The 260078-nt window shown below is 36.5% G+C and overlaps 8 protein-coding genes and 2 long non-coding RNA genes across 11 annotated transcripts; 4 read left to right on the top strand and 6 right to left on the bottom strand.

The window, feature by feature from the left end:
- Positions 1–659: 659 nt before the first annotated feature.
- LOC140154924 (neutral cholesterol ester hydrolase 1-like) lies at positions 660–9292 on the bottom strand. The gene is made up of 4 exons (XM_072177586.1): positions 9044–9292; positions 7171–7372; positions 6468–6534; positions 660–6280 (listed from the first exon to the last, which is right to left on the bottom strand). The coding sequence occupies exons 1-4, from the start codon at positions 9182–9184 to the stop codon at positions 5476–5478; spliced, it is 1215 nt and encodes a 404-aa protein (XP_072033687.1). The 5' UTR covers positions 9185–9292; the 3' UTR covers positions 660–5475.
- Positions 9293–12386: 3094 nt separating this feature from the next.
- LOC140154197 (neutral cholesterol ester hydrolase 1-like) lies at positions 12387–16732 on the bottom strand. Its single transcript, XM_072176802.1, has 4 exons — positions 16571–16732; positions 14467–14667; positions 13895–13961; positions 12387–13334 (listed from the first exon to the last, which is right to left on the bottom strand). The coding sequence occupies exons 1-4, from the start codon at positions 16605–16607 to the stop codon at positions 12530–12532; spliced, it is 1110 nt and encodes a 369-aa protein (XP_072032903.1). The 5' UTR covers positions 16608–16732; the 3' UTR covers positions 12387–12529.
- An 8895-nt stretch (positions 16733–25627) lies between these two features.
- Positions 25628–30230, bottom strand: LOC140154923 (neutral cholesterol ester hydrolase 1-like). Its single transcript, XM_072177585.1, is given in 5 exon segments — positions 25628–26897; positions 26899–27187; positions 27724–27790; positions 27950–28151; positions 29923–30230. Coding segments are annotated over 5 exon segments (1209 nt in total). The 5' UTR covers positions 30055–30230; the 3' UTR covers positions 25628–26378.
- Positions 30231–32512: 2282 nt separating this feature from the next.
- Positions 32513–34262, bottom strand: LOC140154155 (neutral cholesterol ester hydrolase 1-like). Its single transcript, XM_072176763.1, has 3 exons — positions 34066–34262; positions 33839–33905; positions 32513–33320 (listed from the first exon to the last, which is right to left on the bottom strand). Exons 1-3 carry the CDS (start codon positions 34229–34231, stop codon positions 32513–32515), a joined length of 1041 nt encoding a protein of 346 aa, XP_072032864.1. The 5' UTR covers positions 34232–34262.
- A 13016-nt stretch (positions 34263–47278) lies between these two features.
- On the top strand, positions 47279–54418 carry LOC140154922 (neutral cholesterol ester hydrolase 1-like). Of its 2 annotated transcripts, none has more exons than XM_072177583.1 (4): positions 47279–47436; positions 50810–51011; positions 52329–52395; positions 53242–54418. In XM_072177583.1, exons 1-4 carry the CDS (start codon positions 47305–47307, stop codon positions 54047–54049), a joined length of 1209 nt encoding a protein of 402 aa, XP_072033684.1. In that variant the 5' UTR covers positions 47279–47304; the 3' UTR covers positions 54050–54418. The 2 variants fall into 2 exon arrangements, with proteins under 2 accessions (XP_072033684.1, XP_072033685.1); XM_072177584.1 differs by lacking the exon at positions 47279–47436 and adding an exon at positions 50375–50491.
- A 3910-nt stretch (positions 54419–58328) lies between these two features.
- LOC140154921 (peroxisomal ATPase PEX1-like) lies at positions 58329–102409 on the bottom strand. The gene is given in 24 exon segments (XM_072177582.1): positions 58329–60324; positions 66088–66218; positions 67310–67357; positions 67959–68080; positions 68477–68870; positions 69302–69483; positions 69486–69585; positions 70644–70830; positions 71415–71539; positions 77983–78117; positions 78250–78437; positions 78949–79165; positions 80701–80855; positions 81240–81410; positions 82268–82500; positions 83762–83981; positions 85062–85194; positions 85536–85906; positions 85909–86778; positions 87547–87661; positions 89400–89483; positions 93578–93739; positions 94456–94615; positions 102311–102409. Coding segments are annotated over 23 exon segments (4524 nt in total). The 5' UTR covers positions 94555–94615; positions 102311–102409; the 3' UTR covers positions 58329–60242.
- Positions 102410–106669: 4260 nt separating this feature from the next.
- Positions 106670–113015, top strand: LOC140154920 (uncharacterized). The gene is made up of 3 exons (XR_011859324.1): positions 106670–107196; positions 110323–110407; positions 111266–113015. It is a non-coding gene; the product is annotated as an uncharacterized lncRNA (long non-coding RNA).
- Positions 113016–117013: 3998 nt separating this feature from the next.
- On the bottom strand, positions 117014–125138 carry LOC140154919 (uncharacterized). Its single transcript, XR_011859323.1, has 3 exons — positions 124945–125138; positions 118924–119102; positions 117014–117790 (listed from the first exon to the last, which is right to left on the bottom strand). It is a non-coding gene; the product is annotated as an uncharacterized lncRNA (long non-coding RNA).
- A 992-nt stretch (positions 125139–126130) lies between these two features.
- On the top strand, positions 126131–180884 carry LOC140154918 (von Willebrand factor A domain-containing protein 8-like). Its single transcript, XM_072177581.1, is given in 47 exon segments — positions 126131–126335; positions 132308–132385; positions 133702–133757; positions 134792–134866; positions 135486–135596; positions 136680–136704; positions 136707–136748; positions 136751–136845; positions 137961–138051; positions 138054–138124; positions 141572–141621; positions 141943–142051; positions 142843–142947; positions 144027–144161; positions 144772–144906; positions 145381–145458; positions 146047–146207; positions 146650–146763; positions 147687–147855; positions 148498–148575; positions 149268–149383; positions 149690–149802; positions 150465–150571; positions 150982–151130; positions 152373–152448; positions 153178–153313; positions 154198–154317; positions 155094–155299; positions 155956–156107; positions 160459–160564; positions 161257–161395; positions 162298–162488; positions 162930–163111; positions 163791–163916; positions 164810–164886; positions 165132–165298; positions 166310–166517; positions 167762–167843; positions 168612–168816; positions 169450–169561; positions 173525–173634; positions 174804–174959; positions 175520–175645; positions 175786–175944; positions 176588–176686; positions 178676–178914; positions 179978–180884. Coding segments are annotated over 47 exon segments (5733 nt in total). The 5' UTR covers positions 126131–126145; the 3' UTR covers positions 180084–180884.
- A 22808-nt stretch (positions 180885–203692) lies between these two features.
- LOC140154917 (extracellular matrix protein 3-like) lies at positions 203693–255231 on the top strand. The gene is made up of 11 exons (XM_072177580.1): positions 203693–204084; positions 215469–215582; positions 221120–221401; positions 241393–241536; positions 246026–246280; positions 246954–247061; positions 247867–248106; positions 249832–249936; positions 250771–251100; positions 251568–251913; positions 254024–255231. Exons 1-10 carry the CDS (start codon positions 204015–204017, stop codon positions 251888–251890), a joined length of 1971 nt encoding a protein of 656 aa, XP_072033681.1. The 5' UTR covers positions 203693–204014; the 3' UTR covers positions 251891–251913; positions 254024–255231.
- Positions 255232–260078: the final 4847 nt, after the last annotated feature.

Raw genomic sequence — 260078 nt, 5'->3', positions numbered from 1 at the left:
CACAGAATGCAGCACACTTGCAACAAATTAACTTAGCTTGGAGTAAAACTGGTCACATTTCAAACTAGACATAAATACCAAAACAATGGTACATAATCCATCTCAATACCTTGCTGGGGTATGAAGTTACAATAAAAAATATATTTGTGAGGCGCTAAAAATCGTTTGAATTGCAATATCTCAAGAAGTAAATTAAGTGTGAAGTTCTTTCTTTCCACAATTTGAGCTGGATAAATAAACAACGAAATGAGACCAAAACTAGTTCAGTACCCCACTCCATTCTTGAGATCTGGGACAAAACGTCCTGAATAAAATGAAAAAATTTAACGCCTCCACCTTTTCCAATACCCCAATTCATGACGCACGGCCTTATGCAATAATTATATCAACATTAACAGAAAAATATTACAAGTACCGAGCATCATCTTACATGCAAGCTTTCATTTTCAATATCGTCCAGTTTTTCATATTTGAACAAAACCTAATTAAATGTTTTGCAAGAAACGGAATGTTTAAAAAGAACGAAAAGAATTCACTGAACAAAATATAAAGCCCATTGCAGACAGTTAACCAGCAGTGTGCATTGTGTTCAAGTTCAAGTGCATTGTGTTGTACTTGAATGATCTTTCTTTCAAACTTGGAATGAAGTGAATTGACGGATTTGGATTCTGGTACCTATTTCTCAACTTATGTCCAAATTTATTCTCCCGGTAATTTTTTCTGGGACACTTTCCGAGCCAATCGGTTTCAGGGAAGCCTGCTTTATATAAATTATAGGTATTAGGTAACAATGGTAAGTCAGTTATTAAGATTGCAAAGAACCAGTGATTAGCAGTACATGGATAGCCCCAAAAGCCTCCTAAATAGTGTCCTGGTAAAACACACAATAAAGAAACAAGGCATGAAGGTGGCATTACAGAACAATGAATATATCATTTTTTAATGAATTCCATGGGTTCGTTATCTTGCTTTGTAATTGGAAGAATTGCAAGTAAAACAAACTTATCAAATCAAGCAATTGAGTTTTTAATACACATCAATCTTTATTGCACTTCATTCGTTCAATTTTTAATTTCACTCACTCTGGTTGTAGTACTGTAGAACTTGATGGTGACTATAAATTGGTTATGACTATCATATTTTATGTTGATATCTTGAGGTGTAGGCCTATAGAATAAAAACGGGTGCCCATTTGGGCACCCTTGAGCATTCTAAGATGCCCAGGGCCAAAGTTTACACTGGTCAAAATCCAAAATTGTTCCGATTTGGGCAAAACCCATTCTGGTCTTAAGGCACAAGTCATAAAGATTCCGAAAATATATACAGGGTTCAAAAGAAATAACTCCCCCCCCCCCCCCCTAAAATTACAAAACATTTCTTACCATAACTTGACATACATTTGGTTGATTTGAAAATTTAAAAACCTGTGAATAGAATAATCTTTTTGCTGCCCTCCCAATTTTCTTCTTTTTGAAAATCATTTTTTGTTGGTCAAAATTTATCACATTTTACAAAAATGATGCTTTCAGAAAAAGTTGCACTTTTCAAAATCCTATACATGTAATGTACAAAAACGTTCTCGATATCAACGGGATTAATGTAAATTGTTAGTTAATTTGTTTTACAATTTATGTAACCGATTACTCAGTCACCCATGCAATCATCTTTCAGTATAAGACAATGATTCATTGACATGAATTTTGACATAAATGGGGTTTTCAGTTGGTGTTTCAAATATGGTAAAATCACTATAGGAGTAGAAATAAGGTTTGCAGTGTGATGCTTATTTCTTTCTTTGGCTAGAAGAGATGAAAAATTTACTTGCAAATTGTAAACGGAAACAGATTTATAGCAACGGCTCTCTTGAATAAAGGCGTACATGACAAAGAAAAAATGCCAACAAAGATTAGAGGTTGGAAGTCAGCATTCAGCCAATTAACTGCATGCAGCCAATCTCCTGCCGCCACATCATGAGTGTTACACATTTATCCAAGAATGCCATCATTTTAAATCAAAATGCAAGATGCTTCAACTGACCCAAAACAGCTAAATGTTGACAATTTTGGTCAAATGTATGCGTGGAGAACTCATTTCTCCTTCATAGTGATTTTATCATTTTGAACAACGGCTGATTAAAAACTTCAAAGAAAATCTCATTTTACCGAAATTAAGTTCAGCAAATCTTTGTTTTGCATTGAATGATGGTTGCATGGGAGCATGAAGGATCGGCGACAAAAATGTGAAGGACGAAACCAAGAATTAAATCAATCTTAACATTAATATCGAGAATGTTTTGTACATAATGTGGTAAAGTGCAACTTTTTCTGAAAGCATCATTTTTGGAAAATGTGTTTATTTTTGACCAAAAGTATTGTTTTTGCAAATGAAACAACATTGGCAGGGTTGACAAACGATTCCTCTATTCACAGCTTTTTGAATTTTCCAATTCAACAAAATAAATGTCAAGTTATGCAAAGAAATGTTTTGTAATTTTAAGGGGGGAGTTATTTCTTTTGAACCCTGTAGTTTGACTAGCTAACTACGACTTATCAATCTGGAGTTATTAGCGAAAATGTTGAAGGTCAACATTTGTCATCTGGGTAAGTCGTATATAGGTCAAACTTTATAGGCTATTTTCTAAATCCTTATGATCAGAGGAATACTTTTTTGGTTTCAACCAAATTTGAGCAATTTGGAATTTTGACCTTTCAGTATATTCACTTATTGCAATCTTCAGTATATAGCATGATGTCAGTATTGCTATCTTATAGCATGATGTCAATATCCACTTATTTCTATCTTAAGTAGGTAGCATGTCAGTATCAAGTTATTGCTATCTTCAGTAGACAGCGTGATGCCAGTATTCCACTTATTGCTATCTTCAGTAGATAGCATGATGCCAGTATTCACTTTTTGCTATCTTCAGTAGATAGCATGACACCAGTATCCACTTATTGCTATCTTCAGGAGATAACATGATGCCAGTTTCCACTTATTGCTATCTTCAGTAGATAGCATAATGCCAGTATCCACTTATTGCTATCTTCAGTAGATAGCATGTCAGTAGCCACTTATTGCTATCTTCAGTAGACAGCATGGTGCCAGTATCCACTTATTGCTATCTTCAGGAGATAACATGACACCAGTATCCACTTATTGCTATCTTCAGGAGATAACATGATGCCAGTTTCCACTTACTGCTATCTTCAGTAGATAGCATAATGCCAGTATCCACTTATTGCTATCTTCAGTAGATAGCATGTCAGTAGCCACTTATTGCTATCTTCAGTAGACAGCATGGTGCCAGTATCCACTTATTGCTATCTTCAGGAGATAACATGACACCAGTATCCACTTATTGCTATCTTCAGGAGATAACATGATGCCAGTTTCCACTTATTGCTATCTTCAGTAGATAGCATAATGCCAGTATCCACTTATTGCTATCTTCAGTAGATAGCATAATGCCAGTATCCACTTATTGCTATCTTCAGTAGATAGCATGTCAGTAGCCACTTATTGCTATCTTCAGTAGACAGCATGGTGCCAGTATCCACTTATTGCTATCTTCAGGAGATAACATGACACCAGTATCCACTTATTGCTATCTTCAGGAGATAACATGATGCCAGTTTCCACTTATTGCTATCATCAGTAGATAGCATAATGCCAGTATCCACTTATTGCTATCTTCAGTAGATAGCATAATGCCAGTATCCACTTATTGCTATCTTCAGTAGATAGCATGTCAGTAGCCAGTTATTGCTATCTTCAGTAGACAGCATGGTGCCAGTATCCACTTATTGCTATCTTCAGGAGATAACATGATGCCAGTTTCCACTTATTGCTATCTTCAGTAGACAGCATGGTGCCAGTATCCACTTATTGCTATCTTCAGGAGATAACATGATGCCAGTTTCCACTTATTGCTATCTTCAGAAGATAGCATGTCAGTATCAACTTATTGCTATCTTCAGTAGATAGCATAATGCCAGTATCCACTTATTAACGTTATTGTTATCTTCAGTAGATAGCATGTCAGTATCAACTTATTGCTATCTTCAGGAGATAACATGATGCCAGTTTCCACTTATTGCTATCTTCAGAAGATAGCATGTCAGTATCAACTTATTGCTATCTTCAGTAGATAGCATAATGCCAGTATCCACTTATTAACGTTATTGTTATCTTCAGTAGATAGCATGTCAGTATCAACTTATTGCTATCTTCAGGAGATAACATGATGCCAGTTTCCACTTATTGCTATCTTCAGTAGATAGCATGTCAGTACCCACTTCCCAGCAAAGACAAAACGTTTTCAACATCATTCGCAAAAGGTTATAAAAGGTGGTCAGAAAACGTTTAAATGTCGGGTTATATAAAGGGTACACTAATGGTATAAAACGTTTTCATAACATTAAATAACATTTGTTGGTAATTTACTGCACAGCAAACACAAATGTTTTACAGAAAACATTTAAATGTCTGGTTATATAAAGGGTATAAAAACGTTTTAATAACATTCCAAAAACATTTTTGAAAACTTGGTACAAATCATTCTAAACAGAATGTTATTTTGGGGTTGTAAAAATATTTTGCAAAAAATGTTTGCCCAAAATATTTACAATAACGTTTTTAAAATGTTTTCACGACCTTTATATAACCCGACATTTAAATGTTATTAAAACGTTTTGTGAAAAAACATTTTAAGAACATTTAGAATTTGCTGGGTGCAAATATTTTAACAAAATGTTATTTAAGTGTTGACAAAATATTTGGCCAAAAATGTTTGCAAAAATAGTTTACAATGACATTTTAAAAATATTGTTGTAGTGTTTTCATACAAAACGTTTTAAAACGATTTCATGACCTTTATATAACCCGACATTTTAATGTTATTAAAACGTTTTTACCTAAACCAAAACCCAAAATATAACTTATTTAAAACGTTTTTTTTGTTTGCTGGGTTATTGCTATCTTCAGTAGATAGCATAATGCCAGTATCCACTTATTGCTCAGTAGATAGCATCATGTCAGCTTCCACTAATTAATATCTTCAGTAGGTAGCATCATGTTAGTATCCACTTATTGTTATCTTCAGTATTGCCGTTATAGTATTTTGTCAATGAATATTTTGAGATAGTTGGGAGTGCCTTAGGGGCGACACATGTGTATAAACAACTATGACGATGGATATTTTTATTATAGGAAATAATGCGGATGTTATGCCAGTGGAAGACTTTTTCAGGGGCAACTTTTGAGGTCAAAATCGTCAAAAATGGGCTAAAACGTACCAAAAAGATATAAAAAAATCTTCAATATAATAGTGGTCAGCATTAAACAGTTGCCGGAAAAACAGGTAGATGAGAAATTTGTTAACTATTTCGCTGCTCGCGATGGATAATTTGAATTGGAGAAAAAATTATATGGTAATGCAAAGATTAACAAAATTACAAAAGCTATTGATTTAATCCTTCATAGGTGCGTTTGAACGAAATTCACCAGATCATTTGTAGCCTTAACCGCAACTTGCATTTGATACAAGTTAAAAGTACCGTAGTCCGCATTGTCAGACATCATCCCGTGAGTCCCAACATAGAACTCTTTGGTGACTTTAACCCCAGCTTCTTCCAACCTGTGGCCATACAAGATGCCATCATCCCTTAATACATCAAATTCACTGATCAGAATGTACGCTTCTGGTAAGCCACGTAAGTCTTTTCTCATAAGTGGTGCAAAGTCTGGATTTAACAACGTTTTCTTGATGGATTCATATACACCTTCTTCACCAAAGTCGTCAGATTCCGGAGGTACGTATTCACCATTTTTAAATTTGTTTGGAATGTGATCATGAGATACAAACTCGGCAATAGAAGACTTCTTAGCTGTTGACGAAGTGTGATTATTTGTAGCGAAATATTTCACCAGCTCGTCATTTCCTTGGAGGTAAAGAGACCAATACCATATCATTCGACTTTTCATAAGAGGAACCGCTACATGATGCCCATGCTGCTGATATGATGGCAAATTGAGGTCAAAAGCTTGTAAACAAGGGTAGATCAAACCTTGTAGTTTCAATTTAGGCACGTCTTTATATTTTGAATCAAATGTTAGTCTTTGCGACACAGCGGCAGCTAGATTACCTCCTGCACTGTCGCCCATTACAGCGACACGATTTGCGTCAACCTGGTATTCTTTGGCATGACGAATCAAGTATAAAGTGGCGTCAGTACAGTCGTCTATAGCAGCTGGAAATATGTGTTCTGGCGCTCTACGATATCTGAAATACAATTGATACAAAACAAAAGTAATTTTGAAATTATACCAATACATAATGAGCTCTCTTTCCCTTTCTTTGGCTCCTTAACACGCTCCCCCTCTCTCTATCTTTCCTTGCTCGCTCGTTATCACGCCCTTCACGTCTCACTTCAAAAATTCAAAAGTAGAAGTGGAAATAGATTACTTACTCGACAGATACAAGAACAACCTGATCTATCTGTGTGGAAAAACTGGTAAGTGGCCCGTGAAAGAAATCTGGAAAGTATAATTAATTGTAAAATGAACTTATGATAATTATATTGTTACTAGTATATCATGTTGAGCTATTATTTCATGTTTTATAATTGCCGCTTAATCGCACCCACATACATTGTCCTGTATGCCGTTGCTCATAACAACTTGTATTTCCAATATTAATATTATTAATTGATTAGAAAATAACCATATTGAATAATACCATTACCCCTAACACCAGTAAAAACCACAAAATACCACGATGAAAAATTCATAACATGCATGCATCCCAGGGTCCGCGATGACGCAATCACCCGAAGTGTGATATGCTCACGGAATTGCTGGCCGGGCAGCAATAACTCGAGCAGCTACCGGTCCGCGGTCGTTCGCTTGGCATGCGAGGGGTCAAAGGTTCGAATCCCGGGGGGTGCCAAGTCAAAAATTCTTCTTCTTCTTGAAAAAATCGGATCTTCTCTGACTTCCGATACCAAAAAGCATGGGTCAGTGTTAGGGTTAAATAACCATATTGAATAATACTGATTTTGGTGGTAACAGATGCTTCAAGCTATTAATTTAAATCATTTTTTTGTTCAATTCCCATCAATATGCCAGAGCCCCCTTTATTCTAGTGTCAAACAAGCCTATACCTGTACTTACCTACATCCCATCTCACCCAACCTCCCCCGTGGAAATACACTATGGCTGGTAAGGAGCTTTGAGGTTTGTCTAATGGCTGGTAGATTCGCACAGGAACCCCGTCAAAGTGCGTGTCGGTGATGTTACGTGTGACGCCTTGAAAATAATCCCCACGAATTGTTTTCAATATGAAACATTTCCATGATATTGGTATCTGTGATGTCTGAAACAAAAGATTATTGAGCCTGATCAATTTTGCGAGACAATTTCAATACCGTTTTTCTATATGTTGTAGGATGCCCGGGGGGGCACTCCAACTTTGGAGGTGACGCGTATGTAGGGCTGTTAAGACCCCCTTTTCAGCATCGCTGTCACCCAAAGACCCCATATTTTTTTACGAACACATGCTCTGTCACCCGAAGACCCCTATCTTTCCATTTGATCTGTCACCCAAAGACCTTAAAAGTTCAATTTGAACAGCAACTTTCATTTATCACTGACTTTTGTTACTTATTTTGAAAAAACAATGTGGTGCTGTTTCGGCTCTCACCCAAAGATTCAATTTTAAAAAAGGTCATGTTCTTACCAATGACCCCATATTTTTTACATTTTGCTCTCACCGAATGGCAAAAATCATGCTCTCACCCAATGACCCCATATTTTTTACATTTTGCTCTCAACGAATGCCCCTTAGTGCGAAAGTGCCAGCCCTACACCTATATCCGTTTCATATTGAAGTGCCCCCCCCCCCGGGGTAGGATGAAGTTCAGTGCATCGGAAATGGAGAAAATTGTGTCTCAAAAGAAAGATATTGTATTTTAAGGTAGACCAAATTAAAGCAAAAATGGTTCAAGCATATTAACGAAAAACATGCAAGCACTTCCTTCACTCCAACAAAACGGAATTGAAGGACTGTAATTGAAGGGCAGTTAACGGCCGGGCTGTAATCAATTTCTAAATTAATTTTTAAAAAAAACCCAAAAGACTTTTATCCAGAAATTGTCAGTATTAGATGAAATGACAAAATGGACGCATTCTAAACCAATTATGGCAAAATAAAAGGCATATGACATATCTTGTTAAGATAATGGACAAAACTGTCAATTTCTCCTAGTCCTCAGAGATCCCGATCCTTTAAACTCGTACACGTATCAATTTCAACAGGGTTACACTTTTGGTTTGGGGATTCAAATTGGGATATTTTAGAAATAAGAATCATCCAATGAGAAACCTATAATAATTATACTATTTTTAATATCAATATCCATGCTTAATAACATTTAGTGGCGGCAACAAAAAAATTTTCGGAGGGGCAAATTGAATTTCATGGTGGGGGGACCTAATAAAAATAGGTGTGACACTCATCATCATAATTATGACCATGACCGGGTCTATAGTATTCATATTTTGGGTTCTTTTTCATATCTCCAAATGCCAAGAAGGTGTGACCCCCTCCGGAGTGGTTTCAAATAAAAGAGAATAAAAGTAAAGAATATAATAAAAATATTTCCCCACCTGGGGGTGACACTCATCATGAGGCCTGGGTCAATATTCATATTTGGGGTTCTTTTCGTATCTCAACATGCTCAATATGCCAACCCCCAAGTGGTGTCAAATGAAAGAGAAAAAAGTAAAGAATACAGTAAAATTATTTTCGCAGGTCAATGTTCCTTTAAAAGATGCGTCTCGTAGTTTGTGTCTTTTCTGCATTTAATAAATATATCGAAAACAATACAAAAGTGTGACCCCCGATGGTATGAAAAAGAAAAAGTCCGAAACTATGACAGTCCGGGGTGACAGTGGTATACTGCCGAAGCCCCATGGTTCAGCTATGGTGCGGTAACCGCTCTAGTTTTATTGGGCATGGCGGGCACTACCATTTTACTACACTTACCAAAAAGTTGACAGCCGCCATACCACGTAGTGTCCATGGATTCTGGAGCTTCTCTGGCACTGGTAGAGTTGCGAAGTAAAGACCCACACCAATAAATGCCAAAATAATGGCTATGGTTAGCCCGCTAGGCATAGTGGCCATGTACTGTAGGTTGACTTTGGAAATGATAATGGCAGTACGTACCGTCTCTTACCCAGCTGTGATTTAACTGGTCTAGTTCAATGATACAGAATTGATCATCACCAGCTTTAATATCAGAATAGACAACCTTTGAACTTCAGCTTGTGTCAATCACGGGGGAGCCACTTGTATATTGAGGTGGATATCATCGTACGTCGCCAGGAACTGAGCAAGTATTTTTTAAGAATACGTGTTTTAGGATTAAATTCGTACAGAGAATAAAAAAAAAATGTATTACAAGAAAAGGTTATAGGCATAATTAGCCCCCCTATAGCATTGTTTTATTTTAGACTATAAGCCGGTGTATGGAAAATTAAAATTCTACTACTGGACAAATCAAGCGTTAAAAACATAATCTGAAGATCATAATTAATCACCAAAATATTTGGACACATACAAATTGTGTCAAACAGGCGGCTAGTGACATGATCGAGCATGCAACTTGTGAAACCGCCCGGCCGTATGGCATTTTCCATATACTCGGTTAGTTTTGTGGGGTTCATTATCGAACCCCAACGGTTTTAGCTTTTATTTATATTATTTATTAACATAGGCCTATTTGTTTGTGATATTTCAAGCGTTTTAAAATTTCAAAATAATCCCATTCAATTACACGGTTGACGATGAAAATTTACTGAATTTAGAGAATGCAATGCGGCCACCACCTGGTGTCAAAATTATAGATATTACGATAATATTTCACCGTGATTTAAAGCTATTTATTTCTACTGAATAGTCTTTTCTTGTTAATTCATAATTCCAGAACTATTTTCTAATTTCCTTTCCAGAGATTAAAGAAAACATGCACCTATCTCTAATTCCTATGCAAAATTTATATTTAAGGAAAATCACAAGAAAAATCATGCACTCAGGATGATGTCCAAATGTTGCGTTTAGTACTTCGTTGCAGATGAGTCAATTTCAGTCTTTGAAAACTTGTTTCTGGTGAAATTAAATGGTTTTAGAGGGAACACAAAAACATCAACACGTTTGAGAGCCAGAATCAGTGTACAGTTCTTTTTGGGCGAGCAATAATTGCTCTATTACTTGAAATACGTATCAACTTATGTTATAAAAGTATACATTATTGTAAAGGATATGAGCAAAGTATTCGATATGGGTCAAAGATCCATGGTATCAAATTTTGCAAACAAATGGTTAATTTTCAATTGATCACCAACAGCATATATTATAAGTCATATTTGTTTAAAAGATGCTGAAATTCATCTAAGACAATTGTATAATTTTGAAGTGATCAAACGAAACGCGACACATTTTTGATTTGTATTTTTATTGGTTAAGCAATCAAAGAGCCTCTGCTGAAAGCCCATCAAAATCATACTTATGGTTCCAAAGATATGTACATTTTTGTCCAGATGAAAACAATTAGATAACAAAAGGAATTGCATACAATAATTGGAACTCAATACTCCCGACATACGATTCATTCCACTTAATCACCTCACAATTGTCTAGGAAGTTTTTTCTTTTTTTTTTTTCAAAATAACTTTCCTTTTTGGGCCGAAATTTGTAAAGATAAATTTTTTAAAGAAAAAAGAGAGAAAAAAATCTTGCCTAGACAATTGTCTTTCAGAAGATGATTTTAGTTATGATGATAATCACAAAAGTAGTAACACAGAGTAAGTATGTATTCGGAGACCATTTCAGGGTCACACGACCTCATGAATATTAATGAGGGGGAGTGACTAATTAGCATAAATGAATATGAATGAGAGGTGTGGCTAATTAGCATATATGAATATTAATGAAGTGGGCGTGGCTTCTCGTTCAAAAAAAAATTCAAAAAAAAATCATGAGGACGCAGCTAATTGGCACAGATGAATATGATTTGAATGAGCGAATGTAAATAAAATACCGCCATTTTGAATCGAGAAGTTGATTTTTTTTACCTTCGTTAATATTTAGGGACGTTAATACATGTATTTAGGGACGGTGATATGAGTCAGTGAGCATTGAAATGAGCAAATAAGCAGGGAAATGAGCATATGAGCATGGAAATGAGTCATTCAGCATGAAAAATGAAATAAACAAACGTAAGATTCTATCTTCTTTTTAAACTTTTATTAGCAACTTCCAGAAAAGTGCGGTCGATTAACGCGCTTTAGTCATCGCTTTCCATCTCGTCATCCTCTTCGTCCTGTTGAAAAAGCCCGGCGAATTGAGATCGATGTTTAGCCAACGTTATTTTCACTGCTTGGCCTACGTCCATGCCTTTATCCGTCTTCTCTTCGAGGTCGATCACGATATCCTGATGAGTTTCGTCATATTTCAAATGGACGTTATGTGCCAAAAATGTCCCGTATTCAAAAAAAAGTTGCGTTTAACAGCCCATGCGGTCTTCATATTGGCCTTTTCGTCTTCAGCCATACCTTCGTTGACGTACTTTTTCGTATTTTGGGGCCCTCATCTCACGAGTAGCTACTCTGGCCCGTTTAAGCCATTCTCGATACGTGACATTATCCTCCAACTCCACATCGCTATCTTCTCCGGATGCCGCGCTTCTCGGACCGGCCCCGAATTTTCGGGTTCGGAATCGTCCGTCTCGGAGCGTTCCTCAACTTCCTCCTCTTCGCCGTGCATCGTTTTCACGTGTCTCCTCAAGTTGAATGATCGATCGATACGATTGTCGCACCCGTGACAAGGGTGGGTTTTGAACGCTGAAATAGAAGCCATGCGTCGACTCCTCGAGAGTTGATCTCCAAATGACAAGAACGGGGGTGAAACCGACCTTTTTATAACCTGCTCATTGACTCACTTCGCTGCTCATTTGCTCATTTCACTGCTCATTTCACTGCTCATTTACTTATTTTACGTGCTCATTGACTCATTTTACATGCTCATTGACTCATTTCCCTGCTCATTGACTAATGATATTAAATAATATTTAGGCCAACTTGCCTTGAATCTCTTAAAACTCTGACAATGAATTACCTAATAACATGAATAAACTATGTACTCATATCACCTATCAATTTATAATATACACCACATTTACTACTCCTGTTCCACATTAACAAAAATGTAATAAAATATAATAATTTTAATGTAATGTATGGGTTTCCTTTCTCCTTCAATTTCCATATCTATATATTTCCTTCATCATCACCCCCGGCATCACCCCACATTCCCCAGTCCCCATCCTGATTGCGACCATACCATGCATACATGATTCTGAAAATAAACTCACATATAAACACGACGCGAGGTTTTCACCCACTACCATACCATCACCCAACAGCCTTACACACCAATGCCGAAAACTTCGCAACCCGAGAACCGCTCTAGTTATAGATGTTTTCGAACAAAATTTACCAGATCATTTCTAGCCTCAATTGCAACTTCCATTTTAAGAAAGTTAAAACTAGAGTGCCCAGAGTGAATCAGCATGCCGGTAACCCCGGTATCGTAGTGCTTTTGGGTGACTTTAACCCCAGCTTCTTCCAACCTATGGACATACAAGATTCCATCGTCTCTTAACACGTCAAATTCACTGGTAAGAATGTATGCTTCTGGTAAGCCACGTAAGTCTGTTCTCATAAGTGGTGCAAAGTCGGGATTTAACAACGTTTTCTTGATGGATTCAAATACATCTTCTTCACCAAAGTCGTTAGATTCCGGAGGTACGTATTCGCCATATTTAAATTTGTTTGGAATGTGATCATGAGATACAAAATCAGCAATAGAAGACTTCTTAGCTTTTGATGAAGTGTGATTATTTGTAGCGAAATATTTCACCAGTTCGTCATTTCCTTGGAGGTAAAGAGACCAATACCATATCATTCGACCTTTCATAAGAGGAACCGCTACATGATGTCCATGCTGCTGGTATGATGGCAAATTGAAATCAAAAGCTTGTAAACAAGGGTTGATCAAACCTTGTAGTTTCAATTTCGGCACGTCTTTATATTTTACATCAAATGTTAGTCTTTGCGACACAGCGGCAGCTAGGTTACCTCCTGCACTATCGCCCATTGCAGCGACACGATTTGCGTCAACGCGGTATTCTTTGGCATGACGAATCAAGTATAAAGTGGCTTTGGTGCAGTCGTCTACAGCACCTGGAAAGATGTGTTCTGGTGCCTTGCGATATCTGAAATACAAAAGCAACAGAATTTTGAAATATGCATGCCTACTGTGTCTAAGCGTCATAAAGTATGATATGGACAATTAGAACCATAAAAGCACGATCACGCAATGTCATTTCGCTTTATACCCGCGATTTTGAGAAAAAACAAATGGTCGCGGACTAGAACACATCTACAAATGTTACCACATGACTATTATTTATAACTCATTGAAATATTCTAAACCTTTTTAAGGTTTACGAAATGTTCTAGACAAACAATGCGAGTGGTGCGAGCATGACATTTAACATAGACTTATATTTGAACGTTTTCTATACTGTTTTCACAAGCCTTTTAGACCCTAGAGCGTTGTATTATTGATGGTGTCCCATAAATGCACGCTCCCTGCCCCTTTCAACCTCCGAAAAATTGTTTCACCCTCTTTTTTTTCGCTTGCCAAAATTTCTTGCCTTCTCCTTATTGAATAGCCCTAACAATATTTGGGTGCTCATTATTATCGCATCAGTAGCACATCACATTGTAAAAAAACAACTTGAAAAAGGGAAAGTGAAAATAAATAACTTACTCGACAGACACAAGAACAACCTGATCTATTTTTGTGGAGAAACTGTTCAGTTGCCCGTGTACGGAATCTGAAATGAAGTGGTAATTCTGCTTTTTAGTGATACACGTTAATTCAAACTCACAAATTTATCTACATCATTATGTAGAAAAAAATCATTATCTATCAACATCTTTAAGGGGATAGCTTCTAGATGGCAGGTGGGTAGCGGTAAAAAAAAAAAAAAAAGATCACCAAAACACATGTGTATTTATGATGTGCCATACAGTAACTATAAACAATAAATAAACATAGGTATGAATGGTTGTACCGTAATTCTTTCTTTGGAGTTTGCAACATACCGAGGCAAAAGTATAGGAAAATCAGCCAACGGGAAATTTATGAAATCGCGGCAGAATAAAGGTGCGTGGAATGAAATGCAACTCGGGAATGCAACATCAAATATACAAGCCTATTTGAAGAATTTGCTATGAGCTTACAAACGTGACCGTGCTCAAATATTAATATATAGACTTTCCTCTATCGTACCTGTAGTCTAACCTCAAACTAGGCATTAAATAGCCTATTTTACTTACCTATATCCCATTTCACCCAGCCCCCTGCGTGGAAATACATTATGGCTGGCAAGGAGCTTTGAGGTTTATCAAATGGCTGGTAGATTCGCACAGGAACCCCGTCAAAGTGCGTGTCGGTGATGTTACGTGTGACGGCTTGAAAAAATCCCCACGAATTGTTTTCAATATGAAACATCCCCATGATGCTGGTAAATTTGAAGTCTGGTAAAAGTAAAATATCACGAGGGAGTTATTCAAAAGGTCTGCCTCGATCATCTTAGTAACGGTTATAATTATGATACCTACACGTTATTTTCCACCATTGGGTCTTGTCAAGTTTGTAAGACAATTTGGTGTAGTGTTCTCTTACATTTGCAATTTTGTTGTCGGTGCATGAAATGAAGATTCAGTGGACGTGTTAAACATAGAAAATATATTAAAGTAGACCTATCTGAACAAAAAAGACACAGCGACCAACAGTATTAGCCGGTGTTATCCACTTATGTCCACGGCAAATTCACCGTGACCTTTCCAGCCATAAACCCGCTTAGTTAAGATTAAACCAAGATATGCAGTACTAAACCATTATAGTAATCGATTGTCCAACGCACATTTATTACCACGTGATAATATTAATCCAATGACCGATCGAATTGTCCGCTACGGTCGCCTGATCCAATTGATAATGACGCTATTGACATGTACGGTCGGAGCTTCACTGACTGAGTTTTGGGGTATTTTTCACTGGTTTGCTGTCATTTACTCATCAAGGCGCTCCACCGTTATTATAAGGACTATGCTAATGATTTAAAGATTGACATGTAGAGAATAAACCATACTTGATTGAGAGAAAGTACTAAATTTGTACCTATTACGGTTTCGTGACACGCCTCTTGCAAATGTGACCAAGCCAGGGCGACCCGGTGAAGCAAAATGTGCATTGGAATAACACGGGAGTTTGGATATAGTTGGTATATTTCTTTCTCATAAAAATGTATGCTCCCCCGTGATTAAAGCTTGTATCGGGTTGAAAATTCAGATATTTTGAAACAAATAAGTAATTGAAACATAGAGAAAGTACTAAAATCATAGCTTTTATACTTTTTCATATATGACGCTAACTAGTTCATCTCGTATAGCTACAACACAGCGCTACCAGTAGGTTTCAACTGCCTATTGTGAGTGCCCCTGTGTTGTGTGCATACATGTAGTTAACAATAACTGCATGATTAGTAGCTAGGCTTAGTCCTGTTGTACCCCGTGGTGAAATCTCAAAATGGTTTGCCAAAAAATTGCACCCCCCCCCCCCTTCCTTTGTCTTTGACGTGCCAAGATAATCTTTGCCCCTCCCCCACCCTCTTTACTCATGCCAGATATTGCGGAACCCATATTTCACCGGATTTATAGTGCAATATAGACATAATAATACATTTTGGTCATTTTAAATGTGAAAAAAGGCGTAGGCCTATGTACCACATACAACTTAGGCTAGTATTAGAACTACGTGCTTGGGCAAGAAGTCATATACACACTAGAAAATGGTTATAACCACCTTATGGGTAAAAACTAGACACTATAAACATGATAAAGGGATGAAAAATATCAAACTTATAAACTGTACCCTATTCCAAAACAAAATGTCATATATGTACAAGCCGATTCGCCAATCTTCCAGTTTATGATGGTATTGCTGAAAGGCTTTTAATACACAAATTCATGCTTCGGGTTTTTCTTAGTTTCCTGTTTCATGGTTGAAAACAAGAGATGAGGTGACTTTTAATTATTAATTATCTATTATTTTCTTTATTTTTAAACAAGCGGTCGCAACCTACATCAACCCGTTTTGACAAGGAATATGCATTTAATTATTTTACATATATGTTTGATTTTATACATAAGTAATGGTACAGTTATGTTCTTTGTTTATCCATCATTATAGTTGATATGATCAAAGTCAGAAAGTAGCAAATGGAAGTCATTAAAAGTTATTTTAAAAGAGAAAATCCAAAATATTATAAATGAAATAATTAAATATTTTGCCATTCTCTACTTTGGACGCGGGCAGGAAACAAGAAAATAAGAATCAATTAATTGTAAAGGGCCTTAATGCACATTATGCACTTACCAAATAATGGACAGCGGCCCTCCCACGTAGTGTCCATGGATTCTGAAGCTTTTCCGGCACTGGTAGGGTTGCGAAGTAAAGACTCACACCAATAAATGCCAAAATAATGGCTATGGTTATTCGGCTAGGCATTCTCCTTTGACTGTGCTAGGTAATGTTAATACTACTAGTTCACCGGTAGCTGTGAGAGCAACTGATAGAGCACCGTACCGGCAGCATGATAGCTATGCTAGCTTATGCTGTTTGACCCCCGATGACCTATATATGACCTTTGACCCTAGATGACCTCTGTTTGATGACCTTTGACCTTGGAAGACCTCAGTTTTATTTTCAGCTTTGAATGCTGAGAAGACATTGCGGTGTTCACAGTTGTAAAATTATTATGTAACAGATGTGTGGCAGGTGGCCAAATATTTGTACTTTACTGATTTCGCTGGGTTTTTTTTAGTAATAGCAGTTCGTACGCATCTCAGCTTGTATGCACGCTGTAATTTATAGCTATTAAAATTCAGTGATGCAGTATTGGCGAGCATAGCGATCGACTGCGCGTGCCGCACTGATGCTGCAACACTCGGTCGTTTCAAGTTACGAGTTTTAGGATTGGTTTTGGTTTTGGTCACGTGTTTCATATTATCCTGCCTATGCTCTTGACAGACGTCATTAACGAGTAAAACGAAGAAAATTGATATTTCATTCCATATCAATTTGTAAGCGCTCTTTTAGCAAAGTCATAGTTTATTGAATTTACAACTGTATGACAAAACAGGCAAAAATAGTAACTTTTTGCACAAGATTTTCAATTTAAAGAGAATTGGCCATTGCTCATTCTAGTGACTCTAGTGTATGGACAATATAAGTGTGCTTTTTCATTTAATGACATAAAATTTGACAAATATTGTAAGGAATTAACACTTGAGGGTTTGACTTTTAAAACCTACATTTTGGCACATAAAAAATGTGCTTGGATAGGTAGTTTTCAACAGATTTACCACATTCGTCTTGCTGTAACATTGAATTGCGTTATCTGTTGACCTAGTGACTAAAAGTGTTTTAAGGGGGAAGTGTTAGCTTTCGTTTGATATAAAAAAAATTCTCAATGGATGAAGGGAACACTTGAGGTTTCTACAAAAAACAATCAAAGAGGCCCATTTTTCAGCTAGAAGCTCCACAGCTCTCACATTCATATGCACTCAACCGTGTAATGTAATCAAAGACTGTGGTGGAGACATTCGCTGCTTGTTGTTCTCTGCTTGGAAGCTCTTGGAGGAAAATGTGTGCTTAGGTTTATCGAGGTGCGCATGATGGTTTATAAGAGAATCGTTTTTGTATAGAAACCTTTCCATATGCATCGCCTTAGCTCGCCGATCGTATTGTTATTATGATTATTGGCGGAGCTTCACGCAGCTGGGATGTACAAACAAGACGTTATTATGAATAGCGATATACACACACTTTATACGTCAAGACGTAAGACGAATCCCGAAATGCATACAGTTTATACGTCACTGATTCAATGATACACACGCACACGATGTGTTTAGCCATCACTCGATCGGTGAACTCGTAATATAAAAGCCGCATAACTCCGGATTTAATATAAACACATACATTTTACTGTAATTAAAGCACTTAGGACCCATTCCATGTCAACTCCAGGGATGTGCACCGCAGCACCTCTTCAATTTTTTTTCTTTTTCTGTGTGGTGGTAGATATTGATGAGAAAGTAAAATTCCGAAAATTTGAGCTTCATACTCCATTTCGTTTTCCCGTGGCATCAATTTGAAATTTAGGGGGTCAGCGTAAAAATGTGTCGCAACGCGAAAGACGACGTTTGGAGGTCCATAAATGTATAAAGGGAACCATTTACAACTTTGAAAAGTATGTATTCTGGGGTACTTATTTGTGTAGAATTCAAATCTGGCATCAGAAAACTTGTAACTCCTTTACTTTAAAAGATATAGGGCCCTCAAAATGCAACTTCGTCCATCCAGGACCAACTTTGGGGGTCAAAACTCCAAAAGTAAAAATAATTTTTTGTCCATTTTTTGCCAGTCAGAGCCCTTTGGTAGGACATTACTCTTATCCAATATTGACCCTATTAGAATACTTTTAACTGAGATATTACCCATGCAAAACCCCAATTGTACATTTTTTGTACATTTTGACCCCCTAAAACCAATGTCAGACATTTTGCCCCACCATCAACTTCAGGTATGTTGAAGATATGTCCTTGGACAACATTTCTGAGAGATATTGGCTTTGGGACTCGATGGCTTCAACACATCGGTAAGGTTTGCATTCTCCATAGACCCAGTAAACACAAAAACGTTTTAAAAACGTTTTAAATAAGTTATATTTTGGCTTTTGGTTTAGGTAAAAAAGTTTTAATAACATTAAAATGTCGGGTTATATAAAGGTCATGATAACGTTTTAAAACGTTTTGTATGAAAACGCACTACAACAATATTTTTAAATGGTTTCAAAAAATGTTATTGTAAACTATTTTTGCAAACATTTTGCCAAATACGTTTAAATGTCGGGTTATATAAAGGTCATGAAAACGTTTTTTCTAAAACGTTATTGAAAATATTTTGGGCAAAAATTTTTCGCAAAATATTTTTTCAACCCCAAAATAACATTCTGTTTAGAATATTGTGTATTAAGTTTTCAAGAATGTTTTTGGAATGTTAATAAAACGTTTTTACACCCTTTATATAACCCGACATTTAAACGTTTTCTGTAAAACATTTTTGTTTGCTGAGCAGTAGATTATCAAAAAATGTTTTTAAGGTTAAGAAAACGTTTTATACTCTTAATATACCCTTTATATAACCCGACATTTAAACGTTTTCTGACAACCTTTTATAACCTTTTTGCGAATGATGTCGAAAACGTTTTGTGTTTGCTGGGGAGTTGTACACATTTTTGATTTCGCATGTATAATGACTTATATACAACTCTATGGAGAATGCAAACCTTACTGATGTGTTGAAGCCATCGAGTCCCAAAGCCAATATCTCTCAGAAATGTTGTCCAAGGACATATTTTCAACATACCTGATGGTGGATCAAAATGCCTGACATTGGTTTTCAGGGGGGTCAAAATGTACAAAAAATGTACAATTGGGGTTTTGCATGAGTAATATCTCAACTAAAAATATTCTAATAGGCTCAATATTGGTTAAGAGTAATGTCCTACCAAAGGGCTCTGACTAGCAAAAAAATGGACAATAAAATTATTTTTACTTTTGGAGTTTTGACCCCCAAAGTTGGTCCCGGATGGACGAAGTTGCATTTTGAGGGCCCTATATCTTTTAAAGTAAAGGAGTTACAAGTTTTCTGATGCCAGATTTGAATTCTACACAAATAAGTACCCCAGGATACATACTTTTCAAAGTTGTAAATGGTTCCCTTTATACATTCATGGACCTCCAAACATCGTCTTTCGCGTTGCGACACATTTTTTACGCTGACCCCTCTAAATTTTAAATTGATGTCACGGGAAAACGAAATGGAGTATGAAGCTCAAATTTTCGGATTTTACTTTCTCATCAATATCTACCACCACACAGAAAAAGAAAAAATTGAAGAGGTGCTGCGGTGCACATCCCTGGAGTTGACATGGAATGGGCCTTAGTTAAATCACATAGTTTTGATTTTGGTCAGAGATGTCAGAAATAATGAATACATCCGTGCAATAACTTGGTTTGAAAGCACTATATTCTATGATGTCATGAACTAAGGACAATATAGGCCTATAGACATTAGGCCTGTAAGAGTGACATTGATAGGCTAAATGATAAGTGTATTGCAGATCTGTTTTTTTTTAAATTTGTAACAAGGTTGAAACTGCATTTGTATTAGTTTAATCCACTGGTAAAATAGAGCATTACCGGAAACAAGAGCAGAGTATTGTGAGTATACCTTCGTTAACATGCAGACAGAGGGGGGGGGTCAAAAAGTTTTGACATACCGAAATCAAATCCCCCCCACCAAAGTATTTTATGAACGTTTTCCAGAATGTTCACTTTTTTCGTGCATTCGTGTGAGAATTGGAAAAAGGTTTATTTGGCCTTGAGTAGTTTACGACTCGTAACATGACATGAGGAATGCATTGAAATCTGTGAGGTTAAATTGTGAGGCCACAAAATGCTCATTATGGCCCAAAATAATAATAAAACAGGTTTTTTGGCCCACTTCTTTTTCGTTTAACGTAACATGAATATTACTGGGCCAAAAAAAAATTTTTTTTAAAAACTAGATAAAATATCTAGAAATTTGCACCAAAAATTGTCAAAAAAATGCTCAATTTTCAAAAAAATCATAAAAAGCCTGATTTTCGCCCAAATTTCAAATATTTTTGGTGTAGTTCCTCTCTCTGATCTTCTGTGAGAGTTTCGGTAGCTCACCGTACAGCTCTTTGTTTGTGATGTGCTGTTTCAATATTTATGTTGTACATTGCTCTAAGTATTCTTGTGTAGCAACCATCAAGTTATTTACAGTCTGGTAGACATGGTCCATGCTTCGCATCCATATGTTAGTACTGATTCAACGGTAGCAGCAAATATACGAATTTTAAATTTCCTTGGGAGAGTTGACCTCCAGATTTTGTTGAGGCTGTTACATGTCCTCCATGCAGCTGCTTTGCGTACGTCCTTTTCTGTGCTAGCCTCTTCTAGTTTAGTGACATAGTTTGTTTGGATAGATATATTTGACCATGGTTGAAAGACATGAACTTTGTTTTCGAAGCATTCATTTTGACGCCAACCTTTCCAATAGATGATTCAACCCTTTGCAGTAGCTCTTGTGCTTGCTGGATTTCCTATGACAGTAGGGATATGTCGTCTGCAAAATCCAGATCTGTTAGTACTTCAGGTCCAATTCGCCTGCATCTTCTCTTCACCAGCTGGAACCCAAGCTGTTCTTCTCCCCGGCGGGATGGGGGCATTCACTAAAAAAATTTCAACTCGCTCTCACGCAATGACCCCCTTTTTTGTTTTACAGAACTCCCTCTCACCCAATGACCCCTTGTTTGTTTTCCTGTCACCAAAAGACGACCCCTTTTTTCCAAAGATTTTTGGGGAAAATTCTGATAATCTCAAATTTCAAATTTTTTATTAGCTTTTATTTCTTTACCCAGTCTCACTGAATGACCCCCTTTATTGGTCAGATTTTCCCCAGTCTCACTGAAAGATCCCCCTTTTTCGGTTTCAAGGCTTTCACCGAAAGATCCCTAGTTTCGAAATGCTGTCCGCACATCCTCGTCACTTCCAAAGTCGAGTGCCCCCCCACTCGGGTTCTTCTCTGCCTTCGATTGCCTCCCTCAAAGCATAATCCAATACCACCACAAAGATGTATGGGGCAAGAGTGTTTCCTTGCAGTACACCAGCAAGTACTAGTATATCAAACGGCTCTCCATCCGGTGAAACTCCTTTTGCCTTGGTATCTTCATACATTATTGCTATATCTTCCACAAGTTGATTGGGGAATCCATGGGCTTTGAGAATTCCTCTATGAATGGTATCAAAGGCTTTCCTGAATTCTATGAAAGTTATTATTCCAGACAGATTTTTAGCCTACACCCCTTCAATAATCCTCCTTAGGGCCAGCATGTAACTTACTGTTGTTCGGCCAACCCTGAAACCATTCTGGTTGATCCTAAAACCTTTGTCTACTTCAGGCCTGATCCTGTTGAGAATCATTTTGTTGAATATCTTGGCTACAACTGAGCTTAAGCTTATCCCTCGATAGTGCCCTGCTTGACTTAAATATCTCCTGCCTTAGGAATTGGTACTTTGTTGAGAATAGACCACTGGCTAGGCTTGCTTCCTTTAATCAATGCATTGTTGCAAAACTCCATCACTATGCCATCCAGATCACAATCTTTAAAGTATCTCTGGTGGAATACAATTCTCTCCACAACTCTTCTCCTCTACCAGTGCAATCTTTGCCTTTGCATATTCCTCTTGATTAAATGGTGCCACTTTGATGTTTAGATCCTTTGCCACCAGTACAATATCTTCATCTTCTCCATCTATTTCTGGAGGGCTACCTAGAAGATCTTTAAAGTGGGTGAACCAGTTGTTAATCCTTTCATTCTGTGTGTCTCCCTTCAGCTGTCCTTTCGTTGATGCTTTGACAATGTTTGCAATTGCATGCGCTTCCTCAACCGCTCTTTACTCAGATCTTCTTCCGTAGCAGCATTGCATGCTTTCTCCAGGTTTGCCTTGGCTTCCTTATATCTGATTTCGTTTTTCTCAGTTGAATCCAACTGGTACGCATCATAGGTTTCTCTGATGTTATCTCTTGCTCTCACCACTCTGATATCACTTGAAAGCCGCACCTTCCTACTTCTTTTTAACTGGTATAACCTTTTCTGCTGCTTCCCTGTTGGCTTTTATCAATCTTTCATACCTCTCAATAGCTGTTTCCTCCACTTCTTCCCAGGGTTCAAATCTCTTGTGTACTTCAACAGTATAGATACAAAAATTGTAATTCAATTCAATTCAATTAAAATCTAGCTTTCTAAATAAACCCAAACATTTTCTTTTCTGATTAATATTTTACATAGATTGTAATTTGATGAAATTGTAGGCACTCTGTGCATTTCATGCAACTTTGCAGAGTGTTTATTCGTTTTTTCATTCTGATTAACATTTTTTAAACAAACAACCGCTAACCTGACATTAGTGAACCAGGTGTGTACTTTCATCAAACTGTATAGCTAAGTAAATATAATGACAAGTCAATTAAAAGGATTTACATTTTAAAAGTACACTTCTAAATTATTCTAAAAATAATTTTAATTTCTAATTAACATCTTATAGAGATTGTATTTTATGAAATTGTAGGCACCTGCATTAATATGCGACTTTGCAGAGTTTTTACCAGGTGTGTACTTTCATCGAGTTGTAGCTAGGTTCAAAAAACGAATCAAGTAAAAACAAGAATCGAGTCATAAGTATGCACTTTCAAAGTCTATACATTTTATGTAGCTATTTAGTTATAGTAGAAAAAAATCACATCACAAAATAGTGAGAATGTGGGTCTAACGAGCCGTTTGATTAACATATTTATTATTTGAAATAATCTTAAGGGGCTGTGCAATAATTATGAGCCCGGGGGTAAAATTTCCAAACGGCTCGCCAAAAATCGCTTCCCCCCTCGGCCCGCCAAAAAATCCTTGCACCCCCCCCCCCTCCTTGCACATGTCAAATATTTGGGATCCCAGTTTACAAACCTTAAATGGTCTATATATGTGTTGCGAGCGTAGCGAGCAGGAAAATTTGCATATTTAAGCGTTTCCGTGCGGTTTTCCTAAGCCTTTTTAGACCGTTTAATTTAAAAGGCGCCCAAGAATGTGTGCCAAAATTGCTTGCCCCCCCCCCCTCTCGGCTTGCCAAAAATTGCTTTCACCCCTCCCAATTTTACCCTCCCCCAGGGCTCATAATTATTGCACTGCCCCTAATCGTGTGACCAATAGTGGAAAATATTTTTAGAAACAACAACAAGTTGTCATTACGATGATATTACGGGAACATTGGTAAAACTGTATAAATGATGATAATTATGTTCATTTTAAAGCTTAAGTTTTAGAATATAAGTTGGTGTACCCCAAGGGTAAATTCTTGGACCCCTATTATTTATATTGTATAAATAAACGATAATAAATACATGAGGGATATTTCATTCTCTCTGGTGATTACAAATCAGAATATCATTATTCTTATATCAAGTATTTTTAAAGTAAGAAAGAGAATTATACAGTGAAACGGAATATAAACGCAACAAGAGAAACGGACAGTTTGACAGGGAAGGGTTTAGAAACGTTGATAATAAAAGAAATCTATACGCTACTGGTTGAAATCAAAACTGTACCACCAAATTGAGTGGTTTCTAGCATGCCTAGTGTATAGTGCCCACGCACAGCCTGCTTGGTCAATATCGCTCTTAGGTCCCACAATCCCAGCCCTTAAGGGATCTAAAATGAGCGTTTATTGCGTTTCGACAGTATTTTTGTGGGACATGAGAGCACCTCGGACCTATCGAATTGCATTCTGAATACGAAGCATGTCTTTCTGATATCAAATAATTTTCATTTTTGAAAATCACAATATAATACAAATTTTATGACAAATTATAAAAATTTAATAGTTTTCAAATTTTTGATATATAACAGTCCTCGAAGTAAATTATATAAATCTAATGATATATTCTTAAAGTGTATGTAGTAGGGAGGAAAAGCCGACGGTCAATTGAAAATTTGGACCTTTCATATTGAAGATATGGATTTTTTCCCAAAAGACCTAATTTTTTTTGGTGTTTTGGGAAAAAAATCCATATCTTCAATACGAAAGGTCAAAATTTTCAATTGATCGTCGGCTTTTTAACTTTAAGTATAAATCATCAGATTTATAAAGTTTACTTCAAGTACTGTTAAATATCAAAAATATCAATTTTTAATGATTTGCCATAAAATGTGTATTAAATTGCGAATTTCAAAAATCAAAATTATTTGATATCAGAATGACATTCTTCGTATTCAGAATGCAATTCGATATGTCTGATGTGCTCTGATGTCCCAAAATAAATACTGTCCAAACGTTCATACCCCAGCCCTTAAGTAATTATCATTTCCATTTCACTAAAATTGAAACTTTTCTTCATGTTGTATTCTTTAGTTAATTTGCAAAGTGAAGATTTTCGATCGCAATTTTCTCGAAAAGCGTATATTGTCAGATAGATCAATCTGTGACATACCCGGACGAATTTATTGTGCTCACTATACTACTTAATTCTCAGGACCATGGAGACACATTTATGGCTATTGCATCAAAGAAGTAAACTGCGCACAAGAGGTATCTTTTAGCCCATAATTTGACAACTTAACAATAATTGGGTACTGTATGTATTCAATAGATGCAATGATGCACATTTTGATACCTCTTTGGACCTGCGACCGCCACAAGCAAACTTACTAGCATTTGAATAAGCAAAGGTTATACATATAATATATATATGGCCTATAAAAGGAGAAAAGATATCAACAAGCGGAACGTAAAGACATAACACATTTTCTTCCGTCATTCTTTATTGAAGCAGTATGTTTTTGTTTAAATTTTTCTTCTTTTTACTTTTCACAACTTTTTTTCAGTTCTTCTTCCAGTTTTCTTTAGTTTTTTCGTTTTAGTTATTTTCTTTCCTTCATCTTTTGTGCGGCCACCATTATGAGTATTGTTCACGCTCCTCACTGAGCGTCTGATCTGTTTTTGTTCAATCTACAATCATGGAAAAAAAGTACTTGGAACACTTGCCACACTCTGTCAAAATCATTTGTAATTGAATGGATGCAACCAAACTGAAACTGATGTGGTATCGGGTTATATTCTCTTGACCTTCCTCTTTTTGCCCATAGATTCTCCAAAGGGTTGTGATCTGGACTCCTTTAAGGGAAATCTAGTCTCTCTATGCCCCTTGATCCAGGGTAATTTATCGGTGATGGCTGCTTTGTGGTGTGGCGGTGTCGTCCATTTACCACCATATCCGATGGCAGCAGCATCACAACGGGAAATGAACTTCGTTGATGTAAACCTAAACAGTATTATCGCCTCTTAAAACAATCGAATCGGTTTTACGCTCTTCCTAAGTATGAAATTCTTTTTCAACTTTCAAAAAATTCATTTTTTTAAAGAATGATAACATGACGAATCCAGGATGGTCAGCGGAATTTTACAATCATTCATGTTGTTTGGTGAGAAATTATATTATAAAGATACCAGTTTTGATTTAATCAAGCTATTACCCTTCATTATAGATGTTTTTGAACGAAATTCACCAGATCATTTCTGGCCTCAACGGCAACTTCCATTTGAAACAAGTTAAAAGTACTAGAGTACCCAGAGTGAGCCATCATGCCATGAACCCCGGTATCGTAGTGCTTTTGGGTGACTTTAACCCCAGCTGCTTCCAGTCTATGGCCATACAAGATGCCATCATCTCGTAACACGTCAAATTCACTGATCAGAATGTACGCTTCTGGTAAGCCACGTAAGTCTTTTCTCATAAGTGGTGCAAAGTCTGGATTTAACAACGTTTTTTTGATGGCTTGATATACACCTTCTTCACCAAAGTCATCAGATTCCGGAGGTACGTATTCGCCATATTTAAATTTGTTTGAAATGTGATCATGTGATACAAAGTCAGCAATAGAAGATTTCTTAGCTGTTGATGAAGTGTGATTATTTGTGGCGAAATATTTTACCAGCTCGTCATTTCCTTGGAGGTAAAGAGACCAAAACCATATCATAAGATTTTTCGAAAGAGGGAGCGCTTAGATGGTGCCCATGCTGCTGGTATGATGGCAAATTGAAATCAAAAGCTTGTAAACAAGGGTAAATCAAACCTTGTAGTTTCAATTTAGGTACGTCTTTATATTTTGAATCAAATGTTAGTCTCTGCGACACAGCGGCAGCTAGATTACCTCCTGCACTGTCGCCCATTACAGCGACACGATTTACGTCAACCTGGTATTCTTTGGCATGACGAATCAAGTATAAAGTGGCTTTGGTGCAGTCGTCTACAGCTCCTGGAAAGATGTGTTCTGGTGCCTTGCGATATCTGAAATACAAAAGCAATAGAAGTTTGCATTATGCATGTCTAGCTGCATCATTTGTACAATAGCCATAAAGCACGATCACGTATAAATGTCATTTCGCTTTATACCCACAATTTTGTGAAAAAACAAATGGTCGCGGATGACTAGAACACGCCCCACAACATATTACCATAGTCATAATACTATTAGTTTTAACTCAATTAAATATTTCATACCTTAAATGTTCTAGACATACAATGCGAGAGTGGCGAGCATGAAAATTAGCACAGGCTTGTATTTGAACGTTTCCTTACTGTTTTCATATTAGTCTTTTAGAGCAATTTATTAATTGATGGTGTAAATGTGTGCCAAAAATCGCTTGCTCCGAGTCCTTACCCTTTTCAACCTACCAAAATTACCCTTTTTCTAACTTGCCAAAAATTCTTGCCCTAATATTGAATACCCCTAACATATTTGTGTACTCGTTATTATCGCATCAGTAGCACATCACATTGTAAAAAACAACTTGAAAAGTGGAGAGTGAAAGTAAGTAACTTACTCGACAGACACAAGAACAACCTGATCTATCTTTGTGGAGAAACTGTTCAGTGGCCCATGAAAGAAATCTGAAATGAAGCGGTAATTCTGCTTTTAAATGATAAACGAAATACTTCAAACTATATATGACAAGTTTATCGACATCATTATGTAGTAATAAACAGCATTATCTATCAACATCTTGAATACCATAGCCCCTTTCATACCTAGTATAGTAGTCTACTTACCTACGTCCCATATCACCCAGCCCCCTCCGTGGAAATACACTATGGCTGGCAAAGAACTCGGAGGTTTATCAAATGGCTGGTAGATTCGCACAGGAACTCCGTCAAAGTGCGAGTCGGTGATGTTACGTGTGACGGCTTGAAAATAATCCCCACGAATTGTTTTCAATATCAAACATTTCCATGATACTGGTATCTGTGAAGTCTGGTAAAAAGGTAAATATTTACGAGGGGGTTATTCAATACTCTCTAAATTCCAAAGAGTGAAAAAGTCAATCCTCCTCGGAGTGACTCTTCGGGTCAATCGAAAAGATTGACATTTCAATCTACCAAGAGTGAAAATCACATATTTTCCTCCATACGAGTAAAATTATCACTCTGCAAAGAGTGAAATTTCACAGAGTGTTCCCTCAGCACAATCTCTCTCGATCGAAGTGTGTTTAAATTTAATAAACATATTAAATAAACTTCAATCGAGAGAGATTGTGCTGATGGAACTATGGTCACCTCCATACACTGCTACTGCCATAACTACACGTTCTTCTCGTTAGAACTTTAGTAATTATCATAATTACAACATGGACCCTGTAGAGCAATGATTATTAACACAGCTACCCAAGCTGGCTGGAGTCATAACTTGAAAGTGGTACACGTTTGAAGAAGTCTTTAGGTGTATAATTTAGATGTAGAATTTTGATTTAGGATTACAAAATAGGGTACACGTTTCTAGGTCTATATGGTTAGGATTGTAGATTAGTGCTAGAAATATACTTTGGGGTTAGGATTTGAATTTAGGGTAACGATTCCAGAAGAGGAATAATGTTAAGAAGGAAGGAGGAAAATGACGACCTGAGCGCAAGAAGACCGTAAGTCCACTTGGCCCCTCAACATGTATACACTAAAGTTGCGTAGAGTTTCGTATAGTTTGGTAATGTAAATATATGTTCAGGGGCCAAAACAAATCTTTCACAACCTTTCATGATGTTTTCACCCTGGAACATGTATTAAACATTACTAAACCCTAAGAAACTATACGTAACTTTAGTGTAAACATGTTGAGGGGCCAAGTGGACTTACGGTCTTCTTGCGCTCAGGTCTTCAAATGTCTTTCCATGTCAAACTATTCCTTCAATAGTAGCCTATAATTTTCTCTCTGGAAACCATTTTCACAGTTTAAAAACTCAAAATATAACATCATGAACATCTTGAGCTCCAATAATCCCGACTCCACTGCTCAAATGACTTTTAATACACAAATTGTATTAACGCGCTCGGGTTTTTTACAATGCACAATAGAGGGTATCCACTTTACTCATGCGTGACTTCTAACAAAGGGCGCTGATTCCCGTAGTATTCCTCATTCAAACCAATTCAATGCACGACTTCTGAGTTACCTGTATGACTTTCAGACTTTTGCGGGCTATTTTGAAGCAGTCATGGTTGCACATGCAGGTACTTCTTTTGAAAGTCCTAAGCAAGGTATAACAGTCGCTGATAGGATATGCAACTTATAGAACACGGATAACCTCTATATCATGTTATAATATCCTGGGCACTCCCACTTTGGAGGTGACGCGTTTGTAGGGCTGTTAAGACCCCCTTTTTCAGCGTCGCTGTCACCCAAAGACCCCATATTTTTTTACGATTTTCCATTTGATCTGTCACCCAAATACCCTTATTTTTCAATTTGAACAGCAACTTTCATTAAATCACTAATTTTGTTAGGCCTACTTATTTTGAAAAAACAAAGATTCCATTTAAAAAAAAAGGTCATGTTCTCACCCAATGACCCCATATTTTTTACATTTTGCTCTCACCGAATGCCGAAAATCATGCTCTCACCCAATGACCCCATATTTTGTACATTTGCTCTCACCGAATGCCCCTTACTGCGACGTGCCAGCCGGCCAGCCCTACACCTATATCCATTTCATATTGAAGTGTCCCCCCCCCCGGGATTAATATGATGCACTTACCAAATAATTGGCAGCTGCCCTCCCACGTAGTGTCCATGGATTCTGAAGCTTTTCTGGCACTGGTAGGGTTGCGAAGTACAGACCCACACCAATAAATGCCAAAATAATGGCTATGGTTATTCGGCTAGGCATTCTCCTTAACTGTTCGATGGGGTTCGTAGGTAATAATAAATTATAGGCTTAATGTTAATGCTTACTATGGCAGTACGCACGCATCTCAGCTTGCATGCACGCAGTGATTCATAGAAAGTTCGATGATTCAGTATTTGGCGAGCCTAGCGAATGCACCATGATGTGTAACATGTGCAGTAATAATATGATAATAGGCTAGCTACAGCCTTTGAATTTCAACTTGTGTCAACCCCGGGGGAACCACTTGTATATCGAGGTGGATATCATCATCGTGCTCGTTTAAATACGGGTAGCTTTAATTCAGCAGGAATATGTGTTTGTGGTGAAACATGAAGAGGAGGGAAATTAAAAAAAAAATGAAGAAGAACGGTGTACAATAGTACTATTACTAGGCACAGGATAGGAATATAGCAACACACACGGAGTTTTTTTTTCAAATATGGTAGGCTTTTAGCTGTTTTTAATTATGGCGAAAATGTTTAGGTTGCATTTTGTGAGTCCATACCCGAAGGGAACGGTAAGACTTATCTTTTGAAGTTAATATAGGTATGTGCATGCCAATCGCCCATTTTTCACTTTTTCCGGCCGAGTGACCATACTTGTAAAATTCATACCCGATGACACCCCTACCCTCCCAACTTTTTGTGTTTGGCTGCCCAATGACCCCATTTGTTCTAGAATTATATAATTAAAATGCCATAAAATAATGCTGAAACTGTCAAATTCTTTTATTTCAGCAAATTTGTATTGTAGGCCTAAATTTTATAAATTTTGAACAAAATATAGAATTTTGCTCCATTTTCGAAACTTTCCCCAACCGCTGACCAGTTAAAACTAGCTGTAGGCCTATAGGCCTACCAGTTGATCCCTCTTTTTTGAAATTTTAAACCCAATTTTAAAATCTTTATTTGAACTGTTATGTTGGTAGGTATTGCAATTTGAGACCATTTTGTTAAAAAGCGGAGCAATTTTTTGCTTATAGGCTAACTCGAAGACGGTTCATCATATCACAGAAGTTCAAACTATATCTTTCCTGAATCCTTATTGTCATTTTTAATTAATCATTTAACTTTGTTATACAGTTTAAGCTATTTCATGAGAGATGGGAACCCCCTTTCAAATAATCCATTTTCAAGGAAATCCACATGTTTATCAAGATTGAATGTGACAGAATGAACTTTTAACAGAATGTGGGTTTTTTTTTTTTTTTTATCTTTGACAATAAATTATCTAGCTTAATACGCCTTTATTCTTATATTTTATATATTATTTCTTTCTTTTTCTGTTTCGTACCGTTTAAATATATTTTATCATCACTTAATATTCCAATATATTTTACAGTAATTTCATACTATTTTTAGTATTATTCTCAAAAATAATAACACACTGGTAACAAAAGTTATGCATATTATAGGGGCAAGGAATACAGTTACTACATTGGAATTTCAGTGACTCAAGACAAGCGGTACATTATTTATGATAAGAAAAGAGGTACTTCTAGAATGTACCTCATTTCTTAACATATATAATGAACCACTTGTCTTGAATCACTGAAATTTCAGTGAAGTAATTGGATTCCATGCCCCTATAATATACATAATTTTGTTACCAGTGTGTAGTTAAAAAAAAAAAAAAAATGCAAAATTAGTCACAAAATTGATCAGGGGGTGTAGTACCAACTTAAGTACGCAAGAAATTAACTTTTGTATATACGAGTATAAACCCGCCGTAATTGCTATCTTCAGTAGATAGTCAAAATAATAATCATTAAAAAAAATCATTAAACATATTAAAAAAACAGAGGTATAAATTATTTTCTTTGTAGGGCCGAAATGCTATCTTCAGAAGATATCAAGTAAAGCAAAAAACATGTCAAAAATAACAATGATAAAAAAAAAACATTGCCTAACACGCATTCTAGTTGATGATTCAGTACGCAAAATCACGGGGCAAAACAGATATAATTGACCGTGCGCATAGAAAAATAATAGCCAATAGGCCGAATGCAAAGCTATAAAGAAATGTTAAAATGACGAAGCTGACCAATATTTGAAACGACACTTATATAGCAGAGATTATCAGGAACACGAAGGAAAACATAAGAAACAAAAATGCAAAACATGGCTGGTTAAAAAAAAAGGAAAATAAAACAATGATGATTCAGTACACAAGAAATTACCTTTTGTCTGATAGTTCACTAACATTTGTGTTTTGAATTATGTCCGCTTGAAACAAAAGTGATTGCTTGCTGCATCGAATTCTCATTGACTGATATTTAATCCGTGTAATGGATTGAAAATGAGGTATTTTCATAAAATTATTTTCTGAAGAACGAAAAAGGGAACGGTTAATTTTCAGAATTAAACAAGTGTATCGAAGTTGTATTATTGTGCCAAAGCTTAAAATATCCTTTATATATTAGAATAATAACAGCTCAGATTTAATCTATTGCCATTTATTATAGATGATTTTGAACAAACTTCACCAGATCATTTCTAGCCTCAACTGCAACTTCCATTTTAAACAAGTTAAAAGTACTAGAATACCCAGACTGAGCCATCATGCCATGAACCCCGGTATCGTAGTGCTTTTGGGTGACTTTAACCCCAGCTTCTTCCAGTCTGTGGCCATACAAGATGCCATCGTCTCTTAACACGTCAAATTCACTGATCAAAATGTACGCTTCTGGTAAGCCACGTAAGTCTTTTCTCATAAGTGGTGCAAAGTCTGGATTTAACAACGTTTTCTTGATAGATTGATATACACCTTCTTCACCAAAGTCGTCAGATTTCGGAGGTACGTATTCACCATATTTAAATTTGTTTGGAATGTGATCATGAGATACAAAATCGGCAAAAGAAGACTTCTTAGCTTTTGATGAAGTGTGATTATTTGTGGCGAAATATTTCACCAGTTCGTCATTTCCTTGGAGGTAAAGAGACCAAAACCATATCATAAGATTTTTCGTAAGAGGAACCGCTACATGATGTCCATGCTGCTGGTACGATGGCAAATTGAAATCAAAAGCTTGCAAGCAAGGGTAGATCAAACCTTGTAGTTTCAATTTAGGCACGTCTTTATATTTTGTATCAAGTGTTAGTCTTTGCGACACAGCGGCAGCTAGGTTACCTCCTGCACTGTCGCCCATTACAGCGACACGATTTGTGTCAACCTGGTATTCTTTGGCATGACGAATCAAGTATAAAGTGGCTTTGGTGCAGTCGTCTACAGCTGATGGAAAGATGTGTTCTGGTGCCTTGCGATATCTGAAATACAAAAGCAATAGAAGTTTGCATTATGCATGTCCAGCATCATCAAAAATGTAGTCTTATGTATACAATAGCCGTAAAGCACGATCACGTCATTTCTCTTTATATCCTCATTTTGTGCGTTTTTCTGCTGACTGTCAGCAGAAAAACATAAGTTTTGCCTTTAGTCTTGCCAAAGAAATTTTATTAGCTGTTCAATCAACAGACCTGATGAACCTCATCAGTCATATGATATGAACAATTAGCATGATTAGAACCGACCAAAAGCACAATCACGCAATGTCATTTCGCTTTTATACCCGCATATTCAATCAATTTTGAATAGGAAAAAGGAAAAAAATTGTCGTAGTCTAGAACACACCATGCACCAGGCCACATTACTACATACATATTAATATTATAACTCATTTAAATAGCCTCTAACAATATTATATATTCATTATTCTGAGTAGCACATCACATTTATTTGTAAAAAAAGCAACTCGAAAAGTAGAAACTGAAAATAGATAACTTACTCGACATACACAAGAACAACCTGATCTATCTTTGTGGAGAAACTGTTCAGTGGCCCGTGAAAGAAATCTGAAATGAAACGGTAATTCTGCCTTTTAGTGATAACGTTACTTCAAACTATCACAAATTTATCTTCATCATTATGTAGAAAAAAAATCATTATCAACATCTTTAATACCATAACCCCTTTCATACCTACAGTATCTGGCCTCAGCCTATATTTACTTACCTATATCCCATATCACCCAACCCCCTCCGTGGAAATACGCTATGGCTGGCAAGGAGCTCTGAGGTTTATCATATGGCTGGTAGATTCGCACAGGAACCCCGTCAAAGTGCGTGTCGGTGATGTTACGTGTGACGGCTTGAAAATAATCCCCACGAATTGTTTTCATTATGAAACATTTCCATGATTCTGGTATCTGTGAAGTCTGGTAAAAAGAAAAGGGGCTATTCAAAAGGTCTGTCTTGATCAGCCCTGTAACGATTGGTACATGGTACTTTCACCTTAATATCTAAAGGTCCATTCAGTGATTTGCTTATCCGGACAATCGTAAAATAAATAGTCAGATTATGGTACATTTATCATTGTCATAGATGTGCTATCATTGCCTGCTAGTGGTTCAACCGAAAGCCGTGTATTTAAGACAAAATATGGTATTTACATGAAATCTGTAATTTATTATACTGACAGTATAAAAATTAGCTACCTGTATTTGAATTGGGCCTTACTACTGTTTTCCTCATTATTTACCAAATCTTTTCATTTCAAAAATACCTAATGACAATTTTAATAACTAGGACTATAAATCCTTCACTTTTAGGCTTTTGCTGGGATCAATGAAAGGGCCTTTAAGTTTGTAATAGTTTTTCCCGGGAGTTTTTCTATACATTTGTTCAATAGGGGCTATTTTAACATAGCCGTGCCGTGCAATGATAATTAAAAATCCGTGCTTAAAATATTTTTATACTATTCAAGTTTCAATCACACTGAATGACCAGGAAATTAAGTCAATTAATCATTTTGCGAAAAAATCAAAACCCTTTCTCTCCCATTTTTCGATCACTCATGGCGGAATTATTAAAGCCTTGGGAAAAGCGGGTTCGAACAGCCGTGGGGCCAGTGTGTGTATTTCATGCAACATTGCAGGGTTTCTATGCGTTTTTGCATTCTTATTAACATTTGTACGACATATTTAACGACCTTAACTTGATATCAGATATAAAACGAGTTGGGTACTTTCATCGAAATGAAGCTGGGTACAATTAATGGATTGAAATTTTAAATGACAATCTAGCTGTCTAAATAAACCATTTTTTTCTGATTAATATTTTACAGAGATTGTAATTGTATGAAACTGTAGGCACTCTGTGCATTTTATACAACTTTGCATTACTTAGTATTTTTATTCGTTTTGGCATTCTGATTAACATTTTAAACAAAAAACCGCTAACCTTACATTAGTGTGCCAGGTGTGACCTTTCATCAAACTGTAGCTAAGTAAAATTCATTTACATTTTAAATGAAAACCACCCTTCTAAATAATTCTAAAATTATTTTCTTTTTTAATTTATATTTTATAGAGATTGTAATTTTATGAAATTGTAGGCACCTGTGTACATTTCAAGCAACTTTACAGAGTATTTATCTGTTTTTACATTCTGATTAACATTTTATAAACATAATACCGTTTACTTGAACTATATGCTTGAACCGGGTGGCGGATTATTTTACCGTAGTTCACATTTGAATAGGGAGCCTGTTTAGGCAATTATATACCTATTAATATTGATCGGAGATTATACCGTATTCACCATGGAGCTATTAAGAATGGAGAGGCAATAGATTATGTAACGCATTGAAAACTTGTGCCGATTTGAAATCTGACAAGCTATTCATCGAAAGGTACCTTTTGTTTGGGACAAAGGGCTTCCACCATTAAATCGGTAAGCTGACCCGACAGTGTATTAACGCTTTACCTAGCAGACTACTGTCAATAAGTGATCAAACGAAAGTCGCGTGTAAGCGCTTACTATAACGAAAAGTACCTTTTGTTGTCATACCACTCAAGGGTGTAATTGAGTAGTCGTAAGCTCAAAAGGCACACATTAGCCGCTGATGCAGTTCGTTGTGACCCCACTGACTGTAGGTGCTTCATTTAAATAAATTGAATGCGCTTGCTGAATGATTCAGATCAAGGCTGCCATGTCTATTACTGTATGTATAATGGTAATAGCTATACGTATACATGTAACATATAATAAGTATACCGGTATAGGCCTATATAAAAGTTGTTTCACAAATTGACATTTTATTTTATTTTAAGAAGGAGAATGTCATAAACAGTGGCGTACTGAAGGGGGGGGCAGCTCTTTTGTGAGAGGTCTTGGGAGGGGATGAGGGAGGAAGAGATGAGAGGGGGCGGGAGGAAGAGAGAAAGAGGGACAAAAAGTATGAGGGGATGGAGAAGGAAGGGAGATAAGAAGAGGGAGTGATACTTTAGCAAGGAAAGAATAAGTACAGAGAAAGGAAAAGAAAGGAATAACAAATAAATGTAGGCCTTATAATAATTATTATAGCAACTAAACACAGCCCCCCACACACATAGGCCTAACACTAACAGCACTATAGGCAGCCATTCGATGATGTCAATGCCTTTATGCGTTACGTATTTAAAACGCCCATTCAGATGTATTTTACACCTGCCAAGCACAAGTCACCCAATTTCGAAAATTGGACGTTGAATGTACACTCTCATGAATATTGATTGGCAACATTTTCCAATATGTCAGCGCTCAAATCGGACACAATAGAACAATAGACCATTCAGTGCGCTGGTATTCACCAGTAATAGTATATCGTGTGTTTGCGCTTTATTCCGTAATCAATAAGTATGTTAAACAGACGCATTTCTTGCAGAGCTACTCGTAGCACAGTGGTAACGTGTCTGACTATGCATACGTAGGTTGTTGGTTCGAACCCCGATCAATCCTTTGGTAGAATTTTAAATCTAATGTATTTAATTTCTTTTTGTTAAGTAAGAAGAAATTAATCGCAATGTGGTGGAACCTAACCTATAATACATGCAACACTATACATGTACATTATGCATTATAAGTTTCTCCTATTCAAATGTTAACTACGGAAAAAAATATTGCAACCGGGTGTGTTCTTTCATCGAGCTGTAGCTAGTGAAAAATGACAATAAGAATCGAGCCATGTTTAAAATATGCACCGTGACTTTAAGGGATCTAGAATGAGCGTTTATTGCGTTTCGACAGTATTTTTTGCGGGACATGAGAGCACCTCAGACCTATCGAATTGCATTCTGAATACGAAGCATGTCTTTCTGATATCAAATAATTTTCATTTTTTTAAATCACAATATAATACAAATTTTATGACAAATTATAAAAATTTGATATTTTTCAAATTTTTGATATATAACAGTCCTCGAAGTAAATTATATAGATCTAATGATATATTCTTAAAGTGTATGTAGCTGGGAGGAAAAGCCGACGGTCAATTGAAAATTTTGACCTTTCATATTGAAGATATGGATTTTTTCCCAAAAGACCTATTTTTTTGGGTGTTTTTGGAAAAAAAATCCATATATTCAATACGAAAGGTCAAAATAGTCGATTGATCGTCGGCTTTTTATCCCACCTACATACACTTTAAGTATAAATCATCAGATTTAAAAAGTTTACTTCGAGTACTGTTAAATATCAAAAATATCAATTTTAATGATTTGCCATAAAATGTGTATTAAATTGCGAATTTCAAAAATCAAAATTATTTGATATCAGAAGGACATTCTTCGTATTCAGAATGCAATTCGATATGTCTGATGTGCTCTAATGTCCCAAAATAAATACTCTCCAAACGTTCATACCCCAGCCCTTAAAGTCTATACATTTTATGTAGCTATTAATAGTACGGTAGAAAAAAAGACACATCACAAAATAGTGAGAATGCGGGTACGAGTAAGTAAGTAAGCAAACAAGTACCATACACTTTAATTATATAAGCTGATACATTGCATGGTTCAGCAACAACTAGACACTACATTATTTTGAGATGAAAATATTAATGGGAATAAAATATAAATATCTTAATTTAATTATGTCAAATGTACAAGCTGATTTGCCTGGTGCAAGTGCATAGGATCTTTTGTGACTTACCGGTAAAATCGGACTTCACATACGACATTATATTTATTTGACACTAATTAATTAATTTCTTTATAAACTAATCCATCAAAATCTCAATTTCCAAAATTGCGCGTACACCCAATTTTTACATTTTCGCTTATAACTCAAGAACGGTGTGTCGCTAATAGGTATACTTTTTCTGAATCGTTATGACCATAATTATGAATACTTTGGTGTGCTTTGAAAATTTGAACCCTATAGTATGAAAATTGACCCCTTTTGACCCCTTGGGACATTTATTGAATTTTTAAACATAGCTTATCGTTTTCTATTCATTGTTTCTGATCTAGAGACGTCGCTTAAAAGTTGATTTCCGAGGATGCACGATAGCCATGCATTCTTCCAACGCAACTAAAAGTATTTCTTAGTGTTTTAGCATTCCATATGTTTGACTATTTATGGGTACGCTGTTGGCACTGGCCCTAAACCTTCAATAGCCTATTTCTCTCTGGAAGCATGGCCATCTTTACAGCTTCAACACTAATGATGGTGTAACATCTTGAACTCCAATATTGCTCAAAAGGCTTGGTTAAAATACACAACTTGAAATGCCTCGGGGTTAATATGCACATTATGCACTTACCAAATAATAGGCAGCGGCCTTCCCACGTAGTGTCCATGGATTCTGAATCTTTTCTGGCACTGGTAGGGTTGCGAAGTAAAGACCCACACCAATAAATGCCAAAATAATGGTTATGGTTATTCGGCTAGGCATTCTTCTTGACTGTGCGCTTTAGTAATGTTAATACTATGGCATCACGTACGCATCAGCTAAGCTCTTATATGCTACAATAGCTATTAATCACTAACCTATCGTTGGCTAAATCATACCTAAGCGATCGTTAGCGTGTTGTCATCGGCAATTCTATGTCGGAGCCATGCACACTTGAATTCGGCTTACCGCAGGGATCGGTGTTGAGGCCGCAGTGGTTTACAATTTACACTCATCCAATTGGTGACATATTCAGAAGGCATAATCTGCAATTCCATCTTTACGCAGATGACACCCAGATTTATTTTGCTTTTAAACCATCTGAATCTTCTCAAAGTATTGCTCGCATTGAAGTTTGCATCGAGGAAATAAGAATGTGGATGCGTGTAAACTTTCTTAAACTCAATGATACCAAAACCGAATTTCTCATCATCGGCTCAAAACATCAGAAATCTAAATACATCATTAGTAACATTGTCATCGGAGAACCGCAAATTACACCTTCTTGTGATGCACGAAATCTGGGTGTCATCTTTGACTCTGACATGTCTCATAAACTGCAAGTTGCGTCCACTCTCAAAGCCGCCTATCATCAAATTCGTAACATCGGCAAGATACGCAAATATCTCACAACAGAAGCAACTCATTGTTCATTCTCTTGTAATATCTCGCTTGGACACATGTAATTCTCTTTTGTACGGTCTTCCACAATCACAACTTCGTCGTCTGCAATTGGTTCAAAATAGTGCCGCTCGCCTCATCACTCTCACAAAGAAACGTTCGCACATCACTCCAATTCTAATTGACTTGCACTGGCTGCCTGATGAACAACGCATTGAATTTAAGATCCTCACTTTTGTTTTCAAATCACAAAACGGACTTGCACCATCATATATCGCCGATCTTCTGCATATTTACATACCTGGGCGCACTGGACTTCGTTCAGCCAATCTTCATCTTCTTCAGGAACCACGATCTAGCAACTCTTTTGGCGACCGTTCTTTTGTCATTTGTGCTCCTAAACTTTAGAACAATCTACCAACTCACATTAAAAACTGTACTACTTTGGACTCTTTTAAATCTTTGTTAAAAACACATCTGTTTAATATCGCTTTTGCTGATGACTTGTAGTGTAGAATGTTTTTCTTATTATGGTTTGTTGTATATTATCTGTATTTGCTCTGTTCATCATGTTCCCGTTTGTGGTCTTTTTCCTGTTGTTGCGCAGTGAGCGGCTCTGACGGATACTTGCGCATTATAAATTTCCATATTATTAGTAACCTAATCTCTAACTTAAAGGCCCATTCAGTGTGGGAAGGACTGGACAAGGGCATTCTGGAGGGCATTCGATAAGAATGATAACATTTGGAACAGATGACACATCTGTTTGAAAACACTAGGTCTATTCATATAATTACATCGATTTGTGTATCAATTGGTTCATCGATTCGTTTCCATCATGATCGGAATTGGAAAACAATTTCTCACTTACAGCCGAAACATTCTGCTTAGAATCAATAAGGGTGTAATAAACAACCCAGGACTTTCACGTCTAGACAGTAGCACTTGGAATAAACTGAAAGATCTTGATATAAATAAGAAATTTCGTGGTTGTCGAGCTGGAAAAAATCATTTGCGCCCTATCGACAAAATTGCAACAAGAATTTGTCCTACTTCAAGTGTCGGAACACAGCGTTTTCGAGGTATAAACAGAGACAATCTTATTCCTGTGAAGTTTTTCTCATCTTACAATCAACGTGTGACCCGTGCCCGCTTTTCCCACTGGAATGCACGTTCTATGGTGAAGAAAACGGTCTCCATATGCGATTTTGTGATTTCTGAAAAACTTGATGTTTTAGCGATTACGGAAAGCTGGACGAATGGCGACGCACGAGACGATCACGCGTTCGCCGATCTTACCAACACTCTGCCAGACTTTTCGTACTACAGTATACCACGGGTCGGTCGCACTGGTGGAGGAGTTTTCCTCCTTCTTCGCAAGGGGTTTAAAGTCACCCAAAACCCTTCCCCTGATTTCAAATCTTTTGAAGTTGGAGATTTCACAGTTTCATCAAGTTCGGCGGCACTTAGACTCATTGTTATGTACAGAATCCGCCCGACCAAGAGAAATGGTCTTTCTGAATGAATTCTCAACATTTCTTGAATCAGTCTCCATCATTCAAGGAGATTTTCTCCTTGCTGGTGATCTCAATTTTCATGTTGATGTCCCGCCAGACCGTGAAGCAACTAGGTTCATGGACCTATTGAACTCCGCAAATCTCCAGCAGCACGTCACGGAACCAACTCACATTTCGGGTCATACATTGGACTTATCATTACACACAATGATTCGGCTCTTGTCGGTGATATATCCATCAATCATGACCTTCCTTCAGATCACTTTGCCACTACTTGCTTGATCGATATTGCTCGTCCGGTAGCTACAAAGGAGAAAGTCAAAGTCCGTCGTTTTCGCGATGTCAATATTTCCCAGCTGAAGCGAGATATTGTAGCGTCACCTTTGCTCATTAATCCTGAAGATGATGTTGCTTCGCTGGTTACTCAAGGGTGCACTACACTAAATCCTTCCGCATTTGGTGTAACCTTTCATAGTTCCGGTAAAAAATAGCGCCTATGCGAAATATATCGGCGTCCCGAGGGAACCAAATTTGAGAGACTCTTGGTTGTTTTGATAAAACGATAGAATAGGAGCTCAACATTACAAATCTGTTCAGAAAATGTTCCGAATCGAATGTACATGGGAAATAGGCCCTCGGAACAATATCATGGCCGGAACTGGTAAGGAGGCGAGCGTGTCGGCTGAAATTCGGGATGGCGCTGTTCAGGAGTTCGTATCTCTCAAGTTTGTCTTAACTTGTGCCAAAAAATTCAATTTAAATAAAAGTTTAATCTTTATTTAAGACATTGGTTTGATCAAAATATTAAAAATGTTGTTACATGGGGTAGAAAAACAAACTTACTTTCTTGTATTTTCCCGTGTATTTCAATGGGACGATTATTTAGTGGTGTGTGCCCTTCGAAGACTCATTTTTAAATGCTATGGACATGATTAATACCTGATTTTAAGTGCCAAAAAGTTGAGATTTTTGACTGAAACTGATGTCTTTGCAAAGAAAACAAGTCCGTTTTTCTATTTCCGTCTACAAATACGCGATTTCATTCTTAAACGCACGAGAAATTTGCTTCAAAACGCAAGTTCCGTCGAATTGACAATTTAAGACCGTGCTTGAAATTGAGCTATTTTGGCCCCAATATCATAGAAGTGGTCACTTTTGGTTATCTCTGTGCTGAAAAAATGAAACATCTTTGGAATTATTTTGATGCAAAATGTAATTATAAGATCAAAACTCAATTATAACAGTTTTGTAAATAATCACTGAACCTTTAATTGGGTCTCAATAGACATTTAAAGTCAAAGCATACTATATTATGGCCTAAAGATGACAAAATAACGGCATTTTTATCTCATGACCAAATGTTCAATTCCCAAGAGAGAAATTTATCAATTAATTCTAATGATGGGATTTCTTAATTTTAGATCTTGCAAAAATAATACACGCAACTTGGAAATTTAACATTTTAGAGTGTCAAATTGACGTTCTATCTACCCATAACACCCCCCCCCCAACTTAAGGCATATGCCTATTGACACGTCCTTATATTATGCATGATCTAAGAGTGGGGGGGGGGGGTGAAATGATCACATGTCGCTTTTCGGTCATGTTAAATTTGTGATTGTACATATATTTTGGTAAACAAAGTCACTTTCCTAATGTTAATGGGATTATAAATACAGTTTAACATGGTCAAAATGTTGCCCTGGCCCTCTGAATGCTGAAAATTGCGAAAAGTATCATATTTTCACTCAGTCCGAGCTTGTTTGGAGCCCTGTTTTATAACTTTGGAGTGACTAGAGATAAAAAGCAATTACACTTTTTTAGGATGTTGACCACTGATGCCAAAAATAAAGAATATCAAAAATATTTTTTCTTATAAGGGTGCACTACACTAAATCCTTCCGCATTTGGTGTAACCTTTCATAGTTCCGGTAAAAAATAGCGCCTATGCGAAATATATCGGCGTCCCGAGGGAACCAAATTTGAGAGACTCTTGGTTGTTTTGATAAAAACGATAGAATAGGAGCTCAACATTACAAATCTGTTCAGAAAATGTTCCGAATCGAATGTACATGGGAAATAGGCCCTCGGAACAATATCATGGCCGGAACTGGTAAGGAGGCGAGCGTGTCGGCTGAAATTCGGGATGGCGCTGTTCAGGAGTTCGTATCTCTCAAGTTTGTCTTAACTTGTGCCAAAAAATTCAATTTAAATAAAAGTTTAATCTTTATTTAAGACATTGGTTTGATCAAAATATTAAAAATGTTGTTACATGGGGTAGAAAAACAAACTTACTTTCTTGTATTTTCCCGTGTATTTCAATGGGACGATTATTTAGTGGTGTGTGCCCTCAATATGACGACGTGTTACGCGGTCTTATGGACAAGCATGCTCCCGAAAAATCTCGTACACGTGTTCTGCGTCCTCACTGCCCGTGGTATACCGATGAACTTCGTGCTGAAAAGCAGGAATTACGGCGTTGCGAGAGGAGGTGGAAAACCTCTAAGCTGGAGGTTCACAAGCAGATATTTAACGACAAGGCTAAAGACTACAGAGTGATGCTTGATCGTTCCAAGACTACCTTTCACAAGACTCAGATCTCAGAATCTGATCAAAGAGATCTCTTTAAGGTGGTTAACACTATGTGCGTCGCTAAGACATCTAGAGTATTACCTACGCATACTTCTCCACAGGTTTTGGCGAATGAGTTTGCTGAGTTTTTCAGTAACAAAGTCCAGAAGCTTCGCCAGAATCTTGATGATTGTACACCCTGTGATCCAGAATGCTTTGACAAATCGGAGTCATCTGCTTGTACTTTCAACACTTTTCGTCCTCTGACCGACGAAGCCCTTTGCAAAGTGATCATGAGCATGTCTACAAAGTCATGCCCCCTTGACCCTCTACCCACGTGGATGCTAAAACTCTGTCTTGATGAACTGCTGCCTGTTATCAAGCGGATCGTCAATTCTTCGTTGTGCCGTGGGTATTATCCTGACAGGTTCAAGATTGCTCAGGTTATACCGCTCATCAAAAAGCCAAATCTTGATGCGGACAGTTTTCAGAGCTATCGTAGTGTCTCCAATCTCAGTTTTATTTCAAAAATTGTTGAGAAATCGGCTTCTGAGCAAATTCAGCACCATCTGCAGGACAACGGTTTGTTTTCAAATCTTCAAAGTGCCTACAGGAAGCACCATAGCACAGAGTCCGCCCTCGTCAAGGTTGTGAATGATCTTCTGCTCGCTACGGACAGGAAGGAGGACGCGGTACTGGTTTTACTAGACCTCAGTGCCGCGTTCGATACTATCGACCACAAGATTCTCGTCGATCGCCTTCAGACCTTGTATGGTATCACCTGTACGGCACTCAAGTGGTTTGACTCATACATCAGTGGACGCTATCAATCTGTGAAAATCGGTGATTCTGAGTCTGCGTTGAAAGAGCTTACGTGTGTAGTACCACAGGGCTCGGTTTTCGGCCCCCAGATCTTTACCATGTACACAGCTCCAGTCGAGGGAATTCTGCGTGCGCATCAAACTGACGGTATGTTTTACGCTGACGATAATCAAGTTTATGTGACTTTCAAGGCTGACAGTAAACGCGACAGTATTAGGAGACTTGAGGAATGTGTTCGCGATATAAAGAACTGGACACTCGCAAATAAGCTGTCCTTGAATGACTCAAAAACCGAAGTCATCCAGATTTCCTCTCGGTACTCTATTTCTGACCAGATACAATCTATCACAATTGGTGATACCTGTGTGCAAGTGGTTCCGGAAGCCAAGAACCTTGGTGTCATTGTCGATAAAACGCTCTCAATGACTTCGCAAGTGAATAAGGTTTGCAAACAAGCGTGTCTTGCCATCAAAAACATTGGCCGTATCAGAAAGTATTTGGACAGAGAAAGTGCTGAAAAGTTGGTACACGCCTTTGTGTCATCGCAACTGGATTCCGCGAACAGTCTGTTGTTTGGACTCCCAGATTATCAATTGGCTAAGATACAACGTATCCAAAACACCGCTGCCCGCTTGGTGACGCTGACAAAAAGGCACGAACATATCTCTCATGTCTTAAACGACCTCCATTGGTTGCCAGTTAAACAAAGGATAGTGTACAAGTTGTTGCTGATCACCTACAAAGCCGTTATTGGACTCGCACCAACTTACATCCAAGATCTTATCACTATCAAGAACCCTGCACGCACTCTGAGATCTAGCTCTGCCACTCAACTTTGCCACTACTCCGTGAATACTGTTACATACGGCCAACGTTCTTTTACTTACGCTGCGCCTATGCTGTGGAACGATCTCCCACCTCACATCAGGAATGCTTATGCTTCATCACTGGACCGATTTAAGAAACATCTCAAGACTCATTTATTTCTCAAGTCGTTTATTTATATAATTATTATGCAGATTAAATAAATTTCGTTTGCACAAAACCAGAAATTTACTCACGATTGACGGTTTCGTCTATCATGGGCGATAGACATCTTCAGAATGATGATGGTAGATCCTCACCACTTCCGGTTTGCCGGATCCCGACCGTAGATGGTGTACCAGCCAGGAGAGGATCATCGGCCATAACAGATCATGCCGTGCAACAAAACCACATCATTAATTGGGACAATGCGAAAATCCTTTGCAAAGAGTGTGATCCCAATTCAAGATACATAAAGGAATCCATCTGGATCAGGAAAAGGGGAGCCAGCGTCATGAATAGAGACGAGGGCGCCCACTTCTTAAGTCACGTATATGATCCTCTCCTGGCTGGTACACCATCTACGGTCGGGATCCGGCAAACCGGAAGTGGTGAGGATCTACCATCATCATTCTGAAGATGTCTATCGCCCATGATAGACGAAACCGTCAATCGTGAGTAAATTTCTGGTTTTGTGCAAACGAAATTTATTTAATCTGTATATCTACAAACCTGATGAATCTATTCAGTGAATTATTATGCATATTTTGTAGGGCGCCTGTGATGAGGAACCGGTGATTAGTCTGTGTTTCTCTGCATTTTTGGCTTTTTTCATCACGCCATGCCGGTTCTGATTATCACGGGCGTCCTGAACCATTGTCTTTTTGCCATGTGTAATTTAAGTATGTTGTAGTGTAAGACCTTTATATCTTTTTAAACATGAATTCATTTTGTATATATTTGTTGTAGTGTACTTAAGATATTTTACTGTTCAGCGCATTGGGATATGTTCTTGTATGTAATGCGCTTTATAAAAGTGTTTTTTATTATTATTATTATAAAACCTTCGACCTCTGTGACCAAGGCTTGGACGTACACACTACGGTGCGTGTATAGTAGTCCACGTGTAAATACCTTCACTTGAAAAATGTTATTAGCTAAGAAAAACATAGGAGAGTGACGGTATGTTCACCCATGAATTGTGTTGACCCAATATATACGTGGTATTTTTATTTGGTGTCAAACGTCGTTAAGAGATCACTTCCGGTATAAAACGAGTTGCCTTAAAATTGGTACTTCAAGTCCCAGAAATTACGCAGGACGGTGACGCACCCAGTGTCTATGAATCATACACAGATTTGAGGTCAAAGGTCATTAAGGGGCAACTTCCGGTATGAAACCAAATACCTTTTAAATTTTTACCAACCAAGAAAAACAGCACAGTGAAGGTATTCACACATTAATTGATGTTACTCAGTGTACTTGTGGTATTGTTTTATTTGGGGTCAAAGGTCATTAAGGGAACACTTCCGGTCCAAGACAAAAAACCTTCAAAATGCCCCTTCTGCCACAAATAACATGACCGTGTGCCACATGCACACATGCATTGACACTAGCCAATGGCATTAGGGTTTCACTCCACTTCAAAGATTTTCACCAGAGTCGGCAATGTCAAAATTAAAAAGAAATCTATGCCACATGATGATGGGAGCCATGTGGGGATGGATCTGGGTATGTTTTTTGGTGAGATATCCTCACATTTTAACATATTAGAATAATGTTTTTCGTGCTACGCGAAATTTAGGTGCTACAAAAGGTAAAGATATGGACAAAATTCAGAACTTAGTGGTTAAAAAAATGAATTGTCTCACCATGCTAATTCAACCGAGGTGCTAAAAAATTGCTTCAACAAGGTGCCAAAATATTGTCACGAGTCGACCCAACCCCAACTACAACTATCCAGTACAGTGCCCCCCCCCCCTTGATATCAAATGGTGCGTCGCTAGACCTGTTTCTGCTAGGCTGTAAAAGCTTGCAAATACGCCTCTTGTTGAATATAACATCACTTAAGGGCGCAGACCACCAAATAACTCGGAACTCATGCTCACACCTTTCGCGTAGTGATTTGGTGTACTGCGCCCTTAATCCCGTTCATTGGACATGACCTTCACCGCAACACAGTCCGGGAAAACAACACAAGATCAAGATGGCTGCTCGTAGTACTGTAGCCATTATTTTGGTATTTGCAGGAATTGGTATTTACTTTGCTACTCTCCCCGTGCCGGAAAAGCTTCCACAACCATGGATACTGCGCGGTATGGCCGCTGTCAACTTTTTGGTGAGTGACAACAATTGCCCTTTCCATCCCGCAACTGCCATAGCATCTAGCCTAGATAGTCTACTATACTATAGCCTAGCTAATACCATGATCCCAGCAAACACAAAACGTTTTCGTCATCATTCGCAAAAGGTTATAAAAGGTTGTTATGTCAAAAAACGTTTAAATGTCGAGTTATATAAAGGGTATATTAAGAGTATAAAACGTTTTCATAACCTTAAAAAACATTTTTTGATAATCTACTGCTCAGCAAACGAAAATGTTTTACAGAAAACGTTTAAATGTCGGGCTATATAAAGGGTGTAAAAAACGTTTTAATAACATTCCAAAAACATTCTTGAAAACTTGATACAAAACATTCTAAACAGAATGTTATTTTGTGGTTGAAAAAATATTTTGCGAAAAATGTTTGCCCAAAATATTTTCAATAACGTTTTAAAAACGTTTTCATGACCTTTATATAACCCGACATTTAAATGTTATTAGGCCCTAAAAGGTTTTGAAAAAAACATTTTAAGAACATTTCTGTGTTTCCTGGGTTCAAATATTTTAACATAATGTTTTTTAAGTATTGACACAATATTTTGCAAAAATGTTTGCAAAAATAGTTTACAATAACATTTTTTGAAAACATTTAAAAATATTGTTGTAGTGTGTTTTCATACAAAACGTAAAACGTTATCATAACCTTTATATAACCCGACATTTTAATGTTATTAAAACGTTTTTACCTAAACCAAAAGCCAAAATATAACTTATTTAAAACGTTTTTAAAACGTTTTTGTGTTTGCTGGGATGATAGCTTTAATACTATTAATATAGGCCATTATACTTAAAAAACGCTGTGCAATATTAATGTGTGATCATTCTCAAAATGGCCCCCCTCCCCCTGGCTGTGCCAACAAAAAATTTCGGGCGCATCGCCTGATTTAGAGGCGGGGGGGGGCAGTTCAGTGGCGTAGCCAGGGTTTTGATATTGGGGGGGGGGGGCAAGTTTGGTCCCCGAACCGACAAGATATATTTAAAAGATGAGTGTAGCGAGCGGAGCGATAAATGGGTGGGGTCCAGGGGCCCGCCTTAGGGCCCCTGGTGGGGCCCCGGAAGCTCCGAGGTTTTAGCGTTGTGGAGGGCCAATTTTCATGCATGTTTTTACTTTTAGGTAGGCCTATATATTTTTGTTTCTTTGAAACTAAAGAATAGGCAAGGAAATAATGTTTGAACATGTTTATATAGTCTTTGAAAGTTTGAAATAATTCAATTACACAGTGTGCCGGTGTGTCTAAATGCCAATACAAATACATAATGTTGAACTCCAATTATTAACATAGTCAAAATGTGAATCTTTATTGTATCAAGCAAGAAATATTAGTACGTAGGGGAGAGCGGGGAGTGTTCGCCCTATTTTTTTCTGACCAGCCTAGCGATGTCAATTTTAAGGTTAGGGATGACCTGATTAGCCCATGTGAAAGCCCTATGTCTTAGCTATATACGGCCACAATCCCAGACCTATAGGTCTACTTACAATAGCAACAGGATAGCGCAAACAAAAAAGTTTTGCAAAGTGGCGAACTTGCCCCATATTGGGGCAGGTTCGCCCATATGGTGGGGTAAGTTCACCCTAATCACAAAAAAGGTTTAAACATTGCATAACAATAACATTTTCAATGCAAACATGTAGCAAGAGTATACAGGGCATTCATTCTCTTCTGGGGAGTCACTAAATTTGTTGCAGGGGTCGGGTCAGGGTAAAATGTAGGGGTCCAAAGTGAGCTTAAACGTATCATGTTTACAACTTCGGGGAGAAATGGATTAGGACATAAACTGTGGTATGAGTAATACCGATATCACATAACTTTAAAAAACATGTTTTTCAGTAGTTTTACCTTGTTTAATGGTTTAATTATCAATATTTTGCATAATACGCTGATGGGGCATGGTTCGCCCTCCAGTTTGGGGTAAGTCCGCCCGGGGAAGATATAGGGCGAACATGCCCCATCCTCAAAAGGGCGAACGAGCCCCTTGTGCACATTTTTGTATTTTCTTCAGGGTATGCAAAACACAAATCGAATATGGAGATTATAACTGCATTAAATCTTTGACAAATCCCATATGTGACTCCTCGCCACAACTGAGCCCAGATGTCGCCAATCATCATTTTTGAGATATTCAACCAAAATATTCTGCTTGAAATTAGCTTTAAAATGATGTATATCATGTCTATAGTACTTGACATTTAAGTAGTGAAAAATCAATAAAACAGTCAATAAATCCTTTCTTTCCTATTGTTTATTGTTAAGTTCGATGGAGCATATCTCAATAGTGGCACTGGCGACATCCGGGCTCAGTTGTGGCGAGGAGTCACATATGTTCCCAATACAGATTTCTATTAAAACCAACTGTATTTATGTATCAATGATAATACCACATTATGAATGCAAGAAAAAATTACGTTTTGGTGTAATTTTTTTGTTTTGGCTGCAGCTCGATGAACATGTCCCTATATGTCGCGTAGCTAATATGAGAAGTTTATAATGACCTATGTCACCTAATTTTGCCATCACCAAATTCCCTGATAGCCGTAGTGCTGAGAAACAAGGGGTGGGCGAACCTGCCCCTAGGGCGAACACTCCCCGCTCTCCCCTACATTTTGGCATCAGTATACATAGGCCTACTATTATTATTATGCTTACATGCACATAGGCCTAGTCAAGTTCACATGACCGACGATGCCGCGTTAGTACATCGCATGCAGATGCATGATTTGTTGACCGGCGCTCCGCGCCGGCACTTTAGTAGACCACTCAAAATGAACCGACGGTCCTGTCTGAACCGACGGAATGGAATATTGGGGGGGGGGGCAGTTGCCCCCCTTGCCCCCCTCTAGCTACGCCACTGGGGCAGTTCCAGAAATTGTAATAATTTTATCATTTAAATATTATTAGTTTCAGATTTGGAGTATTCCTAGAGCTAAATGCTACGATCCTGGTTGACTTTGCAAAATGTTAATCCTCCTCCTCCTCCTCCTCCTCCTCCTGGATGAACCTAGAGCTAAATGGTACGATCATGGTTTGAAATTATTAGTAGACTATGTAGTTGTACTGAGTAACTATAAATTTCGAACGTATTGGAACTAGTAGGCCTAGACTATGACATAAATACAAAATTATTATAACTTAACATATTGAAGATACAAAATTTTATTTTCTATTGTTTATAGTCAACCATGAATGATCCTGGAATTTATCTGTAGGTTTTTGGTTAAAAAAATCGAGACCGTGCCGAGATCGGTCGAACGAGGACAAGCAAACAACTTTTTTTTGCTTAAAATGTCGATTTTGATGATGATGTCGTCATTGCATGTGCATTAATTCAGGTTTCACCAATTCCAACTTCGTGGAAATGTTTCATACTGAAGACATTGCGAGGAGATCCTTTTCAACCTGTGACTCGAAATTGCACCGATACGTACTTTGATGGGGTCCCTGTGCGAATCTATCAGCCAATGGAGACACCTCAAAGCAGTTTGCCTGCCATTGTGTATTTTCATGGCGGAGGTTGGGTGAGATGGGATGTGGGTAAGTCATAATCTATATAATTAGCCTATAATACGCCACGTCTATCTGGCCATCTGCCCGGGGGCAGGGCACTCCAACTTTGGAGGTGACGCGTATCCCAGCAAACACAAAACGTTTTCGACATCATTCGCAAAAAGTTATAAAAGGTTGTCAGAAAACGTTTAAATGTCGGGTTATATAAAGGGTAGGCCCCTATATTAAGAGTATAAAACGTTTTCACAACCTTAAAAAACATTTGTTGATAATCTACTGCTCAGCAAACAAAAATGATTTACAGAAAACATTTAAATGTCGGGTTATATAAAGGGTATAAAAACGTTTTAATAACATTCCAAAAACATTCTTGAAAACTTGATACAAAACATTCTAAACAGAATGTTATTTTGGGGTTGAAAAATATTTTGCGAAAAATGTTTGCCCAAAATATTTTCAATAACGTTTAAAAAACGTTTTCATGACATTTATATAACCCGACATTTAAATGTTATTAAAAGGTTTTGAAAAAAAACATTTTAAGAACATTTCTGTGTTTGCTGGGTTCAAATATTTTAACATAATGTTATTTAAGTATTGACACAATATTTGGCAAAAATATTTGCAAAAATAGTTTACAATAACATTTTTTGAAAACATTTTAAAATATTGTTGTAGTGTGTTTTCATACAAAACGTTTTTTAAACGTTATCATGACCTTTATATAACCCGACATTTTAATGGTATTAAAACGTTTTTACCTAAACCAAAAGCCAAAATATAACTTATTTAAAACGTTTTTAAAACGTTTTTGTGTTTGCTGGGATGTAGGGCTTCAGCATCGCTGTCACCCAAAGACCCCATATTTTTTTACGAACACATGCTCTTTTACCCGAAGACCCCCTATTTTTCCATTTGATCTGTCACCCAAAGACCCTTTCAATTTCAATTTGAACAGCAACTATCATTTATCACTGATTTTGTTACTTATTTTGAAAAAACAAAGAAATTCGAAGCCATTTAGAACTAGAAAGGCAATTTTCGAGGTTTCTGTGGCGCTGTTTCGGTTCTCACCCAAAGATTCCATTTTAAAAAAAAGTCATGTTCTCACCCAATGACCCCATATTTTTTACATTTTGCTCTCACCGAATACCAAAAATCATGCTCTCACCCAATTTGTTTATTTTGCTTTGAAATGTGTGGTGTTGATCTCATGATGAACAAATCCTGCATCAAAATATTCATCAGTTCATGGGGTGAACTTCAACGACCCTCGCATAAAACGCGGATAAAACTGTTTTACGTCCAGATGATTTCAATTCTATATCTAATTCTCCTTTTCAGATTTCCATCATTCAACTGTAAACACAATAGCTTCGGGAATTGACAACGCAGTCATGGTCCAAGTTGAGTGAGTATATCTGTAGGCCTATACGTACGTCGTACATTGATATAAAATTCAGTGGATCGATTGAGCGGTAGATTGAGCCCATATTTATTGGTCGAGCTATGAGTTTTCAACATAATATCATGTTTTGATGAGTCCAAGTGTGTGAAAATATTGGATCCAAAACATAATATAAAATTGGATGCTTTACCCCGGGTGCTTTACGCCCGTCTCGATATGAGTTTTAAAATATTGAAAACCCATAGCTCGACTAATAAATATGGGCTCAATCGATCCAATTTTATATCATAATTATACAAAACCAGATTGGCATGGATCTTTCACATGGGATCTTTACAGTCGCCAGAGAATAAAGAACGTGAGTGGAAGGAGCGGAATGGAAGGATGGGAGAGAGAGTGTACGCGGCACAATCTTGATGTGCGAAATTGGCAAAAAGTGGCCCAACTCGGGCGATTAAATAAAATCGGGCATAGCATTTGAACCTGAACTAGGAAAAACACCAAATACAGTTTTTCTGTTGCCAAGATATACTAATTCTACTGCCTATCACATTTGCGCCATGACCCCTTTTATTTTGTTCTAAAAAGCAAAAATGCAACTCATTTTCTGGACGATTTAGTTAATTGAGCATAGCGTTTGAGCCCGAACTAGTAAATAAATCAAGTAAAGTTTTTCTGTTCGCCAAGATGTTACTGATTCCACTGCATCTAACACTGTTGCCATAATCTCTTTTATTTATTCTGAGAAGCGAAATTGAAGTTGTATAATTTATATCGTTATTATAATTTATATCGTATTATAATTAGCTATATGCATGCCTAACTTGAGACATTTTAACATCCTTTCAGATATCGCAGGGCACCAGAACACATCTTTCCAGCAGCTGCAGACGACTGCACCAAAGCCACTTTATACTTGATTCGTCATGCCAAAGACTACCACATTGACGCAAATCGTGTCGCTGTAATTGGCGACAGTGCAGGAGGTAACCTAGCTGCCGCTGTGTCACAAAGACTAACGTTTGATGCAAAATATAAAGACGTGCCTAAATTGAAACTACAAGGTTTGATCTACCCTTGTTTGCAAGCTTTTGACCTCAATTTGCCATCATACCAGCAGCATGGACATCATGTAGCGGTTCCTCTTATGAAAAGTAAAATGATATGGTATTGGTCTCTTTACCTCCAAGGAAATGACGAGCTGGTGAAATATTTCGCTACAAATAATCACACTTCATCAAAAGCTAAGAAGTCTTCTTTTGCCGATTTTGTATCTCATGATCACATTCCAAACAAATTTAAATATGGTGAATACGTACCTCCGAAATCTGACGACTTTGGTGAAGAAGGTGTATATCAATCTATCAAGAAAACGTTGTTAAATCCAGACTTTGCACCACTTATGAGAAAAGACTTACGTGGCTTACCAGAAGCGTACATTTTGATCAGTGAATTTGATGTGTTAAGAGACGATGGCATCTTGTATGGCCACAGGTTGGAAGAAGCTGGGGTTAAAGTTACATGGCAACATTACGATGCTGGCATACATGGCATGCTAACGGACAACGCCGACTATGGATCTTTTAATTTGTTCAAATTGGATGCCGCAGTCAAATCCATGGAAGACCTAATCAACTTTCTGAAAAGTGTCGTATGATTTGATCAAACTTGTACCACACATAAACAAAAATCAAGCTATTTTGGAAAATAATTAAAAACATTTTTTTTTTATACAAAATTTAATATTTGCTAAAAGGTTAGTGATTAGTGTCTTATTCCAACCAGTTACCACTTTTATAACATTAATAAATTATTGTCAATGTAGCTTTTTATTAATGAGTCAAAAAGTTTCCTAGATTTGATAACTATTCACGAGGTACTTTATAAGCATGCCTTTAATATGCGCATTTGAATTTGCACATGTCTATGTACACAATTCAGATTCGAATCCTGTACATTTACTAGAGGTAATCATATCTTAATGTAAAACGAACTTCAGAAACAGTAAAGACTAAAACAGACTTTATTCCTTATGGAAGCACTTGCATTTATTTTGTAATTGTTCTTTACATTTTAAATAGACACTGATAGAAAAGCTCTGTACATTTGACAACACTTTCAACATAAGACCGGTATCATATTCAACCCAATTAGCACACTGGACAGGTTACGCATTACAGAATTTCTTATAATAAGGGTTGCCTCTGTAATCACATACTTGCGTGACAAAACATTTAGGGTTACTAACCTTTTTGCGAACAGAATAAAGAAATCAAAGGCGTCTTTGAGTAAAACTTTGGGTATATTTTACTGTAACTGGTCACCAAAATACAAAACATGAGGATTATTTCCAAGGTTAAGTTCAAAATAATAGGCCCTTAAATTATGTCAATTCCACCCGGGTGCTACTTATGTTTAATATGATTCTGGATTTAATAATAATTTGCCAATGAGGAATGAACAAATTATTTTTTACTGACCTTTAAGATTCCAGGTTTACAGACAAATCAAGTTATTCCTTCTCAGTCACAATGTTAATCAAAACCTCCCTGACACAAGTTTTAAAACTAAAAATTTCCATCCTGTTAAAATATGATTCATTATAACAAGGCGCACAATCAGTTAGCTTCAAATATATATAAATATGTTTTTATAAATATGTATATGACCACCTCCATCCGTGCTGCCAGAACAACTTATGCTCAGGAAATCTGGAAGAGTGACATTTGGTACAGCAGGTGGTCTTGACTCTTTCTGCACATTTGAATGCAAAGACAGTAAAGCAACACCAAATGGTGCAGCAAAATTGTCTTTTATTTTCAACTTTCAACTATAATAGTAAACATTTCCATTTGGCAAATACTTTTTTTATAACATCAACAATTTAGACCCCCCCATGTGCAACAATTTTGCTATTTAAGTTACTACTAACTTTGATGATATTTGTCTACAAAGCTGTTATCCCTTTCTGTATTATATAGTGGTCAATCATGTGAGGATTTGCTCACACTTTGTGGTCTTGGTATGTGATGGTATTTATAAATATAGTCAATGCCAACTGATAATTAAAATATTAAATTCAATGATTAATGAACTGGGGGAAAACGAGACAAAAACAGCTTTCTACAATATTGTAAAGATGACATGAAAGTTACAACTTTGATCAAAGGTAGAAAGCTCAAAAATCAGCCAAATTAAGTAGCAAAATAATTACAAACATACCAACCAATAATTGGCTCTAATATTTCATTAAAAACTGATGAAAACAAGGCAAAAAACTAATGTTATTTGGTACTTCACCAAGTTTTTAATTACATGTGGATACCCTTTATAAGAACTTCCCAGCAAACAGTTTTTGTAATATTTTCAAAAGGTAACAAAAGATTTTTAAATGCTAGGTTATAAAAGATTTTCATAACATTTTCAAATGTTGCCACAATAAGTTTGCAACTATTCTTTATTTAAATGGCGACATTAGTCTTTTCAAGGACGACTTGTGATCTTTAACGAGGGGGAGTGACAAAGCTGTAACAGCATGCCATAAGGATCTCTGTTGTGGTGGTGTTCTTCAAACTAATGGGTATTACTGATGTTTTTCATGGGGAAATATCCACATTTTATAACCCTACATTTTAAAAATAAAACATTTTGAACATTTTTCAAATATTTTGTAAAAAAATTGTACACATTCTTGTTTTTACTGGTTACAATCCCTCCCATTAAAATCTATATTTGATATTATTTCATCCAAAACAAACTTACTGTAAAATAAATCTGCATACAATTATATATATTGACATCTTTTTTTATTCTTTTTTTTCATTTCATAGCACTTTGTTTTTTATGTACAAGTATATGTTTATAAATAAAAACATAAGAATTATTTCAAAATTGTACACATTATTTCATCACAGTACCTCAAAGGTTTTTTGGGAATAATCAGTTGTACATTATAATCATAATTATCAAAGGGTATATGAAAAGACTGATCAGGTATCAGGTATACAACACATTGGCAAAATCATACACTGGCAAGAAATCATGTCACATCCAATAATACAATTAATTGAGAGTTCTGGAATTAAATCTAATACTGGAACTTACTTTTTACAACTTTGCTATGTTGCCTCTGGAACCACCCGACTTCATCAGGTAATTGACCCGCTGGACTGGTTATGTGACAGACAGCTAGGTATCATCTTGATGGCCCGGTCCAACGCATGAGGTAAGTTAAAGTGGAGTAACTCCCTTTCTTGTTTCAGGGGTGTGAGATGCCACAGACCAAAAAAAAAGAGGAAACTTACTAAAAACGCTGAAAATAGTGTAAAATCAGGGTAAAATGCCAAATATTGGCTGAAAATAAAAGAAAATGTGTGAATTTTGGTAACGAAAAAAGAGGAAATCAGCTGAAAAGAGGAACTCTCACACCCCTGTTGTTTAAGTGATGGTTGCTCAATACGCTCTCAAATGGTTTCTTTTATGCCTCTCCTATGCCATTGTTCCACCTGATCCAGAATAACAACTTCCTCGTTTTTAATTGAGTGTCAAGTATCCTTTAAATGAAGGTACTCCACTTTAACTTTTCTCATGGATGGGACCAGGCCATCAAGATATCTAGCCATCTATCACATTGCCAGTCCAGCGAGTCAATTGCCTGATGAAGTCTGGTGGTTCCAGACGCAACGTAGCAAAGTTCCAGTATTAGACGAAATTCCAAAACCCTTACAAACTACTGGATGACTAAGAACATTCACTCATTTAATACAATTAATTATTGTAGATTAAATATACTTCCACTTCAATCTATTTAACATGTACCATATACTCCACATGATTAGTGCTCAAAGGGACATTCACAGATTTTGATGAATTTTAAATTATTTCCACATTTTAATGGTTATTTTATTTATGCATTTTAAATTTCATAAAGATATGTTTGAGAAAAATATTGTTTTGGCTTGTTACATGGATCATATGTGACCCTCAGCACAACTGAGCCCGAAGTCGCCAATCATCATTTTTGAGATATTCAACCAAAATATTCTGCTTGAAATTAGCTTTAAAATGATGTATATCATGTCTATAGTACTTGACATTTAAGTAGTGAAAATCAATAAAACAGTCAATAAATCCTTTGTTTCCTATTGTTTATTGTTAAGTTCAATGGAGCATATCTCAATAGTGGCACTGGCGACATCCGGGCTCAGTTGTGCTGAGGGTCACATATTGTCATTAAATGCCTATAGATTACCTGCTGGGATCACAATATATCTTGTACATATAGCATAAACACTCTCACAGTACAATATACCTACAGTACAACAAACATACAGGTTTGAGTAGTGTGTTAGAGGTGACAAAAATTTATTGGATCAAATCATTTTCAAACAAAAAATCACATTATCAAAATAAACATGTTGCAACTTCTGTTTGATGCCAAAGACATCAACTACAGGAAAAAAGAAGTGCTGCATAGCAGCATAAAACTGTACAAGGTATGTCACCAAAAATGGATTTAATAGTATGAATTCCCATCAAACAGTTATTATTGACAATCGATGAACCTAATATAACAAAATATGTTACAACTTCCATTTGGCATTTCATGTCAAAATTATAACTGTACCAATCAAAATAAGGAACTTGTAAAACATTCAGTCAACCCCCCCCCCCTAATAAAATATGTGAATGTGCCTTTAAGGTTGATATTTTATAATAGTACTGGGAATGGGGGATTTACAAATAACCATGTTTGATCAGCAGTAAAACTTTCATTCTCAATCCAAAATACATCACATTATATGAGCCCATCATATCATTGATCATCCTTTTAAAGTATTACTTCTTTGAATTAAAACTGTCAAATATCCTTAACTGTAGCCTATTCATCCAAAATTTGCTCCATTTTATCAACCTGGACATTGTCCAGAAAATCCAAAATCCAAAAATAGCAATATACAGTGACTAATTTCCACAGCCATGGCAAAGGATCTAAAGTTTCTGTCAATTATCAGAAAAATGGATATTTTTACCACTTGACTGCAGCAGTGTGTGAAGCCCATAATTCGTTGTCGTAGTGCACGTTAGTAACCAATGGTTACTGCTCCAAGCCTGGGCTCATACACCTGTTCCGAATTTTGATATGCCATAGGCTTTGTGTTGTGATCAATTTCAATCAGTGGTTCGTAACAAAGCAAGCGTGATCCAGTTGACCTAGCAACGGTCATATTCTAACGTGCACTACGACAGCAAATATATCCAGTTCAAGACCACCATTTTTCCTAAGAGGTACAGGACCACCATTTTACCTAAGAGGTAAACAGGACATTTGTATATACTGGTTGAAGTTGGGTTCAACTTGGCACCACAGATTATATTTTATAGGTAAGATGACCGCAATGGACTGTTTATATTGGCACTCATGTCAACGTACATGTATGCTCTTTTTGCGCTCTTATTATAAAATATAAATGTGAATGCAATGTGTATCGAAAATGAACCCCTTTGTGAAACTGTATTAAAATTAGTTTTTCTACGTCACAGGTTTGCTTATCACTATGTATATCATGAAATAAGGTTTGCTATGTCAAAGTTCAGCTATTTGGAATATGAAATAAAGTTTGCTATGTTGACAGTTTGTTATGTCAAATATGCACAAGGTTCACTATGTCAAATATAATGAATACATTTGACAAAGCAAGCCTTATTTTATATTTCACATAACATAAACTAGTATAGGTAAATACCAGTTTGACCTAGTGAACCTTTGACATAGTGAATCTTAAACATAGCTGACCTTAAACTTAGTAGGCATACACCAAAATTAGGCCCCTAGTCTAGACATGACTCAGTGCAATGTATGTCATCATGAGCTAAAATCTTCCCATCTTCATTATTCATGTTGTGATTTGTGTATAACAAATAACAGATTTCTATAAACCATCTCTCATGTGTGAAGAGTCGGAGTAGCTACCAAGTCAAACATCACCCTATGTAGTCTGAATAATACAAATGAATGTGGATGCGGACGATTTATAGTTGTGTGCTACCCAGCCAACACAAAAATGTTTTTAAAACGTTTTAAAAATGTTATATTTCGGGTTTTGGTTTAGGTAAAAACGTTTTAATAACATAAAATGTCGGGATATATAAAGGTCATGGAAACGTTTTAAAACGTTTGGCATGAAAACACACTTAAACAGTATTTTCAAAATGTTTTCAAAATGTTACTGTAAAATATTTTTTGCAAACATTTTTTGCCAAATATTTTGTTCACAATTAAATAACATCATGTTAGATTATTTGCAGTAGGTTATCAACAAATGTTTTTAAATGTTGTGAAAACGTTTTATGCCCTTTATGTCCTTTACAATGTATATAACCCAACATTTAAACGTTTTCTGGCAACCTTTTCTAACCTTTTTCGTTAACGTTTTGTATTTGCTGGGCATTCATCAATATGGAGCGATCACAATGATATGTGACATGATCTGGTCCATGGGGGCCAAAGGCGGCAAATTTGAAATTGAGATAAAGGCAAAAATATGGAGTAAAAAACAAAAAAATACACATCACAAAACTTCATAACTTTAGAACCAAGTATGCTAGACCTTTGGTGTTTTCAGTATATGATAGCCTAATGTTTATATATGGTGATAATTATAGTAACTCAATTTTCAAAAAAGCCTCCTTTGGCCCCCGTGGAGCAGATCATGTCAACATATATCAAATTATTTTCCTTTCTTGACAGAATGGCATAAAATTGGAAGCTTACAACATGGATCAGTGAATGCAATCAGCATCATACCACTGATAACATATCATCCTGAGTGGCCCTATAGAGTATCACATCAAGCCAGTGTTGCTCTTTTCTCGGTAGTTTGTTGAACAGGTGTGAAGTCTCCACCACGTGATTGGATAAAGGAATCATATCTACAAATGAAATGAAAACAACAGCAAAATGAAAATGACACAAAATAACAAAACTTACAAAAGCATGGCATATAATGAGTCATGGTATAAGCACTATCAAACATCATAGGGTATGCAAACCACTGTTATACTTTGCCAAATGATGACCATTGTATGGCCTAGCAGATGCAAACATTACATTTTTATATTTTCATGTATAACATTTTAAAAGGGGTGATCCTATTGGTTTAGGATATCAGTTTTCTTCAAACTTATGTCAAATATTGTCTTTATGCATCCATGTAAAAAACCAAGAACATTTTCAGCGTAAATGTGATTAATTAGCACAATTAGCAAGCCAATACATTGGTACGCCCAAATTGCATGCATTGTGGTCCCGATCACTGTAAACAGGAAGTAAGGGAAAGCCTAGACTTCTCCGTAGTCCACTTGCCAATTGTGCACTACTCTGGCTATTACATTTAAGCTTAAAACTCTGATTTAATTAATGAGTGCACAATTGATAGATTTTCACAACTGATCTTTTCACTCACCGTACGCCCTCTGTTTGTTAGCTTCCCAAGTGGACTACTGACTTTGCCTTGAGAGTTAGGCCAATTTCTGGCCTAACTAAAATTGGTGATGATGTAATGCATCTTTAAAAATGAATCTGGCTTGTGATTGGTCGCCCAGATCTCGTTATTGTTTAAATCCTCCCGACGCGTACTGGTACCATTATAACTATACATGGTACACAACTATCTAGGGAATGCGGCGCTTTTGTGCTGGTGATGAACGTATGCATCTAGCGCGTATTGTACCACCATGCTTAGTCTTGTGGTTAGATTTTATTGATAAACAAGTATGATTGACAGTGTGTGAGTCCGGGGTAAAGTTCTGCTTAAAAGTGAAAGTCCATAGTCGGTTTTTCGGATAATAAACTGGCAGATTCTAAAATTAGAATTGTTCAGTATTGAAGTGTCATTATAATTATGCCATTATGATATGTTGCATTCAATAATATAAGCCTCACGTAGGGCCTATGCTTTACTTTTACTGTCACAAATATAATTATATAGCCTAAACTTTTTCATAACCATTTTATACTAGTATTTTGATGTACTAAATATCAGTATAATTTCGAGTTCAACTGAATGCGTTCATCATGATTAATAACATTTTTATTTATCAAAAATCGACTATGGCATAGTCTAGGGAAAGCCGTATTTACAGTTTGTGAAGAAACAGTGATTTTTATGTCAATCTATAGTTCACTTAGGCTACATGTTATAAAAGTGTGAATATAGCAGAAATAATGCCAACATTTAATTGCAGTCAAGTTAGCTCAATCGATAAGGCGTTCGACTATGGTGCAAGAGGTTGCGGGTTCGAACCCCCGCGGTGCCTAGTATGCTCTCGTGAAAATTGAGTTAGCTTGAGATTCCCCTGGACAAGGAACTCACTGCTAATTGTCTCGTTGTAACCCGTACGAAACTCGGGGAGCTGATCCTGGTTGCGAAGGTTATTTGTGGAATGTCTAGGGTGTGCGCTCTTGTAGCAGCAAAATCCCTGAATAGTTGTTAAATGGTTTATGGAATGATGTGGGGCCGTAGTGGTCAGCGACAACCTGTAAAGTGTGCTGAGGCTTGTGGATCAACGTCTAGGCGTTGTGCTCAGCGTAACGCACTATAAATCACCGCGCTATTATATCATAAAGCAGTATCAGTAAGCTGTTACCAACTAGTAGTATGCTTGTAGAATTTCCCGATTTCATCAAAGAAAAATTACTGCGAAATTTGCGAAATCACTAAACTTACTACCCATAATGCAAATGTGTGTGGGAAATTTCGCTAACATGGTATGCCACAATAGGGCTAAATTGACGGTTCTTTACACAATTTCTTCGGAAATAGACCAATATGGATCATCAAATTCCAGGATGGTAATGAGAAAAATAGGACCTATTATATGATATCAAAATTTCATCAACAATGAGGTAAACCGGGGATGATGAAACGGATGATGAAACTGTCGAACGGGTCACAGCTTTAAGTATTAACTACGAACCTAATATATGGATGTATTGTAACTATGACAAAAACAGCAGCAAACAGGCAAAATCACAGCCATAGCCGGATCTTAAACAAATTAATTTCCGATAAAACTGAGAAGTTAAATTATAAACAAAGTTGTAAGAAGTCGTCTTAACTAGATATTGTGTACAGATACATTCATATCATAATTTAAATACCATAACCACTCGGGTATAAGCCCACCCCCCTAGATGGGCAATTTCACTTCAAAAATGGGGGTGGGCTTATAACCGGGGAGGGGCTAATAGTTGAATTTAAAAATAAGAAAAATCTTCCCCATTTGTATGTGCCTAATGTATCAGTAATTTCTATCATCTTTGTCAATTTTTTTTTTAATTTTAAGTATGGAATGTTAATTTTAACTGATATTTTTTAAATGTTTGTTCTTAAATGAGAAAGAAAAGCACTGAATTGATTTAAGAACTAAGCCAAAATGACTACTGGGCACCCTTGTTCCCCAAGTGGTTTGAAAAACAGGGGGTGGGCTTATAGCCGAAGGTGGGCTTATACCCGAGTGGTTACGGTACATAAAAGTTTGAAGTCTGTCACTTACAACAAGACAAAACAAGAAATGTCTTTAAAAAAGACAATGCCTCCAAGATACCAGTGGGCACCTTTTGTTATTAGTTAAGGAGACACTTATAATGCTAGCTTTAAGGTAACGCTATTGGATATAGATTTTTGTCTGATTGAAATATGTGAGCCCATTCTCTCCTTATTACAAGACTGAAAATTTTAATTTAATCGGATATTCGGTTACCAAAATATGGCCTGTCAAAATGGCACGTAACCAAGAACTGAGTTGGCAACAACTTTCTTTTATTTTGTTATGCAATGTTGTCAGGTAGGCCTTATTTTCTAATTATATATGCAAGAATTATACAAAGTAAAATGTTCAGATCGGCTACAAAATAAGATATAAAACGCATGGATGCCTTTAGCAAATTTCCATTTGCATTTATAATTAATTAGGGCCCTAATCAACTTTTCTAATAAGTGGCCCTAATTAATTATGCAAATTGAAATTTGCCAAAACGCAATCGTAATTTTGTAGTATAGTGTGTGTTCTACCCATGTACCATGCCTCAGTGCCATAGCTCTTTTAATTGTATCTGATTATCTGAAATCTTTACTTTGCATAATTCATGCATGTAATTAGAAAATCATCTGGCAACTGGACTTTTCACAAATATAGAAAATAAAAAAGAAAGTTGTTGCCAATTTTTTGTTTTGGTTTCGCGCCATTTTGACAGGCCATATCTCAAGAACCGAATGTAATCTACAGGGCATAAGCTTTAACATACTATAGTATTATTTAAATAGAAAGAAAATCTAAATTTGTGCATTAGCCAATAGGGCCACGGTCACCTAAAGCCATCTCGCAATCTTGTAGATAATTCTGATGTATGAAATAAGACCTTCAAACTTTCAGATATGAAGAGTTCCAGATGCAGGCAGCCGTTTCTGTTTTTGCTGAACCATGAAATGGTATCAGCCTATATTAGTGTATGTTACTTACTTGCTTACTTCCTTACCAACCATTTGGTCTGAAATGGACATATCTTTAAATGCCACGAAGGTATGAACCCCCAAGTGGTGTCAAATGAAAGAGGAAGGAGTAAAGAATGTAATAAAAATATTTCCTAACATCTGAGGTCATCCAAGGGGTCACAGGGGTCAAAAAAGGTCATTTTAACCGAAATGCTCCAATTGAGCTGAAATTTATATGCAATGATCCTTATGACATTCTAAACATGTTAATTCAGTTAAGGTCATTAAGGGGTCAATAAAGGGGTCAAAGGTCAAGTTTTCAAAATGGTCCAATTAAGCTGAAATTTAAATGCAATGATCCTTATGACATTCTAAACATGTTTACAATATTATAAAATTCATTTAAGGTCATTCAGGGGTCATAAAGGGGTCAAAGGTCAAGTTTCCAAAAATGCTCCAATTGAGCTGATATTTAAATGCAGTGATCCTTATGACATTCTAAACATGTTTAAATATTTTAAAATTCATTAAAGGTCATTAAGGGTGATACATGTACCACAATATACTGCCAAAGCCCATGGTTCAGCTATGGTGCGGTAACCGCTCTTGTTTAAATATAAGTTGTATCAAGAGTCATTTCTTGTGGTTTTTTGACTGAAAATTATGATTGTAACGTTTCAGAGTAACAAATTTTCGTATCAGATTCTTTTATGCTTGTTTATTATATTTTGTATTCAGGACTAAAATAATATTAATATTATTATATTTAGGGGGGTCTTTTCATAGGCCATTACTTTTTTTTTTGTGTAATTGAATAAAAAATCAAAAACATTATTGTTTTGTTTTCTTTCCTTCATTTGTGCTTTGTTTTGCATCGAAAGGGCCAATATCAACACCTTGTTTGTAAGAAGTATTGTGTGGGGAAAGATGATTCTTGCATTTTATTTTTATTTTTATCTTAACAAACAAAAAGCAAATTTCTCAGTCATAGTCTTGAAACGGTCATGGGTATGCATGCAAAAATATTGCAACAGTACTCAGTAGAATGTAAAAAACTGACATACATACCACCAACATGACCAACCACGCATGGGAATTGGGGAAGCAAATACTTTAAAACAAATTATTCCGAATTATATCAACGCAATAAAATTGCAATACTTTAGTACATATATTTGAACAGCAATGAAGCCGGCCATAGGCGCGGCTAGGCGATCATACCATACATTGCAGTTCAAATGCAACATCATCATGATCATGACATGCCGTGTGTACGTTGAACACGGCACAGCACATACATCTCGTATGCAGAGAAATCAAATAGCTAGCCGGTCTTTTCAATCCCATCATTTCAACCTATTATCATGATGTAGACACGCATGCACGATGATTGCGGCCTAGTCGAGCCTAGCCTGCATGCCAGTCGGCCTGCTGATTCACCGCGTATTACATGGCACAAAAATACCTCAAATTTTGCACAAAACAATCCATGATGTCAAATTATCACATCCAAAGTGTCGCCATGAACGTCAGCTTCAACTTCTCCAGCCAAAGTTTTTCCATTGATAATCAGATTTCATGTAATCATGAAATTAAACCTTGTTTGATGTGTATTCCCATTGTCACAGCACAACGGTTTTCCGACTTGTCTTCAACGATAAAGCTGCTGATGAGCGCTGAGACTACAACCTAATAATTAAAGACTGAATTAAAAAAGACTAGTTTGCGTCTGACGTCATGACAAAGGCGCGCCGTGATTGGTTGCTGTCCTGCAGGACGGCATACGCAAGCTAGTCTTTTTAATTCGGTCTTCAATTATACAACATATGAGCTTGAAAAATTCTAATGCATAATTCATGAACTTGATAGACCCACACCATTGTCGCCACGTGCTAGGTGTTTCTAGAATCCCTATAGAATAAGATTAATTTTAATGCTAATTTATTGCACATGCTGAGGAAGCGTGATTACCTTTTTGAACATTCGGAAATGGCGATAGGCGAATTTATGTATGGCACAGAGAGGTGGGGGATATATATTGGGCTCTCGATATTGGGCGGAAATTAGAGTACTTGTCAGAATATAAATTTGTATTAATCGGCCTACATGCGCGCAGAATGTGCGGCATTTTAGGTGTCAATTTCAAAGCAAATCTACCTCCTGCGGAGGCAGAAAAAATCCAGTCGAAGACAATACTTACAATCGTTGATATCTAGTCCTCTCCGTAGCTGACACTGATGGTTTCATGGTGGATACAGCTTTGAGAAGATGTGCCTGGCTTATCTTTATCACTGATGCATCATTTTCTTTACTTGCACTAAATGTATTAGCCTGGAAATATGAAAAAAGAGAGTTATTAATCCACTTTCATAACTTCATAAATATATGTGATGCGCGACACCTAATCAAACCTTGCAAATACGCGATGCATGGTTACTAATAGACAACATTAGTAACCTCAGCATGCGTATTCTACGCAAATGAACAATTTATGCCCACACAACTACCCTATTTGTACATTACATGATTAAGCGCAAAGGGTAAATGAAAGGTAAAATTGTATTTTGTTAAAAAGAATTTGATAACATTATTACAGGTGGAATCAAACATATTGAAAAGTGATGGTTATGTATAAGGTTAATGCATCAATTATTTTTCGGGTATTGCAAAAAATCTAAACATTTTGCTTGGACCTTGGATATACCTTGGATCCAAAAGCAAACGGAAAATGTTTAGATTTTTCATAATACCCTCAAAACAACTGATGAGCAGTCATTAACCTCTAAGTAGTAGTTTGTTTTCAGAGGGGTGTTTTTTTTTTTTTGGGGGGGGGGAGGAGAAATACAAAAATATACCTACAAACAACCAACTTTTAGTCCCCAAATTGGAAATGTCCCTAACATCTTATTTTGACAGTGTGAGTGTGTGTGTGTGGGGACAAAGCCCAAGATGCAGTGGCGGCGCCAGGAAAATTTTTTCGGGGGCAAAGTGAATTTCAGGGGGGCAAAATCAACAAATTTTGCATAAAATTACAGCAAAAAGTGGAATTTTTGGGTTTTTCTGGGGGGGGGGCAACAGGTCTAACTGGGGGCATTTGCCCCCCCCCCATGGTGCCGCCACTGCCAAGATGGGAGGGGGGGGGCTTGTATTTGATAATCTATATGTTTCATTGAATAGAACAAACTCAGTCAATATCTTTTATTTGAACACTTGCATCTTCATTTTCTCCTTGCAAACACCAACCCAGTATAATATTCCTTTACGTCATGAGCCAATAAGGAAGGGCAAAGAATAGAAAGGGGAGGAATAAAACTAAACTAAACTAAGACAATGGCAGGTGTATTTATTGTTGATGTTGATATCAGTGATTCAAAAATTGAGGTTCCATATCACATAACTTTGCACACTAAGTATACACCTACCTGAGTTCCTCTTATCTGTGCTCGATAATTGTCTTTCACTACTGTAACCTGTAAGGGAAAACAAATGAGAAAAGTAAAATAGCTCATGAATACCAATGTAACATTGTCAATTATCCTGCTGATCCAAATCCAAAATCAGTTAGTGAAACTGTTATTTCCTCTCTCTCACTCGCTCACTCTCTCTCCCACTCCCACCCTCACTATGTTACTGCTTCTCTCTCTGGGGCTCTGAAGATGGCACTCGCTAGAGTTCCGAAAGCTCAGCCCTCTCAAAAGGACTTCTCTAGGGAAAGATCAAATCTTACTCATACTTCTCTCTCTATCTATCTCTATCACCCTCTCTTTCTCCACCAATGTCACACTCTCTCTCTCTCTCTCTCATAACTGTTTCTTTCTCTATATGTCAGTCTCTTTATCCTACCCTTCTTCCCTCATTCATTCTCTCCCTCACACCCCACACCCGCATACACACCTGTTTGTTTTGCAGGTCCACCAGGGTCCTCAGTAGCACCCTGATGGTGTCCCCAGTTGTATTCATACCTTTTTGGTCCACGATTGTCATAGGTCTCTGTGTTGGTGGAGGAAAACCCACACAAATCCCTGCTTGCCGGTAAAAACAAAACACCCCCATACACTCCCTTCATCTTACCTGCGAGTTGAGTCTATCCTGAGTTTCTTTAGAGGGATCAACGACCCCATCTCTGAGTGTTGGCATATAGATGAGTGGTGGGTTGTTTTTCTCCTCCACAGGACCTGGTACTTCCTCATTCTCTATTAAAAGAAGTAAAAGATGCTGCATTACTGTTCAATTTTTTTAATTTACTACATGTTGTTACTGAAGCATGCCCATCTGATTGCTTGGCATCAATTATAACTGTCCACTAAGAAATTTACTGCTTCTCACTTCAAAATTGTTAGCAATGTCAATTCAAGTTGGGTTGCATAGCCTTGAAACGCATGCATGCACCGCTCTTGGAATCAAAGCATGATACACTTGCATGTAAAAGGTGGCATGATCTAACACTCTCTCACATATAGAGATGCATTTTGATATCAGTGCCAATCTGAAGGTGAGGAGCTGTATAGATGTAAAATTGTAAGGAGCTGTATAGATGTAAAATTGTAAGCTGTATAGATGTAAAATTGTCAACTTCCTTGATTTCTTACCAACACTAGGCAATGGTCTTGGAGATCTTCTTCCATGTTCATACAGTATCTTCCACTCGGCAAGATCTTTCAAACTTGGGTTTCTGTCTCCGTAGCTAGCTTTTAACACCATCTCAATACTGCGCCTTCTCTCCTCCGGAGTCATCACATATGATGGGGTCAGTGCAGGCGTTGTAACCTGTGAACTTTGACCCATTGGGGCCTGATTGAAATTAAGATCTTGCAAGTTGAGTCTCAGGGAATCTATGGATCCCAAGCTTGAATCAGATGCATTGCCATTCTCAACGTCTTTGGCGTACAATGCAGCGTCCGTAGTACTGGGTGTGTTAGTTCCACTACCTTCAGTATGCCCTTGAAGTTGTGCCAATGTGCTGTCATTGAGAAACTGACTGATCTGTATCAGGAAAAAAAGAAAAATTTGACAGGAACTAGCACTTAGCAATGTATTTTAAATCAATTGTTTTAAAACGTTAATCTCAGAAGATTGCACTTAGCTTTTAAAAAGTAAAATTTGGTACATTACCTTTTTTATGTCATGAAATTTTTTTTTAAAGTTTGGTTCTGAAGGATAAAAGGGTAAAAAGAAAGTGAAACAAAAGTGCAATATAAAAAAGAAATCCTGCCTAGCGCAGAGCCTTTTTTCAACTAAAAAAGGCTCATACCAAACCAAGTTTTTGCATTTTCTTCTCATATATTTTGTTTTCTGTGTGTGTGTGTGGGGGAGGGGGTGCCTGCAGTATATTTGCTTACAGCATATTTCACTTATCTAGTTGCCATTTTAAATCTTGCACAATGATATACTGAGAAAAAGCATTGTCTACTCACCTCACTTTCGGATGCAAAACTCTCCATGAACGTAAGCTTCCAATCATTTGCATCCATGCTACGACAATGAGCAGGATCTAGCGCCCCCAGACCTAACGATTCATCTGCTTCTACTTTGGGTAACACATGCACATCATGTATAGCTGCTAGCTGAGCATTGTATAACAAAGCTTTCATGTCAGCCCTGTGAAGTAATCACACTGAAGAGATACAGCTCTTAGATCTACTTCAGGTGATAATGGAAGATTGCGACACAATGCTGTGATGATTTCAACTCTCTCCTCCTACAAATAGGTCAAATAAATGATAGGGAAATAGATGTATGTTTACTGAAAGTATCATATCTAATGTTAGAAATAAGTAGGGGTCATACCTTTGTGGTGGATCAAAGTATCTGCATATCCTTTTCACATACACAGGGCTGCCAAGAGCCGGTCCGCATCCCATGTTGGATTAGACGAAAAGGGTGCGAGTGTGTAAGTAGGCGCTTTAGTCTCTGGTTTGCCCATCTTCTTGATTGAAGAAGACTATGATCTGTTCTTTGAATTGCTTATTGTCTTTTATGGTCTGAATATATGTTGGCAATTTATTCCAGTCCTTTATTGTGCGGGGCACATATGAGTTTTGAAACGGTCTGTATGTGTTGATAATTGGATGCATGAGCTTGTATATACATGCTTGTATATACATGCTTGTATATACATGGTAGTCTGACACCGGAAGGGCTAGGTGACCCCCTAATTAGGCTTTATGAAGTACATTGACCCAGGAGTTATTTCTTTTACTTAGGCAGCCTTCCTATGTATTATACCTACCTCACATGTGTTATATAGACTTTGGGCCCAAGGACACTGCTCTCTGTTAACCTACTCCCTTCTTACTGCAATTTCATTTTGTGAAAGTTGATTACAATTACGTACTCCAACCCCCGGCTCCAACCCCGACACACAATCTCAAGCATTCATAAAAACAGGTGGGTGGACACACTGACACATTATGACCATGGCATAATGATGATCTTAAAAAATCACCTCTAGACAAACTGATAACTGATGCTTTAAAGGAAATCATGCATATAAAAAGCAACACAGTACACAACTTTTGTCCATTCCACACTAACTTATGAGTAACCTGTACATTAGTTTTGTAACTTTAGGTACTATTATAAACTGATTTACAGTATGCAGAGTTCTATTGCGCAGTTAGGGAGAAATCAATAGGGATCAAATTATGTTCCCTATTGCTCTTTAACCTTTTCCCAAAGCTCCAAAATGATATGGAATCTAGCTACTGCTCTCATTTATACATTAAATGTTTAGCAAACATGAATATTTTTACTCACAGCTGTTGGTATCGGACAGAAAAGGCACTTGTCCAGACGTCCTGGTCTTAGCAAGGCTGGATCAATCAGGTCTGGTCTGCTGGTAGCACCTATGACATAGACTCCTTCCAGTCCTTCAACACCATCCAGCTGAGTGAGGAGTTGATTCACAACCCTGTCTGTAACTCCAGTACTATCATGACCTCGTCTATGGGTTGTATCAAAATCAACAAAGAATTGCATTAAGGCGCTGAAATAAACCTGTATTAGGGCGGATGAACTTACCAAGTAGGGTCATTGCCAGGATAACTTTTCTCTAGAAGAGGCTAAATGACCTCATAGACACGTTGAAAAACCCTGCAAATGTCAAAAATTCAAACGTTTCGGGCAAAATCAATGCACTTTGGAAACAAAAACAGACAATTTTAAAAGGCATACTGCTAAAACACAATAAAAAAGCACAGAAAAAAAGCTGGATTTGTCACATAAGAGATCATTAAAGCATGACATGTTTCAACTAGAGATAGATACCTAGAAAATTTGTCAAGAGAAGACAAACTTTGAGCATAACTCACTCTCTATTTTGTTTTGGTGTGTTTGTTTTGTACTAGTTTGCTTGGCTGAAGGCACAAATTAATCATTGTTACTTCTTTAGGAAACTAATTTTGAGAAAAATTTTTTAGGAAACTAAATTTGAGGAGAAAGTTATCCTATTAAATGTTTGAGATCATTGGCAAACTGTTACTTTGATTAGAAAGGGAAAAAGTGATTTCCATTCAATTTTACACCTACCTTGGTGCCAAAGAGTCAAATTCATCAAAGAATAGAATGCATGGCTTGGCACTTTGTGCTCTTCCAAATAAATCTCTTACTCCCTGCTCACTTGCACCAATGTACTTGCTCAATAATTCTGGTCCCTGTGCAGATCAAAAATCGAAAAAGATTAAAAAGGTGTAGCAACATATGAGCTGATATGAAAATGTTAAACATAGAAATAAAGAGATATACTATTACAAAAATACTTCTAAATATGCATATTTTATGTTTCCCATAACCAATGCATTGCACACATTTCCTAATTTGTGACAGAAACCAAATTAATCCCCTGATAAATCACCCTGAGAAACCAAAGAAAGCAACAAATAAGTCATAAATATCCTTGAACAAGTGTAATTAAAAAAAATTCTGCCTCCAGTGTCATCTATCATTCCCAGATTTTCTAGCACCTACAGAAATTGTGCATGCATATACATTTGAGTGTTACTAACATAGTAGTATTATTGGTCTTTTTCTTAGGTTTCCAGACAACCTCAGAATGAAACAAATTTGGTAGTATTGAAACATAAAAGTCCAAAATTTATTTAATTTTACATAAGAATTAGTATATCTTCTTCAGGCATGTGATTAGGGAATTCCCAGAATGGAGGAAACTTGCGAAGCGGAACGAGCGTAGCGAGTGAAGCTCTCGCGCCTCACGGCCGGGGGTCCAGAGGGCTTCTACACTGTAAAAACCCTATTGAGGCCCTCTCAGGAGAGCAATTTTACAGAAAAAAAAGACACATAAATGAAGACAAAATGATTAATTTGAATGAAAAAATACCACTGGTAATATGGTCCGTTAAAGCAATTCTTCCCTTGGATCCATAAGATATCATGTCCCCACACAGTGAATAATCGGCAGAGAATACAGAGAGATAAAGAGTGCTCAGGACAGTCTTCATCTCCATAAGGACATTGACTCTCTTTGCAAGTGGGAAAAATCATGGCAAATGTCGTTTAACTCAAGCAACCAGTCCATCATGATTATACAATGAATGGAGTTGCACTCCAGAATGTTAAACAGCAGAAATACTTAGGGGTCGAAATCAGCTGCGACCTCAATTGGGCCCACCACATAAAACAGACATCTAACAAAGCAAATAAAATGCTCGGACTTTTGAGAAGAAATCTGTACTCATGTAACAAGACAGTCAAAGAAATGGCATACAAGGCTCTTGTGCGTCCGAAATTAGAGTATTGTAGCGCAATCTGGGATCCCTATCAGAACTCCAACAAGGCTACTTTAGAGAAAATCCAACGTCGTGCTGCACGCTTCGTCCAAAATGATCACTCCAGGAAATCAAGTGTCACAAAAATGCTGACAAATCTCCAATGGGAAACGTTAGAAAACCGACGCACCAAACTCCGCTTAACTACAATTTACAAGGAAGTTCACAACTTGGCGCCATCAAATATTAAGCCATTAAGCAACACAACCAATCGCAAAACCAGAAATTCTCATGGACCACATCTTTTAGACATTCCGGCTTTTAATAAGAACTGTTACCAATACTCCCTCTACCCCGCACTACAAGGGAATGGAATCTCCTGCCGGCAGAGACACGCGATGCTCCAGAAGTCACAATTTTTAAAAGTAAACTGGATGAAATGGACATTAACGAACTATGTAAAAGAGCTCATTTCAAGATATAGGCTGTCGTACCAAGTACCGGCGGTAGGGTGCATCAAACGCCCCTCATGTCAACCATATTTTTTGTACCTAGTGTCAAACTGTGCCATTTACATACCTGCCAACATTGTAAAAATAAAAATCTGTACAGGTGCGCGACCAGGGGTCTGTAGCGACCAGGCCATGGATCACACGCCGCCGCTCACCCGTAATTCGGCAAGATACTTGCCAACCTTTGGAACTAAGGTTGGTGTCTAATTAAGAGTGAAGCGAGAAGCTTAAACAAAACTTTGGAAAAAGAAGTTGTAGACTCTAAATTACTTGCTATTCAAGGTTGGATTTTTTTTTTTTTTTTTTGAATTAAATTTTTTTTTCTCTTGAAAAATTTGAAAGTTTTGGCAACTTTAGAGAACCACTGGACCTATTCTGAAGTGCTAAGATCATTCACAGGTAATTTGAAAAAATTTGAAAAAAATTATGAAAAAAATTAGTTTGTTATCCTTAATATGTAAACCATTATTGTTTACCTCTTCATGTATCACATATAAGATGCATTGGTTTTCCATGCATTTATAATATGTGCTACATGAAGAGGTAAATATTGGTTAATGGTTTGCATATTAAAATAACAAACTGTAATTTGTTCGTAATTTTTTCCAATTTTTTCAAAAATTAACTGTGAATGATCCTTATGATCCTAGCACTTCAGAATAGGTCCAGTGGTTCTCCAAAGTCGCCAAAAACTGAAAAAAAATCTTTTTTTTTTGCATTTTCAAAAATCGGATTCGTGCCGATTTTTGAGCTCAAGGGTCATAAAAATCGGTACGAATCCGATTAAATCGGAACGGTTGGCAGGTATGCATTTAACTAGAAAATCATCCTCTCAAATTTAAATTCAATCGAGGTCGGGAAGGGGTCCACCGTGAGCTTAAAGTTCGGACAGGGGCAACCAGTAAAAAGTCCGGCCGGCAGCTATTGAATTATATATACAGTTATACATACATATTAATAGCTGCCTTTAGTGAATGTTTTTATAGTACCTCATATCTCAGACAATACTCAATAAAATGCAAATCCATTTGAACTAAGCAAAAAAGGCAGCTATTTTCAGACATATTTGAAGTCATAATAATAGCTGCCATGTGCATGTTTCTCTATTTACAGCCATTTCTGCATGGAAAATGTGTCCATCGCATGCTGCAACCTTAAAGTTTGCATGATAGGTGCCTTTTACTTAATGACAAATCAATCAGGCAGCTATTTAGTTTTCATTACTTTATACTGAACATCACTGTGGCTGCCATATGAATAACAATGTAATAAATGTACTTATCTATGTTGCTTCAGTCTATATGATATTGGTAAATTAGGTAACATCATTCAGTTTACGCTCTCTCAGATTAGGTGTCCGTTTTCTATCTTGCTCCACCACTTGCAAGACATTTTGATAATGTTCCTAACTCTGGGCAGCAGCTAGGAAATCTGCACTGAGTTTCACGCCACGCTCTGCTGCATCATTTACCACATTGAGCTACATTGACGGCTCTAACATTGCTAAGCGATTGCAGATAAACTGAGGACTCGGGCCAAGTGGCAACATTGTCTGCTAGGAATTTGTCATTGATCTGCAGGATGTTCATAGTGAACCTTGCCTGCAAAATCAGCTAGGACGACTGTTGACTAAGTGATATTCTCAGGGTCAGGGAACTTTGGCTTTCCAAAGCCTGCGCCAAGCGAATATATGGCTTTAGTGCTGCTGCATCAGGTTTAACTCGCTAAAGCTTGTCTGTATTGTACTGATACCTTTCCACTGAAGAGAGCAAGCAGTGCAGATACATGTACCACAGATGTCTGCTCAGGGCTTTGTGGGTTTGCGTGCACTTGTTGCAACACCGAATTTGATATCGGCATACTGCAGGGGGCGCTTGTACAACTGAAGATCATTCCATGGCGGGTCAGAAGCAACACTGCATGTTATCCAGCAGGAACTTTAGATTATTGTTGCAAATACAACAAATTCACATATCTTTGGTAGCTAGTGCTTTGTTGTCACAGTGCCTTGCGGAAGCTGTTCAATGTGATTCTGCATTAGAGAGATTTTGATACTATACAACAGTTTGGACATACATGACTGCTTGAATGTAATTGATTGGCCCGAGTCCTTAGCTTTACTGCTATCGCTTAGCAATGTTAGAGCCATCAATGTGGTAAATGATGCAGCAGAAAGTGTCGTGAAACTTATACAGATTTCCTAGCTACTGCCCATGTCTTGCAAGTGGTGGAGCAAGATAGAAAACAGACACCTAATCTGAGAAAGCATATCATATGGACTGATAAATATTAAGCAATTTATTACATTGTTATTCATATGGCAGCCACAGTGATGTGCAGTATAAAGTAATGAAAACTAAATAGATGCCTGATTTATTTGTCATTTAGTTAAAGGCACCTTTTAGTTAAAGGCATCATCATACACAAACTTTAAGCTTGTAGCATGTGATGGATCCATTTTCCATGCAGAAACAGCTGTAAATAGAGAAACATGCACATGGCAGCTATTATTATGACCTCAAATATGTCTGAAAATAGCTGCCTTTTTGCTTAGTTCAAATGGATTTGCATTTGATTGAGTATTGGCTGAGATATGAAGTACTTTAAAACTTTCACTAAAGGCAGCTATTAATGTGTGTGTATAACTGTATATATAATACAATAGCTGCCGGCCGGACTTTTATTGGTTACCTCTGTCCGAACTTTAAGCTCACGGTGGACCCCCTTTCCGACCTCCGATTGAATTTAAATTTGGAGGGGATGATTTTCTAGTTAAGTGGCACAGTGTGACACTAGGTACAAAAAATATGGTTGACATGAGGGGCGTTTGATGCACCCTAACCGGCGGTGTTTGCACAGTATAGAGCAGAAGCAGAAGCAGAATATAAGCTTTACCGGCGACACCAATTTTTTTGATACCATTTTCCTCCACCGTACAGCTCAATTCGCGACCATCTTTAACATGTATTACTTTCACTTCGTGATCCAGTCAGCTCCAGTGGAACTTGTTTTTCAGATCTTTATCAACTACGCCGACGTTCGCGTCATTTTTCTGAAGCGTTTTCATCTTGATTTTGGTTCGATACCGATAAACAAATCCTATCGTTCACGCAATATCAGCATGTCAAAATTAAAGATGGCCGATCTAGATAGAATGCAAGCTTATCAGTGATTGATATAAAATTGGATGGTTTGAACCCAATGCACAAATTTATTGGTCGAGCTATGAGTTTTAAAATATTGGACGAGACGTAGTCGAGTCCAATATTTTAAAACTCATAGCGAGACCAATAAATTTTGCATTGGGTGAAATAAACCATCCAATTTTATCATTATTATGTTTTCAGAATCTTTATTTTAAGACAAAATTCAATTTTTTTTTTCAGTAATTGTTTTTTTTTTAGATTTTTGTCCTATTTCCGGACTTTTTTGGCCCCACTTCCAGAATTCCACAAGTTTCCGTAACATTTACATCAACGGGATTCATTTCACCAAAATTTATGACGATTCAGAAGCGCTCAGAAGTCTCAAAATCCTTTAGAACGTATTGTAAAATACATTTCACTAAAATTATTTACTAATCTGCAATTCCCAGAGATTGCCTACCAAAACTAGAGAAAAAAAAAAAAAGAAAAATCCCTATGTCTCATGAAGTTACGTATTGTCCGAAAGTCGTTCAGAAGTTGCGAAATGATATAATTGAATTATGAGGGTTGGAAATATGAAGTAATAAAGTGTTTATAATAATATTTGATAGGCAATAAACTGATAAAGTAAAGCTTAACTTAAGCTACAAAATACAGAGTGCAAGCCTGCAGTGCAACTGTGCAAGAGCCAGTGCAGTGCAGTTGGGTGGACTAGAGCTATATTTGCCGATTTCATAAGCTTATCTAAAACCCTACCGTGTCTGTGCTAACATCATTCAAACCTTGCAGAGTCTTCAATTAGTTACAAAAGTGACATTTGGCAGGTATAAATCCTCTGGTTTGGTCAGAAAATATGATAATTTTCGATGTCCGAGGCATGAGAGTGCCGAATTCTGCAGCTTTTACGTGGTTGTTAAGCACCGGTTTTACTGCTTTTTTGTACTTTCATTACAGATAAACGGCAAACAACATTAATTTCTTCATTTCTTAGCAGCTGAAACATGCATTTAGTACACCACAACGTTGATTTTCAAGCCTAGAATCATGAAATTAAACATCTCTTTCCGCGTCCTCAGAAAATCAAATTCTCCCGGTTTGACAGCAAAGTAAACAAAATCGAGTTCATGAATGAATAGTCTCATTCAGTGCGCTTATGTTCGCTAGTCTCACATACGGTCGTTGCTGTTTGCAACACGTTAAAATTGGCGGCAAAATCGGTGATTTTAAAAATCACGGGGATTGGGATCCAGGTGGCGCTAAAATTGGATTCAAATGCATCCAATATGCTATTTTTTTGACGTTTTAAACTGTGTGGAGAGGTATAGGAAGCAAGATTCTGAAAACATAATAATGGTTCATATCGGCAAGTGATGTCACAATGGACCAATCATAGAAATCGTTAGTACGGTTTTGCCATACGAGCTATAAAACCATCTTTGGGCGACTTTTAAAATAGTAATTCATGAATAATCGGCAGTTTTTCCATTCATGTTCGCAGGAAAAACACATTGGGCGAATTTTTGCGTGTTTTTTTTCGGAAAAATCACATGCCTGCTTCTTACTTGAAGGTAAGTACCTGATATAATCATGGAACATATCAGACACCAACTTATTACCAAAGTAGGCTGGAGTCAGAAATTTTAAAATGACCCTTATGCATACAAATAAATTTGAATCTGAAAGAATCTTACTGAGAGTGTTAAAACATCTTTACCTTGATGCTGATGAAGTTGAGACCACATTCCTTAGCAACTATACCTCCTAGTAATGTCTTGCCAGTACCAGGTGGTCCATAGAGGAGTAGACCAGACCGCAGACGTAATGGACAGCTAGCAAACAGACCGGGGTACTGAAACAATGACAAAAGACAATCTGGTTAACACAAGGTTGGTAGTAATTTAATTGCCCAATTATAACATCATTATAAAATATTGTGAGCATTTTGTTGAGATTGCAATTTTAATAAATTGAAGTAACTTACCTTTGCAGGTAACTGTAACGTTTCAACCAACGACTGCTTCACTTCTCTCAAGCCACCAACATCCTCCCAACCTAACTCCCCTGCACTATGTAGTGGAACATCCCGTAGGCTTGACGGTGTGTACTGATTCAAGGCAACTTCAAAATCTTCATTGGTTAGCAAAATTTCATCATAGGGGAGAGCAGAGTCTATGAAAATAAAAATTAACAGAAAGAAAATATAAAGACATAACAAGCACAGATCAATATGTATGCATAAGTGACAGCACATATCGTGAAACCATTGTATGCATAACCAAAAGTAATGCTATGCGTAGAATGTGTTACGGCGCTTGACCCATTATTTTGAATATTGGGTTGTGAGGGTAATAGAATGCTGTTTAAGCATTTCACAGGTGTACCAGCTTTGTGGGTAAAAGGAAAGTACATGAATATACCTACATGTAGCTACATACTCAAATCCAGTGTGAAAATAGTGAGTGGATTGGAAGAAGGATTTAATTATTCCAGTTGAACCCCCTATGGAACATATGACCCTAATCCCCCACACAAGGGGTATAGATTTCAAATAGAATCACTCATTCAGGTAACCCCATTTGAAATTCACACTATGTGTGGAAGTACAAGGTCATAACTTCCAAGAGGGTGTGTGTATTTCAACTGGAATAGCCCATTATGTATCTCTGATTTGAGCACCTACCTTTCTGTGATGGAGGCAAGGGTGGTGGTCTTTTCCCTTCTATCAATTCCCTGCTACATCCTGCATGTATTGCCCTCTCTACAATGGTCAGTATGTCTCTGGGCACAAAGCCTTCTGTCCTGCTTGCCAGATGATCTAGGTCTAGGATATCAATGGTCTGCATCTGGATGTCTACCTTAGACTGGATGACTGACACAAACACTTCTGTCCTCTGAGCCTGTGAATTCAAAATTAATTACTCCGTTTTTAAACACCCATCATCTCCATTATGAAATGTCCCTACTCCAAGGTAGGAACAAGAAAGGTAGTAAATTACATAGTGCACATTAATTATCTCACTAGCAGTTATTTAATGTGCATACTTGGGGATCAGAGACAATAAGGTTCATGAGTGGTAACACTCGCACCCTTGTACAAAAGTGCCATGAAATTCTGCAAAATTATTGCTGACTAATGCTGTACACATCTTTCATTCTAGCAATAACGATTTTTTGGGTATATCCATGAGTGTAATAAACACCAACATAAATTTAGAATTTCGTCATCATAGTTAAGCCTGACTGAATTCTGCTGGGTAAAAGAGGAGAAAATTATGTCTTGGGATGCTCTAGGCCCTATATGCTAGACTTCTATGCATATTAGTAGCACCTTTTTCTTTGCATCAAAATGTTTCATTTGATTCCGACTAGTTTTTTAAAAGATTTTTAGAACTAAAGATATTCACCAACATGTATGTTGAGAAGACTGTGTACATCATGTTTTATATCAGGCGGCGAGTGGCATGATACGAGCCGGCAACTTGTGAAACCGCCTGGTCGTATGGCATTTTCCATATACTCGGTTAGTTTTGTGGGGTTCATTATCGAACCCCAACGGTTTTAGCTTGTTATATTATTTATTAACATAGGCCTATTTGTTTGTGATATTTCAAGCGTTTTAAAATTTCAAAATAATCCCATACAATTACACGGTTGACGATGAAAATTTACTGAATTTAGAGGATGCATGGCGACCACCACCTGTTTTATATGTAACACGATCTGGTCCATGGGGGCCAAAGGAGGCAGTTTTGAAAATTGAGTTACTGTAATTATTAAATTACACATACAAAATAGGCTATCATTTACTGAAAACACCAAAGGTTTAGCATACTTGGTTCTAAAGATATGAAGTTTTTTATGTCTATTTCCTGATGTATTTTATTGTTTTTTACTCCATATTTTGACCTTTATCTTAGTTTCAAATTTGCTACCTTTGGCCCCCATGGACCAGATCGTGTCACATATGTGACATGTCATGTCAAAAGGAGACACTTTTGGGCAGGATCGTAAATGGAGAAATAGCCAAAAATCTGCCCGGGTGATTTTTTTCACAATTTGAGTTTGTTGCTAATTTGTGATGTTATTAATGTTAAAAATATTGTCTGATAGTTTCAGACCGGAATATAACTGGCATCTTGTATTTTTTGAGACATTTTTCAAGATAATTCATACTCTCAAAATTGTCACTAATATTTTTAAAGTTCGATATCTCAATTTCCAATTTTATAATACCATAACTTACTTAACTCAATATCTTCGCTTAGGAATGTCCGATTTCATTGGGGAAAACGGCGTTGTGGAGCAAAATATCTCTTTATTTAAGATATGTAAAAACCTCAAAATTAATAACCTGCCCAAAAGTGTCTCCTTTTGACATGACACGTCACATATATCTGGATTTGCCCAATAAAATTGACATTACCATACCTACCTTATTCAAAGGCTGAATTTCTAATATTGATTGGAAGAAATGACTTCCTCTAGAATTGGTCAATGTCTGATGTAAGCTGCTCTTTGACTTTGCTGTGGCGATGACACAAAGTTTGGAGTGTTCATTGATTTCGGCAGTCAACACATCTCTGACAACTGTGAAAAAATCCAAAGATAAATTGGATTTTATGAAGACATGCAGTATTGAATTTAGACCTGTTCTTTGTTTTTGTTTTTTTTTTAGTATGGTTGTCCGTTGAAATTTTTTGGTTGCTCACATGCACAACTCATTAACAGTTTTGATATGCACCAAAATTCTTAACCTTTCCCAGCTTATGCATCGTTGTAGAATGATTTCTTTAGTCCCAAAATATCAGAGCATATAAAATGCATTAATGAGTTACCTGCTGTGATGATATATACTGTAACTGATTACAGTTACACCACTATGGAAGTTCACACTCAAAACATTTCTAATTGGTATAGAAACCCTTTTTATAATGATTTTTCAAATATCATGATATTCCAATTTGTCCATACCTTGAGCCACATGTGCATTAAAAACTGCTTCTGGTCCCATTTCTTCTTCAGGGCCTATTGGTGACCTGGTCACCTGATCCAAATCATCCAATAAGATGATAGATGGCTGTCTCCATGATGCCTCATTAAACGCATCCTCAAGCACTCTCCTTATTATATCAACTCTCTTCCCTGAAAAAAATAAATTGCAAAGTGTTAAATTTGTTATTCTATACTGGGTCTAAGTTGCATATTTATTAGACCTGCTCTTGATACATACTTAAACACAAAACATGTTCAATGTTAGTCTTTGTCTAAACAAACTTCTATTTTTAACTTTTAGTTTATATAAAGTTAGAACCAAGTTTAAGTAGAGTTAGTCTTGGTCTAACTTAAACCCTTGGGTCCGTATGCACAAAACAAGTTAGACCAGATCTAAGTTTAGACCTTTTCTAACTAGTGGAAGTTAGACTTAGGGAGGGATCCATGATTCTTCTTATTTCCTCCTTTATTCCCAGCAAAGCCAAAAAGTTAATCTGCAGCCATCTCATATTAAGCTACATGTATTTGCCCTTAACAGGATCTAAAATAGTATAGAATAGGGTATTTTAATACCAAGGAGTTCATTCTCCCTAAGACTAATCTCCATAGTTAGACCAGGTCGAAAGTTAGACATGGTCTAATTTGTTTTGTGCATTCCGACCTTGTTGTACATATGGGCTAACGTTTTCACATGTATCAGTGTGACGAAATAACCTGATGGAAAATTGACCTAAACAGTAAGGAACTAAGTAAACAGTAAGTATATATGACACATTCATTTATTAGCCTTGAAAAACATGGAAACGTCATATATTTGGCTAAATAATGACTCTTCCTTTTAGTTAAGTCCACATGTTGGATCCAATTAAATAGCGTTAATTAAATGTAGATCAGATGATGTGTGTTGAGTCACAAACCAGGAGCCGATAGCCTGACCATTTTCACTGGATATTGACCTGTAAAAATGTAACTATCAACACACCCTTTTACTTACAACTTGTGCTTACCTCGTAATGGTTTACATTCCACCACAGTGACATATGCCAAGCTTGGCCAATCAGCCAGTTGCTTACATACAGCCCTAGCTAGTGCTGATTTTCCGCTACCACTAGCACCACATATAAGCAGTCCTCCTTGTAGGACACCTGGTAGACTCTGACACATGTGACTAGATAAAGGTCTGGTCATCAGTGCTGTGTGAAGGTGTTGTATTGCTTGCTTACCTAAATCACTTACTCCTCTGTAAAAATGTAACACAGGTTCAACTTTGTCAACATTACGGATGTGATGTTACATTAAAAAACATTTAATAGCTTGTGCTAATGTGCATTTAAAAATAAACAATAAAGTTGCACACATGAGCTAACCTTTGTGTATAGTCCAATCTCTTTTATCCGGCCATGATAGGACCAAGCATTGGCAGGTCAGTGAAAAAGCTGGATAAGTACAATATGTGACACGATCAAGGGAAATGAGTCGGATGTCGCTAATATTGATTTTGAGATATTGGCAAAGAAAGTGTTAAAATTCTTTTGTTTTATATTGTTTTAAGCGATTGATAAATTGACATAACTTCACAAAGAAAAGTCGTATCAGTTTTCAGTTTCTGAAAGCTCTAAATCTCCTCTTTAAAAACAAGTTTAAAACTTATTTTTGACCAGGGCCGACATGTGACTCATTCCCCTTGATCATGTCACAACTGCTAACTGCTTGAGTGCATTTAGGGGTTCATTCATATATTTTCATGACTAAGCGGTTGTTTATGCCCGAGGGGCATAACGGCCCGAGGGCATAAACAACCGCTTAGTCATGAAAATATATGAATGAACCCTGCTCATACATACCAGAACATTTTGTGATTCTTATTTCATCAAAATAATAACACAAAATTACAAATAACATTATTAAAAAACACAATTTTCCTTCATTTTCCCTACACGGCAATCGCACATCCGGGACACCGGGCATAAACGCTGTTTATGCCCGGCTCTCGACCAATCATGCGCGCCGTTATATAGCGTGTATGTATGAATAAGGTGTTCACACATTAAAAACACATTTTCCTATATGAAGATCATACAGTCGGAGAGATTTGTATTAAAAAGAGGTAGGGATGAGGGAGGTTGGACAATAATATACATTGTAGGCCTATATGAAATGTTTCTTGGGAAAATTGGCTTTTTTTTTTCAAAGCTTTTTTTTTATATGTGAACATATTGTTTTCATGGTAAATTTGATGAAATTGAGACTTGTGGACTGATCCTGTCTGTAACACTGTTATGGATGGGTTATTGACAGTACATGTCATCACTCCATGGTCACACGACCCTCATAAAGGTGCTTTATGGGTATATCTCAAGTTGCTGAACAAGAGCCAAACAAATATTTCAACCATGCCATAAGTAGTGACGTAATCAAGTACAAACTAAACTCTTTTTTTTTTTATCTAACAGGGTTTACATGAACACAGAAGATCAATAGAGCTATTAACTAAAACATACCCAAGTTCCTTCAATCGAAATCCATCTATACTCTCATCCAAGTCAGCTTCACTCCAATATGGCAGCTTGGCTATCTCTGGTGGTTTGTTTGTTTCTGTCATCATTTCTCCAATGGTTACCATGGCATTTCTTGCAACCATAGGATGCAGTAGATAGTATGGCTCTTCTCGGGTTTCTTCCATCTTGCTATTTACCGATAACAGAAATTCACCCATTGATTCTGTGATAAAAGAAAAAGAGTACCTTTTAGATTTAGTATAACTACAACTAAAACATCCTGTTACACAACACCTGTGGTCCGGATAATCTACAGATCCAGAAATACATGTAGTCAAGTGGTTCATCTTTTCATAATGATAAAGAAATAAAATCGACCACAAACTGGTCAAAGCTACTGCTCATTTTTTCGTGTCAATGTCCAGATCACATAGTACATAGTTCAATCCTGGGATTCTTATTTCACTATTCGCCATCAAAGTGAAGTAATAATCAGATAACTACCATAGCAATGGGGTAAAACAATTTTTGAATAGATCTCTCTTCACTAGTACGTTCACGCGGTACCTCTGCATAGAACCATATAAAGCTGATCACTCGCACAGGTAAGATTGGTATATTTGAAAGGAGCGGTAGTGTATTCAATCTATGATTGCAGACATACACAGGTGATGAGTACAATCTGCTTGTAGTGCAGCATGATACATTCAAAAATTGTTTTACCCTATTGCTATGGTAGTTAATCCGATCATTATGTCACTTCGACAGCGAATACCAGGACACATTCTATGCAGATGTCAAAATATGGCATGTTGATGGGGAATTACAATTTATCCTTGATAATATGCTTCAATCTTAAAAAATAAGCTAACTTAGTGGTGAAAATAGATAATTGAACATGAATACAGATATTGCATAATATTGCAAGCTAAGATATATGGCAATTAAAAAAAAGAAAACATTTCAGCTAGAGAGCAGCATTAATGAAAAACACTATCATCACCATATATTTTTCACAAAATACTGGACTATGATCACATCCCTCTAGTTCTTTTCAAAGACAAATATGACAATGGTTTTGCTGGTTTGACTTTCATACAACTTGCTGACAAGTCAATTCACTTCAATACCCAACGAACACGAGTTGAAATTTCTATGTTGAATCAACAAAATTGAATTTCAATGTTGATTCAATGTTGAAATGACAACATGTGCCAGATGGGTATTGGCACTGACCAAATTTTACTTTATAACCAACATGTACTTATATTAAAGCTTTTGCAATCATCTTAAAACAACTTACCTCCTGTTTTTGTGATAGGAAATTTGATGAGTGTGCCAAACCTACTGATTGGTATGGGGGATATCATACAACTCACACAGGACAACCAAAGGTTGAAGGCTTTTAAGGCTGCATCTTCACCTATATCTTTTGGCTGTGTGATAACAACAAAGATTTAAATAAGATTTTAGTTTTAACTGTAAATCTAATAATGCACACCTAAGTTTTCTTGAAATTTAGTAATATATCAAAATATTTACAGAGTCGGTCATGCTGCATAAAAAGACAATTGACTGGTCACAAACACCCTTTTGAGCAAATTCTTCCTCTTCATATCATGATTTTGTTTTGCACATCATGAATACTTGCTTGTTTTTACTTTTTAGCATGTCACTATATTACTGCAAATTCTTCTCCTTCTAGATTTGCTGCACGAGGCTATAAAAACAAAAACAACATGCATTACTTTAGTTTGATGGATGTTTGTGATCTTACCATTTCAAACAGAGGGTGGAGTTTGATGCTCTCTATCGGTAGTGGTGGCTCAACAACTGGCCGTAATTGTACCTTAGCAGTACACTCTAAACCAAGCTGACGACGCAATAGCTCTGGCACTTGAAGAAACCATCGGATTGTTGAATCATCAAATGTTGTAGAAGAGTAGATGTTATTGGGTTGCCTGGCTCTGTGCCCCTTTAATTCTTTGGTGTGGATTATACATCTCACCACACAAGAATTTAAAGGAACACTAGGCTGCTTTGCATTTTTCATCTTAGAGTTAGCACCTGTTGGTTGGTTTTGTGGTTGATTTCCATTCACAGTACCGCCTTCTTGTGTCTTTCGCTGTGCTTCTGCAAGTTTTTGTTCAGTTCTTCTTTTCTCTCTCTAGGTGACAGTAATTTTTTGAGATGCGCTAAAAACACCACAAAGTCATTGGATGATGAGTGCTTTTGTTTGGATGAATCAGAAGACTGGCTTTGGAAGAACGTATCTGAGCTTGAGCTAAGATAAACAGTGGTTGGTTGCATGAGATGTGTGTATGAATTAGTACTACTTGAAGAGGATAGGTGGGGTGAAGAAGTCTGTTGAGATGCTTTGGATCTGATTGGAAGGGAAGAAGGTCTTGAGGGAGTGGGAGTAGATGTCACACTAACAGATGATGAAGCTCTATTGAAAGCTTTGTCTCTCTGTTGCCTATCAAACATAGGCTGAATCCTGGCAATGATATGAATATCCTTCCAGAATTCAGCGGCCATTTTGCGTCGAGCATCTTCTTCACTGTCTGTATTCGGCACTTGGCTAAATTTGGAATCGCCATACCGAAAAAGCAGCCATTTGATAGTGCTCCATACACGATATGTCCATGGGATAGCACCACTTACGGAGACAGAGTCAAGATCCAAAGGGACATATCCCGGGGTGGTAGCAGCCGTAACAAAACCTGATTCTCGTATGGATGATGCCAAGCTCTTATTACTCATAGTTGTCGATGCGTCTTGATCTCCAAACCCAGATAGTGAAGTTAAGGAGAATCCGGACTCTTTAGAACTTGCTGAGCTTAGCCTGGAATCTAATGACGGTAGTGAAGGATCTGTGTACAAATTGCGGTCTGTTTGGGCTGGTACGGAGGGTGCTACTTGATGGGAAGAATTGCTGGATTCTAGTCTGGTTTTGGGGGCTACTACTAGTTCAGTACTAGGTTCAAGTCTAATGCATGGTGCATGGGGCTCACTAGCTCCTGAAATGAAAAAAGGAGAAAATGTTTTTAATTATCAAATGTGGACTCAAGCCCACACAAATGGAGCCAAAAACTATTAAAATGTTGACCTGAAGAGCTTGACTATGCCATGTTTGTGCACTATTTTTTCCACAGTATATGAGACTACAGGGAGTCTCTAAAGGAACTATTTTAATTCCTGAACTAAACAAGATTGACTATAGTAGGAATTCCAATTGAATGAACACAGCTTTCAGCAGCTGTACTCGATCCAACCGCGATCGTATATATCGCGTATTTCAAATTACAACACTAACGCACAACCTTGGATACAATGCTAACCAATCACGAGTGCGTTGGCATGGTTGGATTCACTTCCGCGTTGCTCATGCACATTGGTGTACATCGCGCAGTGTACGCAAAAAATCGTCATGCTATTGAAAACTGCGTTCATTCAATTGGAATTCCCGCTATAATATGCAATTGTATAATAAGACAGCTTTCATATAGGCTACTTTTTGAATTGTGAAAAATGTGACTGCTTCATTTTTTTTCTCAGTATTTTGGTATGAATATCTGTCTAGCACACAAAAGGTGGTGGATTTCATGTCTATAGACATGCAAATGGAGTTTAAATGTAACACTTTGGGTGGTTTAAACTGTTCTTTTTTGTTGTGATATCAGAATATGAAATTTGCAATTACACATATTCTTCTATGATCCAATTTTACCAACCCTGACATCACAGAGAATGAATGAAATGCAGAATAAGGTTACTAAATAACTTACCTATTTTGATGAATATGCATACTTTCTTGTCAATCCATATTGGTAGTATCTGATTCTTCCATACTACTCTCACTTGATTTAACAGATTGGATTCAACGTAGTTAGCATTCAACTCCTGGCAAACAAAACACATCAAAATGTTGCATGGCATAGAATAATATTGTTTTAACATTGAATGTGCTTAAATATCAGCCCTCAAGACAGATACATGTATTTAACATTTAAGATTAAAATTCAATACCGTATTTCGTCAAATAGTCGCCCCCCCCCTCAAATAAATGCCCCCACCACTTTTTTCAACCAAGATGTTTCAAAAATTCCGATATTTCCATGCTATCTTGTGTAGTAAGCTTACCAAGTTGCTCACATGGTCGGTAATAGCAGCAATAAATGGTGAAAATCTGCATCAGAAACCCGGAAGTGAACCAAAAGTCAGTGTCAAAAGTTCATAGTTCGTCATTTTAGCGTGACTTTTAAGCTTACCTAATGATTTTAACGGGAATTGTCGTGCTAAAAAGACCTCTAATAAATACCCCCCCTTGGGAAAATGTAACGGGGGCGTTTATTTGACGAAATACGGTATACATCATTAAAAAATCACTTCAAATATAACTGTAAACATTGGAAAAGATTACCGGTATACTATGACACAAGCTTTCAATCCCACTATAATATCACTCATACATAAATTCTAGACAGTTCATTGGTTGATTACCATTTATCATTTTTACTATCAGCCTCTCCGTGTGATAGTCTTTGCCATCATAGTGCTCTGCCGTAGTGCGCCTGCGCCAAGCCGTGCGCTGACTGTTAGACTCGCCGATTTAGTTATGGGGTGGACTCCAAAATGTGAAGTATATCACAGAATTACATGGTGTTATGTTGATTGTTGATGAAAAAATGTATGTCCTACATGTACCTTAAATAGTATTTTAGTAATAGAATTTATGTATGAGTGATATAAAACAAATATTAACTGCCTTAAATTCGTGTAATGGTCGAAATATATTCACTCGGTGAAAGATCTTTCACCTCGTGATTATATTTCGACCATCACACTCATAGACAGTTAATATTTGTATAGTGGCTGTGTACAGCCTGGAACAGAATAAACATGGGGTTCTGATTGGCTAATTGAATCACATCATGAAACAGCATCATTTCATTCACTGAACAAGCCCTGTGCTGTATGGTGTGACCAAAGGTGAACTGGTTCTTTTTACACAATAACAAGGGCAAGCACGTCAGCCAGTCAGTGCCAATGTGAAAGAACTTTGCTGGGAACTATAACTTAGTACAGAATGCAACTCCTCTAAAACAATTGACAGCTGCTTGCAATTATCATCAACCATCCTCAGCTTTCCTAATGGCAATATAAACTGCCATTTGAAATACAGCCAAAAGTAAATGAGTAATATGTGCTGGTGGAGTGGAGACGGAGGAAGTTTTGGAAAAGCACTCTTAAAATGTGATTTCACATCACCATGTATCATATACAAACACTCAGCTCTATCAGGAGAATGAGTTTAGATTTGTCATACTATCAGAGCTGTCAACTCTCATCATTCAGTGTGAGACTCACGCTTTGGGCCACTTTCTCATGCTAAGGTAGAAAAATCTCATGCAGGGCTACCAATTCTCACGCATTCGACCGTCAAGGTGTACAAACTCATGCATCTATCAAAATGTTGTCCCTCCTACCCCCACTCTGTGGCAAAACAAAATTAAATTTTTTAGTCAGCAAGCAATGATTCCGTCCCGGTATGCCCATGTCATTCTGAAAAGTTGACAGCCCTGATCTGATACTATAAATGTGTAGCACATCCAAATTGGTTTAAACTCTTTAAGCTTACCAGGATTTCCCAGTCATCAGTGCTAGCTGGTTGTACAAATACTCTACTACATGGAAGAACACTTGCCACTGGATTCAAAAGAACCTGTCAAAAATAACATACATGTGTAAGCAAATACTTGTGATATGGCAAATTATGGAGATGGAATGAGCCTAATCAAACCTAACCAACAAAAATTACAGGCCTAATGTAAATGTCAGTGTGGTGGACCCGCGGTGTTGACGTCGCCAAAACAAAATCACCCTTACCATAAGTCGAGGCTAAATAAGCCTTACCTTAGCCTCAACTTGGCCTCGATATCTTTTGAGGCTAAAAATTAACCTCAACTTAGCCATCGAGGCTAAGAAATTAACCTTATCGGTGACAAGGCTAAGAAATTAACCTCGTCTTAGCCTGAAATGTTTTTGAGGCTAAAAAATTAACCTCGTCTTGGCCTGCTTTAATTTTGAGGCTAAAATTAACCTGGACTTTTTTGAGGCTATTATTAGCCTCAAAAATATGGTCACATGATAGGTCAGAGGTCACCAACTGTCAGGGAGCAGACTACTGTATGCTGCTCAGAATTGCCAATAATTTTGAAAAATTAACAGTTTAAAGGGTATTTTAGGCTTTTTTACTGGTGCCTAGTTCATGGGGAGCATAGCAACTATGTCTCTGGAAGAAAAATCAGCTTTTCGTAAGTTTCAAAGTCTGTATTTTATTGCTTCTTTTTCATCAGGAAATATGGCCTTTTTGAGGTTGTTGAATTCAGCAGACATGCATGTATTGTAGTCTGCAGACATGTATACTGCAGTTTGATGCTGGCTGACCCTGGTGAAAACGTGTAACTGCACTGATGTTGTTAGGGTGTTATGTTAATTGATGTTTGGGGATGTTTGTACTTTAAATTGGGGGTGGGTTATTTAGAGAGTTCAAATATGGTGAGTTAATATTGTTGGGAAAGTTCAAATAATGAAATAAGGTTGTCATATTGGAAGTGTTATGTTTGGTTAAGTTGGGATGAAGTGGTGTGCATGCAATATATGTCAATGTATTGGAGATGTTTCTACTTTGAAGTGGGGGAGGGTCATCTGGAAAGTTCAAGTGTGGTGAGTTTTCACCTACACCCGATTTGAAAGAGTTATATGCGGGAGTTCTATTTGGTAAAAGTTGAGATGTGGACATGTGGTATTGGGATGTTTGTACTTTTTGGGGGATGGTCATTTTGAGAGTTCTTATGGTGAGTTGTCACCTTCAGCATATTAAAAGAGTTGTTTGGTGACATTGGGATATGGTGTGTCATAAAGATAAACTCTTCCAATACGCTAAAGGTGACAACTCTACATATTTGAACTCTCCAAATTACCCCCTCCCCACTTCAAACAAAATATAACTGTCCCATAACATTGACAGCACACCATATCCCAACTTTACAAACAAAACTTTCCAATACTAGTATGCTCAAGGTGACAACTTGCACCATATTGGAACTCTTACCAAATGACAACTCACCATAGTTGGATTTTCCAATTGACAACTCACCATATTGGAACTCTCCAAATGCAACTCACCAAATAACCCTACCCCCACTTCATAACACCCCAAAAATATCAGTAACACTCATCACCTAGCTGGATCAATAAATAGCCCAACCGTCCCTGCATGCATGTAATGTTTAGCCTCGTGAAATAGCCTCAAATGATTAGCCTTGTCTTAGCTTAGCCTCTAAATATTGCGAGGCTTAACTAATTTAAATAATTAGGCTAATTTTCAGGCTAAGGCGAGGCTAAGATGAGGCTAAGACAAGGCTAATTATTATGAGGCTAATATTCCGAGGCTAATATTTTGAGGCTAATAATGTGAGGCTAATGATACGAGGCTAATTATTTGAGGCTAATTATGCTAATTATTTGAGGCCTATCTAATTTAAATAATTAGGCTAATTTTCAGGCTAAGGTGAGGCTAAGACGAGGCTAAGGATATTAAGGCTATTCACGAGGCTTATTTTCTGAGGTTAAGTTGAGGCTTAGATAAGGCCTCGACCCAGTGTCCGATTTACAATTTTTTTCCTACCTGCACTGGTGCATGTAGCCCAAAATTTCTACATGCACAGCAAAAAGTGTGCATGCACCAAAATTAAAGCAAACATAAAATCACATTGAATCACGATCATTGTCAGAACTAAGCTTGTAATAATATTTCCGGCTCCCCTGTCAGTGTCATTTTTATGCCGATCACTCGCCGATTTCTCAGCCAAAACACTGGATGCTGTGGCTTCATCTGTTCTAGAACTAGTCGCCGACGAGGTGCACGATTTCCAGAATGATGCAAGTGTTTTTTGAGCTATTTCCTTTTTTGCTGGACATTATTATGATTATTTTCCGTACGTAGACAAATATTTCCCACAGTTTAAATTCCGGTTCTTTTTTTTTCAATGAAATTAATGAAAATGACACTCTTCTACATGTGCGAGAGTATCGGGAATTGGTGGCATATGATGTCACATTACGCTAGCCCCTCTAAGGGAAGTCATAGTCTTGGACCAGACTGTATGTGGCTATCGCGAATGTTCGTTAGGATGGACGAGTATCAGACCGATGCAAACTGGCTGTGTAGAAGACTAGGGAAGTCAATGAAAAAAGTGACAGTTCTCACGTGATAGGGGTATCGCGAATTGTCAATTGTGCGATTTGTGCCAGCCCTTCTAATGAAGTCAGAAGATGTTGCGCTAAAAATAGATTGGGTTTTTCCCAATCGGACTGACTGCTTGCTTACTTTTGTATATTGGCCTTGTCATAGACCGAATATTCAGTCGATTATACATACTATAAAATCGACTGAAGTGTTCCTACTGCGTTTGGGCATGGTGTTATTGATGTCACTTTTGAGTTGTAATTTGTCTCACCTGCATATATGAGCTCTCCAAATTGTTGCTTGTATACAGTACAAGGTTTGGGTGTAATCGGCGTAAAAAGCCGTTCTGCATTCGTTAAAAAAAACCAATTTGTAGTCACGTCTTGAGCACAATCTCGCGTGTCTTGCCTGTTTATTTTAAATGCAAAATGGCTGGCCCTAAAGGTTAATTGATTGAGTTGACCTCATACGTAATGCATATTGATCATCCATTTCTCAAATAGGGGTGTTTTCTATCACATTGATGGACGTGCTGACCATTTCATCAGGCGGCATATGAAGCATAACACGTGGACGTACGAGGCTGGCGAATATACATGGCAGACAGCCTCGTTCAAAATACACGGTTAGCAATTACAAATGGAAAATTAACATACTTGCAGTGTGGTACACGGTCGTACCCCGACGGTTTTAGAGTAAGATAATTTTGCTTTGACACCACATAACAAATTTAGAATTGTTTATGAAGATTTCATGAATATGTGTTAATCCAATGGCGACATCAAAATTAGTGATATCGCTTCCATCACCGCCTGGAGACGCGGTTGGATTTCCCTAGAATTTCCCTCAAGAAATAATGGAATGAACCATATCCTTTGCAAGATGACACAGGTCATACCGGGTCAACCATGATCAGTTTTGACAGGACAACGTGGGTATGGAACTCTCCAACTGACTCGCAAGAAAGGGCCAAGAAATTTCACTTTTTTCAGTGCACATCGAGAAACCTGAAGTATTGCAATAGAGTGAGAAGTAAGTGGTTATCACCTATAGGTTCACAAAGGGAATTTTAGACGGTCATGAAAGGGTGAAAATAACGTGTAAAACAGCGGATGTAAATACCGACATCCTTCTCAAATCTAAAACATAGCGTAATAGTACGGCACTAGCCTTGTCATATCGCTAGCGCTAAAATCGTACATGCACGTGTGCAGGCAGGTAGTGAAAAGCTGCATGCACAGAGGGAATGTTACATGCACTGGTGCAGGTATGCAGGTGGTAAATCGAACACTGCCTCGACCTTTGGTAAGGGCAGTCTCTTCTACAGTCTTAATATCATACTTGGCAGTGACACATTGTAAACAGCGATATTATTCAATCGGGAAAAAGAGATTTTAAAATGACTATTCCCCAGGAATAGTTTTTAAAAAAGACTATTGCCCGGGCAATTCTTTAAAAGGTGGCATAGCTAATTCAATGACCGCACTTTTAACCAATCAGATGACAGGAATCTATATGAGCTATAAGTTGTTTTAGTCTGTTCTGAAGCTGAAGAATATGCTTACCTCTTGACCATGTCTTAGACCCAACTTATTTGCAAAGAGTCCATTGAGCTGTATCACTGCATCAGGGTCTGGACTTGTTAGTGTTGCTTGACGGATGTACTCTCCAGCCCATGATATGTAGGCTTTGCCTTTGTCACCCCACTGAACTTCAAAAGTCACATCCTGCATTACATGAAGCAATCAATAGCAAACTTTTTTAATGGTAACTTTGTCTCAAAATATAATAAGATACATAAGAAAAAGTGTACACCAGGTGCCAAAAGACATGACCATACCATGTTGGATATTGTTTTTGTTCCCTAATTATACCCCTGAGGTATAATATTGACAATATTATACATTAACCAGCCCAATGCCATATATAGTTATGAAACTACGCTTAAAAACATTGCCAAAAAGCACCATTACCGCATCCGTCTGTTCCGTTTCCGCCTGCTCCTCCACCCCTGACATTTCAGTTTGTAGATATGATTGAGGTATCATTTTTACTCCGGGATTATGATAAGGCTAATACTGTGATACCAAACCTTATTTCCTATTTCCAATAATTTATTTATTTATTTGTTTTGTGAAATATTAGTACCACGATAGACCATACAAAATGTATCTGAAAATCTCAAAAGCCTGTGTGAATCAGATGATGTATTATCCATGTGCACATCTTCAATTGGATAATTCAAATGCAATCACTCACTCAATGTCAACATGTGCAGTAAAAGCTACTACCGGTATTTAAAGATTGTATGTACACTGGCACAAAATGTCATCAGGGTTTTCCGAAATGATCTAGTCTACAGGATCTTCTGGAATCAGGAAAAGATCTAGACAAGTAGACATTATGCACATTGTATTGATGGAGGCATGCCATAAAAGTATACCTGCTGCTTGGAGAACTCTTTCATCCATGACGCTGGCAGAGCAACATAACAATTCTTGTTGGCTGAGAATTCCACAGTAGCTATCCTAGTAGTTGCCATACCATTGCTGGGTCAAAGGTTATATAATGTGTGTGTTGTATACATGTAGATAGGTCCTCTCCTGTGCACAATAAGATAATGATATCAGGTTAAACTGAGAGCTAATCATAATAAAAACATATATTTTGCAACAATGAAAAACATGTTGTTCATTTTAAAACTTAAATTAAAAATGTGTTAATATCAAAACTTGTTGTATCGGCGTAACCCTATTATACAATTAATCAGGGTTCCTTTTATGCGTTAAAGGGGCATTTCGTGATCCACAGCCTCATCCCCCCACTTTTCCCAAAAAAAGTTCAGATTTTTACACCACTGGATACCTCTGGCTACATAATGGTTATGTAGCAAATATTTCTTGCAGATTAATTCGTTTAGCAAAAATATCGTCAAATTTGAATTTCGTTCTGGTGCACCAGAAAGAAATTACAACACATTGTCTATGGAGCAGTGTAATACACATAATCATGCATAACTCGCAAACGCAAAATCGGAATCAACTGAAATTTTGGAAATAAGCTTTTTCGTGGATATCTACTGAAAAATGTCATAAAAAGAGGATGCTAGGATCACGTAAATCCTCCTTTAACCATCACATACAATGTATACGTGTGCGACATCAAGCATGTGCATAGGACCTTGTGGAAAATAATATGCGCTGGACGGCTGGCAGCACGCTTAATTTGTAAAATGAAATCTGGAAAAATAATACCTACCATTCCTACCCTAAAAACAGACCCAACTTTTTCTGTTTTCCGCTTATGAACAGCGACTGGCATGGCATGACTATGTACAAACTTCGGTAAACCTTAGTTTTAACACATAAATTTGCTAAAGTTTGTTCGGGTTATAAGGTGGAAAATTATTCGCGCATCAATAAAGTCCCAACTCAAGCTCGCATAATTCACATATAGCGTGCGCCAGGCCTTATCTTTTGAAAATTGCTGGCGAGTGAATCACTCTCCTCAAAACTTGTCAGGTTAGCTGTAGGTGAGTGATTTTTTAAAATCACTTGTATTATTATTACACCAAATGTAGGCGAGTGATAAAAACCTCTCCTCAGCTTCATTTTATAGCGTGCGCCAGGCCTTATCTTTTGAAAATTGCTGGCGAGTGAATCACTCTCCTCAAAACTTGTCAGGTTAGCTGTAGGTGAGTGATTTTTTAAAATCACTTGTATTATTATTACACCAAATGTATAGGCGAGTGATAAAAACCTCTCCTCAGCTTCATTTTAGGTGAGTGATGGCGAGTGATCGCTCTCGCTTGCCTCAAAAGACAAGGCCTGGTGTGCTAGTCATGCGCATTACGCAACGCAAACCTAGCGTAAGCACTGCGCCCAACAGCGTGCACACCATTCTATATCAATACACACTACACAGTGTTATTAGTCTTATTTTTTCAGTTTTTCTGCCTTAACTAAGCCGAACAAACTTTGCTCAGCAGGGCCGGATTTACCTTGTTGGGGGCCCTGGGTCAGGCCAAAATTTGAAGGCCCCAAAGGCACCTTGAGGAAGGCATGTGCACTCGAGTGGCCAAGTTTATATAGATTTTATTAGGACATTTGCGTACGAAGCAAGCGAAAAATTCAATTTTAGACTATTTTAGTCCGATATTTTGCTATATAACAGACCAGTGCGCGCATTGTAGGCTATTTTGGCCCAAAACATGGTGGGTTTTTTTTGGTTAAATTGGAAGATGCCCACTGCACAGGGCAATTTTGGGGGCCTTGGGCCAGGGCCCATCTGGCCCTAAGGTAAATCCGGCCCTGTTGGTCAGCCAAATTGGCCCAAATACCGCCATGAACACAATACACATTTTACATAGAAAACTAGAAGAAAAGATATGTCCAGGAAACCTAAAAATATGTTGTCTATACGGTATTTCACTTGACCCAATTATGTACAGTAATTAGTCAGAATTATCAGTCCCAGAACAAAATATTAATTTCTGACATGATCGTGTTCTGGGTCTGAACTGTTTCCATATGAAATCTTGATGGCAAATTGGACAAAAGAAGCACATGGTTCTACTTGACAGCTATTTAATTCCTATTCATGTTACGTGAATCACGCTAAATTGTGGACCATCCTTGTGATACTTGAGTGTTTGGATAAGCGGAACGGTCTTTTGTCTACCTCTCTGTTTGTAAACAGATCTAGATGAGGAGGTCAAAATTGTCATCCTCGCCGAAAATATAGCGTAATATAGTACGGCACTATATACAGTAATTAGTTTTTGTAATGTGAGAATCGCACATGGAATTTTAGAGGGACTTTAATAGCAGTTCCATAAAGCTGCTCTATCATGTGAGCCATGCTGTTTTGTTTTGCAATTGATGCATTAAATGTTGGCTGAATGTTTTTTGACAATTTCAATCTTTGACAAGATGTAACTTTGCTACGGAGAGCGCTATGACAAAACAGTTTTCAGTTTTGGCTTTTTTTACTTGAAGGTCCATAACCCAATCAACAGCATCATCACCCCCGATTTTTCTCATTGTTGATAAGTTTTGGATATCATAAAATGAATCATATTTTTCTCATTACCATCCTGCAATTTGACGCAATTTGAACGAAGAAATCTTGAAAAAAACACCTTGTTAGAGGCTACCACTTGATCGCATTTTACATGACACAGGAGTTTTGGGTAGTCATAGAATGAAATCTTCAAAACCTTCCAAAAGTGTTTCTTGTAATAGTTGTATATGGGCATTTTGTGATCCACAGCCTCATCCATCATCCCCCATTTTTTTCACAAAAGTTGAGATTTTTATACCACTGGAAACCTCTGGCTACAAAATGTTTATGTACCAAAAATTTCTTGCAGATTAATTCGTTTAGCAAAAATATTGTCAAATTTGAATTTCGTTCTGGTATGAAATTACACACTGTGGCCTATGGAGCAGTGTAATACACATAATCATGCATACAAAAATGTAACTCTAGATGTTCGCTTTTCGTATCTCGTTTCTTGTTGGAAAGGTACAACGTTGAGGAGATAGGAACAAGTACATCCGGGACCTACTCTGCCATGTTTGGCTGAGTAACGGTACATGAACAGTTGAACACGGTCTTTTCTGCCTATGTAAATTAGTCATTGTGTATTAAAGCTGTGTTTATATACCCATGGGTTGCTCATCTCGAAATCATTGTCGTTCACTGCACAAGTTAATATGTGTGCAATTCTAGAGAACGTTGACCGACAGAGGGTGTCGCTTTTAAAAAACAGCGAATCATGGACATGCTCAGCAGGCAAATACGACGGCGAATTAGTACACTATGATCATGCATGCGATTCAGGTTTCTGCAAAAGCTATTGAGTATAAATGCATCTTTAGAAATGACCGGCGAGTGTGTGGTCTCAAGTGGGTTTTATCATGTTAAAGCCATATTATAACATTTCTTTAAAAATAGATCAGTATTTATTTTCCATAAAATGGTAGCTTTTACTGTCAGATATGTTCCTTTTAATTTTGAGCCGAACAAGTGAGGTAAAGCAAAAGAAAATTGGAATTTACTAATAGCTCCAATGCATGCTACTCCGGCGGTTGTAATATGGTACGATCCTCTGGCATGTGTGTGTGTGTCACATACGCCGTGTAATGTAGTACTGTGTTGACATCGAATACGCGCTCGACTAATATTTCCATCGTAATAATAAAAGCGCTGATTCAGGCGGTTTATTCAAAATCTCGGATTTTGACAAAACTATAGCACCTGAAGTCTTGATTTTTGCAGAGAATCTTTGTTTACTAAAGTACATTACAATCGTGCAAAAACCTGAATTTAAAATTTTTTTGAGGGCGTTCTACTCCGCAAATGTTATAATATGGCTTTAATTCTAGTGACCTGACACACATTTTGTATTGGTTCGATCAAGCATTGAAATGCTTTCATTTTTTGTACTGGATCGTTCAAGCATGCCCAACAATTTTTTCAATGTAAGTGCCTCTGGCCCTAGTGGAAGTAAAAACGGATACCGGTACTATGGCCAGTGTTGGCCTAGTCTAGGGCTACAACTCACAAACGCAAAATCAGAATCAACTGAAATTTTTGGATTAAGCTTTTTTCATGAATATCTATATTGAAAAATGTCATAAAAAGAGCATGCTAGGATCACGAAAGCCTCCTTTACCAAGGCTTTAGACCACTTGGCATGTGACATCATTGCCCGGCAGACGGCAGTATGCGCACGCATTATGGCACTTTCCATTGTTCTTTGCCCTGCAGTGTCGTGTGCATCGTAGTTTGCTCAGGGCATGTGTATTTTAAATCTCCCACCACATTTCATATAGTAAAAGAAAGCCATTGAACAGTGAAGTGGTTCGTTCGAGCATATCGAAAGACCAATCCCTCGCAAGCTCGAGATACTCTAGCTAAAATACAGGTTTACATAAATTACTATCTTACATTATCTTGCTGTATTTCAGCTAGAGCGCAGACAACACGCTTCCGTTTTTTTTTTTTTTTTTCAATACTGTTACGCAAGTCGAAGAAGAAACCCAACCCGGAGTCGAGACCGCCCTACTCATTATTTCATTGTACCGGTACTTATTGCAAAATATTATTTGCCTCCATATATTACGTAATCAACACAAAGCTTTTGTGAGGATTAGTGAGTGGATAAGAAATTGACAGTGGAGGATATGAAGGACACGCTGATTGTTTGTCAATCATGAATTGCCGCAACGTTTTAATATTTTACTGCATGGCATTCCGCAAGCACTATGACAAATTATGCCGTATTTTTTCAAAGATCATCTCATATGAAGTAAGCTGAATGCGATCTGTACACTTACACTTACAGGATTCATGGGATTAATTATAGGTTTAGGCCTTTTAGTACCCCATATCCATTTTCTTTCCAGTGCTGATCAATCTTTCCTTTAAACTGATTTGTAGTATTAACTCCAACAACATCTTCAGGAAGGTTATTCCACACATCTACCACTCGCTGGGAGAAGAAGAACTCAAATTCAAACCTTTCTTCAGCTGCCTTTTGAAGAGTTTGAATTTGTGACCCCTGGTGCCTGTGTTATGAGACATGGTGAAAAGCTGATCTGGGTGGATATCTTCCAAGCCGTTGAGAATTTTGAAGACCTCGATCAAGTCACCTCTCAGTCGCCTGATCTCCAAGGGATACAGGTTCAGTTAACTTCAAGTCTTTTCTTCCGACCCCCGACATCAAACATTTTTTGGTGGGTATGCTCCCCGAATTTTGAGGTGGTGGGTCTTTGGGAGCTGACGGCGTACGGTAAAGAGGGTCTTCGGGGCTGTTAACAAGTAAAATGGGGTCTTTAAATTTGGAGCTGCGAAAAAGTCGGGGGTCGGTCGGGGGCACATCAAACATTTTTTGGTGGGTATGCTCCCCGAATTTTGAGGTGGTGGGTCTTTGGGAGCTGACGGCGTACAGGTAAAAGAGGGTCTTTCGGGGCTGTTAACAAGTAAAATGGGGTCTTTAAATTTGGAGCTGCGAAAAGTCGGGGTCGGGTCGGGGGCACATCAAACATTTTGGTGGGTATGCTCCCGGAATTTTGAGGTGGTGGGTCTTTGGGAGCTGACGTGCGGCAAAAGAGGGTCTTTCGGGGCTGTTAACAAGTAAAATGGGGTCTTTAAATTTGGAGCTGCGAAAAGTCAAAATCAAGGGTATTTCTTGGCTTTTTGGTTGAAAATCCCTTGAAAAAACAAGAAATATGAGGAATAAGCAATTGTTGGGTCTTTTAGAGCTGAAATTATCAAAATCAAGGGTCTTTCGGAGCTTAATTATTTTGGTCAAATATAGGGGTCTTTCGAGCTGCGAAACCCAAAAGGGGGGTCTTTCCGGGAGCATACCCATATGGTCATTTGTGTTGAGTGCCCCCCCCCCGGGTGGTGTACCTCTGGGCCCGGGTTGGCACTTATAGGAATCTGAAACCCTGTTTATCAAAATTGTCCAGGCCTAATTGGATTTTAGTTTTGCATTTTACTTTATGTTATCATGTCATTATGTACAATTTATGCTTGGGACTCAAAATCATTTAGTGTTCAGGAATTCATTGTGTTTTACAGATTTTGTGTTAAAGTAAATTCCAATGTACCGTATTACAGTAAAAACTGCACCGCAATAAATAAAGCTCACATGTTCGCCGGTTTGTTGTATCCATGTTATACTCAATCAATGTATTGCCTCATTTACATGAACTTCCACAAGAATGTTGCCTAAGGGGCTGTGCAATAATTATGAGCCCTGGGGAGGGTAAAATTGTGGGGGGGCCAAGAAATTTTTGGCGGGGGGGGGGCAAGCAATTTTTTGCCATCCGGGAGGGCACCATTCACGGGGCACCTTTTAAAGAAAACGCTCTAAAAAGGCTTAGGAAAACAGTACAGAAACGCTTAAATATGCAAATTTTCCTCGCAACATGTATCTAGACCATTTTAGGTTTGTAAATTGGGATCCCAAAATTTGGCATGCACGGGGGCAACTGAATTTTTAGTGGACCGAGAGGGGGGGCAAGCGATTTTTTGGCGAGCCGTTCAGAAATTTTACCCCCCCCCCCCAGGGGGCTCATAATTATTGCACAGCCCCTAAATATATGCCGACCAAGTGCGGTTTGTTGAAAACCATTGATGCCAATTGAAATGTGCCAAATGACATCGGGTACTTATCCGGTGGTCTCCAAAAAAGCCATCGGATAGTTATCCGAAGCGTACACTAACGGTTCTCAAAAGTTTTCCACAAAAGGCACCGAAAGGCACCGGTACTTATCCCATTGCTATTCACAATACCATGGAGGCACCCGATAGGCACCCGGTACTTATCCGGTACTTACCAGATGGCTATTCACAATACCATGTACATGTAGGCACCCGATAGGCACCCGATACTTATCTGGTACTTACCCGATGGCTATTCACAAGTAACCAGATACCATGGAGGCATCCACTAAAAGGTATCGGGTGCTTACCCGGTATCTACCTAATTTGCATGTCATTTCAGCCGGTGCTTACCCGGTGAGTAGCGGATAGGTATCCGCAAAGTTGTGTTTTTTCGATGGGTTGCCCTGATGCCCTCTTGAAATATTTCAAACTGCCGTGCTGCCTTGCCTTTTCAGTGAAAATCCAAGGCAATTTTCAACTTGCCCTAAAAAAGTTGCCGTGCCTAGTCACGATTATCGCACTTTCAGTTTCCCACGCGTTTGAACGGGAATTGGATTGCGTTCTTTTTCGATGTCTAGTGAGCAAATTTTTTCAATATTTTGAGAAAATGATGTCAAATTTTCTATTCTGTATTGTTTGGTAATAATGTCTTTTGCCAATAGTATGTTTAAAGTTGTAATTTTGTGTTTTTGATCGCAAAGTCTAAAGATCGGATATTTTCGTTCCCGATTCGAATTCTGAACCTTTCGCAAGGGTACCGATTTCGGCAGAACTTTGACGATAATTTTGCCTTTTTGGACACTAAAATGCTTTCGATCCTTAATTTTGTTTCAACCGAGTCTTAAATTAGCAAGCACAATACGGTTGGTACCACTTGCACTTTTATACATTGATGAAATTTTAAAGATTTTTTTTCAAGTTTCTAACCGGCGCAAATCGTTAAGTGTGTATTTCCCATGACATCCAAAATGGCGTAAGCCAGTCAATATACATATACGTGTGAAACATGTTTATTTTTTTATTTTGCCTAAAAACCATGATATTAAAGACTATTGTAGTACATTATCATTTATGATCATAATGATGTATCACAATACTAGGCCTACGTTAATACTTACATGTTATTTACTGATGAGCGTCTTCATACTGGGAGTATGGATTCTAAGACAAGAATGCCATGTTTGCACGTACATCATGTAGCCACAACCTTCGTTTTTGACGTATGTAAATAATGAATGATAATGCATGCACCCTTCAACTTCAAGTGAATGGGTACACCTGACTCAACCTTAGCTCAGCTATTGACCTTTTTAAAGGCATTTCGATACATTGCCTCTCAAATTCACTCCTCGAGCATTGCGTGGCGTGGGCGGACACCGGCGGGGGTGGCACTCACTGAAATAAAACGGGGATGTGCGGGCACATTGTCAATGTCATTGACCCATTGACCCTAATTTTGAAACCCCCTTTCATAATACGACCCCTTGTGTTTTCTGCACCCGATGGTTAAAGACTTAAGGGAAGGGGTATGCCATTTTGGCAAGCCGGGGGGCCGGGGAAGCAATTTTGGCACATATTTGTAGGAGATCAGAATGGACGGGTAGAGAAAACATTGTCTTTAGGATAATTAATATTAACCAGCAATTAAAGGAGTAGGGGAGAGCGGGGAGTGTTCGCCCTAGGGGTAGGTTCGCCCACCCCTTGTTTCTCAGCACTACGGCTATCGGGGAATTTGGTGATGGCAAAATTAGGTGACAAATGTCATTTTAAACTTCTCATATTAGCTACGTGATATATAGGGCCGTGTTCATCGAACTGCAGCCAAAACAAAAAATTTACACCAAAACGTAACTTTTTCTTGCATTAATAATGTTGTATTATCATTGATACATAAATACAGATGGTTTTAATGGAAATCTGTATTGGGAACATATGGGATTTGTCAAAGATTAAATGCAGTTATAAACTCCTTATTCGATTTTTATTTTGCATACCCTTAAGAAAATACAAAAATGTGCACAAGGGGCACGTTCGCCCTTTTGAGGATGGGGCATGTTCGCCCTATATCTTCCCGGGCGGACTTACCCCAAACTGGAGGGCGGACCTGCCCCATCCGCGTATTATGCAAAATATTGATAATTATACCATTAAACAAGGTAAAATAACTGAAAAGCATGTTTTTTAAAGTTATGTGGTATCAGTATTGCTCATACCACCGTTTATTTCATAATCCATAATCTCCCCGAAGTTGTAAACATGATACGTTTAAACTCACTTTGGACCCCTACATTTTACCCTGACCCGACCCCTGCAACAAATTTAGTGACTCCCCAGAAGAGAATGAATGCCCTGTATACCCTTGCTAAATGTTTGCATTGAATATGTTATTGTTATGCAATGTTTAAACCTTTTTTGGGGATTAGGGTGAACTTACCCACCCACCATATGGGCGAACCTGCCCCAATATGGGGCAAGTTCGCCACTTTGCAAAACTTGTTTGTTTGCTCTATCCTGTTGCTATTGTAAGCCCTATAGTTCTGGGATTGTGGCCGTATATAGCTAAGACATGGGGCTTTCACATGGGCTAATCAGGTCATCCCTAACCTTAAAATTGACATCGCTAGGCTGGTCAGAAAAAAATAGGGCGAACACTCCCCGCTCTCCCCTATTTCGTGATCCTAGCATCCTCTTCTTATGACATTTTTCAGTAGATATTCACGAAAAAAGCTTATTTCCAAAATTTCAGTTGATTCCGATTTTGCGTTTGCGAGTTATGCATGATTAGGCCTATGTGTATTATACTGCTCCATAGACAATGTGTTGTAATTTCGTTCTGGTGCACCAGAACGAAATTCAAATTTGGCGATATTTTTGCTAAACGAATTAAACTGCAAGAAATATTTGGTACATAAACATTATGTAGCCAGAGGTATCCAGTGGTGTAAAAATCTCAACTTTTGTTGGGCATGTTCGAGGGGGGGGGCAAAGATTTTTTGGCGGGCCGAGGAGGGTTGGGTAAGCAATCTTCGGCAGGGGGAGCAAGCGATTTTTGGCAAGCCGTTTGGAAATTTTACCCCCCGAGGCTGATAATTCAAAATAAAATTGCACAGCAAGAACAGCTACATAGGCCTATGTAGGCCTATTTCAATCATGGTAAGGGAACATTCATAAATACTTTGGTGGGGTCTGGAAAATTGTATTTGCTATGTCAAAACTAAGTTTGACCCCCCCACCGCCTGTATGTTAAACTTTTAGACCTCCCCCTTCTTTGTGGAATAGGCCTACACCCAAACTTTATGTACCCCCCCCCTCACACACACACCACACACACACATATGATGAACTACTCAAAATAGGGGTAGCTGCAGGTAATATGGGACAGCAGGTAATATGGGACATCGACACCTGTTTTCATTTTAACAAAAAGTAGCTTAGAGAAGGTACACACTTTAAGTTGATTTGTTAAGTGTTTAGAGACATCAATTGTGCTTCTAGAAATGCAGTTTTGAAGTCTGTGTATCAAACTCTTGGAAATCAATGCCAAAAAGAGTGAAATTGCCCAAACATTTACGTCGTTTTTTTGGCCTGATATAAAATCAATGACGCCACATTTTATGATTGTGTATCCAAATACTGTACTGAGGGTGCATTTGTCACTTTTTATGATCTTTAGGTGAGGGGTTAAGCTTATCAGCAGGTAAAATTCCACTGAAAAGTGGCACTTTCCTTTATAAATGATTATTTTCTCTGATTTTCAACTGAATGGGTGCAGGTAATATGGGACACATAGGAAATTGTGTGCATTGTCAATGCGAAAAGCAAAACTATTTAGAAAATTGAATTTTCTTGTTGAAATTTGCATTTAACATTCAAAATCATGTAACAAAAATGTTTTTAGAACAAAAGAGTGATTTTCTGAACATTTTGATTTTCACCATAGAGATAACACAGTGTCCCATATTACCTGCACATGCAGGTAATATGGGACACTTGACGATGACGTCATTTTGACGTCATAGCGTCCAAACAAACATAAAAACAAGATAACATTGCCTGTTTTATTAATCTTAAAGGACAGGTTGTTCATCATAACAATCTCTTTTGGGCATATCTTCTATAGTTTTTATGCACATAAGCTAAACGTCCTTAATGGTCCCATATTACCTGCAGGTACCCTACTACTGTTTCCACGAATCCACTATAGGTAATGCTTTGTTTTACTAGTGGATTAAAATTAAAAAAATATATATCAGTGTCTCTCTTTACTGGCCTTTACTATGAATAATATAGTGCTTTCAAACCAGGTTTCACAAGTAGTTGCACAGACGTATGAGGGGCGCGCATAGCCTATACAGCTTTCTTGATCGGGGGGGGGGGGGGGTAAATTTTGGGGGCACAGATGAAAAACAATTGCAGTTGCTTAATATTAGGCCTACATATACCGATTTTGTTTTTTAGAGAGACTGTACATATATGTCTTCGAGCCGCAAAAAAGGCTTCACTGGACAAGATAATTGTTTTAATATAATGTATAATTCTGTAGCAAGCAAATAACTGCTATTTAAAAGAATGGTGAGTAGTCAAAATGTACTATTTTGGTTTCTAGTAGGGGCCTAAGTCTGAAATAGTACAACGATGAGTATAAGTCATTTTATCAAATTTAGTGTGACAAGTGCCGCCAAGGTTTTATGTTAATCACCAAAATGTAGGTTAAGATACACACATGGCTCGATCTAACCGAGTACACAGATATTTCTACACGGTTGAGTGCATAGCATCATAAGAGCTGTCGATCGATCTAGTGGAAAATAGACATATTGGTTTTTGCCAAGGAGTTTCTTTATTATCGAAGAAAGCCAACACTTCACCCTAAAAACAATTTTTTTACATCAGGTCAACAGATGAACACATATAGCAAGGCGAATGTGGTAACTTCTATTGAAAACTACCTATCCAAGCACATTTTTTTGACCAAAATGTAGGGTTTAAAAATCAAAAAGTGTTACAATATATTTTGTCAAATTTTATAGCATTTTAAAAGAGCACACTTACGGTACCGGTATAGGCCTATTCGCCATATACATACCCGGTAGTAGGCCTACTAGCTAGGGATAATAGGCCTATGAGCAATAAATGGCCAATTCTCTTCAAATAGCAAATCTTGTGCAAAAAGTGATTGATTTCGCCTGTTTTGTCACACGGTTGTAAATTCAATGAACTTGAATGACTTTCTAAAGAGCGTTACAAATTGATATATTTGTCTCCACTCAGTTCGACCCGTGCTAAATAACGCGTACCCGGTATCCCCTGGCCAAATCTTTTCCACACCGTGGTTCAAACAAGAGCTGTAGGCATTCTTGTATTGTTTGTAAAATGTTTTGTCAAATAAAATACATCTTTAAAATATTATGTGTTCATTTATCTTATTTTTGTCTCTTTCTGTTTGTTACAAGTAATCAGAAAATATCATAAAAAATATTCAATAAATATCGAATCATCGTATCGTGTCCCTGCTGGTTTGATTAATTATTAATATAGCGCCACCACTTTTCCCGATCGAACCTTTCATAAATCACTATATACTTGACATGATCAAGATGAAAGACGGCCGAATCTACTTAATATTCATATTGACATTTCGAGATGAATATTCATATTCACATTGCGGACCAATCAGAATACTTCGGTGTAACGCTTGATCTCTTAAATAGATGGGGTGAGCAACGAAGGCAGTTTTTATCTGACCAAAATGTCACACCGTCGCCAGGGCAGATTGGTCGCTAGGGCAGAATGACGTCGGAGCCTGGGCAGATAAAAATCTGTAAAAACTTTTAAGAAATTGTGGGCGGGGCGAAGGGTCGGCGGCGAAACACAAAGAGATTTGGCAGGCACACACATCGACGGATTTCAATTTCAGCGGAGTTTGTCAACAAAGATGAACCAAATGGCCGGGCCAAATGGATATATTTTATTGCTGCAGAATCGGGCACACGGCAGAAACAAGGTATTTAAAACATTATACTTTTTTTTTGAATCGAATGTTGATAAAAGCGAAATTAGAAACTGATTTTGCGGGTAAATTTTGAGGACATCGGATAGTTGTTACAATTTTTTTTTTTTTTTTTTTTTAACCAGTCAAAAACTTCCGGGTCATGCCATGGTAAATTAATACGGATGTGCATTCCTGTCGCCTGATGTATGATCGAAATCATGATTGATCATTCCTTTGAGCATGTTGAGTACACAAACCTTTCCACTAGCCTTGTTGTCTGCAGTTGCCTGTGTCGTGAGCTGAAGCCGTGGCTGAATTCTGAGAGAAATGTGACTGTCTGATCGGCCTGACTGAGTCCCGCCCGGTCCCGGGCCAATGTTTAATTTTGTAAGCTAGCTTACATGTAATATGTAGATGCACTGGCATGTGCTTATGTTCATGTCGTGATGTTACATGTTAACATGGACGTTATTCATGTATTCATTTAATATGTTCATGAGCTTACACGTATTCCTGACATTGTCCTTGACCTTGCTGAGGTTAATTAATTAGGTTTCTGCCGGAAATTAGAACGAAATGGTCTGAGCAATCGGCAACAGCAATAGCCTTTTCCGCGGGATCCGCCATCCAGTGGGTCCTGCCGTACTGCATGCCATGCGATAGACATTACGTCCTCGATTACGCGGTAGTTGCACGCGTTGCGCACCTCTTCAGTCAAGCGTCAACGCGGTGATCTTAGCAACAAGGTACCACAGAGGAGTAAGATAAAACAGAGCGCGTACCACCAGTCAAAGTCTCCGCCTCAACAATTAATGAGGGCTGATTGTTCCATGAAATGCGACAGGCGTGACTGCTACGCAATTACCGCGTATTTTCATGGTCTATTGCGTAATCGCGAAAAGCACGCAGCTCTATCGGCGATATCGCAAAGGCACGCACAGCGCTGGCGTGATTGTTAGACACAGCACGATCGAACAATCGGCCCTCATGAATATGCTAGAACTGGTAGCATACAATACACTGGGACTTTGACTGGTGGTACGCGCTGTTTTATCTTACTCCTCTGTGCAAGGTACTCATACCCACAAGATGGCGGCGTTGATGTCACAATGTCAATGACTACCTCCAGGGGCGTAGCCAGCTTTCTTGGTCAGGGGGGGCAAAATAAAATTTAGGGGGCACATTTTGGGTTGCATCATACAATACATAGAGACTGTATGTCTTAGAGCTTCCCGAAAAGGGCCTTATTGGGATGATGTGCGCGCGTAGCGTGAAAAAAATGGTATTTTACACTATTTTCGCCCATTATCCGGCTAAAAAAGGGCTTGATTGTTACAATGTGCGCGCGCAGGGCGGAAAATTTTTGTATTTTACACTATTTTGGCCCTGAATTTTGTTCTAGAAAAGGGGCTCCTTGCCCTTTTTTCTTTTCCTTTGCCCTCCTGATTTTCTCTTTCATTTTTTGTCAGAGGGGCACTTTTTCTTTAATTTTTTTGTCAGGGGTGCACTCTGCCCCCCCCCCCGCTGGCTACGCTACTGACTACCTCTATTGATGACTACCTCTCTTTCGCGGTTGTGCCGCAAGCGTGCTGACAAATCGCCCCTGTGCGCGGCGTGCGTGTACATTGCGTTTAACTTTACGCAGCGATTCGATACTGCGGCAAGCATAGACCTATGAGTGCCCATACTTAACCATGGCAGTAGGTGAAGCCACGTATCCAAGCTGATTTTGGTCGGGTGGTCGGACGCGGAGAAATAAGCGTTCATGTCTGGAGAGAAAGAGCGGCGCTTGTTTTGCGTGATGTTGCGTCATATTGCTCGCGTCAAATGCAACATGTTCTGTAGACTCGAACGTAATCTGCTTGCTTGCGTCCTTGTCAAAGTCACTGGTCTAGGTACTTGTTTGTCTGGGGCGGCGAGCAAAATAAGCACCTAGGTCACTACCGAACTTGGTGAACCAAATTATAGGCCTAACACTTACACTACCGAATGCAAAATTTTATTGATATGATATTGATATGATATTCGGACTAGCGCAGTGTTTCTCAGATTCGGACTAGCGCAGTGTTTTTCAGCGCTGTAGTTTTCAGTTTCGGACTAGCGCCATGGTTTTCAGTTTCGGACTAGCGCCATGTTTTGTTTCTTGAGGGGGTAATGCAAAATTTTTTGTTTTTTGTTGAACCAGGAGGGGGGATTTTAAAGTTTTAAATGGAGAAATGCGGGAAAACAGGTACAGGCCATTAGTCCGACACGCCGCTAGTCCGACACTCCGCTAGTCCGGCACGCCACTAGTCCGACACGCCGCTAGTCCGAATCTGAAATGCACTGCACCAGTCCGACATGCCGCTAGTCCGAATCTAAAATACACTTTGCCAGTCCTGCACGCCGCTAGTCCGATAATGAAAACCACTGCGCTAGTCCAAAATTGAAAACTACTGCGCTAGTCCGAATCTGGAAAACACTCTTTCAGTCCGAGACTGCGCCGAATCGAATCTAAAAATCACTGCGCTAGTACGAAACTGAAAACGATTTTGAAAAGCACTGTGCTAGTCCGAATTTGAATTGGGGAAACACTGCGCTAGTCTGATATTCGGACTAGCGCAGTGTTTCTCAGATTCGGACTAGCGCCGTGTTTTTCAGCGCTGTAGTTTTCAGTTTCGGACTAGCGCCATGGTTCTCAGTTTCGGACTAGCGCCATGGTTTTCAGTTTCGGACTAGCGCAGTGTCGGACTGAAGAAGTGTTTTCCAAATTCGGACTAGCGCAGTGTATAATTTCGGATTCGGTCTAGCGGTGTGTTGGAATGAAAACTGTGTTTTCAGATTCGCACTAGCGGCGTGTCGGACTGTTGCAGTGGTTTTCATTTTCAGACTAGCGCATGCTTTTTTTCGGACTAGCGCCTGCTTTTCATTTTCGGACTGACGCACCTCTAAGTATAGGGAATTTGTGTTGTCGGACTAGCGGTGTGTCGGACTGAGCGGTGCACCCTGGGAAAACAAGGGGGTATCCGAAACTTTTGAGCAAATTTTCCTGTCAATATTTTTTCCAAAACACCCATTCTCCCCTGCTGTTATAACAATAGGTCCCTTAGTCATATTTTATATTAAATGCTTTTATGTTTGTGTGTGTTTGGTTTGCAGTTGACCTAGCTTATCAATGTGGAAATGGATTAATTATCTCTATGAAGAGTCTGTGAAGATACAATTGATCTGTTGCTGTAAATTGGTAAGTAGACTACAGTCAACATCAAAACTAAATACAGAAAACAAATTGTTGAAAATTGGGATAAATTGAATCCCACCCAGACCAAACAACTTCTCTGTTTGTTTTCTCTCTTTATTTCTTCCTTCTTTCCCTTCCCGTTGCAAAAAAAAACCCTGAGGCGGTTAGGGTTAAGCAGTTTCATAGTCAAGTCAAGTATTATGGAAAATGTTCAGAGGATACGAATTGTACAATGTTCAATTCTTTCATTCAGTAAAAGAGTGGAACAACTTGCTTACATCCACCATTAATAAATGCTGCCATTTATACAGCGCCTTTCACATGTATCAAAGCGCTTTAAATTTATTCCGCTGTTGTTAGAATGTGTCAGCTGCCATACAATGCCTAAAGCATGCTCATACCTTTGGACGGCGCTAAATGGACAATATTCCTAACAGCTCCCCATTTCACCCCTTGGTAGAGAAAGGCAAGTGAAGTAAAGCGCCTTGTTCAATACAATGGCACAACACGATGGCACTGCTGGGGCTCAAACTTGCAAAACTCTGATTATTGAGGTAGAACCTGTACTGCTGCGCCACCTTGCCCCCGTTACTCATCAGACAACTTCAGCTTTCAAATCTGTTCTAGCTGAATGTTCTGACACAGTACCCTGACTCCAAAAATAGACCTACCAATCATACCTCCAGTTTAAACTTCTACAGGTAGATATAGAATACAAGATCCAAGAAATTCATTGGTTGAAATTCATGTTGGTAGATTTCATCTATGCATTGCATGTATTGCTCATACATCAAATGGTTTTATAATTCAAGCTTTTTAAATAATCATGTTCTTCTTCTTATTTTTTGTTTTGTTTCACAGGGGCATGATGATTTGAAAAAGGGCCTCAGGACATCAATCTACAATGTATCTCATGAATGATAGCTGCCATAAACAAATATGCTTTTGTATAGAGCATACATTTTCTTGTTGGTCATTCAATCTACACATTTGGCAAACAATGTTAAAGTATAATGTAAAGTACCAGTATTCAGCAAAAATCAAGAGGTGAAATGAATTATCTTTGGTAATATATTAAAGTGACATTTTATCAGACTATATTTAAGAACTGGAGTGCTAAATTTGTGACTTCACATGAATGACACTGTATTGTGTTTTTTTAAACTGTTGTGGAAGAGGTACATGTAGCCCAGTCAAAGGTAAATAAGGGCTTAACCTGAATAACCCACCACTAATTGCAACATAATTCATATAACCACCTAGTACAGACAGGCTGTGAGCTCGACTCCTATACTTCAGTGGCAAGCACTGCTTTCCAAGCAGGCCCTCATACAATGATCTAAGATGCTTGCTATTAGAGGGGTATCACGGTTTGCGAATAGCACTCGCTCGCTATTTGAGGGGCATTGCGGTTTTTGCAAATTAGGCGAGTTCTATTTATCATCCATTCTTTTCAGAAAAACATATTAAAGAATATATCAATAAATTTCACCAGAAGTCACTTAGTGGAACAATGCTTAATTTTTGCATGAATCCAAAATGGCCACTTATGCATATGTGAGATTTCAAAGTTATTCTACTCTGGATAATATCCATACTCCTCTCATATAAGGATGCAGAATAAGTATAGTTTGACCTGTCTCCAACATACAGTTCTTGAGTTATAGGCAAAAGGTGATAGGTCAAATTTTGGGATCCACAGGCAGCTACAGTTGAAAAATATTCTAATTTTAATGAAACTGGTTTCAAATTATTCCTTCAGCCCAGTGGCGGAGCCTGGGGGGAAATTCCCCCATTCAGAACTCTTGCCCCCTTGTTCCCCCATTAAAAACCCAAAATTAGGGAATTGTCTACTTTTAGGGGCAAATTTCAGCAAATTTGATGATTTTACCCCTACTGCATGTAGGGGTAAAACAACCACCTGAGATATGACAAACTTTTCTTTGTTTAAAATGTTTTTGCAAGCATAGCAATCCGAGTTTGTTTTTCTCACAATCATAGAATTTTTACATCTTTATTCCCTGTGGTACCCCAATTTTGACATTTGACCTTTTCCCTATTACTCGAAAGCTGTATACTCAATCCCTATGACGAGGGGAATAAATTGGTATCATTGGCTTTAACAAGATTTGACCAACTTTAAAATGTCACCCCTGTATAAGTGGCCATTTTTGATTTATGCCAATTTGGCAATGTTCCACTTGGATTTTCTGTAATTTTTGATATTTTTGTGTGAGCTTTTAGGAGATGGGTGCATATGTAATAGATTCTGGTGCATTTAATGGTGGGTCATTTTGACTGGGCTGGTAGGTGATAATTCTGAAACATGCATGGAATGGAACTAAAAGTGACCAACTGACTGCTATTTTAGAGTCTGAGTTAGAGCTTAGGTTACAGGTAAGGGTGACATTTAGGGTAAGGTTTATGGATTAAAACTAAGTTGCTGTATTTATTGACTAATAACCCTTCAGTTGATAGCACTTTACACTGCATGATCAGCAGTGTGTCTGCTATCTTCAGTAGATCAGCACTCTCCGTCATCCTAGGCTATTTAAGGCACTTAATTTAATGCCCATGTGACCCTGTCTACAAGCTGTAATGTCAGCACCCATCTGGCATTACAGCTTGTAGACAGGGTCACATGGGCATTAAATTAAGTGCCTGCATTTAAATAGCCTAAGATGACTGTAATATCTAATATCTTCAGTAGATAGTATGACTGCATGATCAACAGTGTGTCTGCTATCTTCCGTAGATAACACCATACACTGTAATCGGTGGTATATCTGTTATCTTCAGTTGATAGCACTTCATACTGCATGATCAGCAGTGTGTCTGCTATCTTCAGTAGATAGCACCATACGGTACACTGTTATCTTCAGTTGATAGCACTTTACACTGCACGATCAGCAGTGTGTCTGTTATCTTCAGTAGATAGCACTATATGTAGTATACGGTATGTAATCAGTGGTATATCTGTTATCTTCAGTTGATAGTAGTTTACACTGCATGATCAGCAGTGTGCCTGTTATCTTCAGTAGATAACACCATACACTGTAATCAGTGGTATATCGTTATCTTCAGTTGATAGCACTTTACACGCATGCTGATCAGTGTGTCTGTTATCTTCAGTAGATAGCACTATACACTGTGTAATAATAGGTCAGTCTAAATATGAAATTACCCACTACTAAATGCAACAGAATCCATTTCACATCGTCCATCTCCCAAAAGCTTGCAAAAACATCAAATGTCACAGGATATCCAAGTAGTTGTGCTTCTGTGAGATTTTGGTCCTCAATTATGCTCCAGGAACAGCTGCTCCAGGAACAGCTGCTCCAGGAACAGCTGCTCCAAGCATGAATAATCTGGAGTAATATTCTAAGTCCAACATGCTCCAGGAGCATGTTGTAGATGCAGAATGCTCAAGGAGCATGTCCAACATATATATGCTCCTGGAGCAGTGTGCATTCAAAACATGCTCTTGGAGCATGTTGGACTTAGAATATTACTCCATTGGGCCAAAATCTCACAGGAGCGTGGAACAGTGCCTAATTTGCATGAATCAAAAAAGGCTGTTTATGCAGGGATAAAATTTCTGAGTTGGTCAAATTTCGTTAGAAACCATGTCAATGTATTCTTCTCGTCATAAGGATAATTTTAGGTTGACCTATCTCAGATGTACAGTTATGAGTGGAAAAGGTCAAATGTTAAAATTTGGATTCCACAGGGGAACACACATTTAAAATTCTCTGATTTTAATAAAAATGGTCTCAGATTGCTCTGCTTGCAAAAACAGTTAGAAAAAAAAAAGAAGTTTACCATATCTCGGGTGCTTTGTTACCTTAGTAACATGGGCAAAAAAGATCAAAATCAATTGAGCCCTGCATGTTGATATTGACCTATTTTGACCATTGACCTATTGATACCTATAGAACAAAACATCCAAAACAATGTATTGGATGAAAAAAGGAGCATTTTTCAATTGTGGACACCAGTGGACCTCAAAATTTGACCTTTTTTCCTATAACTCGGGACTCAACTGTATGTCGGAGACAGATCAAACTATACTTTTTCTGAAACCTTTTGATGAGAACAATACATTGATATCGGGTTTAACAAGATTTAACTAACTTCTAAATTCCAATTGTGTATCCAGAAGTCAAAATGTTGTGTATGTAATAAATAAAATAACTCCCAAAATTTACTTATGCTTGTTTGTATTTGGTAGTTTTTTTGATAACTATGTATAGCCATGTAGGCCTATACCTATGTATAAGGCTGTATCAAAATGATTATTACCCAAGTTTCAAGTACAAGTATGTACAAGACTGCAACACAAAACTAGATGTACCGCGGTTCTCGGCTGTTGCGGTTTTCGACGCAAAGCGTCGACCGTGATGCCTCCACCAAAGGGAGTGATGTGGCATGTACTCACAAGTTGATACAAAGCTGGCTGACCCCAGATGACCTTCCAAATATTTGGCTCTAAATGTTGAAAGTACCCACCAAGTTTCATGTACGTATGACAGTTTTTACTAATTTGACCTCAGATGACCCCTGGGTGACCCCAAAATGACCTCCCAAAAAGTTGGCTCTAAATGTTGACTGTACTCACTAAGTTTCATGCCCATATGATAGTTTTAACTAATTTGACCTCAAATGACCCCTGGTGACCCCAAAATGACCTCCCAAAAATTTGGCTCTAAATGTTGACTGTACCCACCAAGTTTCATGCCCATTTGATAGTTTTTACTAATTTGACCTCAGTTGACCCCTGGTGACCTCAAAATGACCTTCCACAAATTTGGCTCTAAATGTTGACAGTACCCACCAAGTTTCATGCCCATCCAACAGTTTTTACTAATTTGACCTCAGATGACCCCTGGATGACACCGAAATGACCTTCCAAAAATTTGGCTCTATATATTGACTGTACCCACCAAATTTCATGCCCGTCGACAGTTTTACTAATTTGACCTCAGATGACCCCTGGGTGACCCTGGATGACCCCAAAATGACCTTCCAAAAATTAGGCTCTAAATGTTGACTGTACCCACCAAGTTTCATTCCCATACGACAGTTTTTACTAATTTGACCTCAGATGCTCGAATAATTATGTTCATCCATGTATAGGACTGCGAGAAAACTCACAAATTAAAAAAAGCATCTATCCCAAGGTATTTCAAAACTGGCAAAGCACAAACACAACATGAGCTTTAATAGATTGTGTGAAAATTCCCACATATGTCAAAGTTTATGTCACAGACCAGAAGTTTGTGGAATTTGGTAAATACGATAATAAATATCTGTTGTGCAACAAACTTAGATAAATAATTTTCTGGCCATGGGTAGCAGAATGGTCGACTGTAGATCCGTTGGATAACGCTTTTTCAATAGGAAATGAACTTTGCTGCTTGGATGATGTCACGATGAGGTCAGCATTTATTCCATATTGAAAAGCGTGTTCCAACAGATCTGCAGTCGACCAGCCTCAGCCTTGTAGTAATGGCTGGCAAAAGGAAATGGGGAAATGATGCTTTATTGATACCCTTATGTACATGTATGATGAGGCAAAATAAATTCACACCACAAACCAGGTTATTGTTCAGGAAATTAATTCTTTATTTAATAAATATAAAGTTTGTCGTACAAAAAATTATTGATCAGGATAGACTTCTTTAGAAAATATACAGTTTGTTGTACAAAAAATTAATCAGGATAGACTTTCCCAATAAATCAATCAATTTTAATCAAACAGCAATACTGTTTCAAAAAGGTGCCCGTTTTACCACTAAAAATTTTGATTAATCAATATCTGATCATGGAAGTAAGTACAGCTGCTTGGAAGTAAGTACTTCCATGATCTGATCAAATGAACAAGATACACCTTAGCTATATATCATTCAATCTGATCCACTCAAACCTATTGTTGCAATTTTATTGACACAAACTTTTTGTAAATTTGGGACCCCCCCCCCTTATAAATCATAACCCCCTAGGTTAACAGACTCCATCACTAGTTCCTATTCTAGAAAAATGTAGCCCTTTGTGCTAAATGACACATACCTAAATCCTAATCCTTTACTTAGTTCTAATGAAAGTCAAATTTTAATATTTTGGTCAATTTTTTGGCAATAAGGGCCAAAATAATGCATGTTTATGGCATTTTTCATAGGCTGTGACAATCAAGCCCAAAGACTTGTACTAAGACTAATTGCATTCTTTTTTTTAGAAAACAGATTTTCTGTTCTTTACCATAACCAAATAATCAACATTAACTTAAAATATTTTAATTATGAGCTCACTCTTAGTCTGTATTTTAAAAGATTTTGGATACTTAGACTCCACCATGTTTCAATTGGCAAAGATCTTGTCTTTAATTCAAAAAAATTAGTGTTGTATTTTTCTGGAATCTGGAGTTATTGCAACAGAATCCAATCCATTTCACACGCATCCATCCCCTAAAAGCTAGCTCACATAAAAAAATTAAAAAGTCTATGAAATTCCCAAGTAGTGCCTACTTTGCATAAATCCAGTATGGTCACTTGTGCAGTGGTGAAATAAACTGAAATTTAAAGGTTTTTTGAGAGTTCTAGGTAAAAGGTGGAAAGTCATATTGCACACATACGTGATAGACACGCATACACCCACCCCTACACAGACATGTCTGAAGTTTGTAACAAGAGCACCACTGGTGCTGTAGCTCATTGTTATGGGTTATGGTCAGGAATACCATGCGTAGCTATGTATAGCCATGCATAGATATGTATCAGGGTTGTCACTACACTGGTCGGTGCCGGTCGGTAGTAACCAGCACTCAGGCAGACCAACCGGCACTCAAGGGAATATGAGGACTTGCCAATCGGCACTAAAGTAGAGAAATTGTACTTTTTACCCTAAAAAACAGCTGGAAAGTGACGCATGAGAGTATTTTGGACAAATATCATGGAAATTTAGCCGGCACTAAATTCAGTCTACGTGACAACCCTGATATGTATAGCCATGCATAGCTATGTATAGCCATGCATAGCTATGTATAGCCATGGATAGCTTCAGATCCTTAATTTGAGGGCTTAGGGCTGATAGCAATGCCTCAGTTCCTGGGGGCGGGGTAGTTCAATTGGTTATTACTATGGAGGGTCAGTCACATCAGCGAACTGGACCAGGTGCACCAGGTCTACTTCATCAGCATCAGAAGCTTCCACGTCATTGATGGCCGACATAATCATAAGGTCCTGCATTTTAAGTCATCCTGGCTGATGTTGAAAAGTATGCAGCAAACAACAATGTATCACATGCACTCTCTAATACCACAAGCAGGGAAATTTTCTCTTGAGCTGATCAATCAGAACTCAGGTGGATATCCATGGTGGATCTATGACTCTGAAAAACAGTGAGAGAGAGAAAGAGAGAGGGGGAATTATAACCTATTTACAAAAGGTGTTGAAATTGTCAGTATAACATTGGCACACACCATAAACAAGTTGACCAAGTACTGCATTTTTGATTCACATCAAGCTTCTCAAAATATGTCACTGAAGTACCATTGAGGCCTATTGACCTGCACCTATTGTAACACATGGAAAGTGAAACATCCTAGATTTATTCATTAAATTGTTTAATCCTATTTTGAATTGTATGAAAACAAACATTTTGATACACCTTTTGTCAAAATCAGAGCACTCTGATATTTTTGACCCCTTGGACCATAAATGTGACCTTTGACTTTCTCAGCTATAACCTAAGAAAGGTACATCCTGTCAAACTAATAACTACTAGTATACATCATCAGATCGAGCACGAAAGAGCTTGGAAGTTGGAAGTAGTACTACTGTCGCCGTAAAAAGCGGTCGAATATTTTTTAATTTGCTTGCAATGCAAGGATAAGAATAAACAAAAAGTCATTAAATAAAAACATATATCATAGGCGATTAGGCGTAGATCCCCATTTACGGATTACCCAAATTAAAAAAAAAAAAAAAGTTATTTATTTTTTTTTCGGGTTTGTAGTGGCCCTGGACCTAGAGCTAAATGCTAGGATAATTCATTGTTGACTTATTCATTCATTGAATTAGTATCAATTTTGAAATTATTAATAGAGTATGACATATGAGTACAAATTTATTCAAATGACATAGGCCTACATTTTTTTTTAATAAGTCAGCCATGAAAATTGAATGATCCTAGCATTTAATTAGCTCTAGGTCCAGGGACACTACAAAGCCGAAAAAATAAATAACTTAAAAAAATATGTTTGATACGGGTACCAGGTTACCCGCCGAAATTCACCTCGGGTACCCGAATACGTCATTACCCGATAGGTCACAGCCTTAAATTTCATTGTATTTGGTTTATTTTAAGGAGATAAGATTCATTCATTCATTCCGTTTACTGTTCAAATGAGTGATGACACATCATACAGTGCTACAGACAAACTTGAGCAGAAAATATGCCACTGTCATGCTTGTCTTTACAAACCCCCCCCCCCAAAAAAACCCCATAAATATATAAATTACCTGTTGCATGTATTCTTTCTCTGCTTCTGTTTTGAACAGAAGTCATCATCCATGATTTAAAGTATAGCAAGAAGTCCCTGCAGATGTTCATTCTCAACAGCTCAACTGAGATACAATGTACTGTCATCATGCTGGTTCTGGTTGACCATGATTATGCCTGTCGTTGATGATACTGTTACCTGTATTCATGAAATTTACAGGAAATTGAATATTAAATACATGATGGAAGTACACTCTGCACTGAATCCCTTTCAACAAAGAAAACAAGCTAAGGCACTGTTCACAAACACTTGTAAGGGGGCCTGATGCAAAAAAAAAAGGGGGGGCCTGAAAATTTTTACCCTCCTAAGCGGGGCCCTGAAAAAAATTACCACAAATTTTCCTGGAAAATTTTTAGTTTATATGCTTTTCTATGGGGTTGACCCATAATTTTCATGTCAAAATTAAGGGGGGGGGGCCTGAAATGTTTGAGGTCTGTAAAGGGGGGGGGGGGCAAAAAATTTTCATGATGAAATTTTTTTGCATCAGGCCCCCCTTACAAGTGTTTGTGAACGGTCCCTAAAGATCGTCCAATTCACAAGATTTTTATCCCACAAAAAATACTGTGCAAATGTTGCTATTCGAGCCCGTAGTGCATGAACTTACTTATTATTTTACACCCTGTATCACCACTTTAGTTATTCATTGCATAGCTAGCTAACTATACAATTTATTAAAGCTCATAGTGTAACCTGCAACAAAATTAGATTTCTTTTGAGTTGTTTCATTCATACAAGTACTAAATAGCAAATGCAATAAATTATCAAGTAAAACCAGGTTTTTTTCATGATATCACACTATATTTTTTCTTACACACCCTGAATACCAACTTCCATTTTGCACAGTTGCATTGCTTGGAACATAAGCTTTCCAAATATGTATACTTTTGCTGTAATTGGGTCTATAGTTTTAAAGATTTCAATAACTTTTTCTAATGAAATGAAACAAAAATAGAAGTAGGAGTATCAAAATTTACTTTAGTGAGGCCAAAGTAAATTGTTTGGTTGCCCTTTTTTATGATTTTTTTGAAAATTCAGCATTTTTTGATCATTTTTGGTGCAAATTTCTCGAAGTTGGTCAAAATTTAAAAAATAAAAAAGCGGCTCCTAGATATTTTTATCTAGTTTTTAAAATTATTTTAAAAAAATTGTTGCCCAAGAATTTTTTTGTTACGTTGAACGAAAAAGGAGTGGACCAAAAACCGTTATTTTTGGGATTTTGGGCCAAAAATGGCATTTTGGCCCAAATTTGACCTTACGGATAAACTTATCAAGTCTTGGCCATTCTAAATATGTATACTTTTATATACTTCAGACCAACAATTTAGCAGTTATGAGACCAACCTTAAGGGACAAAATTGTGTGTTTTTGGACTGAATTTAAATGTAAATACTTTGTGTTTTTTTATCAAATATTGCATTTAAAGGCTTAATTGTACAATTTCCTTCAAATTTAAAATTTGTCATTATATACTCAAAATGCTGAAATAATCTATATAATAATACGCTATTCTCTGTCTCTCTGTCTGTAGATCTGTCTGTCTGTGACTGCTAATGTGAGGCCACCGTAGCTCATACGGGGCTCGAACTTGGTGGGTGGGTGCAGCTTGGTATGAGGAAGAACGAGTTTATATTTTTAAGGTCAAAGGTCAAGGACGGGGTCAAGTTCAATTGAAGTCTAATTTCAAATTGCCCATACGGAGCTCAAACTTGGTGGGTGGGTGGACCTTGGACTAACAAACAAAAGTTTCCATAGTGACCTTTTTGTCAGACCTACGGTTAAGAGGTCATAGGTCAAGAAACGTAACAAATTCAAATTGCCCCTGTGGAGCTCAAACTTGGTGGGTGGGTGGACCTTTGACCAACAAACAAAAGTTTCCACAGTGACCTTTTCATCATACCTACGGTTAAGAGGTCATAGGTCAAGAAAGGTAAAAATTTCAAATTGCCCCTATGGAGCTCAAACATCGTGGGTGGGTGGACCTTGGACTAACAAACAAAAGTTTCCACAGTGACCTTTTCATCATACCTACGGTTAAGAGGTCATAGGTCAAGAAAGGTAAAAATTTCAAATTGCCCCTATGGAGCTCAAACATCGTGGGTGGGTGGACCTTGGACTAACAAACAAAAGTTTCCACAGTGACCTTTTCATCATACCTATGGTTAAGAGGTCATAGGTCAAGAAAGGTAACAATTTCAAATTGCTCCTATGGAGCTCAAACTTGGTGGGTGGGTGGACCTGGGACTAACAAGCAAAAAGTTTCCACGGTGACCTTTTAAGTCATACCTCACGGTTAAGAGGTCATAGGTCAAGAAAGGTAACAATTTCAAAGTGCTCCCATTGAGCTCCAACTGGGTGGGTGGGTGGACCTTGGACTAACAAACAAAAGTTTTCACGGTGACGTCTTCGTCAGACCTACGGTTAAGAGGTCATAGGGCAAGAAATGTGATAAGTAGGTATTGCCGCTATGGATCTCAAACTTGGTAGGTGGGTGGACCTTGGACTAACAAACAAAAGTTTCCACGGTGACCTTTTCGTCAGACCCTACGGTTAAGAGGTCATAGGTCAAGAAAGGTCAAAATTTCAAATTGCCCTCTGGAACTCAAACTTGGTGGGTGGGTGGACCTTGGACTAACAAACAAAAGTTTCCACGGTGATCTTTTCTTCAGACCTACGGTTAAGAGGTCAAAGGTCAAAAAGGTAAAAATTCCAAATTGCCTATGGAGCTCATACTTGGTGGGTAGGTGGAAATTGGACTAACAAACAAAAGTTCCATTGTGACCTTTTTTGTTACCTACGGTGGAGAGGTCATAGGTCAAAACACAAAGATTTCAAATTGCTTATGGAGCTCAAACTTGGTCGGTGGGTGTAACTTTGGCCAAGGAAGCCCAGGTTTGAGATCTGCAAAAGCCAATAACTATGACAGCCGAGAACTGCGAAATACGGGTAACCGCCTAGTACTAGTAATAATTATCGGGAAATGGTTTCTGTCCATTTTGAGCTGAAATAACGAGGTAAAGTGAAAGAAACACTGCTTGTTATTTTGGCTGTTTAACACGCAGTTCTATGGGAGGACATAAAGTCATATAATTTCTTGAATTATGACTTTATGTCAAACTTTGCTCTGTTTTACCTACAAACACAACAAATTTGGCTGATTCCATTTAGGTGCAAGTTGTGACATGTGTAAACATTACAAATATGCCAAAAAATCAGGTTTGAAAAAAATTAACCAAATTCATAAAATATAAGATCGTACATTATGACTTTAATAGATAAAATGAGTGAATAACAATTATAAAATGTCCTTAGTAGGGGAGAGCGGGGAGTGTTCGCCCTATTTTTTTCTGACCAGCCTAGCGATGTCAATTTTAAGGTTAGGGATGACTTGATTAGCTCATGTGAAAGCCCTATGTCTTAGCTATATACGACCACAATCCCAGAACTATAGGCCTTACAATAACAACAGGATAGAGCAAACAAAAAAGTTTTGCAAAGTGGCGAACTTGCCCCATATTGGGGCAGGTTTGCCCATATGGTGGGGTAAGTTCACCCTAATCACAAAAAAGGGTTTAAACATTGCATAACAATAACATATTCAATGCAAACATTTAGCAAGAGTAAACAGGGCATTCATTCTCTTCTGGGGTGTCACTAAATTTGTTTGCAGGGGTCGGTTCAGGGTAAAATGTAGGGGTCCAAAGTGAGCTTAAATGTATCATGTGTACAACTTCGGGGAGATTATGGATTAGGACATAAACGGTGGTATGAGTAATACTGATACCACATAACTTTAAAAAACATGCTTTTCAGTAGTTTTACCTTGTTTAATGGTATAATTGTTGATATTTTGCATAATACGCTGATGGGGCAGGTCCGCCCTCCAGTTGGGGGTAAGTCCGCGCGGGGAAGATATAGGGCGAACATGCCCCATCCTCAAAAAAAAGGGCTTAACGTGCCCCTAGTGCACATTTTATATTTTCTTCAGGGTATGCAAAATACAAATCGAATAAGGAGTTTATAACTGCATTAAAGTTTTGACAAATCCCATATGTTCCCAATACAGATATCCAATAAAACCATCTGTATTTATGTATCAATGATAATACAACATTATGAATGCAAGAAAAAATTACGTTTTGGTTTAATTTTTTTGTTTTGGCTGCAGTTCGATGAACACGTCCCTATATGTCGCGTAGTTAATATGAGAAGTTTATAATGACCTATGTCACCTAATTTTGCCATCACCAAATTCCCCGATAGCCGTAGTGCTGAGAAACAAGGGGTGGGCGAACCTGCCCCTAGGGCGAACACTCCCCGCTCTCCCCTACCGGTACTGTCCAAATTTAAGGTTGCTTCTAAAAGAGTGATTGAACAAAATGTATATAGGGGCAAGGACTACACCTACTGTACTGAAAATTAAGCAAGTCAAAGCAAGTAGTTATTGATTTATTGATCAAATATTGGTTTTCCCTCATTTTTGACTGTAACTCCACAACTGTTGTCTGTGCTGAAATAAAATTTCCATTGCATTAGTTGTAGTCCTTGCCCCTATAATATACATATCTTACTTGTCCCCAATGTGCTATAATTTTTGAGAAAAATGCAAAAATAGGCACAAAATTGGGCAGAGGTGTAGTACCCCCTTAAAGCAATGTGTGATTTGCATCAAAATAGATTCCTATATCTAAATGTCAGTTTTCATTGAATAGCTACTGATCACATTGACCCCTTTTAATTTCGAGCCAAACAAATGAGGTAAAAAAGCGGAGAGAGCGCAAATGAGGTAAAACAGAGAAAGCGCCTATCGGGAGCTTCACACAGTTAATGGGATTCAAACAAGACGTATTAAAGACAAATAGCAGGCCTTGCCGTTTAGATTTTAAAGGCGAGTGGTTAATCACTCGCTAGCACGAAGCTAGGCGAGTGGTCGAATTTTCACAAATACCACTTGGGTATAATAATAAAATAGAGCTTCGGTCTTAATACGGTATTTATGTATTTATGTTGAAATGCACGCAAGCGGCTAAAATTGTGACTTTTTCCGCTTTGAGAGGGCAGACTCGATTTAATGCTGAAATGGCTGATTCAATGGCTGATTTTGAGAGATTTGCAGCGAGTGATATTTAGTGTCTATGGCGAGTGGAAAATCGCTCACTAGAAATCGAGTTTGGGCGGCGGTGGCGAAAGAGAGCGATCGCTCGCCTCAAGCGGCAAAACCTGAATAGCGATATACACACAGTTTATCGTCAAGTTAACGTGACAGCGCCTACAATAATGTATAATCTTGCCAATCGTATTATTTATATCATTATTGATGGAGCTACGCAGCTGATGGGATGTACAAACAAGACATTCTACCAAGGTATATGCATACAGTTTATACAATGATTCAATATACACACGCGAGGAGGCGTATTTATTCAGTACTCGATCGATGAGCTCAGAATAAAACCGGGCGACCGGTTTAAATAAATGATAAATTTTAATGTAATTAAAGCACTCAAGTTCAGGCTTTATAGTCGTTCACAGGGCATGTACACCAATGGCCATTACAATGGTGCAAAAAGTAGAAATTCAAAAAAAATTGGGATACCTACAGACTATTCTGTGCTGTGGCTGTACTGTACCCCGTACTAATATGGGGTAGGCCTACCATGCATGCATTCAGCATGGTATGCCACTGTGCCAGGCGGCTTGGGCCCATGCATGACAGGATCTGTAGAATTGTGAATGCCGTCGATTTCGCGGCGCATGGCCGGTGGCATTTCCATAATAATCATGTTATATATTTATCACTTATTTGTAAGTAAGCTTACAATTACATCGGAGTGTCATGTATTGTACTGAAATTTGTCTGTGACAGTGTCCCTGAATAATTTCATGATTTTATTCAGTTCGGTGAAATTTACTCAGTTGGTTATTTGTATTTTCATGTATCAGTCCCCCAGTGAATTCATTTGGAATATACAGTATTACTCACAAAATTAAGAAAATTAAACATCATCCGAATCTCCGGTTGTTCACGATCGCAATCTGCATCGCATTTCACATGTAAACAAAGTGAAACTCGCACCTGCTCCAGTCCCATTTCCGGCAAGAAATTGTAAAAATCGCGGGTGAAAGTGCGTTCGAATTTCGAGGTCACGCAAATCACACAAATTATTGAGAGGTCATCGGTGTGACATTGTCGTCAGAATTGAAAGGTGATAATGCGGGTCTCTGATTGGTCAATCGGCGAGTGTTGCACACCCTTCTCTATTTAATATGCGGAAATAAACACTACTTATGAATAATATATCATTTATCGATCATGAATATGCATGTTATCATGATCCGATTGAATCGTATCGTGTTTTGGGCGTTTACTACGTGTATATAGTGTCGCGAAAATCAGAAAAGTGGTGGCGTTTCGGAAGGATATTTTTCTCAGGGGAGAGGGCAAGTAAATGAATACCATTTTAAAACGATCATTTACGGTGGAATTAACAATATTTTGTTGTGTCTTTTAATTATAAATTTATTAAAACATCAGAAAGAGTAAAAAAATCAGACAGATTCACACATAATATTTGTTAAAAACGTATTTTATTTCACACATTGTACAAATATCACAAACAATACAAGAATGCCTACAGCTCTTGGTTCAAAGACCGAAGATTAGGGATAAAACATTCCTTTTGCTTTCAATACTATAGCAGTGTTTCTTGATCTTTTTCCCTTCGGAATTGTGTTTTGATAACAAATATGAGACAAATGCCTTTAAAATCAATATTTTAAGTTTTAAATATTTATTTTAGTATTTATGAGGCATTAACTTGATATCTGATTCCCAAAACACTGAAATACTATAGATTGCATTTTCAATCTTATTTTAGAACCACTGTCAATTAAGCAGGTCAAAGGTTGATCATGCCGAATGATAAGCTTACGTAAACTTGCATGACTTGTGTGCAGCGCAATGCAAATGTCCCTGATAATGTACATGATCTGAATCTGATGGTTTGCACTTCCCTGATCTAATACAACTGATATCAGTGCCATGTCGTAGATTATAAGTAAAAGGTTCAAAGTGTAAAGTGCAAGAATATTGCTTTTTCCGTTGTCACGAGCAATGACCAATTTTTTTTTTTTTTTTTTTTTTTTTTGTTTTTCCATTTTTATTCACCTGTACTTGGGCAGCAATGACCAATTTGCCGGTGTGGCCTAGCTTGTTGTCGCCGGTATCACTCAGATCACCCATGATTGGGTTGGTGCTGTGCAGGATGAGTGCGGACAAGGCTTTGGGTCGTGTTCGGCAGCTCAACAGAATTTTGAGGGTAGGACATGCTGCGTCCAGAACTATGGTGACACCCTGGAAAACATTATGTTCAGGTAAAAAATGATAAAATCAAAACATGCATTTTATTTATGCATGAAAACAAAATTTTAATTTAATATTTATTGGGTATAATATTGACATGGCCGGATATGTCAACAGGTGTGGCAAAAGCCATCCAATTTTATTTGAGGGCATTAATTTTTTTAAGAACCACAAAAGTGGTTATTGTTTTCCCCAATTAAATTTTAAAATTTATAAAATATAAATTTTTACTTTAACATGCCACAAAAACTAGTTTAAGCCTAGCTAGTTGTAGTAACTACAAATTTCGAACGTTTGACTTTGAGGACTTGTTCTCAAGTGTACTCCCGTAGGGTGCCTCCAGCAGCGTTCGAATTAAGAAAAAAAAAGTGGTTGTCCGTGATTTTTCAAACAAATTACGCTACAAAGTCAGACATTTCTTTCGATCTGCTCCTGAAATCATCACTCGTCATGTTTTTGTTTTCGCAAAATTAACGTATAGTAAATGCTAATGGCCATGCGTTTTGAGTTGGGCCGGTAATGCGTTACATGTTTTCGCGAGATGAAAATTGCATGTTTTTCGTTTAGATATGGATATCTTTCACATATTACACCCAACATATATAAAAGTATACATTTTCTGGCTGCAAATGAACCAAGGAATCCAAAAATGCACTTTAAAATGACATAGGGTGTAACACTACGGAGTTATGAAACTGAAAATTAGAAATATTTTAGGGAAAAAATGTACAATTTGACAAATTAAAAAAAAAAAGTTAGCTTCACCCCACATATTTAAAAGTTCCATATTTGAATTCCTCTCAGTCAGAGCTTTAAATACATAACATCATAGGGTTCAATAAAATTAAAGTGATTTTGCACCAGCCTATTTCAAGGCATATTTTCCCATTGACTTCAATGTGTAACCCGAACAGAAAATAAAATATGCAAAATTGCTTCTCAAAGCAAATTAAATTACCTGGAATATGATTGTATGGTGTTATATTATGCAGTTTAAAGTGAATTGTAAAAATGTGAAAAAAGAAATGGACCTCTTGCATCATATGACCCCTGGGGGTCACTTTTATTAAAGGGACCATTGAAAGAAAATATGATTTGGTATCAAAATAATGCCCATAAAATATTGAATCAATATCTAAAACAATTGAAGAACTAACTATTTTAGAAATAAAAATACAATGAAAACAACGTACTTGATTTACCCCTTCCGACGCTACATCGCGCGTCAATTATCAAAATTAGAAAATTGGCGCTTTCCTGATGACGCGTCATTGTGGTTACGCGTTTTGTGTTGCGTTGACATTTTGCGGGATAATTTGACAACAGCGATCGCGATCTAAATATCAGATGCAATAATCATGGTAATACAACCACTTATAATTATTTAAAGGTCAAGTAAAAACAAAATTCCAGTTGATTGTCCACATGTTATCAAAAAGAGGAAGTGAAGGGCCTTTTTATTTATCATTTATTAGTTATTTTTTACAATTCAATTTGATCATTTAGTTTTATGTATTATTTCCGGACATTATTACTAGTTGTGTAATTTGTAGAGGAGGATGATAGGATCGAGGCTCTTGTTATTTGATGGTTCTCTGAGAAGATGATTAAAACAAAGCCTCTAAATTGAAATGCTTATTGGACAGAAGCAAATCTAAACTATTGATAATATTATTAACTTTTGAAAAAATTAAAAAAAGAAGGTTTTCCCTTATAATAAAGAAAATACCATTGAACATTTCAGACTCCCTCAATTACAATGCCATGCGAAAGGAAGCGGGCGGGGACGATCAATTGTTTTTTTAAATCATCATCAAGCATGCAGCTTCCTATTTTACTTATTCATAAGTTCAACCCCGGTCAACATGACCAAGATATGATTCCGATTCATGACTTTATGTAGGCCCTACATGGCATATATATAAAACCATAAAACTAATTTTGAGTATGCCTATAGGCCTATGATAAAGTGAGCGATGTTGAGGGAATATCGCCAAGATTTGTCATAATACATAAATTGCCAATGATGTGCCGGCGCGAGCACCTCCCATGGGTATTATTATTATAGGCCTATGTATTTTTTCCGTAGGACCTACCTTAAAAAATATTCAAGAGATGATTATTTTTTCCAAAACCTGACAATTGGTATAAAAAAGCTTTTTCTTCCATAAGTTAACTTTCAAAAGTGCTTATTTTCATACCCCAAACAATGCAAAGTAGGCCTAGGCCCTTTTATTTTGCAAATTTATTCCCCTATAGGCCTACCATGTGTTATCGGGAGACTTGCCAATATTATTTGAGCCGTTGGCACTGGGGCAGTAGCTGAGCGACAGATGAAGAAGTTGGTTCAGAAGAACATGACATGCAAGCTGTTCTTAAAATAAATTACGAGGAGCGCCTACAAACATACATAGGTCTTCAAAAAGCCTATTATGCTACAAACATCAAATGGGAAATATTATAGGCCTACACTTATTTTAATCCATGGATGGTTAGGACGGGGTAGGCCTAGGCTATCTGCTGAAATTGATGTCAGTCATTTCTAAAAAGCGAAATATTCAGCCAGGCGCTGTATTTTACAAGATTTACCCAATCAACATAAACTATGTAACTGTAGGCCTACCTTTGATAAACGCTCGGACTCTTTGCACTTTCAAGTATCAGTGGGAGTTGAGATTGGATTAGGCCTATAAGCATTTCCATAACGTAAACTAAAGGCTGACAGTAAATATTGTTCATATGATTGTTTGGACTGGCCTTTATATGTTCCTCTCGTGTTTCTTTATCTTCAAATTTGTTTCTCATTTTTCATAGGCTTTTTCGGCTTTTATATAATAACGCCTTTTCCCAGATCTCGGAGGGTTCAAAGCGCTGTAATTTCGCTGCCATGGTAGGCCTACAATCAGATCGCATCATCTAGGCTGGATGCTGCCGAACCTGTCATAAATCTAGCCGCACTTCGATTGTAACATCCACCAATTATCTTTTCAGCTCCCCAAATTTCATTGGGTGAAGGAAGTTTTTTTTTTTTTATCAACTAATCACCGATTTTTGAGAAGCAGGAGGAAACTGGAGATCCCGAAGAAAACCTGCGGGATCGAGATAAACCAAGTTCACATGAGTCTTTGGGCGGGCCAGGGGCTTGAAGTTGAACCGGGACCTCAGTAGTGGTGCAAGGCGAGGAAACAACGCACCAACTCGCTCTCCAGAGCCTGACTTTTGTTTTGAACCTGGTCCCATAAGTGTGTCTCTACACGGAGCGATTTTTTTTAAAATAGATTTTTCAATTATTTTAGACTTTGGAATGATTGATGAATTTTTCATACATAGGCCTATAAATAAGTTTATTAGAGAACAAGGGCCACTTCCAAGTCTTTTTGTGGTAGGGCCTACTCTAGGGGGTTTATCCCGCAGAATCTCACATTTGAAAAAAAAAAGTGCGTCATCGTTTCCTCGAGCACTGTTGGAAAGACCGAAAACTGCAGACAATGCTGATTTTACACTGAAAAAAAAACACCCTCCCTCATTAATTCATGAATATCCTCTAAACGACAACCAAAATATTAATTTTATACGGCCTAACCTAGGCTGCACGCTCGGGAGGTAGGCTAATTAGGCCTAAAGAAATTAAGTCGCATGTCATGGGCTAACCCGAAATATCATTGCCTTCTCTTTCCTATCCTCACCATATATTTCAGAGGAAATATAAGTAAAGAGTTGATATATCAGAATGTCGCAGTCAAAACAAATGATACTCTCTTGCAAGCGCCGAGCAGCTAGCACTGACAGCTTTGACTTTGTCAATATGAAGGCCTAGGCCTAACTTACTTATGTTTCCCCGTTGTTGGCCAATTTTGTAGGCCTAGCTAGAATTTATATATAGGCCTATCATAGAAGTCATTGTAGCTTTGTAATTTATATTATAATATCCTTTTTAATAAAAAATTATACTTGTTAGGCCTAAAAGGCACATAAAAGTTCATTGCTGTAAACACGTTAATGCGTTGGTTTGGACCAAGTCTGGACTATGCAGTGTTGCCATGCAGCGGAAAGGATAACCACTTTGACGTCACAGGGGTTGCCACGTGTCTCTGCACATATGAATTGGGCGGAACGAGGCGACATTGGGCGCTTTGTCTTTATTTGCTGATTTGGGGGTAAAATAAAGGAAAATTGCGTTTATCATTTTAGAAATGGATTCTATATGTTATTAGCTTTATTTTGATGCCAAATATGTTTTTCTTTCAATGGTCCCTTTAAATTTGCTCCTCCTGATCCTCCTCCTCCTGATCCTCCTCCACCCCGCACATTATGCTAATTAGATGCAAATTATTCAAATGTTAATAACTTTTTACAACTTTTTAAGGTTTACTGTATTGGTCTCATCACAAGCTTTAATTTGACACCAAATTTAACTACATAGGCTGCATTTTAACTGAGAAAATTAAAAAGATGAACCCTAAAATGTCGCGCGCATGTAACATCTCCACCTATTTACTGGCCCAACTCAAAACGCATGGCCAAATGTGCTAATTATAGCGGATGCAAAAAACAAAAAAACATTTGAATGGTTTGATTTTGTTTTAAAAAATTGGTTTTATTCATTGTAAAATTAATATAATTATATTTTTAAGAAAATTTACTTGAAATGTAAATAAAAAATAATATTTTCAGCTTGTGATAATAATACAACATCAACCGCACACGCACGCCAGGACAGTACATCATTAAAATTACAGAGTTCCATGACTTCCACATATCGCTATTTACAAAAGAACTTGAAACTTTGTATTCTGTCATTTTTGTGAATGCGACTGCTGAAGGAAATTTCCACTCCACGTGTTCTGGTTAGCCTCTTCCCAATGGCGCGAGTTAATCTGTCCTGTACCAGAATACGACAAGGTGCATGTATGCATACACACTACTGACACTAGGTATGCGATAAATTTGTGTGGCGACCAATTTTGTTTACATAAAGAGTTGTGGAATCATCAGCTGGGTTTTCCCCATCATGTCGCAATGCATACGAAACTACAAGTTTTCGGGGCTGTGATTGCTTGCATAAAACAACAATATAAATGAGAAATTGATCATCATATAGCCACCATCTTTTGTCACCTGTGTAAAGATTATGTAATGTATATTAAAATTAAAATTGTGTGTAGATTTTTGGTTGACAACCGGCGACCTCATTTAAGTTGTCCGACGCTTGTTTTGGTTAATTTGGACAACCGGATAAGTGCGGATAACCACTATTTCGAACGCTGGCCTCCAGGGTTTTATTTTGGCAAGTTTGCATTAGTATATCTGATAAAATCCTCACTTTAGAAACCTGTGTTACTGATGTATGTCATCTGTGATTGCTAAACTTATTCTATTCTATGCATCAGCTTTTGTCCAAAGAAATATATATATTTTTAAAAGACGATTTTTGAGCAATTTTTATGAGCAGCGAAAAGTCCACTCCACGACTATGTACATAATGAATGGTGATGAATGCACGCTAAATCGCGGTGGCACATATACATAGCTCCTTGGAACTCACAGTCGGAGCCGGTGGACGCTCGTTAAAGCGCAAAAGCAATTTGTGTGCAAATCAAGACCATCCAAAACAGCTTTCTTACAGTAAAGAATAGGAGGTCATCTGGGGTCACATACAGTAGTGTACATTGTACATGTGCCTGCTGTCACAATTTCACACACAAAATTTTGGACAATTTGGTGACACTATTTTTGTCTGTAACTTCAAAAGTATATGCACTAGAAATATGATTGACCCCTTATTGTTTAGGTAATTTGATTCTCTTTCAAATGAAAGAACTTTCAGCTAAAAATATTGAACTTCAAAATTTTATGAACATACCTAACTAAGTTTAAGCCCCAACGTTGGTCATTGTGGTTATAGCAAACTGACATTTCAGCGGGGACATTATATTCTATGCACTGAATAATTTACTAATCTACTTGTTTTAATTCATTTCAGATGGCAAAGTTTCCATTGGTGATGTCAGCAAGATTGTAAAAAATCCAAACCATCAAGAATTGGTCCCAACAAAACATTGTAAGTTACCGGTAGCCTACCATACTCATCTATAATGTAGCTTTAATCTACACGTCTGGATGAAATCATTACACCCCCTGTGAAAGATATGACTGTCTACTCACACAGGGAGTATTAACCCCATTTGAAATCCACACTCCCTACAGAAGATTAAGATTAATGTGTTCCATCTACAATTTTAAATGTATGTGTATGTATTTCAACTGGATAGCTGGATACTCGAACTAACTTCCAACTTTGAAATTGTATGGTTGGTTACATATTATGAATCATCCAGTCATAGAATCGGAAGGTGAATTATGAATAAAATAACTCGACTGACCTTTCGAATTTTGTGAATTTTCATCCAATTTCATTGGACTTCATTGTCAACATTCCTTGCCAATTGACACATGACCAGTCTCCTCTTGTCTGTCAGCTTAATTTGTCTCAATATTTGAATGCAAATAGCACAAGGGCATGCTCCCCTCCGCAGTGGTGTCTATTCTTCCAGAAAATTGAAATATTCCCTGGACTTATTGCGCTGTGTTCCCCAGATTCTTCCCCAACTGGAATCCAAAAAATGGACCCAAATTGAAGATTTTATGCTAGTGGCTAATCTAAATGCTATTCCTTTTCTTGACATTCCGTCCCTTCCCTGCCTGAATATAGGCGAATACTTGTCAGACCCAGAAACTTGTATAATTATAAACATTACCTTGTGTTCAGAAATTAAGATTGTGCATGTATGCTACAATGTAGGTACCATTGTTACAAGGCCATTCTGGCCATGTGTTTTGAGTTGGTAGATTTTTCGGTACAGTACCCAAAATTTCCATTTTTTTTTTCCTGATGATGCACTCATTATAATTCTTCCCTAAATGACACTAAATGAATTCACCTACATGTACCCTGTAGAGCAACCACTGCCAGCCAGTGAACGCAATAATACATTTTCCAGTTATAGACTTTTTCCCCCAAATTGGTTCTTTTTTTTTTTAATCTTCCTTGAATCCTGTTGACTTTTTTCTTATTTTCCCCCTCTTTTATTTCTTTTTCAAAACACAAAATTCTTCCCCAAAGGGGTAAAATTATTCCCACCCCTTTGGGGGCAAATAATGGAAGAATAGATGCCCCTGATTAGTGGCCCTCCAACCTGCCTAAAAGTACTTTATAGTCCAGCATACATGTACAATACATTGTGGTTTATATATTATTTTTGCTTGCTTGCTTCAGGAATATAAAACAAAAAAGGGGTTGATTAATTATAATCATACATGTACATGTATAACATATTATAGGTAATTTTTTTAACTTTGTGACTTTATTTCTTTCAGTGCCAGATGCCTTACCCCAATCAATAATGAGACATCTACGATGGATTATGCAGAAGGTTGGTACAAATCAAATGTTGATTGAAATTTATTAACATGAGGGATTATCATGACAGTAAACATGCAGCAGTAGTCTCAACATTGTCTTATAAATACAAATAAGATTTTGTTCAGATTTAAGGATTAGGGTACGGTTTGACAGGGTTATAATATGGAGCAATAAATTAGAATAGTGGCTGATCCTAACCCAATCATGTTGTAATCCTTATTTTAACCCTAGTCATCACCCCAAAATGTAACCCTAATCTCTTGAGACAACACTGCAGCCTTATTTCTTATAGGTGGATGGTCAGATTTCTTACATTGAGGGTAACCATTAAAACAATGTTTCCAAAGCTTTGATTAAGCAAATTGTATGTGTATAACAATGCCCATAGGATAGGATATTCTTCTAGTGGTGGTTACCACTTTTTACCACTCTTTTGTTCACACCGTCTGGACAAAACTTAGGCATTAAATTTAGTTTTGATGCTCGGGGGGTGGGGGGAGGGGGGAGGAAATTGTTTATCTGTCCACACACCTTTAAGTCTTGTTAAGAAAAATCAGTAATACATTTGTAGCCAAACACAGTAATAGCCAAAGATATTATACTCAATAGATTACTGGCTCAACATTGCACCATACATGTATATGTGATGCTATGGCATGTCTACCATCTTGGTTTGTCGCTCATGGCACTTAATGTACACATGTGGTATTCATGGGCAAGAGACCAAAATCAACCAATAATTTGTGTCTTAATTTTAATATGTTGCAAAGGTATGCGTGCAGTGCACAGTACCTAAGGCGTGTTAAGGCACAATGTGTTTCACACAGAACGCAAACAACCACCCACTTTGGATCAAAGTTTGCAAGGCGCATAGCGAAATAATCCACAGGTACATTAGGTGGCCTACATAAGCAATACAAACATGGTACAGTTGGTACCTCATTCTACCTCATTAGCAAGATTTTGATATTGATATAAGTGTTAGGTTCAGGAGTGCTATCAATTATTTAAAGTTGCTCTTATTATTTTTCTGTTTCATTTCAGGATTCCTTGGGACAAGATGTTTTCCTCATTGGCCCTCCTGGACCACTGCGCAGAGCTATTGCTATGCAGTATTTGGTAAATCAAAAATTCCTCTTTCTAGCTGTAGGAACAAAAAACATAACATTGATCCAAATTGTCAGGAAAAAAGTTCATGTTTGGATGGGGGTGTGGATGCAGCTGGCACCACCCCTAGAGATCTGCAAAAGTGTGAGAGAGAGAGAGGTAGAAGGAGAGAAGGGAGATGAAGAGAGAGAGGTGGAATGAAAGAGGAAAGAAAAAAGATAGAGAAAGGAAAGAAAGGTAAAGGAGAGGAAAGAAAAAAGATGAGAAAAGGGAGAAAAAGTGAAGAGAAAATATAAAGTTGTGTGTAACTGAGTAGGTCCGTGCCTAAAAATCAAGCCCAATTAACTGAATATCCATAATAATATAGTCGGAAAATAATTAATAATAGTGTAAAAATGGTGCTTCAAATCCTGGATCCATCCCTGAGAGAGCAAAGAATTTGGCAGGACAAAAGGGTGAAAGCATTTTTGACAGCTCTATTTTTGACACAGTATGTGCTTCAAACATATGTGGATGTCATGCAACAGCTTCCTAATAAATAAATGTCCTATACCTCAATGCTTATAAAAACATAGGTGTGTGCGCTGTCAAGATTTCTGGATGATATTTTTTTACATTTTTCTGTCTCTAGGAATTAACCAAAAGAGAGATTGAATACATAGCTCTTACCCGTGATACAACAGAATCAGACCTGAAGCAACGCAGGGAGATACGATCAGGGACGGCATACTACATAGATCAGGTAATAACTGTAATATAAGTTGGTTTGGTTACTTGTTTTCTGTTAAATAGCTATAAAATTGTACTATACTTTGATCAGCTCGTAATCAGTGGGCCTTGTAACCTCGCATATTAACTTATCAATATATTTTATTTCGAGAATTTTCGGGTAACATCTCGCAAGAAGCAAGACAAATTATTGATTTAAGTCCTATACTTTTGTCTACTTCTTTAACATCCAATTTCTAGACCAGACATGTCAACTATATCACTCTTAATGTGGGTCTACTTTTCGGCGTAGTTGTAAAAGCCTAACAATCCCACCGCTGGGATTACGATCTGATCAAACTGTAGGAGTCTTAATTTGAAATGAAATCTAGAATGTAGTAGAATGAAAAAAAAATACCGCTTAGTTGATAAATGGTTATGAAATTAATTTGCAAAAATTAGAGTGCTTTTTGTGCTTCTGCACCTAAACTGTGGAACAATTTCACTTTCAGAAAGTGCTTCAAACCATCATTTGTAAAATTTCTTGTATTAAAAATTGTGTATGATGGTAATGCTTATCATAAACTATTTGTCATTGCTCACTTTATTATCATGACTTGATTGATGGTGTGGGGAGGGGGGGGGGGCACATAACAGAAATGACCATAACTCTGGAAGATCCCTGAATTTTACCAAATCAGTGCACTGAAAGTTACTTGATTTTGATAATTTCAGCTCTTAAAGACCCTTAACCCTAAATTACTCATTGCTGTTGGTTTTTTCCAGTCAATTTCAACACCAGAAAGGCAAAAAAGACCCTTGATTTTGATTTTGACCTATTACAGCCCCCTAAGACCCACACGTCCTATTCCAGGAGGAACATATCCACCAAAAATGGATGATATGCACCCCCAGGTTTCTGTTCACTTTTGTTTATAAATGTTTTGTTTTTTATTGTTTTTAATGTACTGTGAATAGGCTCCCTGGATAGACAATGCTTTATAAATGCTTGTTAATAATGATAATAGACTGATATTAGACATCATATAAATCAAATAGAATCTAGTAGAATGAAAAAAATATATAAAAGATCATGTCATTTTAATGTTTTGTACAGTGTGCAGTGAAAGCAGCAACAGAAGGCGGGTGTTAGTGTTGGAAGGGGTAGAAAAAGCTGAAAGGAATGTCCTCCTGTGCTTAATAACTTACTAGAGAATAGAGAGATGCAGCTAGAAGATGGTAGATTCCTGTGTGCAGCTCAGAGATATGATAAACTCCTCAAGGTAACTATGAGCTACATAGCATTCAAATATTTTTTTTTTAAATTTTTTTTTTACGACATGGCATAACTGGGCATTAACAGCAGAGACAAAAATCTGCTGATGAGGAAGCACCCAGAAAGTGATTAACCTCCCTGCTGAAGCTGGTCCTCGATCTAATGGCTGGAATTTGGGCAGGAGGAGAATTCCATAATTGGGCTGTAGATGGTAGAAATGATCTTTCATGGTTGACATGGTTTGATCTTGGGACTTCCACTTAGAGATAAATTATTGAACATTAGAATAGTCAGTTCATTGTAGGGCAGAAGGGAGTAAGCTTACAATTGCCAAGAGATCTAAAAGCCTTATTTTGATTGGTTACTCAGATGGTTTATTTCATGTAATTAACCAATCAGGGGCACTGTAAAAAAAGGCAGTACCACCCATGGGTTTAATTATAAGTGGATAGGCTTGAATATATCAATTTTTTTCAGAATGGGTTGCACTGTTAGAAATGAGTAGGAAAGGGTTAGCCATGACATTTGCTTAAATGCATAATTGTGGCATGTTTTAGCGGAATTATTTTTTCACAAATTTAGTAGTTTCAACAATTTGCAGTTTATTTAATTCAATAAAATTCACCACATGGGTCCGAAATATTTGCGAGGGCTTTTTAGATTGGTGGTTTTGAAATTAACTGCAAAAAGATGAAAAGCAAAGATTCAAAGCCTCCCAAAGTTGTTCAACTTTACAGTACTTTTTTGGCAAATGAGATGCCAATTCATGATTACTTGAATCAATCAACAGTATTGGTTGTATTATAGGTGTATTAACTAGGGATGAGGTGAAGAATTCATCTCCCTTAAGGGCCTGGGTTCCCAACATGTGTGTTGCAACACCTTCATGGGTCCTAATCTCAAATTTGGGTCTTGAGACTAAGTGCAATATTGATGTGGGCCATGACTGTGATTTCCAAGAAACAGGGTTCCATTCAAAGGATGGGAACGCCTGCTTTAGGCCAATGTAAGATATAATTTATCATTTTGGAAAGGGGGCAACATTTATTTTAGAAATTTCAAATTTCCCCTCTGTAAAAATATGCTTGATACCCCATCTTGATACCCCTTTCCTCTGTATAGGAGCATTCTCAAGAAGAACTTGACGAGTGGAGACTAGTACGTGTCAGTGAGGATTTCCGTGTTATTGCTCTAGGTTTACCAGTGCCTCGTTACGTGGTAATCCATTGGATCCGCCATTGCGCTCTAGGTTTCAGGCAAGAGATGTCAACCCTTTGCCATTCAAGGTAGGTATGGTGTGGGCTTCTTCTGTTGGATGAGCTTATAAACATTTTGGAATGATAACAAACTTTAAGGGATGAGTCTATAGGAATAACGACCAAACAAAGAAATTCGTGTTTAAGCCGTAATATTGTAGTCTTTCAACCCTTTCACAACTTCAGCTGTGTAACTTACAAAAATTCCCGCTAAAAAGTGGTTCTTTTAATTTTAGAAAATACATTAATAATCGCATTGGACTTTTTCGTACTGATCGTACTATAAGTGACCACCAGCCTATAATGTTCTAATCACACTATAGACTGGGATTACATGTGAGCGTCATTGCCAGGCAATTGGTCTCTATTGTTCCTTGTCCGGAAATATGCCCACGCAGTCAGGGACCGTGCTTTTAAAACTCCCGCCAGATCACAATAAGGCCATTGAACTGCGTAGTAGCCATACGTACTCATTGAAGTATAACGGTATACGTTCCCTTACCGACTCATTATTAATGTGTGGAATGGGGTCAGGGACGGCATTCTGATCATTCTAATCCTTTCTTTTGAGGTCAATAGATAAAAGAAAGGCCTTGAACACAGGTGCCGAGTTGTAAATAATATTTAATCATCAAAGCTGATGGCATAAGAAATTTCGAGGAGGCAGCGCTTATTATTTCTTGTAAACACAATCTAATGTGGTACTCACTACATGTAGAAGGCAGGCGGGTCTGCAAATTAGTGCATGAAGCTAGTAAAGATATAGCTTTATGTTCAGTTTAATCAATTAAAATACTATGGCTGGATATCAAAACAATCGCGAGGCATTAAGTATTAATTTTTATATTATTATGACAAAATCCAGTCCTTCTCAATTGAATAGGCTCCGAGATTAGACTTTCCTTTCCAAAAATAAATTATATGGCCTAGAGGACATGATATAGGCCTAATCTAAACCCATATTCGGTATCCAGAAACCTTCACAGTCTGAGCGGCGCTTGCACTCGCATCGCATTAAACTAGACAAAGTTCGCTAAACTGAGGCCTGCTTCAATTGCCAACCTTTATCGAGGGGCGAGTTTGAGGTTTCATAGTCATCTATTACCTATACCATTTTTCACCCCGATGTGGCAGTGATGTCAGCGCGTTGTGAACAGCTGTTTCGGCTCGCGCATCTATGCGGTGTCTTTAAGCGGCGTGCGTATGTACACCAGCGCCATCGAACTCCAGCGAGTGATGCTGCGCCTAATAAAATTCGTTTCATATCTCTTGCCCGCCATGAGTGTCGCAAAATACATCATTTCCACGGGGGAGTACAGAGTTATGTTCATTGCATTCTGGAAAGCGGACATTTCGGCTGGTGCCTTCATCACAAAAAAGGAATCCCCGATCATCACGATAATGGCGCGCGATCACGAACACCCGGCAAGCGGCAGAGCGTTTCAACCAATGACAAGTCTTGATTGTGTCCGTTTGTCTGCAATGCGCGCGCGCCACGCCGCTCATTGCAACCGGCATGGTAGTATGAAACCAGCACAGAGGAGTAAGATATCTTACTCCTCTGTGGAAACTCAACTTTATACTGGCGTGACCCGGATATGCGTCACTGTCACATCAGGGTGAAATGTAGTCTCGGTACCAGCGGTTTGTGCTCCTCCGTCACCGTTAGTGACGGAGGAGCACAAACCGCTGGTACCAAGACAGGTGAAATGGTATTGAACAACGCAAACCAGCCAAATTTGTCATAAGTTTGAATAGACATTAGAACAACCGTGAATATAGTGTCAGAAAGTCTTACACATCTTAGTATAACCTTGTCGTTTAGTGTGATACTGAATGCAGCGCCATATTTGGAATATATTAGCATTACACGGTGTGGGCAAATAGTTGCTCAAATGTAGGCTAAGTAGGCCTAAATCATGAAAATCGCTTAATCGGAATAATACTAACCAGTAACGGACACTGAGACAGCACTACGTTTGAAGTTTGAGGTAAGTAAAGCTTTTCCTTGTTATAAAAAACAAGGAAAAGGCAGTCATTATTATCACAACGCGATATTTTTAAAAAGCACATTTTGAGAGGGCCTACGCTGGTTCTTTTGATTCTAGTGTAAAATCTGTTCATCACATGTAGTCCGATTTGGTATCTATGGTCTCATCAAAGTCTGGAGAACTCTTTTGGATGTTATGTTGGTTAACAAAACGATACTGTTAAAAATAGCGGTATTTATGCAAGCGGCGTATCTATTGTGTAAAATGCATTGAAAATTGTCGGCTAAAGAGGGCATAAATTTAAATCGCGAAGAGTAATAGCAACAATAACTATCTACATTCCAAGCGGAAACGCTTTTCAAAAACATACCACCTTTTTCGGCAATCGCTGAAACCGAAATATGAAATTCCAGGCCATCTGTAAAAAGTGCGTGAGCAGAAATGACCATGAACTTGGGTCACGAAACAAGTGTTTATATTGGTGTCAGGCCTATCATAGTGATACAACAATTAGCCCCCAATAATGGCTTTCATTTGAACCGTTATTTGTTAAACTGCGATTTTTACTTTTTGAGAAATCAATGAATGTATCAAAAAACTTTTCGAAAGTCGATTTATATTGACATAACCCGTTAAGAAACATAAATCGATAGAGGTGGGAAATATGACATTGAAAAAGAAGAACAAAGAGAACAAGAAAAAATGGGGAAGAAACAATGCATACATGTAACACTTTTGCCACAGTGTCACAGTGCTGCTGTTTATACAGATATATCAGAATCATTTTACATCCTCCAGGATGGCAATCTTAGAATGCACATCATGTCAGTAATTCAAGTATGTTCATACTACGGTGCAATTGCTTTACAGTGCGATGCATTGTTGCAACTCAACTCAAAATGTAAAATGTATTAAAACTTTATTGCGATACTACCATGCAGTATTTTGCAGTACGATGCAGTGCGGCAACGCATCACACCGCAAAGCAATTGCGGCGTTGTATTAACGGACCTTTAGACTGTGACTATCCAAACAGCACCAGGACAGACTTGGATAGTCAGGGGTTAACACCCTAATCTTTTAGAATCTGACTGCAAGATACATGTACAGATATGGCTCTCTGTACATGGGACCAATGGCTTCATGAACAGTGTACTCTCATGGTTCATTTACATTTACCGCTACTGGAGATTGAACCCAAGGCCTCATGCACAAAAGGCTAGTACTCTAACCATTAGGCCACTCTTTCCAGTGAAGATGAACATTAGGAGCTAGGTACTGGCCTCCATGTTTTTATGAAACTACTTTTTGGACCACCATTGTACTGATCTTACATATCATATAAGAAAGGCGTACCTATAAACGGCACATCAATGTATCAATGATGTGACAGATTAGAGAGAGAGGGAGAGTGAGAGAAAGATCCAGAAAACTTTTGCATTGAAATCAATTACCATAATCTTGATTGTCATTTTTTTTTCTTCAGGACCAGCTCGAGATGATGCAAGCACTTGGCTCTGGTTTACCGTCTGATAAGTAAGTTCACCTAAAGTCATTCTGGCCTAAAGCAGTTAAGATAATGTAATCCATGTGTTTCATACCTTAAGAAACAGGACTGAATTCAGTTCGCAATTTATGTCTTTCAGTTTGTATATCTCAAATATATTTGAGAGTCTCATATCTTTTATTTTTAATGACATTATAAATTTATTAGCATGAGAGAAACCTAGTGTAATCAAAAAAGATTCAAACTATATATAAGGGGATAAAGACTATAATGGATGTACTGTGTATATTATACTGCTGTACTTGACCATCAATACTTGATTGATAAACTCAGTACCATTTGCTTTACAGACCAACCCAGATTTTGTCATTTGCTGCAACATTGAGATCCAGTGAGCTGTCTTCACTGGGGCTACCTGACTTCCCACTGGATAATCTATATAGTGCCATCAAAATTCTAGTAGGTATCAATTTGCTGTCGTAGTTTGACATCAAAACCAATGGTTGTCAAGTCAAGTCATTGGTTCACGCTAACTGTGTTCTGAACCACGCTCAAAATGATCACGATGCAAATTCTGTGGGTTGCTAACAGGTGTGCAAACCAAGCGTGAACCAGTAACTTAGGCATGGCGTATACACTACATATATTATCTGATAAGGGAACTGTTTGTTGAGTATTATAGTGTGTCTCATCTCAAGTTGAGATTAACGCCTGTTGGATTTCGCAGTTTCAGATTTGAATCGTTTGAATCAAGTTAATTACTTGATTGATTTATTGATTGATCGATCAATTTTATGAGTGGTTGAATTATTGGTTGCTTAATTGATTATGTTATTGATCATGATTGATCAGTGTCATGAGCAGGTATTTGATTGTGATTGATCTAGTGAGGGGATGAGAGTTTGATTGGGAAAGTGATTGATTGATTGATTAATTAATTGTATCTGTGTGAATGATTGACTGAATGAGTAAGTAAGTGCATGATGGGAGAGGTCAGTGAGTGAGTGAGCAAGTGTGTGCTGCATGAGTAAGTGAGTGAGTTAGAGGAAGTAACTAGACTAGTTAAATAAAAGTTGATTACTAAAGCAATGAAGGATTACAGCTGGAAGAGAAAAACTAATAGATGAAACGCAGAGGCAGCATGACAGGGAAGAAATTGCCTCAAAAGGGAACTCAAATGCTAAATGTATGAGAAGTGCTGCATTAATTTCTGACATGTATGGTAATAATGACAATTTGTTTGCTTATAGGATGCAGTACCAGGCACTTCTGTACAGAAGTTATTGTATCAGCTTTACCCGTATTCAGTATTCCTTGGTAAAGAAGGCAAAACAACAGTAGAAGATGCTCTCAAGGTAAAATTCATGATGAAACTTTGTAATGATCATGAATAATATGTTGATATCTGTGGTCACTCATGAAAAGGAGAGAGTTAACAACAGCTAAATCATTAAATGAAAAAGAGAAAATGAGGATGCGAAATTGGTAAAAATAAGTAGAAGGAGAGAGAAAAGTAAGAGGGTGGCCAGAAGTTGATAATCAAGTATGTTGTCATATATCTGTTACTTAGCTTACAATTTTATGAGTCAGTAAAAGGCATGGAGTTTTAAGATTTAATGTGTGGGGGAACCCTTTTTTTTTTTTTGCCCGATAGACCAATGAAAGTTAATTCCTTTCTGGTTAACACTTATCGATCAGAAAGGAGGTGACTATTCTCCATTCATTATTCATTATTTTGCTTGATTTCATACATCAATGATGAAGTCAGACCCTAGATTCATGCATGATAAATATTACTTACTTTTAGATATGACAAGAGTTTGACAGAAAACCTTCAATAAAATTTGGTTGGAACCATGGCTCCTTTTGTAGAAGTACAAGAAGCATGTTGATGGAACTCTTAAAATTTTAGTATTATGCAGGTGATGTGCCCTCACTGATATGAAACTCTATGAAATCATCAGAAGGATATGTGTGGCACTCTTATGAACAAATATGTGATGCGATCAAGCAAAATCAGTCAGAACTCGGCATTCCTAGTTTTGAGATATGGGCCAAATAATGTGTGTAGGGGTTAAAAAAACATTCTCCTTTCACATTTTCTCTTTCTTTTTAATGTACCAGTGTACAAATTGTTGTAACTTTGTAACCAAAGGTCATATTGACATGGGGTTTTCACAAATGTGGAGCTTTGGATATGCTGAAAATGAAAATGTAAGAATCTCAAAATTTACCTGGGCCTACTTCAGACTGATTATGCTTGATCTCATCACATATGGTACATTTTTATTCACCAGAAGTTGATTACTGAAATAGAATGAAAATGTTATCTAAAAAGACCAATTGATGCAGGTTGGAAACAGGAACCAAGGAATCAACATTAATTAGACTTGCATGTAAACAGTCATAACAAGTAATGACATTCTTTTTCTAGAAATTTGAGCTTTTAGAAGATCCTTACGGTAATGTGCACCATGAGCGTATTACAGGAATTGCACCAGCCAATCATAATGATGTATACCAAGCCAAGGCTACTGTCAATAGCAAAGGAAGACAGGTGGAATTACAGGTAATAATAAACCAGATCTACAATAGTATTTTACTGCTTTGTGAATTATATTTGTAGAATTCTGAATCAGCAACATCACATGCAGATTTCATTACATAATTAAGGTACATCAAAATTTTTCGAAAGTGTTTATGCAATATTAAAGTTAATTAGGTTAATGTTGGACTGAAATAGGCCAAATGGAAGAAGCACATCACAGATTTTGACCAATGTTGTTAATATGGACTGTCGGTACCAATGACATTTAATGACCCGATGGACCATGATAATTGCTACAGCCACTCTACACAACACCTGCAGCTTGTGCATCATTTGTCTTTTTGTTGTTGCTAATGCATGAGAGGCAAGTCCCATTCCCAGTCATGTTCACAAACCCAACTTACTTAAAGCTACAAAATGCTTCAATATATATGCCTCTCCTGGACTAGGTAGGGGTGAGCAACACATAGGCTAACTCTAAGTAAACTACCCCTAGGGTGTTAGGGTTAAGCTTACTTCAGCAGCAAGGTGTTTGTATTTTAACTTGCACTAAGAGTACCCAATTTGATCAAATTGGATTATAAAGATCAGTTACAGCCAGACATTGACAGAGCGTATGTTCATCTTATAGGTGCCTGCTGGGACCCAGGACATGAGGAGTAAGGATCCACATCATCACTTCATCATTACATCATCACATGAAGGACTCCTAGCTGACATGATGCTTACTCATATGGTCCAAGATTTCTGCCTTATTGGACCAAAGGTAAATTACTTGTTTATCAAATGTTTTGGAAATTGAAAAGTAGGAGGTGGACTAATCAAATGTGGAAAGAGAAAGGGTTTGCGATTAAGAGATGAAGATACAATAAGACATTGAGGGAAGGGAGGGAGGGAGGTTGAGAAAGGGAGAAAAGAGGAAGAGAGAGGGAGGGAGAAAAAAGAGGGATGGAATTAATGAACCCTAGAGAGGAAGACAAAGTGAAAGATGGAGGAAGAGAGGGTGGGAGTGATAGGAGCAGTACTAGAGAATGAACAAGGGAAAGGGGAAGAGGCAGAGATAATGAGAGAGGGGAAGTAAAAGAGAGGGGGAAAAGAAAGGGGAGATAAGAGAAACAAAATGGAAAAGAGGGGGACTGACATGCACACACAGACAGGCAGACACCCCGACAGACGGACAGACAGAGAGCAACAATGAGACAGGGTGATTAATGATATGTCATTTTGCTTTTAATTGCAGGGATGTGGTAAGAGTATCCTTGCTAAACAGTTTGCCAACAGCCTGGGTTACAGCATTGAACCAGTTATGTTATATCAGGTAATACTCAAAAAGCAGGCCAGATATTTAAATGTTGATTAGCAAGTGTTTGGTGTGTAGGTTTGACCATCATGCTTGTCAATCTCATTCTACCTTTTATATTATTGTCTTTGTTTTGTCAAAGTGTCAAATCTCAGCTTATGATATAGCACCATATCTACTGATAGATGAGGGCAGCATCAAAGCTGCTTTTGCCATTGTTGCTGTCGATTTTTGGTGCCTTGCATGAGGCATATCATGGGCTGCATATGGATGGTTGTGATAAATGGATATTTATAACTATGAAATGAACATGACAATGTCTTAATTTCACAAGTCATATGAATACATCTAAGGTCTTCATATCATTTATGGCAAAGATATATGTTAAATATTCTTGTTTCAAGAACTTCAGCAATGTGAAGTATACACATGTTTTGCCAAATGAACTTTTTTAAAATTTATTTTTACTGTAACAGCAAAAACATTTAAGGGGGTCTTTGAAACTATTGCATGCCTTCTTAGTGTTGCTTTTATGATCTGCAAAAGAATAAGCAGAGTTTCTGGTAGCATTTATTCAATCACAAGTCTCCTTTCCTTAAATCATAGGACATGACTTCACGTGATCTACTACAGCAGCGCGCAACCTTACCAAATGGGGACACTATGTGGCGTATGTCACCTCTCATTACAGCAGCAATAGAGGGCGGTATAGCACTACTTGATGGACTACACCGAGTGAATCCCAGTACTCTAGCTGTGCTACACAGGTGAACAAGTGCAATGAAATGCAATGTTTGTTAGTAATATAATAATTACAAAGAAGGCACAATTGGCAAAAATCATAGAAAAGTCATTGAATTGTGCCGGATTTTGGTAATAGAAATTCTAGAAATTGAATGATAAAATGCCATGGAAAAGATGTGAAATGCATTTTCACACAAAAATAATGAAGGAATGCAAACGAGCCTCAGGGCCCTGCCCATTATGTCGGCTTGACAAGGGTAGTGGAAGTCATATTTAATTTTGTGAAAAGGTCATTGAAAGGCTTGAATTTTTCTTTAATTGATAGCAGTGGGAACCCTGATGATGATTTTAATTTTAGGATAATTTGAAATGAACCATCTTACAATGTATTATTGAATAAATTGTAATTGTAATAATAAATTCTATAAATTGTTGTAATACTATAGTCATAATTATTTTTTACAGATTGGTTCATGACAGAGAAGTGACTCTTTTTGATGGTACCAGGCTTTTGAGACAAGACAAATATGAAGCAATAAAGGAAGAAACAGGGATGAACAATGAAGAAATGGCAAACCGGTAAGCAAAACTTTGACATAATACTAGTTGAATATGTACAGGAACCTTATGTTAAGAATAATTTAACTGATCATTTAACTGAATTTAACTGAATTTGTATGGGAGATTTGGGATGTAGCGTGAACAAGCATGCAAGGTTCCTGATTGGAACTGAAATATTTCGAGTGAGTACTTCAATGTTTTGGATCTGTAACCAGAATCTCATTTGATTAATTGACTTTTGAACGATCCTGATGAATCTCATCAATAATGAATTTAGTTTTAGTGAAATTTGTGTCATTTATCACTTGCATAAATAATCTTGTTGCATGAAGGATGCTTTTTTTTGGATCAAAACAATTGAAAAATGCAAAGATCTGAAGTGTAACACACCCTGTTCATATGGGCTATATTTGGTGTATATATGGTATATTTGTGTGGTGTCTAGTCGCTATGCCAAAAGTTCACTATTATCAAATTTAGGTTCACTTTGACAAATATTAAACAAGGTTAGACAGGGTTAGATTTGACGTTCTGAACCTTATTTCCTATTCGACATGGTGAAACTTATTTTTGACTTAAAACAAAACTTTGACACAGCGGGCATAAACAAGAGTGTAACTTGACCTGCTAGATTCTTCTTATTATGTATTTCATAGTCACAATAATGTGCTGTTGACTGCCATAATTCTGTAAACTAATAAACACTACAATTATGTTTGAGGGGTCATTTTACGTCTTGTAATCTATGATAAAGATATTGGTGTGATTCAAACATCTCAATTATCTAATCACCCAACATCAGTCTCATTTACATACACTGGGCCACAATTTTGCAGACTATTACTTCTTTGTACCTATCTTTTATTTTTTCTACCATTTCAGGATTTTTGATTGGGAGGTCTGATTTTTGGCTTAATTCATTGCTTGCTATTTCTTTTCAGATCAATACATGCCATTCATCCATCATTTAGGATGATTGCCTTAGCTGAACCACCAGTCATAGGTAGTAGTACTCAACAATGGCTGAACTCAGAGCTTCTCACTTTGTTTCTATTTCATCATATAAAACCACTTTCTTATGCGGAGGAACTACAGGTTCTGCAAGGCATGGTAAGTAGTCCTTATAATATTTCTGGAATAACAATTAAAAACTCTCAGCACCATAAAACTAACCCTAACACAAATGCTAAGCCTAAGTGTATGAATGAAATCCCTCCCATCTTTGTATGGGATGATCCCATGTTATCCCATCTGTGTTACCCCATGTTTGCCTATTGGCTTGCTAGTTAAAAATATAGTAAACCAGGAACTTGTCACCATATGTGCACTGGAGCCAGACGAGAGCTTGCTAGCAAGCTCCCATGCAATTTTCCCATAACAATTCTGGCTATTTATGAGATTTATGAGATTTTGGCACAATATCATAGTACAAAAGACAGTAAAATCACAACCTTGATCGGCCAACCCTGATCCTTACTCCATCTTTACAGACATATAGCATATAATTCTAATAGTACAAATATGGAATGAAACATCGGCTACTGACCATACTCCATCTTTTGCATGAGATCATCCCATGCAAAGATGGGATGGATTTCCTTCACAAGCCTAAGCTATCCCCTTAAACTGAGCAGTATCCTAGGCCTTTACTTTAACCCTAAAATACAGGGCGTGTGGGTATTCTTGATTTATGCCTGAGATATTGTAATGATATCAACTCTTTTCATTGGCCAAGCTCTTAATTTATTTCAGGTTCCTGAAGCCACTGAAGAAAGTCTAGAACCACTTCTTAAATTCACTCATCTTCTTCGTAATTCCTCTGATCCTACGGTAAGTACTAAAGCGGTACATTCTAAAAGCAACTCTTTTCAGAACCACCATCTTTTAAGTAGATGAGGGGCAATCTATGCATATATGTGACGTGATCAAGGGGAATGAGTCACATGTCGACCCTGGTCGAAAATGAGTCTTGCATATGTTTCTAAAGAGGGCATTTAGAGCTTTCCGAAACGGAAAACCTCATGTTGATATGACTTTTTGTTGCAAAGTTACGTCAATTTATTAATTGCTGAAAACAATTTCAACACTTTCTTTGCCAATATCTCAAAATCGATATTAGCGACATCCGACTCATTTCCCTTGAACGTGTCACATATTATTGGGCATTGGCAGCCCACTATGTTACTTTGTAGACAAGGGGCAGTATAAATGCAGAACTGTAGTTCTTTTCATGCAGAAGTCGGAGCTAATCCGGATGGACTATTGACAGTTTTATACTTGCCTGAAAATTGAAATCCAAAATCTCTCAGTTGTTATCTGTGTGGCAAGTTAGGCATCACTGTCAATCAATGTTGATGGATATACAAGGCTTTCAATGGAGAATGTGAGAACATTAAATTTAAACCATATCTTGTTAAAATGATGATAAATGATGCGTATGAGCTTTGAGGATTTATTTAATACATTAAACATGTTAAAGGGTAAGTTTAAAGTCAATGCATGTTTTTTTGTTTGTTTTTCAGCTGCATAATTTATCTAGTTCTCTGTCCACAAGAAACCTGCTGAGAATAGTTCACCGTATGTCCAAGTATCCGGATGAGAGCTTACATGAAGCCATAAACAAGGCCTGTTTATCGAGGTATGTGCACATAAATATCAGCCTGACAGGCAATGGTTGTGAACCTTGTTGTTTGGCAGGTAATTTGTATTGATACAATTTGTCTTGCTTAAAACTCCAGAATGTCAGGCAGGGAATAGTTCCTGTATGCTGGACACACATCACTGACAACGGAAGTATTAAAAAATGGCTTAAACTCAGCTTGTATGATGAATTTGCTTTTGGGAAGTGTGTTTAATAATATGATAAAGTGCTTTATAAAATATTGTATTAGTTTTACAAATATATATCCACTCGTATAAATATATGCTTGATTTAATATCACAGGTTTTTACCGCAGCTTGCCCATCAAGCATTGGATACTGTCCTGACTGACAATAATATCCATTCAAAGGTGGCACCATCAGAGGATGATGTAGACATTGAAGAAGCTCTCACATGTAAGGCAATACTAATTATACTCTGTTCCTGGTTATTTGACATTTGCTAATTCCATCTTCTGCGTGATGTTTTTTGTTCTCTTATTAAGTTTGTTCAGTTTATAATAAGCAAAATTTATTTGTTTTTGTTACTGCACATAAGGATGCATGAGTCATTCATTACGCAATGTGCAACTCGCATAAGTGCTGGGCCCTTCTGTGTGCACACCATTCTGTATTAATACACAGATGTTATGAATCTTATTTTTTTTCATGTAAAATAAGCCAAACAAACTTAAGTCTACAGGAAGTCACAATGCAAACTGAGCTTTAATTGTGCCATCATCACATCTTTCTAAGACAGTGTCTCCAAAATTATTTTGACCTATATAAACCCTAATTTGTAATGAAATCATTTCAATTAACATTAAAATGTTTGCAGAAATGGAATGTTAAATAATTCACTACTTATGCATTTTGATCAACTGGCATAGGATGTCTGGGATAAGTGTGATATCATTTGTTCAAATAGTCGATGGTGTATTTATACCCAAAACTTAGCTCAAATTTGACATGTAATCAAAGTATAACTTAAGTCAACTAGTGCTGAACTAGGTGTAAATACATTGCACAAAATTGTTTAATAGTAAGCTTATGCACCATCTGTTTTTGATATCTCTCAGGTAAAGTTAAAGATGGTATGTTGCGGATTGGTCACACTACTATGCCTGTGTATAACCCAGAGAATGGTATGATGGTACCAGATACATTGTTTTATGAGAATGCTCAGGTGAGAAAGCTTATCCATGTACCAGGTAATTTGTCAAATGAGAACTCTTAGATTAGAAAGCTAACTTTCAATTGTAACTGATTTCTTGTAAACAAAATGTAAAGGTTTGAAGACATTTGGTAGTTTGGAAATGGCCAAAATGTCTTGTTTCTATGTTATATTTTTTCAGGAATGTGGTAACTTTTTTCCCATACCTCATCATTAAACTAGTAATTTTCTGTTCATATCAGCCGAAGAACATTGTTATGCCATTGTGTAGTCCAGAAGTTGTTTCTTTTGAGGAATGTAGGTTTTTTGAGATATTTATACTTTGTAATGTTTTTTTTTAAATGTAAGTTGTGTGTAGGAAGTGTTGAGGAAATTTTTAAATAACTAAAACCATTTATATTTATTGTTCCTTCCTGTTTCAGCATTTAGCAATAATGGAGGACATGTTGAAAGATTTTGCTCTTGGTGAGCACCTACTATTAATAGGCAACCAGGGTGTTGGTAAAAATAAACTTGCTGATAGATTCCTTCATCTACTTAACAAACCAAGACAATATCTGCAGCTCCATCGGTAGGTAGTTCTTGTATTAATATACAACCAGGCATTCTACTAACATACCCCACACACATTTATAGCAGGGTTTATCTGTGTTTGCACCACGGCATTTATAGTCTGCGTGGGCTGTTCTTTGTCTCCTTTTTTTGTCTTGCCTGAAAGAAGGCGATTATATATATAATCACTTTTCTGGCTGTATGTATCTGTGGCTGTGTGTATCTGACAGTTTTAGCTCAAATTTTGATTAAATGCTCTCAGGTGAATAGGTTTAACTAATCCTATTGCAACCATTATTATGTTTTGATGAATCCAAGTGTGTGAAAATATTGGATCCAAAACATAATAATGATAAAATTGGATGCTTTACGCCCAATATTTATTCATTGGTCTCGCTATGAGTTTTAAAATATTGGACTCAACTATGTCTTGTCCAATATTTTGTACTGTGGGTACACATATGTATTGGTGGTATATAAGATCACATCTTTTAGCTATCGTGGCTAAAAACTGGAGTTTATTTGATAAACTGTTTAAAGATATGATCTTGAATGTAAATATGGTTGCAGGACCAATAAACACAGGCTATATATGTCCCATCCGTGGATCAATATTTCTATTTTTATCAAAAGTCGGAACATTTTGTAAAAAGTGATATAGTGATTTAATGTGAAAGTTTCTGAGGATTTCAAAAATAGCATTCAAAGTCGGATGGGTCTATTAGTTTTTGAGTTATTGAGAACATTTTACCATACATGTATAACTTGTGAACCGTACAACCTGCCAAATTATTAATATGATTTTTGAAATCATGAGAAAATTTCCCTCAAGACACATGTCTTACTTTTTACAAAAAGGGTTTGATTTTTGAGAAAAATTAGACTAATTGAACTGCAGACCAAAGCATTTAAGGCTCCAAAATCTCAAAATTTGGTGATGAATTGTGTATGTGTAATCAACCAGTATGGTGAGAGAAGTCAACAGAAATTTACACACTTGCTCCTGTAACCATTTTACCTCCAAGATGGTTTTTATTTTATCAAATGATAGCTCGAAGATGTGGCTTTGACGGCGGTAAACAGAGAATGATTTGTTGAAAACACACTATAAAATATTGCCACATTCATTGGGGGTCTTTTTTCTGGGATGCCATGTATAAATGTTGCATCATTGTGTATAAGTTGCACCTTCAAATTATTACCATTATACAAGGTAAAAAATGAATCATAGTTTTAACACTCTTAATTTTTAATCATACAGAGATACCACAGTACAAACTTTGACACTTCAACCAAGTGTGCGGGATGGTGTCATCGTATATGAGGACTCTCCTTTGGTAAGTTCCAGGAACTTCTTGCAGAGTTAAAATCTTAATGCCCTGGTACAGTCAGCATTTTATTTTTGGTTCTGATTGCAAAAATAACCCAACATAAAATTTCTAAACTTGGACTGGCTCAGTGTTATTCATTTTCAATCTCATGTCCCTGATACTTCATAGACTGTGCTGTCATTATAATAATTATTTCTTACAAGATAATTTGCCTAATTGACAAGACCTGAAGCCCATTTTAAAGCTCTCTTTAAGATATGTAATTACCTCTGTAAAAGATTTAATGAGTTTCAAGTGTTTGTCACTTACTTATTAAATTACTTAAATTATTAATGTTTTATTGGTAGATTTATAGTGAAGTTTTTTGGTTTTTTTGATCAAGAATAAATTCCCAAGAGCAGAAAACCTAACACCACCAAACCTGACCTAATCTGACCCATAACTAGACTACCTGGACTGGACCAGACTGTAAATCTATGCCAAATAGAGTTTCATTTCTGGTGCCAGTCCAGTCCAGTCATGTCCTAAGGAAAAGTTTGGTTTGTATTCCCTGCCTGTCGTTGCTCAAGAAATACTGCTAGCATTTAGATATTTTCAAAATACTCCGTTAATTTGCAGTGTGATGGATGGCTGCATCATTCTTAATAGTGAGGTAACTTGTATGGAAAAATAACTTTTATTTAAATGGATTTTTTTATTATTATTATAAAGTGAATGTACTTTTGATTTTAACAGGTGAAAGCTGTCAAGTATGGTCATGTGTTAGTGGTAGATGAGGCTGATAAAGCACCTACTAATGTGACATGTATACTCAAATCACTGGTTGAAAGTGGTGAGATGATACTGGCTGATGGCAGGAAAATTGTCTCAGGTGAGTCTATAAATGAATCTCATTTCCGCATTCCTACACCTCAATGGCAGCCATAGCTGGGTCCCTGTCGGGTATATCCCATCTAAAATATGAAATGATGCGTCATTGGCGGGGATTTTAAGCACCTGTGTTACACGTAGACAATAGAATGATGAAAGTTTACAACACAATACATTACAACATAACATCGATTTTTAAGTGGCTTTAATCCACCCAATTGGGCAGTGACAACACCAGTTTGGTTTGTGTTTGGTGATAGATGCTGTGTAAGGGAATGGCATGAACACTTGTTGAATGGTATGGTATGCATTCCAAAATTGCTGAATATTTAATTGTGACAGAGACCATAGAGAAGAGGTTTCAAATAAATACATTATTACATTTTGGTGCAAATTTACAAATGTCAGCTTTAAGGAACGGCTGCAGTTCATGTTATATACCTCATATATAGATTCTTGTCATCTGATTAGTTGAAAGCGCAGTCATTGAATTAGCTATATGCCCTTAAAATGAACTATTGACCGGTCATGTGTGTCCTGATCAAACTGTGCAATCGCAACATCCACATACATCCATTCGGTATATAAAACAATCGGGTCATAGCATGGTTTTGAGATCACCTTGGGCCTATAATCTTAACCATGCCCCTCATAGCAGTCAATATTAGTATGCTAGATCATAAGTAAAAAATAAATGAAAGAAACTGCAATGAGAGTAACATTGATGTTCATATTGTGTTGGTTCTAGTGTGATCAGGTTTGATCTACTGATCATTACTGAGGACCCTTCCTGAATTTGTCAAGATAGTGCCAGCCAATGAACCAGGTATCCCATTCTTACTTTTGTTAATGTTATTTATTGTGTTTATTTGTTATTGATCTTAGGACGTCCAGGATTGACATCTACTGATCACGTTCTAGTGACCCATCCTGACTTCCGTATGATAGTGTTAGCCAACAGACCAGGTTTCCCATTCTTAGGAAATGATTTCTTTGGTGCACTAGGTAAGAATAGCATTAAATTGGGAATGGGTTACTCTTAAAATCTATGCCACCCTGTGTGTGAGATTAAGATCATGTTTTCCATAGAGAGTGTATGGACGTCTACATTAATGTAGATTTGCTTTGCTTTGTAGCCATCCTAGTTTGGATTTTAAAAAAGTAATGTGACTTTCCTGCAAACCCAGTAACTTGTTTATTTGTGCTTTGTTTTTCATAAATTAGCTTAACTATTATAATTCCAGGTTTAATTTGATATCAAAATTACACTTCCAAGTGAAAAGGTAAATTTGAATGAAAGGTTGCACCTCATCCAATCTTAGCAGCTTATAGTGTTCTTGGCTTTGTGAGGGCAAAGAGACATTTCACAAAGTTCTTAGAGCATTGCATTTTGTGTAACCTGTCAATCATTGTGATTTGAAATGAGTTCCTTGTATTAAACCAAAACCGTTACTTATGATGTATATAAAATACAAAACCTTGGGCCTCAAGGAAGAACAGAAACTTACTTGTATTATCTGCTGATGGAATGGCTTGGGTACAAGAAGAAATACACACATAAACAAACAAACAAACCTTTGTTTGTGATATGGACTTTGTGATGTGTCATAACTTGTGAAGCAGGTGTTGAATCTCTCTGTGAAACCAATTTATGGTCAACAAACATGAAAATGTCTTCTTTGACATGCAGGGAGCTTATGCCTGTGATGCTTTGGCATTACAAAATTGCACATCATTGTCAAATGTTGTCATATGTTTGATTTTGAATTTGTTCATTGCAGGTGATATATTTAGCTGCCATGCAGTTGATAACCCTAATATAGAATCTGAGATGCAGATGTTATCCCGATATGGACCTAATGTACCAGAAAGTATGCTGCGTAAACTAGTATTGGCATTCAGTGAATTAAGGAACATGGCTGATCAAGGCATGATTGCATACCCATACTCAACTAGAGAAGTAGTGAATATGGTGAAGCATTTAGAGGTAAGATGGAAACAATGAAAAGTGGTTTCCAGACTTCACATAATCCCTTGTGTAATGCTGTGGGAATCAATGGCGTAGCCAGCACTTTTTCAGAAGGTGGGCAAAAGGTGGATGGGCAAGCCAAATTTTAAGGGGGGCAAAAAGTATGAAAATCTTACATATCAGGGCAGCCAGCATCCCTGGGAGGGGGCAAGACTTCTCACAGGAGGGTGGGGGAAGCAGCTGCTGCCTTTACCACCCTGGTTATGCCACTGGTGGGAATCTGAGATTGTCAGTCATTGACCTTTGGTAACTTGATTGGGTCATAGATTTTTGGTAACTTGCACCGTTGTATGACCCAATCATTACGTCACACTTCAAAAATGCTTGATCAGGTTATTCTGCTGATGAAGGCTGTAGTAGTAACAACTAATAATTACGGATGTAAATATTTTTGTATTGAGATCAAGAGTTGAAATCCCTCTCTATATAGATTACCAATGCAGATGAACTTTCATGCTAATAATACAGTTTGAAGATTTTACTGTCATTTAAATTGGTTCACCTTTGTGACACTTTTTTTTAGACTTCATTTTCACAAATCAACAACAAATAATGCCATCTTGGTTTAGTCATGTTTATTAAATACATATGTTTATTGTATGTGTTTGATTCAGAATTACCCAAATGAAGGGCTGGCAACTGTAGTAAACAATGTCTTTGACTTTGATGCCTACAACAAGGAGATGAGAGAACAGCTGGTGGAGACATTACACAAACATGGCATTCCTCTAGGAGCTAATCCTGCCAATGTCAACCTGGCTAAAGAGTAAGCGTAATATTGGAAAGGCGTTTTCCTAGTTATATGGCCAGTATATAGTTTTGACGTTTTGTATGTACAATGTATGTGTTTTTTCCTTGTAACAACACTTTGTTTTCTCATTATTTGCTACAATTTTCTGTTCTGTGAATTTCCACTCAAAAGATTAGATTAGCTAATGTTTAGGGATTTGTACTTCTCCCCAAATTTGATGTTGTGGCAATTATTTGACACAGCGGAAAAAAGCATAATTGTCACATCAACAAAATACACACAAAAAGTTGAACTGTACTGAGCCTTTGTCTTTCTATTCCTAAAAACTTCATTGAGACTTAAGTTACAATATGATTATTCAACAACAGTTGATTACATTTGATAGCAGTTTCAATATGTTTGAAATCTGAGAAGTTATGCATATATGATTATCCATGGGAGGTTCTTGGTTGAATTTATATGCTTTCACAATGTTAACTAAGATACAGATATCACATTCAAGTAAGATAGCCTTTCCTCTTACACAGTCAATACATTATACTTCCAACCACATGTCCAAACAACCTCAGACTTGTCTAGCAATAGAGTTCAACTATCTCTGAATTCCATCCACTGATTGCTCTCACATCTGTCACATGTTTACATAACCCATGAAGACAAGTCAGTCCACTTCTATTGGGCTATTCTTATTGAAATCTGATATACCCATGTGGAAGATTGAAGAAAAGTCTTCCACAGAGGGAGTGTGTCTATCAAATGGAACTGGTTTTGGCTAATAATCTTGAAACCCATACTGCCACTGTGTATGGCTTTACCTATGTCTTCCATAACTGGAGTGAGTATTTCTAATGGAAGTTTCCCAATTGCTAGATATTCCACAGGGGATTTTGTTGTGATTTTGATACTCTATTTAAAGCCTTAATGTACGATTTCCGTTTTTATTCTTTATTCAAAATGTTGAAATGATATTAGTAATAACTGCCGGGAAGGGTTGCTGTCCATTTTGAGTTAAAATAACAAGGTAAAATGAAAGAAACCCCACTGGTTATTTTGGCCATTTAATATACAGTTCTATGGGAGGACATATTATCATAATTTTTGTCTCTTTATGATAATATGTCGAACTTTGCTCTGTTGACCTACAAAGACAACAAATTTGGCCGATTCCATTTAGGTGCAAGTTGGGACATGTGTAAACATTACAAATATGCAAACAAGTCAGGTTTGAAAAAAATTAACCAATTTCATATTATAAGATCGTACATTATGGCTTTAATAGCTGGATCTGGTATCCCCCTTTTGGCTGTTAGTCCTGCATTTATTAGTTTATGAGCATGTGAACTCAATCTACTTCCCAGAAATAAATTAAGTGATAATAATAATGATAATTATAATGATAACGATAGTAATAATAAACCAGCATTCATATTTAAATATTCACATACTAAGCATTTAATACTAATTGTCACTAAGCAAATGATACTAATTGTCAGTGCAGTAACATTTAAAAATCTCATGTGAACTTTATCTACTAAATATTTATTTACTGTCAGCTACTCACTGTACCTCCATAAAATTGATTATGTAATGACATGACATTTGATTGTTCCTTGGTGGCAAGGTCAGAAAAAGATGGGTTGTGTGCCTTTAAACACTATTCTGTGATAGTATTGGTCAGTCAGGGAAAATGCTTATCTTGGGAAATTCTGTCTTCATTAAAAGAAGTTAAAAACTGAGATGTTTCATAGCTATAACTTGTGAGGCTGACAAATTCCTCAATATGATAAAGAGTTCTTTGTAACAGCAATAATTGTCCCATAGAAAAAGTGACCCTGCTATTAATGGCCCATTCATTGATTTGCTCATCCGGACGATCGTAAAAAACATCAAAATTCAGATTTGAGTACCTTTGTCATTGTCATAGATGTGCTAACATAACCTGCCAGTGGTTCAGCCGAAAGCCATGTATTTCAAACAAAATAAGGCATTTACATGTACAATTTATATACTGTCAGTATATATATTAGCTACATATATTTGAATGGGCTTCAACTTCGTCAATACTGCTGTTTTCTTTGTTTTTTTGCCAAATTTTTAATTTCAAAAGTACAAAATGACAATTTGAATGACGTATTCTTTACTTTTAAGCAATTTTAAAATTTTTTTAATTTTTGACACTTGTACTGGGATCACTGAATGAGTCATTAATGCCATAAAGTGACTTCTGTAATTTAAATTATTTGAAAGTGTTCAATCAAACTATCTAATAAGGGTTATGACTATTCCATGTCATCGTAATATGTGAGACAACAACTGTAAAGTGGTCATTTTTGTCAATTTCACGATTTTGAGTTTTTCTACATAGACCTTTGCATAAATGAACATTTTCGCGAGTTTTTTTATGTCATTGCTTGAAACCTGAAACGAGCAAAAATAAATGTAGCAGGAAAATGTCCACTTTTACAGTATGTAAAATGTTACGTCTTTACCATGCACACCTTATTATGATATAGGGAACACATAAATCATATTGATGTATATCATTTAAAATTGATTTAAGATACAACTTATGTCTCTAACATGTTTAAAGAGCAACTAAGTTCTGTACTAATTTATGAAAGAGAAATTGATAATAAAAGAATATTTTCTGGTAAACTGTGTTTGTGTGTTTTTATTATATGTCAGCAACTTGAAATTGTACGCCAAAGAAAAACAATTTTGCTTGAATTCTTTTATTATTGGTTCACTTTCATGAATTGGTAATTTATCAATATGTTAGGATGTTCAGTATTTCCTGGAGTTTGTGAAATCAAAGGTTACTCCCATTTCAACAACAACAACCAAAAACAGGAATTACACTTAAATGATAATATTTTTATGAGTCTGGCAGACTGCCAAATCTGTGTGGATTGGTCTCTGTGCATGAATTCTCTTGAATCGGCGAACAGTGGCTCATTGGTGTATGGCCAGAGGGTAGCATATTAATATTCAACACTGATTCAGCGCGATAGGTGAGTGAAAGAGGCCGGCATACAGGCAATTCCTTGTTCACTAATTCAAGAGAAATCATGTGTAAAGACATCCTAAAAGTAAGTGGACTCTGTGTTTTTGCTCGTAATTCAAGTAATTATCAAGGGATTTATACATTTCTTTTGTCATAATTAAACCAGAATCTTAAAATTCAGTTTCAATTTAGCAATTTTTTTGTAGCTCAATCAGATACTTAACATTACACTGCTCATTTAATTCCCTTGAAAGGAAATGAGTATTGTTAAAGGTGTTTCTTTATTTCACAAACTCAATTAAATATCAAAAGGAAATGAGTATTGATATGTGTTTCTTTATTTCACAAACTCAATTAAATATCAATTAAAATATAATAAAAAGTGAAAGCTTTATAATAATTTTTTTTAAAGTAAATATTTAAAAATATATAATTAAAAAGAAAGCATAACATGTGCAAAGTTTGTAATTTTAGAAAATACAGATTGAAGAAAAACAGCTTCTGACCAATTTCAACAAGTACACCTTTGTTTAAAATTGCCAAAATAGACAATTTCCCCCCAAATTTGTTTCAAAATGAATACTTAAGAATTAAGTTTGGTGTCCAATAATAAGTTTCTTTACATAGCTGCAAGAAATGTTGATATCCAAATTATATACCATTGTTGCTATATGTAATTCTCAGACACAGGTGTATATGCCAGGCATCTTGTCTATGGTTATGGCTACTTAGTAACAACATTACCTAATGTGATTGGTTAAATTTTTTCAAATAGTTCAAATCTATACACACCCCATTGGAAGACATGACCTTAATCTCCTGCACAGTGGGTATATAAATTTCAAATGGAGTAACCCATTCAGGTAACCCCCACTTGAAATTCTCACTCCATGTGTTTGTGAGATTAAGGTCATACACACTCCCTGTGTGAGTGAGATTAAGGTCATGTCTTCTATAGGGGGTGTATTGCTTTCAAAAGTACATATCATGTCTGAGAATTGAATATGAGGATAGTAGAGTTCACTGACTAAGAGATATATGACAGAAATGGTTCCATTTACTTACCGGACACTATTGATATGGATTTCACAAATACTATACCAAATCGCAAAATAATGTTCTCATAGTTGATAAAAGAACATTATAATGAAGTTAAGTTTCAACATAATTGCATCAATATCTGAATCTTCTGTTTCTTTTCTAACCTGTTTTTGAATTGTTGGTATGTTGAAAAGTGCTACACACCAATGTAGAGCATAGATGGGGGGGGGGACAAATTGGCATCATAGTGTAATAAAACTATTTGTATAAACATTTTGTAGACTAGAGAGTTAGATATCTAATATGCTTATTTGCATCTAGGTATGCCTTGCCTGCACCTCAACTATCATGTCATTGGAGATATACCAAAGGGAATAACCGTCGCAAGTTGCTGTGTCCTGTAGAAAAAAGGACTCTTAAAGTTAAGGTGAGAATACAGTAATAATGGAGTTTTCAAGATCAAGTCAAAAATGCAAGCTTCACTCAACTAATAGCTTTGGTATTAAGTGTGTGTGTTTAAAGACATCAGTTATACTCTGATCAGCTCTTAATCGGCGGAACTCATAACATTGTGGATTGATATAGAATAGCGTACAAACAGCTTGGTGCACCACCTACTCGAATTGCACCCTGCTTTGTGTATTGCTTGACTGACACCCGCTTTTGTGAATTCACGCAGGTGTAATTTGGGACTTTAATTGATGTGCGGAAAACAAAAACCGAATGATTCTTGTCTATTACGAGCTGATCATAGTATAGGTGTGCATAGAAAAAAGCTACCTCAACACGTTGACATTACTAATTGCAGTAAAGAAAAACTAGTATAATAGGGTAAGATACAAAGTGAACAATTTTAAGTGAACTAAAAATCAGAAAAAGACAAGTATAAACTGCCCCTTGGTATATGTAATCAACCAGATACCAATATAAAAAAGCCAGATAATATGAAATCTGTTGGCCTTTATGTCCTAATTCTTTATCATTGTGAAGGTTGTTTCTGTATTACTTAGCACCAATTTCATGACAATTTGAAAATTCTTTACAGAGTTGACTTAACTGTCAGTTTTGGTGGGAGTCAAAAGAACTCTTTCTAAACTTTTATTTTTCATTGATTTTCAGGGTCCAGCATATTCATATGTAGATAAACTCCCATTAGAAAGAATAGCAGCAAGATCGAGTGGTTTTACAGAACAACTTTCATGTTGGAATATTCCATTGAAGGAAACTGGCATGGTGTCTGATGTCACAGTGTCTCAAGGTGAGTATCAGTATGTAGGTCAGAGGTGACCACCCAGTGGCACATGGACCACATATACGGCCCTTGATGATGTACAATGCAGCCCTCAAAACCTTTTCTTACAAAAATATATTAAATGATTAGTATAAACCGAAGTTATTAAAAACTCTGTATGCAACCTGTCAAACTGTCTCAACTTTGCAACGTTGATAGCCCATGGGTCCAAACAGGTGGGCCACCCCTAAAAAGAATGCAGGCAATTAAAATATAAGCAAGTTTGCAAATGATATAGATAACCAAATTGTCTTTAAGGCAGGCCATCAGACAGATTGGGCTATTCCATTTAAAATCCACACTACCCATGTGGAAGATTTTAGAAATATCTTTCACAGAAGTAGTATGCATTTCAAACAGAATGATTGAACACATTGGTTAACTCAATTTGAAACTGGCCTTCACTCTGTAGAAGATTCAGGTTGAATCTTTCTCAGAGGGTTTATGAAATTCAAATGGGGCTGCCATTTGAAATTCATACTCTTAACTCATTCCATCTGGCACCCCTGTCACTTTGTGATTTAGCACCAAGATATGCCCAAATACGGATGGTGCCCTTTATACTATTAAAATAAAAGTTTCTGTTTTATTTCTCAATATATTTTATTTTGCTACACTTAAAGGAAGGTGACCCAATATGGGTAAAGTGGGGGCTGATGCTGTCAATGGGGTCATCCACCTTTAATATGTAATTAATACTTTGGTATTATAGAAATTGATAACTATTTTTGATGACTATTGTTCTGTTTGAATTGTTTATGAAAGGTGTGGTCCACTGCTATATATTATTAGAGCACTGTGGCCTAGTGGTTTGGGTATTTGGCTCATGATCTCCAATTTAATCAATGCCTTCTTTATGTCTAATCCAGATCCCAATGATGAGACCATTCATGTTGTAACATGTAGTCCAGTCGGTGTATACCATATGCCACGTAAGCAAAGAGATAAGATGTACTACTCAGACTTGTACAATGTCTTCCCTGGCTTGGTTAGGAAAAGTGTCAAAGCAGCTGCTCTTGGACCAGAATTGAGTGGACATATTGTTATCCATGAAGAGATTGTGAGTATTGGGTTTAGGGTTTTATCTTTTTTTTTTCAATACATGAAAAATATCAATGATACTGCTTAAATTACTTTTTAATAAACAATGTTTTGAAGGAAAGAGTAAGATTGATGTAAAGAAATATGAAATTTAATATAAGCAGGATCATTGGGAATTAAGTAAAAATTAAGGGGGTGACCAAGTAGGAAATGATAGCACTGAAAAAAGATAAAGTGTGATGGCTAAAATTGTCTATTCCAAAGCTGGCTGAAGATTAAACCTTTTCCATTTCCATTCAAGATGGATTATGAAATTGCTAGTCATGTGGATCATAGACTGATATTAGATTGTGACTTCTTACTAACTAACACAAACCAAAAGGAAAGAAGATTTGGCATACAGCTCTTTTGTTGCCATTTAGAGCAACTACAAACTCTTTTTTGATGATTACCTTTGCAGGGTAATGTGGTCCTGGTTCATAATACCAATACAGCAGAACTGAATCGTCTTTACCTTGAGTCAGCTTTAGATACTGCTAAGGACAAGATCATGAGACGCTTCAGTAGTTCCGAGACTAAGACATACAAGATGTGTTCAGAGTTTGCCCATGAGAATTGGGTTGCTTTCTATCAACAGGGAGGGTAAGTATTGATCTGTTTTGCAGTGAGCCCAAAACACTCTGATTTTCACTGATATTTGCGGTACAAAGTCTTGAAGCCAGGTCTATTTCCAAAAGATGGGCATACAGAAAAAATATATTAACAAATTCTCACCTACCTTTCCTCATGTGAATATAAGACTTAATGAAATCATATTTGGTGCATCAGTTTAAAGGTGTAAAATTACCAGATTTGCGACTGAATCGTGCTGATTCAAACATATCTTCTTGGCTAGTCTGAATTACAGACTGCATTGGACTTATCACCGGGCTCATCGTGAATATACATTAAGAAAAACATAAACCTGGGTGGGAGCAAAACTATGTGCTATGTAGATGTGGAGTAAAGTGCCCTGCTTTCCACAAAGTACTATCGTTCATGGCCTTTGTGTTATGATAAAAGAAAAGGCCATGATGTTTTGGGCTATTTTGCAGTATACTTGTAAGATTGTGCCTTAGTTGTTTGAGATGATCACTCGATAAAATAATATTAACTGTCTATTATGATGGTTGAAATATAATTGCAAGGTTAAAAGATGGATTACTCCATTTTCGAGTCAGTAGTTAGACAAGTGAGTGAGTGGCTTTTTACTTATTTGCTTGCTTGCTTACTTCACAAATATTATTTCTTCCCTGGTTAATTTATGTTTACTATCGCACAGAAATAAGATAGATGTGATAGACCTGTTGAATGGATCCGCTTACTCCCTGGAGCTTCCAATTGAGATAGCATCACTACATCTAGTAGCATCAGATGCATGGCTGGTCACTGAAGGCAATTCAATAGGGTAAGCTTATCAGAGTCCAAACTGCATGTAAGGCCATCTTAATTTAATAGTTCATCTCAAACCCTCCATGCGCATTAATAAAATCACCAGCTTTTTGCATGTTATTCAATTTTTTTCTAGTGTTTTATTTTTTTCCAAATCTACCACACAAAAATCTCATGTTTGACATCGCCAGACGTCAAAATAGCCTACAGCTGTGGGTAAGGAAGTGCAAGTGCGCTGAATGATTGAACACACCGGTTTATAATGCCCTGATAATCATGTGATCCGACACAACTGAAGGGCACCATCTCTCTTCTGAATCTGCTACACTATTCTCTGATTCATGAACTATTACACTTCTTTTTAAATCCACAATTTTGAGTTTCCTTACATAGACCTATACATAAAAGAATATATTTGCTTGTTTTATTTCACAAAATGTTCACTTTTATAGTAGTTTGACATTTCAATTTTGGCTATGCCTGATAACTTAATACTGATCACATTGGTTTGAAGACATCTCTCATTCCTCTGGATATCATGCACCTAATATGCCAGCAAATTTAACTTATTTATTTAAGCTGAATTAAATGTCTGTTACAGAACTTTTATATAGCCAGTCCATTCCAACTGTGTCATTTAGAAGAAAGCAGCTGTTATCAAACTTATTTAAACACATTATAAAATGCAAAAGATATCTTGATGATAAACATGGCGCGAATTAGTTAAAAGAAACAATTGATTTAATCATCACATTGACTGCCATGTGTCATTTATATGAAAGAGTTTCATGTTAAATCTAGTTCGGGTTTTGAGTATGACATGTTTTCAAATCCTAAAACAAATCTGGTTTGGCCATCAGACATTTTCACCTGAAAAAATACTTTATTTGTGTCCACTCCCTTATACAGGAAGTATTTATTGACCAAGCCCTCACCAGATGCACCTGTCTCTCAGCTTAGTGCCATAAATGAGCTTCTAGAAGATGGTAAGAAAATAATATGATGAACAGGTTTATTTTCTTTTATATAATTTAAACAATTTGTTGTTCTCTGTTCCACTAAACTTTACGACTGTTCGTAAATCTCAAAATCCATTGTAAGGTTTGTTATATTGTAACTTCCACATCACTGGGGCGATTTATGATTGGTACACATAGCAAGTAATATAATAAGGATTTAAGAGGAACACGTAAAGTTATGATAAGTATTTTTTTTTTATATTTCTCAACAGGAACCCTTTCTGAACATGTTAATTGGGACCAGTTAAATGTTTCTACAGGGGCATTGAACAAAGAGACGTTGTCTCAGGCCTTGGGTCAAAACATTCAAGCTCCTAATAGGATCATAGCTAGCCAATGCAACTATGGAAACATAGCAGTGGGATTCCCTGAACTCATGGTAAGACAAATTCAAGACATCACCAATGCAAACAAAGAGTCAAAACATGGATCCTAGCCAGTATTTGAACTATTAAACACAGCAATAGGATTCCCAATGAGATTTGGAAACATCTTGATGGAGCTTGATGGGTGACTCTTGTAGCCGTACGCACATCCAACAGTTACCAGTCCAGACTTTCTTTCATGGATGTTACACTACTTTGTGGAAGTTCTGTAGTATGTAGGTCCCACAATATTCCATACATGGTCTTATGAGAGATGTATATGTTAGGGTTTAAGGCAATTCCATTCTATTATGGCATGTCCTGATAGTCCATCTTGGAAATATCTGCGATCAAAATTGATGAGTTGTAAAGATAACCTTTACTCTTCAACGAAATTGATACCGTTTACATTGATACACATTACTCTCCTACTTGCATGGATACTACCGGCAATATACTTTTTCGGGTGAGGCAAATCTACGGTCATGTACTCACAGGCAGGATCCACAAAATAATCTGAGAGAAAGAAGGTCTAGGTTGCTTTTGTAAGCAGTGATGCTAAGAAACTTTTTCCACTTGGGTATATTTCTTCCACCTATGATGTTGTACTTCTGTCCACACTTACCAGCATCATCTTATTCATTTGTCTGATTTAACTGTATCAAGATTGTTACATTGTTGGTTAAATAGAATGTTGGCAAAACATAATTTGGAATGATTTTCTTCAAGCGAAGAAAAGTTTTTGTGCATTCAGTAGGAGTGCCGCCAATCTAATGAATGTTAATGATTGTGTAGTGTGCATGCATTGATCTATTTAAGTCTCTCCTCCTCTCAACAATTAATACAGAGTTCGAAACCTATAATTGTCAGTATTGGCTTTCACAAATTTGGGAAATCAATGATTTTCCCATTGTCATAAGTCTTGGATCAATCAGACTCGGACATGAAGTTATAAGTTCATAGTTGTAATGTCAACATTATTTTACACCATCAAGATATTTGTATTATAAATATATTTTTTGCAGTCTGACGTAGAGGTGTACACCATTCCACGCCATCCTGGCCAAACACAAAGAGCCGAGTCATCTAATGGCAGTGAACCACTGGCTGCATTACTGAAGAGTTCCAACCCAGTCCAGGAAAAAGAATCTGATGCTGTGATGTTACCAGAAGCTGGTCAGATCATCAACTGTGTGCCAGTCAATATGGTACCAAAAGATGTTTTCCCAGAAAGTAAGTTTGTCTTTATTCTTCTGATATTGGAATTTGTGCCTTTTTTGAAACACAAGAGCATTGGATGAAAGCTACTTTAGTAACTTTGCCTTTATTCTAATTTTGCTCTGTGTATTTTTAATTGTAAAACATATGGTAGTAGGTAATCACTACTAAAGGACATTTGCCCAAAAGAAAGTTTGCCTTTAAGCAACATTGAGAATGCATGTGAATTATAATGCTACATACAAGACAAGAAATGAACCATCTGTCTTTTAACTTTTGCAACCAAGTCTGCTAGGGATGTATTGATTGCAATAATAGCACACTTTATTGCTATGCGAGCTGATGATTATCAGTGACGAGGGCATTGTCAGAGGGGGAGGGGGCATGGGGAGCAAACTACCCTACTCCAAAAATGTTTTCATGTGAAATTGGATGGAATTTCTGTAAAGTCAGACCTTTTTTGGATGCTGTATTCTCTTCATCTAGGTCTTTCCCCTGTCAGAATGTGGATACTGGCTGTAAATGGCAGAAAATGATTTCAAAGATTGCCACCATTTGCCTCACAGATTACAAATAGTCCATTTGGTTTCCTTGAGACAGCAGCATCTGTGTGTGATTCCCATGCAATCAAAGGTGGTGTATCTGTAGGCTGCAGTCATTTAGGGTGCACAATAGTAATAAATTTCCCTATACTTTCTGTACAAAATGGCCTCTATTCAAATGGCTCTACCTACCTTACGAAGCGACTCAATTTTTCAAAGTGATGTTTTCCAGACAGACAAACAAACAAGCAAGTAAACAAACTAAATTAAATATATTGGTGACCATTGAATTTTTCGAGCTACTGGACCACGAATACAATACACTTTTTTCACCCAATTTTCAAAATAGAAGCACTTGTGATTTTACCTGGAAGCAGCCGGTTTGAGAAATACATGAAAAATCTGAATAAAAGCCCAGAATCTTTCCCAATCTTGGCAGATGCTTAGATTCAAGCCTACATTTATTATCTGGCACAATTTTTTCCCAAAATCTGCACAATTTATAGGTGAGTAACTTTTACCGAAATGTAAAAACACCGCAGATCAGGACGAGAGCCCACAAGAGATATTATTTGGTGATGTGAAATCTTTACCGCCGCCTCAAGCACTACAGATGCACCACCTTTGATTGCATGTGTACCACATGCAGACTCTACTGTCTTGAGAAAGCCAAATGGATCATAATTGTATATGTTTTACTATTTGATTCTATTGCAGACAAAGTTCCCATCACCATTACCTCAAGTCTTGAGATTGTTGATCTTGCTGATCGTAAAGTCAGATACATCCCTGTACCAAGGTAAGTAAGGAGACACTGTTTCCTCTTCCTCTTTCTGCAGAAAATTGGGGATGCTATTTACATCCTTGTTCAAAATATTTGCAATAGCATTTGAAAGTAATTTGTGCGATCTAACTTGGAATGATGGTAGAGTTTCAATATTGTGGTCAATGTTTTAAGGAAAAAAAGAGTCAAAACACATTTTTCTTTTTAAGAATAACAATCAAACAATTTTGAGACTTGGCATAAGCCAAGTCTAAACATCCAAAATCTTGAGTGTGTGTGAAAATGTTACTCTTTCTTTCCTTGTACATCTTTAGTTTTATTATTGTATAACATGTTTATCAAATTGCTGAATATGCATATGTGACATGATCAAGGGAAATGAGTCACATGTCGGCCCTGGTCGAAAATGAGTTTTACACATGTTTCTAAAGACGACATTTAGGGCTTTCAGAAACTGAAAACCCCATGTTGATACGAATTTCTTTTGTGAGGTTACGTCAATTTATCAATAGCTGAAAACAATATAAAACAAAAGAATTTTAATTTTGGCAATATCTCAAAATCAATATTAGCGACATCCGACTCATTTCCCTTGATCGTGTCACATATATCCTGCTGAAATTAAATACAGATTTGTTGCACTTCTTTTTTCTATAAATTGCATAAAGTTTGACTTGCAGTTGCAATTTCTTGTAGTTGTTAAGATAATTACTTTTTTATTGCTCATAAGACTTGGTGAGATATCACAGCCAAACTAAATGCCATCCACTTGTATAATTGCAGTCCATCAACTAATGTATCCAGACTCATGCCATGGGCTCCTACATCTACTGATGAGCTTATTATGACAAAGACTCATGATGAACACCTTGTAACAGTGGATCGATCTGGCACTGTCAGAGTCTGGGAGACTGGTACCAAACAGCTTGCCAAATCCCTGGATGAATGGCAAAGAATGCTTGGTGCTGACGGCAATAGGCCTTTACAGGTAGGATATTCTGCATTACTTTAATGATTATATGAAGCTAGCAGACAGAAAGAGAAGCTGAGAGAAGTAGAAAAAGAAGTGGTTGCTGTGTGTTGGTCATATTAATTATTATACATTGTGTAGATTTCCAGCAATAAAAGGAATTTTATCTTTCTGCGGGTCACAGATAAAATCCACTAACTTATTATACCCAGCACTGATTTTCCCTGTCTCCTTCCCAGATCTCGCGGACCACACCAAATTGACTCCTGTTAGAAGTTGTGTCTCATACCGTCACTGGCGGGAAAAACCTCGTATGTACTTTTTGACCTTGAAGGCGGATGAAGCAAACCATTCAATATAAAGTCTACACTTATACTTAGGCTTTATCCATTTTCAAGGGCCAAAAGTAAATATGAGGTATTTCCTGCATGTACTTTTGGCCCTTGAACATGGATGAAGCAACCTCTTCAATAGAAATTCTATACATACAAGGCTTTATCCATGTTCAAGGGCCAAAAGTACATACAAGGTTTTTCCCACCCAATGACGATATGATATTTTATATACATAATCCAGAGTTTTCATTAATGATGGTGAATAGGTCAAAGTACATGTAGCCTAGTGACTTGTTATTTTGACATCTTCTTACAGATCACCAGAGAGAAAGAACTTGGAAAAGACATTACCTCACCTCCCAAACATGGCAAGATTGACCCTAAGAATACACCTCATGTAGGAGGAAGTCAATGGGCAGGAGGAACAGGTAGGCATAGGCTACATATTTAAGAAATAAAGGGTGTTGCAGTATCCTTTACACCCAAATAATGTGTCCTCGGCAGTAAAAACGTAAATAATGGGTGAGGCGCAGCCGAACCCATTATTTACGCTTTTACTGCCGAGGACACATTATTTGGGTGTAAAGGATACTGCAACACCTTTATTTCTATTCTATTACCACAAAATTGTCCAAAATGAGCCGAAAAGGAGCAAACTCTTCCTTGTTTTACGTCAACAAATTTAGTGGCCCCTGAACGAGCATTGTTGTAATCAAGGGATTCCCAATGACGTCACCATCATGATGTCATGATGTTTGCCACGCGCGCTGCTGAGACTCTCACTCTCAGTGAGAGATATTTTTTACGATGCTAAAAAATCATGACACAACGATACAGTATCACACTCAAAAATACAGATTTCAATATTTCAAATTTCAACTGACTTTTTTAATATCGTAGATAATTTTTTTAAATCTTTGGCGAAACTAGCTTTAATGTGCCAACTTTGAAGCATTTTAACAGCCTCACAAAATATGTCGATCCAAGAACAGTCCTTGTTTACATTTTGGAGAGTACATCAAAAGGTCACGGATCGGTCAACAATGGATCATTAATGTTTTATGCAAAACGTATTTACAATCACAAACACTTTTGTCCAATGACAGCATTTCTTCACGGTGCACGCGATACTGTGAAACCAAGACAGTGAATGTTGATCAGCGATCAGCTTCAGTTCAGTCAATGCAATGTCTGGAATTTTTAATTAAATTTATTCGTGGAACTGGAACAATTTGAACACGATTTTCAACAGAGGAAATAATACCATGTCCATGGAACTATATGTCATAGTGTCTATTATTATTTGGGTAAGTGAACTGTTACATTTCCGTGAAAAATACATCCAGAAAAAAGGACAGGAGCTTGACTAGGTACTGCGTGAAGTGAGGCAGTGCTCATGACCGCTGCAGTAGCTCATGAGCTGTTGGTGTGATTTCCATAGCTTCTGACCGCTGCATGCCTATGGCTCCCGTGGCTTGAATAGGCTGAGGCTCTCCCGGTACCGTGGCATGTTGGGTAGGTGTCAGGGTAGGTGAAGCTGTTGACATGCTTGACAAGGTATGCGATATATTTCTTGCCCTCTCTGGGTGCATACGTGCTGTGTAACTGCGGACACTCGCCTCATTCTTATGGCCTGTTTAATGGCCATAATCTGTTGCGATGTCATAACCAGCCCGGTCCAGTTGCACACATGTTGTTGCGCTGAACGCAGTGATTGGTATATCTGTTGGATAAGCCAGCAGACTGCGACAGGTCAGACATCATCTTGCCCAGGGTTTTGAGCCTACAGGTGCATTATTGTACCATGGACCTTGCTTGGGGATGTCTGGCTTGGGGCGTTGAATAGAGCATCATGACCTGGATGTAACTTGCTTGTGTAAAACATGAAAGAGCGTACAGGACAGTTTTCTGTGTCTTCTGGTGTTTCATGCATAGTGGCATGAGTTTGGTAGTCATCATTTGCATGGTTCTTTTCAGCTTCTCTGAAGTTAGGTGTTACATACTTTAGTCCCTTGGGATCAGACTTCACCGTAAAGGAACTCTTAGTGAGCTGCCTTAGGCCTTAGCGACCCCTTCTGCCAAACTGATAACTTATATCAAAGTACACCTTCTTTTGAAGGGCAGCAGGTGATGCGTAACCCATTACTGTAGACTGGCGTAACTTGACCAAGTCCTCTTCAACAATAGGTTGATGGTGTTTGCTCGGTCACACCCTTCTCGTTTCATCTTCTTGATGAGACCTAGAAGTAGCTGATTGCTGGACGTAAACTCTTTGTCCGTCATGATGGTAAATTGACGATGAAATGGGGGGTTCCTGAGGTACCTGTTTAGGCCAGACCGTAAACTAATCAGTGCCGGTTTGCTGTAGGGCTTCCCACTGCGTGTCCGTGCTTCAGCATAGAAGGAACGAAGCAATGAGTTTAGTTGTGCGGACGTCCTGTCCTCAAAGTTCTCCCCTTGTCCCCTCTGTTTCATCCAATCTAGAAGAAAATAAAACACCAAAACACATTAGCACCTACTGAGTTTAAGACTATCCTTGAGTTTTATTAAAACAGGCCTAGTCGAGCCTAGCCTGGCCTAAAAAGCTTATAGTAACACCAAAACACACGTACATTAGCACTTTGGCTATTGCAGACCTAGTGACTTTCCTTGAGTTTTAAACAGGCCTAGTCGAGCCTAGCATGGCCTAAAAAGCTTATAGTAATAGTTAAATAAGATATAGGTCCTGATGATGATATGTTTGATTTGACCTTGCTATTGAGTTTACAATTACAATCATGATACGGTATTTAAATAGGCATGACTTCCAAAAATAAAACAATATGTAGGCTAATTTTTATGCGATGCACTAATGTAATGGAGCTCGGGCCTAGTCATTTATGCATGCATTGCATGCATGACAGTAGGAGTAGAACTAGCCAGAGTTAACTATTTTTAAGGCATGGATTCATTCAACTTTAAAATTAATTTAGTAATGATTTTGCTTTTTATTACTATTTTTTTATTATAATTTTTTACCTTTTAAAACCTTAACAGCCCAATGTAGTTTGGTTCATTGTTGTCTTTTCATTCCTCGCTCTTCAATTTTCTCCAGTTCCTCGCCTGAAACTTTCTTAAATCTTTCCGATGCTTCTGGTCCGTCCATGTCGAATTTTAAATCAAATGTGGGCTTAGGAGTAGGAGGTGTATCTTCGGCCATGGATTGGACAATGATGATGATTGTATAGGCTTACAATATTGATTAATTTCAATGTTTACTATTGGATCTACGTGAATGACTGTCAAGACTTGAAATTTTTCGTAACAGACTATAAACAGTGTCTGAGAACCGGCGCCTTCCTTTATCCATGTTCAGGGGCCACAGCGGCACATTATCGTAATTAAAGGGCTCTCACGTGACGCGTTTTAACCAATCAAAGAGCGTGATTCTGAATAATGGGTCGTGGGGGTAATAGAATATGAAATAATCCATCTACAGATGATATAAAGATATTACCTCACCTCCCAAACATGGCAAGATTGACCCTAAGAATACACCCCATGTAGGGGGAAGTCAGTGGGCAGGAGGAACAGGTAGGCATAGACAACATATATTATGAAATCATCCATCTACAGATGATATAAAGATATCGAGGGTTGACAAACAGAAGGCCTTAACTCAGTTTTGGCCATTTTAAGATTTTGGTACCAAAATAATCTGTAATACCCACAGATTCTTAAAATCATAAGCCTTAACTCAATTCAACTTCCTATTGCATCTATAGCACAATATACTTGGTCACATCTCAATGCAAAATATTATTTTTACTCATTTTTCTCAAAAAGGCACTTTTTGAGTTAAGGCCTTCTGTTTGTCAACCCTCGATATTACTTCACCTCCCAAACATAGCAAGATTGACCCTAAGAATACACCCCATGTAGGAGGAAGTCAATGGGCAGGAGGAACAGGTAGGCATAGGCTACATATTATGAAATCATCAATCTACAGATGATATAAAGATATTACTTCACCTCCCAAACATGGCAAGATTGACCCTAAGAATACACCCCATGTAGGGGGAAGTCAGTGGGCAGGAGGAACAGGTAGGCAAACAATGTATACCTTGATACAAAGTTTGTCAACTGACTAGGCTAAACAAGTATGTGTTTTTTCCCATAGGGATATTAAAAACCAAGATTAATGACAAAATATGTCTTAATCAGACAAAATAATTGTCAAAATAGTAAGATTGAAAAATAATTTTTTTTGTGGAAATTAGTCCTTGTTATGTTGAAGTTGTTGAGCTTTTGAATTCTGAGACAAGATAAGTTCCATAAATAAGCCATACAAAATATGTACTTATAGGTGTGATGTCAAGATCTTTGATTTGTGTCAATTGTGTCTATCACAGGTGGGCAGGGTACAGCTGGTTTAGGTGGTGTTGGTGGTCCATACCGTCTTGATGCAGGACATGATGTCTTTCAAGTGTCAGATCTGGACAAAGACAATGTCCCACCAGAGGTAAGTATGGGTGTGGCATCCATATTTTCCTAGGGAAGACCACTATTTCAGCATCCTTTGGAAACAATTGGTCCATGGTGTTGGTTTCTGAGCTATTTTGGATGACAGAAGTGTACAAAAACCCAAATGGGTTAGACAAGGAGCGTCTGGACTTCACCATGTCTGCATGTCACTTACAGGGTTTAAATAGTGTACCCATGCATTAGCCATGTACATGACAAACTTTGACATTACATGCATCATGCATGCATAGGCACAGTATGTCTGTGATCAGGATGGGTTGTGCCAATTATAATGCTCACATTTTGAGATGTAAAATATCTCCTCATTTAACCCTTTTTATGGGGGGGGGGGGCATTAAAGTTAATGTAAAATTGTTGGAATAATTTGTACTGATATCAAGACATGGTGTTTCAAAATAAAGCTTGAGATATTATAGTTACTACATCTTTATTATTGTTCAATTTAGTCCTTACATGAAATACAAACTGACATAGCGCCCTCTTTTTTATGTCCCCCAACTTGAATGACATATGAAGAGACTATAGAGGGCGCACCACTAAATCAGTCTGTCTCCCAAGTGTGTGATCAAGAAATAGGTAATGTTCTGATTATGTTCATGTCAGTTTGTTTATGTACATGTAGGCATTCTAGCTAATATGATGCATAAGTTTATAGTTAATTTACAGGAAGCAGCAAATACATGTATATGCATGATATCAAAATAAGTATGAAATAGTGTGATGAGGTGTCTTATTGGAAAGGTGCGCACAAGGATGTGCAGCTGAGAAACATCACATGTTTAGGCTCTCAGCAGCGAAGATGAGAAAGATTCTTCTCTGCCCTTAGGTTTAACAGTAGGTTAAAAATTTGCACAAAACTAGTTGCCAAAGGTTGCTTTTTGCACAATTTTCTCAAAATATGCGGAAAACATACTATTTTATGTTATTTTTTAGTAAAATATGTTAAATTCATCAAAGGTTTTGTAAAAGAAGTACACATTTTGATTAGAAATCATTTCAAATCAAAACCATTGGTATATTATTGGGTCTTTTTCATCAAATTGGTATAATAACCTTAGTCAAGATCACCCCAATCCTGAGTGACTAATAATTTACCAACATGCTTATAAAACCTTTCTTATCAATCTATTTTATTTGTTTGATCAGATTCTAGCAGCAGCTAGAGAGATGGCAGAGAAGGCATTTAAGGAGAGATTAAGAGAGATAGATATGTCTGACTATGATGCTGAGATGTATGAGAAATTCTCTAGCAATGTACGGCGCCAAGTCAAGTCTCTTAAGGTGATATTGGAAAGCTTACAGGTTCGTAATATCATTGTCGTTATTTCAATTTTTGTTCACTTGTTTGTTTCTTTGTTGAAAGTTTTTTTTGGTGTGGAAATCGGCAGGATTAGAATGTAAGTAAGATTGAAATTATATGAGTAAGGTTTTGAAAGCCTACTACTGTATAAGTGGTAATTTTCGCGTACAGTTATTTTCGCGATTTGGAGTTACAGAGACATTTTTGCAATTGTTATTTTTGCGATTGCCTAGTCTTGCCCTATACTTGCAATACATTATTACATATATTCGCTGAGGTGTTAATTTCAAGAGATGGAACTCCATTCAGCGAAATCCATGAAAATAAAACCCTTATGTAAAATTACCACTTATACAGTATAGTATGATGGCCAATGTGAAATGATAACACTGATAATTGTTACTCACTTTTCATTCTTTTTGAAATCAAATATAATTACTTATCATGAATAATACCATGCATATGGAGTAAATGCTTGTAAATATATGTTATGAAGCCATTTCAGTTTACATTACTTAATAAGTTTTTACATTAAAATCAAGATGTGGTATTGTTTTGGCAGGCAAAAGGTAAAGAACGGCAGTGGTTGAAACATCAATCTGCTGGTGAGCTGGATGAGACCAAATTAATTGAAGGATTGACAGGAGAGAAATCCATCTATAAGAGAAGAGGAGACAAGGAACCAGAGGTAGGCAATTTTATTTTTTCGGTGGGGGATAAAATCTGAAAAAAGTAGGATTTTCTATGATGCTTCTAACTGCTTATAAAATTTAGCACTTTGAAATATTTGAAATTGACATAGCTTAATTGCTCTGTTTTGTTTTTTAGCCTGGTAGCCCACAAGTGAAACCCAAACGCCTCAGACTAGTTGTTGATGTCAGTGGTAGTATGTATCGCTTTAATGGCTATGACGGCAGACTAGATCGTATGATGGAGAGCGCCCTCATGGTTATGGAAGCATTTGAAAAATATGATGAGAAATTCACGGTAAGTTGCATCTGCATGTATATAATTATTGTAAACCAAGTACCAAGAGAAGTTATAGGTTTTATAAATGTCATATGTTTTTGTCCGTTGCAAAGCCCCCTCTTTTCAGACTTTTTCAGGGGTTTTATGTCCTCTCCTTTTCAGAGGACTTTTCCGCCTTTGGGATTAGGTTGAGGGGAGGGAGTTTCGCCTGTTTGGTCAAATGTGTGTTTTTGATGTTCCTTAATATCCTTTATATTTCATGTTGTATATTGTATTTTTTATATGTGAACTTCACAGCAATTCAGCTTTTAGCTGCGAGTGTGTTTGAATAAACCATGAATAATAATAATAAAAAATCCGATAATTAAGTCCAAAAAGGTGTAATAGGTCAGATGTCAAATAAAAAAATGGTATTATCATGCTTTTAATGAACTTTAAACACAAAAGTGAAGTCATGAAAGGAAAATGCTTCTTTATGTTAAGACCTACCATGTTTTTTATTAAATTTTGAAAATTGGCTAAAATTGAAAGGATTTAGATATAAAGCAGTCTGGTTTTTCTGTTAAAAAGTTTAATTTTCTGTTATAAAGATAATGAAATCATTGAAAGAGTAATTTGTAGTAGAAATGATATGATTTAGTTGCTATTTTTTTATTCCCAGTTTGATATTGTAGGTCATTCAGGTGAAGATTTCAATATTGTGTTTGTGAATGGTGAGAAACCACCAAAGAATAACAAGGAGAGACTGAATGTCATCAAGGTAAATGATAGTATTTTGTTTGATTCCTTTCTATTAATTTCGTATTTTGTATTTGTATTTTATTTCACTTACAAAGGCCAAATTACATCAAAAGCATACAATTTCAGATTACATAATCATGAAAAATATGATATTATTGCACATACATCATAAGAGCTGGTTTGAGTAGTGGTCCCTCAAAACGGCCAATGGGTTAATGTTGTGTTTCTCAGTCAAGGGACCCTAATGCCAGGGCCCTTTTGACAGTGGTTTTCAACTTCAATATAATGAAAACGCAAGGAAGAGATCTGTTTGTTTGTCTCTTCGTCTCTTCTTGATTATCAGGATCAATTTTAAATGGTTTTTACTACATTAGTCTATACTGATCTGGCCTTCATATTAGGCTTCAATAGCTACACACAATATGTTTTTGTGATTCACCTGAGGCTGCATGCATATTTTTCACTTACTCCCTTGGAAAAAGACTTGTGCATTCAGTGTAGTAGTACATGTACTGTATTTGGTGGAGGGGTGGCATTTAGCAGTCTCCAAATTCTATTAGGCTTTTGTCGCAAAAGATGGTCATTTGGTAGCTAAATAAATTTGCATAAATGTCCCTGATTGCATTTTTTATCAACTTCAAACTTGGTATGCTGATTGTATGTTTGTCCCAGGTCAAACCAGGGTTATTGCAGATACATAAAGATTGTACACACCAAGCCAGGTTTGTCCCAGGTTAAACTAGGGTTATTGCAGATATATTATAAAGATTGGTGTGAACACAAATTATGCATGTAAATTGAAAAACTTGTGGGTTTAATTATATTCCCATCGTGGAAGTGCAGGTTTAAACCAGCTTAACAGCTTGGTAGGCCTATGGTGTGAACAGTACCTTGCATTACAGCAAGTAAACAAAATAACAAAAAGCTTACCTCTGATTCAAGGTCATAGACCATGGTTAATTGGACATGTGACCTTGTACAAGGTGATTGATGTAGAAAAGTTGTTTTGCCCCACACCTATAATGGAAGTGTGAATGGTCAAACTAATTTCAAACCAGATGGAATCTTTATAGACTGGGGTCGTGCATTGTCATAACACATTGCAAAATACCCACAAGGCATTCCAAAAAATTTACAAATTTGAGCTATTAGAAAACACTATTTCTACAATGTGTTGCAAAAAGTATGTGCATTACGTGTTGTTGATACAAATCCACAAAGCATTGTTGTGGAAAGCTCACAAAGTGTTGTGAACAAATTTGTTCAACTCTTTGAAGAAATACAGTATTCCGAATGGCTAATAGCTCCACATGTTGTTGAGTTTTCACAATGCATTGATATTTCGCATGTGTTAGCCGGGGTGTTAGCCCAATAAACTATAAATGATAGCCCAATAAATTATTATGAGTTTAATGGCTTGCAATAGTCGTGGTTATATTATTTTGGTGTGAACATAAGGCTCTGTGAATTTGGCATGGGGTGCTATGAAAGATCTTGATTGCCAATACACTGCATAGTAGGGGCCTTGGAGAAAGGTTATGTTACTAATGCCACCCTCCAGTATTTCTACAGTTGCAATAACAACACTTTTTAAACGGAGGGAGGACACTGTAACTTAAATCACTTATACGTACATTCTAGACAGTTCATTGGTTGATGCCGTTTGATAGTTTACCTATCCCAACATCAATTATGCCGCGTAATACATTATGGCCCCTCATGCCTTAGTCAGATGAAGTATGCAAGACGTGCATGCATGTGAAGGGAAGAGCATGATTCGTGGTTACATGGCCTCTTAGACTTGCCAATGTTAACAAATGAGAATAAAATATTATAGAATTGTTGTAGGAGTGGTACAAACGACTGTCTTAAATTTGTGTAGTGGCTAAAATATTGTGACGATGGGTGGTTCCATTTTATTAGCCATACTATGACCACTACAATCATAGACATTTAATATTTGTAAACTATTGTTACAATGTCAAATTTTGATTCATTTTCACTTCAGAAAATGCATGCTCATGCTCAATTTTGCATGAGTGGAGACAACACATTAGAAGCAGCCAAGTTTTCCATAGAAGACATCACCAATAAAGATGGAGATGAATACTTTGTGATTGTCCTCAGTGATGCCAACTTGGATCGGTATGCCATCAGCCCCACTAGGTTCTCACAGATCCTGACTTCTGATGAACAAGTGAATGCGTATGCTCTGTTTATTGGATCGCTTGGAAACCAGGCAGATGTGTAAGTTTTTGTATTCTGAATACTTGTATGTTGTTAGTAATATATACTAGTATTGATACTATTAGCCCCTGTAGGGTTGCATGTCTTCAGCAGTTTAATAGTTGACTGAAAAAAGGATCACAATCAGAGCAAAAGCTGAAGGTACAATGAAATAATACAAATCCATAAATTACTTGCAAAAGACTGGTTTGCAGTGGTAAAATCAATTCAGGGCCCATGTGCATTTTACCAAAGTGAATACTGACTTCCTTCCCTACTAAAGGCATATGTTGTAGTAGATATCCATGCACATGCAGCCGTAGCCAGGGGTGATGTGGAGGTGCTAAAAGAAGTCAAATTTTTTTTCTATAAAAGCATTGAAAATCAGCCCTTTTTTGAAGGAAACATTCACAAAAGGTCCTCTTTTTAGCCCCCCCCCCCCTCCTAAATCCTGCCTGTCTGTATAATGTCTTACAAAGTGTCACATTAATATGGACCTGTGTAACATAATTTGAGTTTGGGCTTTTAAGAAGTGACAGATTTCTAAATCGAAGGACCCATTTTTTATCTGCTTAATTAGCCAGTTAGGTTCTACAATTCTACCAAGATTTTATTACTGAAACATGTACTTGGGAGCTAATTATTCAGCCAGATTCTGTAGTATTTATTTAGTTTTTGGTATTTTTTTTTTAAATAATAAAAAGTAGAGGTACTTGGATATGACTTACAAAACCATATGCCAGTCAGCCACGGGTGCCCTGGCATAAAAAAAATGTTTTTTAAAACATTTTTTTTTTATGCCAGGGCATAAACCACATTCTATTGTTCCAAACAATAGAAACAAGGCCCAATTGACAGTTCTGTTAGGATGCTGGCAGATGGGTTGTGATACCATCTATTTATTGGCTTGCTTTAAAGTTGCATCTTAATCATTGTTAGCCACTTTTCAAGCGTTATAAAAATTATATGTATTTTGTGCAAGTTGCTCAAATTGTAATTAAAGAACATATCTATTTTAAGATATTTTCAATTTTGTCTTATTCTAGTTTTTGATGAGATTACTTTTTCATTATTTTTTTTTCAGATTGGTTCACAAGCTTCCAGCTGGCAAAGGTTTTGTCTGCATGGATCTCAAAGATGTACCACAAATATTACAACGGATCTTTACATCAACATTTCTATCATCTTGAGGACGTATCTGGGAAGAAGTCCAGGCAAAGATTGCATCTGCACATTTGATCAAATGTTGTAGTCAGGCTGTTTGAAGTTCACACAAAATGACCTCGTCAACATTGGACATAAATATCCGACATCTTGAGTTACAGGTAGAGTAAAGTCTCTACTTTGTGGGGTCATTAGGAAATCTGGATAATAAGCTACAGGAGAGGAGATGTGGATTGTAGGTGATCATGAACACATGACAGAAAATCAAATCACAGTCATGTAAATAGCTGATGTATTGATTCCTTCAATTAAAGGTATTATCAGTGATCTGCATATTAGGAGTTATCTATTTAATGTATCAAGGAATGGCTTCAAAGTGAAAGATAAGTCAATCAAATTGTCATAATGTAGGTGTCTTTTTTTGCAAAAAGGAAGAAAATTCATTGGGTATATCTACAAGTGTCCGTATGGACAGACTCCTCCAACTAAAATCGTCGTCCGTATTCCATAGTGGCGTATAGTGGGGCGCCGCGAATAAACAACTTTTCGAGAAAATCGGGTTTGAAGAAATGCCAATTTAAAATCGAGTTGTGTAAATCAGACATTCATTATATTTAGTAAATGATGTGAAATTTCTGTAGTAAACTAAATAGATGTTATTGTTATATATTTTTCAAAAGAAATAAATACATACTATTGCTGGCAAACTGACAATAAAACTATACGTCACTATGGAAAACTAACAAAACGCAATACCCTAACCTTACGTTAACCGTACGCCACCTCGGTCGCCGTGTAATCTCTATGGCGTTACTTTTCGTCGTTCGTATGCCATAGTGGCGTATAGGTCCGATCACGCGACGCCACTATGACATACGATGTTTTTCATTTTGCCGATATTTCATAATTATAAAATGTGTATAAAAAGTGGCGTATGGTCGATACGCCACTATGGAATACAAAAATGTCACTTTGTAACTATCGCCACATTTAATTAATTAATTACTAATTAATTAGCTAATTATGACTGATGAGACTTAGAAAAATGAAAGAGAACATCATTAAAAACATATGTGCCAATTTTCAAAAAATGACCAAAAATCACTATACGCCACTATGGAATACAGCCGATTTAAATGTGACCTTTTACCTGTATTAGGTTACATTCAGTCTTACGTTAAGCACACCTATACTTTGATCAGCTTGTAATAGGCTTTTACCACTACGCCAAAAAGTAGACCTACGTTAAGAATGATTTAATTGATCTACCTGGTTTATATTTTGCATGTTAAAGAAAGTAGACAAAGTATAGGACTTCAAATAGTACTTTGTAATACTTCTGGCGAGATGTCACAAGACAATTCTCCAAATAAAATATATTGATATTATTCTGCGATGTTATAAGGACCGCCGATTACGAGCTGATCAAACTATATACGCTTTACAAAATTGACAAAAGTGGGATTGCACTCAATTTTACAAGATTGTATTTTCTACAGAAGGTGAGCAGAAACCACTTGTTCTGCAAGAAATATGTGATAAATCCCTGATATGAGTGCAGTTTTAAAAGTTGGCTCAGTTTTATCTCCTGTAAGTGCTCCATTTAGTGTGTGAATGGATCCCTTTGTCTCTAGAAGCTATATAGGCCTACTATTTACCAATATTTGGTAAAAAAATTATCAATGCAAGTGCAATGCAATATTAGTACATGTATGTGGAAACAGATTATGTAAAATATCAATTGAGCTAATAATTTGTATGGTATTGGAATTGATATTTGCTAGACTGTGATCAATCATGTTGGCATGTAATTGTATTCTGTATGAGTGCCTGTATGTAAAGGCATTCACATATTTTGTGGGGGTGGTTGACTATACTTGTTAAATAATCAATTTAAGACTAGTCTTTTAATAAAATATTAATTTTAAGTGAACAATGTTGATTTTTCTGAACATATCTGTAAAAATCATCATTCAAATACCAAACAAACTTGTAACAACATGTTTATTTTGTGAACATTATCGGATGTGATAATTTTAGTTATGCGGCCCATACACGATCAATTTGATTGATCAATATTGGGACCCCAGATGCAGAATTGGACAGAAAATAATATTTCTCTTCAAATTATTGAAGAGATCTAATCTAGTTTGATTTTATTGACAGTTGGACAATAAAACCATTATTGATGTTCATGTGTACAGTGCACAATGGCAGATTTTGTATCCACTCTTATATCTAGGGTCTTTGATGTTGACCAATCAACTTGATCGTGTATAGGCCGCATTAGTCTGTGATAGGGGGTGGGCTATGTTGTGTTAATATATGTTGTTGCAAGCTCTTTTTGAAGCTATGTTTGGTTTCCTCTAGTATCATTAAATTGATGCCCGTCCCCAATGTAGTTATTTGTTCCAGTTAACAATGTATTACTTTATTTCCTACATTAAGGGCTCGAATAGCAACGTTTGCACAGTATTTTTTCTGGGACATGAGAGTACATCAGACATATCAATTTACATTCTGAATACGAGGGATGATCGTTGGCTTTTCCTCCCAGCTACATACACTTTAAGTACATATCATTAGATTAATTAAATTTACTTCTAGTACTGTTAAATATCAAAAATGAAAAAAATATCAAATATATTAATTTGCCATAAAATTGTATTATATCACAAATTTCAAAAAATTAAAATTATTTGATAGCAGAAGGACATTCCTCGTATTCAGAATGCAATTCAATATGTCTGATGTGCTCATGTCCCAGAAAAAATACTGTGCAAACGTTGCTATCGGAGCCCTTAACATCGGTTTAGGCTAGGATTATGGCTGAGGTGGCAATGCATACAACAAGTATCACATTTCTTGGTCATACATAGTCATGCCAGTGCAATAATATCATCAGTGATTGTGGAGAAGTATTTTGGGGGTTTTAAATTGTTTACTTATTGATTGTTTTTTAACATTTTTAATTATTTAGTTTTAATTAATTGCTTCAAAGGTATGTAAAATAGCTTAAAATATTTGCATTTACCTATATTTTCATAATCCATTAGTAAGGCCTAAAAAAATTGTTTGATTGGAGTAATCCGACTGAACCTAAAAATAGGCCCGACCCTAGACTTTTTGTCTTATTTTTTTTGCAAAATGTCATTAACAATGTTCTTGCACTGACACAATGTAATTGCAACATCATTTGATAAAAATTGAAACTTCTAAAATGATTTCACTAGTTTAGAATGTTTTCACTTGGATGACTAGAATTGTTGGTCATTGTTTTGTTTTTTTTTTTTTTTTTTTTTAGGATTTCCCAGGTCACTGCTTCTGTTATATTTGCTCTATACAAAAGTCAGCAGACAATGCATGTTTGTGGCATTATGGGTGCAACCATATAAGTGCATTGAAGGAAAAGGTAACGCTACCTTTCTAAGTGACTTTTAATTATGGTAACTTGCTTGTGCGTAAAATTAAAGACTGTTTTGAACTTCCGTCAAATCTTTCAAATAATTATAGCAATATTGAATTTGATTTTTGTTTGTTTTAGTCAACTTGGATTTTTGATTGCAATACATGCTATATTGTTGACTATGACTCTGCTTCATTGTAAAACAAAAATTCAGTTCCAACAAATGTATGATCCTGTGTCATATACTGGGGTACCCAAAAAGGTGGTTTTGTTACATTTTGATGTGCAGTTTGGACTTCAAAACAGTGTCGCTTGAGTATTCCTTCACTTAGAAGATTCAATTAGGTCTTAAATTGAGGCTAATTTATTCTATATTACTCATGTTTTTATCCTGATTTAAAATAATTTTTAATTATTTTCTTATGACGTTTGGCATGAAATATACCAAGGGTGGTTGAGGATTTGGAGGAGTGATTCGTATCGTAAATTTGATCTAAAACCCCCATTAAAAATTAGAATCTAGTAAAAAAATGTCTTAATGAACTCCCAGACATCTAAACCAAGTAAATAAATACAGAAGGTCATTTAAAAGACTAATACTTGAATAATCAGAATGATTGTAAATATGGAAAAAAGAGGTGGGGTTAACTCTCACCTACTTTGTGATTGTTTTTGCCCACACTCTCTCATTTTTTAACTGATTTCCATTACAAAAAAAAAAGGTGTCAAAATGCTCAGGAGGATGAAACACTTCAAATGAGATGTGTAGGTAAGATGTTTGAAACATTTCATTTTTTTACTATGTAACACAAAGGTATCCCAGGTTGTGACACGGGACCGGGACCGCATACAAAATATGCAATAAATGTTTTGAAATGGTCTTCACTTCCCAAGAATCACTGATCAAAAGAGTTGATGAAAATCTATATTGGTTTAGGTTTATCTATGCTGCATAATAACATGAGTACTAGAAATAACAAGAATATTTTAATGGAAATTATTTGTATGCACTAGAAAAAAAGAAAGAACATTTTAAGGGTGTATTACACCCCTGGCCAATTTTTTGCCTATTTTTGCATTTTTCTCAAACATTTTAGCCCATTGGTGACAAGTAAGATATGTATATTATAGGGGCAAGGACTATAACTACTGCACTAGAAATTTTATTTCAGCACAGACAACAGTTGTGGAGTTCCAGTCAAAAATGAGGGAAAACCAATAAATCAATAACTACTTGCCGTGAGTTGCTGAATTTTCAGTGCAGTAGTTGTAGTCCTTGCCCCTATAATATACATATCTTACTTGTCACCATGCGCTATAATTTTTGAGAAAAATGCAAAAATAGGCAAAAAAAATTGGCCAGGGGGAGGGGTGTAGTACCCCCTTTTAATGGAAATAATTTTATATCTAGTTTAAAAGGTGAGTGTGTTTTTAATTGTAAAATACTGATTATTGACTGTGATATGACATAGTATTATTGTAGGCATTAGGTCAACAAGGATGCCTTATATATGATGGGTCTTCATGTTTCACACAAACATCAACATTTCAGATTACATTAATAAACATGTCAAAAAAAGTAAGTAACCCTCCTTAAATAATGACCATTATTCTAAAACGGGTGATTGTATTACAAATCTATAAAATGCATTGGAAGCAGAATTTATTTCTGCACATTTTGACACCTCATTTGCAGCAATTGACTAAATATTGACGTCACAGCGTACATTTAAATCAATGTAACCCAAGATTTGAAAGTTGCAGTAAATTGTATTGATTTTGTATTCAGTGTAATGGAAGGAAATCTGTGTAATGATATCTGAGTGTTTTTGTATTGTAAAATTTTGTATGTAAGTGCAACTTTCAAATCTGGACCTCACTATATTAAATTGACCGGTGTTTTATTGTTTTCTGAGCTATTGTATCAAATGAGGTGTCAAAATGCGCAGAAATAAATTCTGCTCCCAAGGAATTTTACAGATTTGTAATACAATAGCCCCTTTTTGAATAATGGCCATTATTTAAGGGGGGTTAGTTACTTTTTTTGAGATGTTTATTTCAACAAGCTGAAGCATTAATGTGCTTACCAGTCATGCAAATGGTATGTTCAAGACATTTAAAGCAATATTTTACATGTCCATAAAAATGGAATATTTTTTCACAAATGTTTACCTGTCAAACATTTGTATGTCTCCTTTTATTTTTCAACCAAACAAATGCAGTTAAACAAAAAAAACCACAATCCTAGTGCCTACATCACCAATGGGTGTATCAATCTATCGGTCATGACTGAGGTCAACAGCTTGATGCATTATGAACATCGTGTATGACATACATTGTATACATACAGTGATACAAACATCGCATCCGGGCATCGCATACACCATGTACGTACAGAGATATAAACATCGGCCATGTTCATATAGTTCAACTAATTTTTCAATCATAATTTTTATGAACAACAGGACATGGTAGTGTATTTTTGAGTATCAGATTTTGTCACAAATACAGCACCCAAAGTTAAAGGGTTGAAGCACCCTGAGTTATATTATACTTCAATATTTATTATTAACCATTATACTTAAATCCTATTGCTAAAACAATCTCAGTACATGTACTAGACTATGCCATAGTCGAATTTTGATAAATGTTATTATTAATCATGATGAACACATCCTGTTGGACTCAAAATTATACTGATGTTGATATAAAATTGGACGGATTGAGTGTGATACCTGAATTTATAGAGTTTTCAAATATCATGCGAGACGAAGTCGAGCGTGATATTTGAAAACTAGCGAGACTGATAAATTCAGGTATCATGCAAAATTATCCGTCCAATTTTATCATTATTATGTCTTCAGAATCTTTTTTGTTCAAAAACATGATTTTTTGGTCAAAAATGTTATTTTTGGTCAAAATTGTGATTTTTGGTCAAAAATGCGTTTTTTGGTCAAAAATGTATTTTTGGTCAAAATGTGATTTTTGGTAAAAAATGTGATTTTTGGTCAAAAATGTATTTTTTGGTCAAAAATGTGTTTTTGGTCAAAAAGTGATTTTTGGTCAAAATGAGTTTTTTGGTCAAAATGTATTTTTTGGTCAAAATGTATTTTTGGTCAAAAATGTATTTTTGGTCAAAATGTGATTTTTGGTCAAAAAGTCCTGGCTTGTCACATTAACAACAACAAAATCACACCAAAAGACTTTTACACATAAAGTATATGAACTATGCACTCTATGAAGAGGCTACAGATATGAAAAAACCCTGTAGCTCCAGGTGACCGATACACAAATTTATCAGACAGCTGGGTTATGTACAAAGGTATAGGAGGCAAGATTCTGAAGACATAATAATGATTAAAATTGGGATTAAAATTAACAGTAAAATGGTCATAAAGAGTTTATATAATTAGTGACAGTAAAAGTAAAGTATATGTAGGCCTATGTTATTGAATGCAACATATCTTGCATAAATTATAATGGCTCACTTCAATACTGAACAAATATTCTGATTTTGGAATCTACCAGTTTAATTGCACACAAATTAATACAAGAGTTTTATGCTTATTAATGTAATAGCAAGAGTATGCAAAATGGGCAAGTGGGCTAATAATAGTAATATGAGAACAGATGGATTTGTCATTAAAATAAAGAAAGTTATGGCAAAAAGAAAAGTTAGTGCAGATGGGAAACAGGAACCAGGGAACCATCTTTCATTGGCCTTAAGGGATGGGGTATGAACGTTTGGACGTATTTATTGTGGGACATTAGAGCACATCAGACATATCGAATTGCATTCTGAATATGAAGAATGTCATTCGGATATCAAATAATTTTGATTTTTTGAAATTCACGATATAATACAAATTTTATGACAAATTACTAAAATTTGATATTTTTCACATTTTTGATATATAATAGTCCTTAATCTAATGATATATTCTTAAAGTGAATGTAGCTGGGAGGAAATGCCAACGATCAATTAAAAATTTTGACCTTTCACATTGAAGATATGAATTTTTTTCCCAAAAGACCTAATTTTGTTTGGTGTTTTGGGAAAAAAAATCCATATCTTCAATACGAAAGGTCAAAATTTTCAATTGATCGTCGGCTTTTCATCCCACCTACATACACATTAAGTATAAATCATCAGATTGATAAAGTTTACTTCGAGTACTGTTAAATATCAAAAATATCAATTTTTAATCATTTGCCATAAAATGTGTGTTACATTGCGAATTTCAAAAAATCTAAATTATTTGATATCAGAAGGACATTCTTCGTATTCATAATGCAATTCGATATGTCTGGTGTGCTCTAATGTCCCACAATAAATACTGTCCAAACGTTCATACCCCGTTCCTTAACACTAATACAGAATAAGTTATTTGCAAAGCTATGTGAAATAATTATGAGCTATTGTAATGGAATTGAATTATTTGTGCCTGTTGAATCATTTGTTGGAGCAGTTGGGACAACATATGTACAGAATATCTCTAATTGTCCTTTGAAACCTATAAGTATAAGGGACCGTTCACAAACACTTGTTGGGGGCCTGATGCAAAAAAAAGTGGCCCTTGAAAGTTTTGACCCTCCTGGGGGGGGAGCTGAAAAAAATGATCACCAATCTTATGAGTTTATATGCTTTTCTATGGGGTTTACCCATAATTTTCATGTCAAAAAAGGGGGGCTGAAATTTTTTAGATCTGTAAAGGGGGGTCTGAAAATTTTTCGTTTTTACATCAGGCCCCCCTAAACAAGTGTTTGTGAACAGTCCCCAATGCATTTATGATATGTGTGATTGAAGCTTAAGAATGAAATTCGAGGTATTGTAATTGAATTATGAGTGGAAGGACATTTGTAATTATTAGAACATTTGTAATTCTTAAACAAAATGGGTACATTTCGGAGTAAATGTATTTTATTACGGAACTAAAGACACATTGTTGTACACAAATTATTTGACTGCAAAGAATGTGTGTGTACATTTTTATTGTCACAAACCCATGATTGTATGACCTACTATTTTGGTAAATCCCCAGTATCTTCATGACATCCCCTTTCAAAGAAAATCACACCCCAGGCATCATGCTATTGCCTTAGGCTAAAAAAAAGAACAGGTTTGTCTCTCAAACCTGCATGCATACGTGTGAAAGCCATCTTGGAGCATAGCCCTATGTACTCGGTCTTTTTACAGGATTTTATTAATAGAAAAAAGAAGTGGCTATGTAACGGCAAAAAACAGGAAGAACACACATCCACACAAAACATAGCACATACCTTAGAGACAAACTTTTTGGGGGGCCTTCTCGTCCTAGAACAATTTAGATTGGGTACAGATGTGCTTTTGTTCCATGGTTATCAGACCATGAAACAAAGGTCTATAACTATAAGAACCCGACCTGGCTTAAATACAATACAAATATTTACTTTAGTTTGATTATCACAAGTTTATATAAGTGTGAATTTTATGGGAAATCAGAAATAGCCAAAATTTGATCTTCAAATCCCTTTTGAGTTATTTTAAAATGAATAACATTTTTTGCACAGAAACTATATCCAAGTCATGCTAAAATTGTGAACTTACAAATAAAGTATTCTATAAACAAGTGAGTTCTGGTTCTAAGCATGAAGTGTTTAATATCCATGAAATAGTAACTCGGAGTTCATTGGTTCTTTTGGGCCAGTTTTTCAATGCATGGCTAGTGGTCAGGCCTCCTAAGCCATAAGCCATCAGGCTTAAGCCCAATTAGTCTTAGGTACCAGTGCTTACAATTTCACATAGTACATCACACAGAAAGATAAATGAATAAAATGGATCCTCTTAGCAGGTCTAGCTTGCTGGCTTAGGAAGCCTGACCACAAGCCAAGCTTCAAAAACTAAAGCCGTGCGTATGAATTAGTTTGGTAGGCCTACTATTACAAAAAAATGTCATAGAATGAGAGAAAATATACCATTTTGAAGCATCAAACCCTAAAAAGTACTTTTTTGGCTACATAACTTGATCAATTTCAGCGATTTTAATGCAGTCTTTTCAGATGCCATTCAAACGAATAGTTACTCGTCGTATTTCCATGTATCGCCCAGGCCTATTAGTGGTATGTAACCTAAAAAGTGAGTTTCAATGTAGAGTATATGAATTGCTGGTGAAAATAAGTGAAGAGTGAAAACCATATGAAATCAGATTCTGTGGAATAGTTGCTCCATGAAAAGTAATTACAACCTGCTACAATACAGATAAAAATCAATGTGTTATGTAATCAGTCCTGTTTTGAATGATTTCTTCACCCACCCCCTCCAATTCATTGTTGGACAAAGTGATGTGGAAGGTTGGGATATAGGCAATATTTTAAATACATGACAGGCATTTCCCCCCTGACATACTTAGGATATAGGCCTACAGCACACAATTAAATTGTTTGCCAGCCATGCCATCCTACGTTGTACTTGTAGTCTACTTAAGCCCTGTTCATACTTTTATTTAACATAGAATATTCGATGCTATGAGTATTCGTTATTCAATCCATTTACAATCTATTTCCAGTCATGTTTAACTTCTAACGAATGCTTGCTGATGTAAAAATCGAGGATATCTCTCCACCCGATATTCGACTTGAAATATAATTGATTTTTCGCCAACAAACATTCATCAGAGGGTAACAATGAATTTAAAGTGATTGAATATTTTGACCAAGTTTTTTATGATTTTTTAAAAAATTTAGCATATTTTGACCATTTTTGGTGCAAATTTCTCAAAGTTTGTCAAAATTTAAAAAAAAATTAAAAAACAGTTCCTATATAGATATTTTTATCTAGTTTTTAGCTCATTGTGTTAGCACAATGAACTCTAGGCATAGTCTATTTTTCTGTATGTTTTTTCTTTCTCTTGCTACATCGTTTGAGCAATGGATCTGGTAATTTGAGGCGGCGATCTTTGCATGATGGTTCATGATTGTTACTTATTTAGCTAAAACAATTCGGACGGAAAGTATCATTTTTGGAGCATTTTCTTACGAAAAGTTTTACCTAATTTCATGGAATAGTCTCCTATGTAGACTGTTTGTGGTGCTTTTCATATTACAAACACTGTACAAACTCCTTGATCATGCGAATTTGTAAAAGAGATTGTTGAACTTTACTGTTTCAGTGCGGCTACAATGTCTGCTTTTCAGTGTTGCTTTTAGCACCAATTGGGCTTGTGCTGTCTATAGGCCCTTACTTCTGTGCACGAGCCATGAGCAAATAGTGTCTCAAATTCTCCCAAATCTGAACTAATTGGGCTACCAAATTGTTGGTTGGCAACCCTATCTATGAACAAACATCTCACTCATTTACACTTTATATCACACATCTTGACCCAATTAGTTATGTAAACATTTAATCAAGGTGAAATGTCCTTTTGACTGGCACTGGCCTAGTATATCAGTATATGGGACCATGACAACCCCTCTCTGACATTACAAAACAGACAAACAGAAAGTCTGAACAGGGACGTGCTGGGGGTAAACACTAGGCTAGTGGCCTTTCCCTGTTCTGAAGATTGAAGGGAGCACTTGTTTGAAATATGAAGTAAGTCAGGAAAATTAGATGTGTGTGCAAAATTTTATTTATTTATTTATTTCATTTACCATGAAAGTGTTGTAGTTTTTAAGTTTCAAGTTTTTATTTGGAAATTGCTTTTACATCAGTGGCACTCATCTATTTGATGGTGCATCCAAGACATTAAATATACAAACAAAACTGTATTAAACAAAATAAAATCAAAGGATACTTGACAAGCAAAGGGTACAAATAAATTAATGCCTTGAATAAATAAATATCTTGAGAACCGCAAGTATATTTTCAAAATGCTGATTTGTGCTTGATCACAGCACTATGGTGATTTTGAGGTTTGAGAATACTGAAATGTGTTTTTTTCAAAGTTGGTAGCCCTGTATACATAGTTATACATAGCTATATATGGCTATACATGGCTATATATGGCTATACATGGCTATGACATGGTTACATATGGCTATACATGGCTATGCATGGCTATACATGGCATACATAGCTACCATGGCTATACATAGCTATGCATGGCTATACATAGCTATGCATGGCTATACATAGCTATGCATGGCTATACATAGCTATGCATGGCTATACATAGCTATGCATGGCTATACATAGCTATGCATGGCTATACATAGCTATGCATGGCTATACTCGACAAGCAAAAGGTACAAATAAATAAATGCCTTGAATAAATAAATATCTTGAGAACTGCAAGTATATTTTCAAAATGCTGATTTGTGCTTGATCACAGTACTATGATGATGTTGAGGTTTGAGAATACTGAAATGTGTTTTTCAAAGTTGGTAGCCCTGTATACATAGTTATACATGGCTATACATGGCTATGACATGGTTACATATGGCTATACATAGCTATGCATGGCTATACATGGCCATACATAGCTATCCATGGCTATGCATGGCTATACATAGCTATGCATGGCTATACATAGCTATGCATGGTTATACATAGCTATGCATGGCTATACATAGCTATGCATGGCTATACATAGCTATGCATGGCTATACATAGCTATGCATGGCTATACATAGCTATGCATGGCTATACATAGCTATGCATGGCTATACATAACTATGCATGGCTATACATAGCTATGCATGCCATTTACCATGAAAGTGTTGTAGTTTTTAAGTTTCAAGTTTTTATTTGGAAATTGCTTTTACATCAGTGGCACTCATCTATCCGATGGTGCATCCAAGACATTAAATATACAAACAAAACTGTATTAAACAAAATAAAATCAAAGGATACTCGACAAGCAAAAGGTACAAATAAATAAATGCCTTGAATAAATAAATATCTTGAGAACCGTAAGTATATTTTCAAAATGCTGATTTGTGCTTGATCACAGCACTATGGTGATTTTGAGAATACTGAAATGTGTTTTTCAAAGTTGGCAGCCCTGTATACATAGCTATACATGGCTATACATGGCCATGACATGGTTACATATGGCTATACATGGTCATACATAGCTATCCATGGCTATACATAGCTATCCATGGCATACATAGCTATGCATGGCTATACATAGCTATGCATGGCTATACATAGCTATGCATGGCTATACATAATTATGCATGGCTATACTATGCATGACTATACATAGCTATGCATGGCTATACATAACTATGCATGGCTATACATAGCTATGCATGGCTATACATATCTATGCATGGCTATACATAGCTACGCATGGTATTCCTGACCATAACCCATAACAAATGAGCTACAGCACCAGTGGTGCTCTTGTTAAAAATTAATTTTAAAAAAATTGTGCCAATAATTTTTGTTTGTTTTAATTTTTTTGTTATGTTGAACGAATAAGTGGGCCAAAAAACCTGTTTTGGGGGGTTTGGGGGTCAAAATAAGCGTTTTGGCCCAAATTTGACCTCACAGATGAATTTATCAAGTCTTTGCCATTCTAAATATGTATACATGTACTTTAGACCAACAATTTAGCAGTTATGAGGCCCAAATGTTTCCATAATTCCAGGGTTACTGATACTTGTTGCAATATATTCGACATCTATAGTATAAATTGGCCCTAAACTATTTTGGATCTATACCTTTGCTGTGTGGCAGTCATTGTCTTTATCTTCTGAACAAAACATCGCAGATGGTGCAAACTGTTCTTTTCCTGAATCACAACAAGTTCAAGTTGCCTCAAATTATACAAAAATAGTTGCAACTTAAATTTGTGACCCTGTACAATATGTAAGTGCGGTTGGACCTTTCTACCGCATAATAATAATAATCTCGTACTGGGACGCTACAAGTATTATTCAAACATAACAACATCGTAAACTCGCACAAAATATGTGAATAGGGTGTCAGCAATAGGGTGTTTGTGAGTGAACTTCGGGACAATTGTCCCCTGTAACAGTATGATCCTATATGAGGACACTTTTAGGGCCTAAATTTATATTTTGAATACACATACTCCCATTTTTGAACTATAGTCTCGGGACGAGTCTATAACAAGAGAAAACTAAATTAATTTTAAAGCGACTGTACCAGCTTGTACCACCTCGTCGGTCACACCAATTGTGTTCTATTTTAGTCTTAAGGCGATGTCCCAGGAACCGTTTCGTATGGTTTGTTAAACACAATAACAGAAACGGGTTAGGATTTTCGGACATAACAGATGAAGTTCAGGGTGAATAAACTTGTTTACCAGTGTTAAAAGCAATGTGTATAACAGAAGCTAACACACGAATAGGCTGCGTAAACTGGCTACTTGGTGGGGGGGGGGGTCGACATTCAGAAGAGCGAACTTGAATTTCTAAACGACCGGAGTTCAAACAGTATGAAGTCAGAGAGTATGAAGTCAGAGAGCCCGGTGAGAGAGGGGGAGGGATGTACGGTTGCGTTGGTGGGTCGGGAGGTTTGATCTATCCTTAGTGATCAGAATTGCTGACACCCCTCCCCCTCCAAGAGAACGAGTTTAGGGAAATGTTAAGGGTAGGATTATAATTGAGGGACCATTAAAGTTGCTCGTAAAAAGGAATATTAATTAACTTTTTTTTTAAACACGACATTTTCAACAGAAATAATCGGACCGTCAAGATACAATTTTAAGGTCGCCTCAGACGACGTAAAATCGATAATATATTTCTACCAACATGGTTAAACATTCGTTAGATCTTTTTTTATTTCCAGTAATATTCAAAAATATTACTGGAAATATATTGAGGATAGATTAAAGGGCATGGCCCGATTTAACTGTATAAAGTTTTCTTCTTGATTGAATGACCTTTACCACCAATTCCCATCTGTGAAGTTTCACGCCGATGTTTCAATTCATTTTGATATGAGAGCTAAAATGTGATTTTATAGCCCCATAGCAACACTGTGTATTAATTAATTGGTCGACCAAAAAGGTGCACCTTTTCATTCTTAACATTCAAACTAAATATCATTGAACCCTGAAATGTCACAGGGTCAATGAGAAAAATAGTATCTTTCTTCTGATACCAAAATTTATACCACTTCCGGTAAAATCTGGGGTTCTGGAGATGAGGCTATTAGCGATCGGGCTATGTCCCTTTAAATAACGTATATGTTAAATCGAATATTTTACAACCATTAAAAGTCTGCAGGAACCTTTACTGGTGCTTGTAGTGGTTAACTTGTCACTTGTCTAGAGGCATTGATTCGTATAAATTCTCCGAAGTATATGTTCCTTGCTCTGTTGAACATGCTGAATACTACAATAATTTACCAAAAATAGTACCTTACTACATGGCGATCTGTAGTGATATTTGAGTTAGCATTTTGTCTTCAGTGCTACTTTAGTGGAACCAATATTTTTTGGCATCCTGACGCAAAGGTCATAGTAGGGTTCCTCTCATTGCTAAGAAATTGTTCGGCTGGCAAAGACATTTAAAAAAAAATAAAGAATAGTCAAAAGAAGGGTAAAAGCAGAGAAACATGTAGGTCCGGAACGTGATGAGTCTGTAATATCGCATTAAAATTTCTGATCGGGATTGATGTATTAGAAAGGACAATTTAGCCGCTATGTGATGAAATAAATATATAGAGAAAATAATGTAAGACATTGTTTCTAGAGTAGAAAGAGATGATTAGATGCTATCTTCAGTAGATAGTTACAAAAATACATAACAAAAATCAAAACATAAATTATACTTAAGACTTTCCTAGCACGCGCTATGCATCTGTAATATCGCATTAAAATTTCTGATCGGAACTGATGTTTTAGAAACGAACATTTAACCGCTATGTGATGAAATAAATATATAGAGAAAATTGTGTAAAACTTTGTTTCTAGAGTAGAAAAAGATGATTCATTGGGATGAGATGTTAAATGCTATCTTCAGTAGATAGTGACAAAAACATAACAAAAATCAAAATATACCCTAAGACTTTCCTATAGCACGCGATCGCTCTGCGCGCATTAACCATGTTAACAAAACGTCATTCGGCCTAATGCTGTGATGAGTCTGTAATATCGCTTTAAAATTTCTGAGCGGGACTGATGTATTAGAAAGGAAAGTTTAGCCGCTACGTGTTTAAATAAATAAACATCTCGAAAATGTAACTAACCCCCCTTAAATAATGGTCATTATTCAAAAAGGGGGCTATTGTATACAAAGCTGTAAAATGCATTGGAAGCAGAATTTATGTCTGCGCATTTTGACATCACATTTGATACGATAGCACAAGACAACAATAATACACCGGTCAATTTAATGTAGTGAGGTCCAGATATGAACGTTGCACTTACATACAATACAAAAACACTCAGATATCATTACACAGATTTTCTTCCATTATACTGAATACAAAATCAACACAATTTACTGCAACTTTCAAATCTTGGGTTACATTGATTTAAATGTATGATGTGACGTCAATAGTTAGTCAATTGCTACAAATGAGGTGTCAAAATGTGCAGAAATAAATTCTACTTCCAAAGCATTTTACAGATTTGTAATACAATCTCCCGTGTTTGAATAATGGTCATTATTTAAGGGATTAGTTACTGTTTATGTAAAACATGGTTTCTAGAGTAGAAAGAGATGATGAATCGGGATGAGATGCTAAATGCTATACCGTAAAACCCCGTCTACAAGGATATACCCAAGAAACGCCCTCAATAAAATTGGTTGCTTGTTGTATTTGGAGTTTGAGCAAATATATACTGGCACTGGGTGGCTATGCATTCCATCTAAGTATGTTGTAACACCAATCAATTGTATTGACATAATAACGACTGTTTCGTATATCAGGATCAGGAAGTTTTTTTTATAGTTTTTTTTAGTAATTTTGTGGTTTTATAGAAACTAGTAAAAGCATTTATTCTAAATAATAGCGAAACCCACGGTTAGACATATGTGTTGTAACTACTTGTCTGTCCTCGTCTTTGCAATAAAAACCTATGTTGCACCTTTGTGCCATCCCAATTCTTGAGGTAGGGTGCGTTTTTGGCTTAAGCACGATTTTGTTTCTACTTGAAATGAAATGAAAATAAATATTGTTCTGTTGCCACAATTGCAGTTTTTTCAATAAAAAAAAATAGATGAGGAATAATAATTATTCCATATTTGAATCTATTGTCCCATCAAGAATAGAGTGTCTTCAAAAACTTCAATCAATTCATCTGACAAAGGAAACTATTCTGGTCATTCAATTTTGTTTCGCTTGCACCTGTTATATCACAGGCGTTGGTAGAGAAGGCACACTTCTCTTGTCTTCACCGAAGTAGTGATGTAAACACTAACATGATTAATTACCATAGCTAGCAATGGACATACACTATTTTTGTTCCACTTGAACCCATACTATAGGCTATTCGCTGTCGATGTGACGTAATTAATCGGATTAACTACCATAGCAATTGATGAATACAATTTCGAATATATAGCCCTGCACTTCATCGTTCACGCGGCACCTATGCATTAAACCATAGTTGTCAAAGAAATGCTAATCACTCGCCATGTAAGATTAGTATTTATGAAAAGAGTGGTAGGCCTATTCAATCTATGTTTGGTGACATACGCGGGTGATTAGTGCAATCTGCTTGATGGTAGTTATTGCGATTATTACGTCACTTCGACAGCGAATTGTAGTATAGACGAATCCAACAAGCCAAGTGATGGTCAGAATTTATTCGGCCATTATACGCTGGTGAAGTTGCGTAATTAATCGGATTAATTACCATAGCAATAGGTGAAAACAATTTTGAACATATCGCGCTGCGCTACAAGCAGGTTACACTCATCACCTGTACTGTGTATGTCTGCAATCATAGATTGAATACAATACTGGTCTTTTCAAAGATCTTACAGGTGCAGCATGATATGGTTCAATGAAGAGGTACCGCCTGAACGTATCAGTGTATAACGCGGTATATTCAAAAATTGTTTTCACCTATTGCTATGGTAGTTAATCCGATTATTACGTAACTTCGCCAGCGTATTGGAATAAAACAGGAGGATGTGAGTTCATAAGGGCAATGTCGGGGATAGGTCACAATCGATGTGGAGAGATGAGAGGTCCGACCAACAGCCATAGCGATTCAACTAATTCCAGCGGACGGTCTGTGGCTAGTAAGGAATCGTCTTTGACCACATGCGCAGATCTGTCTCGTCAGGAAGATATTTAATATCCCGAATTTATAATAGGCTATGCCTACCAGTTCCATCGTATAACCGATCTGCTAGAGAATATTTGTTACCATGTTTAATAAATTCGTATTTATCGTATAATAAAATGTAGCCAAATGTATATTATGTGTCACACGGTTTTCTGCTGAACCACTAGCAGGCTATGTTACCACATCTATGACAATGACAAAGGTGAATTTTGATGATTTTTACGATCGTCCGGATGAGCAAATCACTGAATGGGTCTTTAGTTCCCTCCTCTCCTTATCCTGCCAATATTATATGAATCAAAGAAAAATAAAGAAAAATAAAATTAAACAAGAAAAAAAGACAAAGAAAAGAAACAATAAAAGAAAAACAATAGAATAAATTAAACTAAATATGAAAAAAAATGATCACGAAAGGAGTCTTTAGAAAATGCAAGAAAATATAAATGAAAAGTTTGAACAATATTTTGTTTATAAAAGTTTGTGTGACCGTGATGAGGCTCGAACTCACCATCTTCCGATCTAAAGAACCAAAGTCTTATGCCTTGCCAAGTGAGCTATGCTCGTGAGATGCGAAATAAAGATAAAATAATACATTGTATACCTGCTTGTGTCGGTAAATGATTTGCTCAAATTCCATAATGATATAATATTGTGGAGGGCGCTAGCGTGAAATATGCTATCATCACAGTCGCTTCTATTCCTTATAGACGGGTTTCTACGGTATCTTCAATAGATAGCAACAAAAACATAACAAAAATCAAAATAATACTCTAAGACTTTCCAAGCACGCGCTCGCTCTGCGGAACGTGAGGAGTCTGTAATATCGCTTTAAAATTTCTGATCGGGCCTGATGTATTAGAAAGGAAAAAAATTAGCCGCTACGTGATGAAATAAATATATAGAGAAAGTAATGTTACTGTATAAATCATGGGTTCTAGACTAGAAAGAGACGATGAATCGGGATGAGATGCTAAATGCTATCTTCAGTAGATAACGACAAAAACATAACAAAAATCAAAATATACCCTAAGACTTTCCTATATGGAAGAGGTACTTGGACCAAGCTTGGAGTCCAATCCTAAGCAATTCTGGTCCTTCATTCGCTCCCAGAGACGTGAGGCAGTGGGAATTCCAACTCTGACAGTCAACGGAAAAAATAGTTCAACAGATAAAGAAAAAGCTGATGTGTTAAACCATCAATTTGCTTCAGTTTTACTGATGAAGACTTGGCTTCACTGCCTACATGCAGCAAGGGTGCTTCAGAGTTCCAATCCATCAGTGATCTTAATATCAGCGTAGAAGGTGTGCTGAAACAGCTACAGCAACTTGACACCAGTAAAGCAGGTGGCCCAGATTCCATACCTGCGCGGATACTACATGACTACGCAGAAGAATTGGCACCCGTATACTTCATTTCATTTTTTGTCAATCTTACCAATCTGGTTTACTACCCGAGGTGTGGAGGAAAGCACTTGTTACATCCATTTACAAAAAAGGTTCTAAATCATCTCCAGAGAACTATCGTCCTGTCAGCTTGACCTGTATTGCTTGCAAAATTATGGAGCATATTGTCCTTTCGCACATTTCCAAACATTTTTCTACAAATAATGTCATCGTTGATCATCAGCACGGCTTTCGTGAAAAAGATCATGCGAAACGCAGTTGCTTGAAGCAGTTCATGATTGGTCAGAGTGCCTCAATAGGAGTAGCCAAACGGAGGTTCTGTTGTTGGACTTCAGTAAAGCGTTCGACAAAGTACCACATCAGAGGTTGGCGCTTAAGCTTCATCACTATGGAATTCGAGGAAATACACTGAGGTGGATTCAAGCCTTCCTTAATAACCGGGAGCAGTGTGTTAGTGTCAACGGTGTGCATTCACCATGGTCGCCAGTAAAATCAGGCGTTCCACAAGGGTCAGTATTGGGACCGACACTTTTCCTTGTGTACATCAATGACATAGCAGATGAAGTGAAGTCTAGCATCAGACTGTTTGCTGATGACAGCGTTTTGTATAGAGAAATTAAAGGAGATGCTGATCATGATATATTACAACAAGATCTCAATACAGTGTTCAAATGGGCAGATACCTGGCAGATGAGCTTCAACGCCTCCAAATGCCAACTTCTCACCATAACTCGTAAGACCAAACCCAGCCTTTTCAATTACAACGTTGCGCAACAAGACATAGAAAGAACATCTAATCATAAGTACCTCGGTGTCACCATCTCCAGTGACTTAACGTGGAACCAGCATATTGCCAAAATTAGATCAAAGGCCTGCAGTACTCTAGGAATCATCAGAAGAAACATGGGACCATGCTCACAAAACATCAAGCTGAAAGCATACCAAACCCTGGTTCGTCCCCAGCTGGAGTACGCGGCGGCAGCATGGAGTCCACACACTGCAAAAAACATCTACTCTCTGGAGGCGGTCCAGCGCCAGGCTGTGCGTTATATCTGTGGTGTCTATGACCGTAAAGCAAGTATCTCACCTCTTCTACAACAACTTGATCTTGATCAACTAGTTACCCGGCGAATACTCCACTAATGCACCATGTTCTTCAAGTTCCACTACAACCTCATCAATGTCAGTTTTCCACCTTGTGTTCAGCTTCACCCACTACCAGTCAGATCAAGCCATCACCTCCGTTATCATCCAATACAAGCTTCTCGTGACACATATAAGTTCTCCTTCTTCATCCGCACCATTCCACTTTGGAATAGACTCCCGTTGGAAGCAGTGATAGCACCATCAGTCGCAGCATTCCAGGCAGCAGCCCTTCCAGCGGTGAGAGCAATGCAGCCAACCACCACCCATCATCAGCTTTAAAGATGAGGATGTTTTTACTTGCACTTCTAGTCTTCTATTCTTCGCACCCGCACATCTGCACAGCACGATTTCGTCCGTCTCCTTGGACAAGTGGAAGCTTTCTAGGAGTTAAGACATCAAGCATCAAGAACGCGTTCGCTCTACGCGCATTAAAAACGTCATTCGGCCTAATGCTGAGCTATTAAAAAAAGGTAAAAAACAAAAACAAAACAGAGAAACATGTATGGTCCGGAACGTGATGAGTCTGTAATATCGCTTTAAAGTTTCTGATCGAGACAGATGTAAGTAAGAAAACATTAACTAGCCGCTACGTGATGAAATAAAAATATAGAAACATTAGGTAAAACATGGCTTTTAGAGTAAAATGAGATGATAAATCTGGATGCGTTGCTAAATGCTATCTTCAGTAGATAGCGACAAAAACATAACTTCTTTCTTTCTTTCTTTCTTTCTTTCCTTCTTTCCTTCTTTCCTCTTTCCTCTTTCCTCTTTCCTCTTTCCTCTTTCCTCTTTCCTCTTTCCTCTTTCCTCTTTCCTCTTTCTTTCTTTCCTCTTTCTTTCTTTCTTTCTTTCTTTCTAACACAAGTTCTCGTACACAGTACATGCAAAGTTCATTTATATTCATGTAGAAGCATGTTAGCGTTAAGGGCTGGGGTATGAACGTTTGGACAGTATTTATTTTGGGACATTAGAGCACATCAGACATATCGAATTGCATTCTGAATACGAAGAATGTCCTTCTGATATCAAATAATTTTGATTTTTTGAAATTCACAATTCAATACACATTTTATGGCAAATCATTAAAAACTGATATTTTTGATATTTAACAGTACTTGAAGTAAACTTTATAAATCTGATGATTTATACTTAAAGTGTATGTAGGTGGGATGAAAAGCCGACGATCAATTGAAAATTTTGACCTTTCGTATTGAAGATATGGATTTTTTCCCAAAACACCAAAAAAAAAATGAGGTCTTTTGGGAAAAAATCCATATCTTCAATATGAAAGGTCAAAATTTTCAATTGACCGTCGGCTTTTCCTCCCTGCTACATACACTTTAAGAATATGTCATTAGATTTATATAATTTACTTCGAGGACTGTTATACAGCCTGAAAAAAAAAAAATTGTGCAAGTGAAAAGCGAACTCTCTGGCAATTAGAAAATACAGTTGTGAAATAATGCTTATACATCAACGTCAAGGGTGTAGTCTGAGCTCTCAAATGCCGTTTGTTCTGTTCAATTTGCATTGTTTTAATCTCGAGATATGTTTAGTTAAAGACGAAAGGGTAAAATCACAATTGTGCCACTTTTACTAGGGAAGAGGGCTTTACATGTAACAGTGATAGCATCAAGTTTATCAAGAGTTCCTTCGTGAAATCAAAAGAATGCATCAATTACACAATACAAATATTTTTTGACTGTTTTTACTGTTTTATCATGATGCAGGAATGATGATTCTCTTTTTCCACTTAAAAGAGATAAATATTTCACATTCTGCTGTAAAAATGGATTTCACATTCTGCTGTTCTGCATGTGCATGTCAATTTTATCATGGTAGATACTGTTCTCTTAGTTAAAAGACAAACAAATATTGCGCACTTATACATGTTATAGGTTAATGAACGCGTATTACTTGTTGGGAGAGATATTAGACAAACTAATGCACACGTGCTGATAATGATGCGTCTAATGCATGCGCCCGAAAGGGGAGTGCATTAGACGCATCAACATCAGCTATCATTGATTTACATGTACATCTCTCTTCCCTAGTAAAAGTGGCACAATTGTGATTTTACCCTTTCGTTGTTAAATAAACATATCTCGAAATTGGAACGAGCAAATTGAACAGGGAACAAACGGCATTTGAGAGCTAAGACTGCGCCCGTGACGTTGATGTAAGCATTTTGAATATCAAATTTTTATAATTTGTCATAAAATTTGTATTATATTGTGATTTTCAAAAAATGAAAATTATTTGATATCAGAAAGACATGCTTCGTATTCAGAATGCAATTCGATAGCTCTGAGGTGCTCTCATGTCCCACAAAAATACTGTCGAAACGCAATAAACGCTCATTTTAGATCCCTTAATATACTTCCTTGTGTTGAGTTTCATCATATCAGAGAAGATGTCTTTATTACACAATGATAATGACAATAACAAAAAATGTCAAACATGAATACAATATAGGCCCTTCAACCTGTTCTACTGGCGTACCTTCCGAGATTCTGTCGAGCTTGTTCATAGATATTGACGCTGATATGTGTGTTGATTGATTTGGATAGTTAGTTGGTTGCTTTGTTGAATCGTATTTAAGGCATATATATATGCCTTAAATACGATGTCCACTCGAACAAATGATTGATAAAACTCGTTCAGTTCTGGACAGATTGCATACCGGTAGGGAATAAATGACGATTAAAAAATTGATCTTAAATAGAATCAAAGTGTATGAAATATTTATCAGAAGTAATCTGTCAAGTTACACATGACAATATTGACAAAATTAGGCCAGAAAAAAAAAAAAAAAAAAACGCTCCGCGATTTTGACGAAATTCGTCTCAAATTGCTCGTCATGTAAAAACAAGTCATATTGGCATGCAGCATCCAGGGTATTTCTTATATTTTGTATACCTAGGAAATATAGCAAAATAGGCCATGGTCGACAATTATAGACTGCAATGCGATTTGACATTATCCTTATAGGCCTATATGCAACCTCAAGCCACTTTGAACCTGTCAAATCTGGACATCTTAGCACATAAAAAAGGTGTCATTGAATCCCAGAAAGAGTGATTCAAATTAGGCCCTCTTACATCCCCCAACTAAAATTAACTTGAGAAACACGCAGGCCCTGAAACACAGGGGGATCGAGCTCCTGGGAGTGAAAGGAGAGCGAAACAAAAGTTCTGAGGGTTCTAATCTATTTTTTTTTAAATACTAGTGCGGTTGCGTGTTAGCATTTAAATTCATGATCTTTGCCAATTATGGGAGACATGTAAAAATTATACTTTATATAAGTACAGTATCGTGGATTTGCTGGTTCACCGCTTATTTTAGTGGGTGCAGCAATACTAACAAGCTCGCTATATATATATAGTTGCCTATTCATGCGTATCTCTTGAACCTTTGAAAAGAATTTTTATAAGTGAAATCTCGAATTGACGTCAGAACAGATAGGTCTAGTCATTTTTAGCTTTCGTATTGAACTTGGTATATAGTAGTCACGCAGGTAGTGCAAGACCAACGGGACACAAAAGATAGTTTTTTAGTGCTTCATATATGGAATATATCAGATTTTATTTCTAACAAAGATATAGCCGGAATTATGAACATCAAAATTATTGTAACCCACATTGAGCGGACGAAATGATCACATGTAATGGAATTATTATAATGCTTGGATTACATCAACAGATCTAAACTTTGTCTCTGTGTGTGCTTGTGTGCTGAGCACTTATTCAGCACTCGTACGTTAAGTAGTTGGATTTCGTTGCTTTCTACCGTAGACGTGTGGTATGGCATTGTCCCAGCAATTGTTGAGGCTGTTCCTCGTGGTTATAATACCCGTCGTGGTCGTGGGGCAGGGTAAGTTTATATGAATTCAAAAAGAAGAGAAGCAAGCAAATAATAGTATTACGAAACATGTACTCTCTTAAATTTTCCGATTGAATATAATATACAATCAAAATGCAAAATGATTGATTTCAACCCAAGTTTTGCCGATTGTATAGTTTTCGACTGAATTCAGTCGAATGATTTTATTTTCGATATTTTTAATCAGCCAAAAGAAGTGATTCTCAATCTTTAGTAGCGATCATATAGTCAGGGACAATTTTTTGAGAGACAAATATTATTCTTATTCTTTCCAATTGAAAAAAGAAGATTAAAATATTCACTCTAAAAGCGTTTCAATCATATGATACTCAACGCATGCTCTTTGGCCAAATAGGAGTAATAGGCCTACTTCATGGTGAAATCAGTCTACAAAAAAGAAAATAAGGGGCAATCCAAAAATGCATTTCGATTTATTTTTCAATCTTTTAAATATTGATTCCTATATCTACCATTAAGATATTGAAATATTTCAATTAAACAGCATGTATATGCGCTTAATTTAGGAATCTGTGATTTAAGGTCGTACTACATGCACCCCCTGATAAATTCTGTGACTAATTTTGCATTTTGCATAACTATACACTGGTAACAAAAGGTATGTAGGGGGCAAGGAATCCAATTACTTCACTGAAATTTCAGTGATTCAAGGCAAGTGGTTCATTATAGGCCTATATGTTAATAAATGAGGTACAGATTTCTATAGCGGTACCTCTTTTCTTATCATAAATAACGTACCACTTGTCTTGAGTCACTGAAATTCCAGTGTAGTAACTGCATTTCTTGCCCTATAATATACATAACCTTTGTTACCAGTGTGTGATTAGTTTTTGAGAAAAATGCAAAAATAGTCACACATTTATCAAGGGGTGTAAAGTACCACCTTAAGAGAGTATAGGCCTAAGCTTTTGAATTAATACATGAAGAAAATAGGGTCGGATGCACGTAGACTCGATTTGATATAGTAAATATTAGACTACATGTAGACATGTCCAAATATCTCACCAATCAAGTTTGGAAATCCACACTTGTTTGAGTGGTAATGAATTTAAGACATTCAATTGAAAGAAAATGATTTTTGCAAACACAAAACGTTTTGACATCATTCGCAAAAGGTTAGAAAAGGTTGCCAAAAACGTTTAAATGTCGGGTTATATAAAGGGTATATAAAGGGTAAAACGTTTTCATAACATTCAAAAACATTTTATGATAACTTACTACAAATATTCTAACATAATGTTATTTAAGTGTTGACAAAATATTTGACAAAAATGTTTGCAAAAAATATTTTACAATAACATTTTTAAAACATTTTACAAATATTTTTGGAGTGTGTTTTCATACAAAACATTTTAAAACGTTTTCATGACCTTTATATAACCTGACATGTAATGTTATTAAAACGTTTTTACCAAAAACCAAAAAACAAAAACCGAAAATATAACCTGTATAAAAACGTTTAAAAAACGTTTTGTGTTTGCTGGGATGATATTTGGGGTATTGGTTTTTGGTTAAAAAGTTTTTATAACATTAAATGTCGGGTTATACGAGGTATAAAGGTCATGAAAACGTTCAAATGTTTTGTATGAAAACACACTTCAACAATATTTTTAAATGAAATGTAATTGATATGAAATTTTAGTCAAAATTCAGTAAGGATTTATCATGGCCTAAACCAGGTAACCAAGAACTACGTGTTGACTTTTGTTAATCCCATGCAGTTCAGCGTTTTATAATCGAATACATTTTTCTTGGAATAGTTAGTCCATTAATTATGGCAACTTGTAGATCATCAAATTATGGTACCTTATTATGGCCAGCAAATTGTTCGCTAATTTTTGATAAACTTAGTTTTTTAAACTTAAACTTATTTTTTCAAACATAAAAATATTTGGTGTACAACTTACTGATCGCGGTTTATGTTTGAAAAACTAAACATATATCTGATATAAACTATAGTTTTTTAGTTTGAAAGTTTGAAAAAGCAAGTTGGTCAAATTACCGAACACTTGGCTTGCTATGGACAGGTACTACACTCATAGAAATTGTTCGTTGGCATTACAAGTCGTTGCGTCAACTTTCCGAGTAATGCCAACGCGTACAATTTTGAGTAACACTGACTCGATATCATATTATGTTGGTCGCACTCATTTGCACTTACTTTATTGAGTTGTTACAACTCAGAAAATGAAACTAGGTTAGCATAATTTTCTAGAGGTGTGCTATAGTATACAAAATTTTGCACTGATTACAAAAATAAATATTTGAATACTGCTAATTGTGCAGAAAATGATCCAATTACGTGAATTACTAGTAAGTAACAAAGTACCAAATTGGAATAACTCAAAACAATAAGTACCAGTAACTTAATATGAACGAGTTACATCAACTTACATGTTGAGTTACAATAACTAATTGGTTCTTTGAACCTTGTTTATTTTTCTAAGTTCCCTGAACTTGAATTCAGAAGTTGGCATTACTTAAAAAATTGACGCAACGACTTACATCAACTTTTTAAGTAATGCCAACAAAGTTGATTAGTTGACGGAACTTTTGGGCTTTTTCAGCATTTTTTAAGTTCGGATAACTAAAATGAATTTTGTTTTGGCAACTTTTACACTATTTTTGAGTTGTCCAAACTTACTCCTTTTGAATTGCGCCAACAAGGCGAAAAAGTCATTTCTATGAGTGTAGGTAGACGCCAATGTTCAGCAATTTAGTTAACAGTAAGTAAAGTATAAGAAAAACTATAAGTTTATCTGAGATAAACTAAATTTTCAGTTTGAAAAACTAAGTTTATGTTTGAAAAATAGGTTTATCGAATTACTGAACACTTTAATAGCTTGCTAGCTTCCTGACAGTTGTTACTAATAATTATCAACAGATTTTGGCAAAGAATACCAAAATCAAAATCTGACCGAATCGTATATTATTATTGCTCACTGCAAAAACAGCAGAGCAACACTTAATAAATAGTGTTTAAACTATCATTTAAACACTTATTTGTGTTAAAAATATAAACATCTTATATTTCTAAACGTGTTTTGGTGTTTAGAAATATAAGATGTTTATGTTTTTCACTGTACAAACAAGTGTTTATGAAGTGTTAAAGTGTTTATTAAGTGTTGCTCTGCTGTTTTTGCAGGAAAATATACAATCGGAACACATGGACGACAAAAATAAAGGTAGATTTTGATCGTCGTTCATTTTCACCCCTAAAAGATGATCGTGTTATTTCACAGGCAACCACTGTTCGCTGGTCTTAAAGTTCGCTAGCAAAAGGTTCGCCTGTCCGTAAAATAAGAACGTGTACGTCGCTATTCAGATAGGGTTTAATAAGAGGGTTTAACAGGCTTAAGGTTAGGATCAGGGATATGTTTTAGGGTTAGGGTTAAGGTACTAATGGACTTAATGGTAACGACCTTTTATTTTTCGGACTATCGAACCTTAGGACTAGGAACCACTTCACCACAACACCATTCTCTTACACACAAATTTATCAGCCATGTACACGTACATGTAAGTAAAGCGTAGGACTGACAACAAAGCTAGCTATTTAAGGTGCGGCATTTGGTATGTTTTTGTTTGTCAGCGAAAAGGTCTGCAGTGGTAGGATTTTCTATGTGGTAATTGTAGGCCCCATGTCACATGGGGAGAAATGTGAGATCACACAAAATCGGCCAGATTGAAAAAGTTGTGGAAACATTGTGAAAAATTGCTATAAATTGCCTAAAATTATACTATTTGTAACCGATCACTGAAAATCTTGCTAAATTGTGACTGATCACTACGGTACAAATCGTGCTAAATTTGGATAAATCACAGGAAATTGCGGTAAATTTTACAAAGATTGTTTCAATTTTTGATCAATCTGTTGCGATGGGCAGAAATCACCACAAAAGCTGTCAAGAAACCTGGCGGTGCACACCGACATCGCCTGGCTAATAATTGTATGCAGTGTTCATCATGTTCATGGAAGGAAATATTTTCAGCTGAGCTCTCATTGGATTAGTCGTCTTGTTTCGTGAATTTGGGGGAGGTCAAAACATGTGATAATCAATTTAAAAAAAATCATTATTCACATCAGTAGTCATTATTTACCTAACCTCATATTAAAACATGACAAGTTTGATGTGAATAATGACAATGGTTATTGATTATCACATGTTTTGATCCCCCAAAAAAGCATGAAACAAAAAGGATATTCTAATGAGAGCTGAACATATTGTCTTCAATGGATACTGAATACAAGGCAATAGGATTTTACTGCAACTTTCAAATCTTGGGTTACCTTCACTTAAATGTACGCTGCGACAACAATATTGGGACCATTGCAACAAATGAGGTGTCATAATGCGCAGAAATAAATTCTGCTTCAAATGCATATCCCACATTTTGCATACGATCAACCTTTTTGGAATAATGGTCATTCATTAAAAGGGGTAATTACATATAATTTATATGTTTATATGTTTATGTATAGAATGGCTCAGGATGAATGGATCATTTTTTCAAAATATCCCAATTTTATTTAAGACAAATAGCCAAATTTTTACCACATTGTATTCAAAATGTTGTAAATTTGCCACCAGTTTTCGGAAATCTGGTACATAATCTGTCAGGACAATCGGCTATTTCATGATTTACTTAAAAAAATAGGAAGATGCATCACTTTACACACACAAAAAAAATTAACAAAAACAGTCTATACCCTTAGAAAAAACGGTTCTAAGTAGAACCTAAAATGGTTCTTGAGTTGTCCTGTATGTGGAACCTTAAATGGTTCTACAAAGAAGAGAAAGAATCATTTTAGACATGAAAATGGTTCTGGAAAGGCCAGAAAGAACCATTTTTGGTTCTTTAAATTAAATTTTCAAGAACCCCTTTCTCTTGAGGGTTCTACATACAGGACAGCTAACCTCTTTTCTAAGAGTATAACGGTACTAACATGTCTATTTTCAGTGAAATAGTAATTAAATTTTAATAACCGTAAAGTTTACGCTCTTCGTGCGAATCAGTTCCACTTCAACACCATTTCAACTTCAATTTGGCAGAAACAATTCATGAATTCACGCGCATTTGCACTATAAACTTATTGTGTCGCCAAAAGGTACTGGATTCACTATACTTCAAAAAGTTCCACCCCATGTCAAAAAGAACATCTACGCAACTGATTATTTCCTTACAAAATCCGCGAATTTTAATAAACAGGCTATTATTAGCCTATTAAATTCTATGTATACCGACCTTTATTTCATGCATGATCATTATAATATTATTGATAGTGCTAAAGTGTAAATAAAAAACGAGCATGCAGCTGCAGTAAAAATACATCGACACGAAATTTCGCGTAACTCGCGTCCACTCAAAATTTCGGACCCTCCTTGTTTTCCTAATGTTCTCCAATATAAAACCATTCCCACTCGGGGTTCAAATAAAGAAAAAATCGGACCCCTCCCCCTCAAAACCCTCACGAAATTTCATATTCCTTCCTCGAAACCCCTACCCCTGGTATAAATATTGACCACGGTCCCTTACAAATAGTAAAAATGCTTTCTTGTGAAAATACCAGCCCGGCACTGTAAAATAAAATAGGCCTACAACAATAATATGCAACAATAATATGCATCATGGAGTTGGAAACATGTCCCATCCCCTGCTTTAAGGGGGCATGACCTAGCGATGTTTTTACTTAAATATTGAGACAAGTAAAGCTGACACACAAGAGGAATGTCATTCATGGGTTCTATAAAGGAGATCTCATGGCTTGATAAGAGCTTGTGTTTTGGTTTTGATATGTTATTTGCCTTTATAGGGATCGGATAGCAACATTTGCACAGTATTTTTTGTGGGACATGAGAACACATCAGACACATTTTATGGCAAATGATTAAAAAGTGATATTTTTGACATTTTAATCGTCTTTATAAATCTAATGATACTCACTTTAAAAGTGAGTATGCAGCTGGGAAAGGTCGCGTCATTTGAAAGTTTTGACATTTGGTATTAAAGATATACACCCCTCCCCAAAAAAAAAAAAGACCTTAGTTTTAGTCATTTTTGTGTCATAGTGCATGGTCGAATTCTCATTTTCATTAAGATTAAAATAAATCACAACAAAAATCTTAACACAAACTGAGACTAAAATACCTGAGCTTGTTAAACATCACGTTTTATTTGATTTGAAGCACGTTGTGTGGTGGCAGATCAATAGTTGTGACAGGAATCGACGCTTTTTGTACCCATTGAACTCAATTTCCAGTTGTTTTAATTGGAGCACGTACAGTTACACATCAATAAGTGGGAAATTAGTTAATAAAATAGAATCAAGGACAATTGCTTAATTTAATATCATTGACCAGGCATACATCGTTTTTTATTTACGGTATATGTTATTGGTATTGTTTAGTATTTATTTACAGAAAAAGGAAGGCCTACATTAGTTAAAGATGGGTGATCCACTGCATCACCCCCCCCCCCCATTTTTTCCTATCAAAATAACAGATTTTGACATCAAAAGAAAGCTCATGTTTTTCTTATAATCCCAGTGAAATTTTAGGCCTAAAATTTAGATGTTAGATGTTATGAATGAAAAAGTGACAGCCTCATCCCCAATTGTGGTATACCACATAGGGGGGGGGGCGTTCTATGACTGCTGCGAAACATATTTTACTTCTAACATCCAAACGGCTTGTGCAATTTACCTCAAAACTTGGGAACTGGGTTAGGGTTAAGGTTAGTGTTAGGATTAGGGTTAGGTTATGATTAGGGTTATGATTAGGGTTAGGGTTAGGGTTAGGGTTATGATTAGGGTTAGGGTTATGATTAGGGTTAGGGTTAGGATTAGCTTACACGAAATAATTACATGAAGGATCGAGATAAAGATGGGTGATCCACTGCATCATCCCCCCCCCATTTTTTCCTATCAAATACAGATTTTGACATCAAAAGAAAGCTCATGTTTTTCTTATAATCCCAGTGAAATTTTAGGCCTAAAATTGAGATGTTAGATGTTATGAATGAAAAAGTGACAGCCTCATCCCCAATTGTGGTATACAACATAGGGGGGGGGGGGGCGTTCTATGACTGCTGCGAAACATATTTTAGCCTACTTCTAAAATCCAAACGGCTTGTGCAATTTACCTCAAAATTGGGAACTGGATTATTTTGGTACAGGCTCAGTACAAAACACAATACGAAAAAATCTCATCACCTACCTTTATTACAAGTAATTATATGTGACTTCTCCAAAGTTCAGTTGAGAAAAATTCAATTGACGTATTTTCTGATGAAAGTGAATGCAGTTTATACATAAACACAATGTTAGTAGGCCTATATTTCATGAAAAAAAAATCAAAACTGCAATGTATTTCCTCAAGTTCTTTGCAACAATTGTATACAGTAAAAAGTTATGCAACGTCACAATACAATAATATCAGGAAAATGTCTATCATAAAAGTGTAATTTTAAATCGTTCCTCTGGGCTATAGCATGTTGAGTGAAAAATAATTTTGTTTTGCAGTTTGTCGAGAAAGTGATGCTGTAAATGCTCAACTTAAATTACGCACAAACTGAGGTTTTCATTGCCTCCCTCCACACAATAATCCGCAATAAAAAATTAGTAATTCACGTTAATGGCTAATTAAATTACGAAGTCTTAAGTCTATGATTAGTCACTCATGCAAGTTGATATTTTGTACAAATTGAATATTTTAAGTCATGAAAATATTGTTAAATGATGCAAATTGATGTGAAATGTTATTAATATTCTTTTGGAATTACAAACACACAATTTCAGCAGCATTTCTTGAATTAAAGAAAAAATATCTTGCATGACTAATTCTAAATTAGTCCAATTAGACCACTTTTTTGACTAATTAGTACTTTACAGTGTAAAGTACACTGATCAATATGCCTTTTGTTTGAAGCAAATCAGACATACGGTTTCCATAATACATCAATTTATATTTTCTTTGTATCCTATTGTTTTTGTCATTAATCAATATATATAGTTAATGAGCTAAAAGGACTTAAAAGGCTCATTAATATGTAATTTTTAAACAATATTTTGCTAAAAATCAATGCATAAATGTTCAGGGGACTTTTGTTTTGCATACTTTTTCCCTGAAACTTGGTCAAAGTGTTTCTAATAAAAATTATGTTCTAATGTATTATAGTGAAGCCGCCCTCTAATTTGCATATTTGCATAAATAATGAGCTAATTTGCATAAATGCAAATTAATTATGCAAATATGCAAATTATGGGGCGGCTTCACTATATAATCCATATTAGGAACACTTTGACCACATTTTAAGGCAAAAGTATACGAAATAAAAGTACCCTGAACATTTATGCAAGGAATTGGCAAAAATTATATGTCAATGAGCTACTCCAGTCATTAACTTTATTGTTTATTGATAAAAACAATAAGGTACAAAGAAAATATAAATTGATATAATTTTGAAAACCGTATCTGATTTGCTTCAAACAAAAGGCATATTGATAAGTGTGCTTTGCTCTACTCAATTAAATCTGTTAAAAACATGCTTACAGCACTTCCATAATGCCACCACCTTAAGGGGGTGGGGGTAATTACTTTTTGTAGATGTTTATAATTCCTTTCATATCACTAATAAACGGCAACGGATTATATTAGGGTAACATGGGCCGATCGCCATGCACTATGAATTTTGGCGGGCAAATAGGGGCAAATAGCGAGTCGGAACATTTTACCCTCCCCCCCTTTTTTTTTTTTCTTTCAAAAACCTGGATCCGTTACCCGGAATGTAATGCCTCCAGATCCAAGGGGTCGACAAATGTAAATGTAAATAGTCCGAAAATGACCAACCCCATTATTTCCACACATTCCATCCTCCCCAGCTCATAATTACGTTTAGACATTGTTGGCAGAATTGTCACATACCACACTGTAAAATTAGCATATTTTACAGTATTTCCCTGAGAAAATATTATTAAGAAAAGTATCGTGGAGTGTGTGTACTTCAGGAAATCAACACCATGCAGTATCTATGACAACGATGTGGTATTGTACTCTTATAAACAAGTCCGACACGAGACTAACCTACTAATAATTGGCTAAATAGCTATAGTATATACATTGACCGTATAATACAACAATAGGGGAAGAAGGATAGGCTGACAAAATTTTGGCGGTGTTATCGTTTCTTTATTATAGTCATTGTTGAACGAACACGATGAATTGTGGATTTGGGTGTCTAAAAGATAGCAATTAGTGACCCGGAAAGATGGCTTTGCCGCATGGTACTTGGTAGTATTATAAGTGAATAGAAATTGTGCATTTATGCAAGAAAACAATTCGTAAAAATAATAAATTTTGGAATTCTTTTAGAATACCATACCACTGCAGGTTTTCAATGCTGGCCTTTTGCAAAACGGTCGTTATATCCTACAATTTTCCTGAGCTGAGGACAGCAACATAAGTTCCGCGACCGTTACTATCTACGTAACACCGTCAGAAAATATCATATTTGAAATTAAACCAATAAATAATTGTTTGTCTCAGATTATTTATTTTTTTCCTTTTTTCAATGTAAAAAAATACAAAACTGTAGGCTACTGAAAGATTACCAGCAGAAACCAATAAAGAATTTCTTAGAATATTAATTTTAGGCATAGGCCTATACCGTAAAACCTCGTCTACAAGCATATATTATAGTGTTTTTTATGAAAGCTAAATTAAATCGAAACAAGCGTAAATATGCCAATACAATAGATTGGTCTTAAAAATATTTGTTTGTATATGCTTGGATCCCTTATTTATTTTGCTCAAACTCCATGGCGCCTGGATTAATTTAGCTTTCATCAGAAGCACTCTATATGCTTGTAGACGAGGTTTTACGGTAGGTCTTCTGGGAGAAATCGACAAAATTATACAATGCACTATAGTATTTTATATCCGAGGCAAGTTAATCCATTGTTTCTTATTATGTGTTCCACGGAGCTATCATATTCGTGGAGGCGCAATAGATTATGTAACGTATTGTAACTTTGTGCCGATTTGATTTTCCGCCAAGCTATTCATCGAGAGGTACCTTTTGTTCAGGACAAACGAGATCCACCATTAAATCGGTAACTAACCTGACAGCGTATTAACGCTTATACCAGGCAGGCTACTGCCAATAAGTGATCAAAAGAATGTCATGTGAAAGCGCCCATTTGAGTGAGATGTACACTCTCATGAATATTGATTGGCAGCATTTTCCAATATGTCAGCGCTCAAATCGGACCCAATAGAACAATATACCCTTCAGTGCGTTGATGTGTTCTACTTGCTTTGCTTTCAAATTTGAACATATTGCGTAAACCGTGTAAACTGTTCAGACTTCAGGAGAAGTTCCTCGTGGCTGAGATTCCAGGACTGCAAGTAAACCCTGGCGGCGAAACGCTAACAAGCTTCAAGGCGGTTGGTCAGGGCAGGAAAGTCAACTTTCCTGGTCAGGGTATAGTGTTTAAGGGACACCATGTGACACTACTATATTCCAGGATCGGGCGAACAATCGCAAGATAAACATGATAAAGGATGCGACAGGTGCAGATGGGTCGGGGCGGGCACTGGGGAATACCCTATGGATAAAACCAATTGGGCGACGAGCTTTTTTATTATATGGTCGATGTAAAGAGACCAAGAATTCGCTGAGGACACCCTCTGAATAACTTGGTTGTCAAGGTAAAGTTGCATGTCCCTTGTCTTGGAAGCATTGGCAGAGAGATGGTTGTTAATGAACCAGCCGTGGACGGTGTTGATATCAGCCTGGAAGTCAGACAGGTCAGAAGAATGAGAATGAGGCTAATAGAGAGTAGTATCATCAGCATATAGGACCAGAGAGCTATTGGAAGAAAGGCTGAAGCAAAGATCATTGATATAGACAAGAAAAGGTAGAGGCCCAAGGACAGACCCTTGGGGATACACCAGAAATAACGGGGACAGGTACAGCGTATTTATAACGTTTTGTATGAAAACACATACAAAAATATACAAAAATATTTGTAAAATGTTTTAAAAATGTTACTGTAAAATATTTTTGCAAACATTTGTTGCCAAATATTTTGTCAACACTTATATAACATTATGTTAGAATATTTGCAGTAAGTTACCATAAAATGAATGTTATGAAAACGACATTTAAACGTTTTCTGGCAACCTTTTGCGAATGATGTCGAAAATGTTTTGTGTTTGCTGGGAAGGACATGGCAAACGATATCTTGTTTTACTTGACTTTTAAATTTGCTAATATAGGGTCTAGCTCAACGTTTGATTGAATTTCAATATATAAATTGCCTAATGTATTTATACGTTTTGTCTTTTATATTTCAGTATACTTTTTACCTGATTTCGATGCTACAAATGCAATCCGTGAGAGTAATTTGACTGCATGTATACATGTTTCGGTTACAGTATCCAGAACAGGGTCGGGAACGGGGAGTGTTCGTAAGTATAATAGCAATGACAGATCTATCCCAAAATTATAATCTTGTAGGTTTGGTATCAACCCTGGAACTATGGACACTTTGGGGCCTCATTTCAGCTGAATTGATGGTCTAAATGAACTGTCTATACAGTCCATGGTCTAAAGTATGAAAAAGTATACATATCTAGAATTTTTTTAGTCTGTCAAAATAAAGGTGTTACACGCGAATCGATACTCAATAATACTTAATAATGTGATTTGAAATGTGCACAATTAATTTTTTCTCTATCGATTTGCGTGTAATACCGTTATATTGACAAACTAAAAAATATTGTCACGTGTTCCTATGTAATAGCATGGTAATATTCGTATTGCGCGGACTTGGATGTCGACTTTTTCCCATGATACATCACGATTTCCCCATGATACATCACGATTACATCGCAAACCGCTGGCGGCGCCCTTATTGCGAATAGCGAGAATTGATTTGTACACAAAGCGTTCGCGAACAAGAGAGCTAGCGCCGTGCTTTCATTGATTAGCACGAAAAACTAGCATCGTGCTTTCATTTATTAGAACACAAAAGTGCAACTTTTTATTTCGTATCTTCATTAGGTTTTGGATCACCGTTTCTTTAAGGGGTACTACACCCCTCGATAAATTTGTGTCTATTTTTGCCTTTTTCTCAAATATTAATTACACAGTGGTAACAAAAGTTACGTATATTATAGGGGCACTGGCACTGGAATTTCAGTGACTCAAGACAAGCGGTTTGTTATATGATAAGAAATAAGGTACCGGTAGGATGTACCTCATTTCCTATCATATATACTGAACCGCTTATCTTGAGTCACTGAAATTTCAATGTAGTAATTGGATTCCTTGCCCCAATAATATACATAACTTTTGTTACCAGTGTGTTATTATTTTTGAGAAAAATGCAAAAATAGTCACAAATTTACCACAGGGTGTAGTACCCCTTATAAAGGGCTGGGGTATGAACGTTTGGACAGTATTTATTGTGGGACATTAGAGCACATCAGACATATCGAATTGCATTCTGAATACGAAGAATGTCCTTCTGATATCAAATAATTTTGATTTTTTGAAATTCGCAATGTAATACACATTTTATGGCAAATGATTAAAATTTGATATTTTTGATATTTAACAGTACTCGAAGTAAACTTTATAAATCTGATGATTTATACTTAAAGTGTATGTAGCTGGGATGAAAAGCCGACGATCAATTGAAAATTTTGACCTTTCGTATTGAAGATATGGATTTTTTTCCCAAAACACCAAAGAAAATAAGGTCTTTTGGGGAAAAAAAATCCATATCTTCAATATGAAAGGTCAAAATTTTCAATTGATTGTCGGCTTTTCCTCCTAGCTACATACACTTTAAGAATATGTCATTAGATTTATAAAATTTACTTCGAGGACTGTTATATATCAAAAATGTGAAAAATATCAAATTTTAATAATTTGTCATAAAATTTGTATTATATCGTGAATTTCAAAAATGAAAATTATTTGATATCAGAAGGACATTCTTCGTATCCAGAATGCGATTTGATATGTCTGATGTGCTCTCATGTCCCACAAAAAATACTGTCGAAACGCTCAAAATGCTCATTCCAGATCCCTTAATTCTCAACAAATTTCAACAAATAAGGCAGACCTACATAGTACAGGCGTCGGCTGCATGTTTTAATTTTGACACATTTGTCTTTATTTAGGATATACAGGGGTCAACACAACTGCTACCTAAATTCTTTTGCTTACTGTATGTCCTTGTTAATAGCAAGCAGAACTTGGTTTTATTGAATGCCCATTTATTATGTCAATTCTTGCTTTCCCCTTTATCACGTCAATGCTTGTTTTTTACGAGGGGCGGTTAACATCTTGGCACCAGTTATCACTAATATCGTGAATCTCTCTCTGGAAAGTGGGACATTTCCAAATCATTTTAAAAAGACCTTGTTTCCCCTCTGCTCAAGAAACCTTCCTTGAAAGTTGATAATTTGAAAATTTTTCGACCTGTTTCAAATCTACGTTTGTCGAAAAGATCATTGCAAATCGCCTTGCAGAACATTTATCTTCAAATACTTTATATGAACAACATCAGTCTGCTTACAGAAAATTCCATGGTACAGAAACAGCTCTTCTGAAAGTTCACATTCACGACATAACGACATTTTGCGCGAACTTGATGGTAAACGTGGCGTCTTTCTGATACTTTTGGACCCCTCGGTTGCCTTTGACACCATTGATCATGACATTCTGTTCAAACGTCTTGAGTCAGTTGGTGTTGAATGTCTAGCTTTGAGATGGTTTCAGTCTTATCTTTGTAGCAGATCTCAGGCAGCCAACATAAACGGGACTGTTTCTACGCATGTGCCACTTCACTATGGAGTTCCTCAAGGATACGTGCTTGGACCTATAATACTCCTCACCATATATTCCCCCCTATCGCAAACATTGCTCGGAAACGCGGTTTGTTTCTTCATGCTTATGCTGACGATACACAACTGTATATACCCTTTGATTTATATGATCCAAATGATGAAATGTCAGCTCGCAAACAAGCAGAGGCTTGTATATTAGAAATAAAGTCATGGATGTCAATGAATAAACTCAAACTAAACGATGAAAAAACAGAATTTCTAAATATTATGAATTTTTACACCAATCAAGTTTCAAATTAGAATATCTCCACAACTATCAACCCTAAACCAGCAAAAGTGAAAGCTGAAGGCAAAAGCAATTTAAATATACACATTTCAACTCATTGTACAGGGTGACCTTAATAAAATAAATAAAAAATGGGTCACTTAATGCATTGCTTATTACTAACTTGCAGTTATAAACTGAAAGTAAACAACATTGATTTGGTTAGAGGTTAGGGGGAGCCTACTGACTTTGGAAGAAAAAAAATCACAGCTGTTTGGTAATCTCAGAAGACAGGGTGTCCCAAAATATGTTCAAATTTTTTTACAATTCAACATATTTTGAACTGAAGCATTTTACCCCTAACCCATACAAAAAAAAAGTAAGTCCATATTTAGATTCCTCATTAAATTTCCTCTCAGAAAATGTAAACTTTGACTATGATAGGATAAGTAATTAAAAATTTACAGCAACTTTTAGATTTTGAAGACATCCGCCGCATTGCTTACTACAGTGTTTAATATGAAAACGGGTAGTTTTGTACATAAAAGTTTGCATTTTAGAGACTAAACCAATCATAAAGAGTTCAAAATGATTAAAAACAATTAGCAGAATTAATAATCTTTCAAAAGAGCTTTTAACCATGTATGTAGCCCATATGGATGCAAAGATATGATCAGTTGATTCAACGCGCACACACAAAATCTTTATTTCCCATAGACTTTGCACATACCGCCACCGTCTCATCCGCCACCGCCTCATCAACCACCTCGGTCATTCTGAACTCAAACAACTCTAACTCCACTATTTTAGCTGATAAACAATTCTCCTTTGACGGTCTGTTAGGGCACTCATTTAGCTACAAAATGACACCAAACACACTTCAATACCTTTTGTTGGCAGAGATATAACAATTTGAACGAGTCTCAATTAGGAAAAGCGTAACAAAACCACCATTTTTGGGTGGCGAGTTCAAAACGCGTGGCCATATGCCAGTCTGTATACTTCCACATTAGAAATGTAAATAGTATTAGAAAATCTTAACAGATGAAACGGCTGCAACCATTATTCATGCACTTATTACATTACGCCTTGACAATGGAAATTCTCTTCTAACTGGCATCACTGATCGCTTACTTCGCAAACTTCAACTTGCACAAAATGCTGCTGCTCGTATTCTTACAAAGACACGAAAATTTGATCACATAACTCCTGTATTAAAAGATTTTCACTGGCTACCTATTCGTGAGAGAATTGACTTTAAAATACTCATTTGAACTTGGAAAGCTTTGAATGGCACTACACCAGAGTATTTAATGAATCTTCTTCTTCCATATACTCCGAGTCGCACACTTATGTCTTCTGATAAACAATTACTTGTCGTTCCACGGGCTTCATCTACATTTGGAGATCGAGCCTTTTCTGTTGTTGCATCCACACTTTGGAGAACTTGTTACCTCTGAATATAAGAAACTGTGATTGTGATTATTACACAGCCGTGACGTTATGTCTTTTTTCTTACAAGTTCTTCTTTACACAGCCGTGTACACAGATTTGGGGTCAAAGGTCACTAAGGGGTCACTTCCGGTATAAAACGAAATATCTTCAAAAATTTTTATTAGCTAAGAAAAACATAAGACAGTAACGGTATTTTCTCACAAGAATTGTGGTTATCAAGTGTATATGTGGTATTTTTTTTATTTTGGGTCAAAGGTCATTAAGGGGTCACTTCCGGTATAAAACGAAATACCTTTAAAATGCATCTTCTGCCACAAATTACGTAGGACAGTGACGCCACTTGCACACATGCATTGTTATTACCCAGTGTCTATGTGGTGTACACAGATTTGGGGTCAAAGCTCATTAAGGGATCACTTCCGGCATAAAACGAAATATCTTCAAAAATATTTATTAGCTAAGAAAAACATAGGACAGTAACGGTATGTTCACACAAGAATTGTGGTTACCCAGTGTATATGTGGTATTTTTTTTATTTTGGGTCAAAGGTTATTAAGGGGTCACTTCCGGTATAAAACGTAAAACCTTTAAAATGCATCTTCCACAAATTACGCAGGACAGCGACGCCACTTGCACACATGCATTGTTGTTACCCAGTGTCTACTGGGTGTACACATATTTGGGTCAAAGGTCATTAAGGGGTCACTTCCGGTATAAATCGAAATATCTTCAAAAAATTTTATTAGCTAAGAAAAACATAGCACAGAGACGGTACATTCACACATGAATTGATGTTACTCAGTGTATACGTGGTATTTTTTATTTGGGGTAAAAGGTCATTAAGGGGTCCCTTCCGGTCTGAGACAAAAACCTTCAAAATGCCCATTCTGCCACAAATAACATGGCAAAGTGATGCCACGTGCTCACATACATTGACATTAGCCAATGTTTATGGGGTTTTCATATTTTGGGGTCAAAGGTCATTAAGGGGTCACAACACGGCTGTGTTCGTGGTCTTAGACCACAGCTAAGTCTAGTTATTATTATTATTATAAGTATTTTACTTTGTCGCAGGGTAATGAATTTACAGGTACAAGGGGCAGTCAGTATGTAATGAGAGTTGGTAACCCCATGAATTATTTTCATGACATTTCTCTGTGATCACATAAACACTGTTCCTTTGTATTTCAAACAACACATGTATAAATTATATATATCACACACTTGGTTACGAAACAGCATTACCATAAAATCAATGGTCTACAGTCACTGGCTGACAATTAGTCGTCTGTGTTAAGGGAAATAGGATGTTGAAATAAGGTATTGTTGTATTTTTGTATTTTGTTGTATTTTTTAGATGAATAATAACGTCCAATTCAACATTTTTTAGATGAATAATAACGTCCAATTCAACATTTTTATGCAGGGCTACGTGTAAGTCCAAGCCAGCCTGGTGACAGCGATTACAATGAGTATTTGAGTGTGCACACAAACCCAGCAACTGCAGAAGATTATGCTACGGATGATGTCCGTGTGGATTTTACTGGAAGTTCTACTAGTGAAACAGCAAATATATGCATTTGGAATGATAGCGAATATGAACCCGAAGATGAAACATTTTGGGTCAGGTTAGAGCTCATTGATGGATCATCCGGAAGTGTGAGAAATGGAGAAAACAAACAAGTGATTACCGTTCTAGACAATGACTGTAAGTACTCCCATGTCTGTAATAATAATAATAATAATAACAATAATAATAACAATAATAATAATAATAATAATAATAATAATAATAATAATAATAATAATAATGATAATAATAATAATAATAATAATAATAACACTAATAATAATAATAATAATAATAATAATAATAATAATAATAATAATAATAATAATAAAGACCGATTTAATATAGCGACTAATGCAAATGCCTCTAGGCGCTTTACACAACCAGAAAACATAATAAAATATCTTAAACTACAAACAAAGAAACTTTTAGGGACTAACCAACATATTTTTTTCAATAATAAGCAAAATTTTATACAAGTACAATATAAACAAAATGAAAAACATAATCCCCGCCGCTCCCCATTTGCCAAATGTATGAAGCGACGAAGAGAATGAGTTTAGTACATCATAATTCATAATATCAATAAGCATATAAGCAATTATAATTGTAAATATACACAGAGTTTAAAATATAGAATTGCACTTCAACTTCAAAACAGCATATCGAGCACACCATCGCATGAAAACAATCAAAAAGCTGTGACAGGCACAGACGAAACATGGTAAAAAAAACCTGGAGAGGAGAGTTTGCCATCATTCTCAGAAACATTGGCGTAGATCCGGGAGGGGGGGGTAAATAAAAGTGCAAATTTTTGCGCTCTTCGCGCGCATTTCTTCCACCTTCCACGGTACAATTACCGAATAGGGTGCAATTTGCTATACTTGAGTCCAGTCCTCGTTTACGGAGTTTAGGTTAGGGTTTAGGGTTGGGGTAGGGCAGTCTTGTAATAAGACTAGTAGAGTTGCACCCTATTCGACAATAGCCAATTTTTCGCACGGTTCGCGCGCAATTGAACCACAACCTTATTGTGTCGCCAAAAGGTGCTGGATTCACTATACAAATAAATTTTCCAACCCCATCCCCCCAATGTCAAAAAGAAATCTACGCCACTGCTCAGCAATATTTCAAAAGTGTTCATATATCACTTCAAACATGTCAAAGTATGTCCAGAGAAGACATCATTACATCTTCTCTGGTATATCATATTATTCGTCTAGGCCCAAGGATCACAAATATGTATTTTTCTTTCTCAATAAAACCTTTGGTTCAAAGGTCATATGTCGCAACAGGTCAAGGGTCAATTTCCAGTTTGTTTAGGGTCAAAATTAAAGTTGCTCCGATATTCATGAAAGTTGTCGCAAATTGTTTGTCTACCAAAAGGAATTCAGAAGCATAATATGATTGAAGAGGTCTGTTAATTAATCAGCTATTTAGGGTTAATTTGTCAAGACCAAGTGAACACGGTTGTTTGTTGGGATCATTTATTAGTTTTTCAAACGAAACATCATGTACAACCAAATTATAGGCTTAAACAGCTAAATGTGATATCATGCTAATGTACTATACAGATGCTTTTGAGTCATTCTCAACTTTAATTTCCCCTCTTTTACAAAATTATTCACTTTTATAGCATTTTTTAAAGCTTTTTCGGATATAAAATATAAATTGGTGGCGCTATTTAATTACTGGAAATTTAATACAAATAATTCGTTTTATTGTTTGATAAAATATGTTTATAAAATGTCCTTGTTGCTTGTTTATCCTATTCCAGCTGTTTAATGGCAGTATTAATCACCTACCCCTTGCAAATCAAGAAATATGATTTAGGATAAATAGCGCCATCTATAGTTTGCATTTAGTTAATAATGAAGCCAATTCTATATACATCAAACAACCGTGTGCAAAAGTTACGTTTTCCTGCTGACAGTTTCGCCAGAAACCTTCTGGCTTTCTCAAAGCATTGATGATGTTATTGATCCATCTGTTTGACCGGATGTTTTGATTTTCCCGGAAGTGGTATTCCTGTCTCCAGCGGTGGTCTTGAGCAGAGGATCAAAGAAAGAATGTGCCCTCGTCAACATATGCTAACATTTGGCTCAAGAATAAAGTGATTTTAGATGAAGATGAAATTTTTGTGTCACGTGACGTGGTATCACTGTTCACCAACATCCCGGTCAACCAAACGCTGGGTCCCGACATAATCCTCGTTGAGTGGTATATAGCGAGTTCATTCATGTTTTTCTGCCGAAAGCAGTATGTATTGGAATTGGAACCTAAAACACGACTATTGGGCGGAATAATAGCCGGATTGCCATGACAAATCATTCTGTCAAGTACTCTAATATTAATAGCGCTCAGGTTTGGGCTACGTTTTCCCATGTTGCCACGAAGTTCTTACGGTACAAAATGCTGAATGTGTCTGCATGTCGGGCTAATGAATTATGCATTAGAAAAAAAATGGCAGGGACGGTCATAAATTCTTTATACGGGGTTGTTGTAAAATGTTTGCCTTGAAGAGTGATTATAAAAAATGTTTGACTTGATTCTGGACTTTGAAAAGAATATAAAGCTTTGCATGTGTAAAGTTTTTATTATTTTAAAGAAGTTAATCTGAAATAAGGTATCTGTGAAGGATTTTAGGGATATTTAGAGGGCCTGCCCCCCCCGTCTTACAAAAATGTCGATTTTTTTGGTGAACGGCACCTAAATACTTCAGCCTGAGACGAATATTTAGGGGAGACCGGGGCAAAGCGGAACACCCCCATTAACTTTTGTATATGCGGCCCTCAATCGCCAAGCTCATGTAATAAGAACATCACACTCATGCAGTTAACCCTCTATCTTTTTAGCCAAATATACCACAGAGTCGTGCGATATGTCAAACTTTGCCTCTGGTCATAAGGAACAAAAAAGTCAGTGGTCGCATATCTGTAGGATCATTGGTTGATGAAATATAGTCACTTTTATCTACTTTGTGCATTTAACCCTCTATCTTGTTAACCAAATAAACTACAGAGTCGTGCGATATGTCAAACTTTTCCTCTGGTCATAAGGAACAAAAAAGTCAGTGGTCGCATATCTGTAGGATCAATGGTTTATGAGATATAGTCACTTTTTCTACTTTGTGCATTTAACCTCTATCTTTTAACCAAATATACCAGAGTCGTGCGATATGTCAAACTTTTCCTCTGGTCATAAGGAACAAAAAAGTCAGTGGTCGCATTTCTGTAGGATCATTGGTTAATGAGATATGGTCACTTTTTGCTACTTTGTGCATTTAACCCTCTACCCAGCAAACACATAACGTTTTCCTAACATTTGCAAACATTTTCAAAAGGTCGCACAAAGGCTATTGGGAAATATTTCCAACAAAACGTTTGTTAAGTGCTTACAAAATATGGTAAAAAAATGTTTGCAAATATTTGGATGCAATATTTTAGAAAAACATTTTGGTATTAATTTACAAACATTTAAAAAATTGATTAAAAAACGTTTCCTTTACAACTTTATAAGTAACATTTTAAAAACATCAATACAGAAAGGTATGATAACAAATCTTGCAATATTCTATATGTACGTTTTGTTCACATTTTTAAAACATTGGTTAAAATATTTTACAACATTTCATCTTAACATTTTGGATGTAACATATGTAAAAGGTCAATCCAAATATACTAAAACGTTGTTTTTAAATGTTAGAAACTCATATTTACGAATATTTTAAAAACATGATATGAAAACGTTTAGTTTGTGTTTTTGCTACAAAACGTTTCAACAACATTTTATAAATTGCAGCAAAACATCTATTAAAATGGCTTTCTCTACAATATTTAGATAAAAAGTTTTTAAACATTTTCAAAACATTCAAATAAAATGTTTGATAACGTTTCGCCCAATATTTTACAAGTACCTTTTATCTCCATTTTGTGCACATTATTTCCAAACCTTCTCCAATCTACTTCTGTAACATTTCATAGGTAACGTTTCAAATGGTCTATGTAAAATATTGCTGAAATATTTAACACCTACGTTTCATCAACATTTAAACATACCAGTATAATGTTCTTGAAATATTGTGTTGATGTTACGCCACACGGTTTTAAAAAGACATGTGTCAGTTTGAAAATGAACATTAAAGACAATGATTTTAAAATAACTTATTGACAACATTTTGCAGTAATATTTAGAAATTATTGATACAAAATGTTTCTTATTCTTAATGTTGATAACTATCTTAAGAACATATCTCAACCAGTTGTGTAATGTTTGTCTATAACATTTTAATAGTAACACTGTTTAAATGTCAATCTGCAATATATTGACACGTTTTTATGTAACGCTTTATACGTAAATGTTTTAAACATTTAAATGACGGTGACTAAAATGTTCTGAAAACATTTTCTATATGTCCTGCCACTAGATTTTATACATAACTTGCGTCAACTTTAAAGGAATATAAAGAAAATGATGTGGAATTAATTTGTTCAAAACATTTTGCTATAACATTTGTACAACGTTTGTTCAAATGTTTTAAAACGTGTACTTTAATGTTTTACATGCACATTTTAGCGTCATTTTATACGCATTATTTACAAACATTTATGTTTTCCTATAATATTCATTGAAGGAACATTTTAGAATGTCGACATAGAACGTAATTCATTTGTCATGCTACAATATTTTACACTCACGAGCTGCTCACACTTAATAATGAAAAACATAATTGTCTTTAAAAATGTTCGGTTAATGTTCAGCCAAATAATTTAATGAAATCATTTAATCTACTTTAAAGAAACATTCAACAAAATTATGTTGAAATAATTTTTCAGAACATTTTGCTATAACATTTGTACAACGTTTTTTAAAATGTTTTAAAACGTTTCTTTTAATATTTTACATGCACATTCTAGAGTCATTTTATACGCATTATTTACAAACATTTATGTTTTCCTATAATATTCTCTAAAGGAACATTTTAGAATGTCGACATAGAACGTATTTCATTTGTCATTCTACAATATTTTACACTCACGAGCTGCTCACACTTAATAATGAAAAACATAATCATCGTTAAAAATGTTCGGTTAATGTTTAGCCAAATAATATAATGAAATCATTTCATCTGCTTTAAGATAACATTCAACAAAATTATGTTGAAATAATTTTTCAGAACATTTTGCTATAACATGTGTACAACGTTTTTTCCAATGTTTTAAAACGTTTCCTTTAATAATATTTTACATGCATATTGTATCGTCATTTTATACGCATTATTTACAAACATTGATGTTTTCCTATAATATTCTTTGAGGGAACATTATAGAATGTCGACATAGAACGTTCTTGAAATATTGTGTTAATGTTACGCCACATGGTTTTAAAAGGCATGTGTCAGTTTCAAAATGAACATTAAAGACAATGATTTTAAAATAACTTATTGCCAACATTTTTCAGTAATATTTAGAAATTATTGATACAAAATGTTTCTTATTCCTAATGTTTATAACTATTTTAAGAACATATCTCAACCAGTTGTGTAATGTTTGTCTATAACATTTTAATAGTAACACTGTTTAAATGTCAATCTGCAATATATTGACACATTTTTATGTAACGCTTTATACGTAAATGTTTTAAACATTTAAATGACGGTGACTAATATGTTCTGAAAACATTTTCTATATGTCCTGCCACTAGATTTTATACATAACTTGCGTCAACTGTAAAGGAACATTAAAGAAAATGATGTGGAATTAATTTGTTCAAAACATTTTGCTATAACATTTGTACAACGTTTTTTTCAAATGTTTTAAAACGTTTCTTTTAATATTTTACACGCACATTCTAGCGTCATTTTATACGCATTATATACAAACATTTATGTTTTCCTATAATATTCTTTGACGGAACATTTTAGAATGTCGACATAGAACGTATTTCATTTGTCATTCTACAATAGTTTACACTCACGAGCTGCTCACACTTAATAATAAAAAACATAATTGTCTTTAAAAATGTTCGGTTAATGTTTAGCCAAATAATTTATTGAAATCATTTCATCTACTTTAAGAAAACATTGAACAAAATTATGTGGAATAATTTTTCAGAACATTTTGCTATAACATTTGTACAACGTTTTTTCAAATGTTTAAAACGTTTCCTTTAATAATATTTTACATGCACATTCTAGCGTCATTTTATACGCATTATATACAAACAGTTATGTTTTCCTATAATATTCTTTGAAGGAACATTTTAGAATGTCGACATAGAACGTATTTCATTTGTCATTCTAAAATATTTTACACTCACGAGCTGCTCACACTTAATAATGAAAAACATAATTGTCTTTATAAATGTTCGGTTAATGTTTAGCCAAATAATTTAATGAAATCATTTCATCTACTTTAAAGAAACATTCAACAACATTATGTTGAAATACTTTTTCAGAACATTTTTGCTATAACATTTGTACACCGTTTTTTAGAATGTTTTAAAACGTTTCTTTTAATATTTTACATGCACATTCTAGCGTCATTTTATATGCATTATTTACAAACATGTATGTTTTCCTATAATATTCTTTGAAGGAACATTTTAGAATGTCGACATAGAACGTATTTCATTTGTCATTCTAAAATATTTTACACTCACGAGCTGCTCACACTTAATAATGAAAAACATAATTGTCTTTAAAAATGTTCGGTTATTGTTTAGCCAAATAATTTAATGAAATCATTTCATCTACTTTAAAGAAACATTCAACAACATAATGTTGAAATACTTTTTCAGAACATTTTGCTATAACATTTGTATAACGTTTTTTAGAATGTTTTAAAACGTTTCTTTTAATATTTTACATGCACAATCTAGCGTCATTTTATATGCATTATTTACAAACATTTATGTTTTCCTATAATATTCTTTGAAGGAACATTTTAGAATGTCGACATAGAACGTATTTCATTTGTCATTCTAAAATATTTTACACTCACGAGCTGCTCACACTTAATAATGAAAAACATAATTGTCTTTAAAATGTTCGGTTATTGTTTAGCCAAATAATTTAATGAAATCATTTCATCTACTTTAAAGAAACATTCAACAACATAATGTTGAAATACTTTTTCAGAACATTTTGCTATAACATTTGTATAACGTTTTTTAGAATGTTTTAAAACGTTTCTTTTAATATTTTACATGCACAATCTAGCGTCATTTTATATGCATTATTTACAAACATTTATGTTTTCCTATAATTAGGTATATCACCCCAAAAATAAGCGCAGCAGAAACATGTTATTTGACGCTTTTAATTGAATCATCGTTATGAATGCTTCAAAAAACAAAAAACAGAATTGAAATCGGATAATGCAAAGTGATGTAACGTCAACTTGAAGATACCCGGAAATCGGGTGAAAACCTGCCACAAATTGCTATAAATGGCAAAATGGTAATTTTGGGATTTGTAATGCTTATTCGGACACTTACTTGAAAAGGTAGCATTGATTTAAGTATCACAGATTAATTTGCATATCTTTCCGGACTTCGTTAAAGAAAACAAGATTAAAAAATCTCTCCTCGAATAAATGTAATAAATCCACCAAATATACAATTTTAGCCATTTTGACCAATCTGCAGACAAATAAAAGCTTAAAAATGACTAAGTCCAGCTAATTAATATGCAAAAATAATGCCAACAGAGAACCGTACATGATATGAGGATGCGTTTTTTTGCACACATAAGTACCCAAAGTTCTTTCATTTGGTAACAAAAAATACACAAAAAGTCATTAATTATGCAAATTAGCTAATTACATCTAATTATATATTTATGCCATTCTTATGTTAATTAGGCATATGAAATTTTACTTTTTTCAATGTTTTATTTATGTTTTATTCATACAGCATGATTTTGTCAAATATGAACCTGCTGTGATGTTGAATAAAGAAACTGCAGTTAATTGCCTAAGTGCACCGGGTTTTCAATTGGTATAGGGAAGTGTTTCACTCATTGTCCAAGGAAAAAAAATACATGATAACAAACACTGGTATTTCAGACCGGTGGTACTAGGTCCTCTATTTCGAGAGACCTATATTTATTGATTTATGGACGTTCTAAAAAAATTCATAAAACAGGTCTTAACTCTTAAACTAGGCAGTGTTTAATTTCGGCGGAGTTGATATTGATTTAGGAAATGTTTCACCTACCATATATTAAAAAGACAAATTATTGTGATCAATGAAACATAACGAGGAAATCGTTTTTTGACATGTATGTTTTCAAAATTGGCCAACTTTGATCCGCGCGCTTTTTGATTCACTGTTATGTATGCGTGCACAGTATGACAGAATTATTGTGCAGCCACTGTGACATACCTACTATAATATTCTTTGAAGGAACATTTTAGAATGTCGACATAGAACGTATTTCATTTGTCATTCTAAAATATTTTACACTCACGAGCTGCTCACACTTAATAATGAAAAACATAATTGTCTTTAAAAATGTTCGGTTAATGTTTAGCGAAATAATTTATTGAAATCATTTCATCTACTTTAAGAAAACATTGAACAAAATTATGTTGAATAATTTTTCAGAACATTTTGCTATAACATTTGTAAAAATGTTGCATCGAAACATTTACGAAAAATGCTTTCAAACGCTTCAAAAACTTTTGCCATAATATTGTTATAATATTCCTGAAAGTTTTTACAACGTGAAAATGTCGGGTTATTAGAAAGTTAGGAAAACGTTTTAAAACATTTGTCATTCAACATTTCTACCACGTTTGAAAAATATTTCATTAAAACATTCACGAAAATGGTTTCAAACGCTACAAAACCATATGCCGTAATATTGTTATAATATTCTTCAAGCTTCTTTCAAAACGTGAATATGTCGCGTTACTAGAAAGATAGGAAAATGTTTTAAAACATTTGGCATGAAATATGTCTACGTTTTAAAAATATTGCATTCAAAACGCCACAAAAACCATTGCCCTAATATTACTATAATATTCCTGACAAAGTTTTTATAACGTGAAAATGTCGGGTTATTAGAAAGTTAGGAGAACGATTTAAAACAATTGCATGAAACATTGATACAACGTTAGAAAAATGTTTACCTGAAACATTTACGAAAAACGCTACAAAAACCTTTGCCCTAATATTGTTATAATATTCCTGTAAAAGGTTTTACAATGTGAAAATGTCGGGTTATAAGAAAGTTAGGAAAACGTTTTAAAACATTTGGCATTCAACATTTCTAACACGTTTGAAAAATGTTGGTTCGAAACATTCCCGACCAATGCTTTCAAACGCTACAAAAACCTGTGCCTAATATTTTAATAATATTCTTAGAAAAGTTTTACAACGTGAAAATGTTGGGTTATTAGACAGTTATGAAGACGTTTTAAAACATTTGGCATGAAACATTGATACAACGTTTGAAAAATGATGCATCGAAACATTTACGAAACATGCTTTAAAACGGTAAAAAAACCTTTTGCCCTAATATTGTTATAATATTCCTGGAAAACGTTTTACAACGTGAAAATGTCGGGTTATTAGAAAGTTAGGAAAACGATTTAAAACATTTGGCAATCAACATTTCTAACACGTTTGAAAAATGTTGGTACGAAACATTAACGAAAAATGCTTTCAAACACTACAAAAACATTTGCCCTAATATTCTAATAATATTTTCAGAAAAGTTTTCACAGCGTGAAAATGTCGGGTTATTAGACAGTTAGGAAAACGTTTTTAAACTTTTGGCATTTAACATTTATAACACGTTTGAAAAATGTTAGTTCGAAACATTCACGAAAAATGCTTTCAAACGCTACCAAAACCTGTGCCCTTATATTGCAATAATATTCTTAGAAAAGTTTTTACAACGTGAAAATGTCGGGTTATTAGATAGTTAGGAAAACGTTTTAAAACATTTGGCAATCAACATTTCTAACACGTTTGAAATATGTTGGTTCGAAACATTAACGAAAAATGCTTTCAAACGCTACAAAAACCTTTGCCCTAATATTCTAATAATATTTTCAGAAAAGTTTTCACAGCGTGAAAATGTCGGGTTATTAGGCAGTTAGGAAAACGTTTTAAAAATTTTGGCATTCAACATTTATAACACGTTTGAAAAATGTTAGTTCGAAACATTCACGAAAAATGGTTTCAAACGCTACCAAAACCTGTGCCCTTATATTGTAATAATATTCTTAGAAAAGCTTTTACAACGTGAAAATGTCGGGTTATTAGAAAGTTAGGAAAACGTTTTAAAACATTTGGCATTCAACATTTCTAACACGTTTGAAAAATGTTGGTTCAAAACATTCACGATAAATGCTTAGAAACGTTACTAAAACCTGTACCCTAATATTTTAATAATATTCTTAGAAAAGTTTTTACAACGTGAAAATGTCGGGTTATTAGAAAGTTAGGAACACGTTTTAAAACATTTCGCATTCAACATTTCTAACACGTTTGAAAATGTTGGTTCGAAATATTTACGAAAATTGTTTAAAACGCTACCAAAACATTTGCCCTAATATTTTTATAATATTCTTGTAAAAGTTTTTACAACGTGAAAATGTCGGGTTATTAGAAAGTTAGGAAAACGTTTTAAAACCTTTGGCATTCAACATTTCTAACACGTTTGAAACATGTTGGTTCGAAACATTTACGAAAATTGTTCAAAAACACTACCAAAACATTTGCCCTAATATTCTTATAATATTCTTGTAAAAGTTTTTACAACGTGAAAATGTCGGGTTATTAGAAAGTTAGGAAAACGTTTTAAAACATTTGGCATGAAACATTGATACAACGTTTGAAAAATGATGCATCGAAACAGTTACGAAACATGCTTTAAAACGCTATCAAAACACTTGCCCTAATATTCTTATAATATTCCTGACAAAGTTTTTACAACGTGGAAATGTCGGGTTATTAGAAAGTTAGGAAAACGTTTTAAAACCTTTGGCATTCAACATTTCTAACACGTTTGAAAAATGTTGGTTCGAAACATTTACGAAAATTGTTTAAAACGCTACCAAAACATTTGCCCTAATATTTTTATAATATTCTTGTAAAAGTTTTTACAACGTGAAAATGTCGGGTTATTAGAAAGTTAGGAAAACGTTTTAAAACATTTGGCATGAAACATCGATACAACGTTTGAAAAATGATGCATCGAAACAGTTGCGAAACATGCTTTAAAACGCTAAAAAACTTTTGCCCTAATATTGTTTTAATAGTCCTGGAAAAGGTTTTACAACGTGAAAATGTCGGGTTATTAGAAAGTTAGGAAGACGTTTTAAAACATTTTGCAATCAACATTTCTAACACGTTTGAAAAATATTGGTTCGAAACATTAACGAAAAATGCTTTCAAACGCTTCAAAAACCTTCGCCTTAATATTCTAATAATATTTTCAGAAAGGTTTTTACAACGTGAAAATGTCGGGTTATTATAAAGTTAGGAAAACGATTTAAAACATTTGGCATTCAACATTTCTAACACGTTTAAAAAATGTTGGTTTGAAACATTCACGAAAAATGCTTTCAAACGCTACCAAAACCTGTACCCTAATATTTTAATAATATTCTTGGAAAAGTTTTTACAACGTGAAAATGTCAGGTTATTAGAAAGTTAGGAGAACGTTTTAAAACATTTGGCAATCAACATTTCTAACACATTTGAAAAATGTTGGTTCAAAACATTCACGAAAAATGCTTTTAAACGCTACAAAAACCTTTGCCCTAATTTTGTTATATCTTCTTGGAAAAGTTTTTACAACGTGAAAATATCGGGTTATTAGAAAGGTAGCAGGACGTTTTAAGACATGTTGCATTAAACATTTCTACAACATTTGAAAAATGTGTCATCGAAACAATCACAAAAATGCTTTAAAACGTTATATAAGCCTTTACCCTAATATTGTTATAATATTCTGGGAAAAGTTTTTACAGCGTTAAATGTCGGGTTATGAGAAAGTTAGGGGGATGTCTTAAAACGTTTTACATTAAATATTCCTACAACGTTTTAAAAAGAGTGCATCCTAACATTCACGAAAAAAATGCATTATAAAGATAGAAAAACGTCTGCCTGAATAGTGTTATAATAGGTTTTAAAAACATGACAATGTCGTGTTATAAGAAAGCCAGAAGAACGTTTTCAAGGAATATTATAACAATATTAGAGAAAACACTTTTATAGCGTGTAAAAGGCTTTTTTAGAAATGTTTTGATACAACATTTTGCAAATGTTGTCGAAATGTTTCATATGAAACGTTTTAAAACGCTTTCCTGACTTTCTTATAACCCGACATTTTCACGTTTTAAAAACTTTTCTTCAAATATTATTACACCATTAGGGCATCTGTTTATAAAACATTTTAAAAACATTTTTGTGTTTGCTGGGTATCTTGTTAACCAAATAAACCACAGAGTCGTGCGATATGTCAAACTTTTCCTCTGGTAATAAGGAACAAAAAAGTCAGTGGTCGCATATCTGTAGGATCATTGGTTGATGAGATATAGTCACTTTTTTCTACTTTGTGCATTTAGCCCTCTATCTTTTTAATCAAATATACCACATAGTCGTGCGATATGTCAAACGTTTCCTCTGGTCATAAGGAACAAAAAAGTCAGTGGTCGCATATCTGTAGGATCATTGGTTAATGAGATTTGGTCACTTTTTGCTACTTTGTGCATTTAACCCTCTATCTTGTTAACCAAATAAACCACAGAGTCGTGCGATATGTCAAACTTTTCCTCTGGTAATAAGGAACAAAAAAAGTCAGTGGTCGCATATCGGTAGGATCAATGGTTTATGAGATATAATCACTTTTTTCTACTTTGTGCATTTAACCCTCTATCTTTTTAACCAAATATACCACAGAGTCGTGCGATATGTCAAACTTTTCCTCTGGCCATAAGGAACAAAAAAGTCTGTGGTCGCATATCTGTAGGATCATTGGTTGATGAGATATAGTCACTTTTTTCTACTTTGTGCATTTAGCCCTCTATCTTTTTAATCAAATATACCACAGAGTCGTGCGATATGTCAAACTTTTCCTCTGGTCATAAGGAACAAAAAAGTCAGTGGTCGCATATCGGTAGGATCATTGGTTTATGAGATATAGTCACTTTTTTCTACTTTGTGCATTTAACCCTCTATCTTTTTAACCAAATATACCACGGAGTCGTGCGATATGTCATACTTTTCCTCTGGTCATAAGCAACAAAAAAGTCAGTGGACGCATATCTGTAGGATCATTGGTTAATGAGATATAGTCACTTTTTCTACTTTGTGCATTTAACCCTCTATCTTTTTAACCAAATATACCAGAGTCGTGCGATATGTCAAACTTTTCCTCTGGTCATAAGGAACAAAAAAGTCAGTGGTCGCATTTCTGTAGGATCATTGGTTTATGAGATATAGTCACTTTTTTTCTACTTCGTGCACTTAACCCTCTATCTTTTTAACCAAATATCCGAGTCGTGCGATATGTCAAACTTTACCTCTGGTACGTGAAGACGGCCCGATTGGCGCGAGGTTCATATTGGTGCGTATGCACCAAATTATGTATTTTATAAACCTTAAATTTTGCCTTGCCTTCCTTCGTAATCCTGATCGGGCTGAATAAAAAAAAAAGTTCCACTTTGCCCCGCGGGGTCTCCCCTAGGTATATTCGTCTCAGGTCAAGCATCTTGTACTTCTCGAATAGAGCTCGATGGGTTAAGCTAGACTGATTTTCTTTATTTTATTACTAGTATATTGTGAAAAACCAAGTAGCTGTTGTGTGAGCTCAATATGCTAGGAATATATTATAACCGATGACCCCATGTTAACTTTGGCTAAATCAGCTGTATTTTTGCTGATAAGGGTACGTAAAATACATGAATAGCATTCGCCACCGCCATCATGGCTATGTTGGAGAAAAGTAGTAGCACAACGTTCGCCGTACACACGACGAAATGATTGCAAATTTACACATTTGTAATCATTTTGACGTATGATGTGAAAATACAGGTAAGCAATGAGAACAAGTCCTTAAACATTTGAAATTTGTAGCTTCTTACTATAGTGGGAATTCCAATTGAATGAACGAAGCTTTCAATAGCGTGATGAATTTTTGCGTACACTGCGTGATGTACGCCAGCGTGTGCGACTGTGCGTGAGTAACGCGGAAGTGAATCCAACCATACCAACGCACTCGTGATTGGTTAGCATTGTATCCAAGGTCGTGCGTTCGCGTTGTAGTTTGAAATACGCGATATACGCTCGCAGTTGGATCGAGTGCAGCTGTTGAAAGCTGCATTCATACATACGCGTTATATAACAGCATATGTGATTGGTCGATAGGCGGGCATAAACAACGTTTATGCCCTGCTTTCTGGTCGTAAACAAGCCGCGTCAGAACCGATGAACGCTCGCGAGTAGGATATACGCGCGTATGCTCGCGAGCTATTTACGCAAAGCGAGAATGATGTACGCGATGTTCGCGCGCGTCCAAACACGGTGGACTGAGCAAGTAAACGTTTTCTTACAATTAGAATGGAAAAACTTTTAAAAAGGATAAGAAATTGGTAGTTTTTAGTCTAAAATGACGATATTTTTTAGTTGTGGAGGAAAATAACAGCACGCAGAATGTTACGTATTTATGAACGGGGTTCATTCATATATTTTCATGACTAAACGTTGTTTATGCCCTCGGGCATAAACAATCGTTTAGTCATGAAAATATATGAATGAACCCCTAATTCATTCAATTGGAATTCTTACTATACAACCTGAGACTATAGTGGGAATTCCAATTGAATGAATGCAGCTTTCAATAGCGTGACAAATTTTTGCGTACACTGCGCGATGTACGCCAGCGTGTGCGACTGTGCATGAGTAACGCGGAAGTGAACCCAACCATGCCAACGCACTTGTGATTGGATAGCATTGTATCTATAGACATATTGTATCCAAGGTCGTGCGTTCGCGTTGTAGTTTGAAATACGCAATATACGATCGCGGTTGGATCGAGTGCAGCTGTTAAAAGCTGCGTTCATTCAATTGGAATTCTTACTATAGTCTCAGCTGAATTCCTACTGAAGACATAAATCATATACACATGTCAGATGTATGCAAATATGCACAAAAGCGTTCATTATAAATTTATTTTGATAAATTGTCATATTTTATGCCATGTATTATATCCTTAAAACTAACCGGTGGATTTGAGAACAATTTGTCGACATAAATGACGTTATTTTTGGTAATATGCAGACGAATGGCCAAATTAATCGAAAAATACCTGTGATAAATTTATCTGTACAAATTGTCGCACTCCGAGTGACATATGGTATATTTGCAACCCTGCTGTGGATTTGCGAACAATTTGTCAACATAAATGACGCTTGCGGATAAAAAAAAAAAAAAAAAAGGGTTTGTTTTGCCTAGGCCTGTCCTCCATGCTAGGTATGATCATCACTGATCACAATTAGCCTTTTTAGTAGGCCTACCTTTTTTGGTCCTGGTGACAACCCTGCAAGTAGGATATTTCACATTGAAATAGTTTTGTTTAGAAAGGTGATTATTTAACTTTAAAAATGAGGGGTCAACCATGTCTGTAGGAAAAAAAATTAGCAAAGTTATGGGCAAATGTATTTTTCCAAATTCTGGGACCATCATTGACGGTACCGGTACCTTACAATGAATTACTATACAAAAAAGCAAGTACCCATTATGCAACATTTTTCAGCACAGCAATCAATTTTACAGAAAAGAGATTTTATTTGAAAAAATCTTACTATCACTGTATGATAACTTCTGTATAAAGGTGTACCAATTGACACTTTTTGACTTTCAACCTGAAGTTTCTGGTGTCCAAATTTTTTTGTATTTCCTACACAGTTATTAAGCTATTTCTGTGGTCACAAGTTGGGAGTTGAAGGAGGCCCTCTATTATCTATACGCATCCGGGGCACATGAAACGTGATTATAGCCTAGTTTCCTTGTGTGTAGCCTTCTTCACTCAGTACGAAGGCTACAGCATCAATGTATTGAAAAATGTAGGGTCCATCGATCATGTCAGTAAATGAATATTTTGTTTTGGGACTGAGTATTCGGACTACCACCGGCATGCAGGTATTCCTGCATTAAATACATCAGAATTATTACCATTGCAAGATGGCTTAAAGCTAGCATTTCAAGTATCTCTTATAAGCTAATAACAAATGGTGCCCGTTGGAATCCCTTGAGGCATTGTCTTTTTTAAAGACATTTCTTGTTTCAAACGAAGCGCCTAAGATATGTCTTTTGTCTTGAAGTGGGACTATAACCACTTGACCAAACAAAAGTTATACATTTTGATGCAGTTTAGAATACAAGCCGTTACACATGCCCTTCTTTTGGACGCATATTGATACACATGTCCCGAGTTTAAGGGGTGGGGCAATTTTTAAGCGATTTACAAAAAGTTTTTTGATACGTTCATTGATTTCTAAAAAAGTAAAAATTGCAGTTTAACAAATAACGGTTAAAATGAAAGCCATTATTGGGGGGCTAATTATTGTATCAATTTGAAAGGCCTGACACCAATATAAACATTTGTTTCGGTGACCCAAGTTCATAGTCATTAACGCTCACGCACTTTTTTACAGATGGCCTAGAATTGCATATTTCGGTTTCAGCGATTGCCCGAAAAAAGGTTGTATGTTTTTGAAAAGCGTTTCCGCTTGGAATGTAGATAGTTATTATTGATATTACTGTTCGCGATTTTTATTTATGCACTCTTTAGCCGACAATTTTCAATGCATTTTACACGATAGAAATGTCGCTTGCATAAATACCAATATTTTGACAGTATCGGGTTTTTTAACCAAAATACCTTCCACATTAGTTCCCAAGAATTTGATGAAACCATAGATACCATATCAGACTGCAGGTGACGAATAGATTTAAAACTAGAATTAAAAGAATCAGCGTAGGCCCTCTCAAAATTTAGTTTCGAGATATATCGCCTTGTGATAAAAAGTGTAATTTTGGACAGCTTTTGGGCTGTTTTTTATAACAAGGAAATGTTTTACTTACCCCAAACTTCACACGTAGTCTTGACTCAATGTCCGTTGCTGTTTGTTATTATTCCAGTAATCCGATTTTAGTTATTTACTTACATTTTAGCACAAGTTTGCTCACCGAACGGTGGGCTATATTCCCAAAACTGTTAATGGCGTCAGCCTCGCCTTATTTCAAGCGAAGTCGTAGATGTGTGACACTAAATTCACGGTTTTTCTACTAGCAATTCAAACCTACGACATATTTGGTGGTTTGCGATAGGCGATACCATTTTCCACGATTTTATGATATATCCATCTATATAGGCCTAGTATTTCATTTGATAACACTGAACATGAAGCTATATCTCTACTACCACTGGCCTTTTATATAACAAAATTCACCTTCATTTTGGGCTAAAATTGTCTGAAATCGAATGTTTCTCGCGCTTCGCGCGCAAATGTCTTTTGTAAAACCCATCTTATTGTAGGCCCTTATTTGTAAACCAAAACTTGGTTACTTGAGTGCACATGCCTTCCCCACGGTGAGTTTGGGGGCCTCCGAATTTTGGCCTGGCTCAGGGCCCCAAAAAAGGTAAATCCGGCCCTGAAAAATACATGCATATACAAAATTAAATTCATGTTAGATTTATATAGCGCATGATTTTTTTAAGCGCTATAATTTCGCTACCCGCTGGTGGATCATCAGAATCAGGTCTAATCAACTAGGTCGGTTGCAGCCGAACACGGCGCACACCTATCCGCTGTTAGATTGTAACATCATCACCAATATTATCTCAGCAGTTCCCCAAATTCCATTGGGTGAAGTTAGTTTCTGACAACTTATCGCCGATTTTGAAAGCAGGATGAAATCGGAGGTCCCGGATTATGATACAATTTCAAATTAAACCAAGTAATACAATTGCATACAAAAGGGCCGACAATATTTATAAGTAGGGCCTACAGCATGATAAAAGCAAGCACACCAACATGGTAAAATGTGACCAAACTAACCGACACAAAAACGCGTAATAACCATGAGAGGAAACATTACCAGCCCTTGCACTCAGCAAGATAAAGCGTACAACAGGATTGATGGAATTTTGAGCGCTATGAATGAGCAAGAGCCGCCTCCTATGTTAAATCTGCTATAGGATCTTTGACGATAATATCTAGAGCAACACCTGTGTTGATTCAATTCAATGCCTTTCTTTTATCTATTGACCCCAAATAAAGGATTCAAACTATTATAAATAGCATCCCTGACCTAATGTGACACATATTTAATGAGGCGAAAAGGGATTGGTCTGGAATATGCTTGACTGAACTCAATGCGATCAGTACACTGTCCTATGCCTTATTGTGATGAGGCGGGAGTTTAAAAACACGGCCCCTGAACATAACATAAAGCCCGAACATATTTCCAGACAAGGAACAATAGCCATAACACAGACAAACTGTCTGGCAATGACGTCAGAATAGTCTGTAGTATGATCAGAACAAAATAGTCAGTGATCGTCTACAGTATAATCAGTACTAAAAGTCCAGCGCGAGTTTTCATTTATTTTCTAAAATTAAAGAACCACTTTTCAGCGGGAATTTTTGTAAGTTACACAGCTGAAGTTGTGAAAGGGTTGAAAGACTACAATATTATGGCATAAACAAGAATATGTTCGTTTGGTCTTTATTCCTATAATCTGACGCCTTAAGCGACAAGACGCTGTTGGTGCAGTAACCAATCATACGTTCGCGTTGGAGTAAATTTAAGCAAGAAATCCAATCGATATTTCTGAAGTTGCCGTTCCAGTTCAAGTAAATTTTAAACTTCATTTCGCAAACTCTCTATTAGACGATGTTGGTATTTATGGTATTGATCAATCAAATTGAAAAATTATAACCCCGCGGCGGATTCTGTAATGCATGAATTAGAAATCGAAGCTCTTGTACAATTACACCAAGACTATCAATTATTAGATTATATAGATATATGAACCTTAATAATAACACTACGCGTCTTATTGTAATGACTAACACACGATGACATTAATTTTACTTAAAGGGGAAGATTGTCATATTTCCCTGGGAAAGATCTGACATCAGGCCAGACCATGGCCAGACTAAAGACATGGAAATAAAGAGGAACCAACACACCTGGAAATGTATAAAGGGCACAGATCTATTGCAAAAACAAGTTTATCTCCAATTATAATAATAATTATTATAATAATAATTATTACATTACAAGTAAACACTAGTTGCAATTCATAATTCTTATTTCACCAGAAAAAAGAGAAATTGTGTTTGTAAATTCTGCCGCTCGAAGCAAAATTGATTTCCATGGCAGGAGACTGGTGACGTCACAGTAAATGAAGAGTCATGTTATATACACATGAGCCCTGGATATGAGCTCTTTTGACATTCAGTCATGTGTATAATATACGACCTTGTTCCACGAGAAATCGGGAAGGTTCGAACAAAACGCCATTGAAATTGTTTTTTGCATAATAAATACAATATCGATATACATACATCACGCTCAAATTCTAAAATTGCACGGCAAAATTGGTCTAAAATATTTTGTATTGTTTAGTCCAAATATTTCTCAAAAACTTGATATACATATGAATAGTAATATCACAATTTACTGATATATAACAAAGAAGCGGCTGATTGTATCCATATGTTTCTGAGGACAACAACAGCATACGTTCTGTGCATTGAGAGCGTTTACAGTCCCTTTTCTCAAAGCAGGCACATCTCATTTCATGACGTCAACTTTTTCTAGGTCAAATCTGTCTCGTTCGAAGGAACTCACCGCTTAAGTTGGTTTTTGCGGAATATCTATTTTAAACGTCTTATTTTCTCCAAAAAAAAAAAGAGTCATTTTCATTGTCTTGGTAATATTAGCTTCCCAATGATATGATGTTGTCCGAGCAATATAATAATGCCCTTTAAGTCCATTTATGCCGGTATACTGCTACAACTTTACCACAGACATTCCTAAGTTGGACTGGTCAACGATTGTGGATCTTTAAGACTAATTGGATATTTTGATTTAATTTGCAGCACAATGCTTTATTGATCAATGTAGCCATATAGGAGGACTCGGCAATACGGAAGATGGCCTTTTGGTTAATGAAGATGTTATTGGAGGCAACGCCAACATCAAGGTCAAAAGAGTGGGATATCTACCGAATTCACATTCATGTGGTAAGTCGTAGTGTGTCATGTGTGACATAATTGGGTGTATCCTTCGTGTAATAGAGCACCAACAAATCCTAACCCTAAATCTTAACCCTAAACCCAAAGCCTAATTAGTATTTCGTGCTCTCGTACACTATGGATCAACCAATAATTGTTTAGCTTATTACCTTGTGTTTATCTCCCAAAGTAAATGCTTACCATGTTTACTTGAGGCTGTAATCATTAATCATGTTATAGGTTTTCCCTGTCAATTTCGCAACTTGTGCGTTCGATTTAAAGTGGGTGACCTGATCGACAGCACTGGGGACAGCACGGTTCCCCAACTTTTTTTCCATCAAAATGGAAATTTTGGCATCGGAAGAACCCTAGCAAACACAAAAACGTTTTAAAAACGTTTTAAATAAGTTATATTTTGGCTTTTGGTTTAGGTAAAAACGTTTTAATAACATTAAAATGTCGGGTTATATAAAGGTCATGATAACGTTTTAAAACGTTTTGTATGAAAACACACTACAACAATTTTTATTAATATGTTTTCAAAAAATGTTATTGTAAACTATTTTTACAAACATTTTTGCCAAATATTGTGTCAATACTTAAATAACATAATGTTAAAATGTTTGAACCCACCAAACACAGAAATGTTCTTAAAATGTTTGTTTTTTTCAAAACCTTTTAATAACATTTAAATGTCGGGTTATATAAAGGTCATGAAAACGTTTTTAAAACGTTATTGAAAATATTTTGGGCAAACATTTTTCTCAAAATATTTTTCAACCCCAAAATAACATGTTTTAAAAACGTTTTCAAGAATGTTTTTGGTATGTTATTAAAACGTTTTCCCCGACATTTAAACGTTTTCTGTAAAACATTTTTGTTTGCTGAGCAGTAGATTATCAAAAAATGTTTTTAAGGTTATGAAAACGTTTTATACTCTTAATATAGGCCTACCCTTTATATAACCCGACATTTAAACGTTTTCTAACAACCTTTTATAACCTTTTGCGAATGATGTCGAAAACGTTTTGTGTTTGCTGGGACGCTCATAATTTATTTTTCTAATAATCCCAGAAACAATTTAGGCCTAAAATATATTCCGTTTAGATGTTATGAACAAAATAATGATAGCCTCATCCCCAATTGTGGTATAGGTGACCCCGGAGTGATGTCACAAGCCGTTGACCTCCGTTGACAACAAATCCGATTCAGAAGTCAAATTTGTAGTTTTCTGTGGTTTGTCTCTTTTCAAATCGGCCATTTCTATAACTTCTCGACATGGGGCCTCCAGCCAACAACAAAAATAAAGACTCTCCTCTACATGTTCATGTGTTCAGCTTCACATAAAATGCAATTTTCGCCAATCGGCCGAGAAATTTGCTCGATTCGAGGTCAAAATAGAATGTAAACAACTGAATGAGCTCTGCTACAAGTCTTCAACTAGTCGCTCAGCTGCACGATCTATTGTGGGTTGAAAAGCGTAAGTGTAGCTGACTGTAGCGTCATGTAAAATAAGTACCCGGATGACCGGGGTGACCTATACCACACATACCGTTCTATGGGCCATTGTGAAACACGTTTTTACTTTTAATATCAAAACGGCTTCTGTAATTTACATGTACCTCGAAACTTGGGAATTGGATCATTTTGGTTCAGGCCTCAATGTGAGATACAAAACACAATACGAAAATTCTGACCGCCTACCTTTAATAAAAATGACATTCTTTTACGCGCCAAATTGAATGATCGCAACCCGGGATCACAACGAATCACGATATCTTTTTCGCATTATGAGCAATCGATTTCATTAATAGCTCATGGCAAATTAATGTATGATCAGAACAAGTCATTATTGTGAATTCAATTCAATTTCGTTCTGAATCTTTCAATTTCATCATTACGCACCGAATTTAAAGTAATATGCAATTAATTTCGACATAGATGCACGAGGGACTGCGAAACGGTGTTCCGATTTTCAATTTCAGGCATTGCCATTATAATTAGCGAAAAGGAATTGAATTTGAAACTATGGGCATTTTCAAGTATACTGATGCATTATAATCTACGTAGCAAGAAATACAGATTAGTCCCACGTAACACAGAATAAACACTTAAAGGTCCAATCAGTGATTTGCTTATCCGGACGATCGTAAAAATCATCAAAATTCAGATTTTGGTACCTTTGTCATTATCATAGAAGTGCCAACATAGCCTACTAACGGTTCAGTCGAAAGCCGTGTATTTAAGACAAAATAAGGCATTTTACACGAATCTGTAATTTATATACAGACAGTATATAAATTAGCTACATGTATTCGTTGTTTGCCAAATTTTTCATTTTCAAAAAACACCAAGTGACAATTTGAATAACTCGTAGCTGTTTTGGCATACTGTCGTATGACGAAAAATGCAGTTTTGAGAAAATCGCATTTAAAGTTTTTCCAATTTTTGAAGACCCACTGGAGAGCACCAAAGTAAAATATGTTTATTATTATCAAAGAATATAATCAATAATATATTTGTCTTTGTTCTCAACATAAGGCAAAAACAAATTGTTGTGTTGCCTTCAAGTGGGAAAATGGGAAAGTTGGTTCGGACGGTCGGATTTTTTTTTTTAAAGCCTTCAATGCTTCTTCAATTCTGTCGGTCCGTGCCACGTCACTTCCGGTTGATGATGCGACTCACGGTCGAGTGAAAACAAGTCCCTGATTCAATTTTTGTTGATGATTTCTGTCATTGGTAGGCCTATTATGTAGGCCTAAATTTCGATCGCAAATAGTCAGTGGAATCAAACAACCGTTTCTAAGTCTTCAGAGTGGAAGAAACTTACTTGATTTACCGTTTATATACTGACAAACTTAAAATTAAATTCCATGGTCGAGTGTCGTTTTTTTTTTATTTGAATGTCACTCCAACAACATCGCTATGTAGCCTCCTTCACAGCCGGTTTCTGTTGTTCATAACAAACCGTGAGCCACATGCAGTTTGGGCCCGGAGACTAGGGATAGCCCGGATGTTGGACCGACAGAATTAGGGGACATTTGTCAATTTTGACTTTTGGATACCTGTTAGACATCAATTAAAGACCAGTCTTTCAATACTATTAATTATAAGTGAAAAACATTGATTTTTGAACAAATCTGTAAAAATCATCATTCAAAAAAAAAAAAAAAAAAACCCGACCCTGATTTTTCAGGATTTAGGGTCGGACGGTTGAGGGCAACACAACAATTTTTTTTTTGCCTAATACAAACTTTTTATTCATTCACTAATTAGAAGTAATTAATCTGCAAACTCATACGGCAGTATGCCAAAATATGCACAATTTGAAAACCTATGTGGATACGACTGTATGCCAAAACACACAATGAAGATTTAGGGGGGTGTTACATAAAAAAAACATGTCGTATAAATTAGTGCCATATCTCATTAACTAATTACATTAATAGGTCTCAAAACTGTGTGAATATATAGAGTTTCATTCAGGAAGCAAAGAAGCGAAGAATAATTATAATGTCGTAAAAGAATATTTTATTACACGAATTTTCGGGCCTCGCCCTTCGTCAGGTGACAAAAATAGTGTTGTGAGGCCTACACAAGAGAAACATTTAAAACATGATAAAAACGCGAGCGCAGGTGAATGGTGGGAGCGACACGCAAGCGACACATGAGCGACAAGCGGGCAGAGCGTATCTTCTAGAGTTTCATTCATATACCGTATTTTGAAAGTTTATATAACTCATTTTGCCCAAAAATCGTCATACGACAGTATGCCAAAACAGCGACGAACTTATCCTTCATTTTTAAACAATTGATAAACAATTTTAATTTTTTTACACTTTTGCTGGGTCTTTAAATGTGTTCATGGTGCTTGTACAGAGAGTAGTTGTGTTCATTTATAAACACATTAATGCTTTAAAACATCGCTTAACACGTTGGTGTGTCAACAATATGAACATTTTAACATGTTAATCTTCACATTTCCAGGAGTTTATAATTGAACACTCACTCTTCACCTTCACTGCATAAATTATTAATGTGTGCAAATGCTTATTAGGTCTTGGGCTATATTACATTTACAGACACCGAATAAAAATTAATAAAATGTTATGTTATCCATATATTCACACAATGACTTGAACACGAATGATGGGTATATTATACAGAAGCGCGCAATTAGATTTAATGGGCTATTCCATCTAAAATCCACACTACCCCTGTGGAAGATTTTGGAAATATATGTTCTACAGAGGAGTATGCATTTTAAATGGAATGAACACATCAGGCAGCTCCATTGAAACGCACCCCCCCCTCTGTGGAAGATTCAGGTTGAATCAAAGTGTGTATGAAATTCAAATAAGCTGCCTAATATGCTAATTCTATTTGATATTCATACTCCCCTGTGGAACATACTTCTAAAATCTTCCACAGGGGTAGTGTGGATTTGAAATGAAATAGCCCAATATCTCATTGCATACATTTTTGGACTCATCCACAGATTTGTCTACATGTTCAACAACGGGCAATATATGTCCAGGCGCTAATGCGGTTGCAGGTGTTGATTATACTGAAATATCGACGGTTGTTTTATTTGCGAGTGGCCAGAACGAAAAAGACACATTGGTTCCTATTATAGATGATTCTATTATGGAACCTAATGTAGAACATTTTGACGTGTTATTAGAGAATCCTGTAAACGGCGAAACGCATCCCACTAACTACCGATGTCAGATTAGTATCTTAAATGATGATGGTAAGTTTATATTTCGGGTAATTTAATCCAATCGTATGGGCCTAGCGACCGATTCTTGGATTTTGCTGAAAATGCTAATGCTTCCATAAACGTGTAGCCATGTGGAATGACTTCAAGGGCTTGGTAAATTTGTGACTATTTTTGCAAAAAAAAAAAAAATAATAAGACACTGGTATTGTAACAAAAGTTATGTATATTATAGGCAGGGGAAAGAAGAATTACGCATCGCACACTAGCACATTTAAACATGAATTTACAAATGGAAACATAACATGCATAGGCAGATATACCAGAGTAAAAACTCCGGACATACCTGCCTGTTCGGGGACTTGAACCCCAGACCTCTCGCTTGTCGGGCGAGCGCTCTACCACTGTGCTAATTATATTTAGGCTGGCGGGTAAGCATCATTAATTGATCTGATACACTGGTATGTAATGCATTGTTTGTACTGTTCACCCTTGACTGCTCATATCCATAAGTACCAGGAGTCCTGTTTATCAGGGACAGTCTGTGTAGCTATTATTACGTAATCAATTCACCACACACGGGTGAATGGAGATTGCCTCCAACAGTCTCATTGGAAGATTAAATGCTAAGGATCTCTAATCTGCAGAATACTAGTATAATCGTTTTGAATGTATCATTTTCTTTGTTGATTGCAAAATGTTTCAGGAGAGTATAGTCTTACGGCTAGCTCATATGACGTCTGTGAGCCGGATCAGACTGTGGAGGTGTGCGTAGAAAGAAGTGCAGAAAACACTAACAACAACAGAGAAGTCGGTAAGATATAGGCGTATAGGCCTATAATTGGGTGACGTTGTTTCTTTCGCAAAATTGAGCTTTTGGCTTTTTTGATATGTATTTATTTTGTTATGTATTTTTATAAATACAAGGAAAGAAAATCTCGATTTCTAAACTCTAACTGCACTATTTAAAGCCTTAATGTACGATTTCCGTCAAATTTTGATTTTATTATTCTTTATTCAAAATGTTGAAATAATATTAGTAATAACTGACGGTAAGGGTTGCTGTCCATTTTAGGTTGAAATAACAAGGTAAAGTTAAAGAAACCCCACTGGTTATTTTGGCCATTTAACACGCAGTTCTATGGGAGGACATAATGTCGAACTTTGCTCTGTTGACCCACAAAGACAACAAATTTGGCTGATTCCATTTAGGTGCAAGTTGGGACATGTGTAAACATTACTAATATGCCAAAAAACCAGGTTTGAAAAAAAACAACCCAATTTCATATTATAAGATCGTATATTATGGCTTTAATGGGTCGCGTTTTGTTTGTGTTATCAATTAATGTCGAGATTAAGTGCCTTGCCCAAGGACACAGTCATACAACACGTTAGTTGGCCTCGATGTGACTCGAACCCACAACTTAACTTTATCGTTCTCCGAGTTTCTTTTATATACTTTGGCTATACTAATATCAATTAAATTAGGCTATAAATTGCTTTTCTTTAACCCTAATATCAATGGATTTGATTTGATGTGCCTTGGATCATTAGATAATAATTCAATCTATCTTGATAATAATGTAGGCCAAATAATTTTTCAACATTCTTCATTTTAGTATTGTCGACGAGTATCTCGAGTGGAGACACGGCATCCGCAGCAGATTACACAGCACTGACATCCACAAGTGGTATACTTGTTTTTACGCCTGGAATTAATTCGCAATGTCTTAACATACCTATAACCGACGATTCAATGGTTGAACCTACGGAAACTTTTACCGTATCAATATCTGAGATCCCCACCGGGCAAATTGGAGCGATTCATGAAGCCACGATCAATATCTGCGATGACGATGGTTAGTGTCACAATGGGATTCAACCAGGGGTTTCAATAATCAAAATAACAGCAAAATAGCTGTTGGTGGCATTACTTGCCTTGTTAGCTCTTGTTTTAATATAATTCGTACAGTCATACAGCAATGTGCAATGTTATGTGTTATCAAAAACACGTTTCTTTCAATGAATTGGTCCTATTTTGCTATTTAAACAGTCGTTGACAGAGTCTACTATTTCTTAGTCCAGCCGATCTATACTTCAGCAGTTTCTTTCTTTCTTTCTTTCCTTCTTTTTTTTTTTTTTTTTTCTTTCTTTGATTCCTCTTTTTCTTTTTTTCTTTTTTCTTTTTTTTCTTTCTTTTTTTTCTTTCTTTCTATGTTATATTCAGAATTTTTTTTCTGTCACATGAAACTCGTGGGGTCAAAGGTCACTCAGCTTTTATAGAGCCAGTATCGGGCCGATTGTATAATGTTTGCTGGGAATGAGCTGGTATTATGGTTTCAGTTGGGTGAACGATTATAAACCGAACGCTAGAGAACGATTCTGTGTGTGCTTTTGTTTACGAAATGAGACAATACGTGCTTATTGTTAACCAGCGTTCTTGAAAATGAGAAGCATGGTGGTTTGCAGACTTAACACGGTTTGGAAATAATTTCTTCATATTTTTTGGTGTTATCTGACGTTTACATATCCTTCCTAAAACACCAAAGTACGAATATTTCCAAACATCTAAATTAGCGAAAAATTTAGGACATGTTACACAACTATATTTTCTAGAATTTTAGAAGAGTACTTTTAATATTGACCGGTCATTTTCACACAGCGACGTTAACTAGGCAATGTACTATTACCTATAACATACACTAGAACACCAAAGTACGCATATTTCCAAACATCTAAATTAGCTAAAAATTTAGGACATGTTACAAAACTATATTTTCTAGAATTTTAGAAGAGTACTTTTAATATTGGCCGGTTAGTTTTCACACAGCGACGTTAACTAGGCAAATCCCCATACTTCTAACGTACGCTATTTGTCATGTTTGTAGAGGTCACGCGTCAATGGTAAGAGCACTGTGTATTGTGTATAGGAAAACGGACAGTAACTGCAGTATGCAAGATTCCAATATCAGTATCCACGCTGCAACTAGGCCCTATGTCACATGGGAAAACGCGGTAAATCGCCCTTAACCGACAATTGCTGGAAACTAATGGGAATTGCCGGAAATTTTGCCAAGTTGTGACTGATCACTATGAATCGCGTTAAATTTTGATAAATCGCAGCAAATTGAGGTAAATTTACTAAATTGTTTCAAAGTTTGGTTAAACGGCTAAAATCGCCAAAAATCACCATGAAATCTCCTAAGAAAGCTTAAAAACTGCAAAATGGCTGGAAATCACAACAATTTGCTGAAAATGATGCTAAATTGTGCTATATTTTGATCAACCACAGCAAACTGAGGTAAAATTTACGAAATTGTTTCAAATCTTGACCAATCGTCTAAAATCGCCAAAAAATAATATTACTAAGAAGCTTGAAGTCCACAAAATGGGGATAAATTGAGCAAAAATGATGTGCGATTTATCATGTGACATGTGGCCTGCAACTTTATCGTTGTCATAATTTGTTGCTGCTGATGACAAAGACGACGGGTGATGATGATGATGATGATAATGATGGTAATGATGATGACAGATTTTTTCTGTTCCTTTTACGGTCTTTATTTCTTTTCTTTTTTTGACAGTTAATTGTTATTTCAAAAAGTCAGCAGATTCTGTAGACGAGAACGACGGAATCCTGGTAGTTGAAGTTGAACGAGAAGGCAATCTACAGCAAGGAGGAACAGTTTGTACGTGTCAAAGATTGTTTTTTCCATTATTCTTTTGAATTCAACTCTCTCTGTCGCGTTTTTAGTTCTCTCATCGAATTTCTGTTCTCGGTGTTGACTTTGCGTTCAATCCATTGGCATGATTAGTTTTGCTCGAAAATGGGTATACGCAAGTGGCAAGTAACAGTAAGGCCAAGGGGCGAGTTACTGTAAGACTAAGCGGCGAGTTACAGTAAGACTAAGCGGCGAGTTACAGTAAGACTAAGCGGCGAGTTACAGTAAGGTCAAGCGGCGAGGTACAGTAAGGCCAAGTGGCGAGTTACAGTAAGGCCAAGCGACGACTTGAAATAAGGCCAAGCTCCGAATTACAGTAAGACTAAGCGGCGAGTTACAGTAAGGCCAAGTGGTGAGTTACAGTAATGCCAAGCGGAGAGTTACAGTAAGGCCAAGCGGCGAGTTACAGTAAGGGCAAGCAGCAAGTTGCAGTAAGGCCAAGAACTGTTGAGTCTAACTTTTACCACCTAAAGGACAATTTCATGTTTAAATTTGACATTAAATGATTAATGACCACTAATGTGAATAATGACGATCATCACATGTTTTGGTCCCATTCAAATGTATGAAACAAAAAGAATAATTTAATGAGAGCCGAACAAATTTCCTTCAGAGTCTTCAGTGGATATTGAATGCACAGGCAATAGGATTTTGCTGCAACTTTCAAATCTTGGGTTGGGCTCATTTATATATACGCTGCAGCATCAATATTGGGACCATCAAATTTGGCACAAGATAACCCGTGCTGGAATAATGCAAGCGAACGACTATTAAACATATATTTTTTACGTTTTATTTCAGCTGTGTCATCTGAATCAGGGACTGCTACTAGCATTGGTAATAGCCCTGATTTCACAGGTCTTAACAACAGGCCGGTGAGTTTCCCAAGCGGTAATCAAGGAACTACTGGCACCTCTGGGATCCAGACTCAGACTCAGACATTTAACGTTGCGATCACAAATGATGATGTAATTGAAGAACAAGAAGAATTTTATCTCAACCTTGCGGGATTATCTTCAAGTGTTTGTACTGTTGTAGACCCACAGAGAATGACTATTACAATTGACGATGACGATATAGGAGATCCAGGAAACCTACAAGCTCCAGGTGGTCCTTATGCCGCTGGTAGTGGTAAGTCAAGTCAAACGATAATGCACATGAGCCCAGTGGCGGCGCCACGGGGGGGGCATGGGGAAAAATGCCCCCCCAGTGAGAACTCTTGCCCCCAGTTCCCCCAGTAAAAACCCACAAACGAAAATTTCACCTTTTTGCGGTAATTTTGCGCAAAATTGGTTGATTCCCCCTGAAATTCACTTTGCCCCCCCACCCCCGGAAAAAATACATGCTCGACACTGCGAGAAACTTTATGTATTCATGGGAATTGGGCCTTTGCGGGGGGAGGAGGTCAGTCTGAGGTGAGCACCTCCCAAATGGAATTGGTTTGCTAATTCAATCCCCAAGAAAACATTCATCCCCTAAATAAACCCTAACTCCCCCAACTTACCCCTATGTGTACAATTGAAATTTGGCCGACTAATAAGCAACATTTTACTTTCCAACATAAATGACCTACTGTTATACACACTTTCCTTTTGCAGGACTTTCCTCGAGTGCAATTGGTGGTATAGTTGCAGGTACTCTCATTGGCGCCCTCCTCTTATTTGGTATTCCGCTCTGCTGTTGTTGTCTCTCGGGATGTCCATGTTGTCCATGGTTACTCGCCGGGCGAACTCGACCAGCCCCAGTCGTAGTACAGCAACCACAAATCATAGAAAGAAGACCACCCCCAGTGTATCAACGTATTCAACCAATACAGATGACACAAGTAGTTCCCCTTGTACGACAAGAACAATTGGCTATTAGCATGCTAGAAATTGACGTACCTGTGGGCACGGGATATCCGGGGGGATATCCAATGTAGCAGAAATAAGATTATTATTATGTGTAAGTTTATTGCGTACATTTTTTAGCAGTTTAAATATAAAAAAAAATTTAAAAAAATGTAGATATTTATATAGCGCTTTATCATGTTTATGCCGTAAACAGCCTCAAAGCGCTTTACATTTATCCCGCCGTCACTAGAATATGTCGGAACCACGTTTGCAGCCTACAATTGGCGCAGGGTTCATCAGTACAACGACTGTGACAACCACTAACAGCTTCCCATTGCACCTGGGTGGGGTGAGGCAAGCGAGGCAAAGCGCATTGCCCAAGGGCTCAACACGGTGGTGGGACGGGGACTCGAACCCATGCACATCAAGCATCAAGCAAGCTCTCAGATTATGAGTCCAAGGCCGTAACCATTGAGCCAGCGTGCCCTATATTGCGTATGAGAAGCACGTTTTAACGTATATAAAACCATAAAACACTCGCATTGATTTAATAACTGCAATTGAACCCAGAGGTGTTTGACAAAATCAATGTCAATTTATGTGTATAGTTGAGTTGCTCTATGAAAAAGGACATTATCTAAGCCACTTATCTACCCCAATTACTGGTAATTACCCGCCCATACTAAGCTATACTAGCTGATACTGAATCACAGTTTAATACACTGTACTATTCGTCTGCCGCCTGGACAACCAATTCTTTAGAAATGCTTAGTCGCGCTAAAAGTCGATCGATACATGTAAAAATCAGCACAATTCAGAGATACACCTTTTTGCTATGAAATTAATTTTCTCGGTCAAATATAAAGCAATATTTTTTTTTCTTCAGTAATGTCAGTTAAAAACTTGGTGCTTGAATATACATTTTTTTTTAAATCCTGGTGTTAAAATTAAGCATCAAATTGTGTCTTTTAGTGTGATATTTTTGATTTTTATAGGCCTTGAATTCGCCTGCGAGCTTTTTACGGAATTCATGTTTTAGCGTCTCAAACTAACATAGTTTGCTAAAGAAAGATATTTCCCACCTCTGTAAAGCACATCGTGTGGGTCTATATGTTATAGTTTTGTCAGAATTTCCGTTTTGTTTTACCCTTTTTCCATTCATGGTCCGAAAATGTCAAACTAAGTAAAAGTAGGCAATGGTGAGTACTTTTATCTCGAGAGCAACCAGCTGAAATAGTCGATATTTCCTTTGTTGTTATCCAGGTCAATTTTTCATTGAAAGCAAATTGCCCGACCAGCGATTAAATCCCCAATTGGGTGTTCTGGTTAAACATGATCAGTAGGAGCGCTATAGGTCTGGGAATTTCTTTGCTATATTGAAGTTCTGGCAACACTATAGCCATGCCGGTATTCCTATTAAACCCAGGGATATCGATCCACAATGCTAGTACTAGCCTTTAGATTTCACGTGTTGATTTAGAAATTTTTCAGCCGACAGTGAAAGATGGTGAAATCAAAACGGAAATTCTGACAAAACTATGATATATAGCTCACGGTGATGTGCTTTAGAAAGTTGGGGAAAATCCTTCATTAGCGAACTATATTACTTTGAAAAGCTAAAAGGTTGATCCAAGAAAAAGCTCGCGGGCCGAGCTGAAGCCTATAAAAATCGAATATCTTACACTAAATGACTGAATTTCAGGCCTAAGTTTAACACCAGGATTTAAAAAAAAAATCAGTATCAAGCATTATAGTTTTTCCAGCCATTTACTGAAAAAATGAAAATTATTGCTTTTCATTTGGCTGAGAAAAAAATTTTTACACTGAAAAGGTGTAACTCAAAATTTTGCTCATTTCAACACCAATTTCGATCGTTTGTATTGCCTCATTAAATGACTGAGTGAGCCTTGCAGAACAAAAGAATCGGTTGTGCAGGTAGCTGACTGTATTTAGATGTTTACGCCACAAGATTTGTACATTTTGGGAACTTAAGGCCATATAACCTTGACCCAGTTCAATAGTTCAGTTGGGCGTTGTACTCCTGGATATGGTCAAAATAAGATTTTTGTAAACCAGCCTCCTTATGTATTAGGGAAAAAACATAAAACTTGACCGAGTACAGTAGACACGGTAGGCCTACAGACTATGGTACTGATTCTAAACACAGACCCTAGAAAACAAAGATATTCTTAACTGTAAATAATTTTTGTATTTTTTCACAGACTTCAATAGAGACGTATTCCATGCAGTTGATAGAGCATTTGACAGAGGACGTAGAGTGCTTTGATTACAATGATCTTTGACAATGAATATAGATTTACAAGTCGGATGAAGCATTTAATGTGTTTTGAAAATGTACCGTTTCGTTTTTGAAATATGTGAGCGTACACCACGAATGAGCCGTAAAGTCAGCAAATTGTATTCTGAGTTACAGTGTAAAATGTGCATTGAGGTCGTATTCATATGTACCTCAATTTGGATCTACATGTATCTCATTTTGATAGCGTCAGTGAAACACCTTTTAAACCAATCAATAATCTTATTGTTGAAGAGGATGTCTATAGAATTTTTAAATTGCTCTAGTCTTTGTTTGCTTTGGCTGTTCAAGTGGTGGGTTACAAAGCATTGTATTTTGTCTAGCTATGTATAACCAACAATTAACAATGAGAGGACATTCCTGGATCTCGTTGACTTGGGGATGATTTTAAATGACCGCCAATTATGACTGTTTGATATTCATTACCAGCAATATGGAAAAAGAGACACATGTAGAACCGAAAAAGGTTCCAGTTTGCTAAAGGAGCAAAGTTCAACAAACCATAACCATGCTTTTGGATATATCGCTTGAGTCAAAGTCAAATGATATACCATTTTAAAGCTTATGATATATATTTTCTAAACACGAAATAAAACAAAATTGACCGGGCCGACTTTACGGCTCATTCGTGGTGTACGGTTACATATAAGAATTTTACAAAAAAAACGGGTTCAAATATCAACCAATGATCTACCAAGCATTGGAGCATGAGGCGTTTATTGCCATCATTGATAGCCTATGGTTATTATTTGAATCATGGAATGGATTTAAGGTGGTACTACACTACACCCCCTGATAAATTTTGTGACTGATTTTGCATTTTTCTCAAAAAATAACTACACACTGGTAACAAAGATTATGTATATTAGGGACCGTTCACAAACATTTGTTAGGGGGTCTGATGCAAAAACTATTCATCGCAAACATTTTCCAGCCCCCCCCTTTTGAGATCTGAAAAATTTCAGGGGTCCCCTTTTTGACATGAAAATTATGGGTCAACCCCATAGAAAAGCATATAAACTCAATTTTCCCAGGAAAATTTGTGGTCATTTTTTTCAGGGCCCCCTTAAGGAGCAATCGTTATTTATGACAGAAGGGGGAATGGGAAAATTTAGGGGGAACACGAATTTTTTGATGGTCTGTAGGGGAACCTAAAATTTTAGTTGAACCAGGAGGGGATTGTTAAATTTTAAATGGAGAAAATTGGTAAAACAAGGGGGAACGCGAAAATTTTGAGCGGACGCGAGGGGGAACGCGAAATTTTTTGTCGATTTTTTTCCAAAACGCCCATTCCCCCCCCTGCCGTAACTAACGATCGGTCCCTTAGGAGGGTCAAAAAATGTTAGGGCCACCCTTTTGGCATCAGGGCCCCTAACAAGTGTTTGTGAACGGTCCCTTATAGGGCAAGGAATCCAATTACTTCACTGAAATTTCAGTGATTCAAGACAAGTGGTTAATTATATAGGTTAAGAAATGGGGTAGGCCTACATTCTAGCGGTACCTCTTTTTTTTTTTATAAATAACGTACCGCTTGTCTTGAGTCACTGAAATTCCAGTGTAGTAACTGGATTCCTTGCCCTTTAAGGGACCGTTCACAAACACTTGTTAGGGGGCCTGATGCAAAAAGGGGCCCTTAAGATTTTTTGACCCTCCGAAGGGGGGGGTCGGAAAAAAATGACCACAAATTTTCCTGGGAAAATTGAGTTTATAATATGTTTTTCTATGGGATTGACCCATAATATTCATGTCAAAAGGGGGCCCTGAAATTTTCGAGATCTAAAAAGGGGTGACCCTGAAACATTTTCGCGGTGAAATGTTTTTGCATCAGGCCCCCCTAACAAGTGTTTATGAACGGTCCCTAATATACATAACTTTGTTACCAGTGTGTTATTAAATTTATATAAAAATGCAAAAATAGTCACAAATTTATGAAAGAGTGTAATACCACCATAAATTGAGGTGTGATTTTCAGATTGTTATAATTCAAGAATGAAGTCATTTGTCAAAATTCAAAACCTATTTCGTTCTGCTTGGTTTGGGCAATAAAATACCCATGAAAGTGTCTGACGGTACCGTGTCTGACTGGACACCCTATAAGAGGATCAGTAGTAAACTTCACAATGTAGCCTACAGATTTATAGTAATTGATAGTAGCCTATTACTAGTATATAGCTTAATGTGAAAATGAATTTGTGTATACTTACTATATTTTTATGATATTTATTTGAACACGTGTTTTATATTAAAATGTGTATAATAATCATTATTGAGAGGCAAAGAAATTGAACATATTGAGAAGTTTTCCCATTCATTGTCATTTCGTGACCTCTCGCTATCATGCATATTGGAACTTTACTGTACGTGTTATATAAGATGCAAAAAAATGCTATGAAATAAAACTCACAAGCTTTATTTGAAACTAAAATAAACTGAGTCTGATAGTAGATAAATAATTCAAACATTTTTGCTTGACAAATACGACTTTAGCTTACGCGTACGCCATCGGGGCTGATGGCTTGATCACAAGTGACTTGGTCCACTGCTTTTCCCGCGAAACCATCCAGAACATGCAGAACGGCTTGTTGAGTCCTTATCGAAGATTGTGGAGGATCGAGGATCTCCACAGCCATGAGACCCTCCAACACGCTAAAAAGTCTGCTGGTCCATTCGAAGGACAAGAAAGACATTGAGCAGACTAGTGATGTGGTGTACAACATTCCCTGTAAAGGTTTTGACAAGTCTTTAATATATAGGGGAGGCTGATCGACAGTTTGGAACAAGAATAAAGCAACACAAAAAGGACTGTGAAACGATTACTGAAAGAAAGTTCACGAGAGCAAACAGAAAAGAATCAACCACAGAATTTTGAATTTTGACTAACTTCTCCAAAAATATTTGAAATTTGGCCGAAAGTCGGGCTTTTTTATGATTTTTTTTTAAATTATGCATTTTTTGACCATGTTTGGTGCAAATTTCTAGCGGTACCTCTTTTCTTATCATAAATAATGTACCGTTTGTCTTGAGTCATTGAAATTCCAGTGTAGTAACTGGATTCCTTGCCCCTATTATATACATAACTTTGGTACCAGTGTGTTATTATTTTTTGAGAAAAATGTAAAAATAGTCACAAATTATCAAGGGGTGTAGTACCACCTTAAAGATCTAAATTTCACCAATATTTAGTGCTGAGAACTCCATCAAAATGTTTGGGTTTTTTAAAAAGCGGCTGCGGTCGGGAAAGGGAAATCAAACCTTTTTTTAGGCCTAATGCCTATATAACAATGAGTATCTTGGTATAGATATATTCATCTAGTAGTTTGAAACATTAATTTTGAAATTAATCTAAAATTTTGCAACTCACCGACGTCACACAATGAAGTCCGACGGTATCGGACGCAACCTGGCAAAGTGAGTTGCAATATTTTAGTTCCAGTGCTAGATTAATTAAAAAATAATGTAACAATGAATCTCATATCTTGCTTATTATTTATTTGTTGGTTTCCCCTGATCTGGAAAAATAGCAATGAGCAATTGTTAAAGGGTAATTAGGGTTTCAGTTAAGGGGTTGGGGTATGAACGTTTGGACAGTATTTATTTTGGGACATTAGAGCACATCAGACATATCGAATTGCATTCTGAATGCGAAGAATGTCATTCTGATATCAAATAATTTTGATTTTTGAAATTCGCAATTTAATACACATTTTATGGCAAATCATTAAAATTGATATTTTTGATATTTAACAGTACTTGAAGTAAACTTTATAAATCTGATGATTTATACTTAAAGTGTATGTAGGTGGGATGAAAAGCCGACGATCAATTGAAATTTTGACCTTTCGTATTGAAGATATGGATTTTTTTCCCAAAACACCAAAACAAATTAGGTCTTTTTGGGAAAAAAATCCATATCTTCAATATGAAAGGTAAAAATTTTCACTTGACCGTCGGCTTTTCCTCCCTGCTACATACACTTTAAGAATATATCATTCGATTGATATAATTTACTTCGAGGACTGTTATATATCAAAAATTTGAAAAATATCAAATTTGTCATAAAATTTGTATTGTATTGTGATTTTTAAAAAATTAAAATTATTTGATATCAGAAAGACATGCTTCGTATTCAGAATGCAATTCGATAGGTCTGAGGTGCTCTCATGACCCACAAAAAATACTGTCGAAACGCAATAAACGCTCATTTTGGATCCCTTAAAGGAACAATCAAGGATTTTGTGTATAACTAATTTGCCCTAATTGTCCCAGATCAACAAGCAAACAAGTCGATTTGATTAAAAGAGCTCCTTCTTAATATTCCTCTAGCATCCAAGACCTGTTTTCGTATGTTGGTTTCCGAATTCGACATACTTATTTGCAACGAGAATAAAAATACGAATTCTTTCACTTTTATTCTATTATGTTAATTCGCCAGCGAAGTGGTTACATAACTCATTGGTAACCTTTCGGAATTGGTAGCACATGTCATAGACTTTGTGTTGCGATAATTTCGATCGTAGTGCAGAATTTAAAAAGCGTAATCCAGTTGACATGGTGATAATCGGATTAAACGTAACACTTCGCTGGCGAATACCAAACAATACAAACATCTGACCTTCGATGAAGTGTGTGCTGTTCTGGTTCATCACATCACCGATTGTTCCATTAATTGGACTGTTCCATTTAAAAATCCACATTCCTGCTGATCAAGATTTTGAAAATATTTTCCATTTTGACAATATCTTCCACAGGGGTTGTATGAATTTAAAATGGAGTGAACACATTATACAGAAAGGTTTAGCGTGAATCTTTTACACAGGGAAAGTTTTTTAAGTTAAAAGTTGGTTTGTGTGACAATTCCGTAAGCGGTGCATAGCGTTAAAGTTGATCTTCAAAAGCACTACATCAACTGCACCGTTCGCTACACCATCCCCTTTCTTGCATTGCAACATTTCTGAAGGCTCCAGATAAACTATTCGAAAGTCACATACTTGTGTACAGAGGCCATTTTGTGCGGGAGCAATTGATTTGAATTTACAAAAATAAATGATAATACTACCAAAGACGGACTGGTTAATGTATTATAAAATAGATGTTACCTTTCTGTGGGGCTTTTCAGTTTTGACAACTAACTTGGACCACGCCCATCGTCATAAACTTGTCCCCCCCCTCCTGACAAGAATCCTATCTTTTCGCCACTCGAGGATTTAAAATTCGATTGGTTGAAATGTTTGAAACTTTGATAAAATTTACAAGACGGTGTTTCGGGTGGGGTAGGGATGGGTTGTATGTTTTTACAGATGGGATATATGGGGTGTGTTAGGCTACACGCGTTTGTGATGTTTAGGCTACATACATTGTCGTTAGTGCGCTCATTTATCATGTTTATAATAATTATAATGTCTCGTGTAAAAATATATTATGTAAAAATGACAATAATTGATAGTTTTGTTTTGTATTTTTCATTGTATATGCTTATTATATTCACAATTTGTGACATGATCAAGAGGAATGAGTCCGATGTTGCTAATATTGTTTTTTGAGATATTGGCAAAAACAGTATTCAAATTCTTTTGTTTTATATTGTTTTCAGCCATTGATAAATTGCTCATAACTAGGTAACCGCAGATGTCCGATTTTGTTGAGGTTTGCATCAAAATTTAGCATTGATAAACTGCCAGAAATTGATGCAAAAAACTTCTAATTGAAAATTGCCGACATGTTTGTTTGTTTGTTTAAACGGTCGCTCCGTGTGGAGACACGCTTGGGTCCTGATGGGACCAGGCTCAAAATGCTCAAGCCAGGCTAAAAAGCCTATATAAGCATGCTGGCCCGTATGGAAAGAGAAGTGAGATGACTCATTCCCTTTGATCATGTCACATTTAGGCTCTATAGGGTCAAAATTAATGTTTATAATGCTTTTGTTTATTCAAACTGAAATCAATTGAGTATGTCTGCCCAGC

The sequence above is a fragment of the Amphiura filiformis genome, chromosome 6 (genome assembly GCF_039555335.1).
Source record: "Amphiura filiformis chromosome 6, Afil_fr2py, whole genome shotgun sequence".
Classification (NCBI taxonomy): Eukaryota; Metazoa; Echinodermata; class Ophiuroidea; order Amphilepidida; family Amphiuridae; genus Amphiura; species Amphiura filiformis.
Note: the sequence above shows the minus strand (reverse complement) of the source record. Positions and strands in the feature narration are given on the sequence as shown.

Bases quoted from the DNA above. Each gene is read 5' to 3' on its own strand.
- LOC140154155 (XM_072176763.1), bottom strand. From the start codon at position 34,231: ATGAAAACAATTCGTGGGGATTATTTTCAAGCCGTCACACGTAACATC. The intron at 33,906-34,065 runs GTAAGTAAATAT...GTTTCATTTCAG, and splicing joins TTGGGTGATATGGGATATAG to ATTTCTTTCACGGGCCACTG. The intron at 33,321-33,838 runs GTAAGTTATCTA...TTTGTATTTCAG, and splicing joins GTTGTTCTTGTGTATGTCGA to ATATCGCAAGGCACCAGAAC.
- LOC140154924 (XM_072177586.1), bottom strand. From the start codon at position 9,184: ATGGCCACTATGCCTAGCGGGCTAACCATAGCCATTATTTTGGCATTT. The intron at 7,373-9,043 runs GTAAGTGTAGTA...CTTTTGTTTCAG, and splicing joins TGGCGGCTGTCAACTTTTTG to ACATCACAGATACCAATATC. The intron at 6,535-7,170 runs GTAAGTACAGGT...TATACTTTCCAG, and splicing joins TTGGGTGAGATGGGATGTAG to ATTTCTTTCACGGGCCACTT.
- LOC140154917 (XM_072177580.1), top strand. From the start codon at position 204,015: ATGGCATTGTCCCAGCAATTGTTGAGGCTGTTCCTCGTGGTTATAATA. The intron at 215,583-221,119 runs GTAAGTATAATA...ATTTTTATGCAG, and splicing joins GTCGGGAACGGGGAGTGTTC to GGCTACGTGTAAGTCCAAGC. The intron at 249,937-250,770 runs GTACGTGTCAAA...GTTTTATTTCAG, and splicing joins ACAGCAAGGAGGAACAGTTT to CTGTGTCATCTGAATCAGGG.
- LOC140154922 (XM_072177583.1), top strand. From the start codon at position 47,305: ATGGCTGCTCGTAGTACTGTAGCCATTATTTTGGTATTTGCAGGAATT. The intron at 51,012-52,328 runs GTAAGTCATAAT...TCTCCTTTTCAG, and splicing joins TTGGGTGAGATGGGATGTGG to ATTTCCATCATTCAACTGTA. The intron at 52,396-53,241 runs GTGAGTATATCT...ACATCCTTTCAG, and splicing joins GCAGTCATGGTCCAAGTTGA to ATATCGCAGGGCACCAGAAC.
- LOC140154197 (XM_072176802.1), bottom strand. From the start codon at position 16,607: ATGGACACTACGTGGGAGGGCCGCTGTCCATTATTTG. The intron at 14,668-16,570 runs GTAAGTGCATAA...TACTTTTACCAG, and splicing joins GGGCCGCTGTCCATTATTTG to ACTTCAAATTTACCAGCATC. The intron at 13,962-14,466 runs GTAAGTAAAATA...ACTTCATTTCAG, and splicing joins CTGGGTGAAATGGGATATAG to ATTCCGTACACGGGCAACTG.